Consider the following 288,358-nt stretch of genomic DNA (forward strand, 5'->3'; position numbering starts at 1 on the left):
CGCTATACATGCGCGTTGTTATTTACGCATGCTTCGAGAAACAACAAGGCAATTTATTTAAAAGTTGCCATCCGAATTAAACGCTTTACGCACTAACACAACAATAATAATATTCAATAGGTATATTCATACATTATCGTGAGCCATTGGGCGCATCCGTGAATAGTCCCGACAAAAATAATAATAATAATAATAATATAAAAAAAAACAACAACTTAGAATATTTTAAGTGCACCTATATAATATTATGTAGGTAGCAACGATTAACCGTAGATTGATAAACATAATATTATAATCGATACTAAAGTCTAAAGGCAATAATAGCATTTTGTATTTGTTAATAGTTACGTTTTCAATGCACATTTACGAATGTTTCGGTATCGTATGAATTGCCATACGAAATTCAACTGTACGTCATAACTAATAAGACCGGATTTATAATATGTTTTTACATATCGTTACTGGGTCTATGCAGTCTTATGAGAGAAAAAAATTGTTCAATTCTGAATGCATAGAAAAAAGTTTTTTTTGCATATTTGAGAATATTTTATGGGTTAGAGAATATTTAACTCATTTAGCATATTTTGGAATATTTCGTTAATTGTGAGAAAAAATTTGTATTTATTTTTAATTTTAATATTACGGTACCCAGAAAAAATTTTTTTGAACATTTACAATTTTTTATTTTATAATTTTTCCAACTCTTACTAAAGTGCAATAATATTCCATTAGAATACGAAACTTTAAATACCCAATAATTAACGCACTATTAATATAAAACTGAAAAAAAAATTTTAAATGCATATTAAAGTAAGTATAATGATGTTTATTGATTATTTTTGTATATTTTTGCTTTTTTTTTGTATATTTTGCATATTTTAGCATATTTTTTAAATTTTTAAGAGAATATTTTAAGGTTTTTTCGAGAATATTAGCATCAGATTTAAGGTATTTTAAGAGGATATAAATCCGGTCTTTAGTCATAACATACCTACACGCCGCGATGATGACATTATTTATACATCGAATATTGCGGTACAAAAGTGATCAATCGGCGAATGATTTAGCCATATTATTGGTAAGTACCTACTGCAAGTTGCAATGGTATAGGCAGTGTTGTTGTATCGCGAATAAACGAATTACGTTGTATATACGAATAACAATTATTATTACACGAGCATCGATATAAAATGCTTAGGTACTCCTCTGCAGAGTAGATATAATAATAAATTATTAGTGATTCCTATTGGTATCGCGTTAACATTTATATTTGTCTTGGTATACGAGTTTGCTGGAATAAAATGGATGCCCTGGGGCCTAGACGAATATTTTGAATTTTCATAATCACATAATAATATCATACCATCCGTATATTATATAGTTGTGTATGAACAGTTCTCAAAAATAACAACTTATCGTACAATATAATATCCGTAATCAATCGTGTATACGTTTATCAAATTGTTTCAAATATCAGATCACCTTGTATCAATAATGTTATATGAAAATATTAATATTTATATACATAGCTGGTACCTACCGTATAAATGGTATGTGACCTTTAGAAAAATAATAATTACCGATGGTGTACCATGTGCATATATAATAATATTATATACAATATACGTCGATAGTGTGTAATACACACAAATCACAATCTATTCACTGTATAGGTATACTCGTAATAATATGGTCGTGTGGAAAACTCGAATAATACCTTAAACCAAAAAAAAAAAAACCGTGTTATAAATGTTATATTTTATAAACGCAGTGTCGTTTTGTAAATGTTTCGAAGAAGTTATATGATGTATGCGCACACGATTCTGTATATATTACACATTTATGTTTTGTACTATACTACTTTATAGTTTATGCTATAGCTGTGTTGTATTGTGTGTATCAATATAGGCAATAGCTCATTATAATAAATATTTAGGAATTTGACCTTGAGAGGTGAAAGATGAAAAATTTATTTTTCCATTTCATGTATATACTATATGGGTACACCCACCTCTGTATAAAATATTTTTTTTTCTGGTATTCAACTATAGTTCTTACGAAAAATTTCCAAACACAACTACAATACTATATACCTGCATATTATAATGGGTATGAAAATGCATTTTTTTAATTAGTTTTTTTTTTTTTAATAAGCCAATTAGATTTTTTTCATAAATACCTAATAGCGTTCTGGATCGTTATCTTTCGTAGTTTTATGTGTATTATTATTTTAAAATTGAAACTTCCTTTTTTCCATGTATCCGGTTGTGTTAATTATTTCTGGTCGCCTATATATATATATATATATATGCTATATAGAACCACAAATATGTTTATACTCATTGTTATTATTATTATTATCAAATAAACTAGGTCAAAGCTCGAGGCTCGGTTGTTGCCAGCAACAAATATAATAGTAACGAATCATGTACAAAAACTACTACAGCGAAGTACGTACACACTAAGCCCATATAGATACCTATACTTGCTTAAATCAGCACAAGTACTATAGATAATTCAAACTTATTTTTATGAAATTTACATAATTAATAAGACTGTATTTATTGGGATTTTTCAGATGGTTAAATTATTTGAATTTGGTAAATTTTGGAAAATATAATAGTAAAAAAAATGTTATTTTAATTTTTACTGTTTGACTCCTTGTTGCCAATGATTTCTAATTTTCCAACAGAAACAACCCCTAAGTTTTAAAATTGAAGCACTTTGCTAAAGGTGGCGTTTAACATAAAAAAAACACGCATCATAGCGTAATACCAATGTATGTAATATATTAAAATATATACAATATGAATAAAAAAATATAATTTTTAAAAATATTCCTAGACGTTCTCTGAAGGAGAAACCTGTAAGTCTTCTTGCAGGTCTTCAACTCTCCCCCCCCCTCACCACCCATAAACTCTCAAATACTCTCTTGTTGGCAGGTATATTTTTGGGCCACGGCGGTCGCAGAATTTATACCACCGTCACTGCATGGCGAATGCGACGCACCACGGACTGTTAAGGACCTTACAGTTTGAGTTTATACCTGTCTCCCTGTATTCTGTAACTCTGCTGAATCAGAGTTTATCATGTTAAGTATGTTTGCAAAGTTTTGGTTCCCTAACAAAATCCAAAAAATGCACTAGTAATGTCTAGCAAATTTGACGGATTTATAAACATTTTTTTTTATAAATGTTTAATGTTCAAAATTTACGAAATTCGTCATAATCAAGAAGATATGCTGGTTATTTTGTAGTGGAAAGTATTCATAAATATTTCAATTGTATATACCTCTATGAGGTTTGAGAATATTTAATACAAGATTCCTCAAAATTGTTATTATACCTAGCAATTTTAAAATATTAAAATTACATAAGCACGGCCGCACGGGTTTTTATTTTTTGTGGCAGAACATGTGGTAAACATTTACTAACGACATATTATAAGCTCAAAGGCTCAAACGATTTTTGTTTTTGTGTTATTACTCAAAAAACATTATTCGCAGAAACTTCAAACATTTAACTATTACTTAAATAATAATTATTTTCTTTACACTATACAGTAACATAAATAAATTAGAAGATATTATTCTTTGAAATAGTAAGTTGCTAACTCTGGAGTCTTCCGCTCACAATCGTTTTTCGTATACAATGATTTATCATTGAATTCCATTGCAATGACGTCCACCATCATACAGAATAGCGACTACCCCGGTTTTGAAACTTGTTTATTGTTATACATTTTTTAATTTTGTTCGTACCTATAAGTTGTAAATACAAACAATATCTATTCATTTGTACATCTATCGGTGCCTAATACCATTGATTATAAATTCTAGTTCCTACTAACCCACCTATTTAATATTTATAATCGATGCTAATAATGTCTATACGAGATGCTCGTATTACATGAGTTCTCCCTTTTATTGCGTGATCTAGAGGCGGTGATAATCTGAAAACAACAGTATTTTTTCAACGAGTTAAGTTTTGAAATTTATTTCGCGTTTCACAAATAATGCAATAATTACTTGGAATTGAAAGACACGATAACACATTAACACATCATTATGCATCCTAGCAACCTTGTTGTATTGTATTAATAAATATACATACAAATCAAGGGTTCTACGTTAGAGTGCGGACACACGGACAATAACCCCGGCGGCCCAGTCCTAACTGCCACTGAGTGCCACTTGTATATAGTAATATAATAATATATCAGTATTGACTTTAACAATAAAGTATAAAAGTTTTTAATTATAAAAAAATAATTTTAACCCAATATATCACCTCAAAAAAAACGAATATAGTTGAACAACTCTACTGCAACTGCAGTACCTATATATTACACTAACAGGCGCGGATCCAAGCCCCCCCCCCCCCCCGTAAACTGGTGCATTTTCTATTATATCTGTTTATTTTTGTTTTTATCAGGCTTAGGCTGAAATTTTATTTAAGATGCCTCCCCCCTAAATATGTTCTAGATCCGCGCCTGTACACTAACGTGTAAGACTATAGTGAAGTCGTACGACTACGCATGCGTATGCATACAATGCCATTTTCGACAGATTCTGAACATATTTTTAATTGAATCATTAGTCGTTGCGTAAATAAACAGTTTGTGCCGAATACATTTGAAATTTGGAGCAATTCATTAAAAACAATTTACTTGTGAGCAATAAAATGTCAATGAACTTGAACAAAAAGGTAAAAACACGTTAAGAATAGTTCACATAGAATAATTTAACCACAAAAATTTGTAAAATACAATCAAGGTTGTAACATAGAAAACACCTGTTATGAGTATAGTGGAGAATGTTTTCGACATTCCATTACGATTTCTTTTTCTCAAATCGCATCCAAGGTTTTAATTTTTGCAACACAAATGTTTATAGTCCATAGTTCGTATAAACAAAATTAGGTATTTCAACGGCAACTATATGCGTGCAGAAATTCAGTAGTAGAGTATACACGGATAATACTGAAAACCCGAGGTCCCGAGATGTAACGAGTGACGAAGCCGTGCGTCTTAAAAAAAAAATGCTATCAAAGGGGCGAAGAGCGCATGACTCAGTGTCGTATTCCGAGGGGAACGACCCTTTGTATTGAACATTACTTACACACGGTGGCAATGTGGCCGCATATATGGGGAGGGTTTAAAATATAGATAAATTTGGCTTGTAAAGTTGGTACTCTGTTCCGTTTTATATATGCTTCACCAATATTATTAAAACGCGAAGTTAGTTAATTATAGTATATTAGTATACATCTACCTACTACCTAGGTACCTATTTAGTATAGCATATATAAATCTATATTTTTCATAGGTTTCTAAATTATATTCTAGAAAAATAATCACGTGATTATATGTATAATTTTTTTTTTATTGTTATTTGAGTAAGTGCATTATGTTTGCAGGTTTCTGAGTTCTGCAGTGTCTACGTACCTTGTACACTTGTACCTATACGTAACACTAACAGACTTAAGTCGCGAAGTGTATACAATTAATTTTATAAGTTTCACATTTAAAATTATTATTTGGAGGAAAATGAACAGTAAAGAATATCAGTATCTCAGTTTTTGAGGAAAATGGACCTGTCCCTAAAATTACGGACATCCCGTTTACTGTAAAGTTGTCGTCGAAGAGAGAATTATTTAAAATCCGGTTGAATTTGTTCAAATGGTCATGAAATGAAATAGAATTGTAATTTATTCTAAAATCCTAAAAGATGATAGGCAGCGGCGTCTTCAAGGGGCGGGTGGGGGAGACATTGATGGGAGCTTGTAGCTTTTTAAAAAATGCCTTAGTTTGTATAATTAATTTTTGTGGAACTGAATTGTTTCTGTTCAGATTGATATTTAAAACTATTTTATATTAATATTACTCATGAAGTAGTTAAATGCGCCCAGACAGCATTTTGTAATGATAATATTATAATAGTATTATAATAACGTTAATATTATTCATTATTACAATGTTATAATAATATTATTAATCATAAAATTGTTGTCTGGGCGGTTACATTTTATTATTTTAATAAATACTTTTTTAATATTTTAATTTTAAAACAACTTATGAGCGTGTTAAGTCGTTATATTTTGTTTTAATAATATTACAGAGCGACACATTCTATACATATACACGAAAATTCGTGTTTTAAAAATTATTGATGGGTATGGTGAGGGGGGGGGGATTAGAGAAAATTAATATAAAGTTCACTCTCGTCTCTAGAAATGAAAGTTGTGTGATTAATATTCGTCAATCGTCATATAATATGTTTGTACGTTTTAGTTTTAAAAATTATATTGATACACATACACGAATTAATAATATATATAAACATACCATAGCTCGGTATCCACATCAGTCTTCGGGTCAAAGAAAAGGACATTTTTATCCCTTTGAAGCCAAAACGGCCTTTTGTCTAAGTAAATTAAAAATTTCTTGGGAATAATTTTGTTTCAATATCTATTATACATTTTTAAATTTTTTATCAGTACGCAATTATTACTGCCTACCTACTGATTATATCATTTTAGTTTTGATACTTTGGTAGTTCTATATAATATGTAAGTATAATATCCAATCTCGTACTTACCTACTACTTACTAATCGGGCTACTACCATTATAAGTTATAACATATATAATAAATAATCATTGCTAGGTACTAGCTGCGTCATGGAGATTTAAGTTTTCAAAAAATGGCTATAATGGATATGATTATCATATTATTGTAGTTTAAAGAGTTAAAGACGAGCTCAATCGCATCGTGACAGTATAAAGGCGAACAAATCAAACAAATCGTATATTTTAATGACGAAATGGTTATTTTATCACTGCACTTTTACTTTGTTTTTTTTTTAATTCGAAAGGGCCCAATTAATAATTTAATTAGAGCTCAGTTTTTGTAGCCCTTCCATTAGTGTTATTAATTTATAAGGTAGTTAAAAATGTATTTAATATTCAGTAAAACTATATTACGGCATACCGCTACTTAGTATACACTGACGCGTGGATGTTGCCTATATTACGTCGAGTTGCAATTTAAACACAATATATTTATCGTTAATTCATTGCAAAACGTTAAACGAATACGTCAAAGCAAATTAAATATTATATTGAATTAATGAATACAATATAATATATGCGTTTGATTAATAAGATTAAGTCTAATTAGTAATTTATGAGTCTTCTCCATTGTTGATCCTAAATATGTTTTTACATGTCAAAGAGAAGAACATGTTCTTTCAGCAGTACCGACATTATTTAATTACTGGTAAGACATAATTTTTACATTTTTTTATTAAATTAAGATGCATTGGCAAACTCTTTATAGCAGTTTTAGATTTATAGAATTTCCAAAATTATGTAGACTAAGTAAGATCACATTGAATTTCTTCAATTAAGCCAATAATAATATCATTAGAGTACAATTCTGCCATTAAACCATTTTTTAAATATGTTGCGTTGTGTTTAAATAATTTGACAATTACATAAGTATTTTGAGAAACGAATTAATTATATCAGTAGCTTAGACCAGTCCACCTGAACCCCCAAATCTTTGACTAAATGCTGAAATTAGTTCTATACATTTAAAAACAAAAAAAAATTGCTTTCCTATCAAGAAGAAAAAATAATATCTTTGTATTACATAACATTTCTTTAGTTTCTACAAAAATCAACCGGGTTTTTAAATTAGAAAATAATGAACGTTAAGGTACAGTTGTAGCTACCAGCTTCTAATGTTTAGTAGCTACTTTAAGTGTAAATTTTAATACACTAATATGTTACATTGTCAATACTCATAGACTTCATAGTTTTATCATTGATAAATAATACTTAATTATTTAATCAATGGCTAAAAATAATAAATAATATTATATAATATTATTTAATCAAAATTTAAATAAATATATTTATTATGCATTAATTTGTACAACTAATTTTCCTTCACAATTTGAAATTTTATTTCAAAAAAAATGTTATTAAACATACACAAGACTGCAATTTTTAAGTTGTTTATTTTTATATTAAGCGTTTTTATGTAAATATCAAGGATTATTGATAAATAAATTAAAAATAATAATATATTAATTGATATTCATAAGGTTTATAATATTATGAATACATTTCTAAGTGGCTATATAAACTATTAACGTTAATAAGTATGAAAAAAATAAAAATAAAAATTACGTAATATAGTAATCTAAAACCAATAACAAAGAAATGCCCAATAAATAACACAATTACATACTCTATGAACATTTATTTAATCGTATCAAAATATGATACACATTACACAGTAAAATTAAAACTTTAGGAAAAGCAGGTAAATTATTTTAATATCATATAAAAAACAGTCAGTTTAACTTTTTCTTTTTTTTTTTTAATATACAAATTAACAGAAAAAAAAAACATTTTGTTTTGAATAATAATATTATGTTTCACGAATTTATTATATAGATGTGAATAAAAAAAAACCCCTATTGGTCAAACAAAACTTAAATATTACTTTCCTCGTACATAATTACCCTAATAAATATTCAATCTTTAAGCATTTTTTTTAGTTTTTTTTTTTTTTTTTTTTTTATCAATTTCATTAACCATACAAATACTAATAACCAGACACGCGTGATTTATAATAATATATACACATATATAATATGTCATTAAAACTTGATGAGACAAAATTCAGTATCTATTTAAAATTCTAAAAACATCTACAAATTTTTATATTCACGAAAGTTGAGGTAATAAATCGCAATTTGTTTTCTTATCATCTGATATTTAAACTTCCTAGAAAAAAAAATCACTTAAAACAAATTAGGTATTTATAAATATAAACATTACACTATACAATATCTTTACAAATTTCTTTTTATAAAGTTATGGACGATTGGTTTTGAATTTGTCTATTTACGGTTCATAGGTTAAAATTTGTTGTATGAATTAGAAAAAAAATTGTCTGGTACAGATTAAGTGATGATTTTAGTATATTTTAAGAATGTTCTATCTGTAATTTATCAATATTAATATTGCACCCTAAAGTATAACTGACCATATTTGTTGATAAATCTATTTTCATAAATGTATATGTATTAATATATATTATACGTCATTATATATAAATATATAATATACATATTTAAAAAAAAAAAATTAAAACAGTGGTGGGGATAATTATTTATATCACATATTATTCATATCCTCAAGAGCTGTTTTTCAAACAACAACTTGTTCAGGAGGTAATGTTGGGTCTGCAGGGGGATCTGATGGAGCAACACTCTGTGTTTCTGACTTTGCGGACCACTGTGTCCCTGCTTTAGTTTTATCATAAGGCACGTTGCGACCAGCCCTACGCCGTTCACGTTTCTCTTCCATAATCAAACGTAAGCGTTCCATTTTTCCACGGGTAGCTGCATTTTCTTTGGTCTCACTCTCTATAAAACAAATTTAATAAATTATATATTAAGTGTTTATGCTTTAAATGGGACATTTTTTAATTGATTTCTTACCGGTATTATCAGAATTAGCAGAGGTTTGAGCGGACATACTATTTGCGGTAGAAAATGGTGTAGCAGCTTGAGCAGCTGCAGCAGTAGGAGAAAGTGTAGTGGCTGTGCAGACAGCTGGTGTGCCTGATCTAGCAGCAGCTCTGTACTGTGGTGTAGCACACAGTAAATCATTAAGAATGTGAATAATGGTACTAATGTCACGTTTTGGACGGCCGAAGCGATCTTGCAAGGCTGGATTTAAGGTGCCTATAATAATAAACTCACAGTTAGTAAGTAAAGTATTATTGTGTGAAAATACACAATTTTTTAAAAAAATATATTGTAGGTGGTTCAAAAATTGTTGGTGCAACCCATGAAGTTAATGACAAACATATATGTAGTTTTATGTTTTCAGCCAAGAAGCCTTAGGCCAACTTAACTGTAGGAAACCATGGAAGAGATGCATAAAGCCTTAGTAAGTATTTGAAAATGAACATAAAATTTACCAGAAAATGTTCCAGAGTAAACGCCTTTGCCGTGATGTTGCATGCTCTCGATTATGGCACCTGGCCTTCGTTTGAACCCGATGTGCATCTGAAAAATAACGAAAAAATGCATGAATAAACAGTCAAATTTATTAATAATAGTTTAAGAAAAATCTATAATTCACAAAACGTTCTTTAAAACAATTAAAAATAAACCGAACAGAATTTCAACACGTATAAACCGGAAATTTTGAAGAATAGGTACATTATAGCCTATAGGTACCCCATTATAAAATATAATAAGTTAATAAGTTCATAGAATTACAAAAAATGATTTGTTAGTTATTTGACGATCAAAAAAAATTGTTTATACATATTTCCTATGCTTTATTATAGTCTATACTATTTATTATTATCATATGCTATCACACTGGATACCGGGCACAAAGGAATTGTAATTTTATAACTTTATACTATAAGTTTTAGGCTTTTTAGTATAGATACAATTTCGGCATAGACGAATCTTAAAGTCAAAACAAATTAATAAATGAAATCAATTAAATCACAAATAACGAATATGAAGTTCCGAACAAACTTCGTATACACATTTGCCGTTCAAAAAAAATGTAACAACACAATTAAACATACATTATAATATAATATAATGTAGACGGTTATAAAATATGTACTATAGTATAGTCAAATGGACCGCCCATATAATATTTCCAGTATATGGTGACTGCAAAACGTCGGTTTCTGCGAAAGGACATTTCGGGAGGAGTAACCAGATCGCCAACGACGGAAGAATGTGATAGCAGCGGCGGTAGTTGTGTAGTCGTCGAGATGACGAGAAAACACACACAAATCGAAGAAAATAGTAAGTCCAACGCAAATGTAATATCACGGATCAGTGACGTGGCGAACATGAAATTCTTCAGAGGCTAGTATAATATTCCACCCGCCCACCCGCATAACTCGATAAAGGCGTTTATACTGTCATATTTTTAACTACCCGTCGAAGTAAACATTAAAATACAAAAAAAAAATAATAATATTAAATCCGTCACTACCTATCCACCCGCTGCCCCTTGAAAACCTCAGAGGCGGCCTGCCTCTCGATTGCCCCTTCGAAGTTACGATAATATTATTATTATAATAATTTACGCACGCCTCGCGATACCGGTTGTATGATATTATGCTAAAATTTTATATTCTAATCGGCGAGATGACGGTGGGCGGTTAGCGATGGTGGTGGGGGGAGGGTGGTGCTGGTAGAGGTAAAAAGCAACGACCTGCCTCAAAATTGGCAGCCACCCAACGGCCGCGTTCGTCGATGGACAACGCTCGGGGGGTGGGTGGCAGCGGCGCCCAGAGGACATCGTCGTCGTCGGCTGCTGCGGCGTCCGGGCCACAGTAACCGACCGTGGGGGGGAGCTGGTGGCCCGCGCGGGGACAGGGGAACAGCCGTAGTGGAGTGAGAGGAGAGCAGCGTGATCAATATAGTACGGTCGAGGGGGGGGGCTGCGTCGACGGCGGCGAGCCCCGCCGGGCAGGACACGACCGAATCGATTGGTGCGGCGGCAACGACGCCCGGCGCGCGACCGAAAAAAAAAAGAGTAACCTCTCTCCTCCGTCGGTTACACCACACCGGCACGCGGCGCGACCACCCTTGGCAACGAGTTTTTGGTCTCCGGGTAAACAACAACGCACCGCGTCCAACCGAAAATGCACGACGGCGACGGAATACTTATTATTATTACGCACACAGATGTGTGTGCCCGTGACGATTAATACGCCTTGGACGCGCGTGGGCGTCGACTATAGCAGCGGGCCTCCACAGACCGACGCCCGACAACGGCGGGCTCCCACATTTCGTGTAAACGGCGTGTGTGTGTGTGACGAGTATTATGTTACGAGGGACGCGTGGGAGTACATAGCAATAACGATGCTAATCATCGTAATATAATGTGAGCGGGTGCAGGTAGGCAGGCAGAGAAGAGACGCGGTCGAGAACAGTTTGTACCGATTCGTCATAATACCTATGTAACAATAATAATTCACAATATTATTACAATATTCGAATGTAGCGACGGGACTCAATACCAACGCGGTGCGGTGGCGGCGAAGGAGTTTGAAAAAAAAAAATAAATCATAAATCGTATTTATATTTTATCGTGCCACCGCCAACGGGACACGGACGAATATAAACCGACACTGCGCGGAGGAGGGGACCCCCTGACACACACACTCGAGTGCGCACCATCATCGGAACACACGAAATTAAAATGTCACCGTATCTGCTGCAGTGACAACAAAATAAAAAAATGATATTATGCGCGCAGACCGATGGGCTGGAGATGAATTTATACATTTTAAAAATATATGCACGTAGCATGTTACATTATTATAATAATATATTCTCATAAATCGGTTTCACTCGGAGAGTAAATAGTTATTATAATAATGATCCGATGGCGACGGAGTGAGAGGTGTAAGTTATGGCCTAAAAAATACACTCGTGATGTGACGGACTGTTATGAAAAAATTATTTTTCCCAACAGACACGGAATACGGATTCAGAAATTCAGTGTACCTACTGAAAGATGTTCAACGAGTTGTTTTTTGAGTTACATTCTAGGACCAGATGGTTTCCCGAAGAGGTTAACCTTATTTAACTATAATTTACAAAACTAGTTTTAGCCGTATATTCAATGATATAGGTGTTTTAAAAATACATTTTAGCAAATACGGCAGTGACCTTAGGTTGTAAAAAAAAAACAAGAATCTATAAGCTGATTACGAGATGTATAATAATTGTCAAAGTGAAAGTGATACCAAACTACAAATGAATGCCTACAATGTGTGCATGTATTTACTGCCAATTTTATTACAGACAACTATATTTAATTTGGTTTATTCATTATTGTAAAGCACTGAAAAACAACAAATAAAATTCAATAATCCATTTGTTAAGTTTATAATTTACAAAAACTAGCTAGACTTTTTAATGAATACTATAGAATGTTGAATTCATCTTTTTTATTAGGGCCACAGGAAAAATGTCCAATGATCATTAAATATATAAAACATAATATTAATAGTACATTAGACGAAATGGAAGTAGATAATAAATTGACAATTAGTTTTAGATGAATCCCCTTCTGCGGCATCAATTTTTATCCTATGAGTAATTTTTCGCTCATCATACAATACAATCATAGATAATTGTATAGTTGTATTATTTTACAAAAAATTTTCTTTGAATGATACGACATACAAAAATGTATTCCATTTAACGGGTATATTTATTAATTTGGTCGTAATGTATTATGTAAATTAACATAAAATCATATTATGAGTTCGAATAGTAAATGATTTGTCTTCTCATCGAATGATTAGTATTGATAATGAATTAACATATGGCAAATAGACATTAAGTAGGTATGTTATTTTTATTTCTCAATTAATAAAATAATAAAATAATAAAATAATTTAATCAATTTTAAATAATTTTGAAAAATAATACATAGTAGACACGTAGTAAATATTTGGGGAAATATTTAAAGGAAACCAATACCAATATCTACTAGGTAGTTATTTAACTCAAAGTAATACTTCAGAACCTAAAACTAAACCCGTTGCCTGTATTAGAAATTTGAGGGAAATATACGCGCCTGAAAGATATGAAACAGTTTTAGATCAAATGTTTGAAATGTGTATATTGGTTTCAACACAAACGTTGAAAAGTCTTATTATATTATATCATGAAATATTATGTAAGAAAAATAAAACATCTGCAAATTAATTATACATTTATAGGTATTCAAGCAAGAAGTTATAGTTTTTGAGAAGGAATAGTAAAAGTACAAATTATTATTAATTAATGAGATGAGCGTAGTATATGTTTGGAATATTTGGGATAAGAAAATATATAATTTATTGTCTCTTTGGAACTCTAAAACACATTTTTTTTTTTAATTAGCATGGAACTTGAGATAAAATCATTACAATGTTGTGCTACATAAATGTATTACAAAAAACAGCTTTAATAATAGTAATATATTGTCTTGTAATATTATTTATGTTTATAATGGCAATAGTTTAATAGACTATAATAGAACAAATAGAACAAAATCAAAAACCTTGTTAACTTATAAATAACTATAGTAGGTATGTACTAATTAATAATAATTATAGTATCTAACATAATATATAGAATATAATATACAATGAATATTATTATTTACGTATTAGAAAAATAAAATAATAAGGCAACAATGATCGAGTATCATATTATTTATATGTTATTAGTTATTACGTTTAATTTACTTATCAATATTGTTTATTTTAAAATAAAATATAAGGTGCCTGTTGTTTATTCAGGCCTGATTATATAGGTAAGGTAGATGTCACTTATAAATGTATTAATTTGTATAATATAAAAATAAATCACATAAACGATGTAGTTATTAAGTATTTGTTATTAACGACCACCTATCCAAATTTAATACATTTTATAGAGTTTAAATAAAATAATATCTGATGAATAATTATTTTTACGAGACAAAGAACGCATATTGCGTATTTTTAAATCATACTTAATGAATTACATGAAAACAAATACATGCATTAATGCATTAGACTAGACACATACACACACACGCACACACAAAATAATAGTTGATTTAATTGTATTTTTAATAGAACAATATTCTAGTTTAGATGTTGTTCTAAAAATCATTTAACTTGGAATTATAGCCAAAGTAACATATAATATTATAGGGAAATCATAATAATATGAGTTCAAAATCTAATGTAGTTCATTACACTTTAATTTAAAATATAAAAAGTATTTTTCTTATTACAAACTGTATGATATATTTTGTATTTTGAACCTTCATAATTATAATTAATAAAATAATAAAGTAGCTATATATCAGAAAACAAAGATCTGAATTATTTTTATTCAGTTAATGTTTATAAATTGTATAATGACCGGTAACCGTAAATTGTGATGGCTACAATAACTGGCAACAGCCAACATGATTTATAATTTAAATAATAGTATTCTGATAGCTATAACTTGTAACTTATAATTATACGATTTTGTATACGTTAAATTAAACAAAAAATATGTTTTCTATGCTACATCAAAATATAATCAAAGAGATTCAAGTATTTAACGTAAACAAAATATACATTATTATTTGTGTATATTGTAGAATTAAATAAAAACAACTATTCATGACATTATATTATTTTCTTGTCTCACACACGAATATATGATTCACATAGAGAAAAGAACACTTTAATAGTTAGATGTGGCGTATGCGTAGGAGTTGGTCACACGCGGGGGATGACAAAAAGAAACATCGGGTGGGCGACGCCCACAGGACCATTGTCCATTAACAACCCCTTCAAAACACGTACCCACGATGAATAAAACATTTAATGCTTAGATCTATTTTATGCTTGTTATTTTAAACTCTGTGCTACAACAATGAATACTTAATATACTATGATGTTTCATTTTTTATAGAAGTAGATTACGAATAATCTAAAATTAAAAAGCACTTGACGCCTCTGAAGATGAATAAAATCAGCAGTTGAATAAGACAATACCTACATTTTGTGCATACAAAATAGTTTGTAATAACCTAACAATAATTATTACTTAATTGTGGATCTCTTTAGATTATTTTGTATTGATGGAACACACGCCAATAAAGTTGTGTCGATATTTATTGTCTCAGCATTGAAATAGTGAAATGTTTGATCAATTTTTTATTAAATGGTATAGGCACGAAATGGATGTAATACCTAATAATAAATAGAAAAGTCAGAATATCGATGTTTTCGTAATGTGTACATAAATAGGAGATTCAGTAAATAGTAGAAGGAGTAAGGGGAAAGTAGTACTCGGCCCAGTATACCTATTGATTGCCACCGGCGGTTCGGTCCGCTCTATTTGCCGTAGAGTTTATTTTTTACGCGTCTCCGAGGCGGCCCAGGCGGAATCGACACAGTTACCAGACACCGTTGTCCGGCGAACTGGAACACCGAGTACCGTAAAACACGGATCTCGTTTACGGTTACGTTTTACGAATCGTCCGCTGGAGGCACACGGGTTTAACCGTTGTAGCGGGGAAAGCAGATTTTGAGCAGAAAAATTATATTCCATATTCCTAAATTGTTTTACATATTATTATGTTCTAACAAATGTACACACCGCCCAAACAACAACAATATAATACATTAACTATAAATATACAAATAAAAAATGTAGGTACAATAATATGATCTATTTAAAGCGGAATGGAAGAGAATAAAAAATACACGTATTTCCGTTTTATTCAACGACCAATATAAATTCTTTTGTAGGGAATTATAAAAATATAATAAACTTCCGCAGTATTTAGATTCCTGCAGTTTTATTTCAGTTTTTCGACAGATTCGGCTGCATAAATAATTTAAATAAGGTCAAAGCGATAAGAGAAAATTTGACGAATATATGAGACGCGTGAAACGTTTTACACCGCGTGTCGGGTAGAGTTAAAAAGTTTTAGAAACTACATTCAAATCAAAACAACTATTTAAATTAGATATAAATATAGGATAACGTTAAGTTATCCAGCAGTATATTATGTATACAAAATAAATAATACATACACACCCACCAACGCGTCTCATTGTTTTCGGCATTTCTAGAGGGCTTGCACATTCGGAAACAGAAGGAGTGAAAGAGAGAGAGAGAGAGAGAGTCGATCAATGGGAAACAAGGTACGTGTGTGTGTGTATAGCAACGCCGAGTACACAACACAAAAGGTCGCACCGGCCCGGGGCCTTTGTGATAAGCGACCTCCAGCGTGATCAATATGACGTCGATTTCGCTGTGGCGGCCTAACCACGCCCCACAGGGATACCCGGATTCTGCTGGGCCGCCGCCGAAACATTTTGTACACGCATCGATGTACAGTGCCTCGTACACAATACAAAATAAACGAATAAATACAGACGCACACAAATAGGTACACCGACCGAAAATCGTGATGGGCACCGAAAACAACAGTACGTGTTCGTAAAAAAAAAATTGCAGACACATACACACTGCTGCAGCATGTATAAAATCCCATTTCATTTTAATTCTTACTCTCCCCGCCTCTCTCTCTCTCGTCCTATCCATCTGTCTATCTATCTTTTTTTCGTGTCTAATGTTTATTAATTCGGTCGTGCAAAGAAACTCGGCCGTATTTCACCTGGAATTGAGGTCATCGGATGTGTACATTATAATAATATTATACGCGCCGTGTACGCACAACCAACGCCACTCACTACGACTACGACCACGACTACCATGGAACGGTCGCGACGGCGGTGGTGTGGGTTAGTGTGTGAACGAGTGACAGCGCGTGTATAAACGGCAACGTCGACAACAGTCGGCGACACGACTCACCTCTTCTACTCGTCTCGTACAGCGTGTGCGGATGCTGCGGGCCCGCGGCCACACATTGATCATAATAACCCTCGGGACGCGAGAGACGAAATTAGTATACCCCCGGGCCCCGCGCGTTGCCGGATTGCGACGTTGCCGCCCACGCAACAATCGATACTACGCGACTATACGACACGAGACACACGTCCGGGCACAACAAATTTAAATCAATCACCCAGAAAATATCGACTGTATGGCATAACACACATATTACTATAGGTACACTCCGCGCTAATTTTAGACGCGACACACGACCGTTGTTGTAGACATTTTCTACCGCGACGAAAAAAATCCCATTCTCATACCGTTCGGATATTTTAGTTTTTTCGTGATGCCGTTTTGCAAAAAAAAAAATACGTTGTATAAATGATTATTGCCACTCACCTCTTTGGAACCGCTTTTCGTGGTGAGTACTTCCGAAGACAGCTGTTTTAGGGTCTGGGTGAGGTTCCGCGAAGCCTCGGCGAGAGCTCGGGTGTCCAGTTGCGGTTTGTCTCCCGTGGCCGTGGCCGTGTTGGGGGACGCGGTCGACGTGCTCGCGTCGCACGAGCAAGGCGTCACCGTCGGTGCGGGCGTGGGTACAGCGGCGGCGGCGGCTGCTGCTGCTGCGGCTGCGGCTGCGGCGGCTGCAGCTGTGGCGGCTGCTGCTGCTGCAGCGGCTGCAGCCGCGGCGACTATCGGTGCCGGGGCCGGAGGTGTCACTTCCTCGGTCGTATCCATCGAGTTGTCGTCGCTGTCGTCGGATACGTTACGGACGCGAGTGATCGGATAAGCGTCCACGCCGGGGATCAGTCTAGGGGTGCCGATAATGTTGCCGGCAGAACACGCGGTGGCCGCCGTCGCGGTGGCCTGGGGTGGTTCGGGCGCCACGGTCGACGCGTTTAGCGTGGCCGCAGCTGCACCGGTGCTGGCCACGGTCGAGGCAGCGGTCTGCAGTCGTTTCGACGAACCTGACGACGACACCGTCGATAATTGCAGCTGGATGAGCATCATGTGATCGCCCAGTCTCATCGTGAGGTTTAATGGTGCTTTGCCCGATAGGAAATCGTTGACCTAATAACAATAAACGCAGACATTTAATATAGGCCATATGTTGGCGGTAATGACGTAAATTCATTTAATTTTAAATGCACAGCATAACAGTATTGTGTTTCGCGACGTTATGAAATGGTTTGTACAGAATAGATGTCTACCAAATATAAATGTATACACTATACAATTAATATGCGATGATCAAAACGTGTCGGTAAAACTATTCAGATGAGCATTTGAAAAAAAATAAATAGGTACACACTTTAGCGTATCAATATTCGTTAATAAGCTTTTAACGTCAAATTAAAAACAAATTAGGAAATATAGTAAAATGCAAATACATAATGTATCGTGGTTATATATCTTTTTTGTATATTTACTTTGTTATACAATAAACAACCCGCACAGGTGTCACGAGTGACATATTTTCATAAAATAAGTGAAGTATGACATTAATTTCCATCAATTCTACACATTGCATAATAATGTTATGCAGCCAAAGCTCATATTAGAACCACTAGATGCCGTCTATGTTTGAAAATAGTTTAATGAATACCTTATTTGGATATAAATTTTAAAATGGCATTTCTAAAAAAAATTATATTCCAAGCTCATGCTCCAAAACGTTGAATTAAAAGATGTCAGTTTTTCGAATTATTCGAAGATTAAGTTAGAAAATATGATAAGAAATTTACAAACAAAATCTGACTATCGGTGTGAATAAAATAATTTTTTTTTTTTAAAGTATTATTCCATCATTGTAAATTAATTAATTCTAGAATCTTAAATATGACTTATTCAGTTATACACCATCGTTGAAAAACAAAAAAACTAATTTGTAATACCTACCTACTTATTTGTTAAAACTTAAAATACACACGTCATACTAACGCATAAAAAGTATGTAAGATAGCTGGAAAATTACTTATAATTTATCAGTTAATGCTTAACATAATATTACAATATTATCGTACTTAAATATATTTCTACTATGTTTAACGGCATTGAAGTTATCACTTACACAAAAATATACGATTTAACAGTCAGTGCCTCTTTTAAAACAATTTTACACATTCTAAATATAACGGTGTATAAAACCATTGTTACACGGTCAACACCAAAATATCATGAATCTTTAATCATCTTTAGTCAAAAGAAATGTATTAAATGGTGAAATTACCTGAGAGTCGTTCAAACTTTCCAACGCCTGCATCACACTTTGTTCTGGTCTCTGAACCTAAAAATAAAAATTAGGCTATATTAAACACAATACAACATTATACACTATAAATATGGAGACATTTTACAATTCCTACTCAATGTGAATGTATGATTTGTGAACATAGAAATTGTATATATAGGTATTATTATACGTAAGTACGTAACGATAAATATTAATAAAATGTTATCGGCAGGGTGTGGTCCTGGATTCACAAGGTCCCTCTGATAAGGTCAACGCCCGGTTTGGAAGACGGCCCGCCCAATTTTGTAAATATACCGTTTATATTTATCTTATATAGGGTTCCGTGTTCAAGTCTAAATACAATTTATGATTTTGTTTTGGCCCGAAAATAATGTCTACATAACAAAACTCGATAGCACTTATTTGGGCCACACTGTGCTAACATGGTAAAAATATATTATATCAGTGGTTTTTTTTCCCATACTCGTAAACCACGCGATTCGCTTTGCCGACTGTATATCTAGAACGGAATAACGCAACAACGCTGATCCACTTTTACATAAAACATATACAAGTTTTTAGCACATACTTATTTTTTTAATAATTGTAACTGTAAAAACACATATGTTCTATACATAATATTATATAAAACAGTTAAACAGCAAGTTTTAAATAAATAATATTTTAGTTAATGTTAATGTTTTGAGTATTTGATTGTGGAATTAAATATAGGTACTATTATAAAATATATTATTTCATTCTGTTTAAATTCATTTAAAGATATATTATTATTATATAGTTATTGTAAATGTAATAGCTACTTATACAGTAATTAAACTGTTTACAAAATACACAAAATACAAAATTAGGAATATTACGATTAACTATTTATAAATATGTTAAATATAATCATTAATCTTATACACCTTAAAACTTTTTACATAGACAAGATACAGAGAAAACAATCGAAAACGTATGAAAATTATCAATTTAATTTTTATTAAAATGTGAAATGTAATAAAAAATTAAATCGTTAAAGCGTCGATCAATTAATGTTAAATGATATGTGTGAAGTTTGTTTATTATTGTTCACTTAAAAATCATAAAGGCCAAACAAAAACTCATGACATTTTATATAATTTAACCCAAAACATAAATCTTTATTGCGTAATAAACAGACCTAAGAAGAAAAATTAATATTTTTAACTACCTATTTACAAAAGTATAAAAAATTGACCTTATAAATATATTAATAGACCTTATTCACTACGATTTAAAGTTTAAGACTAATTAAATTTTTATATTACAAGATCTAACTAGGTATTAACTTTAAAAAATACAGCGTGAGCCACAATGTTTTCCGTTTTCAATTGAGTTAAAACAGGAAAATACAAAGACTTATCCTGTTTAGACACTTTACATATAAAATACTGTATAAAAAATACCTACTAGAATATTTACATTAAGAAACGTGTGTTCTGATATTTTACATTAGACGGTCATTAATTTGAATTCCTAAATTAATAAAGCATTATGTCTCAAACAAAAATTGTAATTCAATAAGAATGCTTATAATTATAAATGTAAATTCTATATATAGCTTTGCATAGCGTTGTCCTCTTTTTAGTACAATAATATTAATAACCTATATCATTAATACAATGCTTGGATAGTTATAAATTATAATGTTCATTAAACCAAAAGTATTTTAAATAAATTTATCTTATAATTTATTTATTATCTATAATATTGAATTATAACATGTAAGTATTACATTTTGTCTGTACTTTTGCCCTTGTGGGGACTATCAAAAAAAATAAATTCCTGCTAAATTAGATAAGTATTTGTATTATTCGTGTTTTATTCATACAAAAACATTATTTTTATTTAAAAATAATATTATAATATTATGTATGATATTATAATGTCAAACTGTTTACATTAAGTACGTCATACATAACAAACAGTAGGTACTGTGAAATAAAAACATATATAGACGACTTACATATTTTTGTAGTAGGTAGACCCGTACGTCATACCCGCATGTGTTGTGTCTCAGTCTTTATAAACGTACAACATTGCAAATTTGTGTTCAGTAAAACTAATTGTTAGCTTTAATATTAGATTAGATCTATTATCAAACTTTTAAGAGTATTATTCGTGTTTATACGACTGTGACTGCCATTAACAATATTTTATTTTTTATGAACATTTTTAAATTGCAATATTTTACATAGGTACTCAAAAAACTAGTAAAAATAATATGAAATATCGTTAAATACCGACCACAGACGTACCGACGATAACTAAGTTCCCACCTTTAAGCTTGATAATAGATTAATTCGCTCTTAAATTAAAGATAACAACACATGATTAGTTCGGCTGAACTCAAATTTTCTATAATATTGTAGGTTTGTTTGTAGGACGTAAACAACATAAGAGGGTGAGAAATCATCTTAACATTAGATACATTTAAACAAATAAATATTTTTTTTTGTACAATCAATACTAATCTAATTAATAAGTATTTAAATTTCAAACCAAAATATGTAAGCTATACCTAAGTAAAATTATATAAATATCACATAGAATGTAACAACAATAGAATATATCACGATACACGAATACTTTAACGTAGGGCGTAGCAGTATATTTCTAGCTCTATAGTGTTTATTTTAGTAACGTAGCTTGTTGTGTAGATAAAAATTTTAAGGTGGAGCCTCCTAAAGGTTTTGAGTAAATTCTATCATAACAAGTCAGATATATTCAAGGTACACATATTATGTAAAATTAAACCAGCGGCGAATAAAATAATAGATTTAAAATCATTACAATGAGTGAGTACCCAGGTACATAATAATATATTATGCACCAAATGTAGATTTTGTTGATAATTTAACTTTTTTTTTAACATTTAAACAGTTAAACGGGAACATTATTGGTGAATGGGTGTTGTGTTTAATATAAATTATATTTATGTTTCTGAAAAATGTATTTTTAAATAGGTGTAACTAACCAATTTTTTTTTATTAAGAAAGAAAATATTTACAATATTTTTTTAAGTACAATGAATACAATAATTATCGAAAGAGTTTTGACACTAGTTCAAATGTTTTTTTTTTTTTTTTTTAGAACGCCTACGACCTGCACACCATATATTATTATCGTTCGGTTTAACGATTTGGACAGTAGGTATACTAGAAACATGTTATAGTGGTAGCTAATTTTATTGGAAAATACGTTTTTAATTTGGGCGGACAACAGGAATTCATTAAATGTTTTAAAAGAACGGAATGAAACGACGGCGGAACCCACCTCCGGCCCCGACGACGATCGGGTCATAACGGGTGTTGACCGTTGGAGTTCGGTGGCGTTTTGGTCCGCGTGAGGAGAGAGAAATAGAGAATATTATTATTCGAATCACTACGGTCTACGACGACGAGCCGCCGACACGAGGTGTATACCGTTGCCCGGATCCCGTTACCCGGACAACGGGACAGCCGGCAATGTGTAGTCATAACGGGACACAGTCACAGCGCCGTTACAGGGTACTCCGAAAAAAATCTGTTATTTTACAAAATAATAATAATGCGGGTGGCAATGATGAAAAAATTTAACAGTCCGCGGTTTTGGCATTCACAGCGCCCTCCCCCCCCCAGCTTTCGAAAATCGTGTTTGGCGCACATTCGCCAACTATGTATTGACCATTTGGGAAACTTTTGTTCGATACTTTAAACTCAATACTTTCGAACGATACGTCAACATGGTATGGTAACAAATTATATAATAATAATTTAAATTGTAATATTACGAGCCGTGAACATAAAAACCGCAGCGCTGTTGCGTTCGTAGGGTTTTCGAGTAAACTTAAACGCAACACAGCGTTTGTAGTTTTGAATGATTGTTTTCAGATTTTAATTATTAAAAACGAATTATTCGAACGACACTGTAATGTGGTTGTCGAGTTTGTAATTTAATATTTATCGAGGTGATTATACTTTATGACAATTTCGCAATTAAATGTCATACTATAATAGTTTAATATAATTCTATAATAACAACTTCGGAAAATGAAAATCTCTATAGTGAAATCATATAGTTAACTATCTACGACTTAAAAAACAAAATAAACTTAACATTAGGTACTATATGTAAGACGTAAGTATTATATCAAAGTCGGAATTTCAAGTAAACAATTTGTATTCAAGCACGTACTATGGATATTGTTTCAGTTATTGCTAATGAAATATTGACAGTGAAAAACATACAAACATTACAAAACTATTACATGCATTATACAATAATCAATATGACGATTATCGATTTAAAATTATTATTCTTGAACCCACATGATTTAATAGAATTTAGAATATTTAGATAGCATAGCAAAAGCTAAGTGTAGGTACTTAATATTATTGTTTTTTACTTGTGACTTATGAATTAAATTCAAACATAGTAATATTCAGTTACTTATAAATTATGCAAATTAAAAAATACCTGGTTTTAGTATGCAAAAATCATGTTAATCAAAACACGTAATACTTATAGTAACTATATAAATAACTAATACGATAATATTTATATTTTAGTTTTGTTATTATTTTTATAATATTATAATTTACATTCTATGCATATCGTTTATGGTTTGTACAAGACACGTTAAAGAAACATTCACCAGCACAAGAATTGCGTATTACACTGCGCAACATTAAACTAAAAATTACAAAGAACACAATTTAGATTGTCTCTGAAATATTACTATCTCGTACAGTTCATGCGAGCTGTTAGCTTAAATTAGTATAAGGGTTTCTAAGAATTTCCTTTTAATTCAATTTTGTATTAGACTGCAAGAAATATTTTATTACAGTTTTTTATAACATCTAAAAAACCGAATAAATAACAAAATGTTAAATTAATTATTCTGTTGAGATATTATATTATTATAAGGGTATATAAACAGCAAAAATACCGAGATAGTTCCATAAAGTTATACAATCCATAAATGTTCTAAATAACTTATAGGTACATTAAAAAGTAGTGTAAAGTGTATAATATTCCAAAATACATATGACAGTAGTAAGGTACATCCGAATTGGTTTCATAGGCCTGGCACCATAAATTACAATGTTATAGAGGCAGGTACATAATGTAAATAAATTGAGCATACAAATAAGATTTCAGAATTTCAAAATGTAATATCGTGTCAATAATATAACACTTAATGATATGACTTTTAAGTATTTAGCATTTTAACGTTAACAGTGGTCTACGCATGTATATAAATTATAAATTTAATAACAATAATACCGTGGCGACCGTAGTGTATATAATACAAACGTATCATGGTGCCCATAACAACGAAATAAGTCAAACTTAAATAATACAATCACAACGTTATTTTACGAATGTTCGACGTGAAACTTTTTTTCTTAGCCATAAATAAATTGGTTATAAATAACCCAATTGTGATTTTAGAAATAATTATACTTAACATTTTTTTTTTTACTAGATGGTTGGTCTTTTATAATATTGATTCACCGTCGATATTATTGCACTATTTGTAGGCAGGTCTAACCTCTAGTGTCGTCGGGCGTATGGAAATTTAGGGAAATCAAAATGTGGAAGGAGCAATGGAGAACAAGGCCTACTTGATTTCCCTCTCCTTCGACATTCTAAAATCTCAAGCTGCGATGAGAATAATATGTCCTTGCGCGTGCACATTGGCCGTTCGGTGTGTATAATGTATAATATAATAGTAGTAGTATAATATATAATAATATGTAATATATCGTGATTATCAAGATGTGTGGCAATAAGGACACACAATACATGGGTATTATTTTATGTTTTAAACTGGTTTATCGTCGAGGGGTAAAGGGTGGGAGGGCCGGGATAAAAAAGACGAAAATGAAGATTTACTCACCAGAAGACCGGTTTCCACGCTGGGCAATAGGGTGAGGCGGCTTCCTTGCATCAACTGGTTGTCGTCCAACGAGCCATCTCTAAGTTGCCTACGATACAAAAAAAAAAAAAAGACAAAGACCATAAATCAATAAACGTCTGCTCCGTAACTGTATGGTAAGACTCGAAAAATCTTGGTTTACGTGTATTATTATGATCATCGTTACCTATCGAATATTTACAAAGACAATTATTTATCTGTCCCGTGAAAACTCGAAAAATTATACATAAATAATAACAACAACGGTAATAAACACCGATTGCGAGCAACAATGAGATTTTCAAGGTTTAAATGCAATAATAATAATAGTAATAATAAATAATTACAGACGCGTTATATAAATGCGTCGAATTACGTGTAGGTATTATATTATTATTATGGTTTGCATCCACCACCGCGCGATTGTCGTAACATGTGGATAAACAACGTTGCTGTAATATGAGGTATTTTTTTATTATTATCATTATATGTCTTTCACGTGTGCGCACGACGTTCGATCACAAACGTAAGGTAAAAAAAAAATACCCGAGAGAAGAATACAAACGGCGGAGGGGAAAACAATAGAGGCGACGACGGCGGATGCACGCGCTTTGCGAACCCCTGGTTTTCCGGGACGAGAGAAAGCTGCGTTTGACGCGGTGCTTTTCGGTGAATTCTTTTCGAAAATACCACACGAACATCATAATGTCCGATGCGCAGGGCGGGGTACGACGTTTAGAAACAAGCGGCGATGACGTGTTTCTTCTGGGCGGACAATGGAGAGAAGAGGGCGACCAAGCAGCTGTTCCACACTTGTCCAACCAACAACTCTACGAGGGACCCGTCTCGCAGCGTCGGGTTATTCACCCCCGAATCCGTAATGGCGGTGGCCTCGGATAGGGGAGCGGCGACGGCGTCAGCTGTTGGGATTTCGATCCCACGCTCGGGCGAAGATACGACTCCGCCGCCGCCGCCGATGCTTGCGTAACATCAACCGCCGACCGCACGAGAAAAGAATATTACACCCATAACCTTTTATCGTCTGCGGGTTACCTGCGGGGGGTTCGAAAGAGGAAAGGAATAAACGACGTAATCGTTTCTGAACGCGTCCCGTAACAAAGAACGACGATCGAATAGCAGGACGACCGACATTATTTCACATACCTACCCAAAATTAATATTATATAGGTATCTTTGTCTGTTTGTTCTCGCCTAAAAATGTCTGCGAAAGAGTCACTCGCAGACAGCTGCCGTTGTTGTGGCGGTGTAGTTAGGGGGACGGTCCGTTTGATAACGAATGTTTTGATTGCAAATCGCCCTAAATAATTATATATGCGCACACATACACACACACACACACACAATCGTAATAAATGCGACTTCCGGGAAACGAGCGTACCCGCGCTATCGCCGGTCGATAGCATCGGCAAAGGAGGACGGGCGAACACCGGAACGAGCTCTCCCGGTCGGACACCTACGGCGAACGCAATCGGCAACGGAATTATTGAAATCTGTCGACAATAGGCGACACGGGCGTGCAAATCCTGTTGACATGGATTCGCAGCGTCACGGTTTTTGAAAGTTTCGTTTCGAAATCGGGCACGGGAGAGTAGTCAATGCTTACCAACAATTTAACGCGAAGCCCCGTCGAACAAAGGGACGGTGATAAGCAAACAATATGTTATCCACGCGCGTTTCCAAACGGTTTGGAAACACCACGCGCGATGGACGACGTCGGTGACCGAGAACCGACGGAACGGCAACGTCGGCACTATTATAATATTATTACTATACCCGAACGTCACCCCCTCCCCACCACAGCGGTCCGGATTTGAGAAACCAACAACAATTTTTATCTCAAACGAGCAGCTGTTCCGAGGGTACGCGTCAAAACGGGTCGGCACGCACAACAAAAAAACAGGGTCGTGACCCCTTCCCCCCACCACCACAACAACAATGGGCCGAGCGCGTCAGCTTCGTTATCGGACGGAAGTGCCGGCCTGCCGAAGTCTGCCCGACCTAGAGGTGGATACTTCGTGGTTCGTACTTTAGAGCACCGAGGATGCGCTCGGCATCGCCTTAACGCCAATCGTGGCCCCTTACCAGCCCCCCCGTGGCCAGGTGCTGACGGTCGAGCCGGGTGTCCGTTAAAAGGACGGAAACAGAGGCAGCCGTTTAGAGAGAAAAGAAAAATGTAAAAGGAAATTTATCTCACCTCTCGCGGTACAGTAGGCATATCCGCTCTTTGGGCACTCTCAGCCGTTTGGAGATCATTTTCTTCAGACTTTCTACCGAATCGGTCTTGAGCACGTCCAGATCGAACTGGCCGCCGGTGGTCGGCGAGACGGTGATCGTGATCTCGGACTCTCTCACCGCACGGTTGGCCATGACAGCCTGGACGGCGGCGGCGAAGATCCTTCCTTCGGGGTCCGAGTTGCCGCGGTCTTCGCTCGCACCGCTTGTGCCCGGCTGGTAGTTGTCGCCTGTCGTCCCCCAGGTCTTCCGCCTCTCTATCTCGGCCTGTAAATCCAGGTACTGCTTGTTTTCCATCTCTAAGGTACGAGATTTCGCCGCTCGCTTAGCCGCCACAACAGCGGCCGCTCTTCTCGCCACCTTGGCCGCTGCGGCCGCGGCCGCGGCGGTCACCACGTCGTTGTTGTTGTCCACCGCGGCGGTGCAGCACCCGGATTTCGGCTCGCCCGCGTCGTTGTTGCTACTGCTGCTACTGCTGCCTTCCATTGCGTCTTGTTACGTTTTAACGTTATTAAAATAATATCAGACACAAATACTTATTTATATAGTATGTTATATAGATAGGGGTAAATACGCGATTGTATTTATTGTAAATGTGTTATTATAACAGACGAATATTATTTTACGAACGAGAAACGCAAGGAGGAGTTGGGTCGCGATGTAGAGCACGAAAAATCCGGTGACGTCGAATATCACAGACGCGAATCGGACGCCATGGCGGAGGAGTGACACTGCATGGGCGGCGGCGGCGGACACAAAGAACGCGGACAACTACACTCGCCGAGAGAAAAATAATAATGATAAAAAAGAAAACAATAAAACAAAATAAATATACGCGTCCTCGAGTGTACGTTAAACAACGGCGGTGGAGACGACTGACTGACGAGACTACTAGAGAACCAGACTAGGCGACTGCCGACTACACGACCGCACGACGCCGTCGGATCGTGAAAAGGAAAAGAGTGGAAAAGATTAAAGAAAGGAAGACGCGATGGCCGCAAAACTGAGGCACGTCCGTCGCGCAGCCGCGCGTCGAATTTCCCGCCAAGGAGCGTCGCCGTCGCCGACTCTGGCTGCACTGGGCCGTGCCTCGTCTCGCCGATAGATCGCGCACGTTCCACCGCGACGAGCTTTATAGATAATACGGGTTGCCGTTGCCTCAATGTCGTGTAAATATTTCAACATCAGAGTCAAACCTCCAACGCATACGTCATACTTATTTTCCTACGTCACGTCTTGCTTACCCGTATTATCAATGACAACAATTTGTCATTAAAAATTATTACTACCATAATAGTCACTACTTATTAATACACTACACTACGTCACTACGTGCTGAGCGAATATTTAATTTATTCTGTGATATTGCGTGGGCTTGGACCCGGATGGACGGGTTTCTATGCTCGGCATTTAATCAATTCAAATTTTTCAATTTGATTCGTCTCTTAATATCGCCTAAGGTACAATTATTGTACATTTGTATCCGCGCAAGACAACTGTTGTCCTCGGATTTCACCCCACCGACCAAACACACCCACGCAAACGTATAATATTCATAGATAATATAGATAACATGATAATGTTCTGTGATATTATTATTACCTTATCAGCGGCCGCAGCTGAACCACGGACTAAGATAAAATGGACTGGGAATGTCATGGTCGGCGGGGGTCGGGGGACCGCCGCGAAAAGGTGTCACATAGCTGATAAGAATTCTGTTCTTGAAGTTTTCAGCGCTACCGGTGGTTTTATTTGGCCACACAATTTGTATCTTGGTCCGTGTTAAATGCAGAGGGCGCTGTGAACTCCAGGAACACGGGCGACCCCCCTCCGCACTCTGACTCTTGTACACACATTCGTGGCCGTGATAAGCCGCTCGTTTCCAGTCCATTATATTATCTTAGTCCGTTAATATTATCTATGGAGCTGGACACACGTTTTATTATCTATGTTTTTTATCTATATTATTGTCCCGTGATATTATTTATCAGTTATCACTTTATCAGACTTGTGAAAATTCAAGGTTTAAAAATAATTTACCTCGGCGGAGTCGGCCGTCACCATTGAAGCCTCGCGACTGCGGAAGCGATCACAATTTATAACTCATCTAAATATCTTATCTGACGCAAGTCGCAAATTACACAACAGTAGTCGCCAGGCAGTTGTACTTATCGCTTGTTTGTCGTCTGTCTGTGTCAGTCAGTACTCCGAAGCACTTCTGTCGTATACTCGTACGTCAGTTTACGAACTTTTTAAAAGTTTTCGTTTCGTCTTAAAATTTGTCCAACGTAATTCGTCACGGCTATCTCTTACGCCGAGTTATACTGTTATTATTATGTTAACTAGTTAACACCAATACAATGGACAAATACGACAAAGCCTCTCAGCATATCAAAGGTAAACAAAGAGATAGATTTTCTGCTCAACGGAAAGACTGCCTACTGGCCCACTACCATTACCACTTCTAATATTACTTCTATTGCGCCTCAAATAATTCCCAACGATTAAAACATTCAGATTATGCATACCTACCTACATTATTTACATATTAGTCATTCTCACCAACAGGTGTATTTTTAAAAATGCCATTGCTGATTGTACTTATCCCACATATGGTTGTTAAGTTATGTACACCAAAAATAATATTATTATTTTTACTAAAAAAGAGTGTATGTGTAGAATATTGTAGAAGTTTAAAATTATAATTTATGTATTCATAATATTATTTATAATTTTCTCGTGCATGCTCTACACCTATATTTTTATTAAAATAAAATAATTTTTCGATTTTACTTAGATTATTTTGATATTAAACATTGGATATATTATTCAACTTACTTATTACCAGATGGTGTATTCTAAAATCCCCTTATAATATTTTTACTACAATTAACATTAAATATAATAAAAAACAGCAATTTTATAATTATTATTATTATTATTTTTTATTTAAAATTAAAATAGCCAATAGGTAAAACACCATAATATTATATGCTACGGTTTGGCCATATGTTTGAATAGTAGTTCATATCTGTCTCCACTGAAATAGTGAAATTCAATTGTGATTTAGTACATATACTAGTACCTACTATTATAGTATCCTTTTGGTAACAAGTATATCAAACCTGATGAGTGCTCAGGAATTTTTTTTTTTTTTTTTTGGGGGGGGGGGTTAAAAATTTAGCAAATTGCTTGATCTAAAATTAAGAAATTTAATAATTAAATAAGTACATATATATTTGTCAAGTGTCCATGTGAGGGTTGGTTGACCCCCCCCCCCCCCATTGAGCACGCCAATGATTTAAGCTATTAGGTAGTTTAACTTATTCAAATTCTAGAATTATTTCTGACTCAAATATTTTCAAGTGCTTATTGTTGTTTACCTTAAATTATTTAATTAAATTGTATAATTTTGAGTCAAAACATAATATAAAAAGTTTTAGTTAAGTTTTTTAGTTACTTTACATTTGTTATTAACTAATACTGTATACTGAATTTAACATAATTTTATGATGCCGACGTAACTGTGCAATAAAGAATCTTTTTTATTCTCCAAAATAATACAATGGCTAATTGTTGTAAAGATATACAATTGCAATTGCTTAAGCCTTATATCTAGGGAAACATTATAATTTATTATATTGAATATTTTGTGCATTTTATTTTGAATTACAGATTCTTTGAACACTAAAAATCTAGCTGAATGTCTATCACAAACAGGACGTTTTTCGTATTGTGCCTTATGTGCAACTTCCTTAAGCTGCCTATATAAATATCCTGCACATGTAGATTTTAAGTTGGACTGTTTACGTATACTATGTAATCATTTAAGACTAATGTTACAATTACCAACTATGCGAGAAATGGCCAATTGTGAACTTCCCTTAGATGCCAAAGTATATGTTCGAGCTCTTAAAAAAGAAGAAGTACTTAAAGAAGGCATGATGATTATTGTACAAGACCTTCTACTGCTGGCCATTTCAAATGGTAAAGTTTATTTTCTATTATTACTTTTTTTATTTATTGTTATTATAAAACAATTATAACTATAAAATAAAATATTTTAATATGCAAACAAAAGGATTTAAAGTAGGTAAGTATCTAACTATTTGAGTATTGTTATTAAAATTAAAGTTTGAAAATAAAACTTTTAATTTTCATATAAAAAATAGTAATTGCTCAAAAGTTTTTTTATAATTTATTTGATTTTAATTAAATAAATGTTTTTTATAATTTGAAAAATAATTAATACCTATTGAATAAATGTTTTTTTTTTAAATTTATAATATGAATAATATTAAATAAATGTACTAAATGTAATTCATTTTGTTTCCTTTATACAATATTGTTAAATAGGAAACTTTTTCTGTATCATATTAATTTAATTTAATGCTATTAAAAATACATTTTTAAATCATTGTTATATTTTTTAGGTATCTATGATGCTCGATGGAGAGTCCTTATATTATATGTTAATCGTGTGTTTGATCTTGATTTAAATACAGTAGATAATTTTGAGTTAAACGTTGTAAATTGTTTATCAAATTTTTTGCCAGTTCAAACTGAGTAAGTAATTTTGCACCTTATTTAAGTAAATATTTTGAACACTCCTTACACATATTTCAAAATTTAGACAAGAACAAGCTGATGCTGCTCGTCGTATTCGTGTATCAAAAACTAAACGTTTTGCAATGATTGGATTAGCATCGGTTGGTGGTGGAATTCTCCTTGGTTTAACTGGTGGATTGGCTGCTCCTCTTATTGGTGCAGGACTATCTAGTGTCATAGGAACATCTATTGTGGGAGCTATAGGCACAGTAGGTGGTACAGCTATTGTCGGATCACTTTTTGGTGTTGCAGGAGCAAGTTTAACTGGTAATTATTATAAGTAAAAAAAAAATAAATACAGTAACTAATTAAATTGTTTAAATTATGTATACTGAAACTATATGTATTTTAGGATACAAAATGCATAAAAGAGTTGGTGACATAGAAGAGTTTCAATTTCGTAAACTGTCAACAGATACAGAAACTGGAGATATTCATTTACATATTACTATTGTAATATCTGGATGGTTAAATGATGATATAGAAACCAGCTATAGTCAACCTTGGAAATATCTTCGAGTATTAATTCATTATATATTATGCATTTATTTTATTAAATATATTATAGGTACACTTTAACAGGGTCATCTCCCACAAATATCGTCCGTCATGAAAATATATTTCTACAAAATGTCCTCTCTACTGTTCTATAGTATCAATAAATTTATAATTCCATAATTCCTGCAAATATATTATTAGCAAAACTCCCTCTGAAAAAATGTGTTTTTGTCAGCAGATACAAAAAGTATTTTAATTCTTTTTTGAATAAAAACCTTTCAAACAGGACATACTTAGTTAATTCAATATTCATTATAAATAATAACTATTTTACTGGACATTATTTAGATAATGTAAATTAAATGTATAACTGTCTATAATAAGTATTTCTGTTATAATTGTTTTGCCATTTTATTTAAAGTACCAATTTAACAAAATTTACATACTATTCAGAATCACAAATACTTTTTTACAAATATCTGTCACACAGTACATTTTAATTCATACATTAAATTCAACTTCATTTTTAGGACAGCCCAGAACAGTATTATCTACGATATGAATCTTCTTATCTGTTGGAGTTTGGAAAAGCTATGGAATACTTTTTTAGTTTTGCTGTTTCTGTAGCAGTTCAAGAATCTTTGAAGTATACTGTACTCTCAGGCCTGATGGCAGCTATTGCATGGCCTGCAGGAATTTTGGGATTGGCCTCTGTCATTGACAATCCATGGGGTGTGTGTTGTCGACGATCAGCACAAGTTGGAAAACAATTAGCTGAAACACTACTTACACATAGTCATGGTAATCGTCCAGTAACATTGATTGGTTATAGCCTTGGCGCTCGAGTTATCTATTATTGTTTACGTGTAAGTATTTATTATTTAAAATAAAATGTAATATGAGATTTACAGATCTATTCTATTTTAGGAAATGTCTCAAAGAGAAAAATGTCAAGGTATTGTCCAAGATGCTATCTTAATAGGCACTCCGTGTACTAGAAACTCTTCAGATTGGAACAAAATTACAGAAATTGTGGCTGGGAGAGTAGTGAATGCATATTGCAGGTATACTTAATATTTAGTCAATCAATTGTAATTGTATAATAAATAATAACAATAATATGATAATTATTAATTTATTTTGAATCAAATTTTAGGAGTGATTGGTTCCTGAAATTCCTGTATAGAACACTTTCTATGCACGCAAATGGAGTAGCTGGTCTTCAAGCTGTTCAATCAGTTAGTGATAGAATAGAAAATATTGATTTGACTGATATTGTTTCAGGTAATAATTAATAAGTAATAACTACACATCAACCATGGTTTAGAATTTATTTTTAAATAAAAATTTAATTAATTATGACCAATATTGTTTTAATTATAAACAAATCTATTTCCTTAAAATCTTTAGTATTAAATTCATTTTTAATTTGTAGGACATTTTGAGTATCCACAAAAACTGACGGAGATTTTAATGTACATTGGAGTTAATGTAGATGCATCGGCAAAAGTTCAATTAATTACTACACAATCTATGCCGGAAGGAATGTCAGAAAATTTAAAAATAAATGTGAGTTTATCAATGTTTAAAAAATTAACTTTTTTACCCGCCATTACCCATCTCTGGGTATGGAATTTTTAAGAGGGACTACTAAATTTTTTTAAACTAAAGAAACGATATTTAATAAGGTGGGAAAGTGGGTGTCGATCTGCTGTACAATAGGTTACAAGTGGGTCACTGTAATGGATAGTGTTGAATTTGAATTCAATGATATAATATCATAGTATAGAAAAAAAGATTCTGAGCAGAGATCTGTCAGCCTACCTAGGATATTTTATATTACCTATATTCATATTGTTACTATTAGAACGGTAGTCAGTTTAGTTATCATTCTTACTATTTTAATATTTTTTAACTGCTATTGTAAAATATAGTAGTCTTATATTACATTTTCTTGCTTTTTGACCCAACAAATAAAACTTCGTTGACATTTATAAAAAAAATAACTAAAAAAATTAAAATTAAAAATGTCAATAAATAGATCAAATCTAGTCAACTTATTTTTAAAATATTATCTAGTAAAGGAATTGATAAAATAAACATATGGTGTAAATTTCAAGTCTCTACAGTTATTGGTTATTGATTTACATAAAATAAGAAAATCGCTACATGAGAAATTGAGAGACTATCCTATGTTGTAAATATTTGAACTTCTAACGCTCATAAAAATTAACTTTGAATTTTAGAGATTTTTTTTTGATAAAGGTATACAAAGGTATGAGGAATCTTGTATTAAATTTTCAAATCTTAGCTTTATAAAGAAAAATTTTTATGAATTTTTTATTCAAAATAATTTGCACATTTTCCTGATTTTTACATATTTTGTCAAATTTTGAACTTTTACTGATAACAAAAAAATTGCGATCATGGATTTTTAATAATTTTCAATTAACAATATATTAAGAGCCTTCAAGTATTTTTACCCAACATATATGTATATGTATTGACATTTATAGAAAAAAAAAACTAAAAAAATTGGAAACTTAAAATGTCCGTAAACAATTCTGAACAAATTAAAATATTTAGAAAATGCTAATATAAACAACCAGTAAAAATTTCATGTATCTACAATCATTTATACCAAAAACCAAAATCTATTTAGTGTAAAAATTACTGTTTTCTCTTAATTTTTGTTTTGTTTTCCCTGCGCTTTTGATAATTATTGGGAATTTTAAATTGTGTCCTCCCAAATGCACCAACTAGATTCACTTTCCCATTAAACAAGAAACTGTTGAAGGAAATCAAAGCAATTTTACTGCCCCAAACACAAAAAAAAACACATCATTATAAAATCAATACTTTCAACGCTCTGCTCAGAATCTAAAATAAGCATTTTAAGAGCACAGCAGAAATTCTACTCCTAACATTTACCTGAAAAAGTTAATGATAGGTGGTCAAAAAAATTGGGGGCCCCAAGGTTTTAACCCCCAAGCCCGGATTTCTCTCCCCACGGCCATGCACTTTAACCTAAAGCGTACATAGGCAATTGCTTAATGGTACAACACCAATGATTTCATTTCATTAGATTAATTGATTCATATTTCTGGCTACTTGAATATTTTTAATATTCTATAAATAATCAATGATTCGTTTTTGATTTCATAACCTGTACTCTGTAGCATTTAGAATTATATGTACATATTAAATCCATTTTTTAGCATTGTTGTTTCTTCTTCCGGCTTTTATAAGAGTTTTTTCTGCGATGGCTAAAATCACTTCACTTTCAATTTTGTTCTATGACTTTCCATTTTTATACTACGACAATTTCCACCTCTTTTTTGTATCTATCTTTATTTTTTCTTAAAGCTACGGCATTTCAGTTTTGCAACTCATCATAGAAATGAGTGTGAATAATTGTCCTTCTATGAGACTGCAGTACAAATATTGTGCTAATCCATTCTGTACTAGTTTTAGTCTATAAAAACAAAGGAATGTATTATGCAGTAAAGCTAGTTTCTACAGGTCATACAATCTAAAAAGAAAAATACCTAATATTCAATTTATTATATTTTAGCAATATTAAATAATAATGACTTATATTAGGTATGTTAAATTATTTTATGAAATTAATACATTTTTTTATTATATAGGATAATTATACTGTCAAAAAATCAAAATCTGTAATTGATCTTACAATTATTGACACCAAAAAAAATGAGGCGCAATGACTGTTTTATCTGGTAATACATATCGAGCTTATTTCTTCACTTCAATATCATATTAAACAATATTTTAAAACTTGTTTACGAAAAAAAAATTTACTATTGTATTGCAATTTAAAAGTTTGCATGAATAATTTATAATAACATGGTGCTTTAAAAATTATCGAAATTAGTAAATCATTTAATATATTAGGCATAAATCAAAATTTTTTTAAACATTCTTTTGAAGGAGCTTATTTTGAATTTTTAAATTTTTAATTACATTAATAAACAAATTATTTTTTATAAATCGGTTTGATAAAATATTTTTTTATAAAATATTTTCTTATATATTATATATTTAATAAAATAAATAACTATTAAAACATTATATTATCAATAAAAAATAATATTTATTAACTTCTAAACAGCTAAAAACGATTAGATGATAAAAAATGTATTTACTGTTGGTGTTCCTATTACCATTAATAACATGTTGTCATGTTCCAAAGATTTAATATCAATCAATTTTTTATGTTTATTCCTTAAATTGTATCTTTAATTGGGGTATTATGATAAATACACATGACTTTCCAATAATTGAGATCACAATGTTATACTTATTGTTAAATTCAATAACAAAGACATATTATCTTTAGTTATAACTTATAACCAGTGCCTCAAGTTTGTGCTGTTTTTATAATTCTCTAGCCACCTGTTACTAGCTTTAAATTGTTTGTCTCCTAATAATTTAGTAAAATGTTCTGCTTTTTTTCACCATATTATGACCCTCAATACTGACATAAGCATCTTGCATTTCTTAAACCATATTCACGTATTCTTTTTTTGCGCTCGAATATTCTCTTGCGATCACTTGAAAAGTTCAAATCAGTTTCCCTTCTATATTTTATTATCGTAGATAGTGTACTTGCTGGTATTAAAAATTCTTCATCAATATCCTTCTTCTTTCTTCTAATTTTTACTGATTTTAGCATTCTTTGTTTTTCACCAATGTTAGTAAAAGTATAAGTTTTTTTTTAATTACGGGAAATCTGATTTTACAACAAGTAACACAACTGTACACATGACCGATAAATTTCAATTGACAATACCTAACCGTATGAAATCAAACACAATTGATTTAGTTACTTTATTGTTTGATTTCTAATTAACTACTACTCAAACCACAATAGAGAATAATTGTTTATGTCATTAAAAAACTTTATAAATATTTATTAATTGTTAAAAATTATAAAAAAAAAAAGTTACTAAGAGAAAGTATAACGAATAAATTTAGTAAGTAAAAAGTTTTAAAGCATTCCGTGCAATCTCAACCATTTAGAAATATACTAATTATTTAATTTTACTGTCATTATACAATATTTTTAATTTAACATTAATTAATAATTAATATAATTATGTTTTGTATTGATATTTATAAAAGAAAAAAGTTGTTATCTATTAAGTTATTATGGTATAATTTATTTATCTAGAACTATACATTTAATTTTCTGTTTACATGGGAAGTATAACTATAAATTTGGGAACATAATAATTTAACTCTTATAAATTATTTATTTCACTTACAATTTATGAATTGGGTATTTTCTTTAAATAAATGTTTTTTGTTTGTTCACTATTTTACACTGTTGTTCATACTATATAATAAACAAGCAACTGTGTGTCCTTTAGTTGGTTACTATTTTAGTACTCTGTTATAACTATTATGTATAAATTTACACAAATAATTATATAAAAAATAAAACAATTACAATTTGATTTTTAAATTTTTTTTCAAATATATTTTTAAAATAAGCAATTTTTTAAATTGTAATCAAGATATTAATATTTATCTAAAAACGGACGTTTAAAATGATTTAGTAAATCAAATGTATGTTACAACATTTATAGAATACCATAATTTAATTTTTGTACAAAAATTATTATACAATGCATCACACTGTCACTGTAAGCTATTAAACATGCCTTGTATATTGAGTAACATCATTACGTCTAAAATTGGAAAAATAAAATTTAAAATGAATACAAAATTAAATTAAATCACGACTAAGTAACAAAAAATAAAAATAAATTAACTTAAATAAATATTTAAGAAATTATCGAATTAATATTTTGTGTTAACTTTTCAAAACGTCCTATATTAACTTTTGTGTTGTAAGCGTGACTTATTTTATATATGGTAATTATTATTAAATATTTTAAAGGTAACAATATGTCATTTATGTATTTTCACTGTTTGTTAAAGTTTTATTGTATAATATATTATAAATAATAGTATTTATATTATATGTTTTCATGTTTTTTTTTCTGGAATGTGTTGTTACTTTTCATAATGCACTTGATTGAAATATTGAATAAACTAATCATGATGGGGTACAATAACATTTGTTATAAAAGTGCTTATATTACATTTGACTAGAGGCAGCGGCAAACAGTTGTATCTAATTTAATGTTGGATGTGATGTCTATAATTAACATCCTTCTGTGAATATATTTAATGCGCCTAACTGCTTAATGAAGCCATAGGCGAGGACGGAGACATTGGTGATCGGTTACAATCACTTGCAGATGAATTTGGTGATCCATTTAATGTAATCACTAGCTTTCGACTACCAGCTTGATTTCGATGCTCACACAGCCAAATACCTTGCCATGTGCCAAGATTCAATTTTCCTTCAGTTATGGGTACTGTTATTGATGAACCAAGAAAACATGCTTTTACATGGGCGGGCTAAAAATAATAATAACAGTTTATTGAGTATTTTAATAAAATGAAAATATGTTTATTATAAAAAGCTTAAGTAATTTTAGAGAAATTAGTTTTTTAAAAAAGTAATTAATTTACCATGTCATCTGGTCCTTCACACGAGTGTCGATAAGGTAAACCCTAAAAATAAACATATTGCACATAATTTATAGTAGTTAATAAATATGTGAACTATATACTAAATTAAAATGTCTATAAAAACTAAACAACTGTACCAAATCTATATTCATCCCAAATACCAATTTAAATAATGGTTTTAAATAATAAATATCATTATTATGGGATATGTTTTTACTTTAAATGATATATTTTTGCATTTTAATTAAAATTATGAAATGTATTCTAATTTATCTTAATCTGTATAAATGACTGCTTAAGTAGCAGCTGAACTCGTATGAATTAAGTTTAACTGAATCGAACAATCAATAAAAATGTATGGTTGAAAACCACAATTTTTTTCTTGTATTTTTTACCAACACTTATACTGAAGAATTATTATTATATACATATAAAAAATTATTTAGGTAGTTTCGGAAGCCTCAAGAAATGTATTAGTTTTACATTTAGAATTATAAATTATAATATTTAATAATCATTTTAAACTTTACTGTCTGCTAGTTTTTATCATTACTTACTTCTGGTACAATTTTATTCAACATCATCTCCATATCATCTCTAAACAAATAATTTAACATGTTTATTATAATTTTTCTATAAAACAATAATTTTTAATAAAATCTGAATAAAATGGAAATCTTTTAATTTGTTCCTTGCCATTTTATTTCCAACAGATTTTAATAGATATGTATATCATTCTTACCGAACATTTGGATCCCAACTTTCATTAATGGCAAGGCTAGCTGATGTATGCAAAACTAAAAAAATTAAATGTGAATAATTAATAATTGGTTTATTTAAGTAGATACCTATGTATGTTCTATGTTACCAATGCTTTTCTTTCTTTTTATTCATGTTTTTTTATATACACAAAAATCCAAAAAGTCAACCACATTTTTACCTCATTTTCCCTAATTTTTTTTTCTCAAAATGTTCCATAATTTTTACAATTTTTAATCATTCGTTTAATTTTTCTGTGTATGTCTTACCAATGTCACAGAAATGAGTGCTAATACTGATACAATTTAACCAAAATTCTTAATTTTTTAACATTTTATCTATTTTAGTGAATAAGCAGAATTTTTACTGATAAAAAAATTGTATAGATGGCTCATCTTTTTCTAATAATGAATGTAAAAAAGTGAAAAATTCAAATGTGGATCAAATCAAGTTTACATTTTGATACAATAAGTCTAGGCATAAAGTAGATGGAAAATGGGGTAATGCTGTTTTAAAAGTTGGTAAATATTCTTATTGCTAAGTTAGTTGACTTTTCGAATTTTCGAGGTTATTGGAAAAATGAGAAGACATTGGTGGTACAGAATTAGGTATTAGATAATTTATTTAAGTCTAAATGGATATAATATTTACTAATAATTAATTCAATTCACCAATACACCTTTAAAGAAATTAAAATTAGTGAGACATTAACATAAGAAATTATAAAAGCTGTTATGTAATTATACATTAATATTGCATTTTAATTTAACGTTTAAATGACATTGAACGGATGAAGACAATTTATATGTTTTATGACTCTATTTAAATATTGTTATAATATATGTTATGAATAAATTTAAAAATAAATAACCTTATACATCATTTAAAAATCATAGACAAACAAATAAATAATTTAATACAATTAATTATTCAAGGTAGGTAATCAAGTTTAATGAAAAATACCAAGTATAGGTAATTTGTGTGGAGTACAATTTTTATATGTGCTTAATATGTAAGGGTACATGTATTAAAAATCACAATCCCATCATTAGAAACACTCAACTTGAAAATGGCATGAAAAATGTACTGTATCGACTATTTATTATCAATCAAAATATTAATATCTGTCACTCTATATTGACTATAATAATATTATAGTACTTATATGTTATTATTTGTGATGTAACTACTGCTGAACAGTTACGCAAATGATTTATGGGTATGGAAATCGGCAGCTGAGTGTAGGTATAGAATATTTTAAACGCTTACTTTGTATGTGGCATAAACCAACAGAGAATTGAGATATTTCTGGTATTTGTTTAAGAATTTCTTCAGTTACTAAATGTACGCCCCTGTGTTGTGGTCTTAGATTAATTTTGCGTTGAAACCACGCAGAGCCAATTTGGATTCCTCGACTCGATGATGCCATTCCCAAGTATTTGCATTCACAACAAAAATTATAGCCTGTCGGTAAAACATGCAATATTATAGTATTCACAATAATATATTAAACACATTCGTTTTCATAATTTAATAATAAATTGTTCAGTTACAATATAATAGGTAGGCAAGTGAATAACAAATTAGCCGTCTAAAGGACAAAGTTATCACTTACAACGGTCATCGCTTAGTATACATTTCGTAGTGTGCGTTTAACGTTTAAAGTCCAATGCATGTAGATAAAATAAATAAATGTGTTTGAAATTCACAAAAAAAAACACGAATACGGAATAATTCGTTTGATTTCGCACTTGACTAATCTAAAAAGTAAAAATTTCCAAAAGACGAGATTACACGCAAAAAAAAAAATGTATCAAAACAAATTTTCAGACAGTGTGACTTTGGGAAACACTAAATTCCCATTTTCCGATAGTGGTTTTGCCAACCGTCACAGTAACAGCGGCGGGGCGCCGGTGCAGCGCCAATAGACTTTTGAATTTAACAAAAATTGACTGTCGATACATTTCATGTTTTATGTATTGTAATAATAATTTATAACACACGCCACCTGATTCGAATCGCGAAATTAAGCCGCATACTTTTTGCTATCATGTCATATTGAAATATTAGACATAATTCGTTCAAATTTACAATTCACAATATTGTACAATTACAAATTTAGATGATTAGTCCGCAACTGACCAGACACGGGTCAGTGGTACTTGTATACTATAATATAGGCGTTTGGCAAATAATAGGTACACAAATTAAATGCAGGACATGTAAATCAAAACAATCGTACCCATAATAAAACATATGTTGAATTACATAATATTTTATTATATAGATTTATTTTTTGATTACCACATGGTAGGTATGTTAATGATGGCTGGTCAAAATAATAAAGTAAATTCATAAAAACAACAAATATAAATTTGGTTAGTCAAACGAAGTAAAAAAAAATGTTAGACTAGTTCTATATTATTCTGCAGCAGAGGTACCTATTCAAACTTTTTCATTCCACGGCTCCATCGTTTCTTCAAAACATTTTGGCGGCTCTCAAATTTTTAGTATAAGGACACAGAGTGAAAAATACATTTTAACGATTAATTATTTATAATATAAATATATTGGTGTATATATGTTACAAATAAATCAATATTATATCCAGTGGTCGAAATGGCTCAAGTTGCCAACACTTCGAGCACTTATTATATCAAGATAACAAATTTATTAGTATTTAATTACGAGTAGAAAACTGAAATTAAATGTCTAATGTTTACAATAAAATAATACATAATATTATATAGCCGCGACGCACAGACTGTTGCGGTACAGTTTTGAAAACCGCCCAACACGTCTATAAAATAAAACTATAAAATAGTACCTAAACTCAGTAGACTTATCATACATATATCATATATATATTATATAAATTATAGAGATATAAGTATACAACATAATATACCTATAGAGCGCTGATTTTTATGCAATTCCATATGGTATTTTCCTTTTCACGTTTATGACATCTTTGTCAGTAATCTTTACAAATTCTAATATAGTTTGAAGCTCTAACATCGATCTCTTTCGCATTATACTGCATATTTAATGGTTATTACACATTTCTGTATATTTTGATAAGATTAAAAATGCATATCAGAGCAAAAATGTATAAAATAATATTTTTTCAAGCATAAAATTGAATTATACATTTTCTAGACACTATAGTAATATAATAATATTATTATTATTTTTAAACAAAACCCTTCAACGGTTATATGGTTGTTAGCTGCGTACAGTTTATAGTGCATATTCTGTAGGCACTTATAAGTTATAATTGATTATTGATTATTCATTTTCATAATATTAAATTATAAATTACAACATTTTTTTGTTTGTAGATACTAATAAATAATAATAATAATTATAAGTTATTTAATTTGTCTTAATTACTTTTGAGTCATGACTTTATAAACTATTACCTAAATTGTGAATTTTTCACCATATTACACAATTTAAAGTTTTTTTCTTGCATACTTGTTGCATATTTTCACGATTTTGACTGAATATATTATGTGGCATAATTTAACACTTTTTAGTGCATACAAATCGGCGCTCTACATATAAGATATTATATTGATATAAATATACAGGGTGTATCTTATGTCATTTTACACGGGTTTTTTTTTTTAACAATTATGGATCGATGACATAGAATTTCGTTAAAACAAAAAAAAACTTGTTTCTTTATTTTTAACAGGCAATTTTTTCATAACAATTTCAAAATTTTTAAACACGCAGATGTACCAATAGCAAAATTGACTTTTTTTTTCACATAGTAACTACTATTTTAGATTCTGATTTTGTAGCTAAGGATTGAAAATTTAAAACAAGATTCCACGTAAATAGGTAAATATATAAATTTCTTTATTCACAATAATATCATCAAATATACTTAGTAATATCATAGGCTGACTGACCGTTTTCGCTCAGAATCGTTTTTCTTATACAATGATATTATATCATCGAATTCAAATTTAACACCATCCATTACAGTGACCCACTTGTAACATACTGTACAGCAGAGCGACATCCACTTCCCACTTTTTTTTTTAATAATCTAAGTAAATACTAAATAAAAGTATTTTCGTTTTTCGCACTCAACCTATTCCATTGTTTAAGACACATTTAATTCGTTTCAATACAAGGACTTAGGACTGGTTAAATAAATGTTTTATAAAACTCACACTGAGTAAACGTATTGGGAAAATATCAAAACAATTAGGCTTTTATAAAACAACCATCAATTTATTCTTAAATAATTTACAATTTATTTTTATTGAATTAGGTATGTAGGGTTTTTTTTTCAAGTCTATATAATATAGTCTTCTGTATTTGACAATAATTACTCATTAAAATCGAATGTTGAAAATATTTCTCCAATTCCTGATTTACACTCTTTCTTTTTTTTTCTGTTTATGTTCAACCGGTCGATTATCGTCGAGTAGAAACGCTGGTTTTGGATATCAGGGAATGTCCGGCTTATGGACGTACTGCACTGAGGACGACGAGAGGACATTTTTCGGCGGACTGTCGGACTAGGACGCCTGGCGGCCACCGAGCCACCCCCGCGGGGGGGGGGGGGTTCTCATCAGGCCGCGACGACGGTGCGAGGTGCACTACAACAAGCGGCCGAACCAAGCCGGCAGTTTTCTGGAGAGGAGGATGCTCTGGTGCTCGACGGCGATTTCTATGGCATGCAGCGGCGGCAGCAGCCTGCACGGGACCAGGATCCGTCAAGCAAAGGACGAGTCAGGACCACCACCACGGAAATGCTGCCCGCGTCCGCGAAACCGGCCCGAGAGTTCGTTCTGGGGTCCGGCAGGCGGTCGCCCGGGCGGTTCGGACTAAAAAGCTTCCGGCTGCAGATCGAAGTGCGGCTCGTGCGTGCCGGAACCGGAGATGGTGACTAGAGGAGGATGAGGAACTTTCGGAGATGACGGTGAAACTGATAAAAGGGTAAGATGGTTTGATGACGATGGCAGTTCCGAGCAGTGCGATGTGGCTTTGAGAATTCCGGCGAGCATTTCATTTGGAAGCTCGCTGGTCAATCGTATAGGTATGCTGAAATTGTAATTTTAAGAATAATTATTAACAATTTTGACGATTTTTCGACACATTGTTATATAGTATATTATATAATAAGTCGTAACACTTTTAGTTCATAAATACTGTATGCTTATAACTTACGTTATTATAATGTAATGTGTTGTCATGTTGTCTGTTTGGTAATATTGGTAGTATATGTAATATTTGATTTGGATTTTGGACATGGGTTTGGCTGATCACTGAAAGTGCCGGCTTTTGCTGTGATGTTTAAATGTTATATGTACTCGTTTCTCTCGGAACTGCCACGTCTCTTCTTACCCTGTTCAGTTTCACCGTCACTCCGTTTGTTCCTCCTCAACTTCGACTCTGTTGTCACCATCTCCCGGTCCCGACACCTGCAACTCTGGCACGCGCACCTCGACATCTGCAGCAGGCTTTCTAGTCCGGTTCGCCCGGCCACTTGCCCGCCCCGACCACAGCAGAACGAACACCGTCCTCGCTCACGGGCGGGCCGGCTTCCCGGACGCGGGCAGCATTTCCATGACATTATGCCTTCGGTGGTCCTCCGGCGGCGGCTGATCTCCAAACTCGCCCTCGCCGATCCCGATCCTCTTCTCCGGCTGCTGCAAGTAACGCCGCTGCACGCCATAGTTTTTTTTATCCATCTCCGCCGTCGAGCTCACATCCTCCTCCTCCGCCGCCGGCCGTTCGGCCGCATATTACGTTGTAGTACACCAATCCTAAGCCGTCGTCGCTGCCCAACGAGAACGTGGCCCGGTCACCGCAGAGGAGGCCGACCGCGTCCACTCGGGATCGGCCTCGTGGCGTCCAGGTCCGACAGCCCACCGCTAGTCCTCTCTTTGTCCTCGGTGCAGTATGTCTCATTATTGTATAGGCGCCATTCCAGTCTGGCGCCACTCCAGTTTCTGGACATTCCCCGATGATTCTATCCAACTCCACCAGCGTTTCTCTCCAAGTGCGTCCGGTATGGGTTTGATCGGACGCCTGTGGTCGTATACATAATTAATTTTAAAAACTTAAATTTAAATAAGCAAATCTCGTTACTATGGTCCTAGATATTATTTATAACATTATGGCATTATATTTAATATATTTTTTCGTTTTTAGCCAGATGCCTATTATATAGTTGTGTAACTATGCATACGATATTAATGTTATACCTACCGAATAAGTTATACATTTTAGAATTAATATGACAATGAACAACGGATATAGATTATGGACATAAGCTCAACTAAGGAGGCTGGAATGGTGGAGTGGCCATGCACTCTCAAAAGTTACGCATAGCCTCCCTCCCTCCTAAATGAATTAATCTCTGAATTCGCATGGTATTATTAAAGTAAAATTAATAGATGAAAAATTTAGTTTACTTGAATTTTTTTTTGTCATAACCTATGGTAATAAATATAGTTACGACATAAAAAATACTGAATTCGATCGATACATTTTGTACGAGCGTGTATAAAAATAGCATATATTTTTATGCACATTAATATATTTTATATTACACACTATGGGCACTATATAGTACTACAATAATGTTTAGGTACAATAGGGCCGCCCAGTATCATTATGGTACGTGTTTGAAGTGTGAATGATGCGCGCATTTCTGGTACTTATATTATTACATATAGGAGTAGTCATTTTTGGCGGAATTATTGTACGTTTGTAGGTAGAACCGAACGGAATGAAAAATAATCCCAAACAATAACCGAACAAAGACAATAATAATATTATATTATAATGTGTAAATTTTTTAGTGTAATTTGTTGTGAACAAAATGCGGGCGCCTTATTTACAGGCTCATAGGTTATTGTTTCAAAGGCAGATGAAAAAAATTAAAAATCCTTAGTCACAGTTTTTATTTATAAGCATTTAAAGTTCAAATCTTGATAAAATACGGAAAAATCACGAAAATTAGCAAATTATTTTGAGTTGAGAATTCATAAAAACTTTTCTTTTGAAATCTAAGATTTGAAAATGTAATACAAGATTATCCATAAGTTTGTCTACCTTTATCAAAAAAAAAAATTTCTACAAGAAATTTTTCTTAATGGATTCTGATAAAGCCTTTTTTTCTGAACATTTTAATAGTTAAACCATCAATTTTAGTTAGCCAGTTTATTAACTATGGTCCTCTAAAGATTAGTAAAATATGCATTAATACTTTTAATTGAAATAATTGATATAGGTTTAATTTACAAGAGCTAAATAATTTTTTCTTATAACTACCTTTTTATATACTTAAGTAGTTTAATCGGTAATCTAATGACACTCTCTCAAAAAAAAAAAAACATAAACAAAATTGTTGGCAAACATAGTTTATTATTTTTATTTTAACATACAATCATCAAAATCAATATTATTATTTTAATTTGTTATTATAGGTAATCGTAATTAATTACTTCACAGTTACTTTTCTTACAATATCATAAATTTGGATTCATTATTAGGTGGCTAAAGTAATAATGGTAAATTGGTAAATGGTATTCGATTGATGACATTAATGCCTTAGTAGGTATGTATTGGGGTAAAAAAAAATTGTGCAATGAAAAAAGTGCAATTTCTGTGGTGCTCTTCTCGTAGTGGGATAAACTTGAAATTTGAACCATATATATTTAGGTTCCATATTTTGGTAGGTATCACGTGCAAAGTATGAATTTAGGAGTTAAAATTCATAACCCTTCTTATTTTTTAGTTTTGGACATTTACATTTTATTTTGTACTTTTCCTATCATAAATTTCTATCATACTTTTCTCACAATAGCATTAATTTGGATTAATATTAGGTGGCTCATGACTAAGGTAATACCTAATGGCATAGGCGCAAATTGACTAAATTTTTTAGGGGACTCAAGCCCCCCTCCCCAAAGGCCATATTGCTTAGTACCACAGAATATAAAAATTAGTACTAATTACTAGATTTTGAACTGGGGGGGACTTGACCGACATTTGGGGGGACTTGACCGACATTTGGGGGGACTAAGCCTAAGTATGCCTAAGTTAAGTACAAACCTATATTGAGATTGACTATTTATCCAAATATCTTGCAAATAGTTTCTTTTAAATCACGATTATTAAATAATTCTTAAAGAATTTCAACTGCTCAATTCATACTTTGCATGCGATATCTACTATAGGGAACCTAGCTATGGTTCAAATTTCAAGTTATAAAATAGTTAGTTATAAGAAAAAAATATTTAGCTCTTGTAAATTAAACCTATATCAATTATTTCAATTAAAATTATAAATGCATATTTTACTACACTTTAGAGGACCATAGTTAATCAACTAGCGAACCAAATTTGATGATTTGACCATCAAAAATTTCAAAGCTTTACCAGAATCTATTCAAAAATATAGTAGTTACCATTTAAAAAAAATAAAGTTGATTTTGCTATTGGTACACCTGCGTGTTTAAAAGTTTTGAAATTGTTATAAAAAAATAAAGACACGTTTTTTTTTTGTTTTAACGAAATTCTATATCATCGATCCATAATCCTTAAAAAGCCCCGCGTACAATGACATAAGATACACCCATTACACCCTGTATAATTAGTATGTCAATCGTCCTTACACAGAATCACACATCAACAAAACAGAATCTAAACTTTCCCAACACGGAAAATTGTATACTCTCAAACAAAGAAGAAGTACAAAATAACATTAATAAAAAAGATAGGTACCTATTATAAGCAAAAAAAGACAGTTAGGTATACACAATAAAAAATTGTTTTATTAATTAATTAACTAATTTATTTATTTAAATGCAACTTATAGTTGAATATAATTTTAATTACAGTGATACAGTAGGCCAATGATCTGAATTTGTAATTAGAACTAATGACTAATAAAATATGACATAACAGCAAAATATATATGTAATAGGTTTTTTTTTGTGTCTATATCCACCCACTCATATACAATAAACATATACGCGGGCAATACACAGTGGTGAATCAAGGGGGGGGGGGGCATTTACCCCCTCCTCCAATGTTCGTAGTTTCATTATGTTTTACACTGTGTTTAGCCAATTTTGAAGCTAATATTTGTACTTTTGCCCACCCCATGCCACCCCCCCCCCCAAAAATAAAATAAAAATAAGCCCTGGATCCACCACTGGTGCAATACATAATAGATTTATTATCGTGTACATATTGTCTACACGAATAGCTACAATAGGTATACTATTTATCGGCCTACTTGGGCATTTCAACGTAATTTATGATATAGGTAAGGTACGTAATATGCGCATATACCTTTATATATTATATATTATTCACGACGACAGCGAGAAATGTTTCATAATTAATTCAAACAAAATGCTTTGGGATCATTTGTGTGTGTGTGGGGGGGGGGGGGGGAAAGTTCAACAAAGTGTGCATTTTCCCCCGCGTGTTAGTTGTTACTAATAGTACGCTGGGCCAGTGCTGTATTTTGAACTCTAGGAGCATCCACGGATAAGAATATCTACCTATTTCTGCAGGGGATCCCGGGGCAAAAGAAAATTTTGGTGCACCTCAAAAAGATACACCGTTGCGCTTGTTTTTATTTTAAATAAATTACATAAACATAATATACTCTCAAGTATATACGTACGGCCTAAACATATTATTATTTATTATGTATATTAAATAAAATTAGAAAACATTTTGTTTATGAGGTAGAGTGGTAGTGCTGTATAATAGCATTAGAAGGTAGTTGAAAATCTAAATATCGACAAAAGAATTATTACGCTATGTCGCTATCTACAATTTTAGATTAAATTCTATAAACTGTTTTTCAACAGTGAGATAATTCAACTAAATTGTAAAAAGTTACAGCGTAATGAGTTGTAATAAACATTTATTTACATTTTTAATCACATAGCTAATATAATTTTCAGATTTCAATAATGTGAATTGTGAATAATAATGTAAATTACCTAATTAATTTTGGAAGTGCAAATGAGTAGTAATTTGGTATAATATAAATATTAATTTATAACTTTCCACTGATATTTTCTTACACATTCTCGAATTAAAATTTTATATTTTTAAATCGGTAGGTAATCATTTTTTTATTTTTTGTATTTTCAGTTTACTCGACATTGAAAGGTTGAAAATATTATATTGTATTAACAAACACACTGAATTATCTCTTGAACTTTTTTTTTTTTTATTGATAAGATATGTTAAGTGGTAAAATGGAATTTGGATAAAGCGATAGCGAAAGCAAAGTAGGTAATCATTTTAAAAACATTCTTATCTCAAATTTAAATAAGAATTAAGCAATAAAAAATAATGGCATAATGAATAATGATTAATTTATATTAATTAGCACTTTAAAAACTTCAAATCCATTTCATCTATTAAAAAAATAATTATGTTCTAACAATATATTATAGATTACAATGTTTATTTTTTAAAAATGTCCAATACTAGTAGTGATACAGATGAGTTTTTTGATGCTGAAGATTTTGCAGTTCGTGATCAAAAGTAATGATCGTTTTTTAATACCTTTGTTTAGCTTACATTTTATAAAATATTTGTTTGTTTTGAAGTGAACAATCCAAACAAACGGTCAAAACCGAAAAAGAACTTTTGGAAGAAAAAAAAAAAAATATGACATTCAAAATATCAAGTGCTCCCAAATTGGTATAATTAATGAATAACATTATTTTTAAAGAACTATTTACAAAAATAATCATACTAGGTTTCAGAGCACAATGGTCGCCGTAAGTTCAATGAAATTCGGCAGCACATGCAAATCGATGAAGACGAAATGCAAGCAGTATCTCCAACTGAAAGTCAAACCTCATCAGCTGATGGAGTATTCTTAGCACCTTCACATAGACCTAGTCATCCTTTTAGAGTTATTGAACCTGATGGAGCATCTGTGCAAAGTATATTATCCTTGGGTAAAGTTGGTCGATTATTGGGGAGCGTTCCTACAGATCATTTCATAGGTTTGTTTATTAAATTATTACATATATTATGTACCTTTATATTTCTTTTTATTAAATTGTTTAAAGTGATTTTAAAATAAAGTAACTTTTAGGAAAAGAATCTGCTCTGCGGCCATCAGAGAACAATAAATTATCTGAACCGGACACACCTGTTTCTGTTGAAGATAAACCTATTGTACCTCCAGAACCTTTCACAACTTTCACAGCTTTCCATGAACCTGATGTAATTTTAAGCACAAAATCTTCAAATAATGGTACTGTTAGTATAGATGCTGATAGACCTATTGCCCCTCCAAGGCGACGAAAACTCAAACAAATTAACATTTCAATTGAAAACGATGGTGCTAAAATAGAAGATAATTCAAATGTACATATATTATTAAGTTAAAGAATCAATTTAAGGGTTATAATAATTAATTTAATATTTTTTGAATAGAAATTGAATATTGAAAAAGATGAAACTAGTGTCAATTGTTTAACGAGTCCAGTGAGTACTATAGAATCACTGACAAGAGAATTAGAGCATTCGTTAGATCTTCATTCTGCTACCAAAGGTCAATATATAGTAAATCATCATGTAAGTAAAATATTTTATTTTAGTTTTTGCTAACTTTTTTCATTAAGCGTGATTGTAGAATATCTGTATTAAGATAGTTTTAAAAATACACCCTTTAAGGAATTTTGTTGACTGCACTCTACTTGGCAAGAATGTTTTTAAATATTGAAATTGTATAAAATATTTTACATTTTTAGGTTAGAGAAAAACCAGTTCTTAATATGATTAAAGAAGCAATTGAAGAAGTGAAAGAAAAATCTAAAACAATGGCTTCGCATAGTAATACCTACCCAATGGCTGGTTCAAGTGGTATAGCTTCTAATCGATCTTGTAATCGTGTTGCTTCGCGAGAACGTCGAAGATCAGCTGGCGATGAACAGGAGTTAAGAGATCAGCAACTAAATATGTTTTTAAAAACTCATACAGAGTCCGGGAAAAAATTAACTGATATAGTGAGTATTTTTGATTAATAAATATGAATCTTTATAAAAAATTATAAATTAATTTAAAAACAGGAAATATTGGAACAAATAACTGTGTTAAATTTGGATACCGGGGAAAGAGTTCCACTAAGTATAGCTGAAGATAAATTACCTCAATGCATTAACCCATTATCTCTACATATAATGCGCTTGACATCAGAATATGTAAGCACTCCCAATTTAGATTCCCATTCATTTAGAACAAATTCTATAAAGAAACTTAAGGAATCTGATGAAGAAAGCATTGGCAGTAAATCTAATGATACAGTAGCTACTGGACGAGATGACCCTGTAGATGAATCTGCCATACGTCGTCGCACAGCAAGAATCAAACGATTTTTGGGTACAACTGTTAAAAAAACTGTAAATAAAGCTAGAACTATCGCACATGAAGTATCACACGTAAGGCACAAAGAAGATGTTATGGATATTGTAGATTTAGTAGAAAGGCCACAACCCGCAACTGACGTTCCTAATGCTCCTCAAGTAAATGAAACATTCAAATTGAGAGCATCAAATAGCCATAAAGGACCCTATGAATTTGATTCTGTTCAGCATGTTCAAGTTAGTTAATTAAAACAAACAATTTTAAATACATAAATTTATATTGCTTACATTTTTTTTTTTTAGGAATTCTGCCATGAACATACTGGTCCTGTATGGTGTATGAAATTTTCTATGTGTGGTAGACTATTGGCTACTGCTGGACAAGACCGTGTACTTCGAGTTTGGGTTTTGCGAGATGCTTATAAAGATTTTCACGAAATGCGAAAAAAATATGATGCTGATAAAGTTTCACCAACCCCGTCAACAGAATCATTGGTTTCTCAACTCTCAGTAGATGATCAATCATTTTCAGCTGACCCAGACGATCGTGGGCCATTTATGTCACGTCCATTTTGTACATACACCGGACATCGTTCTGATTTGCTGGACATAGCTTGGTCAAAAAATTATTTTGTCCTGTCATCATCAATGGATAAAACTGTTAGGCTATGGCATATAAGCAGAAGAGAATGTTTATGTTGTTTTCAACATATTGATTTTGTAACAGCTATATGTTTTCATCCACGCGATGATCGTTATTTTTTGAGTGGGTCACTGGATGGAAAACTTCGTCTTTGGAATATTCCTGATAAGAAAGTAGCTGTTTGGAATGAAGTTGAAGGGCAGACTAAGCTCATTACTGCTGCTAATTTTTGTCAGAATGGTAAATTTGCTGTTGTAGGTTCATATGATGGTCGGTGTATATTTTACACAACAGATCAATTACGTTATCATACCCAAATACATGTGCGTTCTACAAGAGGCCGAAATTCAACAGGACGCAAAATTAGTGGTATTGAACCAATGCCTGGTGAAGATAAAGTCTTGGTAACTTCTAATGACAGTCGCATTAGATTATATGATCTCAGAGACTTAAATCTGTCTTGCAAGTATAAGGGCTATGTTAATATAAGTAGTCAAATCAAAGCTAGCTTCAGTCATGATGGCAAATACATTGTATGTGGGTCAGAAAACCAGTGCATATATGTTTGGAAAACCCATCATGACTATTCAAAATTCACATCGGTAAGACGAGATCGTAACGATTACTGGGAAGGAATCAAAGCTCATAATGCTGTTGTGACATGTGCAATTTTTGCCCCTAATCCAGAAGTGGTATTTAGACAAATGAAAACAGATGAAAACAGCAGCCAAGATGGATATGTTTTTGTAAGCGCAGATTTTAATGGTTGTATACGTGTATTTGTCAATCGAATGAAACCTAAACATAGTTCGTTACCAGCCAGTGCTATGGCATAATTTTATTCAACCCAAATTGGAATTTTTATTTTAATATTACAATTTTATGCTTGGCTTTGTAATGTAAATAAAACAAACTTTGATTATTGAAATTAATTTTATATATTATATGTTTTATTAATTAGTGACAATTTTAACTATTAGAAAATAATAATTATACTATTATAGTAATTATTAGCAGATGGTGAGGTATAATTAATTTTAATTTGTTACCATTATTTTATAACAAAATGTATTTTAAATCAATTCGGCTTCTGGTATTATTGTTTTTATGAATGTTAAATATTTTTTAATACATTGTCAACAAAATAATATCTACTCTTCAGTTTTTTATTTATTTACATAATATGTCACCGTTAATAATAATCTTTAATTTTGAAAGATTAAATATTTTACTCTACATCAAAAATGAAATATGTAATTTGGTAAATGGTTTTAATTTTATACTGTTTTAAGGAATTAATTCTATTTATCGTCACTATAAAACTCCAAATAATATTGTCCTGTTCAATGTTAGTAGTTTATAAAATACTGGTGTATAATACACTTGTTCCTGTTGTAAATATTGAAAACTTGATACTGTTGTAAGTACCTGTGATGCATACAATACCATAGTCTATAATAGTATGTAAGTACACAAAATAACTTTTGTTAATATTTATTAGTTATTAGTTTATTACTTATTTTTAATTGTACTATCCAGTCTACTAGTAGCTGATCCACATAATAGATGAAATATATTTCATTTATTCTGTGGCTGATCCATGAATATTAGAGGAGTGTTCACTTTAGTGTTGGTGCCATTTGTGGCATAATCAAATAAATTTCATCTTTGACACTAAAATGTTCACCTGTGACACAAGACAAAAATAAATTACCTGTATTGGCAGTGATCTTAAAATAAATTTATTTGTACAATGTTGAACACTTGGAGTTTAATCTATAAATGGTAATTATTCATATTATAATGAAATTATCTAATCTAAAAGTACAATATATTTTTATGTTTGTGATTTCCATTTATTTTCATAATTGTTTATCAGAAGGCTCTTATACTTTTTTAATTTTACATCTAATTCATCTCCATCTAATTCGGCAGACAATACTTCTACTCTTGATACTAAAAGAAAATCTGGATTATTTGGACTAGGACCTTTGACCAGATCCACCTCATCACCCACTTCTATTGAGTGGCTTTTCTTCATAACTTTTTCTCCATTCACTCGGATTCGACTTTCATAAAAAGCTACTTCAATCTTACTAAAAACAAATATATATTGATGTTGTAATAAATCGACAATCGTAATACTCATATCGCCAGTTAAATTACTTTCTAGACTTTCCTAGTGCGTGCTTTAGGACAGTATCCATTCTCATCGTACTGGTCCTGAATTTAATCAGTTGACTGGATTCGTCCATTTCTAAATCTAATTCATCGTCAGAATCTCGATCGTTCTACAAAATAAATAAATAAATCGATAAATTACAGATTCGTGTTCGAGGGGGTTGATGGATTCATTGGGCCGGACATTACTTCTTTCTTAGTGCGTTTGTAACGTCTGCCCGTGTTGACGCACTGAAATTTGTTTGCCAGAATCGGCTGTCGACATTGGTAGCAGATACTCCGAACCGAATGTCTGTTCAAAACCGATGACCGCAATCCAATGGGAACGGCGGTCGACGAGAGTCGGGACAAAAACCTCAGCGTATTGAACATCATGCTCAAATACCGTTTGAAACCCGGTAATACCGTGGAACAACAATGGCAGCACACGACTGTCTGAGCCACTCGAGCACGTAAAATTCGTCAAACGACGTACGAATTCGGAATCAAGATACGCATAAAATGTAAACGTAGGTACAATATCGAGAAACGAAATTCGGCAACGGGAATATTATATTGTCTCATCCACTCGTTATCAGTGTTCGCCGCTACCTGATAACAGTATCAGTACGAAACGCGAACGCGATTGCGGCGTTTAAATAGAAGTATTTTCCATCATACATTCGACCGGGAGCGGCGGCGCGCTCCTGTAATCCGGCTGCTCGGAGGTCGGATTGCGTGGATGGTTTGAGGTGGGGGTAACTGTGGCGGGACGCTCCGCGTTGAACGGACGTCCGCGCTAAGCTTGTCGTCAATATGGATCCGGCGGGGTAGCCCATCGGATCCAGGTTAGCTAAGGCGAGGCGAACCGGGCCAGGGGGGAAACCCAGCAGCCAAAAGTCTCCGCGGTGAGCAGTAGCGGGATCGCGTCTGCGAGTAGAACGCTCGTTTGCAGCCCCGCCGATACAACCAGACCGCAATCTACATTTTTTGCGTTTTTTTCCACGATTTTTTTTTTTTTTTTGCGTTTATTTATTTCAATTGAAATTATTAAAAAATTATTATTAAATTATTAACTTTAAAATTTTTTTTTTAAATTGAACTTTTAGTTGCAACTCAATTACCCTTAATTATTACAATGCACGGTTAAGATATTTAAAATTTTGTAACCGTTTTTTTTTTATAAAACATTTGTTTTGGAAAAAAGTTTACTACTCCCCAACGTCCAACTCAGTTTACACCTCGGTTACAATGACAACTATCTTATTATAAAAGCTAAATCATTTAGAATCAAAAGAAGTTTATTCGTGATGAAGGTTATACACTTTTACAGAAAGTTTAAAACATTATAGTGATCGCGTCTGCCACACCGACTCTACCAGGCGGCGATCTAAATTTTTTGCATTTTTTTCCACGGTTTTTTTTAGTTTTTTTCGTTTATTTATTTTAATTTCTGAATTATAATAAATATTAGTTATTATAAATAACTTTTGAACTTTTAGTTCCAACTTAACTAATGCCTTATAAGTTATAATTACCCTTACATGTATTATTACAATATACAATTAATATTGGAAATTTTGAAACTGATTTTTTTATAAAACATTTATTTTGGAAAACAGTTTACATTCAAATTATTATTTATTTGAGAACAAAAAAAGTTTAATTCGTGATAAATAGCAGTATAGAAAGTTTGAATAATTATAAGGATCGCGCTGCGAGAAGAACGCTCGTTTGCAGGCCACGCCGACTCTATCAGGCGGCGATCTAAATTTTTTGCATTTTTTTCCACGTTTTTTTTTCGTGTTTTTTCGTTTATTTATTTCGATTGAAATAACTGTTGAACTTTTTTTTTAAAATTAAATACGGTTGCAACTTAACTACCCTTGCAAGGATATTTTTTATTACGATAAGCAATTAATATTTGAAATTTTTGAAACTGTTTTTTTTATAAAAGATTTATTTTGGAAAATAGTTTACAGTTTACTACTCCACAAAATCTAACTCAGTTACAATAACAACAGCCCTAATCTATTATAAAAGCTAAAACATTAAGGATAAAAAAAAAATTAATTCGTGATAAATACTTATATAGAAAGTTTGAAACATTATAGGTGCCTACAATAAAAACGATGATTCATTGACCATCACATTTGATCTGTAATTATAAATATAAATTTAATATAAATTTACCTAAAAGAACATCGATTGTTGTTACAACTAACGATCTTACAATATTATTATAAACATTAGTGATTACTGATTAGTCTAAGCAGTGTTGCAAAGTATTTTAGTAAAAGTATTCAAATACTTTTTTATTATTTTTTATTTTGAAGTATTTGAATGGTATTTTAAATACTTTTTTTTTACTATTCAATACTTCTGAGCGAAGCGATGAATGTATTGATTTTACAATGTTGTGTGTGTTTTTTTTTTTATTTTTGTGTCTGTCATCACCTTTTAGGACAGTAAAAGTGCTTGGATTTTCTTCAACAGTAACTTTTCTGATAGGAAAGTGAAACTAGTTGGTACTTTGGCGGGGACAAAAGTAAAAATTTCCCAGTAGTTTTCAAAAGCGACGTGAAAAACAAAAGAAAAATTAAGGAAAAACGGAAATTTTTACGCAAAATCTGTTTTCGAGAAAATTGATTTTGGTTTTTGGTGTAACTCTAAAACAAATGACCGTAGGGACATGAAATTTTGACTGAATGTTTATAATTGCATTTCCTATACACCATAACATTTTCCAAATATTTTGACTTATTTTGAGCTGTTTACGGACATTGTCAAGTTCCATTTTTTTTAGTTTTTTTTTTCTATAAATATCAATAAAATTTTACCGGTTGAGTAAAAAAGCTTGAAAATTTAAATATAAGGCTCCTGATATATAAGCTTTTATGAGCGTCTGAAATTTATATTTTTACAACATTTGATATTCACTCGATTTCTCATGTAACAATTTTCTTATTTTATTGTAATTAAAAAACGAATGACTGTAGATACTTGAAAATTTCACTGAACGTTTATATTAGCATTTTCTATACACCATAAAATTTTGACTCTTTTTGAGCTGTTTACAGACATTGTCAGTTTTCAATTTTTTTAGTTTTTTTTCTATAAATATTAATAAAATTGTATTTTTTTGGTAAAAAAGCGTGAAAATTTAATATAAGGCTCCTGATATATCGTTCTAATAGCAGTTGAAAAATATTATATATAGGCACAATTTTTTTTATAAGCATTTAAAGTTCAAATTTTGACAATTTAATTTATAATTTAATAATTATTTTGTAGTTAAAAATGTATAAAATGTTCAACTTTTATAGCTAAGGATTGAAAATTTAAAACAAGGCTCCACGTAAATAGGTTATATATAAATTAATTTATTCACAATAATATCATCAACTATACTTGGTAATATAATCATAGGCTGACCGACCGTTTTCGCTCAGAATCGTTTTTCTAATACAATGATATTATATCATTGAATTCAAATTTAACACCATCCATTACAGTGACCCACTTACTTTGTAATACTGTACAGCAGAGCGACATCCACTTACCCACTTTTTTTTATTCTTTTAATTATTAATTTGTTTCTACTTACTATTTTATTATTCTTGTTAAATAAAAATACCATACCGTCGTGGTTTTGCTTTAACATTACAACAACATAATATTATATATTCATCATTTATGCCTTACAGACAATTTGGTATCGGTTTTCGTCGATTAAATGTTTTTTTTTTCTCCAGGAGACAGTTTATTGACTATTGTCGACGAAGATCGAAATGATGCATCTGTAGTCGGTATCACTATTAACTTAAGTCAATAACAAAATATATATGTAAAAAGCTTTTGCTTTTCAATGACAGTATGAGATATCCAAATACATATAGCTTTAAATTAATATATATAACTCTGTAGAGAAAAGTTCATTGTTGTGGCGCAACTAACATGACTGATCAGAATTTTGATTATTGAACGAATCATGTTTTAAAATGCAATTAACAAATTTTTTTATTTTAACAAATTATTTAAGAACTAAAAAGTACAAAGAATTTTTTTTTTTTGTATTTGAAGATTATTTTAAATACTTCTGAAAAGTATTTGAGTATTACCAAAATACTTTACTATTTATAGTATTTGGGTGATATTTTAAACACTTTATTTTAAAAGTATTTGAGTAATTATTACTTGAATGCTTTTAAAAAGTTTTTTTTACAACACTACCAGTAAGATATTGTAATGCTATTATTTAAAATTCAAACACAACAATGTTTTATAGTAAAATTACTAATTTAATGTGCAAACAATTTACCTAGTATTGTACGTATTACGGTAATATTCATAATCAATGGTATTACCTAATCTAGTTTCAAGATTTTTCTTAAAAAAAATAGTAATATCTAAACAATTTTTTATGAGCGTTTAAAATTAAATGTCACCTTTTTAGTAATAGTTACTTTCATTGATCTAAATAACTAAAGCGTAACATACATATAAGGTTAATATTACTTGTATATATTTAATAACATAATAATCGGTATTTAATTAACTTATAAATATCTTGGTTTTAAATATTTTAGAGGTATCAATTGGTCTAAAAATATATTTATCTGACAGTTTATCATCATCAAAACCATGCATGAAACATTTTCATTTATTCGTGTAACTATTGGCTATTTTAGTCATTTATTTTTCATAAAATCGTATAACAAGTATACCAATAATTGCGAACGAATCATTAGTTTTTATGATAATTATACTTATCTTAAAGCAATACATTATTACCTAATACCTATGATATATTGTATCGACAAATATTATTAAAATTGATCTAAGTGAAGGGACAGAAAATTTATAATTTTGACTCCCCAACACCTATTGAAACTTCATAGTTCATACAACCATGAAACATGACGTCTACGTAACGTTCATATTTAAAATTAGTAGTTACTAACCTCCTGATCAGATATTATAGTAGCTGATACAGTTGCGTTAACTGTATCAGGGAGAACAAATTTTAAATTTACAATAATTCGTTTGGCATATTTTTCGATTGATATTTGTACTTGTGTGGACAAAAAAAAACTTAATATACATTTATTATGAATTAAACTATAACGTCTGGTCGAATATATTTACATGCGAAACTTTGAATTTAATAATGCAAGTCTACCTATTTATCATGCCAGCCGAATTATTCTGTTATTGAATTTAAAATAAAATCCTTAAAATATTTAATACGACATGCGAGATCATTAACTATATTGCGTATTGGGTTTGAGCTAAGAGAGCATATAATATTAATATATGCGTAAGTATAGCTAATAGCATATTTCCAAGAACAAGTCTATAAAATGAAAAGTCTCATTTCAGACCCCAAGGCTTAGGTCGTTAAAAAATAGTTTGGAGAACTGAAAACATTAAAGCAGATCTGAACAACATAATTTAAGATATCTGTCCACGTAATAATATTTATAACGTGTCCGTTATTAACGTTATTTCAATTTTCAATAATAATATACACATTGTATTACATTGTTCACACTTTGCTAATCTCTATACGAGCAAAACATTTTACGTACCTACGTCATATTGTGAAATAATGTTACTTTTTTACGTTTCCCGAAACACTGTTTTAGATTTTAATAATATCATCTACTGTCGATCAAAAGTTACGATAAAATAAAATAATAGCTTCGGTTTTAAAAAAAAAAGTATACTCAAACCAGTCACACCTTTAATGGCACGTCGTGTATGTATAAAGTCCAACGTATAGTTTGAAATAATAATAATACTATAATAGCTTATTATTATTATTTATTATTGTTATTACTGATATTTTCGTATATAATACAAAACATAATAATACCTATGTAATATGTTCAAAAACATGAACGTTGTTTCGGTGTGACTGGAAATCGATCTCCTTTCATCGAGACCAACATCAAGGTGAAATACTTATAACTATAAGTGTTCACACAATATACATAATAATATGATATGAACTGTTTATATTTTTATAGGCGTAATACGCGACAATAAACGCACGGACACGTGTTACAAGTAATAATAATCATAATTAAATATAATGAAAAAAAAAAGAAAAATCGCAAGAATGTCAAATCGTCGTGTGCGCTAAATATTATGCTTATATGGGTTATATAATGGGTAGCTGGGTTGTTCATAATAGCTGGCGACCGTGTCTCTTATCCAATCCGAGTAACAAGACACCGCGGTGTAGACTCCAGGATAGGTCGGATGGGCACAGCCCAGTCCCCAGCTGACGATACCGCACAGGTAGAAACGGTTGTCGTCGGCCAGACAAGTCAACGGGCCGCCGGAATCGCCCTGTATAATATGATGAAAAAAAAATTTAAAAAAATCATCAATTTTCGTAGCCGTCAAAAACTAAGTCGCCGCATTATTATTACACGACGATTAATTTAAAAAAAATATATATTTATCATAGTGACCGCATATACTAGGTATATGAATATATTAAAATATAATAAGTACATCTAATTTTTTCGTGGCAAACGAGTGATGGTATAGAGAACGAGAGGCGCGCGTTAGGTTAAAATAAAGCGTATTGGTAAAAAATACCTAAATACGAATCTTAATTTGTCCGTGAGATGTATATTGTATAATTCGCGGTTCGGCCCAATGGCCATATATAATGGAACGACGCAATATAATAATATATTATATTACACAATATATAATATAATTTAAGAGGATGTCACTATTTGTTTTCTCTCTCTGGCCCACGCGGCGCAGCATTATTATAGACGAAACGCATTAACGCAGAATCATTTTTTTCAATGTTTTTAAGTAATCTTAGAGTAAAATCAGCCATTACGAAAAACATAGAGAATAATATTTTTGAGCCAATGACATAATATCGATTTTATGTCTCATTGTTATTTGACTTTGCGGTATATATACGACTTTTAAAACAAACAAATAAATGTTGTACATTAAAGTGATGTTTAAATATCGTTTCGAGACAATTTCATTTTGACAAATCGATATGACATTCCCTCAAAATTATTATTCTCCGTATTTTCCGTGATGGGTGATTTCACTCTACGATTACTAAAAACATAGACAAATAATGATCCCGCGCAAATGCGTTTTGTCGCGCGTGGGCCGGATAGAGAAAACAAATAGTGCGCTGACGTCCTCTGTTAATATTATTTGCTATTTGTGCTCGTACTTGACAAGAGTCCGCCTCGTATTCCGGCGTTCCCGCTCCGCAGACCACACACTGACTGACGTAATCTCCGTAACCCGCGTGGTTGTACAAGTTCAGACAGTCGTCCACCGCGATCAGTGGCAATCGCACTTTCTGCAGGACGTGCGCGAACCCTCCGTTCTCGGACAACCGTCCCCATCCCGTGACTACCGCCAAAGCTGTGTAAAATATATAAATATGTAATATATATATATGTAAAATACAGAAACGTGACCGGGTAATTACCAAACGCGTGCATTATAATAATATGATATCGGTGTGAGTTTATATGCGGGTCGTGTACGATCGGTGGCGTGCTAAGCTAGGGTGGGGTACGATATGCATTTTTGACAGTTTTCAGACCACGTTATATATAATATAACGGTAATATGTAAATGTAAATATTGTATGGAAATATTACACATTCCTTGCTTTATATCGTTTATTATATTTTATAATAAGCCAAAAGTGAAGGGATGTGACACCCGCATCACCCCCTTGAGCACGCCCCAGCGATCGCACTGTAAATTGTAATTAAGGAATATACAACAACTATATATTATAGATTTATAGAGTCGTCCAAAATTTTCTATTCGCTGCTGGGAATCACACATTAGACCGTTACACTGTCCACCGCAGCTTGTAGGTAACGTGATATTTGGACGACTCTGTATGTGCACACGTGTGCAGCAAATGCAGCATAGAACAGTATATTATTATGGTCGCCATAAATTAGATTTCGCAGGTTAATATTTTTCACTTAATCACCTGCAGATGTACATTTTTAAACAAAACTATTGGAGGAGATACATATTATAATGTATATTAGTATACCGAGGCCACCACCCCTACTGCAGGTTACTATACATTGAGACCGGCTATTATAATATTGTACTATTGTGCATACTGGTAAAATATTGGATTATATTATAATTTTTAATTATATTTTAATAGCGCTGAAATTGTCAACGACCAATTGACCACCACCTGGCAACGCAAACTTTCGATGAGCCTACCTATATTAACTACCGAATTTCAGTCAACAGGTTAAAAAAAAAGGACAACAACAATTTTCTCGTTCTCCGCATTTCAACAGGTGGTGGTGGTAAGCAATGTGTGTTTTTATTTTGCGTTTTAAAATAAAATAATAAAATATATAGGACTTGTTAATGTATATCATAATAATATAGTATCTAGGTATACCACCGATATTCTCCAACAAAAAGCAACTGTTTCGGAATATTCCTCTTAAGTCTTAATCATTCGCAATATAATTAATATATTATTATAGATATAATATAATGTAAATATTGTAATGGGCAATGGTGCTGTATACAGAATATCTGTAGTCTGTATATATCGGTATATAGGTCCCTGTATACATAAAGTCTATTTTTAATTTTTTTTTACATTTTGAACCGGCGACTGGGGGTGTCTGCACTGACGCTATAGTCACTTCACCCCACACAAAGTCTATTTACCATTTTCGAATTGGGTCTGCGGTCTTGGAATACAAATCGGAGACACGTGACTGCCGTCGAACACCAACGCCGGTAACACCTTGAGCAACGCGATGTCTCTGGAAAACCATTTCTTGTCGAACCCGTTAAAATGTATGTCCGTAACATTCACTCTCTGGTCGTAATCTTTCGGGGAGAGAAATGACGATTATCAAATAACGTGTCCATAAGAATGATAATATATTATATACGCGAGATGGTTTGAACGAAAAACCACTTACTCTCGACCGTGTAAAGGTCGTTTTTCCCGGCCACCACGGACAGAACTACGTTTTCCGACAGTCCGACCACACAATGCGCTGCTGTCAACACCCAGTTTTCGTTGATTACGGATCCGCCACACACATGTCTGGCCGTCTTGCCGGTGACGATTTGCAACGATATCTGCCACGGGAACTCGCCTGCAGTACGTATAATATTATGAACAGGGTGATATTATTAATTCAGAGCACGTGTGCGCCGTTTTTTTTTTTTTTTAAATTGTATGCATTCATTCAAATTCTGATTTCGACCTATATGTACTGCACCTGCTCGCGGAGAACACATCGTATTATTATCTTAAATATTTTTTTTACGAAATTTATAATAAAACAACCTGTCCTGTGCGAACAAAATTTTTTTCTTAAAACAACCTCTTTTTTTCCTGCGAATTGTTAATAGGTGGGTTTGTTTTTAAAATATCCACGTATTTAAATTGAAATTTGAACCAGTACCTAGTTACAGTGTGCGGGGTTGTCAGTGCAGCATATTATATTATTATGGTCCGATTGCAAATAAAAGGTGTATGTACGCGGACATGCGGTAAGTGCACTGGTTTAGGTAGGTGGCAATTAAATTCAAATTCGGAACATATAATGTATGAACATTATAATAAATTATAAGACAGTAATATAATAATAAAATGCGTATTATAATATTATATCGTCGTGCAATCTTTATTACCTGGTATCGAATCCGTACCGCCGACTATTCGACTATTGCCATCGGACCTCGACCATTCACTCGTGCCCTGCACACCACAAGGCACAGAGTAGTTCAGAAAACTAGAAATAAAAAATCCAACATAATATATTGTCATGTACCTATGGGCAATGTATTGCCTAAACAATAATTTTAATATTATTATATTATTAGAGAGTAATAATATAATATAATAATAAAGTTGGTAATTTATAGATTTAGTTTACTCGTGTAATTTGTCGACGTTGTTCGCAACCTGTATAGTTTGCTCGATATAGATTGCATTCGAGCTCGTGAATTCTTCGGTGAAATGTTGGAAACTAGTGAAATAGTCACGGAAATAATCATTCCAATCGTACGGATCATCGACGAAGTAGAAATTTTCTCCAGATTTTATTTTTGAATTTGATTTCGACATACTATCTCCTAAATAAGTTATCAAACACATATTAAATTAACTCTAAACATAAACGGATGTAGGTAGATAATATTATAACATACCGGCAATGCATTTTGTTGCAGCCGTGTGCAGTATTGCTAAACCAAACAGAGTGACAACGATCATGATCGACTACTGGACTACAGACATACTTTTATTATTTTTATTTAAATAACACTGTTAAATGTTTTGCCTTAAGGCCTATCGTCAGTCGGCTGACGGACAACATTTTCTAAATATCGCTTTGGTTATCGTTGCATCTTCTATGTACATATAAGTATAATAAGTTACATAATGCTAATGGTGAAAAATAACTTTGGAACATAATATAAATAAAATAGAAATGTTCTAAACAATTTATTGGGCATTCAACAAATTACAAATATAATATATAATATATATAAATATATAGGTACATAAATCACATCAGGTCATTTTTAAAAATCAATACATAGTTAAAATAAATAAATATAGGTACATACAAATTAATAATACTGCATTTTTACACTAATTTTCGGTATAAATTATTATTATAACATAATATTATTATAATATGACGTATAGTGTGTGCTATCGGTATCGCACTGCTATATCCAAATCTTTTGGTTGTTCCGTCAGCAATTTTTTGCTCGTTATTGCTTCGTCTGTCAACACAGTATAATAAAATATAATTTTACGCATACAATATTATAATAGGCGTGATAACAATAGTGAGTAGTGATCTGGTAATTACCATTGGACGACAGCGTGTTAAAACTGTCCAGTTTTTTTCTACGTTTCACCGGGCTGATGGCACATTGAGCAGAACCCTTGCAGCGGACCATTTCTGACAGCGAATCTCGAAGCCAGTCCTTTTCTTTGGGCTCCAGGGTGTAAGCTCGATTCCGCTGTTGGAATGGATCGGTCTTCATATTGTAGAACGTCACTAGCCCGGTGACGAATTCGCAGTACAGGAAATTGTGTGTGGCGTTGATCGTACGAAGACATGAATATGTGTTGTTATTCGCGTTCATGCAGAAACAAAATGGTCCCTCTGCAGAAAGAAAACAGTTTAAGACAAAAACGTTTAAATGGTTGGCGGCGATTTTTATTTTACGGCAAACGATTGATACTGATTATCATCTAGACTGATTGTATAGTTTTTTAAGCATGTCAAATTTGGAATTCGTCGAGATGATTATTATTTCATTGATAATAAAGGAATCATATTCCAAAAATGTTATAGGTACTTCAAAAAAATGTTTTAAAAAATCGATGGGTACACAATTATTTATTGTATACCTTATAGGTATATTAGTATATCAGTTATTTATATTCTATATACCTACATAGGCCATTGATCATATTACAACATATAATTAATATTATGTTTTAAAATTAAAATGTAGGAACACGTCTAGGTATGTGCAGCTTACAATAATTATATAGATAATACGGCGTTTTATTTTTTAAGGCAATTATAATGAACTGTACACGTGTGGTTCACACAGCACACTCCACGAGTGCAGCGACATGATATTAATATGTTTTTATTGTTTTTAAGTATAACATTTTTGACCGAATGCAAAAGCACCAAACCCGTTCGCTTTAACGCAATCATTATTGTGAAATCGAATACGTAAAAAAATAACATTTAGATTTATTAGCATCTGCAGTTTATAGGTTTTATTTTTGTAATCATACTGCCATAATAACTATTTTTTTTATAGGTATATTAAGACATTTGTGTTTATTTATAAATAACACTAAAAATAGTACATTATCGTTAATAACAAATAAATGGCAGTAAACAACTCCTTGACTAATTATTAGTCTTAATAAGAATCACCTGCCTACTACCTACTACCTACTATAATTTACAATATAATATTAATACGATTTAAAACATATTTTTGTGTTTAAGTAGGTAGGTACCTAATATATGTTATGGAATTTTTATGATAGTAAGTTAATTAAAATATTAATAATAATAAAAATGTATCGTTTAGATGATCTTATATGATTGTCATCATGCTATACTAACAGTATTTTGAATAAATAGTAAAAAAACCTGTTTCTATCAAGTAGATATCATATTATGCTAATTAAGCACATTACCTGTCCATAATGGTGCTGTTCGCCAATGATCATTATCATGATTAAAACAGTTCATTTTTTCTAACATACACTCCTTGTTTAGTTTAGAGTTTTTCTTACGAAATTTTCGTCCTTTTTTCTTTTGCCTATCAGCTTTCAGCAACTTTTTTACCTCCTTATTTAGTGCAGGATCATTCTCACTAAACCTTTAGTATAAAAATCAAAATAAATTAATATTAACAAGAATTTATATGAGTAAATTAAATTCTTGAATATGCTTACATGAAAGGCACACAATAACACGTGTCTGCAGAAGTATTTTTATTTTGTGATTTATGTCCATGATGTCTAAAAGTATGAGGTTCAACTCCATCTACAAGTAAGCTACCTGGACTCATGCTATAATTGTGTACAGGTACCATCCTGTAACAAATAAAAAGTGTTAATAAATTGTCTTATTAAAACAATTAATATTTTACAGACCTAAGGTTCCATTGTGTTTGAGAGTAATCGGTTGGCAAGTTTTCAGAATCGTCTTCATTTAGGTCATCTTCTGTGTCGTCGTCTTCTTCATCTTTGTCATCAATAATTGGTCGCTTTGTTTCAAGGTGCTTTTGTATTTCTCTAAGTTTCTCTAATTTTTTCTGCAAGCTCGAAATTTGTTTTTGTACACGATTCTGACTGAATTTCCAAACTTTTGGATTATTATATACAATATTTGTACACTTAACATCGCCATTAGGAGTAACTGTACAGCTAGCCAGAGCAGAGTCATTAACCACTGCCATTGACCGTAAGTCATCAATTTGTTTGTTCAATACATTCTTAATCGAAGACATATTATTACCAAGAGGAGACATAATGTCTCTGCGAAAACGGTCTTTGAAATTGGCCACTTTCAGATTTCTGAAAAGTTATAAATTTAATAATTACTAAATTTTTAACCTTCCAATATAGACAATAATTGTTTACTTAGAATTATATTTTTTGTTTTTGTCCATTTCAAGCTTTGTGTATAAATTTCCATCAGCGGAAAAGCAAGTACATTTTTTAAGTCCATTTAGAAGACGATTTCGGTTTTTTAGATTACACTTATGTTTTCGCCACCTACAAAATACATAATATAAACATTATAAATAAACACATGAATAGTTTTCTTATAAAACACAATGACTTACCTAAATCCATCACGAATACAATGCCACTTTTGTCCAGGTTTGCAAGGAGTCTGGTGATCTGATCTCTGACATAATTCAAATAGTTCTCTAGCTTTGTTACCAGCAACAACTCCCAAATCATCTTCAACACTAAAATCTTTTTTTTAAAAGAAAACAATATTAATTTTTTTTTAATTTTTTTTTTTTAGTTCAAAGGAAATTTACCATTGATAATTGATGGTGATAAGATAGTAGACATTTTCTTGTGTTTGTTATGTTCTCTTCGGCCACTGCTTTCAATTAAAAACGTATCAGGCCAATGTGCAACAAACTTTTTATTACCCTTTTTATGTTTATGGAACAGTTTGAATGCAGAACGTCCATCCATATGAGCTGGAGGATTAACACCAGCAATGTCCAAAAATGTAGGAGCCAAGTCTATGTTAAGAAATATTTCATTTACTCTAAAATAATTAAATTCAATTATTAATACACAAGTATAACTAGTATAAGATAAGTGAATAGATACATATTTTAATCTACTTATGTACTTACTTTGTTCCAGGTTCAATACCAGGTCCTCGTACTAACATTGGAACACGTACATCAAACTCAAATGGAAAAGATTTACCTTTAACTAAGCCGAATTGACCTAAGTGATATCCGTGGTCAGAAGTATAAATAATATATGTATTCTCCAATTCGCCTAATTGCTTCAGTTCTCCATAAACCTAGAAAGTAATAAAAAGAAAATATAAGAACAAAGAAATTATAATAATAATTTTATATTTTCACTTACTCTAGATACAGCATCATCTACACTTTGCAATGTTTGCAACCGTTTCGTCATTAATAGATTTGTAAATTTTTTATGAATTGGCAGCATTTGTCCAGTCGCTTGTAAAATCCACTGTTTGTCTGGATTAGGAGCATAGTCATATGTAGGAGTGCTGCAAATAATAAAATATATGTAAATATAAATAAGATTAAAATCATAAGTCAAGTCAAGGATTTTAAGGATTAGAGCAAACAAAACTAGTAAAACGATATAATATGATAAGTAACATAATGCCAAGGTTAAATTTAATATTTTGAAGTTTTTCAAAAACTTTGATTTACTCTATGACTAAATAATATTTTATTTAATATAGACTTTAAACTGAAAGTAATAACTATACAAAATATATTCAAAAAATCCAAACACAATGGGCTAAACACAAAACATTTGTAACGTTTATGATTCATACAAAAAAATAAATTGTTATTGTAATATTGTCTGTTTCAATTGTTTTTTTCACAATATGAATTTTATTTTTTAACATATTTAGTGCTACTGCTGACTAGAATATAATAACTTTGAAATAGTTTGTTAACATACTGTTCATTACTATTGTTATTATTATTATTATTGTTATTATTAATATTATAATTTATAGGTGGCAAAAGACAGTTCAAAATGTGTCTAGCAAGACATAGGATTAAAGACAGTTAAAATAACAGGTTTAATTTCATGTTTAGCACACATGAACCGGTTTCATTCACAAATTGTGCAGATGACTAGTTAGTAGTTACCACCCACGACTTCGCATAAATCTGGGAATTAGGCATTAGCTTAGACTTACTGGTGTGAAGTCACGTTAAAAAACATGTCAGAGTATTCAGGTGCAGAATCTTCGGGCCCGTGAGGTGACGGGAAACTCATCACAAGCATAAATGGACGATGAGGGTGGTGCTGTTTCGCGTGTTGAAGAAAGTTTAATGAGTCGTTGGTGACCAAATTTGGATAGTAATCCTGTGTGTGGATTAAAAGTTCAACGATTAATCCTATTGAACAGTTATAAACAAATAAAAATAATTACCTTATGGTAGTCATCGCCATGTTTAATTTTTTTGCCATTTAAGTTCACCGAATAATTGTAATACTTGGAATTCATAATAAGACCTCCCCATTGACGCCAGCCAGGAGGTACGTAGCTTCCATTATATTTATTCAAATATTTTCCAAAATATCCTAAACATAAAAGGCAATTGAAATTTATTGACTTATCCTCAAACACGTCTTGGAGTGTTTAGAAAAATTACAGAATATTATCAATTATAATTGTGTATTCGTGTGCTTTGGTTTCTTTTTGAAAACAATTACATGCAAGTAGAACTTGAAAATAGGTACCTGTATGATATCCAGCCTCGTCGGTTAAATAAGTGGCAAACGTCCTTGACTCGTGAACACTCTGCCATACTGGACCACTGCAATTGTCATTGTTCGTGAACACTTCGTGGTTGTGTGTGTATAAACCGGTAAGCAATGAGCTTCTGGACGGGCAGCACATAGGGGTAGTACTGTAGGCATGCTGAAACTCGGCACCTTCGTCTCTAAGCAGTTTTTGTGTCTTCTCCATATAGTTCAAAGATCCTATTAAAATTAAAAAAAATTTTAAAAATAAATCACTTGAAACGTTAATGGATCACTTTTGCGCATTATTGATGTACAATGTGCTGCGTTTTGTGTCTGAACATCAAAAAGAGAATGTATTTATAGATGATTTTAAGTGATTTATTGAGTATTATACTGAATGTCTGAATATAAAAATAACTTAACTCCATAGCTAAACTAAGGAAGTTACATGTATAAACAATTTATATTTTTTACATAAAATCCAATCTTCATGTAAAAGGTAAAATACATTGCTATAATAATTACAAAAGTAATTTGAATTTAGATCGGAGTTAAGGATCTGTTAATCTAATGATCAGTTTTATTATTTTGTAGCATTGAATGATTGTTTTACAGTTTATTATTGCATATCGATTGTTTAACTTTTGTTATATAGGTAAAACAATTAAAAGTACAAAATACAAGACATTTATAATTCATTTTAAACGCATAAAATAAAAACAAAATTGCTTACACAGAGATGAGAAATTCTAAAGTCTGGACCACGGTTAGATAACCGTGGTCTGGACGATAACTCTATTTATCCTGACAACCGATTTGTATTCACCAATCATTGTGGGCGATCTAAAACAGTAACCTGTCCTATAAGCGGGAAGAATGTACGATTTGTATAACGATACGTAGTTGTTGACTCTATATATGTACTGGAATTTAAAGTAAAATTATTTTCACTGAAGAGAATTAATTAATGCATTATAAATGTATAAGTATATCTACAGTCTACATTGCATCACAATAAGTACAACTGTATCGAGAGCGTATCAAAATATATAAAAACTGAACAGTAAACGGCATTTCCATTTTTTAATCTAAAACTGATTTTGCACGTTTGCACGCACAAAAGGGTAGATAAAGTAAAAGATAACGAACCTATGTGTACATATGTGAAAAATGTATTAATAAGTAGGTAGGTATACCTACATTTTTTTAAGAATCCACAAGAGATATAGCTGTATTGAAAATACTGAAATATTATACTTAGGTATTTAAACAATAAATACCTAAATATTAAATATTATTCAATTGTTTAGAGTTATTAGACTTAAGAGGAGTTAAATTTTGATTTTCCAAAACTAATTGATTTCATATTAACATTTAAAAAATAATTATTCACCACTAGAAACACTTTTTATTTAATTCCTATAGGTTGGTATACTACAACACTATGCATTAATAGCTTTATAATATTTTATTTTTCTATTTTCTCCATTAGCGCGAATTATCCTCGCAAACTATCCTGATTTCATCTCACCAACTAAATACAAAAATTAAATGTCAAAAATGTCAATATATACCTTGTAAACTACCCGGCCTATTGATAATTCATTTAGTTACAATAGTAAAGTATTCATACGAAATACCTTTATAATTTTAAACTTAATAATTTTTAGTTTTTGGTAAATAAATATATTGATTTCGTAGTATTTATTATTTTATTTTTTGTTAACATGTCAACACCGCGAGATCAATGAGGCAAACCCCAAAATATAGCTTATTTTCGAAACTTCTAAAATGTCTTACTATTACTATACAATAAACTAGTTAAAAATTCTAAGAAAAAAATATTGAGAAAATAATAAAAAGTAACGAACAATTTAAAAATGTCAATAGTATAAAAAATATACAAATTTTTATGAATTAAAAAATGTTCCGGTAAAACCTATCAAGAATAATACAATCTTGTACTACTTAATTCGAAAACAGCGATAAATTGTACGTAAAAAGTCGTAATCGTGTATATATATCAGCTATTTAATAATATCAATTTTATAGTTGGTTTAATAGTTTAAAAAATGGATATATGTAAACATGAGCGATACTAGAGTCGATGGAGTTGTGTGTTTAACCACAAATCATATGAAATGGGTTTAATTATAAATTGTTTAAAATAGTATGTTAAAGCACTTTTTGATTATACATTTAAAATTTTTTATAAAAGCCAAACAAATATTAATTATTTTATTGTTAAAAAAAAAAATTGGAAATACGACGGCTTTATTTATATTGGAAAGATTGTTAAAGTGTTATAATGGTGCGTAAGAGATGTGTGTAAATAGAAAAACTTTGCGGTCGAAAAAATAATTTGATTATTAAAGAATCTTTGTCAAAACACTATCATGTTTGTAATCAAATGTCAATTTATTTAAGTCAAAAGGTTACCCAAATAAATGAAAAAAAAAATTGCAACATAATCCAAGTCAAATTATTAGTGATATTGCAGTATAAGTATACCTTTTACAACGATATCAAATGTTATGGATTCTACACTTACGAGTTACGACCTACGAATAACAAAGTGTATCTAATCTAAAACGAATTATTCAGCGATCCTGGCAACGTAATAATATGAATGTTCAAGAACCAAATCCATCAACTTTGAATGATTTATGAGAAATATACATGTAAAAACGAATGTAGAAACAAACAAAGAATGTATAAATAAATAATTCTTGTAATAACTATAGTAGGTATGTTTTTGTTGCTTTATAATTGTAAAAAAAATGCCCCTGTTAAAAATTAGATTTAATAAATTGTACGTCCCAGGAGTTACAGTTAATGTCTAAGTCCGAGTATTGGTGGTTTTCCGATCAACATTGGCATTTATAAATTGTATCAGACTTGAATAACTTTTCCGTATACTAATTTATAAATATGTTATCGTTGGCATTTGTAACTAGTACCTCCTATATTGTGTAATACATTTTTTAGCCATTTTTAACATTTACTATTATGTGTCTTAACTATTTAGTGCTTTAATTTAGGACAATTCCCCCCGGACATTTCCCCCAAAGACTATTTTCGGCGTAGTAGGACACTTCCTTCTGCGGTATAATTTATAAGGCGGACATTTTTCCCCTAAGGCCCAAAGTAATATAATAAAAAGTAATGTTTAAAACACGACGTATTATAATTTATAACATAAAAATGAGTGTTTAGAAATAATAAAAGTACTAAAAAACTACAATACTATTTTTATGTGAGAATATTCACATTTTTAGATTCTAAGTGGAGCGATTAATGTATTGATTTTACAATGATGTGTGTTGTTTTATTTTTTTTTGTGTCTGTCATCACCTTTTAGGACTTTAAAAGTGCTTAGATTTTCTTCAACAGTATCTTTTCTGAAAGGAAAGTGAATTTAGTTGATATTTTGGGGGTCAAAAGTAAAAATTTTCAAGTAGTTTTCAAAAGCACCGTGAAGAACAAAAGCAAAATTAAGGAAAAACTGGAATTTTTACGCTAACTAGATTTTGATTTTTGATGTAATTCTAAAACAAATGACCGTAGATACATGACATTTTGACTGAATGTTTATATTAACATTTTCTATACGCCAAGCAATTTTCAAAATATTTTGAGCTGTTTAGGGACATTATCAGTTTCCAATTATTTAGTTTTTAATTCTATATTAATAAAATTTGTTGGATAAAAATCCATGGTCACAACTTTTTTATAAGCAGTTAAAGTTCAAATATTGACAAAATACGGAAAAATCATAAAAATTAGCAAATTATTTTGAGTTGAGAATCTAAGATTTAAAAATGTAATACAAGATTATTCATAAGTTTGTCTACCTTTATGAAAAAAAATGTCTACAAGCGGATCAAATTAAATTTTTATGAGCGGTTGAAGTTCAAATTTTTACAAGATTGGATTATTCACTCGATTTCTCATGTAGCGTTTTGTTATTTTGTTATAATTCAAAAACTAATAACTGAATGTACATGAAAATTTCATCAATTCCTATACTTGCTAACATTTTCAAAATATTTTGACTCGTTTTGAGCTGTTTACGGACAATTTCAAATTTCAATTTTTTTTCTTTGAATATTAATTAAGTTTTATCTGTTGGGCCAAAAAGCGTGAAAATTTAATACAAGGCTTCTGATATACTGTTTCAATAGCAGTTGAAAAATATTAAAAATAAATAGGCAACATTTTTTTTTATAAGCGTTTTAAGTTTGAATTTTGACAAAATATGTAAAAATCTAGAAAATGTGCACAATATTTTAGGTAAGAAATTCATAAAAATTTTTATTTTTAAATCTAAGATTTGAAATTTTAATTCAAAATTCTTCTTAAGTTGGTCTACCTTTAACAAAAAAAAAAAATGTCTACCTGAAAGTCAAATTAAATTTTTATGAACGTGTGAAGTTCAAATTTTTACAAGGTTGGATATTCACTCGATTTCTCATATAACAATTTTCTTATTTTTTTGTAAATCAAAATCCAATAACTGTAGACACTTTATAATTGAATACACTCGAATACATTTTTAAAAATTTTTGGAAATAGTTAGATTTAAAAATGCATCAGGTGAAATAATTATCCATTTACTTTTACGCTTAGCTATATAATATTGCTGCCGCTGTTTTAATTTTAAAATTTTGGATTCACGACGTTGTCGGTAACTCAATTATTCAAATATTTTGTATAATGGTTAACGGTAATTTATGCCTTGTGATAAATTAAACTATTTTGATGATTAAACAATTAAACTTTCAAACTTTTTAAATACCGTCTATAGATTTACCATTAACCGTACAAAATGTTTGAATTGTTATCGGTAACTGAAGTGCATAGGAGTGAGGTACATTTAGAATCATTTTTTAAATAAAATGGTTTATACTACATATTAATATTACAACGGTCAAATAAAATATCATAACTCAACCCTTTTCTGCTCCGAGATCTCTATATCCTGTCCGGCGTTTTTATTTAAATTTATTAAATAATGTCCTTCCTTTCTCACGTGCAAGATGTTTTTTTCTTAACCCATCTTTAATATTTTTACTATCTAACTCTTTTTAACTCGAAGTTATATTCCATAATCATTTTACATTTATTTGTTTTAATATTAACATTGTTGTCATTCATATATTTACGTATATAATTGGTGTTTTAAAATTATATAAAAATAAAGACTAAAAAAAAAAATTACAGAACTAGTGTGAAATGCTCTGTGGCTTTTTAAATAACATTTTACATACTAAAAACATTTATTTTGAACACAGCTTTAATTCTCATTTTACAAAATAGTTATAAGATATTATTGTAACAATTATTCTTAATTTGAGTGGTTATTTCTATGAATATTAAAAAAGAAATATATAAAGTCATACTTGATAAATCTCGTAATAAATTATTTTAATTTATAATTGAAAGGTTGATTGATTGGTTGACCTCAATAAAACGGGTTGAAAACATAGGTACTCCATATTATATATTATATTATTGATTAACAAATTAGTAATAATATCGTCGGTGTCGTATCGAAATGTATGTAATATAATCTGTGCGAAATTATGAAGTAAAAATCTCGAATATAGATTAAATTATCAAAATTATTTGTAATCATATTTTTAAATAATATATTAAAATAAATATAAATAATTGATCATTTACGTATTGAAAATCCCATATTATTTATCCTAGAATTTTTATAACGCATAGAAAATATTCAACACGTGTGGTACTGGAGTTTATGGTTTAAGACAAGCAATATAATTGCAATATACTTACAGCAATATAATATGTGTAAAAAAGGCGAACATTTTGTAATAAGTTGTTAGAAATTTACTTATTTTCAAAAATAAAAATGTCTCAAGTGTTTTTTACTACATAGTTCGACTTTTTATAAATAAACAATCTATAATTACACTTAAGTACTTAATGATTTTCTGATAGAATCATGAGGGGTCTATAAGGATTGGCACATTACCAAACATTTTTGTCAACATTGCTATTGATTGAATATATTTTATAAAGTTTTTATCATTATTTTAGTACATTACCAAACTATGCTTGATTAGTAATTGCGTTAGTAATATTATTTAAATCATGAATACCTATAGCGAAAACGTATTTTGTTTATTTTTAAAAAGCAATTGTTATGGTCGATTTCATATCGCGTGTTTATAATTAGGTATCACGGTTAGGTACCTACCTACTTTAAACTAAAGTAATAAATTGCATTAAATTCTTCAAGTGTAAAGGTCAAGTGAAACATTTTATGAAATTGCATAATATTTCAATTAATTATGGATACCAACCTATATTACATTTTCTTAAACTTAAATTGGTTTTGAAATCGATTCTACGATTTACTAGACTTATATTTTGAAGTATAGAATCCCGGTACCTCTAAACTTAAATATAATCACAGAATATATAATATTATGATATAGGTAGTCAAAGAAAAACACAAATGCTTTAGAAACATATCACTAATTTAATTGCCATAAGCAAAAACAAATTAATTAAATTATATGTTTTTATTTATTAGTATGTAAATGACATTATTTATAAATATTATCCCCTTGTGTTAAATCCAAGGTATTGTATTTTTCCTGTGTAAAAAACTAAAATGAATATATATATTTGTAATATATTATATTATAACGAATTTACATACATTTTAAATAATTCTAACCCAAAAAATAATGAAGATTGCAATTTTTGATAGTGATATTTCAGAACTAGGTAGAGATAATAACAAAAGTTTTTTAATCAAAAATCTTGAATTTCTTCGGCATTAATAAATAAAATCAGTCTTTGATTCTACAATCAGAAAACTCTACAGACGTCCAATTACGGAAGGAAATTATGAAAATTATTTGAGTTACATCCCAAAAACTGTGCGTAGAAACATGTCATTAATACTTATTATGGTTCCACTACCGAATCTGACTATGACTTGTTTTGAAAATTGAAGAGTATTTAAAATCAAATATATGTCTCACCAATGTGACGTGAACCTATCCTACACTTCACTCTCGCCTAATGATTAGGACAAAACCAACAAAAGTTTTAATTTTTATAGGTACTTTTTAAAAACTACTTCCTATTTAATATTTTGTTCTAAGTGTCATCTATGCTATGTTAAGTAAAGATATTTGTCACTTGAACTAATATTTTATTTTAGTAATTTAATTTTTAAAAAGACATTTTTTTTTATTAAATAAAGATGTTTGAAGTGCCTGTGGCCTGTCTTAAATGTTTAATAATTTATTGAGTTTATCAATGTATATTGTTTCATTTGAGATTTAGAATTTATTGTAAGCAGTTAATAGGTAATAACTAATCTCGATAATTTATCATTAAAAAAAAGCTATAATAAATTAGGTATATTCAGAGTTTTACCATTCTTGATAAATAGTCAGAAAAATTAAATACTAACTCAACATAAATATATGACTATAATAATATGATCTATATGTTAATCTGTTATATCTATTAATTTTAGAACTGTGGCAAGAAAACAATAATTATGACTAATTATAATTTATATGGATGGTTTGTTTTAAAAATTCTGTCACATACTTATAAAAAAAATATCTACCAAATGAATATTATATTGTTAATTAATTATACAATTTTCTAAGACTAAAATAAGTAAAGCATATTGCGTAGTATTTACATATTATTTTATTTTTTTTTAATGACCGTTACCTAAAATATCTTTTGATTTCGAGTTTTTGCATGTTATAATATTAATACAATGATAAATAAATTTTTGTATGATCTATAAGATTAAAATAATTCATTGTTTAAATAATTTGAAATAATTTTATTTGTATGACCATTGTAGTAATAATAAATATACTGTATTGTTTTATAATATCATAATATATTATTAGCGTTTGCATAAAAACATCGTGAACATTTTCGAAAGACTTCGATAGAGGAAATTTGTACGTTTAAGCGGAAAACTTTAAATGGTATAAAATTAAATAAATAAAATATTCTATACATCAACACATAATATATTTGAAAAAATAGATGACTCCGATGCGTTATAATATTAAAATACCAGTTGGCACGCGGACGAGAGTAATTTTAATTTATAATTTATAATAATTATACTGTATATATAATTATATATAACTATACGTATAACATACGATTACATCGAATAAAAAAATAAACAAGGGAATGCCACTCACCCAGTTCCGCGTCCTGATCGTCGGTCAGGATCAGCACGATGTTGGGCCTCCTCCGTTCGCTGTTCCCGGCGTCCTCGACGTGCTGGTGGTGTTGCTGGGCCTTGCGGAACTTGTGCACTCGCCGGCGCGGGAGCACCGCGTTGTCACGCTGCATGAACGCGTCTTGGCCCAGAGCTTGCGCCGCGCACCACGAGAAGACAGTCAGCCACCACAGACACCGGCACAACGGCGACAGTCCGCGGGCGAAGACGACGCCGCGGCCGCAGCTCCCGGCGGTGTCCATGTAACGATGATATTATTGTTACCGCGACGGTGCCGATCACCGGTGGCCCTTCTTCCGGACGGGCGCAGACGGTTGTTCAACAACTGCCGACGATGACGGACCGTACGCGGGCCGGATACATCACCTGCGCACAGGGACAAGAGAAATCGCGATTTATTATAATAATAATAATAATATGTATTATGGTACGATCGCAGTCCGGCGGGTATGTTGTCGTCCCTCCGGTGGGGGTTGCGATGCGAGCGATGCGGTGTGATGCGACGGACGAAGTGATCGGGATACCGACTGCGGCGCACTCTCACTGGGTCAACTCAATTAGCGTTTGGCGCACGAAGCGAGAATGAACTTCGTCTCGTGTTAGCGCGAAGAACCAAGTCGCGGGTACTGCCGGCGGCGCAGTGTTGCCGCTCGCCGCGGCGCGAATTAACGCGCCGTCCGCTGTTTACACATTCAGGTCAACGGCCTTCCGGTCGCGGCGGTTCGTCTTCTTTTCACTTCTTCGCTCATCTTCTCATCCCGACATGCCCCTATACGTTTTACTGCACGTACTTCCCGATTTCCGATCGGACACCGACCGGAAATTGCAATCGCTATCTTTAATAATACCTGTTGCCTAATTGATTTCCCCGGTGGCGTCTACGGAGCGGGTAACGTGTAGTCTAATAATTACGCACTGATTGTTACAAATCGGTATTAGTTTTATCCAAGACAGTCACGTGTGCAGAGTAAATCACCCCGATCACTGACTTCCTTAGTGTGACAAAATTTTCACGAGTTTATTATATGTACGTAAACATATACGAAAGCGTGTCTATTACAGTGGTTACATAGTGCGGAGCGAGGTAGCTATTATTAAAACACTTGTGTGATTATATTATATAGGTATAAATATATTTTTTAAACAACTTATTCGGAACCGTAAAGGATTCATCGGCACCTCTGTACAGATTGAACATTGGTCGTGGATTGAAATTTAATTTGATTAAGTCCATTTTTGAGTAATCAAATGTAACATCTGTAGAATTGAGAATCATTTTTCGAACGTAACAACAAACAACTGCAGGGTATACCATTAAAATTCAAAGGATTCGAAGGATTATTAGTATACCTTGTTGCTATTTTTATAAGTCATTACTGTTGCGTTATCGTTATGCATCAATTTCAGAACATTAAAGTTAAGACTGATTATAATAATTGATAATGATTATAAGTTATAACAATGAAAATTGTATTTCATTAACCAACAAAATCAAAATTATTTAAACAACGGATAAGAACCTAAATATTTATAGAGCATAATAATATATGTATATATGTATTTTGAATTTTAGGTGTTATTCTAATAAATTTTAAACTTACATATTTTTCATAAATTATTTTCATATTCATCAAATATTATTACTGCCACGGTCAATTTAAAATCCCATTTAAATCTGAATGGTGAAACTTTCTGAATGGTGCGCAAAATGGAAAAATTCAATTAAATCTCAATAAATCCGTTCATACAAATACAACCTTCGATTTATGATAGAGACTTTGCCAAAATATTACCATAAATATTCTATAATACTCCTTCTCTCGAAATGTTAAATATTTAGGTCTCTGCTACCTCAATAAAATATTAACTTGGCAAAAATCATATACTTAGACTACGAAAATAGTGTCGTGATTAATCCCAAGCTCAGTGTCACTAATGGGTGGCTTCTTAATCACGCAACCCTTATAATGTTTTTATTCCCTTTGCGGCTATACCTAAAATATAGGTACTTATTGTGCTGGTTGTATAGATTGTGTATTTCGTATTAAAAATGTATATATAAATATATAATCAATTCTTAAAATCAAATATTATTTGATTATAAATTATATTAAAAATACACGAAAACACATATTTATTTTTATAAAACCCGTGCTCCAAATCACGCAATTAACTTTCTTTCTCTTTTTATCTATCTTCATTCTCCTCGTAGTACACCAAATTTATCATAATCACTATGATGGTTAAAATGCTAATACAAAATGTACCTATACCGTTCATATCGCAGATTATTTACTTAAATCAACGAATAAATTATTATAAATTGGTAGAAGATTTTGAATTAACATGTCAACGTAATACCCATACTCATAAATATGCAATATATACATATATATACACTGTAGAGAGTACACACTATATTATACATATTGCATGCAATCATGTTAAGACATCCATACAATTCTTTGCTGTTAAATTATTTCAATGGCCACAGGAGGTTATATCTTATAAATTACATTAATTCGATAAAAATAAATTCTAAGGTATGAATAATATATCCTATAATACTATAATATAATATGAAAGTAAACATATAATTTCACCAATATTAGGTATCATAATATATGTGTACGTATTACGAAAATTTGAAAATTGTACATTACAATATGTCAGATACGTTTGTCGTTTATATATTTACGTTGTACATATTAATTATAATATATGGCACAAATTTATTTCAATATTTTTTGAAAACATTTAATCGATATTGAAATATGCAAAATAATATAAATGCAATATAGTGTAATAAATAACAATATTAACTATTAAAATCACAAATACAAAACAAAGAAAAAACTGGTTTTTGTCGAGACTAAGAAAACTGTGAAAATTGAATAGGTACCTATACTATACCTACGTATAAAGTATATTATATACAGTGACCATGTAATGTAACACCAGCAAGCCTGCACACGTGAAGCACTGCAATAAATACACTAATATAATCCAGTAAAATTATTATGAGCTATAAATTATATTATACAGTAGTCTATAGTATTCTAATTCTACAAGTTACAACGTAAAAAATCGAAATGATATAAATGATATAATATGTGTTTAAATAACGTACACACAACATGTTCACAGAGAATAAAAATTATTTTTTTATGACCCTTTAACCTTTTACACACTATAGGTACATTAGAAAATAATAGTTCAGGTATATAGTACATTGTATGAAAAATGAAATACTATTTACAGTATACTGGATACCAGATAAATTAATGTAACTTTGTAAACTGGACAAATTTTTTAGTTACTAGAATGGATATAATAAAGATGTAAATATTAAGAACTTAATATAATATATAATAGGTACTGCGGTTGGAAACGTAACTAAATTTAAAAAATAGTTTTATAGATATTATAATGCTTTATTGGGTATAAACATTTTATGCCAATTAGAGGGCTAATATTATATATAATAACAAAAATGATGTATACACATGCATTTATTCTTCAATTCTTCGTATTGTTTTATTTGGTTGGTATTATTCTGATGATTCATTGTTCATAACAATAAAACGTATTGTGATAAAATTCAGCAAACTTGTTTTTGAAAAATAAAAAATTAAATAAACAATTGCTAACATAAAGAACTAATGATTACGTTAAATAAATAATACATATATAGCGTGAATAACATTTTAAATGAGTAGTACAAAATCGAGTTGCAAGACATTCGAGCCAAAATTTATAAAACAGGTCCAAACTGCACCTTTGCCATACACACTTCAAACCAGACCAGTTAAGAATAAAGAACCATGACTAGTTAATATTTTATCGGCAAACTACAAAAAAAAATATACTCACTTTATTATAATATATTGCCATTTATTAAAAATAGGATGGACGAAATAAATATTTTAAATTTTCTAATTATATTATTAGATATCTCTTAAAATATAACTTCAATCTCGTTGTGAACGTTTAAATAGGAAATTTAATTTTTGAATCTTAAATACCTTGAACATAGATGCCTAGTAAGTTCTATTAAAACATTACTGATTTTAAAAAAAGGATCTAGGCTCCCAAATAATATAACACAGTTATTTATTTTTAAAAGTTTATCTTTAAGGGGATAATGAAAACAGAAATTATATGATTTATATGATATATCAAAATATGTATTATAAAAAACATAGGATAAAAAAAAAGTCTGACCAGTGACCTACTTAAAAAAACATATTGAAGTAAAATAAAAACATGGGAGACTTTAAGTTATTAAAATGAACTATTATTTTAAAAGAAAATTATATAATATTAATATAGGTATATTGTCTAGACTCTAGACAATAGTTCTCTAGAGTATGTTTGTATTTATTGTTGGTAGCTATACCAGTTTTTGGTTAAAATAAGCTATAGCTTCGTATAGTTCGTAATAATCTTGGTTAAGTATATCAGTATATGTATATTTTTATATTAGTATATTGTTACATACGTATTTTGTTGAACACAGGCTCTTAAAACTTTTTACAAATAATGTAGGGAGGCACCTCATTATATTTTCTAGTAGATAATAGAAAACTTAAGATAGTATATAAACAGTAACAACACGAGTTTTCTCAGTGGGGACTAGTATTTATATGTATATTAAATTAAATTAAATTAAATTAAAATAAATAAATACAATATTAGTATATACCGTCATATCGACATGAATAATTACTAAGTACCTAAATAGATGATTGATCATTGACGGCTTAATGTATACGACATCGAAGGTTAAGATTTTAAACAATGTATCTAAAAATAATTCATTGTTTAAGAAGATTGGAGCGGTGATTATATTTTGTCTTTCGTACCATACGTGTGGTGTGACATAGTATAATTTAGACATATTAATATTATATTAGTTTATAACATATTTCCTAAGTACCGATCAATCTATAGATATGCGATAAAGATTTTGGAACTCTAGTTGAACTATCCATAAAGTTTAATTGAGATTTATTTTCTAGAATAATTCTTTTCTATGAATGAGTATAGGTATACATTTTTTTCGACTACTTTTTGTAGGTAAGATTTCATAAACTACCACACCAATCTCCTTAATAATAAATGAATAGGTAATTATACTATAATTTATCTATAGTAAATATATTTTTTTCATTTATTTTATTTACCATGAAATATTATTCTTAAATATTTCAAATAAGCGGTACTTTTTATGATTGTTTTCCTTAAAATGTATTTATTTGTGTAGATAAGTAGTGTTGAAATATATTTCCGATATGTTAGAGATAAGTACATAACCAAGACTAACTATTAATAAAACTGGTAGACTTATGAGTCATTTACTTATAAGTTATAGGTTATAACTCATAATTTATATGCAATTTTGAAACACTTTAACAACTCAAGGAAAAAATGTCAGTAAAAAAAAATTCAATTTTATCTGTTAGAAGACACTGTAATAACTAATAAGTGTACAAGCGTACAAAATAAATATTTCAACAAATAACTTTATTTAACCTTTATGATTTTTTCGGTGTTAGTTCCATTTTAATTTTCAGTTCAACCAAAATTTAGGTTTTTTTAAAAAAAATCGATACCAGTCTCTGTTCCGGTTCTTAAAACTATAGAATAAAAGTTTCCGGCCAATCCCGATATTTAGATATATCAAAGGTAAAAAAAAAATTAAGAAAGTACAAACTTCATATCTAAAATTATAAGATTAAATAACAGTTTATGGGTTAAAGGAACTTAAACTTAACTTTAACTTAGTAGTTTTACTATTTCTTTAAAAACACCCAAAACAAATTTTAAAAAACCTGTTTGTTGAAATGCATTGTGATAAGTTTCTAATATCTCCTAGTCTTATACAATCAATACTCATTTGTCTCTATAAAAAGTGATTTTATTTAAATAATAGCTTAGATTTTTGCAATATACCTATGCATGTGATCAATTTACCAAGTAGGTATGTATTTGTTAATGTAATTTGCTTGTGTACCTACTGAACACCTGATAGATAGCCGATAAGTACATAATTTTCTATAATTGTAAAGGATATTGAGACGAATGCGGTCATTACTCATTCGAATCCATTGTATACAGTCCCTAGTTTCTTGATTAACAAATCTATAGCTATGACCTCTCATTGTAAGTTGTAAGCATCAGTGTAAAAGCTTAAACTTAAGACTAGCAATACTGTATACTGCAATTGTGTAATATATTGAGGTTTTTACTATATAGATATCATATTTTTCTAAATAGGCAAGTATAAGTACTAAAAACTAAATTTGCTTATCTGATGATTTTATTATAAATTAATATTTTAAAAAACGGTATAATATACTTATAAGAACTTCAAAATCAAAATTGATAAAGTAGGTATATATTATTTAATATGAATATTATATAAAATATAAATAGGTGTTCTATTTATTTATTAGTCCATGTCACAATCTGATAACAACTTTACGGGTGCATAATTATGACTGTTTTAATAATCATTTTATTAGTCATCAACATCATTAGACACTATAAATAAACCATAGGGAAAAAATTCATGACGATCGGTCAACATGGGACTAACATACGAGCACATAACAATTTATGTATTAAAATTTTGATAGCTGTTCATAAATATGAAAATTATCACTTTCTGGAAATGCAGACAACAAAAATACAAAATTATAGATCCATGATGTTTATATTATTTACAACCGATTTCAATGAACCAATTATTATTACTTATTAGGTACCTATAAATAAGAATCCCGGAAAAAAACCAACTGAAGAAAAACCAAAGTGATAATATAATCAAAGAATTAGCATTGTCACAAAATATAATATACAATCTATATACTGTGTTATCAATATTATAAAACTTATATATTAATTAATCATACATTCAAATATTACACAATTAATTAAATATTTATTTTATCCAATTTCAAAGCTGGGCAATTTAGTCACTTTTTTCAACTAAATCATATAAATTTCAAAAAATCTAATTGTTTATAGACAAAAGGGCGATTCTAATTTTTAAATAAATATATTTTTATCGTCACTGTACACTCTTTAAACGCTGTAAAAATGAAAATCTAAGTATTTGAAATATGACCATCGTATACTTAAGTAATTTATTACTTACTTACTAACAATTCATATATGAAAAGTTCCAAAATTCAGAATTTGAATAAATTTTGAAATGAAAAATGGGGGTTGCATTCGTGGTGAATCACCCTGTATATAACGTACAAACATGGTTGATTACATTAATATGCAATTATTACAGAGTAAAAAATGAACTTGGTTCGCTATAGGTTAGTAGGACAATGCTGAGTTCCCAGGAATTGAAATTTAAACTATAGTAGAAACAAACTAACAACGTAGGTACATTCTTTTTATTATTACATGGCAAATTTTAAATCATAAATGTATTAATATATTACATGTTGAAATGAAACATTATTATTTTTTTTTTGAAGTTATGAGAAACGAGCGATGTGAAATAGGAATATGAATACATTATTATAGTTATTACATTACCAGGTATATTCAATATGCATGTATAATATTTATCTAGATTATTCTACTCCTTGATAGAAAATACTTCAGTTAAAAAAACTAATCCATGAGATTTCCTGCTTAATAATTAATATTTTTTTAGATGATTTAAAATTCGAGTTTAAAAACAGACATTCAGACTCCATCCACGATTTATGTGGCACAATATTATTCCTTTGCAGCATATATATTGTAGGATTAGGCACCAACAGTCTACAGTTTTTGCACATATTTATTGTAATAATTGGACTCTACCGTTTAAATGTGAATAAATAAATACTCGTAACTCGTTCGTAACCACCATAATATATTATAATATAACATTGATTATCGGCAATTTAAGTTTTACATTGCTACAAAAATAATCAAGAAAATTATGAACAAAGTATTATTATAATTTTCAGAATAATCATGGATCACGTATAATTTTAGTGCACAGTGTGTTTTTGATAAAAAAGATGTGTCTACAATATTTAAAGATCAAAAAAGTAGTATTGATTTTTGAAGGTTTTATATTTATCGTGTGTATAGTGTGGATGGATAACAATCACGATTTCGAAACCCTTCAGAACATTCATTGAAGAACAGAAACCACGTATAGTATATACACAATACACATTTGTATAAGACTTACAGAATAGGGTACAATATTATAGAACGGTCAGTAGGCACCGAAATGTCTACAACCCAACGTCCTGCGATTCTCATACCTGCTCGTTGTGTTGCCCCACAACAATAACCACATGTAATCTAGTCTATTTTTTTTCTCTCTCACTTAGGGGTCTCATATAATCCTTGTTTTTTTTCTCTTTTCGGTACTCGTAGTAGGTATCATGCTGTGTTTGACATGTAATAAAAGAAAAATGGTCTCGAAAACCGAGAACAGATGGTTACCTAATGCTCCCGACTATCCACCGGAAGAGTCGCATGAGACAGAGAGAGAACATAAATTTTGCAGACTTCGTGACCAGTAAACAGACACGGGAATCAAAATAACTGTGGGCCGGGATATCTATGACCTTACGGTTGACACTTTGTCAAGGGCAGACAAATGAATTTAAGATATATATAAAAAAATACGTATTTATTACGAATTGAGTTGGTATATATATTTTTTTTTACATTACATTCCTATAAAATATATAGAACACTAACACAAATATCTCAATAAGTACAACGCACTTGTATATACGAAACATACGTTACTATAAATTCGTTCACACAATAATTCACATTATTGTATGATAAGAAAAATACGTTGTACAATTTCAGATTTTTTTCCAATGAAATTTTAATTTTACTAAATAATTGAAAGATCAAATTAATTATGATAAAACTATTGGTAGATACTTGCATTTATAACTGAATATACAATTATAAGTCCAGTTCAATAATACAGCATAATATGTAATCCTATATCAAAACATTAAAGTGAATACAAAATGTAATAGGTAGGTTTCTCATTTTCTTATTTTAGAAAATTAAAAAATAACACATATGAATTTAGATATAAAGACTTACCTACCTATTTGTTATTTTGATTGCCACTGTAAAACTTTTAAATATTTTATGAAACTATAACAGAGGAAGATATATTACGGAATATAATACATTACAATTACATAGATTTCTTTGATTTAGTTTTAAGTTAACTTAAGTTAATTTTTTAAACTATATTAGGTAATAGGTACTCTGTTAAAAATGTGTATCTACTAAATATTTAATCATTAGATATTAAGATATAATTTAAAACAACTGATCAAAATTAAAATGTTTAATTTAAGCAAATTAAAAATTAGATACTTCACAAATATAAAAACCCGTTTACTAAATTAAAAAAAAAAATTATGTATACAATTTTGTATAACATAAGAGTCTAAAAGTTATAATATAAAATCAATAAAAATGGTATAGGTACTATAATTTTGCAATTCATTTATATGTGTGAAAAATATAAAAAATCTACATTTGCATTATTCAATACCTAGTATTAAAATTATTGTCTATACACCTAAGAATAAGTAATATCCAAAAGCAATAAATTAGTTAGGTCGGTATGTGTTTTGAGTTCTCCATTGGTATTATATATTTATTTATGATTAGGCTAATGCATTGCAACTATACAATATAATACATATAATTGTTGTACAGAATAATTATGTTCCTATATATTTATAATATCCTACCCGGTACCATTTTGTGTATCAGTTACATCAAAATTGTGTAATAACAAAAATTTATAGCAATGCGCAGCACAGTGCTCGTACTTTTTTTTCGTAATTTCGTACGTTTTAACGAATGAGTATACATAGCCTGTATAGGAATAGCCACAAGATTCGACAAGCCGTCTACATACCTACCCATTATTCAAGACGAAAAAATGTCTCTCGACGAAATCTGATAGTGGGTAGGTGACAAAAAAAATATTGTATTCCTAACACAGGGTCATACATACGTCGTACTCGCGTTTCAAACGTGCAAAAGGCTGTATCCCGTTCGTAATTTAAAATTCAAATATTATTATGGTTAGATGTGTACGTATACGGATAGAGGCACTCACCTAGTAAATCCGTTGCGAATAAAATTACAATAACATTGTAACACGTCCGTGCACCGCAAGTCGCACCCGGTAAAAACTGCCGTCATCTTATCATTGAGATCCGATGCATAGGATTTCTCGGAACGCTGAAAGGCGATTAAAAAAGCGCTGTCTCGACATCGGTCGACGTTGCGCGTAAAATTTAAAATAACAAATTGTGTTTAAATTTCGCGTTATCATTTGTTGATTGAACGGACTGGGCGCGGCGAGCCGATGATAACAATTAAAGAGAAACGGCCGCGGCTGACGATGTCGGCGGCAGCGGCGCGGCGGCGGCGGCGGCGGCGTCACAGCAGCTGCACCAGACTGGTAAAAAAAAGAAAAAAAAATATTATTATACACAATACGTTTTACCGGCTTACATCGTCGTCGCTCGCTGTTGCGTTATTATACACGAGGAGGTGGATGATTTTTTTTCATAATATAATTATTATTATTACTATATCATCATCGTCAACACCGCTGCTGTATAATATAATATTATATAGGAATGCACCTACCTACCCGTGTGCGTATACGCGGTGAATATTATTCTAAACGATTCTTTACACAGCACTGCAACAACGCGTAACAACACAATATTTGAAACATTATATCCATATATGTCATACCGTTGTACTTTATATATACGTGTATAATATATAGGTACCTATGTGTAGGTCTAACATTATCTATGAGTGTGTTTTGCGTTAAGATAATAATATACGGTATACACCTATATTGTATTTATACAATAATGTGTACACGTCTCTCTGTGAGGTTCCCGTATATTATATTCTAGTTACGAGGTTTCGACATATTATTACTGTACACGCAGTAGTATTAGGTTTGGGTATACGATATTCCGTTTTATTCGTCGTTATTTTACGTACACGAGTAATAATAAAACATGCCCACCGTATTGTAGGCACAAGAGACGAAGGTTCCGAACGATTTCATTGTAAAATATAGTAGAATAGTTGCGGAATTAAGTGTAGTACCTACCTACTCATTATTATAATATATGAAGGCAAGACGTAACGGACGTCTGTATGTAATATATTATAGTCACGACGTGTAATACGTGCCGTAGAAAATAGGTACGGCAAAACAAAATTCAGAGAACAATTAATGAGAGTAAAAAGTAAAAAAATTTTTTTTTGGGGCACGCACCTCACCTTTTCAGAATGCGATTTATTATTGTGTAGAAAACGATCCTTTTAAGACCAAAACGGTAGACATTTAGGCGTCTTTATACACGGAACTGCCTAACGCATGCATAACCTGTATTTACGCATGGATGACACGTTTGAAAAATATATTACAATTATATTATATTATATGAACAACCGTTACCGTTTTAAAACTGATTTTTATAAAAAAAATTACGTAGAAATATAAGGTAGGTATATTATATACGTATATTGGCTATATTATTATGAAATAGTCGGTAAATTATATATCAATTGTAGTAATAGGAAATAGCGATTGTATAGTTTAGTGTATATATAGATTGTAGTCTTAACTTTATTATAGCTAGTAAATAGTAATTAGTATAAAGTGACGTAATATCTAATAATAATTTAAAGATCGAAATCTAATAATTGTGATTTAAATTAGATTGGAAATGTTTCGTTTCTCGTAAAGACTAATTTATTGAAAACAAGAACAACTATATTGTAGGTAGATCCAGCATCAAAGAAAAACCGATAACCATCCGCCCGGCGCCGACTGTACATTAGATTATTAATGTATTATGGAATTCGCTTATCGTGGTATAACTGGTAAAGATGGGACGTGCCACGAACGGGTGGGTAAATGGGTATGGGTATGTTCTTACATATAACATCGTTTTTGGGCAGAGACCGCGGTTGTAACGATCACGTCTAGTCTATATTACAATATATTATATCTTATGTAATAATACGAAACAAGGTTCAAATGTAATAAATTAAAAAAATATACAACATTTTGGCTTCAAGCGCAAAACTGATTTGTTTTTTGTACCTACTAGCTACAGATCCCGTTAAAAAAAATGTACCTATATCCGTCCAATTCAAATAATATATACTAATTATATCATACCAACAATTGGCTAAAATATAATAGCACTGAGAGATCGATAGGTACGTGGCTTAATATTATACAGGTTCTATATGAATAATCCGAAGTGATGATAATGTACCACATGTACAATGAACAGTAATTATAGTTATTAGTTATTGATATAATCAGTGTTCGAATTGAGAAAAATTAGGTATGGATGAGCTCAATACAACGATTTAAAAATTGCGTTCCAAGTGCAAAATTATTTTACACAGACTCGTGGGGGGGACGCTTTAAAGTTTAGACTCCAAACCATAGAAAAGATAATAAACTATAGTACCTATCAAAAATAATTTTAATATTTAAAATTATAAAATTTGTTATATCATTGAGAACAATTTAAATCTACATTTTAGTAAAAAAAATTATTTCGGACATAAGTTTGTGCAGTCCCCCCGCCCCAACACAAAAATGTCCCCCTGTGCCTTGCTGCCAGCTCACCACAATTCAAGCACTTATTATAGCTATAGATATTTCTATTTTCTATATTATATATTCATATATTTTATGTAAGGTTTGCACTAAAAATCGTCATGTAACTCAGTCGGCAGATTATTTTACAAAGATTTTTCAAATCTATGTATAACACATAATATTACGTAGTAAACACAAATATTAAAGTACAATAGATTCTGAAGTCTGAACGTCGGCATATTTCTACAAGAAACATATTATGAATAATTCAGTACCTATAATATATATTCTTAAAAAAACCAAGGGACTAAAATAATCTAAATGAAAATTATTGTTCATAGAAATAACTAAATCAATTTAATTTTTAAAATATAAATAAAAAAATCGAAATCTTATTAACAATGTTAAATTGTTAACTACCAGTAGGTTATTATAGTATATGTGTTGTTCTATGGACTGTGTTTGTATATTTTTATAGACCATATACAATACATTCTATACTATTGATAATTGATCACGAACATAATTATTATAATGAAGTATAAATTTACTATTGAGAGTAGTTATTGACATTCAGTAATTACAAATTAATTAAACTGGACGTGAATGACGTTTTTCCTTCGTTTACTTCTATTGTCTATGTAACTTGACGTTTTCCAGGGCATCTGAGGGTCCGGTATTTATACACCATGCTGACATATAATCGTTATCCGTGGTATATCTACATATTGCTTTCCTCTTTTAAATTTAATAATCTTTGAGTTTAAGGTTTTTCGGTATACCGTATTACCGTTTAATATCTGTGTATCGGTCATCGGTGAACGGTGTACCGCGATTGTTGGTATAATTACCCAATACTTTAATGTAGGTATACCGTATACCTACCTACCGTATTCGTATTACTGTATAATGCCTAAAAACGTACTTATATAATTTAAAAAAATATATTAATAGTATAATAAATAAGTTAAGTATATCGCACTCCGGTATTCATATATAACTCTTGTTAAAACAATAATACTTATGTTAATTACCATTTGTGCAGTTGTAATAAGGTTTTCATATTGTTTTCAAAAGGTTTAATGTAGGAAATTCTCACATTTTATAATGATATATTATTGGTAGGTACGTTAGGTAGGTATTTGTATTATACTATATTTCTGCAGTATTTAATCATAGAACAATTTGATACAATTATGATATAATATTATAATATCCAATGCTAGTTTACCTGTAAGATCATGTATCATGGTATATCTATTACTATGCTATTACCTACCCATATATCGTTATTCGTTATTATGATATATTATTATGTATATTTGATATTACGGAATACCGGTATTCCGGTACGTACTGGTACGATGCCACGATAGTATACCATCACATACCAGCTCCGATTCTATAATATTATTATATAGGTAGGTATATAGTTAAATACAAACTTTGTACGTTCGGCCTCGTCGCGACGACGACCAAAAGAAACCGTGGTTATCCGCCGTGAGTAATATATGACCGGTTATTATAAGCGCTGCAAATAATGGGGCAAATAGGGGGGCTAAGCCCTCCCTTAACAGTTGTAAGCCCCCCCCCCCTTCAATAAATCTAAAGAATATATGAAAAAATGTTCATCTCTACGTTTAAATCTTTAGCCATCCCAAATCTCAAACACTATTTGCAACTATGCAGACGGTCATCGATCGTCTTGATCGTCAATTACTACAATAGCCGATAAGTGGTCGCTAGCATAAGGTGGTCCACAAGCCGCAAGGGTTTATGCTGTCCTATTGTGTCCTTTTTGTAGAACTTTATTAATTATTTTTAAGATTTTATCCACTGACTTGTATAGTTGTACTGCGCCCGGAAAGTTTCTGTCAGTTCCAAGATCCATTGACTCCAAAAACCGCACACATTCAATAGGTTAAACTGCACACTTTTATAAATTGTTGTATCCAAAAACCGTACTCTTTATAATGATGTATAATCTATTATTTATTACCTATTTATATTTGTTCAAAAAAATAAATACTTACAATTAATATATTCAAAAATGTAAGATATAAATTATAAAAAAATGTAAAAATGTAAAATATTCAATGTTTTATTAGCTAAAATCTCCGTCGTTTTTTGATTAAAAAATGTAAAATGTAATATGTTCAGTTTTTTTTTAAAAATTCTTCTCAACATTGACACTATATTATGCACTCTAAATTGTTTGTACTTAAAAATCATCAAGTACCTACTCAACACTTGCCCCCTTGTTTTCTATCAATAATTGTAATATTATCTATTCTAGTATTTGGCACTAAAAATAGTGTGTGATGGTATTTTGCTATACAGTGAACCTGTAAAGTGTGCGGTTTTTGTATACCGAAATTTTTGGTGTCGAAACCATAAGCGTGCAGTTTTAGATGCGACCCCAACATCAATATTTGTCGGAGTTATGTAATACTGGTTTTTGTCCAATACCTACCTGGCTACATATAATTTAAATAAATGACTAATTGTACTAAATACTAATATTCATAATGACTATTATGAATATTAGTAGATCAAAAACAATTGAGTTAATGTTCATCTCTCTACCAACCGCAACACCAGAAATTGGTGACGATAAGTCGACAACCTATTTAGGTATAACCGGCTAACATGTATTCGTACAGATTCAGGCATATAGCCAACGAGTAAATTCAATGGATAATTAATTATCAATAAATAATAATTTATTAGTACCTACTTACTTGTGTTATGTAAAGTATAAATAAGTATTATTTTTTTTTTTTTTTTTATTTATTTGAAGAAATCTACAATCTATACATGCTTTTTGTATAATAAGTAGGTTTGATATATGAAAGGTAAAATATGGTATGAGTAGTTAGATTAGGGAAGATACCCAGTGGTAACACCCTGTAAGTATTATTTATATATTATAGGTATAGGTATAGATAAAATAATAATCGTAAGGCAAATTTGTATACTTACACAATTTATCGTAATGTTTTTGTAAAGGTGATGTAAGTACAAACCAATACGCTAAATATAAAAAAAAAACAATTTTGATGAGCAAGATCGTCAGCCAGTGGCCTAGATACCACGGCTCATCCTAATGAAAAAAAAATTAATACAATCGACAAAACAGTAACTATTTTTGTTTCAAATATAATACATAGTATACAGAGTAGCAATGTATTAGTAAATACCTATAAAGTACCTATGTAATATACTATATATTATACCTATACCTAAAGGGTTATATTAAAATATGAAAACTTGTGAAGTTTTATTTCTGTTCTATTGGCTATTTGGGTCAATCTGAACGTTTAAGTTCATTAGAATTTTGCCACCGTGTGTGTCCAAGCCCCAAGGACGGCGAGTATAATATGTACCTATATATATATATAAGAATATGTATGTATACCTACTACCTATATTATGTAGTTACATGCAAGCGATGCTGGTTCCGTAGTATTTGAAAACTGTCATCGAATATGCGTTATTCATTCATCGGGGAATGTCTTTTATGTCTTCAAAATTCCAATTTGGGGTATTGTGTTGTGGCTGGCACGAAACGGCCGCCTGCAGACGCGTCTTTGCTACACATAATAATAATAATAATATAATATATACTGTGCCGCGTGTGTGTGCGTTATATAATACATATTTGTAGGTATATATATATATATATATATATATATATATATGTATTATGTATATTATATACATATTTTTATATTTATCTGTATATACATATTATGTTCATATACATATCGATCCCGACAGGATATGTTAAAGCATTCTTCGTCATTGTGCTTAGGGGAATACGAATATAAATACGTATGTATATATAGGTACCTATAAGCGTTCACATGACCATTGTGATGAATCCGATCTGCGTGCGTGCATTCCATTTGAATAGAATCGGAACGAAAATACCTTTTTTCCCTTTTGTCGCCATCGGCGTCCGAAAGACTCGTACACGCCGCGGCCGTCACGGCGGCGGCGGCAACGGTAGACTGAAGTGTAAGGGATATAATATAATATTTTATCCATAATACGAAACAAGTATATAACTTATACGTGTGTGTGTGTATATATATACTTCACTTATAGGCTATAATATAATACCCGGCTATAACGTATAACTCGTACGGTTTTTTTTTTTTTTTTTGTCGCAAAATCTCCATCATTTTAGACCACCGAATGTCCGCGAAGGGTATAATATTATAGTGGGCAACGTGCCAATGTCATTCAACATTTTACACCTGTTGAGTGTTTGTAAAGGTAGATTAGGAGGTATATATTGTTATGTATGCAATAATAAAACATCAATTGTCGAACCGGCAATCGAAAGCCCCGGAAATCTATCCAGCATAGTAGGTACCAATTCATCGTATGTTCCGTCGAGATAAAATTTTAATATTTACAAGTAGACATAATACTGATCTATAATGATATAAATGCGGTAGACGGCAGTGCAATTTAAATTGTTAATGATTTTTCAATGTTATAAATACAGCCGTATAGGTGTTATATACCTCCCATAACTGAATATGATATTGTGTATAGCGTATGTACTTATAGGGATATATAGATTATGGACGTAATACCTATAGTTGCTATATTTGGCCACAGTTATATAAAGTGAAATATAGTTTAAAACGCAATTATGTAAAACAGAAGTAAAATGTAATAAACCAATCGTTCCTATCCGACTACAAAATAGATCCCAATAAGTATATAGGTATACAATGTATATAGCTGTAGGTATAGCCGTAATTCCGTATGGGCACTATACTGTACTAGGTATACCTATACTATTATTGTTTGATTTACCACATCTACATTATACATGTATTCCTCATAAAGTACATACATAGCCACATATAGGTACCGATATATATATAATATCCATTCTACATAATTTTAATTTTGAATATGATATTGCGATATGAAATGTCGAAATGCATTAAACATAATTCATAAATACATAATCTAAATGATACGCAGGACCGCTACAGCTCTGAAATCAGAACACGGAGTAATAAAAAAATGAATCCCAGAAAAAAAATCCCCAGACTACAGTATTACTCACAACCAAATATTTTTTAAACGTTAATTAGTACCTATCTATAATTTCCATTAACCACATTATTAATATTTAATAGCAAATACGTAAATTATATTATATTATACTATATTATATCATTCAAAAAAATTATATATAGTAATAATAGAATATTGTCATATAAAAAAAATTAAAACATTCTTGTTGACCAATCAAATAAGTCGATCACTCCAAATATTTATATAATATGCTATATTTGTGATGGTGAGACGTGAGTAGGTAGGTATATTATCCATTCATTATAATTTCAATTTTAAACTACAATATGAAAATTTGCAAATTTTTGTAATTAAGTTGAATTACACATAATATATTATCGTAATTTAAAACAAAATACCATTTATATTATCATTACCTAATATTTTATTATTACTATATATAATTTTTTTAATGATATAATATAGTATAATATAATATAATATACGTATTTATGTAATTAAATATTAATAATGTGGTAATTATCAATGATATATGCATTAATTAATTAATTTGGGCATTAACGAGTTAAAAAGTTCAAGTTAAATTAAAAAGTTAATTTTATTTTAACTTTTTAACTTAACTAGTTACTTTTGGCTTTTCATTAACTTAACTGTTAATTTACTAAATTTCTTTCTAAATTAACGTGAAATTAATGAGTTAATTTTTCATTTTAAGAAGCAAGTTAAGTTAATTTATTTTGTTTTTAATTTTATAATACTTCACTATTTCAGTCTATTTCGTTTTCATGTCAAAAAATATGTATCGTAAATTGTTTAAAGTTAAAAATGTATATCATTCGAATCTAACTTATATGGAAATACTGTATGAAGTATTAACACTATATCCTATAATTTAGTTTTGGGTTGGAAAAAAATTAAGTACGCTAGCGTTGTATAAACAAATAAATTAACTTTTTTTTAACTTAATAAAAAGTTAACAAAAAGTGTGTATTAACTTTTAACTTAACTGAGTTAACCTATAGTTAAATAAACATTTAACTTTCAACTTTTTGTTATTGGTGCATATTAACTTAACTTAACTAAGTTAAAAAAAATCATTAACTTGCCCAGCCTTGGTAATTATAGGTACTAATACGTTTCAAAAATATTTGTTCAACCATTTGCATGTGGTTGTAAGTAATATTGTAGTCTAGGGATTTTTTTTCCTTGGGATTTTTTGCGAAAAATTGCGTTTTTAATTTTTAAGTTACCTATGATTTTTGGATTTAGTAATAGGTACCTAATTATTAAATAGGTACCTAATAATTACTAAAAATTTTAGATTGAATTTGTAAATCTTATTATTGCAAATCGAAAATTGTATAGTAATAATACCTCGGTATATAATGTATGTAAGAAATACGAACTTTTAATTATTTAAGTGTATCTTGGTTTTAGTGTACTCAGTGGCGTACATACGGGGGAGAGGGGGTCGGATTCAAACCCCCCACCCCAGGACTAAAAAAAAAAAGTTGTGATATTATTGATGCATTTCTTATTATCATCCGTGTATACACAAACATACGTCATAATAATATGACTATTGAGTACCTATACACTATACTTTACCAACAACGAAAAAAGATTTCATAACGAAATTTATTATGGGTGCCGTATATCAATCAAAATAGACATTTGATCGTACGCAGTCAGTTGCGTGCGGACATAATTACATAAACTAGAATTTTTATTGTAAATAATTAATATAAGTAATATAATATAAATAATATTCCGTACATACTATCTGCATAATATTAAATAGTATTTAACTGCCATGATGTATGTAAACCTTTGTATTTGTTTTGTTATTTTGCCTAAAAATATTTATACGTGTAATGTGTTTGATTGTTAGGAAAATGGGTAGTTTTAAATAGAAGGTTTTAGTGTTGGATATTTTTTTATTTATATTTTGTGAATCTAAACCATTCTACAGGATCTACTCAGGCACATACAAAACATTTCATCAAAATCGGTCCATCCGTTTAGGAGGAGTTAAGTCACATACACACGGGCAGAAGAAATATATATATAATATATTATATATAAAGATGAGACACAGGCGTCATCCAGGAGGCATGCACAGGGGGGAGGTTAGGGGCTATATCCTCCCCATTGTATTTTTTTGGCTGACCTACAGAAAACAACTTATTAGTTATATTAGTTATTACAGCTATTTTATAGTCATTACTTTTTATTAATTTTTTATTTTATTCGTTGGGTCAAAAAGCTTTGAAATTTAATTTAAGACTCCTAATATGTTATTACAATGGCAGTTGAAAAATATTAAAAATACAGTAATTTTTTTTATGAGCATTTAGTTCGAATTTTGACAAAATTTATCCAAATGGAAAATTAAAATTTTTTTTTTTCAAATTTGGACTTTGGACGAAATTAGATACTCAAACGAAAAAATTTAGTGCATTATATTTAAAAAATTATTATCCGTGGTCCGAACCGTGGGTACTTGAAACATCAAAAGTACCTACCTATACTGGATATACTATTATTCATAAATATATATAATAATAATTCAACTTAACCGCGGCTACCGTATTAAAATAATAATAATATAAATATTATATGAAATATCTTAGACTGACAAACCATCTCCGCTCAGAATCTTTTTTCGTATTCAATAATATTATATCATTGAGTTCAAGTTTAACACCATGCATTACATTCACGTTCACCTGCTTGTAAGTAGTAAGTTGTAACCTACTGTAGGTACAGCAGAACGACTTCCGCTAAACAGCTTTTTTTAGTTGTTGTTAAAGATAGGAAAACTTATGAGATATCTTGTAATAAAATAAACTTTCAAATCTTAGATATAAATACAAGCTTATGAAATTCTAACTCAAAACAATTTGTAAATTTTCGTGGTTTTGACGAATTTTGTCAACATCAGACATTTAAATATATTTTTATTTATTACATAGGTAGTTAAATATAAATTATGTTTTACTATAACTCACAACATTTCAATGCACAGTTGCTTTTAAAATGAAATTGATAATTTTATTTGAATAAATAATTAACAGAATGAAAATTGTTTTTTTATAGGTAGGTACTTGAATGTACCTATAAAGAACCAACCTAAATAGTCAATATAAAAAAAAAAACTCAAATAGTTCCAGTTTTTATAACAAATAAATCATAAATGACTCTCTTTGATTTTCTATTATATTATTTGGGTGGCAAAAACATATTTTGGCAGCTAAGCCCTTTCTAGCTCCCAACTAATTACACCTATAGTCAGGGTAGGGTCGCTGTCAGAACAGGTACATAATTAAATTTGTTAAATTATTCATGAACAGTGAGGACATAAATATAAGCTGATGGCTACTGTTCAAATATTTTTGAGGCTTGACAGACATAGACTTGTTATTTTGTATAATTTACCAACATAAACATATAAAAGTAAAAATCAATTATTTTATAATCTGAAATATGATTAACTACAGTAAAGCCAAACGTAATATATTATAATTATTAATGGTAAACAAAATTGTAAATAATAGCAAATATAGGGTATTTAAATTTTTTTAACCTTGGTTTATATATTCTAATAAAAATAATATGGCACCTTAAATCTATTATTCAGTTTTTATTGTATGAAGATTGGCTTATATTTTTTGCCCTTGAAACTAAATATGTTTTTATTTAACAGCATTCTTAAAATTGTTAGTAAATTCCATTATATTATATTTAATCTTTAATCGTGTATTTAACACACATATATTATATTAGGTATACATTTATATATATATATATTACCAATAGTCAATTCTCAATAATCAAAATTATATATACAAATATACACATAATATATTATACATACATGCATAATTATATATTTATATAGGTACCTACACAAAAGTTCAATAACAAATAAACAAATAAATTGAAAACACAATTTTAATGAAATATAAATATTTTACAAATTATTAATTAAATCGTAACATTATTGACTAGTCTTCAGATATGTATTAAACATTTCAACACTAGTCTTAGCAAGGTTTAAACAAAATTCTGAATCATCTCCTGAAACTAATTTTGAAAGTGGTACATAATTGGGCTTTGTTGGGTCATATTGTGCTCGGTTTAAATATTGCAAATACTCATGTCTCTGTTTGATTCTAAATAAACGACTGGTCAATACTTGAGGTTCAAGGACAATGCGGTCGTGATTTATGTCCATAGTATTATGTATGTAGTTGAATCGTTGTAATAAATGGTTTTTAGACATAACAAATAATTTGGGATGGATTTGTAATAGTCTTTTTCTTTCACTATTATTAAAACCCATTTCTTCAATCAATGAAAACATTATTAAATTCACTGATTTTTTTGGCCAAGTAATCAATTTTGGTAATTTAGTAACTAAACTACGGATATTATCACCAGAAAGAAAGAAGTTAGTTTGAAAAAATCCAAGACTGGTATCAATGTCAACTGTACTTTGAGACAACCATTTTGGGTGTTTTCGGATTATAGTAGTTATCATTTCTTTATTGAATTTTTTATATTCTAAATAATTTATTCTGGTTATTAAATCATCCATATGTTCAGAAAATATCATAGGATTTTTTGTGAGAAATTTTCCCAATTCATCAACTGGCACTCCACAATCATGAATAAATCTTATATATGGTTTCATATCACGTTCAAAATCTAATTTCAATATCATTTCCATTACATTAGGATTATTGTCAAATTTATAAATTTCAACGCCAAGTTTGACTAATTGTTGTAGTGAATATGACTCATTAACATATGCAGCCAAATTAAATGTAGGGTTTAATGCTGGACTAATAGTAGAAAAATTAGTAACATTGGGTTCTAGTGGAACATTGTTGTAGTCCTTAGGCCATTGAATTTGATTAGACTTGATTGTCTCTAAAGTATTATCAGAGCTACAAAAACATCTGAAGAATTGTTTTTGTTCATTAATTTTAAAAGATAGTACTCGTTTAAATAAAATCATGATGATATAATTGATAAATAGAGCTTAAATATTTGAATTAAAGTCTTGAAGAAAGATGAATTGATTTTTGAACTGCCAATCTGTAAAAAAAAAAAATATATAACAATTGAATACAAATTTTAACAAATGTTTAGAGGTATCTTCTATTATCAAAATAATTTTAATTAATAATATTTAATCTTTTATTTAAGTTTAAACACAGGCTATATACGATATACCTACATCAAGGGCTAATATTTTGATAATGTTTTGACAGTATTGATATATATATTATATTCCTACTCAGTCCAACGAGAGAATACGAGTGCACAGAAACTAAAACTAGTCGTCTTTGACTCCAACACTACTTACTATAATAATCTCTTGGTAAGACAGCGATCAAGAAGGACCTGTAATATTGTTTGCGAGAAATAGTTATATTCTCTTGGTGGACAGAGTACAGTTAAAGTGCATTAGAAATATAATTACAAAGATGAATAAGGTTACATCCAGTTATATCATGTAATATTAAAAATTAAGACTGAAACTGTTTTTATTAGCTAGATACGTCATATGAAGAATGAGTGGTTTTTTTACAATAGTCAAGTCTTTAGAATGAAATAAAGAATGGATGGAATTCTAAGAAGTGAGAAGATAATAACAATTTTAAGAAAACAATATTTACAGGGGAGTACACAAGTGAGAGGGTCGGGTCTGGACCCCTCCATAGATTGACAGAATTTAAAATTCTTAAAGTGCAAACCACTGATTGTATACTTATTACATATTAAAAAAATGTGGAGCCCCCCTTTGGAAAATTCCTGGGTACGCCCCTGAATATTTAGACTGACTTTTATTATTCCTAATATATCTGATATTATCATACTTAGAAGTGTTAAATGAAGATTATCCATACTTAAAGGTCAATATAAACTATTATATAATAATTGTTGAATACAAGGTTTTATAAATTAGACATTTTTAATTTATATCTACTAACTAGTATGAAAATTATAAGAACAAGAATGTTATTATTATTTTTATATGTTCATGTTATATACTAAGCAGTTACAAAATATATTTGTAAGACTTGGAAAATTGTCTATTAATTAAAAAAAATTTAAAATAGTGCCCCAAGTAGGTTTAAGTGAATGATAATATAGGTTCTTCATAAGATAAACATGAATGCCCCACGTTATCGATATTCAGAACAACATGGGGCAAGCGCAAGCAGAAAAATAAATAAAAAACATAGAAAGAATAATTTGTCTGGTTCAAATGCAACAGAAATTAATAAACCAAACATTAAATAAGAAATTGTTATGTTGAAAATATAATATCTAACTAGATTAATTAGTCTTAAAAGTTATTTACAATATAATTTCAAAACGGCTTCAAGTTGACCGGTTTGACAGTATATAATATCTATAATCTTTCAACTCAACAAGCACTTCATGAAAAACTGTAATTATAATTTTTCTAATAAACACTCATGCATCTATTATTTATTAGATCAAGTTAGTGAATAATATATTAATCAATAATAATACATATTTATTTTTATGAGAATTTATTGAAAATGTCTATTAATTTACCTTAAAGTTTCGGAAATTACGATCACCAGAAATAAGTTTTTAGACTTGAAGTAGAGTTCAATGGAAAATCAGTTTAAATAATTCATGCACTTTTAGCTTCAAAATTCTGAATTTATGAAATCATATTATTATTATTATTATTCTTATCATTTTTATGAAGTTTAATCACAGAATAATATCACAGGTACTCTGTGGTATAAGGTCTATGGTATAAAGGTATATTTTAGAATTTAAGATAATAATTTGATTATCTGTAATTTGTGTTCATGCTTAAAAATGAATGCCCGCGTAAAATCTTTTATCATATTTTTATCTACCATAATATTTATGTTTTCTTTTTGATATCTATTTCATATAATTTAAATAAAAAATGTATTAATATTTATTATTTAATATCACGCTAACACACGAGGACTGAGGACAGTGAGTACTATATTATTACATGCCAATTGACAGGTGCATTAATTAATTAACTATCAATTACTTTGATAAAAGTATAAGTTTGGAATACTAATGATTGTGGTCCCATTATTTGTAATTATTTTTCTTCTAGGAAATTAAGCAGTAACCACTACCTATATTATTGGTCATTATTTAAAAGAAATGAAAAAGGTTCTGTGTTCAAGAGATCAAGTGAATTTGAAATGTATCCTACTTGGTGGACAGAGTTTCAGGTAAATTTTTGTGTTTTTACTATTTATTATTCAACTTGAAATATACAAATAAATAATAAATATTCAATATACAACTAGGTAGTTTATGGTATGTAAACTATAAAAATCCATTGTCAACATAAAATGAATAATAATCAAAGATTAACAAATTCAAGTTGTTTATATTTTGTAAATTTTTTTTTCTACAATTTTTAGATGGAAAGAAACTAATCCGGATGAATACTCAGGAGTATTTGCTGGTGGATTTTGGGTACTAAAACAAAATGATGATCACATTGCTTATAAACGAGTTCCAGCCACAGACTTGGATGAAAAAATGTTAAGTAACTATCTAAGGATGGATGAACCTTTAGATGCATACTATAAAGAATGGAGTTTATGTGATCCAATTTTCAAAAAATCAGCAGAACGGTTTAAAGGAATTAGAATGTTGAAACAAGAACCAGTTGAAAACATATTATCATTTATATGTTCATCAAATAATAATATCATAAGGTAAATTAAATTTCATACATTTTTTGTCTTTAATAATTTAATCAATATCATTATAGGATCTCATCTATGGTTGAAAAAATGTGTACTTTATATGGTAAAAAAATAGATGGAACAAATTATTATGCTTTTCCTAGTATTGAAACATTAATTGGGCAACAAGTTGAAGACGATTTGAAAGCTGCAAAATTTGGATATAGAGCAAAATTCATACGACAAACTGCTGAAAAAATGTTTGAACTCGGTAGTAATATATGGATTGATAAGCTAAAAAATATGAATTATGATAGTGCTAAAAAAGAATTGATGCTATTGCCAGGAGTTGGTCCAAAGGTAAGAACTAGGTTATATTTTATATTTAATGATGGAAAGGACAAGTAATATATAACCCACACCAATAACAAAATTAAGATTTTAACCGCTTACAGTTAAGTCATAACTCATAATAAACATTTTATATTATATACACGTATTATTTATTATTTATATACACATTTTGTATGAAATTATCATAACCATTAACTTTACCGTAAACCTTAACAACATTATTAACTTTTTAGTCCTTGAAAAATGTAATTTTTCATGCTTATATCACTTGGTTTTTTCACACAGTGTACAATATGTGTATATATATATATATTTATTTAAACAATATATTCAATTTATAGGTTGCAGATTGTATTTGTTTAATGTCACTCGAACACTTAGAAGCTGTCCCTGTAGACACACATGTATTTCAAATTGCTCGTGATAATTATTTACCTCATTTGAAAAAATACAAAACAGTTACTCAACCAGTTTATAATGAAATAGGAGATTGTTTTAGGAAGATATTTAAAAAGAATGCTGGATGGGCACATACAGTAAGAATTTTATATTTTGTTTAAGGCAACTGGTAACATTAGGTACATGTGGCTCTGCAATAAAAAATTTCCTAATCACTCATGTCTTTAATGGACATAATGTATATAATTTTTTGTTTTTGTTTTTTGTTTTGTGTTATGAAATATTTAAAATTTGTTTTTAATTATTATAAACAATATTGTTATTATGTTATAGCAGTGCTATAAAAAATCATAAAATATTTTCTATGATGTTTTATGTTATGATTATGTTTATGTATTATGTTTTATGTTATGATAAACATTTAAAAACTTTAATTTTTAGGTATTATTCTTGGACGATTTGAAAAACTTTAAACAACTTGAAAAACATGATGATTCGTCTGATGACAAACCTATTGCAAAGAGGAAAAAAAAGTTGTGATTTTCTGTCCATCATACTATTGTTATGTTTGTAACATACATAACTTACATAATTTGTACCCAATGTTAAAATATACTTTTATTTTAGATTTATTGAAAACAAATTACAGTTGGTATTTTTTTTATATATTTTTTAATTGAATATGTTTGTTCTAAACTTTTTAGTCCACAATATTTCAAACAGTAATTTTAACATTTTTTTTTTAAATCAATTTTTTTTAACTCAATTTACATTGATTAAAACTTAAGATACATCAAAGTAAATAATAAAAGTTTTAACATGGAGATGATTAAAGATGTCTATAAATAAGTAATACTAACAATTGTGTTATTATATAATATAATCATTTGTACAATTTGAGCTTGTAATTAATTTTATTAAAATATAATTTTTATAATCTGAACAAATATTTTTGTAATTTATCATGAAGTTCTTAATCTAATGTCAGTTATTTATGAGTTGGCAAATAGTTGAGTAGATATGTGACTAATGAAAACATTAATTTCATAGCACATCTAATAATTGACACCAATATAAAAACTCTGTTGTAGAATACATTTTAAGTGATTTTGTTGGACATTTTTATCATATATTTCAAACTCATAGTAGTTAATACCTAAATATTATTTTTTAAAGTATTAATGTATTATATAATAATTGTAATAATTAATTCATTAGCAGTAATGTAGCATCCAAACGTTTCCATTGTTTTTAATTCATCTTAAACATATTTTAGTTAAATGAAAATCTAATTATTATGTTCCTTAAAATCCTATTAATTAAACATCGCGTTTTCATTTTTTATTGTGTTAATGAATTCTGAGTTTCAACTAATTATTTTATGAATGAGAAAAAACGTATTATTAGGTAATTTTCTCATTACTGTGTTGGCTACACTGATGTCTGACCAATTTTCCAATTGATTTTCCACCATTTTTCTTCTCTTATCTCCGACCAAGTTATTTGAATCCTCTCGGCTCTCCTAATGACGTAATGTTATTAAATTCTCAGTGACTTTTAGAGAATAGAGATTATTGTTTTACTTGCTGTGCGTAAAGGCTGTTTGTTTACAATTCGATAGATTTGCACCGAATCAAACATGGCATTGAAAGCTGTTGTCGGACAAAGTAAGGCCTTGTTTTTAATTACGCATTATATTACATACTTTTGTGTAGCCTTTAGTTTTATCTAATTGAATAATAAATTCGTTTCACAGAGATTATGAATGAGGTCATTAAACAGAAGGGCGTAAAAAAGGGGGCTGACAAAGGAATAGAATGGCGTGTAATGGTGGTTGACCAACTGGCAATGAGAATGATATCGGCCTGTTGTAAGATGCATGAAATATCCGCTGAAGGAATCACTAGTAAGCGTTAATTTTTCATAACGATACATACTCCCATCCCAAACATGTATACATCTATTTGTATACGATTACTTGCTGTTGTTTTATAGTTGTTGAAGATTTGCAAAAAAAACGAGAGCCTTTGGCTACTTTGGAAGCTGTTTACTTGATTACTCCTAGTGAAAAGTCAGTCGCAGCCCTCATTAGAGATTTCTCCAGTCCAGGGAAGTCCATGTATAAAGCTGCTCATGTTTACTTCACTGAGGGTAACATTTTTTATGACATTTTAATATTACAATTTAAATTTATTTATGAAGTTAATTTGTTGGTTACATTTTTATCTTTATAGAAATATAGTCATTCAAAGACAATGTTTTAATATTTTATAATTAACTTATTATCCTAATTGTTACATTTTTCTTCACTATTGTAATTATAGCGTGTCCCGATGAGTTATTCAACAAGTTAAGTTTGTCCCCAGCCGCAAAATTCATTAAAACTTTAGTGGAAGTTAATATAGCTTTCATAGCATATGAACAACAGGTAACATATTTTATGAAAACTGTTAACTGCTAAAACTAATGGTGGAAGTTAATCTTTGGTTATTACTTATTAGCTATACTTAATACTAACAAAAATATATGTTGTAAATATTTTTATTTATCGGATCTATTTAACTTTTATTCTTTTGTGGAGGTATTGGCCTATCTTAAACTTATTTTATGTTTATGGTTCTTGATGTTATTATGTTAAATTAAAATTAGGCATATTTATGGTGAAATATATATGAATAATATTGTTGGCTGTGAACTAAAATATGTTGAATGACTTGTGCAAATACGGGAACACTAAAATCTAATCTTTATTTGCCATTAATAAACTTTTTTTGTTTTGCTTAACATACTAATCTGGTATTGTTTTATTGCTTAATTTGACAAAAGTGTGTCAAGAAGAACTGTTTAATGAACTGTGCAAATCGATTGCTGCCAAAAAAATTAAAACTCTCAGAGAGATTAACATCGCTTTTCTACCTTATGAGCGTCAGGTGCGTGTTTGCTTAACATTTAAGTAATTTTGCTTAGTTCTTCCTTTTTGGTGTCATTAACCCTGTATATAATTATTTTGGAATAATAGTTAATGTTGTTTTTCTATTTACATTCTTAGGTGTTTTCTTTAGATTCTCGTGAAACGTTTCAATGTTATTATAATCCATTACTAGTGAGTAGTCGTGTCCCTAATATGGAACGCATAGCAGAGCAGATTGCTACGGTTTGTGCTACATTAGGAGAATACCCATCAGTTCGATATAGAAGTGACTTTGAACGTAACGCTGAATTAGCACAGATTGTTCAGCAAAAATTAGATGCTTACAAAGCAGATGAACCAACTATGGGTGAAGGTCCCGAGAAAGCTCGTTCACAGTTAATTATACTTGACAGAGGATTTGATTGTGTATCTCCTGTTTTACATGAGCTCACATTCCAAGCGATGTCTTATGATCTTCTGCCTATAGAAAATGATGTTTATAAGTAAGATAATACTTGTACTGTTATATTAATATAATCATACTTGATTTTTAAATTAATTTTGTTTTAAAAGATATGAAGCCACAGCAGGCGCAGCCCTTAAAGAAGTATTGTTGGATGAAAATGATGAGCTTTGGGTGGAGTTAAGACATCAACATATTGCTGTTGTATCTACGTAAGCTTACAAATTTCACTTACTCACTTATTGGTATTCATTAATTTTCTTTTGATATAGGAATGTGACAAAAAATTTAAAGAAATTCATTGACTCTAAGCGTATGTCAGCTGTTGGTGAGAGTAAATCTTCTATGCGAGATCTGTCAACAATGATTAAGAAAATGCCTCAATACCAAAAAGAATTAAGCAAGTATTCCACTCATTTGCATTTGGCTGAAGATTGCATGAAATGCTATCAAGGTAATGTGGACAGACTATGTAAAGTTGAACAAGATCTGGCTATGGGTACAGATGCTGAAGGCGAGAAGATCAAAGATCACATGAGATGCATTGTGCCAATACTATTGGATCAGAATACATCTAGCAATGATAAGATGAGAATTATTATATTGTATGTTTTGTCTAAAAATGGAATATCTGAAGAGAATCTTAACAAACTGGTACAACATGCTCAACTATCACCAGCTGATAAACAAGCTATTGTAAATTTGAACTTGCTTGGTATAAATACTATTGTGGATGTAAGTTTTTATTGTTTGGTACTTATTAACTTTACTCTATGTTATTATTAATTAAAATATGTAATTAACACTTCTACTTTAGGGTAACAGAAAGAAGCAGTACCAAATACCACGTAAGGAGCGCATTACTGAACAGACATACCAGATGTCTCGCTGGACACCCGTGATCAAAGATTTAATGGAAGACTGTATTGAAGACAAATTGGATGCTAAACATTTTCCTTTTCTAGCTGGTAGAGCTGCTTCATCTGGATATCATGCACCAACTAGGTATGTATTTAATTTTTAGTATATTTGCTAATGATAGATTACATTTTTACAATATATGTTTTATGTCTCTGCTGTTAAGTGTCAGTTAAATTCAGAATCATTTCAATAACTAATTTTTAATACGTTTTTAATTTTAGTGTACAATGTGATCATCCTAATAATTAATAGTTATATTTAGGGTTTTCTAACAAGTTATGCCTTTTTGAATTAATAAGTGTCACTGTGATATTTCGTTGTATATTCAAGAAATTATTTTGTAACCTAGCATACACAACTTCTCACAGTTAAACATTGGTTCTTTTTTTAGTGCGCGATATGGACACTGGCATAAAGATAAGGGACAGCAGTTAATAAAAAACGTGCCCAGAGTAATAGTGTTTGTGATTGGAGGAGTAAGTTTTTCTGAAATCAGGTGTGCATATGAAGTCACTAATAACTTCAAAAACTGGGAGGTGATAATAGGTAAGATTTTGATGACTTATATTATTATTATGATATCAGTCTTATATTTTTGTTTCTAAATATTGTTATATTTTTAAGGTTCGTCACATGTTCTAACTCCAGAAGACTTCCTCAACAACTTGTCTGCCTTAAGTCAATAAATCTGTCCAATTCTTCCACGCATCACACTGTTATGTTTTTCCAAAGTATTACTTAATGTAGCCTTATAAATCGTGATTTTTTTTTATTTAGCATAGAGTTAAATACTAATAAAAAAAAATCTTTTACTTATGGGTTTGTAAGAACTTGTCAGTATTTTCATTGCTTAAAAATCATTTCCTAAGTATTTTTAAACTAGCTTTTTAACGCAATTAATTCAGTCTTATTATCACCACAACGTATTATATCTGTTTTATTATAAGTTATTATTTGTTATTTATTTAAATTAATAATTAAAAATTTTATTTGGTAATAAGTTAGTCATTTGAATAACTTTCATCATTATTGTTATAATTTTATTTTACTTATTATAGTTTTAAAACAGTTTATAATATACATATTATGTATGTTCTAGACATAATTATTTCTTTTAACGGACATTCCGCATTTATATAAACATTAACTTATTTATTGAATTTTATCACATTTTTAACCATTATATTATTAATATAGATGATAGAATAATTATTGTAATTTGGATTATTAAAAACATTAATAGATTTATTTCATATTAATTTGATTTAATTTTGTTTTTTCTAATTTTACTTCCAGCTTTTACTAAAAAAGTTTTTATTATTGTCCAAACTATTGTTGTTTTATTAGTACCTACTTATCGAGCTTTTAAATGTTTATACATAAATAGCCTCAATATTTTAAAGAATTATAGATATTTATAATGTAACTTTTTATCATTACAATATATTAATATATTATTACAATGGGTTCTCTTATTTACGCCACTCATTGATGGAATTCGCATAAATGTTTTAGTAATATTAACTTTCGGGAGCAAAATATTTTGTTCTTATCAATGTGTACTATACTTATTTTATTGTGTTATTTTGTTCATTTATCTATCTATATAATTATAGAATTTGTTTATTATTTAGGTACAATTTTTTTTAAAATATAATATACATTATTTATTTTCTTTTAATATTAAATAATAATTAACATTTTAATTACAAATATGAAATATTAAAATCTTTTGAAAATACTTCAATTTTAAAGATTTCAGAACTTGTATTAAGTAGAAATGTAATACTATGTAGAATGTACACAATACATATATTTCTCAAGTCAATATCTTAATATTTTACGAGTTAATCTGTTTTTTATTTTATTTGATTTAATTGGCTTTTTCAATCAGATTAGAAACGAGACGATATTTTTATTGCAATTGTATTATATTCAATTGAAATGTTTGGAATAGTTGATTTTGCTCCTAATTTGTTTACTTTCATTAATTTATATAAAATAATAATTTAATTTCTTTAATCAACTTTAAAATATATCTATTTAACAGAATCTAACTTCTAATTGCCAAAAATAACATGTATTAAAATTTTTAAGTATTTGAATACAGTCTATGGTAATGTATGTATACTATTTAAAATTTAAAAATTCGACCCAACTAATCTGTATTTTAATTTTAGTTTATTTCTTCTTAAAATAGTTTCATATAATATTTTATATTTTATTAAGTATTAAAGTGTAGGTTATTAATAATATTTGATGTGATACTGATTAGTATGTTTTGTTTAAATTTTATATAAATTAAAATAGATAATGATATGTTGATTATAAATGTTCTATGTTAAATTCGTATAAACTATTTTAATTATTTAATATATACTTGATATTTTAGTATCAACAGTAATCTATTATTGTATATACTTAGATGTATAATGTTTCAACAAGTCCTAGCCGGATAATTATTTTATTTGTCTTTTTATCGTGCCTAAATTTTATTTGAAAATAAAGATAGAATATTTAGAGAAATTTATACTGTGTACAATTTTATGTAAGTATTTAAAATCGGGCGTAATATTGATTCAAATAAATTTATATATAAAGTTGAATAGTTGATTATATAAAAAATCACATGGCAAAGTTGTTGATTCACGTGGAAAAAGTTGTTTAAAACGTGTTAAATAACTAACTTTTAATAGGTAAACAATAGTCGATCTAGTATCTTACACTTTTTATTTTGTCCTATAGAAGAATTTTAAATTTGTAGGTAAATTTTTAACTTAAAATTAACAAAAAAAGAGAGGAAGTCGTTCGGCTATAAGCAATGGTTATAAATAGTACTATGATAGTATTTATAATCAATAATAGGTCTCGAGTGTAGCCGTGTAGGGTGCACGGGTGCACCTCATCATAAAGTAGGTCACCAAAAACATCGCACTGGTATATTATTTAATAATTTATTGCTATAAATTGTATAATATTATATCATATATTAATATATTATTGTTAATACATAAGTTAACATTTTTTTTGAACTAGAATATAAATATATATCTGTATAAATCGAAAAAACAACAAGAAAGTCGACGATTTACAACGCCTATAAATAGTTAACCACTTGACCTCCCTCAAGGATAAATTAATTTTATTGCTCCATAAAGTGACGACGGACACAAAAAAACCACAAAGGTAGTTTACAACCAATGCATTCATTTCTCCGCACCGAATCTAAAAAATGATCTAAAAACAGTTCAAACACGATCGCAGTGATATGCACATTGACTGTCTCTTCTTACATTATATTAAAACTTTACATGCCGAAACTAGCAGTAAAATCCGTTTTGCAATACAGCGGGGCGTAGTTCTATATAGTTTTTATTTATGTAGGTACCTACTACAACAGTTGTGTAGGTAATCACGATATAGCTTTTAATGTTGCATTTGTGTAAGTATGTAACTCGTGAACATAAAATACCCCTCTATGGATATGACAGTATAATTTTTAAGATTTCAGGGAATAGGTTTAACAAGTACCTAATGTCAACCCTGTCCCAAAGTTTAATGTGTAGAGGATAAACTACCTTGATATTGGCTTAGTAAAATGGACTTATGTAGTTACTTTTATGATTAGAATGAAAAATAACCACGATTTGTACGGCTGTATAATTTTAAATAATACTTTTGTGGATTAAAGTAATTATATTACCTAACTATTATAAGTATAAGATCATAATTATTTTTTAATTTGTGGAAGTAAATACCTATATACCTAATATGTTATTAGATGTCTAGTCGAGGTCGAACTCATAGGCGTGCCCAGACAATTTTGACAGGCCATTATTATCAAACCCTCAAAAAACACAATTTTAAATACATTTATTTAAGTAAGAAATCCTTACTATTTGGTTTTTATCCCTGTAGTTATTATTTTTATCGAATCTAAATGGTTTTTTTTTATTGTAACAGAAGGATTTATTTTTAATTTCATGTGTTTGAATATTTCTAAGAAAATAAAATGAAACTTTAAATAAATAAACTATTGTGTACTTACATTGTTTTTATGATGGCGTAGTTCAGTAAGTTGTAGGTGGGAGATATCTTATTATCTTAACGGAAAATTTTCTATACTATATATACGTTATAGTTAGATAGAGGCAACATTATGCGGATATAACGTTCTTTTAAAACATAAATACACTATAGATACCTACATATTTGTGGTCAAAATCGTTTGGAAAATAACTCGATGCACTTTTATTCAAGTGTTTTTTTTTTTAAGACGTGGCATAACAGTTCCTATTGGTACAAGCCTTGTATTCAAATTTCAAGGTACCTACCCTCCTAACCTAACCTAACCGATCATTGATTCCAAAATATATAGGTATTATACTATTATGGGATATGCCTAGGTAACCTACCAGTGGCATAATTTCAGTTGTTAATATAGCGGGGGTGGGGGGGGGGGGGTAGAAGCAAAAGTTTTTACAAGCCCAAATGGGTAACTTAAACAACCACTCGCTAGCACATATTAACCTATTAGATTCCTGTACCTTCATAAAACACATACCTATTAATACATACCAAATTTCAGGCACGTGCACACACGAGTCTAAATATAAAATACCTATACTCCATTAGTAATTACTAGGGCAGAGAACTTGTAGCATTTGCATATTTTTTTTTGCACAGTCACAAAAATAGCAGAGTGCGAAACAAATACGTTTCATGCTACCATAAAGCTAGTTTTGAAATTTTATTGTGCATATAAATGCATATTTTGCGTTTTTTTGGTTTTTAGGGCATATTTTGCGTTTTTTATGGCTTTTAGGGCATATTTAGCTTTTTTTTGCTTTTTAGGGCAATTTTTTTCCATTTTATACTTTTAGATGCATATTTTAAATAATTTATAGGTTTACCAATATTTTTTCTCCGACGTTTTTATTTATTTATTTATACATCCAAAATAACGTTGATATTATCGAATATAATATGATACCTGAAAACTTGAGCCTTGACGATTTAGCATACTTTAAATATGCTCCTATAAATTCCGTTGATGTGGAACGTTCTTTTTCGATGTTTAAAGTCCTGTTATCCGACAATAGGAAAAGTTTTACGTTTGACAATTTGATAAAACACCTTATTGTCCAATGCAACTTCCAAGGTAAAAATTTGTGTCAATTTTAAATATTTGAAACTAAAATATTTTATCAATTGTTTTTTTAGTAGTTGAAGAAGTTGAAAGTTGAAATTTGAAAGTTTTGAAGAAGTATCCAGTTAAGAAAACCCATAAAATAAACCCAAATAATTCAAATAATTAATTGTAAGTTGTTAAATAAAGTTGTAAATAACATTTTTTCATCAAAATAATAAGTACCAACAGAAAAATTCTTATTTTTTATTCAAAAATATCCACTTTAAAATGCATATTTGTTATACTTAAGTGCATATTTTTAATGCATATTTTGTATATTTAAATGCATATTTGGTGACTTTTTAGAGTTACAGGTCCTCTGCCCTAGTAATTACTAATTACTAACTACCAATTTAACATTGTGACTATAATTATTTCTTAGTACCTGGGTACATAATATAATATATTTTACTGTACATACTTAATGTAGGCATATCTTTGAGCTGATATAATATAATAATCGATAATCGAAAACCACCGGGCATCGGTCCGTTGGGCTGCTTTTAAAATCAGACAGGAGCGAATGCCTACCTTGCTTCCCCACCCCCAAATGACGTCACTGCTGTAACTTACCTACTAAAAGTAGCCATTTTCAGGTTTTCGATCTGGCCACAATACAGCAAATATTAAAATATGCCGGTATAATATTATAATATTATGTTACCAGAAACTCGTATAATATAGGCAGCGAGCAAATACTATAGAATCTATAATAACTATAGCGTAGTATTAATTGTAACTGATGGTTAGGCAGGTACTGTAATATTAGATATATATGGTGCAAAACAGCTCGAAAGTTTTCGCTCCGATGCGTGTGGATAAAAAACAAGATATGGGGGGGGGGGGAGTGGTATCATTATTTGTCCTCGATATTATTTGCGCCAATCAATGGAGGTAACCTTATGTAGATACCTAGGTATAATTACTGTTCACTATATTACACGGTATACCTGGATCGTATTATACACAATAGTGTATTATGATCTGAGATATTATATCGACTATATTGTGACGGATTGGTATTGGTATAACGGGACCACAGACAGGGGTTTTGGCGTTTCGGCCGAAATAATGGTGATGTGCGGTAGGTGTGGTTGTACGATCAAGTACGCTCGGAAAAACAGATAAAACGATTTTTTTATTATCAATAAACAATATTACACTTCGTGGTACGGCGGTGTTGTATGTACAAGATTCACGACGGCGTCTGTACGTACGGGACGGTGTCGGCAAACGCCTGGAAACAAAACAAAACAAAAAAAAACAGTAAGTAATGAAATTAATTTTTCGCAATCACCGTCGCGGTTTTCGGCCAATCGCGAACGCCGTCCGGAAACAAAATATTAAAAACCATCAAAAAGAAAACCGTCATCATCCATCAGTCGTTGGCCGTCTCGTTTGGCGCGTTAATTCGGCATGTAGTCGTTTATGCTGCAGTCTATATATTATTATTACAGTATATGATATACCTACCCGTCCGTTGTACCTATATATTATTATTATTTAGATAATATTTATATACTTTATATTAAAAAAACCTATATTGACCATGCACGTTTTTCACTTTTTCGTGTACCTTAAGTTAGGTCGTCGAACTGTTACGACGACGACGACGCGTTCGGTGCAGGTAATTTCCTTGGGAAAAACACGCAAATTTCGCTAACCGGCCGCCGTCGACTGCGTGCATCGACAAATTCGTCGAGAATATGTAAGTGAGTAACTAATACAATACAATGCAATGTAATGTAAGTAGGTACCTACCTACCTATATACCTATAATGTATAGTGTATAAGTCTATATAATATACTGCAGGGTATATCAGGAAGACATGACAGATGAAATAAATTTTGTTCTAATCAATTTTTTTCAATTTTGTTTTGTATATATAATATTTTATAGTCACTTGCGCTACGCGTATAATGTAAAAAAATATTTTTATTTTTTAATACTGAAAATAAAGACTAAAATTTGAATTAAATTTTGTTGGAAAAATTCAAAATAGCCAATTGGTAAATATCATTACAAGAACAATTTTTATGGTAAAAACATTTATCCAAGCCAAGTTTATTTTTTAGACTTTTTTTAAATATCAATATTTTATTGAGTAAATTAATTTAGAACGTAACTTTTTTAAAAATATTGTTTTTGGGAATTTCCCGACACGAGTATATTTCTTAATCATATAATTGTCTTAATTGTCGTCATACATTTAACTATAGCATCGTTTCAATTTTCTTTCGTCGGGTCTTCGCTTGTTACCACCCCTGTTATACCTATATAGGCGTCGTGCATATAATATATTATATGATGGACATCAATTATAACGAAGACGTTAATGATATGTAGGCACTAAACAACAGTAATATTGTAGTATGTATATAATATGCAAATAGGTGACGTTTTTTTCTCTCGCAATATTATACGTTCCACGCGTACGGTCGCGCACCATAGCTGTACATATAATGATATAACATTATGGCGGGCGGGCGAACGAAGACGACGGGCGACATCGTCGTCATTCAGACCACTCGAGCCGTCGTCCGTCAGCTGTGACGTAATCCGCCGACGCGAGACGCGCTTACGTACAGATAGGTATGTTTAAGTAGTCGGTAAGTAGTAATAAGTACCACCTATACCTGCGTATTGTAGGACGTAGGTTGTACGGCTATATTATGGGAGGTGTATACATTGCTATTTACGACGGTAAATACAAAATAATATTACAATAGTATATTATTAGTACTATTATTATTGTTGTGCGTCGTGAAAAAATTGAAAACCGTTCTTTTCGCAATTCGCATAATACCTACACTGCTGCAGTTTGTTACACCTATAATATAACTATACCACAGCATATAATGTCAAATCTCAGAGGCGAATGCGGGAAAAATTACAGGAGGGGGGTTCGAAAAAATATAAACAACTATTAGAACCTGTAGGTCAAGCAATTTATTTTTACTGATATATATTTATTTATTTTTGTGATGGGACTGGGATTGAACCTGGGGGATCGACTTGTTCAATTTATATTCCTTGTAACTTTATCATAAATACATAATATTGATAGAACTCATAATTTATTTTCCTTATGATGACTGAAAATAATATTGTTAAGTGTTGACATTTTTAATACGGAAAAAGAGCTTTTACCACTATTATTAGAATATTGCATACAAATTAATATTTTAAAGAAATGTCAACATCAAAGAAAGTTGTTTTTAAGGAAGTATTATTCAAATATTTTCATATTTTTTGTTTTGTTAGAAAATTTTTTTTAAATTTAATTTCCTCACCAAAATCTACTTCCATAAATCCACTGTACTCATATTCACAAGCTTTATTGTTTTAGTCAATGTAGTTAATGTAGGTCAATGAATTTAATATTTTCATAATAGAAAAAAATCTTAATTTTTATTTTGTTCAGTTGAGCTATTAACCTGTTAAGCCTCCATTAAAAGAAAAAATGTATCTTTCTAAATTGTTTCCTTATAAGAAAAAATACGTACCTGCAGGCACTCCATAAAAAAAAATATTTCTACGTTTAGGTAACTCTAGTTTCTCACCAAAAAAAATGTTTTTATATCGCTTGAACTTGATTAAAAAATATTCAAAGGTTTTTTGTCAATTTCGATTATAATATATTCAATATAACACATGATAAATTAATAGGTAAAAACTTTTTGAAGGCTTTTTGAAGTTTTGTCAAATATGACGGGCATTCAAACAATTAAAAGAAAATACAAATTTAAATTGTTTTATTTTATTGGTAGTTGATTTTACTTCTAGTTTAATATTGTATTCCTTTGATTCAAATCAGTAGGTAGATAAAAACTCTAAAACTGCAAGAGCTCCTGCAAGTCGGGCTGCAACATACCTATTATTTATTGATTAGCATATATATAGGTAGGTACTGTAGATAATACCATGATGAGTGATGACCAACTGGACTTGAGTAGGTTTTTCATAAGTTTAGCACTGGATAATGGGTATTTTATCCAACTCTTCTACAATGAAATTTTTAAGATGGTTAATATTGAAAAACATATTTTAGATTCTGAGCGGAGCGAGAAAGCTAGTGGTTTTAAAATGGTTAGGTTAGGTTAAAAATCCAGACTGATAAACCGTCTCAGCTCAGAATCGTTTTTCTTAAACAATGATATTATATCATTGAATTCAAGTTTAATAAAATCCATTATACATTGACCCACTTGTAACCTATTGTACAGCAAAGCGACATTAGTTTTAACAAATTAGTATCAACAAATTTAAAACTATCTTATAATTTGACGCCCTTTAAAATGTTGGCAAGCGCACCTTACCCTTCCACGTTTCACCCTTAGTACTGCCAATTAGTATATATAATATATTATATTATTTGCGTACATTTCGCTCTCGCACGATTTGTGCCACGGGCGTCTGTCGGCTATAGCTATCCGTTTTCGGTTTGGATGAAAAACGGAGGAAAATTAATGAATTAAAAGAAAAATATAGAATATTTAATATGCGTACATAAAACCTTTTACACAGAGGCCAAAAAAGTGGGTCGAGTATATTATATTGTAGTGATACGGTATGTCGGTAGGTATATATATTACAAGACGACGGTGGACAGGGGTTCTGAGATTCCCGCTCGAGCAATCCACCTATACGATGACCTTATGCGCAAGTGTATTATACATCCCTGTTAAAATATTCATAAAGCTCATCAACCACGCCATTTTTTGGTATTAATAGGGTGGTAGATATAAATATAATACACATGCGATTATATATATAGCCATATATATAGGTATACACATCACGCGATCAATTACCGACACATGTAGTAGACACATACTATACATAAAGGTATTAGGTGTACCTTTATACAGTGTTTTGGTGCGTATTATGCTATATAATAATATACATTGGACGCGGACGATGTACGAGTGGCTTGCGACGTTTTTTTCTCCACGTCACCGACGACCATATACTCCACTATATACCACAGTACCACTTCTCTCGCAGAGCGCCTTTTTTAAATTTCCTTTGCCCGTCATACGGGTTTGACTTCTATACTAAGCCTTTTTGAACGGTCTGTGTATGATATTATGTACGCATAAATATATATTGTGTTGTCGGACATTTTATCTATTCCATCCGCACAGACGGCCGTGTAATCAGAGGCTGTGCAATAATAATGATAATAATAATATACTCTAATCGTCGAGTAGGCGTAAATTCTATACTCGGAGACGGTCAACGGTCGTTTGGGAAGCGAACTTATAAATACGACTACCCCTTTTTCGCCGTGTGTATAGATGACGTCATAATAATCACCGTGTTTGTATATTACACATGCACGCATATATTATACATGACGTGTCATGTGAGTTAATAAAATATGAAGTTGGTCACTCTATTATGATTTTCACATTCAAAATGAAAGAAGACATTTTTTTGTTGAGGAAATTGTCTCTGTAGAATTTATATTTTATACTCTATTGACTATTGCGGACTACGTTTTTAAACTAATATTTCGTATACCTTATAGTATCTCTCATTAGGGCCACTGTTTGAACTTTTGAAGGGTTATGTCTTAGGTGTAATACAAAATATATTGAGAGGGAAAACTTATCGTTTTAAATGGGTCAGTAAATTGTGGTTAATTTTTGTCCCCCTCTCCAAGCGATCACCTGCAGTAGCCGGGATTAATGATCAATAAAAAAAAAATTACTATTTAATGTAATGGACGAGTACAATATCCGTCGTGCTCTCGCCCCTCGGTTTTCGTAGTCCATAATTTGAGACGAATATACAGAAGATAGTAGAATGTACTTCAAAGTCATTTGACATTCAATGTAGACGCTATGATCGTCTATGATGACCTATGAGAGTATCAGTAATCACTAACTAGTTTTACCCTTCTATAATTTATAATTATATAGGTATATCATATTTTTAAATTATGCTGTTATTCACTTGCAATCTATTATTTTACAGTTTTCAACGTACCTAAACGATCGTGTCGAGTGTGTGGCTGGCCGCGGCGTGAAGCGTTTTTGGACAGAAAACTATTAATAAAATATTACGCGTTTTTATAGCGCTGTAAAGTCAATATTTGAATGGTTCAAAGTTCAAACTTCAAAATCCGGTAAGATACGTAGGTACCTATATAATATTATATTCATATATGGTCGTGTGCGGGCGAGGGATCTCATTAAAAATAAATTTCAAGGGGTTTTGCGTACCTAATGGCTGTACACTATATACAGAGCTGATACACACAGGTCACAGATAATAGATTTTAGATGTATTACCTGTATTATGATTGTATGTAAGGACTCGTTGAGAAATATTCCCTATTTACTATTTATTTCCCTCTAAACCATCACGCACTGTAGCGTTTTAATCGTGTGCAACGCTAAAGTGTGTGAGAAGGTCGACTCGCCGAATTATGCGATCATAAGTGTTTTAAAATTAGAAAATCGTCGTGGCATACACTCACGCACGCGTTGTATTATCTAACATAATAATAATTATAATTATAATGATAATATAATATTGGCGTTAAAATGTTGCATGACGCATGAGCAGGACACGACGAAAACGAAAAAGAAAAATATATAATATGCTTAATATATTTATCCAGTTGCGTATAGTACAACGTTGATGTGTAACTGGGTTTTCACCAGAAGTATCGAATGTAAAAAAACCTATACGTTTATAAATATTCAATACGGGTGAAATGATTTTTATCGAGCTGTTTATAATAATATGGTATTGGTATATCTATAATACAACCACGTCATTTCGTGGCTACGACCCAATAAAAAGTTTCGACTAGAATCTTTTTGTAATCCTGCAATTGTTATTATTATTTTTTGTTATAGAAGGGTCGTTTTGGCGTCGCAAACAAATTCGGGAGTCGGGTTAAGCAGTATCTTGTTTCAAAAAAAATAAAAAGATTTAACACTCTTTGTGCACATTTGATCATACTTACGTATGTGGGACCGTGGGGCAAAGTTAAAATGATTTTTTTTTAAAAAAAATGTACGCATTAATTTGGCTATGTATAGTTTTATAATATTCGTACAATCGTAAGTACTACACATTTGCATTACCATACGTCCGTACTTGTATACAATACATGCATCTATATACATGATATAATACTTTATTGCACCTACGAGTATCACGTGTGTACATAAAAATGGGCTTAGTTATATTAAAGTTGTGCATCACTGATGTCTGTGCTATATACTACACCCGTCTGTATGGTGGTGGCGGGTAGTGATGGCGTCACAGAGTGTAGACGAGCCTATATATATCAACGTCATTATATTATAATGATGTGACTACTATACAACTATATTTGGCGGCGGGACAGTTTTATATTTATTGTCTGTATAGTGTAATTTTTTTTATATACATATCGAAGTCAGCTGCTATCCCTATCTTCTGATGGTCGCGGAAAATTATATTTCACCAAATACATTGGTGGTGATTTGCTTAGTTAATTTAGATTTTGGATAGACATAGGTTATTAATAAGTATCAACTATTAAGTAATGAATAATGAAACTAATAACGTATCGGTCACCTCGTCAAAAGGCAATACCTTATGTCCTTATGTCATTATTCGTGTATGTTGTTATTATTCATTATATTATATTATAAATTACATTGTACATAGTATACATATAGACATATAATATACATAAAATAAAGACGTTGTTATTGTCGATATAACCAACGTTTATGTGTTTTCACTTTTTTTTCATTAAAAATTAAAATCCATATTATATAAGTTTGTAATTACTGCGTTTGTTCCGTTGTGAATTTATTGGAACCACTCATCCCCTTTTTAAGGAAAGTTAATAATTCGATTGTGTATTGGCGTCTGGTGGTTATATTCTTAGTAATATACTACGGTATTTGGCGAGCATCTTGAATAGTGAGATCTATTCACATTAATGACGGTTTTTGGCCGTCATAATAAGGTGGTCAAGTATACAATAAAAAGTTTATTACAACGTTAACTTAACTGTGCTCAAGTACTGTGCAAACCACAAGGTTCTTTGGTTTTTTTTGGCAAACGTGACTATAAAAAAAAAAACGTGTGTCTTTTGAGAGCCCCGTAAACTCAAAGTCTGGCCAAATCGTTTAATAAGTCTATAGTCTATATATGTTATATTCCTAATAGTTCGACGTGAAAGGACGACAAAGATAAACGCTACTATTGTTATATGCTTCTATATTATGGTCTACGAAACATGAAACACATGCCACGACAACAATAATAATGGCGCAAATCATATGTAGTAATGGTGATAGGAGTGCCCAGAATATTTTTTGACGCAGAACTCGAAAGCTAACTATATATTCTGTATAGGCCATAGGGGTACAAAGTCATGCCAAAATATTAGAATCATGTGAAATACATCTCGATGATTGTGAATGGACAAATATTATATAGACGTATGTCTCTATGAAACCTATTGACAATTGTCCGAATATAATGTTTATATTTTATACTTTTAGCTTTGACAAGTGAATTAGTTGTCACTTGATTTAAAATGATACAGGGTAAATACATATTTTACTTTACACCCAATGAATTGTTTTGTAAAATATGTGACAGGTACAGGGATGATTCTTTTCGAGGTAATGAGTGTTTAATGTTTACTAATTAATATTGAAAGAATCAACCAGTAAGTATATACTATACTTACTATAGTAACTGATATTAATTTAGGAATAGCTCAATGGTAAACTCTTCAGTTTACTGTCACAATTTTCACTAGTGTAAATATAAACACTTATATAATATATAACATATATACTTAATGGATAGATCCGTAATTTTTTTTATAATACAAATTGGGGAGTAAAAATGTGTTTGAAATCGTGCAGCAGTCTGAAAATATTTGTACATGTTTTGACTCCCCAAATTTATAATATTACGTTATATATTAATGTACTCGTATATGTGTTATTACTTATGGGTATTGTATATCCGAATGCGTCTGCGGGCCAAACTACTTTTTAAGTAGTAGGAATACTACATAGCATTTCAGGCGTTGCATTTTTATTAATCTGAGTCTGACATTGTTTATATTCTAAGACAACTTTTATGTTATTATAATATCATATAGAGGTATAGCGTATACGCATTATATCCGGAAGACGCAACCTAACAGGCAACATCAGCTGCTTATCACACAACCACCGCCCGGGGTGAATGTATAGTCCACGAGTTTTATTTTCGGTATGCGTACTACAGCCTTTTGATTGCTTCGAACTGTAAGTAACACGGCCAATATACCTAAAGGGTGTGGTCGTTTTCGTGTCCATTACACGAAATTACGCTTATTGATTGTTTTATTTATAAACATATATTCAGTTAATATTTTGGCCTCGTGTCCTTACATTGTAATTTGTAAATGATATATACATTTGTGCATCGTTCGTGGCCTATGTAACACCTATAATACATAATATTACATTGCCAACAAACACCCTGTAACCCGGATACCTATGTAATGTTGATAATGACGACGACAACCGTTAAACTATATAATACGCGTTGCCCATCCCTAGGGATTATAATATCGATAGTAATATTGAGTGTTGCCGTACTTCAGTACATGCCGCCGTCGTTATAACGGCCAATGACCGGCCGCCGACGGTCGCTTTTCGCCACAAGTCTGCCCGCGCTTAAGGGTAGTTTCAGTTTACTAAGTATAGTTAGCGAGGTTTTTATGAATGTTTTCGCCGCTCATTCTACCTTTTCATATGGTTTTTTCATTATTTATATAGTTATCTCCCTTACACTGACAAGTACTCTAATAGTCTGGTAGTATGTTACTCATATTTTCCACGTGGCTAACATTTCTGGTTGCCAATAATCTATTTTTTTAAATTGAATAACACGCCCATTGTCGGCAAAAAATGTTGTAGGTATAAATGCGTATAAGTTTAAAATATTATATTATAGGTACCTATGTGTAATGATTTTTCGAGGGTGAATATGAAAATCTTTCTTTATGTAATTGTATGTACTATTCATCAAATTGATTGTTTAAAAACAGCATATATTTATAAGTATAGATAAATTGATTGAAGAATTAACAAAAACAAATAAAAATATTAGTTTATTTTAAATTTTAATAAAATTATTTTTATCTATTGACAACCGACAAATCAATAACAATTAAGAATAGTTTTTTTAATTTTAATATTTGAAGCATGCAGTGGATACATTCCGATACTAGTATTTCTCCGTACCTCTATTGTTGCTTGACATCATATGTGGGTTCACCCGAAAATTTAAGCAACGTGGCACGTCAATGTCATACACCACATAATTATTAAGTTTATAAATAATAATTATTAGGATAAAAAAGATTAAATTTAACATTTTTTAGAAGTTGCAGGTACCTGTATACAAAAAAAAATTAGATTTACTAGGTAGGTACATAGACACCTAGTCAAAATAAATAAAAGAAAAATGCTTAAGTATCTAAAACTATTTATTAAGAATTAAGAAATAGAACTTTCTATCAAGAACCAAGTTTCTAAATCATTTTGTATTATATAGTATATAGATTATAGAATAGATATAATATAGATTACAGACTATAGGAAATTAAAAATTGGCCAATTTAATTTTCGACGCATATTTGTAATTGAGTAACCAAAAAAGGAATTTAATAAATCACAGTTATTTATGTAAGCGAAAACTCTAAAAGTTATTAATTACATTAATTTAAATTTTCTAAGATATGAAATAATATTAATGTGAATATTTACTGTATTTAACTTAACTTAAATTTTAGTGACTTTTCATTTATACAGTATCTAGATACATTATAACAGTATCTACCTCAAAACTTTTTACTTTAAAAAAAGAAAACTATTTTAAGTAATTTTATTTTAGTTATGTCACACAATTAGCATAAAAATATTTGTAAATCTATTTGAATAGGAAGTAGAACATTGAGTCAACAGACTACAGAGTACAGAGTATTTATATCTCATAATTATTAGTATAGTTTACAAACATACGTCTAGTGTAATATTATGTAAGGTTATAAACTTGTATCTTATAACAAGTGCAATATTAATTGAATTTATTGAATATAATATAATGTTATACATATTTTTATTTACTAATAAGTAACAAGTTATTATATATTTATGATCTACATGAAATAATGACTAAATCTGTTTATGATAAGATGTCAATATGTTAAAGAAATAATAATAAAATTAATTTCAATATCAAGGACATAAGATGATTAAAATTGCAAAATAGTTTTAATTATCAATATTTTTATTACTAATATTTTCATAATTAATTATGTACGCAAAAAAATAACGTGCTGATTGCTCGAAAAACGTCATTTTAATTACATCTAGTATCTACCATTTTCAAAACGATAAATTACCGGATGTTTGACATTTTTATGTCATTTTAATTTAGGTCAGGTATTTTATTTATCAACTCCTATCTACAATAAGCACAATGTCCATAATATTCTAATTAAGAACTCATTTACGGTCTAAGGTAATCATTATTGAAATAATAATTTTTTGTTTCTTATTTATTATTATAAAAAACAAGTTTTGAAATTTGATTAAAATACTCTATATAGGCTATATTAATTATTTATGTTGTATTAAAATATTTATAAAAAAAGTCCATAGTTAGATATATTATGACTTATTAAAATATTAAAATATTAAAATTTTCTTAAATTTAAAATAAAAAATGTTTACTTTTTATAACCTAAAATTTATCTGAAAGATTAATATTCATTTTTAATAATACATTTCAATTATTATAATTTATTAAAATCAATGCGTAATTGAGTTTTAGATTAATTTAATAGATTCATATTTTAGATTCTGAATAGTTATAACTATTATAGTTTGACAAATTATGTGTTTACTCAAACATCGTTAAGTATTAAGGCGTGTGAAATTATACATTGGTACTTACTGTTAAGTTTAACAAAAATGTGATGAACTTATTTTGAGAAATTGAAAATTAACTGTAAACTAAATATTAAAATGTAATGAATTTTAAATTTTTATTTAATGTTAACTATATAGGCATCTAAAAACTATACCTAATAAACATAATTTTTTTGATACAATTTTTCCCTTGAGAATCATCAACAGCTATTATTCAAAATACAGATATTAATATTATCGACTATCGTTCATATTCGTTCTCATTCTTTACATCATTCCTTAATGGCTTTATAAGAATAAACATCAAACTAACATTTTATATTTATAAAACCTGCAATATAGGATCCACGATAAATGTTCTAAAATGTACGTATTTTACATTGAGTTTGTATAATATGTATAAAGTGTAACATCGACTGTAAGCCTGTAATCGCTTACAGAGAAATTAGCTTGAAAGTTTTTAAGAAATAAATCGTAATATCTATTGATTTTTTTTTATTTTCCATAGAAACATGAAACGACCAAACGGACTAATAGGTAACATAAGCCAGCATGTCTCCACCACACTTCCAAACATACAATAATGTTTTAGCTCGTGTTTTCCGAATGTTTTCAATTTTAATACAATATAAGAACGACAATGTACAATGACAATATATCGTAGGGTTGAATCTGAATATTTTTGTTTTTACTATTTAAGTTCAATTTTTGAATACATTCGTGTGCACATGATTTAACCTAAAACGGATTTGCCACTTTTGGTGGTGTGTGTTCAATACTTTGCAATGTGTTTTCCTTGCATGTTAAATGTGCATAAAATGCCTACCTTTCAGCGTGCCACTCGCAAAATTATTATAACCCTCTGGGGAAACTGGTAAGCGATATAGAAGGGATGAATAGGGGAAAGGGTGAATGACTAATATTTTTTATACATAATATCAAACTTTTATACTCTGTCCTAATATTTTACTGTATATTTGTTAGCGTTTAAATCAGAAATGAAATAGTTCGCGTACATAATATTATGTATATTATATTTATTGAATTTATGTTTCCTGCTCATAGCATTACAGTAAATCGATGTAGACTATGTATTTACATGTAGGATATACATTTAGTAACCTGATGTTATTTAATATTAAGTGTATAAAAAAACTTTATAAGTTCAATGTCCAAACAAGATATTAGAACAAATATGTTAGGTTTAGCGTGTATACACTATATAGGTACTTACTAATACTTTAATAAATATACATCAAAAATATTGTTGAACATGGCGTAAAGCATAAAGCAACATAGCAATTACTAAAAAAATCTTCGAATTAGCTCCAACAGTCACCACTCAAACAAATTTTCAAATGCTAAAAACTTGTCACGTAAAAAATAATAATATAGGTACAACCATTCTGTGTTGACATAGTATAAGCGAAGCGAAACAAGTGCCTTGCAAGATCAATAACAGACTGGACAACTTTATTGTGTTTTGTTTTTTTTTTAATTGTTTTTGATAGTAATATGTTTTAAATTTCAGATACAACTTTATTAATGAAGAATATGGTTGATATACGAACCAAAATAATTTATTTCATTTATAAATAATACTTTTGAATTTCAATCTAAGGTTTTCACTTTTTATTTAATATTTACATAGCTCTCATTCTGTGCATGAATGTTAAATTGATTTGATTTGTTCGTTCAGTAGAAATACTTAATTGCCCGTGGCCGTATAAAGAATAAATCCAATTTAATTTTTCTTTCAAAATTCAATTAATGTGATATAATCTTAGAAGTGTTAAAACCATTTTTATAATAACCACACAATTTATTGAGAATGTGTTCTGAAGATATCAAAAATAATTCGAATTTTACAGTCAGAGACTAGAGTATTTTAAATTATTAGGAGTGGAGGATGGACAAAAAAAATGTCATTTGATTATTTAAATAACATATTATATGACTTCTGGACTTCGTATAAAGAAATGTTATTATAGAATTGATTAATAATAATCATTTCAATTATATACTTTTTAATAACAGTCAACAAATTGAAAGATATTTAATAATACAAATTTAATTTTTTCACTTGACCTTCGAATGTTGCTTTTTTTTAGAATAGTCTACGAACATTTTCATACCCTTTTTTGATTACCTATTTTTAAGTTTTCTTTTTTTTTTAGACTCTTTCACTGTCCATTTCCAAAAATTGGTCTCACTTTATTATATAGCTGTGTATAATTCGTTATTATTTTATAGGTTTTAACTATTTGGTATTCAAACTATACCTATATTATCCTTTTTCCATATCTACTGATATTAAAATACCAATAAAAGCCGTTTAATAACTATACACTTATTTTAACATTCCCGTATCTCGTGAGATCGTGATGCAACATAGTTATTATTTACTATTGTACAATACTCCATTACGATTTTTTCGTTCTATTTACCTACCTACAGTGCTCTGATTGGGGGGGGGGACGCAGGGGGACGGAGCTCCCCTACTATTTTTTTTTCATTTGGACGGTACAAACTAATGTCCAAAATATTTTTTTTACTGTAACAATGTAAGATGTAGATATTGCTATCAAAATATATTATATCTATTTGGAATTCAAAATGTGTTACTGAAATATGTATGTATGGCAGGAGCGTGGGGGGGGGGGCAAGTCCCCTCACGGGCCTGTGTCGAGTAAATGCGCCCTTGGAACGCAGTTTTTAAATCGTTGGATTGAGCTCCTCTACTTAATTTTTCCCAATTCGAGCACTGCCTACCTATATGAACCAAATAATAATACCAAATAATAATAATACTATAGCTATAATATATTTTGTTAGAGATTATAGAATAGTTGACCACTGAATCGTCTGAATGTATTCATGTAATTATGTAAACCGATTACTGGGGGCTATCAAAATATGTTCTCTGTCTCTGTGTTCGTATTTACACAAGTACTGTAGCACCTATATAGTATATACTTCTTTCCCCAATAACTCCATCAAATATTAATTTTTCATAGCCTTTTCATAGTTTGACGAATATAATCGTAAATCCACATCGATAAGTTACGTGGTTAAGGACGGGTTTTGTAGTTACAATATAATAATACAAATAATAAAATACCAATACATAATATACTGACCGTCGTTAGCTGTGTCCATCGGGCACGCCTAGTATTTCGATGTCCTGTAGCCCTGACATACGGATGGCTGTCACCAGCTGTGTAGCTCGCTCGCTGTGCTTGACGGATCGCATAACGGGTGGCGTGATGTCCCTCCAGCCGTGCACTTCCGGATTGTACGGCTCTTGCGAGTTCACGTAGTTCCGCAGCTGCAGTTCCACCGCGTCTGCCGTATTTGAGTGCGTTATCTCCGTGTAGCTCACGGCTGTATAGTCGACACCGGAAACAGACAGACGAATACAAACACGTTGGTGCGTCCAATATAACATCAACCGCAGTGCGTATATACATGATATAGATACACAATAAATGTCATATTGTATATTTGTATATAATATGTATCGCTGTGCAATATCATATTATAATGATAACAATAATAGTATACATATAATATATTTGTAATCACTAATCGACAACATGTCGGATACGGTGTGGAGGAAAACAATGTCGATATCAGAATAATAGGGTTGTCTATCAGGCAAAACAATATAATAACAGTTTGAAAGGAGAAGGGAGAATTCGTCGTTGACTGTCAGTACCTACCAGAGAATTGTGGGCTGCATGCTCGGGGGTGACCATCCACATCGATAGAAATAAAGAATGTAACAAATCGTTTTTCTAGAATCTAGGTATAGAGTATATAGATAAAACAAAACTCCATGATACAGATTTTATTCTGTCTACACTGCTATAATATATTTTTTTAATTAATTGAAGCGAGTAAGATTGCGTTTTTACATTAGTTATATTACATAATATGTAATATATTATATGAAAAGTGCATAATATGTTTACCTAGTGACTATCCATATTGCTTAAAATGACACTACGACAGGATGAACCTTATTAATAGTTATTTATTACGTATACTCACACACATTTGTTAATTTAAGAAAATGAACACTGATTCTTATATTCATGCATGTATTAGGTAACTATTTATATATTTAATATAATCTATTATACTCTATATAATATGTATTGACAATTGACATCCTTTTCACTTCGTTTGCATCACTTGGAGTGATATATTATTATTATTTAAAATTTTACTTATTGATTTAAATTTGATAGTTCCTCTTAAGCTCAAGATTCTACCAATTATAGAAGATTAATTAAAAATGATCTCTTTATGTATAATATACAATCACTAAAGTCAAAAAAGGTTTAATATTGTGTACAGATCCAAAGTTCAAAAAGTATATACGAAAAAAACATAGGTACCTACATTATTGTTTAACCAATATTCTTTCCTCATTCATATTTTGCTTTAATTATTAAACTATTTGATTTTTTTATGAATACCTCTCAAAATAATGAGGAGTTTGCTTTATTGAAATATGCAGTAGGTACGTCACATTCAACTGCCAATTAATGTATATACTTTGTAACCCACTTTATAAAATAACAACATTTTAAATAATTACATGCAGTTATATAGTCTTTAAAAACTATACATAATGTATAATGTTTATATAGAATATAATATGCTAATATAGAAACATAAGTAATTTATTATTATCATTTGCATTCCATACATTTTTAATAACTAATATTAGTTTACTGGTATGATCTCGTTATTGAAAACGTAACGACTTGGATTTCGACTGGTATAAGTTATTATGAACCATTATGACTTATAAGTTATAATGTTCTCAAATAATTGATAAATTCGATTATAAAATAGAGTTGAATTGATCTATGTCTCGATCCTTTATAGTTTATTGGAAAACTTATGTGTGCGCATTGATTTTTATTTTTACGAATAACGGTCATTCAACGTTTGATCGTTACGACTGTTGGATGTGCGTATTGTTGTTGTATAGTATGTCCTCGATTATTTGTTTATCATTATATTTAAGTTTACAACCATTTTATACGTTACGGTACTGGAGGTAAACAAGGTCAATGACATTTATACCCTTGTTGGACAAGAAGAAAAATGGTCATGTGTGCATAACCCTAAAAAATACTCGTATATTGATTAAGACGATGTACATTCACACACACACGCGCGGTTTTGTCGCCTTCATAATTTGGTTCGTGGCAGTTTTATGGTTTCTCCCTGTTTTCCTTTCAATGTAACAGACAAATTCCCAGGTTTTACTCTTAACATAACAATGTAACATATGTACAAAATATGTTCATAACCTGAGTATATGATGTATCCGAAAATTATGAGTAGGATGAAAAAATGTATTTATTTGCTTAGAATAAAATTGTAAAAGTAATTTGTTTAATTTTTCATGGTTATTGATAGTTTGTGTTCGATTCTTATTCAATTATTCAAAAAGGTGGTCGATTACATGTTTGTCGGGTTAAGTTGAATAAATCGTTGAGTGAAAAATATTGTGACCTTCAAAGAGGGGAGACAGCGGGTGACCTTGGGAATGGACACACCACCAATCGATCGTTCAACTCGCCAAACACATGCGAAATATTAAATAACCACTATGATCGCATGGCATTTAGGAATGTGGGTCAAATCTATGTTCGAAATTATGTTTTAAAGCGTATATTATTTCACGGTCATTAAGAGTATTTGCCTAATTTCCTTAGATAATGTGTTGCCACGACAGGTCTTACCCAAGTTTTCGGGAAGTTCGTTCTGTTGTTTCCAGCAGCAGAATATTTCTGAAATAATCCATCTGAAGAAACTTTTGCTCGAGTTATTCATCACACGGTACCTGACGGATACCGAACAGTATAGAATATTCGCTTCCGTCATAGTCCATCATCTCGACTGCAACAACATAATATCATCAGTAATCAGTATATTAATATTATAACTATAGTAAGTGAATAAAAGTAAATTGCGTTTAAAATGCGTACTGATAACGTAGTTGAAAGAAAGACTTCAGTTTGCAACCTATAAAGACCCAATTCCTAATACACATATTTATGTCTGCATGCAGGATCGCTCTCGCTCATAGTGCGTTCCAAGCTATCACTGACTTTTAGAATATTTATCGTATACATTTATTCATACATATATTTATATTATATATTTGTTCATTAAAATTTCTTGATGTAATAATTAGAAAACCTACACAGCATATAGAAACTTTCCTAAGAGCCTTGTAGTTTCATATCCGGTGACCTTGATTGTTCAACTGCATTGTTGACATATATATATATATATGTACGTTTAATATGGTAAGCTTCGGAAAAAGTTTTGAAACTTTTTTGCAAAACATTTAACCACTCAACGCGTTTGAACTTGAAAGTTATAAATGCATTTTTAAAACTTAAATATTAAAAATATAACATCACGATTCACGATGTAGGTATAAACATGGGAATTGATTGTTGTCTGAACTCTGAATAATTTTAAAATATAAGTTTTTGATCTTTATATGGAAATGTTTAAAATTTACCTTGCCGTGACTTAGAAATGATCGATAGAAATTATTTAAGCAATACATTATATAACGTGCACGTTATCTAGGGTGTATGATTTTCAGGGGTAGGGAGGTACCTACTATTTTTGGAGATTGGTTATTTTTAGGTTGTGTTCCACAATTGAAATAGCTCGATATTCACTATTTGATGACATTTTAATTTTTTTTTTTTTAAATCTCTGTAGTAGTTTGATGGATACAAATAAACTTAAAACTAATATTACACATCACTACATCAGTATGGGCATTAAAAAAAACTATTTCACTTTAACGGGTAAGAATTAAATTTCGAAAAAAAATATTTTTTTTTAAACACAAATGATAATTTTAAATAAGTTTTTAGATAACGTTATGAGAAATTTGATTTGAATGGTTGCCACGTGAATCTAGAGTCGGCAGCGTGAATGATATTATCTTTGCCAAGAAAAAGAAATAATATTTTTAGACGTGGTTTAAAGTGCGTTTATAATTACGTGTCTCTTAAAATGTCCTCCCAATCGTAAACACTTCGCTATCGATGGTCCCGATGGAAGAACAACCGTCTATGGCCTTCTCCTTTATCATCTTCCATTGTTGGCGATTCGGACGCAATTTCTAAAATGACGGCCAGACATTGAGGTGTTGGAAGAAATTACCAAAAAAAAAATGTGATTAAATTAAAATAGGTAAATAACAAACGTTTACGGTTTAACAGTGCATGGCTATTTAATTAAAACTCGTATATAACGTAACAATAAAAATTAATGAAAATAAAAAATAATATCTAACGTAAAAATGAAACACTGTTTTACAGATGCATGTACTATTATTATACATGCACGGGTGACGGCGTTGTCGACGATGTCGTGTCGAACTTTTGACTGACCCAACAAAGGGCGAACCGCGAACACCGAGACCTTAAAACGATAGAGCGCTACCTTTAACAACAATAAATAATCGTAAAAAATACTGGCGCGACAGAGAAGAGTGAGAGAGAAAACGAAAAATGATTACTTTTTACCTTTACGTGACGTGTCCTCCTTTCGTTTCGTCTCAAGCCGTCATAATAAATAATATATATTTTTAAATTAATTTAATTATATTTTACCAATCAGACTAAGGTATCTTTAAAGTTTAAATCAAAACATTGACATTCGTCACATGCTTATAGTGGAACGGAATCTCATATGTCGAAGAATAGGAATTATTGAATGTGACTGAACGTTTGTTTCAATTCGACATAATATCCCCTCTCTTCACAAATGTACACGCCAGTATGTATCCGAAATCAAAACGTTTGTACCTTATAATAATACAATTCTAACAGTCTAAATATTTTGTGATAATATTAAGTTATAATATTATGAATAATATGTGTTTATCAAATGATTTTTTTATTTAACAAAAAAAATATAAACTATAATAATTGACGTTTATATACTCAAATACTCATAGCTGATATTTATCGAATATATATATAGATTACCTATATTTTATAATACATAATACATTTACAAATTAAATTTAAATATTATTGTACAAATCTATACAATAATTTTAATAAAAGTTATATTTTATATTTTTAATACCTAGGTAGGCCAATAATATAAAAATTAAAGTATCGTTATTATTAAAGTAATTTTGAATATGTTGAATACAATATACAATATTTTATTCGATGGTGGGGATAAGTTGATCGGATCTCGAGATAAGTACTCTATACACGTTAACGGTATAACTGATGTAGTGTCGTAGTGATGTCTAATGGTAAAATAAATACGGTATCGGCGAATATTAATCATAAAGAAAAACCATATTCATATAGGACATATCAGTTATCACTTATTTTAGCAGGTACCTAGGTATGTAAAATGATTTTAAAACACATAGTAATGTATAGTAGTGTCAAACGATTAAGAAGATTATCAGTAGGTACTCAGTATGTGTGTGTCACAAGTCGGTTTACTATGAGAAACAAAATATTAGACTCCTCAAATAGGTACTTTGTAAAATCTCTGATTTTGTAATAACAGAAGTCATTGTTTGTGTGTGCGATAAAAAGGTGGTTAAAATAATATTATTTAACCCTACAATTATTTATAATTTAATAAGCAAATTACAAAATATTATGATATAGTAAAATTTGATAATAGTAGGCAGGTACCGGTATTTAAATATTTTTAAGTTTGCACATTTTCAAATAAACTTTTCAGGGAATAAATTCAGTAAATTAAACCGTGTTTAAATAACATTTCTAATTTGAGCTTATAATTAAAAAAGATATTATAATTTATAATTATATGACGTATAACGCACATTAAGAATATTGAATATGATTAAATATGAATAATGCTGTAAATATGTACATAGGTTTGTATAATAAGGACTATAATCGTATTCGGTATTAGTCATACAATTAATGTATATTTATTTTATAAATAATGCTGTTAATATGTACACGGGGTTGTATAATAAGGACTTTAATCGTATTCGGTAATCACTAATCAGTCATAAAATTAATGTATGTTTATTTTTATTTTTACTATAATCAGTAATCTATTATATTATAGTTATTACCTACCCATAAGGCCATAACCACGGACTAAGATATTATATAAGCCAGTGCCCAAAACATATTATAATAAGATGTTAATATTATATTGAATATTGGAGTATGGTAAGAGGTAAGTGGTAACATATCAGTATGATGTTTTATATTAATGTATTATTCAGTTCATAGTTATCCCTACAATCTTATTTTCTTATGTAACACTCTTATGTTATACTATTAATTATTATGGAACATGATATGTTAATATACTAACTACGCTACTGGTCATTTAGTAGCCCTCGGCTTCCCAAATCCTATTCTTCTCCCATAACTCTGATCTTTTGCTGCATTTCTAGTTACGTTCATTACTTCAGTTACGTATATACTATATACTTACCAGTTACCATCTATACTGGAGATCTCTACTAATAGGCGGATATTTCATTGAATTTTTTTTTTTTGGGGGAGGGCTTAAATTTTTTTACAAAATAAGTAGTGGGGGCTTTGGAAATTTTTCAATAAATTTGTGGGGCCAAAATAAAGCAAAATATTCGCTTATGTCCATACTACATCTCGTCATCGACTTCTTGGACGTTCCCGTTTTCGGGTTCCTTTTATTCTTGCACACATTATACGATTGGACGGTCTTTCCTCGCCATTCTACCGTCGTGACCCATCCATCTGATTCTGTATATAATATTCTGTATGAATAGTAGGTATCTCACAATTTTTTTATTTTCTGAGATCTTAACTATTTCTTTGTGGTTTTGGTTTTTCCGTACCTAGTTCTTCTTCGTTCACTGATTTGTACATTTCTCTTACCGCTTTCTTTTCAAATATATTGAATCTGTTAGCATATGATTTTGATAATGTCCGTGTTTCTATACTTCATACCAAACTATATGCGGGTCTAGTAAGGGTCTTGTACAACTTCATCTTGGTAGCTATTAAGAATAGCTTTGAATTCAGAAGTGTAATATTAGCAAAGTATGCTAGACGATAGACGATTGCCAGCTATGATTCCGCAGATTCAAAGTTATTCTCGATTTGTCCAGTGCTACGCGTTTGTATTGAAGATAGTTTAATTTTATGTATTTGGTAATTTGGTTTTCTCTTAAATAATTCTCAATCACATCGTTTTTGAGTTCATCCCTTATTTTCAATACTAGAGTAGTCTGTATCATAATATGGCAAACACATTTAAATATTAAAGTATATTATATAGTTTGTATATTATCTAATAAAGTTCTTTAAACTAAACTAATTATTCTGTTTATGCTCGTAAAATGTAATATGCTCGTAATTATATTATATTAATCTTCAACTTTCATATATATTCACTAGAGTTTTATCGCACTAGATTTAGATGAATAATAGTTTTAAATACACTTATAGCATTTTTAAGAACCTTTCTATTTTATAAATATGAAAATACCCATCTACAAACTACTTAATACCAGAATAAATCGTGAGTATAATTATAAATAAAACAAATTATAATATTTATCGGCAAATATACTTGCTTGTTAGTCTCAATTCCCAATATCGGCCTTATTAAACATGAGACAACATAGTAAACTGTAAACATATTGGGATAGACGGATAATATTAACTATTATCAACTGTCCCATGAATATTGTTTATATTACTTGGAATAATTTAAATTAATTTTATTTCATGTCAATTATTCTTTATACGAGTTCGTATTTTATACATAATCAATCAAGCCTTTAATAGATTCTCGTGAAATGATCATAGTAGTAATAGATATGTTTGTGACAAATGTTGGTGATAAACTTTTATTAATGGTAATTTTAAATTTATTTTATTAATAGTTTCAGTCATCAGTTATTTCATGTAATTTAAAATTTAAATACAGATGTTTAATTTAGTAGTCAATAGTAACGTTGGTAATTGGCTAAGAACGTAGTATAAAATCACCACTGCATTCTTTTCATGTGAATAGTTAAATTTTAAAGAAATGTTGATACTTAAAACATGTATGAAATATTAATACCCATAATAAAAAAAACATAGGAGAAAAAATTACAAACGTGAATATATACCAAGTCTCTATGATGTTTCATTAAAAACAAAATGTGAACCTTATACCTTTAGAGTGAAGTGGATTCGTGTAAAAATTTTAATGTTTAGTAAAAAAAAAATATTTTAACTATAAAAACATGATGTATAAATTTGTAATGATATTTTACTGTAAATGTATATTTAGATATTTGTATATTAGTTACCATAGTATTATAATAGTTCCTCTACAATAACTTCTTGTCTATAACCTTGTGTGATATTGATGTTTAAAATATTTTGGGTATTTGTTACAATAGTCCATGACTAGCTATTAATATATATTAGTTTATTCTAGAGCCGCTATTAGATGATTTTATTAAAAAAAATCCATTAAAGTTCATTTTTTTCGCTTTTATCGAAGTCTGAAATATAATTATCTAACATAGATTTTTTTTATCAATGGTATTTTATAGGTACGAATGAACTTTTTTTTATTTTATAATAAGCTTTTCATAGCCTATAATAGGTTATCTACATCTATGGATATATACAAATAATATAAATTTGACTATTTTAATGAATTTAATGTTATATAAATCAATAGTTATAGCTGTGATAAAATAGTACCTACGTATGAACTAATATAACTTAAACAAATTATTGAAAATCATTGTACTTACCTAATTTGCTTGAAATACATAGTATATGATTTTATATTATACATAATCTAATATTTAGGATTTCCAAAATATATTGAATATGTAGGTTTAGTAAAAATAAATCTTTAAGTCATCATGTGGGAGACGGCGAGGGGAGTATTTAATTGGTGGGAGAGGGGAGGTAACGAGGTGAATTTATAAGTCAATACCGACGTACAGTAAAATGTGGTAAGAAATTGTGCAGTTTATCCAATACATGACTTTAATTGATTGGCTAATGAGGTAGTGATCCAGATAAAAGACCATAAAAAATAATGCAATTATCATAAATATAATATTATTTAATTTAAATATAGATGTTTCTTATGAAAACTCCAATATTTTTCCATTGGTAACATCAGTATATTCCTAGGGATTTGAATAATTTCTAATAGATGAAAATAAAGTAATGTAGGAGAGTTAAATTTAATCGTGTTTCATTTTTATTATCACAGCATTTATAGAATATAATATGACCTATAAGTATTCTGATATTATTTTGGATAAGTGCCGCTATATTTAACCAAATAAAGAGAACCTACTTAACATAAATTAAGTGCGGAATACGGAGTAATGGATATATTTTATTAATGCTTTAAAGTGACAACTCTTATACATAAGATCTGTGAAATATTTATTTATATTTTATTCAATGATATTTACCCATCAATATAACACACAACAATTTTTTGAATTTGTCGTATTTATTTTTAGTGTATTTTTACATCGTGAAAATATGTATTGTCCGTGATAACATGTCTGTGGGTCGTATAATATGTAGGTATACCACGCATTACACATGTATATATATATACACATTATATTTATAATAGTGTAGTAAATCGTTCCTATAGTCAATAAATAACTAATAAATAATGATATATACTTTTGGACACACGATTATTGACTTTTATATAAAAAAGTAGGTATATTATATATTTGCTATATTTTAGCAAATACAAAATCAGACGTCGTTTACGACACGCAATAAAGGTGAACTTATCAATTTATATTGTAAAATTTGTTGTTTTTCCTCATTGTTCCTATTATGCGTTACACAAAACGTGTGTCTACGAGAATTATAAGTACACTTTGCAAACAAAAAATCGAGCAACTCTCTCTGCTGTATAGTTGTAGGTGTTGAATAAATATCGTCATTGTGTAGGTCACTGTAATTGATGGGTTAAATATTTCGAATTCAATGATAAATCATAGCACACGAATAATTATTCTGAGCGGGGACACTGCCATGTTGACTTCTACATTTTTAAGTACCCATATATTACCTATATTAGTAAACTGGTAGGTTGGACTAATTTTTGTCAAAAAAAAATTGCTTGTACGGTAATAATTATACAATTATTTCATAAAATTGATATATAGTATTAGTAACGGTTATTAACTTATAATGTATTTCAGATCAAGTAGACTGGTCTGAATGGTTGGGGTGGTTTTGTTCTTAGCCGCATGGTTAGGTAATAAGTTTAAATTTACCGTACCTAACCATTTTGAAAATTGTACTGTGAATAGTATTTAAGTAAATAGTAATATACATGGTGACGAAAAGTTTCAAGTCCCTATGAATAAGATTTTTAAGTTTCAATAAAAGCAACTCACGAAAAACCTCGAAGTAAATTTTCAAGTCTAGGTTATTTAAATTAATATTATATGTATTTTTAAAACAAATCAATTTCGTGACTATACCTAACGGCTAACGTATATAAAAAAAATTATGACAAACTTAAAAAACTTTATATCCAAAAAAAACCATCGCTCAACGGCTCAACTATATATTATTACATTGTTCATGTATTATTAATAAACCACCCGGTAAAATAAAGCTATAGATACTAATAGAACCTAACCCAATAAAATATACAAATATTAAATAGTAAGTATATAATGTCATTATATCGTTTATAAAAATATATCATATACATTGTTGAAATAATATGAAATTGATAAATACTTTGACGCCGTCTCGTGCTTATTACACGCAAAACACTACCATTAGCAGTCGTAGCTGCGGCAACATAATAATATAACATAAACGTCGAAAACCTCTGATTGTATAATATAGAAATCGATCGACTCTAATATTTAAATTGCCCCGATGACGCGTACATGATAATGATGGGTACGTCATATGCCTACCTAAAATACTGCCTACCTATACCACTTTTGGCGGCGTCGTGTGCAGTGTCGTTTTTGTGTAATAATAAATTAATAACCACGTGGCCGCGGACCTGTGCAATATAACATGATATACTACGGACAATATGGCGCTCGTATATACCTAGCTACATATATTATTATTATTATTACTATTATTATTATTATTACGCCGTGGTCGTCTGGTCTCGGTGTACGTTGGCTCGTTTTTGTATTTAAATTGCGGCGGATTCCTATTAAAATAAAAGTCACGCGACCACGGGGGCTCGCGCGCCCGCTAATAAAGCCGATGGGTCATGGTTAATATTCGAGAGCTTTTCACAGGGTGTCGCCCGGGACGTTTCGCGAGCGCGCGCGTGCGTGTGACTTTGTAGTTCGGCGCGAAAAAAAAAATGAAAATCCTAGCGGTTTATACCTATATATAACAGCTATTGCTGTAGTGCGGTACCTGCAGTATATATGTATTGGCGTCGGATTTATATACGCCCTAAAAACTGCCGGTTGTGTGGTTGTTTAAACACGCGCATTTATGCATTGCGTATAATATAATATAATATTATGTAAAACGCTCTCTGTACAACAACTGTGGGCTGTGATCTCGTGTAACGTCATAGCCATTGGCGCAAATAGAGGGGGGATTGGGGGGGGGACTTGGTCCCCCCAAATTTTTTTTGTCAATTTGCGCCTATGGTTATAGCTAAATAGGTGCCCCGTCTAGTATTTATGACGTGTGATTCTGTTTCTTCCGACGATTGTCTGTTTTGGTCGGCAATAATAAATATACGTTTAAAAGTATGTATACCTATCGAATATATAATATTATCTATTACGATGCGCCGATTCTTCAAGCATGAACAATATTACAGTCGAACTTTTAAAATATATTTTTCAGTTTCGCGCGAACACCGAACGCGTCAACAGCGGAATGAATATTGTTTAGGCATAGGTGCGCAGCTCTATAGACACTATAAGGCGACATGGACATTACAATGTAGGTAAGTACGCTGCTAGACCTGTTGTGGTGTACGATTCACAAAATCCACGTGTCAAACTAAAATAATAGGTACGTTTATAATATTATTATAATAATACGCCGTGTACTGCAGATCCGACGTGTGTTATACGCAACTGCAGTGCAACTGTGTTAGCTCGCACAATTATTTCCAAATGTATACATCATATTATACAAGTTTGTGCGTGTGTGCACGCGCGTGTGTTTACGATTTGTGTAAGTACAAGTTCGTTTCGCTCGATTCGTTTAAGCATTTAATGTTTGTACAGAATTTATCGAGCTTTCGGTATTAACATAGGTATATCATGATATGAGTAGGTACCACCTATATAGGCACTCGACGATCGAAATAAAGGTGGCGTGTAGGATATATATATATCATATTATATACATTATACACATTATATAATATGTAGCCATATAGGTATAAGGTGCAAGTGTTCCCGTATAGTATATCCATATACATATTGGTACAAGCGACACATACATTGTCTATGTTTATAATTTAGACATACATGATAATATAATAATAATGTATGTATATATAATATATGTATGTATATATAATGTATATATAGGTATCAATGCAGTATTATATTATGTAGGTAGGTATATTCAATTTACTGTTGTACCCATAACCGAATAGATCGTTATATTATAATATCTATAAAACAAACGGTTTGATGGTTTTAACCGAACAAAGTCCAGTGAAATGTTAAAAGTCACCCTCGCGTCGACGTTTACTTCAAAATGATAAGAACATACCTATGTTTACTACGTTAATAACTTTGGCATTCAATAACAATTTTCAAACCGCGGTGAGCGCAAAATAGCGACTTTATAGGATATCATACGTTACATAAATCATCAGACATTAGGATAAACGTCGATTTGCCGATTTCAGAGGAAGGAAACGCCCTAATATGGGCACGTTGTGTAGCCAACAACCATACAGTCACTATGCCACGGAAACGTATAGGTACTTATATTATGTGCTTTAAAATAATAAACCACGTATATATCCATGACGACCGATTTGGTTAGGTGTTCTCGGTGCACGCTTTCGAAGCAATTTTCCCATTTTTGCGCAACGATTGTGATGATTATAAAACAAACAACATTATTGAATCGTAAAATTATTATACGACCACACTGCAGTGTCGCAGACACGGCCGATACCACTTCCGTCGATTGTCGATCCGTTTTCCCGTTATCTCAAAAATCATAAAGTTATTGCCCGAGGTATAATGCAGAATTTCGATTTTAATTTTTAAACGGGAGCGGGAGAGCAAATATATTACATTTAAATTAGATAGGTACCTATACCGTAACAATATTTTTTTTTTCTTATAATATAATGTTAGTGGTTTAAATAGATAATGTTTTACATCACATATATAGGTATACAAAAAACATATCAGTATATAACATGTTCACGTTAATTAATTACTTGTTCACCGTTAAGAGCAGAGGCGTCATTTGGAGTAAAATCATGGAGTTGCAAGCGTCTTGAATAATATTTTTAATTAAATTGCATGCGCGGTCTAATGAAGCCTCATCGGGGCAGTTGGTGGATAAAATTGATAGGGTGGAAATTGCTACCCCGAAATGACGCCTATGGTTATACGAGTATTTGAGTATATATTATGAACGGTGCACGCAGTACGACATCATCGTTAAGAATTTTTTCAAATTTCGCATCTTATTTGGTAGGTACACCAGAATACATGTGTGAGCTACACACCTCTTCCTCGTGCATTATTTATCCATACTGGACGTCTGGAAGGGTAGTCTGCTGGAGGACAGTTGTCGGACACGTTGGTATACATTACAAGTTAAAAACTCACCCGGTCTAATTGTGGAATAATTTTCAATAATATATATTTTTATTTTTTATCTATTTTTTAATATATAGTTATTCTAGATTCTAGAAATATGATATAATACACTAATTAAGTAATATTTATTTTTTCTTAATTATTTTATTATTTTTCAATTCTAATTTGTTATACAATTAAATCTTTAAAACTTATAAAATAAACACTAAAATATATTTTTTTTAACTAATTAAAATAACTGTATAATTATCAACTAAAAGCTTTGTTTTACGTCCATGTAAACTAACATAATACAATAATATATTATTAATATGTACAAACATTTATTGCTGATGAAAAGTGAAAAGCTGAAAACTACAACAAAAATCCATGCGTCACATTTCACACTCTTTTTTTTGTCCAACTGATTTACCTTCAACCTTATTGTGTACATCTCCTTCTTTTTTCTAATAAGTGTATTGATATCCAGTGATCCAAACACTAAACAGTCATGTGTCTAATGGAAATACGGCATCATTATAAATTACGATCGCAATAAATTGTATAATATAATAAAGGTATTAGGTTTAGAGAAAAAAAGGTGGATAAGTGGATGTCGCTCTGCTGTACAGTAGGTTACAAGTGAGTCACTGTAATGGATGGTGTTAAATTTGAATTCAATGATATACTATCATTGTATAAGAAAAACGATTCTGAGCGAAAACGGTCAGTCAGCCTATGATATTACCAAGTATATTTGATGATATTATTGTGAATAAAGTAATTTATATATATAACCTATATTTACGTGGAGCTTTGTTTTAAATTTTCAATCCTTAGCCATAAAAGTTAAAAATTCATAAATTTTTAACCACAAAATAATTAATAAATTATAAATTTGATAAATGTTGTCAACATTTGAACTTTAAATGCTTATAAAAAAAAATTGTGCCTATGTATTTTTAATATTTTTCAACTGCTATTAGAACAATATATCAGGAGCCTTATATTAAATTTTCACCCTTTTTTACCCAACAAATAAAAATTTATTGATATTTATAGAAAAAAAAACTAAAAAAATTGAAAACTGACAATGTCCGTAAACAGCTCAAAAAGAGTCAAAATATTTTCAACATTTTATGGTGTATAGAAAATGCTAATATAAACATTCAGTGAAATTTTCAAGTATCTACAGTCATTCGTTTTTTAATTACAATAAAATAAGAAAATTGTTACATAAGAAATCGAGTAAATATCAAATGTTGTAAAAATATAAATTTCAGACGCTCATAAAAATTTAATTTAAGTTTCTTCTAGACATTTTTTTTTTGATAAAGGTAGACAAACTTATAAGTAATCTTATATTACATTTTCAAATCTTAGATTTAAAAAGAAAATTTTTTATGAATTCTCAACTCAAAATAATTTGCTATTTTTCGTGATTTTTCCGTATTTTGTCAAAATTTGAACTTTAAATGCTTATAAATAAAAACTGTGACTAAGGATTTTTAATTTTTTTCATCTATCTTTGAAACAATAACCTAGGAGCCTTCTATTAAATTTTCAAGCTTTTTTACTTAACAGATAACATTTTATTGATATTTATAGAAAAAAAAACTAAAAAAATTGAAAACTGACAATGGCCGTAAACAGCTCAAAAAGAGTCAAAATATTTTGTAAATTTTATGGTGTATAGAAAATGCTAATATAAACATTCAGTCAAAATTTCATGGCCCTACGGTCATTTGTTTTAGAGTTACACCAAAAACCAAAATCGATTTTCTCGAAAACAGATTTTGCGTAAAAATTCCCGTTTTTCCTTAATTTTTCTTTTGTTTTTCACGTAGCTTGTGAAAATTACTGGGAAATTTTTACTTTTGACCCCCCAAAGTACCAACTAGATTCACTTTCCTATCAGAAAAGTTACTATTGAAGAAAATCCAAGCGTGATGACAGACACAAAAATAAAAAAAAAAATAAAAAAAAAAACACACATCATTGTAAAATCAATACATTCATCGCTTCGCTCAGAATCTAAAATCGAATATAATGTGAAATATAAATTAATTGTGTTTGAAATTCTCTCAAAAATGTGTTCTATACGCACGACGCATAGACGCATATAAATAAAATTACTGTCGGTTACTATACGTTTATTTCATAATGTCATGTCAACAGTCAACTAGCTATATAATATTATAGTCACACCAGTCACCGCGTGGTCAAACAGTTTATACAGCCGATAATAGTTCTGACGTCAGAAGTTACTATACGAAATTAAAATAATTACCCGTACAATTATTTTTACACCGAAATACTGAATGCCTGCGCATAATATGTTATTAAAGTAAACATAGTTGACCAGTACGATCGACGACCACCACAACGCATTTTGATATCTTGTAATGACATCTTATGAATTAGCTTATTGTTTTTCATTTAATGAAAATAACGTCCTCTCTCTCTCTCACTCACTCACTCACTCACTCACTCACTCACTCACTCACTCTCTCTCTATACATATTCATAAATATATATATATGAATTAGGTGCGTATTGTGGTGGCCGCGGGATATAAGCAATATAATCCAAACGAGTGGGTACAATTATAAGATAGAATATTATAAAATAGAGATACAATTATTTAGATTATTTTGACATGATATCGATATGGTTTAGAAAAGGATCTATATCGTGGCTAGCTAGGCTAGGTCACACCTCTAATTATAAATTGTATTTGTATACAGCTGAATTATAATTGTTAGTACCTACCTATATATTTACAAAATAGTAAAGCTGATGTGCTAAGCAGTGTAGTTATACACATTAATGCATATAGTATGTACGCACTAATAAACCAAACTTAAAAAGTTATGGTTTTAAAAGGTTTAATTAAAAATGAATAAGGATACTCATGCCCAATGGAATACACACAAATTTTGTATTTTGAGGGTGGTGGATGGAGGTGAGTGGAGAAAACCAAACCTATCTACAAAAAAAAATACATTTTAAACTAGGGCTTAGCACCCGAATCATTTATTCGGGTTTTGGGTTTCGGGTGCTGGATGTATTCGGGTGTTCAAACACCGGAATAAAAAATTTCAACAAACATTCGGGTTAATATTGGTTAATACGGGTGTTGAGTAGTTTAGAAAAAACATGACCCCCCCCCAAAAAAAAAAAATGTATGCAATGACTTATTATGCTATATCTTATGTATAATGAAAATAGCTATTGGCTAAATTAGGATTTATTTTATATACTAATAAAGTAATAAATTATATAACCTATATATTAGGTATAATAAGATTGTATTGGATTTTATTTTCGATAAAATAATTATTGATTTTACCTGTGATTGATTGTAAGATTGTTCTTGTTAATTTATTATTATTATTAAACAACTAACTACAGAATCGAACTCACCACAAGAAATACATACAAAATGATATATCACATGAAGAGTTTGTAAAAAACTAAATTATTCGGGCTTCGGGTTAACCCGAATGATTTATTTTGGTTTTGATTAATACGGGTGTTTTGAAAACAGAATTATTCGGGTTATATGGGTCTCGGGTGTTTGATTTTTTAAGGGTGTTTAGGGGTGTTATAGGGGCTTGGGTTAATTCAGGTACAAGGCCTTTAAAGAACCTATTTATATTATGCACTGAAAAAGAAGTCATAAGGGAATATGTAAAAAAAATTTAAGTGAGCAGCTCAACCCCTAAATTCAAAGATATTAAATACGTATATGTGTTTAGGTTTAGGACGAGGGAGGTGCGGCCAACAGATGGATTAATTAAAACGCGATCTATAGAGTGGCGTGCTTGGCCGTCTCCAGAAGAGGACTATACCAAGGGTGATGTACGATATGTGGGTTCTGGTCGGCGAACTCGGCCCCAGAATATTTTCTGTCAACAAAAAATATGGGAGATTAAATGAGGGCAGTTAAGACCAGACATGTCTCGTCTACCTCTAAAAACAACCATGTATTATGATTTATGCCTACCTGATACCTGGAAGATGCTCATAGTATACACTACCCAGCAAGCGCCAAGGATGACATATTGTGGTTTCCAGATGGGCTTCCATGTGTATCCATTTATTATTGTGTGTTGTCAGTGGCGGTAAAATGATTTTGAATAGTACATGTTAAAAAAATAATTTATGGTTTTCAGATATTAAACATTGAAAAAAAAACATGGGGGGGATCTATAGGGGGATAGATCCCCGTTTGACCACCTGCACTTTATTTCGTTGTAATTTTACTCTAATAAATAATGCAGCATTGGGGGGGGGGGGATACGCCTATAGGTATTTATATACTGTTATTTATTATGAAGTAGTAAATTTAATCAATATGGTATAAATATTCCAATATGTTTACGCAAAACGATAACGAAAAAGCATTAAAATTAATTTATAATTATATGATATTAAAAGAGAACAATATAATATCAGTAACATCACCTCACCAGGATCTTATATTATTCTAAATATTAAGCTCGATATAAAATTAATGATAACCTTCTTTTGTTTACATTTGTTAAATAATTGTAGCTTTTGCAATAACTACAATATTTCAAATTTGAATACTATTTTAAATACTTTTTGGAGAAATAATTCGAATACGTATTTTGAATATTTTTCTTGTAATTTTTTTATTCTTTAAAAAATAATTTTTTTGAACTCGAAAAGCACATTATAAGTTATGAACAATAGTTTTTTTATTTGTATGAAATATGATTAAATCACCTTAATTTTCAACCATTCCAAAATTCGAAATTCAAATATGTATTCAGATTCAAAATTTGAACCCTATATTTTTTAAAATGTATTCGAATGCGTATTCATTAATCGGAATATTTTAATCCTCATTTATAGTAGTATTCCGACTAGCGCCATATCGGTGAATCCATGTACCTATTCTTTATAGGACTGCTGAGTGCTGACCGCTGACGGAGGACGGACGCGCCTCGTATAGAAGTTGCTATCGCAGTGGGTAGCCAGGTCACCAGGACTATGCAAGGGGGGGATGTTTAAGTATAAATTAAACTAAGTTTTTTACAGTTTTCGTATATAAATAATATAAATAATACTTTTATTAGGGGAAATAAGTCAATTTTTTAACACTCCCCTCCTCCCCTCCCTAGCTACGCCACTTCGTATTCGTATAGCGTCTAAAGACCTAAAGCAAGCTGATGGTACTGTGAAAAATACGGCATACGAATCGTGATCACAGATATATAAAAACGCCGCGTATTTATAGTGATACACCGATACCCACAGCAGCTCTCCCTAAAATAATTCGCAGAGCATAATATTATGTTGGTAATATTGATAAATGATAACTTATCACGGTAAATACCTCGGCCTTTGATTAAATAATATAATATATTTTATAATTTTTTTTTAAATAGGTAAATAATAATATTACTATAATATTAGCAATTGGCAATTTATTACTATTGTCGATTATTGACTAGGTACATGTAAATTGTAAAAGTTTATTTACCTGTTCATACACCACACTTCTGTTGAACAAAACTATTTCTTATTTAATTGTTTGCTTAATTTCCAGTTTGTTCCCAATCGTTTTCGTTTTTTACGTGTCAGTGTTTATGTGTATTTTTTTAATCAATGGTCATTAAACAGTAAGAAATCTATAAGGAAATGTGTTTAACATAATTGTAAGTCTTGCATTAACTAGGACTGGATTGTCGACTACCTAATTTGGCTGTGTAATAGTCGTTAAAATGAACTCAAAACAGGTTAATTACATTTTTAAACATAACAATGTAATACAATATATTTATAAAAATTAACAGTCCTATTTTTGAATTTCAAACATTGATGAGACTGATAAGCCTAAGAGGCTTCTGAGTTCTGATGTTAGTAGATATCTGAAATAAAGATTTCGCTGTAATTATTTGTCTAAAAGGTATTTGTTTGAATTTACAGAATGTTGTATCTTGTTCTGACATTGTGTTTTATTTTACAATACCTAGTAGAATTATTAAATTAAAACCAGTTAAAATAGGTTTAGGAAATTAAGTAAAATAGTGTTTATAGTTGTTCTTTATCATATTATTTTAATTCAGTACAATTCTTTTAAAATTATTAAAATATTAATTTATTTTATAGTTAGTTTAATCTTTTCTATTATCTATTGATTGTAAATATATCATTATTTATATTTATAGGTATACTAATAATAATAAAAATGAATAATAATAATGATAGCTAAAATAAATTTTTTAACTATGAACTCTGTACCGATTGATAAATGATTATATTCATAACATTTGTATGGGTTTTTTTGTTTCGCTAATTATTGTTTTAAATTAGTAGAAAGTATTTTGGTGGCTGGTCTGAAATATATAAAATTTATATTATGATACAAGTTGTGAATAATATATAACAATTTGTATCATGATATAAGTTGTTAATGATATTTAACATTAAAATATTTAAAAAAACCTTGATAATTACTATATTAATTTAAGTTTAAGTCTTAGTTATTATTTGGTTTTTGGCTAAACAGTTCCAATAAATATTGGTAAACAGTGTTCTTAAATTTAAATTTTACAATTGCTAGAAAAAAATTTGTATTTTCATACACCGACCACCAAAAAAAAATTATTTATCAAGTATTTCATATAGCCCAAGGATATATTATATTGCAGGCTATATTTGAAACAGTAGTTGATCAATCAGACGCAATTCCATTATGTCCTCGTCTAAATTTATTTCTGAAACCTTTTGCACGGATTTTGATCACTGTTCAATTGGATGGCAAAACCAAAACGACAATTTCCAACTGGCAAATCATGGAGCGCTTAAAAGAATGGATAGATCCAGACAAGTTTTCTCATCTCTGTGTAGCAAAAACATCTTCAGAATTAATAAGGTTAGTAGGTATTTTTAAAGAAGAAATTTTCAAAGATCATATTTATAAATAAAATACTAATTATTGATTTGATTTAGATTCGATGCAGAATTAGCTGACCGTTCACGATTGTCAATAGTACTATCCCGTTTGTGTGATAGACGAATAAAATTTCCTGGATTTTCTCATCTATTGACTGTGCGTGCTATTGAATCTAAACCAAATTTTCCTACTCGCCATAATTGGGATTCATATTTTCGTGATAGTAAAGATATGAACGAACTAAAACCGGGTGAGCGTCCTGATACTTTACACATTGAAAATTTACCTTTGGAGTGGTTAACTGAAGCAGGAGAAAAATATCCTAGTGAAAATATTCTTAAAAAAATATTCAATGGATTTGGTGAAGTAGCTCGTGTTGATTTGCCTGCTGCTGACCCATCAAGAGTTATTCATGGGGTAGGAATCTGTGATGCATACATACAATTCAGAGACTATTCAGCTTTTGCAAAAGCGATGGATGCATTAAGAGGTAATAAATTGGCTTTAATCACAGATACAAAAGCACTAACAGCTAATATCAAAGTGGACTTTGATAAAACAAAACACATGACATTAAGTGCGATTACAAAAAGACATGAACGCCGTGATCGTTTCCTAATGAGGAAAAAAGTAATAGAAGAAACAGAAAGACTAGAAAAAGTAAAGGAATTAAAAAAACGAGAAGAAGAAAAGTAAGATAGTAATACCTATTTAAATTTATAAATTAATGATACATATTTAATATATGTTTTTTTTTAAATTTATCTTGTAGCAAAAAAAAACTTTTTGAACTGGAAAAAAAAAATGAAAGGCGTAAATTAAGAGAAGAAAAACGTAAAGCAAAACGTATTAAGCATTTAGCTGAACGAGAAGCAGATGTAATGAATCAAAAAATTGCAACTGAAGAAAGACTTCTGTTAAAAACACAAAGAAAATTAGAAGCTATTCATTTACTGGGAGAATTGTTTACACGAATTAAAGTACATTTACAACCATTTTTAATAATAATTTTTTGTTTTGTTAATTTATAAATTATTTTTGTATTTTAGTCGAAAATTAATCTTAAAAGTAATGAGGAAGAAAAGTCTGAAAAAATTAATGCCAATACAAATGTAAGTTATAGAATATAATATTGTTGGTAAAATTTTAACACAAACTTAATTAATTTTCAGAACATTCAGTGTAGAGATATTGAGTCTACTTTCAGGCAAAGAATGATTGAAAAATGGAAACCATCTCAGCCTAAAATATTAAAAAGTAAATTTCATTAATAATAAGTTTATGAACTAAGAAGTTAGCATTTTAGTTTTACAGTTTATATTTATATCAGGTTGCATCTTTCTTGGTAATCCATTAATGTATAGTGTTAGTAATGTAACAAAAGTTACTTGTTACTGTAACAATGTCACTTTGTATGTGCATTGCAACATTTTGCTATATTTTTTTCAAATAGATTTTTTTACTTTCCTCGAGGTTAGGTTATGTTAAATTTCAATTAGATATTACAAATATTACTTATCTTGAAGCAGTTTTTAATCTCCTTTCAACTTTGTAGTTATAGCGCCTCGACTGTATATAAATATCTATAATGAATCAATATTATTTTAAATTTTAACTTGCTACAAATTAGTTTTCAATGTTTTTGACAACATATTTACTTGCATTGTATTTTAGTTAATTAATTCTTCTTGAAATACAATATTTCTTTATTTTTTGGACATCTTCTTCAGAATTTATACCTATCCATTATCTCTACTTACTCTTGTTGTCAATTGACATTTGATAAAAATAAGAAAAATACCTATGAATTGATTTTTTTTTTTTAATGCGTAAATGTTGTAGTATCTTGTTTATTGAAAAGTTAAGTTATTTTATTTGAGTAATGAGTAAACAGTAAAGTCATTAAATTACTCTTTAAAAGTAACTTACCCAACACTGCAAATATAACACTATTCTAAAAATTATAATAAATTAACCTTTTCTAAACTGCTACACTATTTAGGCTCTGCAACCCATGTATGTTATAAAATGTATATATTTATTTTAATTTTAATTTTGAGATCTAAATTATATAATTAAATTATTTAAATTTAAAATAATGTGAGCCAGGGTTTCTTAGTACTGTATGGTTACCGGCTAATTATAATGCTATAAAATACGTGAATGTAATAGTATGTCTAGAGCAGCGAAAGAGCTAAATATCTTGTTATGTAATTACTAATTTGATAGTATGATCACTTTTTATTAACTTCTTAAATTTTAATTTTAACTGTCCCAAGTTGAAATTTATTGTAAAATCTTTATTGTTATATTATTATACTTCCCTTGTTCTACTATCTATCTGTATTTAAAAATAATGTACAAAAATGCCTTAGTGTTGTTATTTTTTGAAAACTTTCCAACAAATCCATAATAATTAGTATGAATGAAATTATAACAGGTTGAAAGAAATATCCTTAAACAATTTATTATACTGATAACACATGCATTTGTGTACAAACTAATTATTATTACATTGAGTAGTTACAGAGTGCTCAAATTACAACATGACTTTCTTTTGTATATTGCAATGCAAAAGATATAATTTATGTAATATCTATTTCAGCTGTTATTTTATTATTATTAACTGCACTTTATTTGTTGACTTGATTTTTATTTCAGATTCCTCAAATAATAATGATTCTGAAAATCGCAATTATAACAACGACCAAAACAATCGTGGCCGAGGCCGAGGAACTTGGAGAGGTAATCGCGGAAAAGGCACACATCAATACATAGGTCGAGGACCATACCTATTGCCACCCATTTTCGATCCAATGCAGTTGATTAATTACGGACACAAGTATCATAAGTACATTCAAAAACTTAATAAAAAAACAGAGAATGACAGGAGTCGTAGCCGTAGTCGAAGCCGAAAACGAAGGCGTTCATTTTCCAGTAGAAGCTCCAGGAGTTATAGTCGTAGCCGAAGTCGGAGTCGAAATAAAAGTTATAGTAGGTCAAGAAGTAGGAGTCGTACACAAATAAGCAATCCAAGGAGTAGAAGTCGTTCAAAAAGTAAGAGTCCTAAAAAAACCCACAAAAGTCATTCAGAGAGTAAGAGTCGAAGTAGAAGTATTAATAAGAGTTCAGAGAAAACAATAGAAAACAGGTCTAAACATAAACATAAGAAAAAGAGTAAAAATAAGAAGAGTAAAAAGCTTAAGAAATCTAAGAAATGATATTTTGGTTATTATATTATCAAGAAGGGAAACGTGTTTTTAGAATTTTAGATATTTAATAACCATTCAATCATACTTCTGGTCTTAAAGAAACACATAAACATATTCTTATTTTCTGTTAAAAGTATTTCCTGTGAGTGTCTTGAAGACAGCGCCACAATTAGGTATCTATCTGCAGAGAATAAGATATTACATGCCCTATTTTCTAGGCTTGTGTAAAACTGTTGTTTGCCCTATGAATTACGATGTGACATACCACAGAAAATTATATAACACAACTTGAAGCTGATGTTCCTGTAAATCATTTTTTTTTTTTTGTAATAATATTACTAATATATTTTTTAAAAAAATTTTTTAATTTAAATTTTGTATTGTATTTATTAAAAAAAAAAAATAAATATACTTAAATAAATAATATTATGTTTTCATGAATTTACATAAATAATAATCTAATGAATAAAAATAAATAAATAAATAAAATTAATTGTAGCCGGTGTGCTATGTACAATATTATAGAACATTTAAAACGCACAAAGCACCTTGTTGTACAAAAAAAAAAAATTACATTGATGTATTTTTGTGTATTGTATATTTGTATCTATTCAAAAAAAAGTAAGTAATAAATAATTTTTAGGTAAAAGAAAAAAGTTGAGCGGCTTCATTACATTTTATTATTTTAATATTGTATAATAATAAATAATATAATGCATTTGCTAATCGAATTTTAATTTTATTCAACCGTTTTCAGTATCGACGACGAATGGTCTAAGACTGTTTACTTTTCAGCGACTCTTCTGCTTGCACGGATTTGATAAACTGCATGGCTCTGCGCCAAGGGAATGGTGGCGACGATTGGCCTGTAAAACATTAACGACTTATGAGCACACCATATTATAAGAGTTGTGAAGGATGAGTGATGACTAAATTGACACCTCCAGTGTATTAATTATTATAGATATTAATTTTTATTCTCCCGTTGTACAGACATGATAATAATACGGCGCTTGGGTAAGTCTTAAAAAATTTGTACGCTTAAAAATTGAAAATAGTGATGTGTTGTAGTAGCAAAATATGGGTCACAGCAGAGCACGGAACCTGTCGATATGGTACCTATCCTGACAATATAGTTGAGGGGCGCTCGAAAAACTAAAAAAAATTATGAGGAAATACTCATCAAACTTAGCGCGATCCTCGATTATTGTTGATATTGGCGGGCTACTATATTGAGAATGGAGTTGTTCAAGTGTAGTTTAAAAGCTGTATATATAATATAGTGGATGTAGGTACCGAAGTACTGGGCACACGCCCTATACCGAACTCTGGTCGAGTGATCGACTTACTTTCCGAAGACCTCCTGTAGTAGGCGTCCAACGATCGGGGGGTCCTCAGGGGCCTTGCCCGTCGCTTGGTTATCGGCGCCGGGCTGGAATGGAGCGGTGGTGCCAACGTGGTCTGGTGACCGCTTCCGCCACCATTCTTCGTCACGCACATCATGCCGTACACTCTGATGCCGGGGACGCTGGCGTACGTCGGCTGGTCGTGACTCATCGGGCCCTCTGTGCGAAAAGACGACTCGACGTGAGTAAGTAGGTATATTATACTATACAAATCGCGAACGGTTTTAATGGGTACAACAATATGTATATATAGGTAGGTTACCTAATATACGGTAATAATAATAGGTATACGAAGAAATAATAAAACCACACCGCGCAAACGGATATAAATTAACTCGTCATATCCTATGGTTGTTGGAATCCCGCGCTATCCAGCGTGATGTGGATTTAGAGCATTCGATCGGGAAACGATTCGGTTGGAAAGCTGACGATCAGAAAATGTACAGAAAAGAGAATCCTAGCCTGATGAAAATAGTTTTTTGGAATTCACGTGGGACTTTGTAAGCGTTTGCGGCGTATTAAAAATATTTAATACATATCGCATTCCAATGGAATTCATTTGTGTTTTTTGACTTGACAACCATGCTCATTTTTCCCTTTGATTACGAACTTATTCAAATTCTTATTTTTGGAATTTCTAAGTAAATAAGGCCATATTTTCAATGATTTCGATTTTTTATACCATTTATTGAGTGTCATCCAGCGGTGACTGGAACAAACTTCTCTTTTTCCAAATAAAAACCAACCTTTTTACTGTAAACTGCTAGTCATTTAATTTTTTTAAATCTTGATGCATCTAAATTACAATTCGAACGACTAGTTTCTGGGTTTTTAAAGTGTAGTTATATATATTATATAGGTAAGTGTAATAGTCCTTAAAAACATTAAATGTATGTGATATTGAATCTAGTATTTTTTATACTCAGCAAGACTCAATATTTTTTCAAATCCTAAAATGTTGATGGAGTTGAATCTCTTGGATCAATATTAATTAGGTGCCTACCCTATCTACCTAGGTACTACTATTTTAAAAATATCATCTTATAATAATGTTGAATCTCCTTTTAAAAAAAAAAATTGGCACAGTCACATGACACTCCTTAAAAATTGAGTAAAGCCGTATGGGAATTATAAACTCTAAAAATCAGAATTTGAATAAATGTAAGTATTACTTGAGAAATAAATGTGGGTGAACATATGTTCAGTGAATTACCCCGTATAGATGAGGTACCACCCTATAAAAATATTGTTATTGTTTCTTTTTTTTTCGTATACGAAATTTGCTTGGTCGAACCGACACGACTGCGCATGATCTAAAATCTCAATGGTAAATATAATAATATCTATTAATGTTAACATATATCATACCCAGCAGATTGGTGTGCGGACACCTGCAGATGACCAGGTAATGCGACTTGCCGGTGCGGACGTTTTGCAGGGCCAACAGCGACCAGTCCCTCGGCGAACGGCACGTCCTCATTTCGGCCACTGGTTCGCACGTCTTGACCAGCGTGAGGATCTGTAAGGCGCACGCGTAAAATTAACACAATGTTTAGTGAATAGTTTTTATTGTGTTTATTACTACGATTCAATAGATATTAAACACTGATGATAGGTATTATATTATCGTCCTAATAATCAATAATAATAATAATAATAATAATTGTTTGGTGACAATAATGAAGTGTACTCCACCCTGCAAGACCAATTAAATACCAATACACAATCAGTGCCCAGTGGCGACCCTTGAACAATTTCTATGGGCGCAGAAGCGAGCTCGATATACTTATATTTTATATTGCGCATGGGACATAAAAGCGTACACTTTTATTTCGGTTTTGGCGCAATGGATGTACGATAACCATGGATTATAATACCTACATGGATCATATTATTCAATAATTTATGTAGGTATACAAGATTGGAGTCTTACACGCATCTACGTACTATGTACGACTCATATTCCTATACGACCGATTTATTGGGAGTTTATTATTTTATTTACATATATTTTGGCGTGTGAACATATTTGGCTGGTTTCCCCCGGAGGATGCCTCTGACGAGAATCTTGCCGTGAGTAGTCATTTTCAATCAAATAATCATATTATAATATTTAAAATACGCGTTCGATCAACGTAGTATCAGTCGGTATCCAACTGGTCGCTCGTCGTGTATCCATTACCTATACACGTTATATATATATTGAGCGTATATAGGCACAAATGTACATTATTATCGATCTTATAAAAAAAAATATATGTATAGGCACCTAAGTCTCCGCATGTCATTGTCAGCACCTGGTACATAGATTGGCTTTGATTGGACAAAGTCTAATGACGAAAATATGAAAAATATCGTAACAGTTTTCCGAGCAAATTTCGTACCTGACATTTACCATCAAATATAAAAATTCAAAGACTGCGCTGATGTGTATTATTATATTAGCCGACCATATTTTTTGAAAGATGATGAATACCTACCTCCTACCTACTTTCCGGAGGAGACTGCCGGAAAATCAAACATAATAGGTCGTATACAACATGAAATACACACCTTATAATTATGGTTAAGGGATAACGTTCCCGAAATAACATTACATGACTTTTCATATAGTTTGTTGTGTAGGTATATAATATTTAATATTTATGACATCGATAAATGTAGGTACCTACTTTTATTCGCATTCGTAGATTTTGAGTACCCACATATTATTAATACGTGAATAACCTAACCAGTGCCATTCGAAAAAAGAAAACTTTTTCCTCTTGAATTATAGAATAAAGTAGGTAGGTGCCTATAGATGTAGAAACTAACATATTATATAGATGAAAAGATGAAACATTTTATACAATATGTTATAATAACTCATAAGGAACCTTGGATTAAAATTCCGATTTTTTTTTTATCAAACGAAAGATTTGAATTGTCATTTATATTTATTTTTATCAACTTTAAATGTCTATAAATAACTCGAAAATAAAATGAATAGAAAATGGTAATACGCAAACGTCTGATGAGAAAAACAAATATAACATTGTAAAATCAATACCAATACATTTCATCGCCCCGCTTTTAAATTTAAAGCAACTCAACCTATATTTTGGGGCGTATATTTTTAGTTTTTATATTTTATTCATACTTAAGTCAATTGACTAAAGACATGCCACAAATCTGGAGTTGGTACCTATACGGCTACACATAAAAATGCAATGTACCTAACTACGCCTTTACTCGACGTGGTTTTTTCTGTAGGTATTTGGCTTAGAAACGTTAAAGGTTTTGTGGTTATTCAACTTACAATGTCCTATCGTTTTGCGTAAAAAAAAAATGAACGATTCGTTTTTGTTTACGAGGTGGTACTACAGTTTAAACTGTACACCATATTAAAATACTGCTATGATATGTTTTTGTTTTTAACGCATAATACATATTATAATCCGCATAAATAATTTAGTGAAAATAATAAAAACCCCAATGTAATTCGACATGTATGAATGAACTTAACTACCAGAAAATAAGCTGTAATACGAAAAAGTGTATTTTTCGATGTTATTATAGAGATTATATTCAAATTACTTTACTGATAAACGGCATACATAATCATCAACATTATACTAACGTGCATTGATTTTATTTTTTTAAGTGTAGGTACTACGATAAATGTGAAAAAACAAAGTTCCGTATACATAGTCTGTCCATAGCAGGTAGGTAGGTATACTTATTATAATACTACGACGATATATTTTTTTCGACGTCGAATTATAGGATTTGTGAATAATATTATTGAGCCCAGTTATGAAATATTATTATTTAAATTGCCATAATCATGGTAAGCGATTATTTCATGTTCGATTTTTAAATTGAATCTGTCACGGTTCTCGCTGACCAGACTATTTTCAGTTGAAGGTATATATTTTCCACCGAGTTTTTATGCCCATTTGTTTGGTTTTAATGAAGTTGTCATCTACGTATAATTTTAAAACTGACATAATCTAAAGTAGCATATTAAAGCTTCACAATATTATGATTATTCCTATTTGTGTATGAAGTTTAAATACATTTATCAATTGTTATCATCGTTTTCTATAAATACCTATTTGAAAAAATTATCGAACGTATAAACCTTTAAAAATTAAAACCCCATTTATATTGAATTCAAAATTTATTATATTAGTGGAAAAATGTTTATACTATTATACCTATTTCATGAAATCATAATCTGTAGGTATTCCACAAATATATTTTTTAGTATTAAAGGCGTTATAATACACTTCTAGTGAATGGTGATAACTATTATTTCTAATCCATTTTATTATCCCACTATAGCTTGAATTCATTTAATTTCCACTTTAAATTAATAACTGTAATAGTGTAATGGGATTGTACTAAGTTGATTTCTTTGTACCAAACTACTTAACTCTACATTTTTGTTCAAGTGCAAGTGTATAGGTATATAAAATGTATTTAAGATGACGTCATTAAGTTAAACGTATGTAATGATTAGTTATTTTCTATCCCAATCATGATGGCTATCTGCAGATTGTTGGAATTTAAATTACCTGTTGGTAAGTGAACTTGTTTATGCGTACCTATAAGTTTAAATTCTAATCACATTACACATCGAATGGGTTAGCAAAAATAAAAATACATGTTTGCAGACATTGTTGTTAAAAAGCATTGTGATATGTATCCATAGTGGTTTTATTTTCTCCATTTTAAATTTATTCTAATAGTATTAAATCATATTATGCAAATGTAGTGTCTTATATAGTAAATTATTTTTTAAGTATAAATGTATCGTATTTTTTCATAAAAAGTAACGTCAAAACATTCAAGTCTCAACAATTTAAATCATTTAAATAATGTTTTATGAAACTTAAAAAAATGTTTCAATTTGTTATAAATTTAAAAACGGTTTCATCGTTGGCTTGATACGATTAATTCACGAAAGTAACTTGGAAACAATGATTTATATTACAGAATAAATTATATGATTGGGGGACGAGGTGGCCGAGCGGTATAACGCGACGGATTCGGCACAGCCGGTCCGAGTTCGATCCTCGACCACTGGGCGGCATTTTTCTCCGTGCAAGTCACGGTGTCCGGAGAACAAGTGCCGCCATCCCCCCACCCCGGGGCACGGCAGAAACCTACGGGTGCCCCATTAGAAATTCTGCCAAACACAACACACACGTGTACCAACCTACCCAATATAAAACCTACCAAACCTACCCAATATAAAACCTACAGTACCCTCCCCACACCCAATGGCCTATGTTGCCGCGGGTTACTCAATAAAAAAAAAAAAAAAAAAAAAAAAAAAAAAAAAAAAAAAAATTATATGCTTTAATTATAGGAAGACATTTTGTCCTCCTAATTTTCAGTAATTTGTTTAAATATAATAATATAATATATTTGACATTATAGCATTAACGGATTTTTAGATATTTAGACACATGCCCAATTATTTCATAAAAAATGGATAAATAAAACTGAGTTTTTTTTTCATATTATGTACAAACACCATACCTAGTTATTATCACTATTCTTGTCATATTGTAAGCAATACTAATGAATAATGACTGTATAACTGTTTTTTATTCATGGAAAACTTTTTGGTGACTTGTGAGTACTTATACCTATATTACAATATTATTGTCGTATATAACTTTGTGTACCTATTATTTATTTATGTAGGTTACGAGTTTATGATTGTTGACTCATGATTTATTACAAACGGTGGGTAACCTGACCTTGTAGGAACTGAACAGTAGTCAAATACTTAAACGGATAGATTAGTAAGTATTGCCTATCGCTAAAATGTTTAAATGTCCACAATTAATAATGATATTAGATACTTACCTACGTCATCTAAAAACAGAACGATTTTGAAAAAAAAAAAAAATGGAACGATCGAATGGGTGATTCGTGTTTTGTTTACAGTAGTGTAAACTATACGATAATGCCTATACTATATAGGTAATAGGTAAAGGTACTGAACGTATCATGTTTTCAACGGCGTGCTTACGTTTTGTCGACGGTTTTTCACGGCTAGATTAGAATCTGCTACTAAAACACTTGGTACCTACCTACCTACCTACCTACCTACCTACCTACCTACCTACCTGTAATGTATGTATTGTGCACATGTATATAGGTGTGTGTATGTTTTCCGGAGACACGTGAACAAAAGGCATTTCGTGTACTTGAGCGTGTAACCGTTTGTTGCGGGTGAGTAAAAGTTCTAGTCGAATGGTCGTGTTAATAACGACCGACGTGTCTGGGTCGAGGCGACGCCGCGGCCCCGCGTTGCGGATGTTACCGTTTTCACCTTTTTGGCGGCAATATAATATATATATATATATATGACAAGATTTATGGTCTCGGGTACCTAACGCTGGCGTGTGAGTGCGGCGCTCAATATATATACATGTAAGTATGGACACATTATAATAATAATAATAAATAAATAAATAATAATAATAACAACGCGTACACGACTATTCGTGACGACCCGCGCGGGGCGGCACCGAGCGTTTGCGTGTATTATTGCACGTGTATACGGTGCGGTGCGCATATCTAGAGTGGTCTTCTACACATTATACTCCTACGATCGCCACTGAAAGACTATATAATAATAGTGCACGGGGTATTATGCCTAATATACTGCAGCTGCGGCGGACTAAATAATAGCATATAATACAGTTTAATATAATAATATATACAGGGTGTAACTGCAGATAGAACTGACTTTTGGAATACTTAACTTTTGTTCTAATCAATATTTAATAATTTTTTTTTTCCATATAATTTATAGTCACTTGCGCTATATTATAAGAACAATTTCTGTAGTAAAAACATTTATCCAAGTCGAGTAGTTTATTTTTCGGAACATTTTAAAATATCGATATTTTTTTAATTAAACGAATTTGGAACGCATACCTAATTAGCTTTTTTCAAAATATTTTTTTTGGGAATTTGTTGACATGAGTATATATTTCTTAGATTATTTACTAATCATATAATTTTAACAATTTTTGTGTATACGTTCAAGTAGCATCGGTTTTTTGCGTCAAGTCTTTCTTCCCCGTCACACCTTGTATACCGGGTGGAGGTAATTATGGGCACTTGTTGACGAGGACGACGACAGAAAAGCGGGCTGTGCCTAGGCGATCGGTGTCCACATGTGGTCGAGCACATTAGCAATATTCAAACGGTCGCGGGGGCGGAGGGAGTGTGCGAAATAAGTGGGTCGCCGCGGCCCGGCGATAGAAAAAAAACGGTACTCTAGCGGCTTTTTTTTCACGTATTTTTTCCTTATATTTATTTATTTTTTTCACCTCGCCGTACACGCGCACGAGACCGAAATCGCACGATTTCACGACATTTTCCGCACCGTACCCGATGCGTGTACCGGCTACAATATCGTACACGTCGTCTATAAGTAATGTATAATAATAATAATATGGCAAACCGGCGGCGAGTATTATTATATTATACGCGCACGCGTATCGTCGTACGTATATTGCGCGAAACCATATTATTTTTAATGCTGCTGCTTTTAAAGTTTATTGTAATAATAAATTCATGGTTTTTTATTGCGTAGATGTCTATATCATAGCGTGTAAGCGGCGGACAGTTTCTGTATTTTGTATTCGTTTGTTTTTTTTTCGTTTTTTGTTTTAACGGGTAAGATGTACTATAATCATTTTGGTATAATAATAATAATGCGTACTTGTGATACGCAATGAAGAAAATTATTATGAACGCTGTAGGTTTGTTATGTTTATATGTTATATATAGGTAGGTAGGTAGGTACCTGTTTTGATGTCTGCAGAGATGGGCTTGAAAGACCACGCCGTTCTAACACTGCAGTTTAATATAACAGATGTTTGTCGAATTACAATGATAACTTTACCCGCAAGAGTGGCATTATATTGACCAACAGACGAGGGCAACGAAAATTATAGATGGTAAGATGATTATTGTAATCTGTACATTTCTCATTCATTACCCAACTTAGTCTAAATAAATGACTTGTGTCTAGTATAAATTACCTATATATCAATGTAATAACGTGAAATAGCAAATAAATAATATATTCATTAAAATAAACAGCTAGTAGTTGGTCATCAAAGATATATCCATTATAACAGTAGGTAGGTTACCTACTACTCGCATTGCTGGAATATTAGCTATTTCATCTCTATTATAATGGATCTTTAAAAATAAAATGATATAAGCTAATATATTGAGTTATTTAAAAAAAAAAAAATAAACTAAAATATTTAATTTATTTTTTTTGGTATTTTGCAAATTAACTTTAGTCTCCATTTTGTTGATAATGTATAATGTGAATGAAACAAGTTTCATTGATTGTTGATAAAATTAAAAAGTACCTACATATCTTTAAGTTGTTGACATTGTTTTAAATGAACACTGTACGTCTGTACCGTTTTACTGTAGTGCACATATTGTGTGAAATGTGAATATTGAATTAGAAACAAACAATGATATTTCCAAAAAGTACAGTAATTCAGTAATGCGAATAGTTAAAAAAAAAAAAACAATAATAAAACGCTATTTTTAATACCTAGGTATTTGTTTTGTCTCGACAGTTTGAATATACCAAGGTAGGCACTAGGCAACAGGTACCTAACCTATTATACTTATAATACATAATACTTATTGTTATTCAATGCACATAATATGTGTGCACTAAAAAAAAATTAAATATTCAAATTTGTTTTGTTACCACGCATCTTCTGGTTTTGGAAATCGAACAAATTATTTAATGATATTTGCGCGTTTGTTTTTTATATTACATTCAAAATGTGTAAATGTTGGTCAAGACTCAGAAAATTTAATGACATGCCTGCCAACGCATCATTTGTAATTGAAATAATATAAAGTCATAACCATTTTTTTCAACTACCTATATAACATCATTATTGACATGATACACGGTCACTATATAGGCTCGTAATAGAAACGATACGAAGTATTCTTTTATTTTATTTATTTTTGTTCTCATCGTCTCATCATATTGTAATTCGTTTTCGTACCTCTTAGCCGATGTGCATATTTTACCAGTCTCGTGAGATATAGTATATATGTAGGTCATATATTATATATTTTGAAATACAGGTAATAAATAACATTTTTTACGTTCACGAAATTATCGTCATCTACACTCTTTTTTGATTCTGCGAGTCGATGTACGCAAAATATACGTTTTAAAAAATATTCAAACACATATATTAGGCAACAGAATGCTGAGGAGATGTTGGGTTTTGTCGTGTCGATTATCATATTTTAAATTACCTATAGGTAGATATAGCTGTAAACGTATTACAACAATAAACAATATATAATTATTATTATTACATGAAAATTAATTCTGATCATCCAAACATCCAATAGAGTGGTAGGCATATAGTCCTATAGGTACTTCAAGATTAAAAAAAAAATTATATCAAGACGATGATGCTAGGAATAGGATGCTTATAATGTGCACTTCAAAATAACTTTGCATAATAAAACCAGGAATGTAAGAGAATTTAACGCATGTTGCGAACATGTAAGATTTATTTTAGGTTTCAACTGAAAGCTTTTGTCTATAGTTTGAATAGGTGATTATAATAATATATGAACCTATGCATATATTCAATTTTAATACTATTATTATATACGTATAAAAAATTGTTTTAAAAGTAAGGGTAACATTAAAATTCAGACGTTTAAACAATAATCGATTAAAATACCTATTCAATCCAATATACATATCGTCCATTATTATGATCATTTGGTTTACAAAGAAATATCTATACAGTACGCCTGTGTCCATTGTATATAATAATTGTTTTCATTATTAATTTGTTTTAAATACCTATACACACGCTGCATCCGTATCAAACATAATATTATTGTACTTTCAATTTACGCGCGCAAAGAACTGGGGCGATGTAATGAGAATATAATTTATTGATAAACGCTAATGAATGATAATAGTTTTATTGTCTTAGCCGCAAGAGAATTGATTTTTCTCCGATGGCACAATTCTTATGTATAGCAGTGTAATATACCTTTAGCCAAATTAATATACTTCGTCACTGTCCAGTGTCCACTAATAATCGTAATAGGCAGAGACGGTATTAATATTATCGTCTAATAATTTAAATCGTTACAATTATAGGTAGGTATGAATAATCCCGAAATGATGCAATTTATTTTCACTCACTTTGCCGGTCGGGTCCGTAGACAGTTCCGTAGTGTGTAGGTCATCAGCGTTCAACGATGCCGAGCACGGCTCTTTGTACCTGGACGGACAGGCGCATAGTGGCTGCGTGTAGTTGAGTCTTACATATACAGCATTACACACCTGTGTGATAAAACGTATTCATTGATCACTTGTTGACTATATTGTACAATTATTATTTATGGTCCATTAAAAACTTTAAAATTTTAAATACATTGAACCCAACAAACGTCGAGCGATTAAAAACGTTTGAATTTTTCCCAACACTAAATATCTGCACTTGTCATGACCACTACTCAAATTGATTTTTTACTCTTTGTTAAAAGAACATTGCAGACTGCACAGGTAGGAGGTAGGTATTACGCGTTACATGGTTTCAATTAATATTCATTTTTAAACAATTATGCGAAAATAAATATTGATTAATTATATAGGTACTATATCTGTCGTACGCGCTCTCCCGCCATTAAGCGATATTTATCTTTTTATGTTTTTAAATATATCAGTGGCAATATCACCTTTACTTTTCAATATTAAAACTATATAATTTTTGAATCTATTTAAAAAGTTACGATACATATTAGTTTTGTTATACCTATATGTACCTACATCTATTTTTAAATTAACTAAACCTTATAAAAAACTTGTCTTAATGTCGATTAAGAATTTATCGGATATAATGACATTGAATGGCTAACCAGTATCAGTAGATCGTACACAACACAAAAATTATTTAGTCGATAGATCCCAGATTTCGGGAAATCGCATGACACACTGTTATATAATACCTACTTAAATAATGAATATATTTTTTTTTAAACTGTTTTTTGTCTGTAAAACAATAACTACCTATTCAAATATTATAATGAAATTGTAATTTTTAACTACAAATGTAAACTAAAATTATTTTATCAAAAACTTATTGTAAATTTCAAATACAAAAACTTCTTTTAATATACCTGTTGAACTGCACACTCGGGTAGTAGATATATGTGTTGATTATGTGGATAATAGTGGTATTTTGTTGGTTTTAATCCTTGGTTAGGTGCTGCTGATTTATTCGTTTCCTGCTAGAACAAAATATTTAAATAATTAAATAGGTATATTATTAGTTAAAAATAAATAACATCACTAAATAGCCTATAATTATTATTACGATAAAACATTTTCGTAGAACAATTTAACAGGCAGTATTGAATATAATATTTATAAAACCAATATAATATACTGTAGTATGTAGTAGGTACCTAATACCTATGTATATTATTATACATACATATTTTTGATTTTCGTTTGATGTGATAATTTATTTTTAATATGCAAATAATTAATATGATTAATTAATAGATAACAACTACTTATTAAAAAGTGCTCATTTATTTTTAAATTTCACATCACGAGTGTGCCTACTAAATCACGATACTTATTAATCGAGATCCGACGAATTCTGTTTTGTTTTTTTTATAAGTACCTAACATTTCAAGTCATAAGTTCATATTTTTATTTTTATTTTGAATTTTACACGTTAAAAAATAAAAAACAGTAAATTACTGTTATTCAATATTTATTATAATATTAGGTACCTACCTATATTATAACTTATAAGCTACAGGTATATTATAATCAGTTGTGTCATCGCAGCTCAGATAATTAGAACGGAAAAATATAATCACAATAATATAATAACTATGCCCTGTTGTACCTCCTATTATAGGCACACCGTATACGTCCTTTATTGTGTACACAATGATAATATAACCACTTTCGCTATATTATATTGATAGGTTTTGGAACCTAATACTGCTATAATATGGTGCAGTACGACCGAATGGACAGCAACTGTAACCGACTCGCGCCTCCCGATAATCTAGGACAATATCTTGGAAATCCTACTTGCAATTATCACGATGCCGGTACTCAATTACACCGGCCATGTCCTTGTTCTACGGGTCCGTTTTCCGATTCAGCTATTCATTCGCGGCTTGTTAACACCAATATTGCCCCCGAGTACCTACACATATACACGCCGCTGTGGCCCAGTTATGTGGGCGGCACCCGAAGCCTAAGCGTATACACGCATATAATATTTAGCCGGTATATTATGGTGTCATTGTCAGTATCTATGTATACATATAGAAACTACTGCAGCCGGACATGCCGGAAATGTGATATTCACTGTAATTTCTATGTGTAAACCGCGTAATGATGTGACAAATCCGTGTTTATTCGTATAATACAAATGTAATATTTGCAAACGGGTAGGTATAGGTACAACAGGTGGGCAAAACCGTTTTCTCGAATATTATCGATAGGTATATAATATACTATCTATTTTTTAATGACGTTTTATTTTTCTTCTCTATACTCGAATATAATGTAGCTAGTGTAGTATTGGTATAAAACATTAGTGTTAAGACATCGCTGCGACACACTTGAACTTCTTCTTCGTTACAAAATTAGTTTCGGTCAATGGTAATTTTCTAACGATGGATCGATGATTGACGGGTATTTTGATTTTTGGCATATTATATTTAAATGGCTCGACGCGACCAAAGTAATTTTCTCATCGTACGCGCATGGTCATCGAATTATTGTTGTTATTATGTGTACGTTATTATGCATATATATTATTATGTTAATAATGATTAAAGTTTAATAGGCAGGTATGTGTGATAAATTGACATTTGCTGTTCTGAATTTTTTTCTCGAATTCCATTGAATATTGTCTATTTCTAACAAAATCACGATAAATATACATAAATACTTTATTATTGAGACGAATATTAATATATCATATACTATACGTGTTTTACATTTTTTCGCATTTGATGATATTATATTTTGTCTTTTGGACCTAGAACTTCTTAGCTTATAGGTATATATATATACTTGACCGATTTAAGTAAAGTCATATTTTCTATATCTAATATATAGAATCACATAGGTCGTCGTCGGTGGGTACATTGAATCTGCAGCGTTTGAATGGTATTACTTTTTTTTTATATCATGCTAAATTCCGCTAACTTGTGGAATTTATCACATTAAGTGAATTTTTAACAATTCCTCTACAACGGCATTAGATCCTATTGCACATCTAATTCACGTGAAATTACCATGCCATCGTGTGAAATTTCATGTTTAAATCCGGTGGGCGTGTAAGATTTGTGAATTGTTATAAAACGACAACAGCATAAAAACTAACAATATTAAACGGTAATTTAAGACTGTATCGCAGCGCCTATATTTTGCAATTCACATTCCACTGACCGAACCAATCGATAGATTTTCATTTTAATCCATTCTCAAGATGTTTTTTTTTTTTTTTTACAAAAGGTTTGATTACTTTAATGAATGAAGTGATTAACGTGATTTAGCATTTAATGACTTAACGGACCAACAGGTATTTATTCTTTTCTATACAAATAATTAGTAATAGCAGCGTTCATTAATAGTTATTTAAATAAAAAAATGTATAAGAGATAGATATTTTGTTACGCTTAGGTATTTCTTTGGTACAAAAATACACCTATAGCGGCATACCTACTCATTTATGTACAAATATATTCATAAACATTAAATTATTTATTTCATCTATTAAATACGTATTTAAGTTGGTTTTAAACTATAAAAAAAATTATTCCAACCAAACATTTTTTTGTACTTTATAAATATACCTATACTATTCATTACATATTAAGAACAATTTTTATTTGTTAAGTAATTAATTCAAATGTTTATACATTGCAATATATTAATATTTTAATTTTAAGTAATTTATTAGTTTTATAATTTTGTTTTCTCTCTGCGCTGAATGTAAATACGCAAATATAATTAATAATTTGTAATATGTAACTATCTATACTTCTAACACAAGCTATGCTTAAAGAATGGGGTGTATATAACAATAAACATGTTTCTTTCTAAAAAAAAAAAACCATAATATATAAATGATTAAATTTGTGGTATTGTTTGGATACACATAATAATTACAATAAGTTGAACAATTTAATTTTGATAATTTAACATATTTTCCAAATAACTGCAAAAATATTTGAAAAATAAAGAACTGATTTCGGAACATAATATCAAATACCTGATTGCAGCTTGTAGGACTAAATTTAGTCTATTTAGTAAATTTGGTCTTAAGGCTATACCTACATGACATTTTATTATATCAATATTTCGATGAGCTATTTTATTTAAACGTTTTATATGGTTTTAGACCACTATAATTTTTCTAGTTTTAAAAGAAAGTGACATTATAATGTTATTCCATTACATTCAGTAAACTATTGAAATGTTTATATAGAAGCATAATTTTTTAGATTATTGATTATGCATAATATGCATTATAAATATTTAACTGCATTACTATCATTTAATATTAATTTTAAAAGAAGGTTTGTTTTTATAAATCTCTAACTACCTATACCTACGTATATACATTTTATAATTGAATAATAGACTTGTTTATTTTTTACCGACTACGTATTTTCCATGTACGGATAATAAATTGCTCGTAAACCGTCCGCTAATCCATGCGTGTTAATGTTAAAAGCAACAGGTACGTGTTTAATGCGTGTACGTGCTCATTGGTTGGCGCCTGATGTATTAAAAATCAAATTATTTCAAAAAAAAATTATTTTACAACAATTAACACGTGTAAATTTTATAATCATGAAAGGAAAGTGCATAATAAAAACTTATAGTTTTTAGTCAGATATATGGTGGGGAGGGGGGCATGGATCCCCCTGGATGCGTTCGACTAAATATCCTCCGATTAGTGCCTATTAAGTATAATAACAATAATATATTATACACATTAAAAATATTTTTTTTACTGACGAATAACAATTTAGCTTACTGTTTAATCTTTCGTGTTCAAACAATTTGTTGTAACACTTCTGAATGTAGGTAGGTACCTATTTTTATGTTATTTTCATTTGTTTGCGGTTTAATTTAAGTCTTAATATAAAAATTCGAAATTTAATCTTCAAATTAATATGATACATATACCTATTGCATATTATATTATATAAGCGAGCCGCCAATGCACGGACTTCCCCTCTCCTGACTCGAGTCTAACTAATTTTTTTATTCGTACTTATATAGAATTTTATTTTTAAAATACAAAACTGTATTTCAACGTGTACACTTTATGGTTATAATTGTTAACAATGTTGATTCATGAATTTATACTCTTAGAAAAATAGCTATGAAGTTATAAATAATATTTATTGACATTTTTACTTCTATATAGCGTTTGGAAGGTGTAATCATATAGGTATCGTATAGGTACATAATACGATTAAGAGTGTATTGACATTTTTTATTTTAGTTTTAATTTTTACAATATCAATAATATTAATATATTATGGTGTTTTGGTCGACTCACATTTTAATCATAGGAGATTCAAAATTATGTCCCAGATACAGGACGATGCAACCTACCTGTGCCTACCTCACGGTAAAAACCCAAAAACCGATTTCTCTGTGCCGGAATTTCATCGACCAGCGAACCTACTCACAGAAGCAGCCCACACGCACGCAAACTTTCCAGAATCCTCGTAACTGCTGGACCGTATAATTGGGTCGGTTAAGTAATTAAATCAGATGGTTTTCGCTTTCGCACGACGCATCGATGACTATACCTATACGTAGATGGACGCAGGAATTTGGCGCGGAAAACCTAATCGAAGAAACCGATTGCTAATTTAGTTTGTGTTGTTTTTTTTTTTTTTTTAATTCTCCACTACACTTTTTCTCCGTCCCTCGCATTGTTTTCGACCAAATAGAAACTGCGTCGATCGGTCGGATGCGTACGCGGCCGTTACACAGGGGTTAATGGATTTCATGCAATCAGAGATCTCTCGCATGCCGTTTCGTCTGTTATAGGTAGGTATTATATATAAGTTGTTATTCTCTGATGTTAAGTAATTATACGAATACACGCACGCGTATGCATTTATAGTGTTTGTGTAGCGGCTATCGCACAAATTGTTTTAAGTAGGTATAGTTACAGGTACATAATATAATATGAAAAAAAAAAAAAACAAAAACTCCAAACGAAATGTAAATAAAACTGTAAATAGAATCGAGCGAGATGTTTTTGCATTTTACGGTTGTATTATTATATGAATTGTAACGGAACATTTATGTAATTTCTCACATATGTATTCCTACCTACATAAAAAATTAACGTCATTTCGCTGGAAACGATAAGACAACCGTCAGTATATAGGTAGGTAGATACTATTAAGTATTATTATTACATATTGTACTATTGTCAACTGTTTTTTGAACACGGAATTCTTACATTTCAAACTTCAAAATTATAAACACATTTGGTCCGCGAAAGCAAATAAGACGTACACTATAGTACACTATTTAGTAGGCATACTATTACTAGTTGTTACTATAATATAGCCTATACATTATTTAAGAGTACCTTTAAGACTTTTAAAACAATGCGATTTAATATATTTTAAGATATATCGTGTATGCAGCGGTTTGCCTATTTATTTTAATAATATTAAGTGTACAAAGTTGTGCAAAGTTGATCAGAAATACGGATTTTGAGATGAATATCGAAATGCCGAATCTCGCGTCCAGTGTTATATTTTTCGTCATTTATTATTATAATTATTATTCTAAAAATGTAAATGCGAATATTATCAATAATTAATATTAACCCGGATACGTTTTAACCAAAACGTCAAACCGTAATGATTGCTAACAAAGTCATAATAAATATTTTATTCACTCATTTAAGTATTGTTTAAAATACAAATTGTTATAGTAATTAGATTTCAAGAACCAATAGTACAATAAACCAAGTATAGGTACTAACCGATATAGACAGTAATATTAGTTGTAAAAGGACTTTCGATTTGTTTGAGAATTCTTATACCGTTTAATTTAGTAATTTAAAGTTCTCTAAACCAAAATTATTTAGAACATGACAAAACGTGTCAATATAATAGGTAGTAATTTTCAAGAAGGTATATAGATAAACTGTATATTATACATGTCTTACAAAATCGAATACGTCCGCGTACAATAGTGCACATCATTACCTATTATAAAACTTAGTTATATATTACAAAGTAAAAGTAGACATAGACGAAATGTTATACTGTGAATGGCAAGACCTCGATAGGGTTAGTTAAATAAATTAGAGTTATAACTTTACGACACGATAACAACTAATGAGTCATAATAAAATCGTTCATTGTGACAATGCCATAACCATAAACCAATATAACGTTATCATTATATTTATGTTATCACTAAAAAGTTTGGCCAAGACTAAAATCTATTGTTCGAAAACGCAGTAAAATAGGGATATAAAATTCAATATTTCTTTTGTCGTATACGTTCTGAATTGTATGCCTATATTAATAATTTATATCTTATGTAGGATTTCTCTTCATCGGTTCATTTACCAATTGATCTGTTTTCATTTCGCGATATGACCATAATTATATAGAACATGATTTTATTAAAATGTACGTATCAGACATTCATAATGTCAATCCATTTCTATGTTATCGGATTGAAATACAATACTAGAAATCTGTTGATATTAACGCGATATAAAATAAAATAGATACTTGATATCGGAATACTTCCAACAGCTTATTATGTAAGTATTGATGTATTCACGAATCACTTTTCACTTAAAATTAAAATACAAACGAGTCATTATATATTTCTGTTTGTGACAATGTGTCATGATATTCGCGTGTTATAATGTAAAAGACAAATACGTACCCTATATACCTAATCCGTAGAAAGCAAAACTAAAAATCGAAAATAGTTAAACTAACATCAAAATATACAAAAAGATACCTATATTATGTTTTCAGTCGAATCGGTGATCAACACTGCTGCAGTCTCTCACTGAGACTAACCGAGTAATAACTAATTATATTGACGTTTTGAGTTTGTATAATATGGTATATCATAGTCGTACGATAATGGACGTTACTTACGGTAAGCACATCGACACATCTGACCATTAATATTGTAACCTTGGACTTGTTGGTCAAACACCTGCAAGGCCGTTATATCGATGAAAAAACCGAATCGTTTCGGAAACGGTGTCCCGCAGCCCTCTATATAATGACATTTGTCATCACCACGCGCGCACACACGCACACTGAAAATCCACAGGTGCCGCTGCCTTATATCAGGGGCACCGTCACGGTGGCGGCGCAAGACCCGTTGCTCCCGAGGAATGTCGCGACCGCCACTGCACACTGTATAATATATACGTAGATAGGTACACGCCGTGACAGTGGCGACGGTGCAGTGTGTCATGGGACGTTGCACACGACTGTGTGCGCGGATTATACCTATCCGAAGCAGATCAATTGCATTTGTTCCGGGATTATTATCGTGCACATTATGTAAGAAAAGTGCGCGTACGCGTCGTCGCGTATTGTCCGGTGCACGTTTAATGTGCTGTATTATGTCTATCAAACACTAATTCGTGTTTACACGAAAACGCGTACAGGCAGGATCGACTGCAGCAGCACCGGCGATGCAGAGTGGCCATTTGCGCTGGACCATTAACTCGGGCGATCGGCCAAATCGAATTATAGCGCGATAAAGCCGATGATCGGACGGCGTACCTGTAGCAGAAACGGAAGCCGCGGTCAGGGGCCGGAAACGCCAGTCTGCAGTCGAGACGGATACGGCGGCGGAGGAGTTTAAATATTTTTATATCGTTATTATTATAAACGCTGTACCTCGGGTGTACACCCTAAGTACCTACACGCATGCTAACGCGGTCCAGGTCGATGGTAAAATAATATAGAAAAAAAAAAAGCGAAATCGCGATTCGCGATATAATAATATATAAACTGCGGGAACGCACGCCCACGATCGAGACGATTGTGTTCGCATAATAATGCGCACACGCACGGGTAGTTCTTTGCCGACGACCACGATAAATAGTTTAAGTTTATGGGCATACCTGCAGTGTATATGTATACATAATGTTATGTGCGAGCAGCAAAAGGATTGTAAAAATCACAATCGCTGTTTTGTTCGACGTATTCAAACCGCAAATGACCCAGTTGCGTCCGCGTTAAAAGAAAATTATAAACGAAAGGCAAGCGGACGACAGACGTGTATTATAGTTGTATATAATATTATGTGCGTGTATTGATCGGTTAAATAGATTGAGCGTATTAACATTTTTTTGTTGTACTCTTTAAAGTTTAAATTGACTATCTTTGTCGATTTACCGTTTGTGAACGCGTATTTACAGAGGTGGGCGTTGTATATAAATATATATATGTCTGGCGCGCGAGTAAAGAAAATGGTCTAACAACAGTACCTATATACATTATTATTATCCGGTAAATATATTTAGAAAAACCAACAATTATAATATGTTTCGCTTAACTTGTTTATCGCACTCATAGTGCCAATTATAAAAATATCATATCTATATAGCGAAAAGACTATACCGCGTATTAGAGTATAATATTATATAATTATATGCGTCGACGGGTAGGAGTTTTTTTTTCTACACGAATAACGATCTAAGTCATCTAAGTCTTACACAAAATTATTAGAAATTACGTATCAGAATTTTTTTTTTCCGAACATTCGACATAATAACGTGAGTATTGGGTCTAGATACAGATGTAATAAATAACCAATAAGTATTGATTATTTCAATATTGTTGAGATTAAACGAGTTTTTAGTTGAAACAGGTTTTAAATCAATAATGTTGTCAGTTTTGTAAAATGTTATAATTATTTAATTCTGTACCTATGGGCTATAAAAAAAAAATTTTTAATCCAACTGTTGTAGCTTTACAACTACACAAAATCAGTTCAAATCTCTTGTTTAAGGAGCCCGGTGCCAGTTTTTCAAATTTTCCGTAATTCTATTAAATTTGAATATACAATTTTATATTTTAGTTATACCCCCTTAATTAAAATACTTTTCCACCAATCTACTACCCGATACCTATTAAGAGTGTGCGGGGGGGGGGGGGGAGGGTGGTGGTGGTGTGATCGAAAAAAATTACTTAACGGGAATATTTCTCAGGCCTTGTAGAATTGTCGGATTTTGATAACTATTTTTTCATCCGAAAGAAGAAGACTTCCTACAGGCCGCATGATCGAACTCCGATTTTTTATTTTATTTAAAATAATGGTAAAATATAATTTGTGAAAAAACGCTTTATATTGTATTATTTTTTCAGACATATTCTAAAGTTTGAAATTAAAATATCGAAAAACGGTGTTCGACGCGGCCTGTAGAATATTACCCACTATTAGTTTAAAAAAAAATTATCAAGTTCGGTTGATTCTACGGAACAGCATCATTATTCCCGTAGAGCGCATTCTTGTGTACAAAATTGCATTGACACCGATGGCCATAATGAACACAGAGGCACGAGCGTATAACTATATGAAAAACAAGAATTGACTAGAAACGAAAAAATTTAAGTATTTCGATAGGTTGTCGTTTGATACTACCTATGCATAATGCATTTATCATAGTTTTTACTTTTTGGGTTATCGAGGTTTTCCTTGTATTGTTCATTTTTGTGTTTTTGACCCATTTGCCATTCAATTTCCCTCGATGACACTGGTGAGTGGTGACACGTTCTTAAGGATAGATTTCGACTGGTTTGTCACTTTTTTTTACGTACGAAATTACGTGATCTTGTCTAGTAAAAACAAAACGAGTACCTACCTACTCTAAGCATGCGTAAAGCTCTCGGGGCAATTTTAACCTCAATGTTACTTTTTATTTATTTGTCATTATATTTTATTTCGATTACGATGTTATCGCGTTTAGATTGTTTAATTTTTTTTATCCGTAAAAATACAAATATCTCACTTATATATATATGTATATATATAAAAAAAAAAATGAAATCATTTTAAGTGAAAAATAAAATATTTTCCAAAATGATTGCACGTCAGTCACCCGCAGAGTCGTTGCCATCACACAATAATGTTGAAATTCAATTTATATATTTTATTATCAGGATATCGTATTTGTAGTATACACAATTATATTGCATACTTGATGCTATGAACAGTTAGGTTGATCAAATAAATAAATTCGATATATTTAACTTAAATAACAGAAAATTATTTTGGTTCTTATACGATATTTTATGAAGTATTTATGATTAAGGAGGCTCCTAGAGTCGGTTTTGTCAAAACCAATTGACCAAATGACCATTCTAAACATAAATTTCGTTTGTTTAAATTTCGTATCATAAATTAAATCTTAAGGGGACTGTGATTTTTCATTTATATAATATTATACTTGAATAGTAGTTACAAGCTTTTATATTATATATATTATATGGAGAGGTAATTTTTCCATTTTATTTTGTGATAAAATACATATCATTATTTGTAGTTTTATCAAGTATAATATATATGTATAGTAAGAATAACGGATTTCGGTTTTCCAAAAATTAACCCACAGACAGGTTCAACCATAGATATAGCGACTTTTATAGTTATCACTGCAGGCTGCAGGCTATATTATTTTTTAAGCGGTTTTTTTTTTCTCTCGGTAGAATGGATTTACAAAAAAAAAAAACGGTGCATCTTTTTTAACGCACGCTTACCTATATTATGCGAACCTATATGTACCCGTATGTTTTAATGTTTAATTCGAAATTTTTTCGCACAGCGTCCGACTCATATTATATACCTATATAATATGAGTATTGTTGTCCTTGTAATGTGATAATTTTTTTTATTTCGTCGGATCTTACCTCGTCTTCAGTCGACTCCGGTCGGTCTGTAGGGTCAGCGGCGGCGGAATAATCGCTCGTCGTTTCGTCGGCTCGACATGTCGCGGCGACCAAGACGACGGCCAAAAGTATCGCGCGCAATAGCGCCCGCACGCTCATCGTACGACAAAACCACCGGCGTTGCTTTACGACCGTTCCACAGACATCCGACGGTCGTTTCCGTTATCCGGTCTCTGAAAAACAAACGCAACGACACAACATTAACATTATGCATACCTACATTGGCCAGTAAAAACTCTCGCCGGTAGTGTAAATCCCGTCCGCGATACGTGGGTGTGTTTACGTATTCGTGACGAGGTCCGCGACGTTATTTTATTATATGTTTTCTTTGATTTCGATCGGCATTCGCGACTGCGACAACTGATTATTTACCTTGGCGATGGTTCGACGGCGATGCTTATCCACCGAGGGGACATTGCGAATACTCGGCGAATTTGTTTATGTACGACAAAGCCGACGCGAGTAATGTGTATATTTTTTTACTATACATACTTGTGTTTATGGCCGCTATAAACTAATTTTTTTGTTTTTAGCGAAACGCAGTGAGTGTATTAGGGACGTCTCGTTTTGTTTCCGAATGTCCAAACTTTCACATTTTCGGTTACTTTGATGAAAATAAATAAATATCAAATAACAGAAAGGGAATGCTTATACGTTTTTTAAATAATGGTCGTTTCTAACTTATAACGATGGTCTGTGGTTGAAATGTATTTAAGAAATATGTCTAGTCATTAATTGTACAATTTGGTTAATGTCCCGTAAAAAAATAACAACTCAATACGTATATTTTATATAATTTATACTTATAAAATAAATATTTTTTTAGTGTTTTAAATAAACTAAAATTAATATACTGAGTCCAAAATGTTGGTAGGCCAGCGTAGCTCAATGTATTTAGAATTTTAGATAGGTATGTAAAAACAAGTCTACCTAGCTGTATACCTGTCCTGCAGTCTATACAACGACGGAGCTTCCGGCCAACGTGTTATTTTCAAATAATCTTTACATTGAAATTATAGACACCTATGTGCTTAATAATTCATTCAATAATATAATATCACACTACTTTATTTATTTTATTTTCAGATCAAATCGATTGTGAACGGAGACAACCGAAGTAGTATAATAATTTTCGTATTCATCCTAATTAGTAAAATATGTGATTAATTTGTCTATAATATTACTAACATTATGGCTCCTTTCTTCGGGTTCTCCCTCTCCCCAAGGACGCAATAAGATTTCGCGACTTCTCGACAGTAAAATAATAACTAAATTTAATATCTCTAAAGTATTAAAATCAATAACTATATATGCCTATCGGACACATTTTAAAAATTTTAGTCACTAATAAATAATAATTGTACAATACTTGTTCCACTTAACACCTTTTGATGTCCAGTTAAACAATACAAAAACATTCAAAATAATACCTTCTACTATTTTAATTAAGTACACTAAGCCACTAAGGTGTTTAATTATTTTTTCCCTCTAGCGTTTTAGTTTATTATGTTCAGTTATATTTTATAAATGAATTCATCAAAATATTATATTGTATGAACAATAATCATTGACAGAGCGTGTTGTATATAGTTCATTGTATTGGTAAGTACTAAGAAGTATACTGTCTTGGTAAATACCTATATTACATTATACGACAATTATTTACTCACATTATTATTATGTCTTAAGTTAACGTTTAAATTTATGGAAATCAATGTCGTAACCAAATATGTCATAATTTACATTGCAGTATAATATTGTTTTCAGTTTACTCGTGTGTTTTAGGCTTGCATTTATTATTAGAATATATTTAAATATTAACTTTCAAATATTTTAATAAGAGTTGCAATTAAAAATAAAAAAAAGTCTAGAATTTCGGTACACCTACTAACCTATTACACTGTTATAACTGTATAAGTTATAAGTTATAAATTTATGACGATTTATACAATTCAATGATCCTATTTTCTTTTTGTTTTAGATTTCTCGGGACAAACAGTACTTATGCATATTTATGCCAGGCGCCTTTATTTATTTTTGTTTAAGGTTCACTGGCCATTGCCCATCTTAATCGTGGATCTTAGACATCTGTGGTTATAACGAGAATAATACGTAACTCGATCAGAGTCGCTTACCGTAACGTACTAACGTCTACAGTCTGTATAGTATTAGAGTTCGTGTTACATATATTATATAGTTTGTAATTGTATTGTGCTCGTTGTCTTATCTTTGTGCTTTTACGCTTTTCAACTTTTGCACTGTCCATTTTCGTATGTTATCTAGGTCTCAGATTTAAATGGTATTTTTACAACTCAAAAAAATATACTCATACAACAATAAAATTCGTGATAAAAATTTGAAACTCAAAATATACGTAATAATTATCATATCCATGTATTACGTCTCAAATCATGATTCATTTGTTATACATGTATGACATTTTCCATACCCGTTGGCCATGGGTATATAGTACAACATTATTCTGTAAATATTTTGATTTATTTGTAAATATTTACATTTACGGAAAATTTTTAAAACGAAAAAATGGTACAGTATCTTAAAAGCTTAAGAAAAAATACATTAACGCGACATTTTTAAAAAATAATTAAATACACGTAAACAGCGAACAAGCGAAGCTTAAACCATGAAACATGCACTACGGTTCGTCACATGTCTACTTTTCGGATAACTATAATACAAAATAATTAATACTTAGATAATAAGATATCAGCTGGTGTTTTATCCGATAAAATGTTATCTATATCGGTCTATATTATATTGTCAACATTGTCTAAACAATAAAATGTGAAAAAAAAAAAACAGAATTATTGTAAAATATTTATATACACGTATTTGTGATGAAACATGTAAAAATTTGTGTTCAATTGAAAATCACGTGAAACAAATTTTTCTAATCGCAGTGAAAATATGTATTTACAAACCCGAGCCCCAGTTATATCTATAATTTCATCTCTAAAGGTTATTCACCCAGTTAATCCGTTTATTTAGGATTCAATAACAGATTCTCCTTGTACTCGATAATCACGATAACTTATCGTAGGTAGTAATAATAAAAATACGACTGATCATTCGTCATCAAGAAGAAAAGGCTTTGAGTCAAAAAAAGTGTCCCGTTTGAGTATAGTTACGTCAATTATTGTTTATTGTTGCTAAAGTATTTTAAGAATTATTTTTCGTTTTGTCGTCCTACTTCCCACTCGTATTTTCGGTGGAAATTTTTTTTAAAAAAAAATCGGATATTAATACGAAACGAGCAATTCATTCCTTGATAATGAAATATTAGTTCGTATTTACATCTGTTTATCACAGGTTTTTGATGGCTTAAGTCCGTTTATTTTTTTCAATTCTACGTTCCAACAATTTGGGCCAGTTTCTTTGTCACTACTACTCTATATTGGTCAAATCGTAAAATTCACAGACCGTAGCGAAATCTAAGTATAATCGTCGGATTAAACTGATTATAGTCATTGAAATTGTTTGTGTGAGTGCTGTCCACCATACATATATATCCATTATTCAACGACTGTGTCATTTCCGTCTGTTAAATCTCCAATGTATATATAGTAGGTATCCACCTAAAGTCGTATACGATTATTATACGGATTTATTATAAATAAATATTTTCCATCTCTAATAGGATATTATTCAATTATAACATAACCGCTCACACCTAGTTTTATCATACTTTGTAATATGTTTACTATACTTTACTGTTACCTATACTCATCGTTTATCAATTTAACCTATATTTACTAATTAATACCTCTCATTGATATGTGTCCACCACTTTTTCTATCTTATCTTTACATGATCCATCAAACTATATATACACTGGGAAAACACGGTGCATTGAGCCATTGACACGAATGTGTACGCATATTGTGTGATATGTGATCCAGGTACTTGCCGTTCATTACATGTTTATACCAACAACCGACTGAATATACATCTGAATCGTGAATAAAATGTAAAATCCATTATTCTTCGGCATTCTCTGACTTCGTCGAGATTCGTAACTTATATACTACCTACATCTAAGGCATCTAAACATGTTTTATATTATATTTTATGGGCGTTGCGTCTGATGTCGTAAATCGCAATAATAAAATGCACGTAAACATGTGTAAAACTGTCGGTTTTTTTTATGGGATTAATACCATTGACATAGATATAATGCATATCATAGTTATCAAGTGCATTTGAATATGAAATTAATGGTAAATAATTACAGTACGAATACAGTATAATATGTTAAATATAAAATAATAATGACGGGCGACCATATAATATGGGTACCCACTATAGGTTATAGTATTTATCTACCAAGTAAGAAACCAAAATAAAATATACACCGCAATAATAAATAAATAAATATTTATGAGTTTAATTTTAACACTGGTATGTGTATATGTTTATGAAAATATTTACCTACTTCTCATGAAAATGAAGAATTTCTTTAGAGATTTTTAAATGTAAATTACAATTTCGAATCTTGAACGGCAAACACGCATTACGAAACATATAGAGCACCCGCGCCGTAACTAGGGAGTCAATGCCCCCCTCAAAATTATTTATTTTTTTTTTAAATATCGGAAAAATAAATTCAATTTCTGGTTATGGTATTGGTACCGTAGCGTAGAGCACCATAATATACACATTGCACATCTACACTTGTTACGCTCTGCAAACTGCAGCAAACCATGAATGACCATTCTTATGGCTATTAGCCTATTATGAAGAGGAATACTCGGATTTAGGTACCTGGGTCATAGCTTCTCAAAATATATAATTCTGTTTTGGATTGCTAATGGGGCCTAAACAAAAATATAGAAACTAACAACAAACTGTTTTGTAGGTATATGAGCCCGATGAGGTACGGTACCTTTATTAATTAAAATGTGTTCGTGAAATCGAAAATAGATAATATAATTACTTTTATTTATCTACGAATAATTTCTCTACATTTTAATTAAATCGTGACTTTACACTTATATGATCATCATTTCGGAATGAGAAAAAAAAACATAAGACATGAACTAAAATTAATACGATGAAACTTATAATGTCCATATAGTTTTCTTTTCTCTTGGTTTTAAATTTTATAATACGCGCGTTGTATAACCACTATAATATTATAACATGCATAGTTATTATTATCGATGTCTAATTGGAACACATCATTACGTAGAATAATATTTGTAAATATTATTATTGTTAAATATCTGTTACTAATAATTAATCTGCCCCTGCTGTATATGAGTAACCTATGTGCATTAAAGATTAAATACAATAGTAAATTAAACAATCATCGACCAAAACAATATAGGTTATATCAAAACAAAAAATACAATTTCACAATAACTATTTTTATAATTTATATCTAGCATTCTTCACTCTGAACTCATTCATTTTGGTAGTGTTATAGTATTAAAATAACGTTTTCAGCGACTACATTTTTAACAAAATAACATAATATAAAATATGAATGCACGGAATTGAAACCAAGCTACAAGGAGACCACAAAAAGGAGATTTCACATGATGTAGGCACTTATTTTTCTTTTCATATTTGTAAATTATATACATGCATCCACAAAAATACCTTCTTCTAAAATTTAAATTCCGGATCCGCCCTTGAATATTTAACAAGTAATAACATTTACCCACTGATTTATGCATTTTGTGTATAGGGTACACTAAATAAATGTCCACACAGTTTTTACATTTTTTTTTTTTAATTTTGATTTTCTCGTGACCATCATTGATCACTGGTCGATTTAAGAACCTTGAGCAAGATAGACCTGTAGGGTTATACCATAGGGATACTAGGGTTTAGTATATTATATTAATAATATATTCTGAAGTCTTCGGTATTATAATTTATATTATATATATTATTATATTCTTCCTGTACATTTGTTATAATTATTAAGATTCTGATTTTCATTTTTTTTTAATGTTTTCCCAAGACAAGCCTCTTGGTATACAAGGCCTCAGGGTTAATACCATTGTCTATCGGTACGGCGTTAACGGTATTCTCTAATTATTGTAAAATAGTATAATATAATATGTAGGTAAGTATATTATTATCGGTTATAGTGTAGTGCACATGAAATATGTATGTAGTACCTAACCTATGTATCTAGTATCTACTTATACTATCTATAATATATACCAGGTATATTATACCTACAGAAATGAAAATAGTATAGATTTATTTTTTTTTTAAGTATTTTATGTGAAACATAAGTTTATAAGTTATATATTATATTCTGTGGAGAGTTCTGTTTGTATATATATATATATATATGATTTTGTGAGAAATATTTAATTTTTGATTATTTTTAAATGATCCACAGACATCGTTTTACGCGATACTTGGCCAAAGTCTGAGAGGAGTTATGAATGCACACTAACCATATTATTCAAAGTATACGAACATCTAAAAGGTAAGATTTCTGAATTAGAATAATTAACAATAGTTCTATATAATATTATATTGTATGGCGCAATAATATTGTTGTAATAATTGTACCGTAACTAAAAACAGTTCTGTGATGGTTATAGGATTGTTTAGGAACTATCGGTTATTATACGTACATATTATTGAATTATAGGTTTATTTTATTTTTGAGGTGGTTTTAATAAGCCTCGCTGATTACGCCATTGTATCGATATTGAAATCCGTCTATCATTTTTTTTTTTTTATAAATGATAGAGACAATTTTTCACTTGAACGGTAGACGCGGTAGGCCTATTTAACGTGTTGAATATATTTACACAAAAAGTTTTCAACTTAAGAATATTATGAATTCATACGCTTAGAGAGTCGGTTTTCATGTTTCACCGAACGAAAGTATACATTTAGACCTATTATATAAATATAAAACAATTCGCATAGATCTTATTAGTAGGTATGTGCACAACACATACTAATAAATATGGTAAATATTGTAATACATATTATCATATAGCATTAGCTGCTATATTATGCTATACCCATTATTATTATTACGTCTCGGCATAATATAATACATAACGACGATTTTAGTACAACAAACCGCGACTGGAAAGAAAAGAAAAAAATACGGACATAACTGCAGTTGTGGGAATATTATAGTACGCTTTATAATATTATTATTATCATCATCATCACGCTAACGAGTGTGCGAAAATCGAATCAGACTCTGCAGACTTCGTGTACTCCGACGGTATTCGGTCATAGCGTCGCATGTGTATCGTGCGATCCGTTCCGAACGGCAAAACGTTTTACGCACGTAAAACACTGTTATCACGTCCGACCGGAGGTGGCGGCCGCCGCTGCCAGCAGGTGCGGTGCAACAGGTCCGACTGCAATGTTTTACCGGCCGGATAATTGTAATATCGTGTATAAATAATGACAGTGTATATGGGTGTGCTGCGGGTGCAGTGTGAAGCCTTTTTTCGGATTTCGTGAAATTTGCATAGTTCTACGAACGTGTGAATGAATAATTAAACGTTTTTTTCTACTCGAGCTATGTAAATTGATATCGGAAAAATAAAACATTGAACCCGCGGCGTGGTCAACATAATGAAGGTGGACTTTTCTATGATTAGAGCATTAGAAACCCCTAACGGTTTTTAAACATGACATACCTACGTTGTATAATATAAATACGATAACAGTCCGATAATTGACCGTTTGTGAAGACTTGCGTTTTGAATTAGCTTTGCTAGTCGAGAGGAAGAGCAGGTCGGCTAAATGGCTGACGAACTATATAAGATTACGCGTTTGCAGTTTGAAATCTACAGATATCGGGAGTGTCGATTTACCGCATACCGCGGTAGACGCAGGACCAGATTCGAGGTGGTGGTTCGAGAAAACCCGCGTCCGTAACGGAGGCACTAGATATTTTTCGCCGTCCGTCCGTAACCGTTTACCGCGTATACGAAAACAAACAAACCGCGGTACATCGCGTACTACCAGCTATACCTACATAATATATATATTATACCGGGTGTGCGAAAAACAACCGGTGGCCGCCAACGGTCCGTGACGATAATATATAACTTTGTGCATTATTTTTACAAGTCCGAGCGGCGGCGGCGGCGATGACGACGATAATTTTATTATAACGACGTACGCATAATATTATATTATTATTATTATTATTATTATTATTATGTTTAGCAGTGCGATGACGAGCGGAGCGACGATACGGATCGTTTTCGGCGCTGGTACCGTTTTTTCGTCGATTCGCGCACGATAATATAAATTAATAATATATAAATATAATATTATAATATGTGTCGCGCCCGAGACGTCGTCGTTACGATTATGACATGACACCGCCTATATCATATTATTATAATATAATATAAGGTAATTATTAGACCGCGCGCGATCCGTTCGACAGTATAATATTACCCCCCTCGTCGCACGCGTGACGTTAATTGATTGCACGAGCGCGTATTTACACCGTTTCGGCGAATCGTAACTGTAAACCCGATAAGTTCTGTTTTTCTTTCTCGATGATTTTTTTTTTTTTTTGTTCTTCAAACATCGATTACTCGTCGAAATGGTAGAAAAACATGTGTTTACTTTTTATACGTTTTATTAGTAGGTATATTTGTATTATTGTGATGAGCACTTTTTACGCTACACGTCGTATAGGTTTAATATGCGCGCAGATCGCTGAGGGTGAAAATAGACGAAACAACCACGGCCGGATATCGACGAACCCTATTTTTTTTGTCATTAAAATATTAGGAGTAATATATTAGGTAATAGAATAGTCGAATTGTCGACATTATAATATAATAAACATCGACGCCTAACTGTCCGGTCCTGCAAAATTCCATCGACTTATCGCGCTGAAAACATAATTTCCTATATTTATGTCGGTACGTATATAATATTTTATCATATATAAGCGTACCTAGATACAAACGAAAGGTTTAAAATAAATGCTACCATTTACCTTGATGTAAAAGTTTTTTTTTTTTATAATTTTTTAAGTTCATATAGTTCACAACTGATTTGCACACGTATCGCGGGTATGGCAATATGATTTTTTAGGGGGCTATAGAAAAAGGAAGCATAGACATGTCGAAAACCGTGCAAATATCCAAAATAAGGATTTGGGTCGGCCCAAACTTATCAAAACATACGTCTACCAGAGGACTTTTATATTAATTATAGTCAGCAAATAACTAATTAATAATAAAAGTTTTGATTTATGTCAATGTAAATTTTGATGTAAGTACGGTGATCGGGGAGTGGATCCTGCAGGACTCTGAACATTTCCATTGGTATTCTTGATCACCCTTAATATTATTACACGATTAATTTACGTGTATATATTATATATTTTACGAGCAACAAGTGTCACGCGGGAAACCTGTTCGATTCGCTATTGCGCACACATCAGATGTGATATCATTATATCGGTCAATCTTTTTTTCATACGGTTTTTTTTTTTACCTCGTTTGTCAAACGGATTATCGAATGTGTTTTTTTTCGCCACGAAAATAAATACATCAATGTATATAGATGGAAGGTACACCTTATTATTCGCGCAGCACTGTTGTAAACGTGCTAGTCAACATTTGTTTTCATGCAAATACTCTATGATACGGAGATTTCTTATAGGATATATATATATATATTATTTTAGGTACAATATAATATACAATATCATTGTGCTACGCATTCTGCAGGTCTGTTGTTCTATGCAAATTTATTTCGCACTCGTACGACGCGTATAGCAATGACGTGCAAGACACGATTTATTGCAGTCTTCGACAAATAAACTTGATACCTAGTGTATATTATACCAACTGGGCCCAGTAATCTGTGGAAAGTTTTTAATAAGAAAAAAAAATATACATTTACATTTCCTAAAAAAAAAAAACTTTTAACCGTTTTTGACAACACGTTTGTTAAATTCGTCGATCTCCAGTATATCCACCGTAATATATTATCATGATGTATGTCTTTGGATGTCGTTTAACATTTCAGGCAATTGAACTTGTACAACTTTTATAATGCGTCATGTTCGTGTATCGTGACTATAATAATAGGAATTACGCGTACGGCATACGCCTAATATTTTACGTAGTATAATATTTTATGCATTACACGATTCCTTCCAAAAATTCAAATACGGTGGCCGAAATATTTCTGTATACGACTAAAAAACACGAAGAATTAAATCTCTCTTGTAGAACTCGTTGAACGGTACTTTTCTTTTATATCATTCGTCGCCCATCGGTCATTATTGTAAGAGGATTTAAAGCGGAACGCGTGTACAAAATACTATATGTATACACGCGTACATCAATTATACTTAGCATTACAAAATATGTGAATCTCGATAAATATCTATTCGGCTAACAGTAATACGTCGTCTAAACTAAAAAAAAAAATAAAAAATAAAATAATGTGTGTACTGTGTTCCGCCGCATATAATATTATAATACATAAAACTAAAATTGTATTATTTATTGTCTCAAACGGATTTCAATAATAATATGAATAAAAAAACATTTTCTTTTCTACGGTATACCTATATTATTTATACATCGTTATAATGACATGCCTACTATACTCGTGTTAGGTATTTGACTAATTATACCTATACGAAAAAAAAAACAACCAAGAGTAACAAATAATTATAGGCGTATAGGTAGCACTAATAAATTATGTCGTATCAACGCATAAATATATATACATATACATTATAAACACGATAAACCGAACGCACTGACGACATTGACCCAGTGCGAGAAATGAGAATCAGATTTTTTTTCTCGAGACGTTTCCCTGTCATTTCCGACTACCACAACCAACCACCACCGCCACCGCCGTCGCGGTCACCGAAAACAATATACGAACCTAGGTAGGTAACAATATATATATGCACAAACTCTCGATCGGAATTAATTATAAAATCGGTCGTACGTGCTGCGGGTTTTCGCGAATTTGAATGTCGGTCGAATCGACACACTGCAGTATATAGTAGGTAGACACGGATGGGTCGCGTTTTTTATTCGACGGACGACCACTGCTGAATAATGCAACCAAAATAAGTGAAATACTTTCGACGGCCGCGCTGCAGCTCTATGATGCGTCTATGACTTGCTGAAAATCTGAAACCTTTTGGCAGTCGCACTCGCGAATTATTCATAATATTTCTTATTCGGCGGACGGCGTTCGAGTACGAAACGAAATCATTCTCGTTTATATTAGGCCTTAACGGCGTAACGTTATTGCTCTGTCGACGGCCGACGAACGTTTACACGCGATTTGCCGTGACCGCTCCCTGCGCCACCGCCGTCGTCTGCTGACCATTATTTTTGTTGTGTAAATAGAGACCATAACATTTCGGTTTTGGCGAACAGACCTATTTAACCCATTTGCTGTGTTTCAGTTGCAGGTCTCAGGCCCGCGAGTTATACGAACGCTTTCCCGTCCATATTGCACAGTTAAGACGGCTGCAAAACAGCTGCAAAACGTTCGAGCACACACTGCAGAATAATATACGACCCTGTAATAGAACGTTCGGGAAAATCGATATCATAGTATTACCCGTGTACTATTGTCGGATGGTACTGATGTCATTGCGAGTCGACACGTCGGAAAATCTTCACCGGTCGCTTGTCGGAAAGCCTTAACTGTTGTCGTCATCGCGGTTATCCCAAATAATACGATGTCGTTCACTCGTTCAGATCCTATATTTTGACCCGCAGCGAACGTGGTGTATTTTGCACTCCGAATCTAACCTCGACAAGTAATACCTATCTCTCATCGGGTTCGCGCAATAATCAACTGCGCACTATAACACGCACAATATGTACATAATATATACAGGGTGGTGTAGTACAGATAGAACCGACTTTCGGAACAACTTTTGTTCCTATTGACCTCGCGCAACACATATTATACTATACGAACAATTATTTTTATTTTTACCACTGGAAATAAACAATTTTAAATTTGATTTAAATTATTTTGGATATACTCAAAATGGCCAATTCTTGAATCTGACTATAAGAACAATCTTGATAGTAAAAACATTTATCTAAGTCAAGTGGTTTATTTTTTAGATTTTTTTTAAATACCAATCAAGTCTTTTGGTTCGATGAATTTGGAACGCAATAACTTTTTTCAAAATATTTTTTTTGGGAATTTGCTGACAACATGAGCGTATTTCTCAAACTATTTACTAATCATATGATTTTAACAATTTTTGTCTCACGTTTAAGTAGCATCTTTTGGCATTTTTTTTTTGTCAAGTCTTTCTGTTACATCTTGCAGTATATTGGTATGTATAGGTATACCAAATCGGAATATCGTGTATGGCCGCGCAGGTATATCCGATCGTGCCGTTTCACCGTACGACCGTCCGACCACTGCGGTCCAAACCGCTGGTCCATGGGGCGAGACAATCATCGTTTCTACCAAAACACTCTATATGACGTATAGCGTGAAAAGAATTGACAACGGCCGCCGAACGATTTAATTAAATTACTATCATATTGTTGTGTGTGTATTTTACGACTGCCGCCGACAACCTACTTCGTAACGATTCCAATTCACCGGGTAAAAACATTGTGTTTTCCATTCAACCTACTTAGTGCGTGATGTGCTGTGTATATTATGTATATACCTACAGCACGGGCTCGTCGCGTTTTCAGAAATTCAATGTCTGTGGCTTGTATTTAAAATACGCTAGTTTTCAAAACTAAAATCTGTATAATTTTCGTTCTTTTTACGCGTGTGGACGACGAGCATAATAATTAGATTAGATTTTTTTTTTTTTTTGTATACATTTTCACGGTAATATGCTTTCGCTTTTCTGCCGTTTTACCGATTTCCTGCAGCGCGTATACAGTTGTTGTATATTTGTACATTATATAGTATATACAATATACATACCTATATAATATTATTGTGTACAATGATATTGCAGTAAATTGTATACCTATTCATTACTTGGGTGTTTCAAATGTTTAAAATTCTAAACGGAAAAAAATATGCGCACTCAATTTGTACATAATATATATTATTAAATAGGTACATATAATATATAGTAGTCGTACGAAGTATTTATAAATAGATTTTGTTATTTTTAACGGTATATTAAATTATACTTCTATACTTAATAATATTGTAAGCACTTATATAAAAGTATTGTTAACATTTGATTATTAGGAGGTACCTGTATTATGACAATCGTACATTGCAAATGTATATCGTAAGAAATCGTTAATGGGCTTAGAGGCAATTTTTACGAGCTATGCCTGACAGTAAAAACTAAATACGATTTACTCGCAGTTAAACACGATGCTCATTTGTATATTATAATGTAGTGCCCCTGAGGTAGTTAACCCAATATACTCGACCATAGCATTATATTATATTGTATAAATGTATAATTGAATTTCTAATTCGAAATGATACATTTGTTATACAAAGATTGAAAACCGATTCTCTTAAGACCTATGCTCCAGATGGGAGAAAAATAATCAAGCACCTGCTTTCACGGATTTTATGTGCAATTTAACAACAGAAAGTTTTCGAGTAATATAATCATAAAAAAAAACGGCCTACTTGTAAATATATATTTACCTATGTCGTTAGCTAAGATGATCCTTGTTCAGTATAAGAAATTATAGATAATATAGGTACCACCTGCACGTGGCACGCATTATTAATTGTTATTATTGTAAATTTACTAAAATACTTTTAATTATTATTTAGATACACCTAGTGATTCTAGTGGCTAAAAAAATATATATAATATATGCGTGGAGCCATTTAAAATAATATAGATAAGTACTAAAGCTATTCGAACTATAAAAAAAAAGTGTACTCTGGTATATTATTTTAAACCAATTAGGTGTATATGAGTCTTTTAACATTGTTAATGAAACGAACTGAATTCGTGAGAAGAAGTTTCTCTAACAATGTATGCATGTGTACAGTGATGCTCATCGTGTATGAGATAAATTCAAAATTAAAATGTACATTAAAGTATTAATTTTTTATTGCACTAAGTTGTATTATTGTTTTTAATATCCAGACTTTTTATTTATCACGTATCCAAAACGTTAAAATGTTAAAAAAAAAGTATTGTATTTTGCTACGCAAATGATATTATTTTCTTCTGGTTAGTATTGGAGATAATTTTAAAAGTAAACATTGTCGAAATCGCTTTTTTAACAAAAAGTATGTAACAATAACGACGGATAATACTAAATAAGATGATGTATAGGCGATGTTAGAATACAATTAATATTTATTGAATACGGAAACCAATAATTGAGTCATAGGAAAAAAAACATTATTTAAGTTTCCGAATTATTAAATTTATGCAATATCACATTTATCAACAGCAGTACTATTTATTTTCGTTTTCGCGTAGGTACCTCAAATCACATATATCGTACGAAGAAAAATTATTTATGTACTTTTATGTTATTATAGTGTGTTATTTATTTATTCATTCTGAATAATATTATTACGGTGTAGTGTGTATAAATAGAGGAATAATTCCGGCACGACCTATAATAACAATAATAATAATTGTACGATGTACGGGTTGCACACGGACGTGGACGCGAATTATTAGAGACTTGAACGGTGGGCGATGAAGTTAAGCATCTCATAATGATACACCCGTCGTAATGATATCAATAATTATTCTTATACTATGTACTTACCGCTCGTGCGCGCGTTGTGTAAGTCGGAGCGATCCAAGTGCCCGATGCAGTCGGTATATCGTATTGTATATCGATCTGGTTGTAAGATCGAATCAAAAAAAACGATCCGATCGAGGGCTGCTACTGTTGCGCGCGTGTGTGTATTACGTATATCGCGTCGCGGAAAAGATTTGAAAAGACAAAATTTAATATTATTATATTATTTTATACGATGTGTGTGTGTGTGTGTTTATGCCGACGCAGAGCAAAAGACGAAACCGCGTGTGCACTACTACAGAGACGACGGAAGACTACAATATAAATAGGTATAATGTACTTTATTATAGTGTAATACAATAACGACCAAGTGTCGGAACTCCCGCGCAATTGTTCCACGTGATATCGTTACCGGACGACTGTGCCGACGTTCGGTCGTCCGGGCGAGCACTACAACTACGCCGTCGCCCGGACCCTCCCCACCCGCGCGATTCGCCGACGCGCCGCGGTTTTCCGAGTGTGTATTATAGGTAATGCATAATGTCGGCACGGAGCGCCGCAAACATTTTTCATTTTTCATTTTTTTTTTCTTCCTTTCCACAATACTTTTTATAAATATTAATTTAACGACGGCGGCCGCGGACGGATTTGGTTTTTTTTTTCCTTCACGTCTCTCCCGCGCCGCCGACGACGACAATATAGAACGCATATACGCCTAATATCATTACTGTGTCCGCAGTGCATATATAATATAATGTATACCTTCGATATAATTATAATAATAAGTTATTATTTGGGTCGAGCGATATAATTTTTACGTGTGCGCGCGTATATCATTATTGGGTATTATAGTATGAATATTTCCAATATACTATTATAATATAATATTGGGGGAATTAATCGAACCGAATACGAGTGTGATGCGGTAAAAATTCGTGTCACACGATTTAAAATCGGTGCGGCCGGCGTGGTTATTGGAAATCGGAATTCTTTACACCATCGTAGTCGTCGCTTTTTGTATAATATATCATTATAATATAATATTCAACGTGGTAAAGTCATATACATTACAGTGATGCAGTGCAGGTGACAAAATCTTACTTTGTTTTTTTTTTCAAAGTCCCCACTACGTTTTTGGACGACGAAGGATTTTCTTTACGAATTTCATAAACAAATCATTTTTTGTTAAAATAGAATATTATTCTAAATGATCATAATAAATTCTGAAATATTGTCACAAAAATGCGTAATTTTTAACAAATCAATTCTTCCGACACAGAATCGACGAATGTACCCATAACCTATATACAGTTTAGGGATACTCTTCTGTTTCGCAAAGCGTAAGTGTATTTTGCAATGTATTATTTATTTTATCTTTGTCGTTTTCAAAATATTCGTCTCTATTGGTATTAATTTTGTCACATTTTAATGGACTACAAAATCCAACTTAACGAATCAGTTCACAAGTTATATTTTCACGAATACATAATGCTAAACCACATGACTATGTCTTCACTCAATTTTTGTTTGATATAAGTACTTAATAAAAACTAAAAAGAGTAGGTATGATATATTTTTATGTCAATAATTTACAAACTGAGTAAAAATCTCTATAAAATATTTTAGAGTAATTTATGAATTTAATATTTTTATGTCGTTATACAATATATTCGTTTAATATTATAATAATATAATAGAAATTAAGAGGTTTACTTGCAGATGAATTATATTGTTACTAAATACATTTAAAATTTTAAACATTTGTGAATGGGTTTTTAAGTAATGGGTACCTATAGTTCAAATAATTATTGTTAGGTTGTACAGTTTTTTATAGTTTAAAAACTTGGCGATTTAATGATGATAAAATTGAATTGTAAAGATTCTAAATAACGCAAACGACCACCCTTGGTGTAATGTTTTACAATTAAAGTTATCAGACATTTCTTTTTCGAGCAGTCTATTAGTATACTTGGAATAAAATAACGAAATATATTATAAGTATTAGATATTAAAATTATATATGTATTCAGTTTTATAAATTTGCTATGTTGTGCGTGGGTTCGAGAGAGAAAACAAATAGTGCGCTGACATATCCTCCAAACACATTGACGGTCATACCATGTTATAACAGTCATGTTTTTAAGTCATAGAATACCTACCATGAATGCCATAGCATTTGCCAATTTAAAGTGGCGGTAAATTGACTGATTTTGTTGTAATGCTATATAACAGTCATGACCATAAACTTGTTAAGTAAACAATTATGAATTAAAAAAAAAGGTTTCTTAATTACTAGTATAGAATAGGTAATTATAGTATATTAGTATTTAATAAATATTAATGTATAAATGCTTGGAAATATTTAATACACTAAATAAATAATAAATTTCAAGTACAGTGGTGAGTGGTAGCTGGGGATACGTACTATTTTATCAAATATCCTAAAACTAATAAATACACAAAATTATTAAATTTTGCTTTAAAATTCTATACACAATTTAGTATACCTATACAATATTAGGTGTAATATATTAGGTATAAATTCATCCAGCGTTTTTTTTTTTTTTTTGAAGCATGGGTATTTCAACAAGGGAATCATGTGTTAAAAAATTTTGGCGGAAACCATTATTTTGGAAGTTATGTCCTTTCGAAGTTTGCGATTTTACGTAAACAAGCATACGCACAACACTGCAGTACTTCAATTTTAAAAATGTAATGATAATCAATAATTATAATATATCATATTTAACCAGTCCTGTTTTATATCTTGTATAATATTGTGTATTTTACACCATTTGTAAGCGTAGTAAGCGTGATAAACACAGCCTGTTTTGAAATTAACGCCCTCATAATTTATGCCATTTGTGGACTAACTGAAAACAAGGGTATCAGCGCGCCCAGTTTTTTCCATTGTAAGCATGGCCCCCACAAGGGTGGAACTGTCGGACCTGGAGTACAGGGGCCCGTTGAAATGTATTTGTAATTTTTTTAAATTTTGATAGGAATATTTATTTTATAGTTATTTTGTTATTTTAAGCTGTGGCTTAACCATATTTATCCTCCCCCCCCCTAGAATTCGTGTATGAGACACCCGCACATCGTTTTTAACGGGTTATTATTTTTTGGAAGTTTTATATAGGACCCGCAAAAAATGTTGCACGAAGGCCCAAAATTTGACGTTGGTGGGGGGGGGGGGGGGCGTGCTTGTCGGCATAATATACACTCCGCAGTAGGTGCCTAAACCTGTGCTCGTTATCGATGTCGTTGTACTATATATTACAGTCCACAGACGATGAATTATTTTCGGCCATTCGTCTTTAGGTATGCCGCGCACAAAAATATATATTACGCGCTCTATTGTAATATATATACGCCGCACTATAACATGCAGGGTTTTCGCATTTCAATATCTCGAGAATGATGTATATTTGGGAGTAAAACGTGCGAACTCGAGTTGCGAGAGTCCATTATCACTGCGATGTGTGCGCGTGCCACTTGTCATCTGGCCTATAACCAAAGCGAGCAGCTCTGATTGATACTCATCGACCGTCATCGATCTTGCTGCAGCTATCTGGTCGCAATTATATTTCGTTCTCGGGCATATTTTCATTCTGCTGTGTGTCACCACCACCACTCACCGCCACACTCGAAACCGTAAACCGACGGCGCGAGTTTAACGAACTTACTTATAGTTTTTATTATAATTAGCTCCGTTGATTTCGCCAATGACGTGTGCGCCGATGTCGACTGATCATCTGGCCGCGACGCTGCAGTGGCGCTCCACTAGATTCCCGCGCGGATGAGTCCATTCCAGTTCTGCGTAGTATATTATGCATTAATTGTCTTTATTCTATTTTAACGGTTTGCATTCGATTTAACGGAATACGCGCGTAAAATGTAAAATAATATCTGTTTTCATCACTGGCGACGGGGGCAAAAAAAAATTGGATAAAATACGCAACTTTATACTATACCTATAGCGTTTATCATAGGTATATATTATACGCATGTAGATATTATGATATTCGTAACGCCGCTTTTGTATCGACACGTACACACATTATGCCGCCTACGCTCTACGCGTTCGTCGTAAAAAAGTCTAGACCGAGATGATACGTTTTTTTTTTTTTATTATTTGTTGCAAATCATGGACCATATTCAGAAATATCATATCATTTCATATTTAAAAAATGATATCATATACATCGGATTTGAGTAAAAAAATTGATAAAAAACAAAAAAATACCTAAAATTACTGAGGCGTTAAGTGTAACGTGTCCATAAAAATAATAACAACTTCATATTTAGCGAGTAAAAAAAGGACAATAATTTTTATTACCGTTGTGAATGGACGCATAGTCGTGGTGTAATTGCAAAACTAGGACGACGTTTGTTTCAGAGGACCATGTTCGATTGTTCCTGCACACAATATAATTAAAAATCGTCTTCTTTAGACGAGAAAAAAAAAAAAGAAAAAAAAAGTACATGATAATAAAATAACGAAAAAATTGACACAGTGACGATGAACAGAGTTGACCAACGTTTCCATAACACACAACCACTAAATACTTGACTCAATGACGTCATCACTCATCTGCCAAACGAAAGTCAAGTGTATAAACTATAGACAAAAATACAGTTTTGTTCGATTGGAAGACTCTTGTCGTGTAGTACTACACTCGTGGAACTCTGAAAATATTTTAATTTGTTTCATTCAATATTCTCATATGATTTTAGTTTGTTTCCAATCATTCATGTGATGTAATTTTAATGACTTAACTCGTACAATAGGAATACGTGCCTGGATAGCTTATGTCCTTGTTCTGTAATTCAAAAATAAATATTATGTACTATTTAATGCCAAGTATAAATACATTCGATATTCTAACTAATAATAAGCAAAACGAATATTATCCTTTTGGAAAATTTAAATGTCTTGTAGAATTAGAATATATTGTAAAGAGAACATTATTATAGCGCCTATAACTGCATTGACGTATTGTATAAAATCATCAAATAATATAGCCATATAAGTGTATGATAGATTTTTATGCATCCGTATATTATTATATCACTAATTAAGATATATTTTTTTTTTATTTGGGTTAAGGCTTCGACTACTCAGGTCATTAGCCAGTGGTACTGTAGGGGGGGGGGGGTGTACTGTAGATTTGTTTACTCGTGATTTAATTTGGCAGAATTTTTAATTTGGGCACCCGTAGGTATCTGCCATGCCCGGGTGGGGGATGGCGGCACTTGTTCTCCGGACACCGTGACTTACACGGAGAAAAATGCCGCCCGGTGGTCGAGGATCGAACTCGGACCGGCTGTGCCGAATCCGTCGCGTTAGACCACTCGGCCACCTCGTCCCCCCTTAATTAAGATATATTTTGTACCAAATCGTATTAATTATAATATATTATATACAATTTCGTAGGAAATGATACACGTCAAATACCTATGGTCAATTCAATATTTTATTTTAATTGTTGACAAATAAGAGAGGCAATTTTTTTTCGTTGGGTAATTTTGTTAGAAACTCGGCTTTATATTTTCGCGATATTTTGTACCACTAAGATTGTTATTGAGTGTTGATTTTAAATATTACGCTCAGTTACATTTGATTTGGTTTTTTTTTTCTTTTAAACTAAGAAGATAATCATTTTATGCATTTATCAAATTTTAAACTGTTTACACCTACATTTTTTATTAACATTAAAGTGTTTTAAATCAGGCGTTATGTCAATTTTTCTTAATAGGGTTGCAAATACTTAAAGTCGGCGAATTGTTCCCCTAATATTATAGGCCATAAAAAATATTGTATTTTTGTTTACGTTCGTGTTTTGTCTTAACACATTCTTATTAATTTGAATACCCGTATTAGGTACGACTATTAAAATCAGATATTCAGATCACTCGATTTAAATGGACATTATTAAAGTATACATATTTTATATAAATACAATGCCTCGTCGTTTATATTAATATGTTAGAGATCACACATGCAGGAAAAAAATTACTGAAGCAGAACAAATCCGGAGAAAGAATAATCCACAATATTTTTGTATGCACCGCGAGATGTATTTACAATTTCATTTCGCCGTTCGAATCGCATATTTATTCATTATGCACGATAAAAACAGAAAAGTGGGCGATAATCGCTTTTTATATGCGTTTGGCTTTCAAGTAGGTATGGTAAGTATGTTTATAACAATATATAGGTTTACGTATAGTATAATATAATATATTTTTTATGATAAATTTTTCGTACGGATTTCTGATATGTATATAAATCGGCACTTTCTCGAATTTAAAATTTAGTGCACAAATTGTGTTCCCCCGTCGACATGCACCGCGTGTATAATATACGTCATAATCGCACATCTCGGCCCCGTCAATCACGACACTTCAACCTGCAAATAACGACTTTGTTATATTTATTGGCCGTCGACACGACGAAATTCGCGTCGAAAATCGCCAAGGGGCGTGCGGGTACAACGTGCTCGTGTATTGGTATATATATTATATTATTATAGTCGTCCCGATAGTGTTGTCTCGGCTCAATATATTTTTTATGATAAATTTTTTCGTACGGATTTATGATAATATATATATATATAAATCGGCACTTTCTCGAATTTAAAATTTAGTGCAAAAATTGGGTTCCCCCGCCGACATGCACCGCACACCTATATAATATATATTATAATACACGCGTCATAATCGCACGTCTCGCGGCCCCGTAAATCACGACACTCCAAGCCGCAAATATCACGCGTACATTTAACGACTTTGTTATTTTTATTGGCCGTCGACACGACGAAATTCGCGTCGAAAATCGCCAAGGGGCGTGCGGGTACAATACGTGCTCGTGTGGGTCACAATAATATCGTAGCCGTCCCGATAGAGTTGTCCCGGGCTCGGTAATAATTGGAAACGACCCACCGGCCGACGTATCGCACCACTCGATCTATATATTATAATAATAGTCTCGCGGGCAGCAGTTTACCGTACAGACTATAATATATAGGTACGTATTAGGTGTGCGTATTGATGACATGCGCACAATATTATAACTCGTGTATAAATGGCAACTTGGGACGAGACGATAAACGCCGAACACCTATGATCAAACACCGCGTGTTCATGATATTATATTTTACGTTGAATTCCTCGATGAAATTGTTTGTCTATAGACATCGGATCATATCATTTGTACGAGCGCGACGTGTTATTGTAGTCCCTAGTTTTGAATGGTTCACTTTGAAAGATTTGAAATGTTGCAATGTTGTGATAAAAAAATTACTATAAACTTGTTCTGCCTTACCCACACACCATTAGGTATCTGGTGTACAGTCCCTAAAATTAGACGGACAGATTTCTAATCGTTGTTATATAACATAAGTATAATATAATATGTAGGTATTAATGTATTATATATAATATTATTTACTTACTATCATACTTATTGTTGTATTGTCGCTTTAATGCGAAACCCGTTTATTTGTATGAAATAAAATAACATATAATATGTACAACTTTGGTTTTTGCAAAAGGTTATTTTTATGACTGCAGGTGTTAAAAACATTGGGGGTACATTATGTTTAACAGTTAGGGAATTTTGTGAAGTATATTTATTTTTTTTACAGAAATTATGCTAAGCCTATTATTAAGAAAAAATTGTGTATCTTTATAGAGTATTTCTCGCCAAGTGCTTGTTGCATCGTTGATGGGTTTCCGAGAATTTGACTAAAGCTGTTGAACTTGGGCCATTCTAGTGTGATATGCTCGACGCTGGCTGTTCTTTGTCACAGATTTCGCAGATCGGGCAGTCTTCTTTTGTTGTGAGGTGCATGTCGTGTATTAAACGGGAATGTCCAATCCGAGTCCTTGTGATAACTACTCCTCCGTGCTTGGATAAGGATGTGTGGGATTCATTATTATTATTATAATACATTTTTATATGGCCAAACATATACCTTTTTCTAATCTACAAATCATACTACACGTATTTTTTAAACTCAAAATTAATGTAATTACAATTTCTTAAATAATGTGCTATTACGAACTAGATTTTGTTGAACCATATGGCATCAGATACATCAGTGCATATCATAGCCGTATAGGTATACCACACGATACCGCGGACTGTCAGAGTTAATACTTAGTACACCACACGTGTTACACTGAAGAAGATACCGCGGTCTTGTTACGAGCTCGCGGTCTAGGTCACGCGGATCAAAAGACTTTTCATCCGTCGTCTAGGTACACACAAATCAGGACTCAATAATAACGCGTTATTATATAATGATTCGCTAAACCTAATGAACGCCGTTTAGTAATAAATAATAATAGTATATTAGTATATAATGTTATTGTATATAGGTACCATCTCATGCGCAGTCGAGACGCCCGAGACCGATAAATACACAACCGTCGTCGTCGTCAACGTCGATCGAAAGAAGACCCGCGGGTGTCGATGGGGGAAAAAAAACGAAAATAATAATTACGCAAAAGAATCCCGGCCCGGTCAGTCCGATCGGAGGAAGTAAAAAAATTTAAATAAAAATAAAAAACGCACCAGAGGACCGCATCAGCACGTTCTTCGCGACCTCGCCGCCCACGTCCGCCCACTATAATATTATATACATTATAATATTATTATTATGTGTGTGTGTGTGTGTGTGTGTGGCAAACAATACAGTATGGCCGCGGTCTACATTGATTTTACCCGAGCGTTATACTTTCTCCGCATTTTTATACGCGTTTTATACATACATCGTAGTGGTACGCATAATAACATAACATAATTTCGCATATATGTACAAAACACACGCGAAAACTGCAGAAATCGATCAAATTTCGTTGCCTCTCAGGTTTTTTTTTTTTTATTTTCTCACTGTCGGCTCGCAATTATTTCTCGTCGATCCCCAGCCTCCGACCGACGTTTCCGCACAGCGTTCCTCCGCAGTGTGTGCGTGTGTGTGAATTCTTCAGAAATGATGACGCGTATCCGTTCCGGCTGTTGATGATAACATTATTTTTCGGTGGCGGCAGCGGTCACCGCCGCTCGCGATTAATTGGATTATAGGACGCGCGGCGTGTGTATAATATAGGCACTATAGGTTTATAACTATATATCATGTCTATATAAATATACATAAATGTATCGAAGAGTCGATGGGATTTCGCAATTATCTTATCGCACATGCGTTATTTTGTTGGTATATATACCGCAACCGCGGTGACCGGCGTTGCAGGTGGCTGGAGGTGCATGTAGACTATGGGAAGATCGGGCGAAACTCTCGATCCTCGCGAAATGCCGCGGCCACAACTATTATTGTTTCCCGTCTGCATCGCCATAATTTATCGTATTGTATTATATTATTATGATATATCCTCTGGTTCGCGAAAACGCGACCGCTCGGTATACCATTTGGGTATACCTCCGGCACTACGCGGTTTTCTCGCTCGTCAAGAGTATACATTGCGTGGATAGGTGCATACCAAACCGCCATAAGTGAAAATCGAATAATTATTAATGCCCGCACTTGCGCAGCGAACGCGGAAAAGTATGCATAGGTATACAATATATAGGTATAACATATTACGGATTCGTCGCGGCGATCAACAAGTATCTGGCCTAATCAGCTGCTGTCACCCATCACGCGATAGCAGGCGTATTGGCTTATAAAACATAAACCGACCGATCTTTTTTACGTGCGGTCCGAAGATATTCCATATTATATTATATTATATGATACGACAATGTTTGTTTTGTGTTTGGATTTTATTTTTCTACCCAACAACACACCCGTTTAAATCGCCTAACCAAATGGTCTACCAACGACTATACACTGTGCTCTCGTTTCTTGCAGGCATCCACCTATATATATATATATATATGATAATCATGTCCACGCACTGCCGCCCGCATCTGATCCCGCACGCCATTATTTGCAAGTCGAGCGGGACCCATGTAAGGATATCGACGGCGGCTGCACGCTGTTCGTACGCGTGTAACCATCGATAACCATCGATATACTTTACGATATTTTATGTGGGAAACCTGCAGGACCGGAGGTAGATGACCCATAGAGACAATGCACATTAGAATCCATTCGGACTACATTTGGCTATTAGGCCGTTGATTATTATTATTACGAACACAATTATAAGGCGATCTCCCCGATCGGTCCGCGGCGATCAGCGCGCAAAATTTGAGTTGATATAATATAGGTGAACGCACGATACCCTGTATGCGTTGGACAATAGAAAATGTCATAGGTCAATAGTATGCGATTGCGATTGTGCATAATATCATGTTACACATTTACTATAAGCAATAATTAGTATGCGAACGACTTGAACGAGCAAAGGTTCCAGCGGGAAAGGGTTGTTGTGCCTTGTGCAAGCAGTGCAGTTGCAGCACGTGACATCTAACTCTAACAATATATATAATAGCTGCTAAGCTCAAGTCAGTAGAAATATTTAGATTTCAAATGTATTTCGTGATATTATCTGCATGACAATTGGTTGATTTATTTCCGGTCATATTAACTATTGTTGTATATTATACAAGTATACTTGCGAGCTGCGTGTGCGAAATCACCTATTGTAGCACGTATTTCTTTTCGTCGAAAAAACTTCTTCACAACTCAGTGTACTTGGTAATTAAAAATTTAAAAATTGAAAAGTTGCATTATAATATATATATTGTCATTGCATTAATCAAACTTAAAAACAAAAATTTGAACATAATTGTCTATTAATGGCAAACCGCAATATAAAGAACTTGGCAGAACAACAAATAAGAAAACCAAAAATGTAAAATGTGTTATAGAACATGAAAAGTGAAAAACAGATTGTCGCTTTAGGTTAAATAGTTCAGAAGCTTAACATACATGACCATACCTACCTACTTAAGCTGAAAATACAAGCGCCCATTTATATATTGTGTTATACGATTAATGTAAGACATATGAAATTGCCATAGGAAAGGAAAGGAAAGGAAAAATTACATTATTGTGTTCAAATAAGCTTGACTGGATCGTATCGAAAAAATATGAGTAATTTCAAATGCAAATTTATTTTACACGTGATGTCTGACGTGCTGTGTACTACATTGCCACTAGACGTTTTATTCAATCGTTGACGGATGACTACGCCTGAACGTCTTAGTAGGTTAAGGTTATACTGGTTATAGTGATTTATCTTGTATTTCTTCAAGACAAACAATGTATATTTGCATCGGAAGCAAATTTTGTTGTACACATTTAAAATAACAAAAAAAAAAAATGTAATTCAATGCAAAATGACAAATATTGTTGTGGAGTATAATTTTATAAATCAAAACCACACAGTCTTCAAGTGGTCAAAACTAATTGACTCTTATCAATAATAATAATAATAATAATAATTGATATCTGAATTGTTGCGAAAATTCATAATTTTTTGCGATGAGGAAAAAACCTTGTTCAGTCGGTTATTATATAGTTAACTATTATATTGTTCCTACGTTTATATGATGGCGTTAAAACGATTTTAAATATCCACGCGGATAGAGGTAACCGCTTTTATTGCTGACAGTTTGCGTTAATTTATTGACCCGTAAAACGCCATCACGTAGACTTGGGCACTTATAAGTACTAAAAATGTCGATTGTTGAATTTTACGACCGCTCAAATGTGTATATAGTTTTTCTTGTATAACAATGTGTTCCCACACAGTATAAAAGTGCATGTAATGGCGCTGGCGCACTGCAATTATGAAATAGTTTATATCTAATTAAAACGTTATTTTTCAACAATAACGAACTTTCAACCGGTTAAGGGGACCGATTTATTATGCGCGTGGGCGTGTGTGCTGCACTGGTGTAGGCGCGGCGGAGGTACTATGAAGTACGTTTCAACTCGTGTGGCTGCTTATAGAACAATTAAATAATTAAAGCCGTATCAATAGGTAGTAGGCATACTTAAATACTGTTATCGTGACGCTTAACGGCGACGGCGTAGGTCGTGTGTTTAGAAACTTTTAATCATTCACAGTTATTCATTATAATATTATATATATATAGCCTCGGAGGTATTTGCTGCACTGCAGAGTAATAATTATTATTGTTAATTCCAGTTTGTTGGCAATAACTATTATGTGTATACGCGTAGTTTATCGGTCCATGTTTCGTTATATTGTCACTGCTGAGTGGTACACCGCAGCGGTATAATAATAATATTATAGTTCACGGTATGGAGAAGGAGTGGAAAAAAATAAAACATATCCGACTATACGGAAACTATTTCCTACATCGCGCCGATCGCCGGTTTAAGGAGGGCAGAGAGGCGTTTTCAACGAGGCTCGTTATAACATATTACACATTATATTATTATAGATTTCGGACATTTGTTTGCGATATTATAACGTATTATCATTGTTATTATTATATTGTGGTGCGCGCGCGTTTAAATAATGTACACGGAGAACGAAATGGACGTAAAGTTTCCGGGTCATCTGCGCGCGGACGTGTGGTGGAATTTCGTATTGTAACGCGTGAAAAGAATTGGCTTGACCTGGATGCGCATTTGCCGATATAATAATATATTATCTCAAACAATAATACGGTATAAGCCATAGAAGACCGCCGTCGCATCGTGCCGACCGTCGACGGTTGTCACCCCGAAACGCAATAATAATGAAAATAATAATAATAATTGATTAACTGCTGCTGCTGCTGCTGCAGGTGATTGCGTTTATCCGATTTGCACAGATCGTGAACGAGTCGATTGTTGTACCTACCTGTTGTATATTATTATGGGACTCGCGCTACAATTATCGACGAACGGCAGACGACAATAATATAATGGGCACGCATGGCGTATAGGTACGTGATGAATCGTCCAAAACGTATATTCGTGTACACCTAAAGATGGAAAAGTATGAGACGGGAGGTTTTTTCAAGTTTAAGGCAGTGCGTTCAAGTAATAACGTGTGACTAAATTGAAAGTATACACTTTGATGAATCACGTGGTGTTGTCCGAAAAGGGTTTCAAGAACACTGATTTTTAGTTCTGATTTATTTTTTTTCTATTATGCTTAACTGTACCAATTATGCAAAAAATATTACGTGTGGCCTTACTTAATATGACTATTTCTCCGATCAAAATGTGTAAAGCGAAATGCGAATTGTGTATAGCTATAATAAGACGTCTTTTCGGACATTTATTAATTTAAAACATCAACGACAAAGGTCATTATTAGCTTACATTTTACGATATAGTACAATAATTACAGTTTTACAATTGTGTTACACATTATAGTAAAATAAATGTTTTTTTTTTTTTTTTTGTTAAATATTTTGATCTTACAGGTCCTTTTTTTTTCAAGAGGTTAATCGTATTGTTTGATATTTTCTGTGTTTGGACCTAAAGTTGCATCTAAATTGGATGGGATATTGCATTTTCTGACGTCTCCTATACATTTGTAGCGTTCTGTTATTATGTGTTGTGTAACCTAGACCTAACCTCTTTCATATTTGCCCTTTGGGCATTGGGAACTTGTGAGTTAACCTTGATTGGCCTATCCGGAGACGATTAATGAATATTTTTCCTTTTTTTGACATTTAATTAACAAGTATGGTATAGTTTATAGTTTAATACCATTGATTTTATATATTAAGACTATATTAGTTTGAAAGTATAATAAAAACTTGCGTAACAACAATCGATTGCAATATCTGACATTGATAGCTATCGAAAACAATCGATTTTATTAATTAATTAATTATTTTATATGTTATTATTGCTGCGGGGTAGCATTAACGATCGCCAAACATTTAGTGAATCAAAAGTGAGCTATATTAGTGTCTTAAACATGATTTAGAGGCCTATGATTGGTCCATTCAATTGATCGATTTTTCATGCAACCCGATGACATACGTATATATTGTATCTCAGAATATAATGAATTTGGTCGGTTAATATTATGATGAGGGTAGGTACTAACGAGACTATATACGCATTTAATGAAAATGTCCGTATTGGATTTGGACAGTCCCGTAAAGAACAAAATAGAACTCAAACAACTGTTCACTTATAATATTATGTAATAATAGAACATGACGTATACATATATTATTATATAATTTTAATATTCTGAATACAAAAACATCCTTTAAGGACGACGATCTTCTACGAAAATATGTGTATCGCGGGTATACTATATTCACATCGGTAATAGTTTCGACTAGACACAAATATATAAAATAGACACAGTTATTATATAGCTGTACAATGCGCACATATATATATAGTTACACGATAGACCGGTATATGTCTTAAGTTTTTACATTCAATAGTAATAGGAATAAGAGATTTTACGATTGTGATTTCGTAAACATTTTTAATGGACGTCCATCAATACTGCCCACTACAACAGTTGTTACTTTATTTTTTGCTTTAATATACATGCACGGTTCTAACTAATCAAATTGTGTACCGTTTTTAGACGGATGCGTGTGACGAATTCCCATTGAATTCGGAAGCAAAAAGATACATAGTATAATATTATGTACTGTCCGTTTTGTTATTGTTGTATTTTTTTTTTTTTTTTTAATAACTCCAAACGTGTATGCATGGTACGCCTGATAACATTGACGTATGTATACCTATATAATATGCATATTTAATATTTATCAACAATAATTTATTCGTACACGAATTTTATAGGTATCGCTCATGAACGGATAGTTGTCGAACTTCAAACACAATAATAAATTATATTGTTGTAAGTTTAATGGCGCATAGTGTATATACGACAAGATGAAGTGGACCCAGCGCTGGCAATACACGACGAGGAAGGAATATTATAATGTGGTGTCCATATAATATGTTTTTACGGCTTGCGTGCCGTGTCAGAAGCGCCATCACGTTTTATTTTTCCCATGACTTACCACAACAAAACGGTTTGATAGACGTATGATGGATGATCTCGACGGTGTATTTGGGTCAGTGAATAATTTTAGTAAAATAATCGGAGCCCCGAAATAAGCGCGCGATGAAAACCCAAAAACCTCTCTATTCACTTAGTCTCGAAAAAAATAAAAGCGACTGCATGTGGCGTTTTGTTATTGCGTGGATATTATATGTGCCCGTAGCCTGCAGCTTTCACGTCGTTCATAACTAATTATTGGCTATTTATTAATCTTTCCTATAGGTACACAAACGTGTAGCATTTCTAACAGTTGGTTGCTCGAGTTACTCGCCATTTGAATTCTTACTTGGGGTTGGAGAGGGTATATTTGTTTCCAATGATTTTCATCGTCGCGTTAAATATATATCATAATATATACCATACCTGTTGCTCCGTAATCCAAATGTTGTAAATGGATTTCAATTCACGTGGACACTCCGAGTGCGTCCCGTTTTTAATTTTACCTTTTTCATACCTCGAGCTAGGTTAGGTCAGTCTGTTCGTCTCGGCGTGCTAAAAGTTTGGCCAAATGAAGATGTATACGACTTCCACTTGGGACAGTTGAAAAACTGTAGTCGAGACTATCGTAATCAAACAGAAGCGGGTTTATTTTTGTTAAAACTATATTTGGATTACATTTATTAAACAAAGAAGATGATGAGAAATGTGTTGTTGAACATTTTACACCAAAATCGAACAGAAAATTATATGAATTCTGAAGCGAAATATACTACTTAAACGTGGGCAGTAAGTAATTTTGAAGGGACGACAAAATCATGTAAAGTTTTCATTTCAAGTAAAATTCATAATTGTATACACACCGACACCGTCTAGATATTTGTATACATTTTTAGAAATATTAAACCAAAAATTCCTAGCGTAACTAAATAGCAATCCAAACGGTCACTCAGACAACAATATAACGAAAAGAAAGTGGGTAGTTAAAACTTGTATTCGTCATAAAACCATGGTCAAAAAAATTATCTTTTTTCTTAGGACGCATTCGGGTGATGGGCACCTTTACTCGGGAATCGGGACATTAAATAAAATCTTTTCGGGACGCACTCGGGAAACTCCCGGATTCTATCTTACAAGGATTTGAATTAAGGGTTGTACATCAACCGCGAGCATAACTTTTGCTAGTACTGTTGATCACAGTCCACTAATATCCTAACCTCAGATGTTATTTTTTAAAACGGAATAATTTTCCATTTCTTGTTGACAACATTTGTCAACAGTAAAAAGAAACTGATAAGACTTTAAGATTTTTTAGTATCATAATATATTAATATATCATAACTTATAACTTATAAATAATAATAATAGACTTTAAGTATTCATAAAATATAGTAGGTACACAAGATAACATCGATATAAAATCATAATGTCTGTAAGATACGAGTATAATATTATGATAAATAGGTAACTATATGACTTAATATTATGTGATTTATTAAATATTATAAAACCTTACAAATGACAATGTGCCTATCTCCTATCACCCACAACAAGTAACAACCCTATACAAAATCTATTTCCAGCCACAAATCACGATGTATTCATTTAATTAGTTCAAATGCCAATAAATTTATGTTCAATGCTCTGAAGTTTTATAAATGTTAATAATATTATACTGTTGTCTATTAGGTATTAACAATCACGAATTCTTAAAAAGTTTATATCAAATATAATAATAATATGATATAAATCATACTGTTTTATAAAAATATTTAACTTTATTGAAATTGGCTACTACGGTTATCTCAATATATTTTTCTTAATCAACGTGAAAAAAAAATATATTTATTTTTATTTCAAGTATAGGAGGTAGATACGCCAATAATAAAAATGTAACAATAATAATAAATTAATATACCAACAACAAAAATGTTCGATACATGAATAATTATTGATAACGCATGTAATATTACACGGTTGGTCTACGCACTAAAGCCTATGCCTGAGGTGTGATTAGGACTCAAGACAGAACTAAATAAACCAAAAATAAATATATTCAAATATAAATTAAAACTAAATTAACAATGTTTTCAATCAAGAAGTCATATATAGGTACCTATCTAAACACAAAATTTGGTGCAACACGATTGCGCACTTTTTACCTTTTTACCTGAAAAAAACACAACACGATTGCGCACTTTTTACCATTTTATATTTATGAACTTATAATTTTTTTTTTGTTTGACTTGCGATCAATATTTCCTACTAGGTATACCTTATTAAATTATTATTATTTTTAATATCATTATGAGTAAATCTTATTTCTTTATTTTTCTAGACGAATACCGAAGATTATTCCTTTTTTTAACGCGTAATAATTGTGATGTATTATAATATTATAATTATTTATTTTTGACTTTATGTATTATTTATGTTTTATTTTTGACTTTACGTTATTGTTAATGTTGGGAAATTTTTTGAATTTTTATTGCGTATTATTTGTATATTATATTATACAAAGTTTTAATATAGTAAGTAAATCATTAAAGATATTAAAGGACAATTATTGTTAATTTCTCTAATTTATTCCAAAAAAAACAAAATATTTGTTTTGCACAATCTTTGTTGCATTTGCTCAAATATTAAAGGTAAAAGGTGCGCAATCGTGTTGGGTTTTCTCAAAGATAAAAAGGTAAAAAGTGCGCAATCGTGTTGTGTTTTTTTCAGGTAAAAAGGTAAAAAGTGCGCAATCGTGTTACGCCCCACAAAATTATTACACAATCAAATTCTTAAAATTTAAATTATCAATGCGTATAGTGTTTAAAAAGAACATATTAATATAGTCATTACCTGCAAACAACAGAAAAAATTAGTATTAAAACATACACAAACATTGCAAAACGCATACAAATAGTGAGACTCAAAAATAAACAAGACTTATTGAATTCAGTTCTCACTTTGGGGAAATGTACCTATACGTATTGACAAGCGCGGAATGAGACTTCCTCCTACGTGGCCGCAGTGTTCTAATATATCATATAACGTGTAATGTGTGCACACAACTGTGTACATTATGTATAGTCTTAAACCATAATTTATTGTTACCGTTTAGACTGTTCTCACTCAAAATTAGGTAAGTACTATGTTTTTTATCGTACGTTTTACGTGCACGGTGCATATATATATATATGTGGCGTTGGTAGCCAGCCATGTAGGTACATATCGGTACATCATATGGGACACTATTTTCATGTAAATTTTGTAAACATTTTGTATGCAATTAGTGTGTAGTTTATACTGTAGTGACTATATTATAACGGGTTAGTCAAAGAAATAAATAAAAACGATGATGATGTCGCCTTCACAGTAACGGTTAATTTATTTCGCCGTATTCGAAAACCCACACGGCGTATACAAGAAAAATATATTAGTGGTTAAAACATTTTTCCGACTCACCGATTAACTAGAATACCGATTACAGTATACACATATATAGGTTAGGTAGGTTGACATTTGCAATTTTTTTTTGTAAATGTTTTAATTTTAAATAACGTTTGATGAACACAATTTTGATAAGATAAAATATAATTGTATAGAGTTCTGAGAAGAACCTAAAGTGATTTTATGACAACGTGATTTTTTTTTATGCGCCTAACTATGGGTGTATAATTACTAAATAATATGTTCCTATTATTCTGCGTAAACTGTATAGGTATAACGTAAAAGTACATAGGAAGTGTCATTAATGGGTGGCTTCTTCCAACAACTCACTCATGTCACTGTAATTTAGCCTATATTCTTATTGCGCCTCAGAGTACAGATTGTATATTTCTTATAAAAAAAAAAAAAAAAGTACATGCATAGATAACAGACAATCAATTTTTTTCTTTTATTATTCATCCAAACAATTATTTTACAGCAGGCGCAAGTGATGAACATAAGTATTCAGAAGTATTGAGTGAAGAAACCATCCACTGTTGATGGGACTCCGTGACGCTGACTGTGGAGTGGTTGATTCAAGTCACTTATAGACGGTATGAGACTCAAAAAATTTGTAATTATTTTCTAAGATTCACTTTTTTATAATAACTACAGTCCAGATGCGACTAAGGCAAACGGAGTGCTGTATTGCATTTTTCTTTTTATTTAAATATTATATTTTATTAAGTACACCAAAGTCCATCGTCTCGTTAACAAAATCTCTTTCACACTAGAAAATAAGTTGATTTAAAAAACTGGAGCGTAACTACACGTAGCTCAATCCTTTGATAACGTCTGGCACCTTCAAGAGCTAAAATTTTTAAACTAAACTCTATCTATCCCGCTTACTTGTATTACCACTACTTTCTATTCAAATCTTACTTATACTTACGAAAGATAATTTTTTGTGCGCTTCTATTTAACCGTATGAGAATCTGAAATCTCTCCAATCCAAGGCGCGGCGTCCCCCAATGAGCTTTATTCCAGCCAGGGGCGGACTGGGCACAAAAATTGGCCCCGGGGAAACAAAAAATCCGGGCTTATAATAAAATATTTATAAATTATCGGCCCGAATTTGTTCGAGCAGCCCAAATTTTCATCAGGCCCAGGCGGGGATCGCTCGCCCGCCACCCTAGCCGGTCAGCCCTCGATTCCGGCCTCACTACATTATTCAACTCGTTTGCCTCTCATCAAGCAACCACTCTCTACACTTACAACTGGAGCATTTTCCCGTCCAAACGGACACTGTGCGGGTGCATCATCGAGACGACGTATACAACTTTAAAGATGATACAGATGCGAATGTGCGATATATTGTATAACATTGTCTTATAATCCCGGGTGGACGTAATTTTTAGTTATTAGCAATTAATGCATATCAGTTTAATACCAAATACCAATCACAACAACCTGTTATAGTATATTTATTTTATCAATATTATCACCTACCTATATAGTGCATTTATATACGACGAATATCACGTTTCTCCGTTTCGCTGCAGCAGTTTGTGCACAGATGAGCGTGAAGTGTTTACGTAACGATATTATTAGTAAAACGAAGTGCCAGCAATCAGGGGATACGTTTATAGCGTACAGAATCAAAATATATTATATTTTATACTTCGGTGCATAATTAGCCGGAGAGACGGGCAGGACGTGCACATAATAAATTCATTGTTATGTTCGCATTTACAGTTAAATCGGTCGCTTAGAACGTGTTCGGGTCTTGTTTCATTGCACCGCAATTGAGAATATCGTTATTATTATCATATTATTTCTATTAACATTATTATTCACGCGATAATGACGTACACGCGTTTACCTACGGGCAAAGTTGCAGTAGGCGATGGTCTGGTGACTGTGTCGTCGAAAAAATCCAAAAATTCCTGTTATATATGCCTAGGTATACAGTTTAATATTTACCATTGCGGTTTCTTCTGCAGTGTCTGTTTATATTTATGTGTGTGTGTGTATAATATACAATCTCGTTAACGTCAAGAAACCTTATAGCCTTTCAGTTTTGTGTTTTTTTTTTTTTTCAATTAACATTTTCCACGGTCGACACAATCATCGGGACACAAACGACGTAATTCTGCGGTCTTTCCAGTTAAATGTCTATATAATATTGCCGGCTGCGTCTGCAGCAGAGCTCGTGCAGCCACCGGCGGCGGCGGCGGTCGATGCAACAGTTATGTATACGTACCCGCCAACGCGACGATTGTATTATATTATTGTTGTTATGTATTGTTGTCAAGGTCTTAACCGCGATTCGTCGTTATTCGTACCCACCAATGTATACCTATACCTTACCGGCAATGTCGAAGCCGTCTGCAGTTGACGAGTGATGACTTATATTGTGATGTTATATATTTTGTGGGTTTTATATCGTCGGCGGGTACAACGGTTATTATATTATTATATATTTCGATTTTTCTCGCAGTCCAGTCAACTATATAATATGTATATGATATGATAATTGCATAATTATTATTATTGCAGGTTAGTTTGGCGTTTTTTTTTGTTTTTTTTTTTCTGAAAACGGGGCGATAAAAATCGTTGCGTTTTTACAACGGTCTTCGTCAGAATTAAGCGCAAACACTTAGATCTGGATGTGTAGTATATGCGTCGATTTGAAGTTTTCCGATTAGAATTGGCACGGTTTGTTTTTACGATTTATTTTAAACTTGTCCATTTAGGCGGGCGATTTCCACCCCGGGAGGGTTTGGAGGCCCACTCCACTCCAAAATGAGAAGTCCCCTCGAGTTTAGCGAACGCATATAGAGCGACTATACTCGTCAGACTTTTACTGACATTAAAAAATTAATGATTTGCATACATTTTTGCATACTTGCATACTTTTGTAACACATAAATTAACCTTGGTTTAAAATAATTGCGGAACTCGCGTGGTAGCCGAAAAAAGAAAATTTTTTATGAATTTCTAACTCGAAATAATTTGCAAATTTTCGTCATTTTTACGTATTTTGTCAATATTTGAACTTTAAATGCTTATAAAAAAAAATTGTGACTATGGATTTTTCATGCTTTTTACCCGACAAATAAAGTTTTATTGATATTTATAGAATAAAAAACTAAAAAAGGTGGGTAAGTGGATGTCACTATGCTCTACAGTAGGTTACAAGTGGGTCACTGTAATGAATGGTGTTAAATTTGAATTCAATGATATAATATCATTGTATAAGAAAAACGATTCTGAGCGAAAACGGTGAGTCAGTCTATGATATTACCAAGTATATTTGATGATATTATTGTGAATTAAGTAATTTATGTATAACCTATTCACGTGGAACATTGTCTTAAATTTTCAATCCTTAGCTATACATTTTGAACATTTTATACATTTTTAACTACAAAATAAAAAATATAAATTTCATACGCTCATAAAAATTTAATTTAAGTTTCTTGTAGACATTTTTTAATAAAGGTAGACAAACTTATGAGTAATCTGTAATCTTAAATTACATTTCAAATCTTAGATTTAAAAAGAAAAATTTTTATGAATTCTCTACTCAAAATAATTTGATAATTTTCGTGATTTTTCCGTATTTTGTCAAAATTTGAACTTTAAATGCTTATAAATAAAAACTGTGACTAAGGATTTTTAATTATTTTCATCTGCCTTTGAAACAATAACCTAGGAGCCTTCTATTAAATTTTCAAGCTTTTTTACTCAACAGATAAAATTTTATTGATATTTATAGAAAAAAAAACTAAAAAAATTGAAAACTGACAATGACCGTAAACAGCTCAAAAAAATTCAAAATATTTTCAAAATTTTATGGTGTATAGAAAATGCTAATATAAACATTCAGTCAAAATGTCATGTCCCTACGGTCATTTTTTTTAGAGTTGCACCAAAAACCAAAACAGATTTTGCGTAAAAATTCCCGTTTTTCCTTAATTTTTCTTTTGTTTTTCACGCCGCTTTTGAAAACTTCTGGGAAATGTTTACTTTTGACCCCCCCCCCCCCCCAAAGTACCAACTAGATTCACTTTCCTATCAGAAAAGTTACTGTTGAAGAAAATCCAAGCATTTTTACTGTCCTAAAAGGTGATGACAGCCACAAAAAAAAAACACACATCATTATAAAATCAATACATTCATCGCTTCACTCAGAATCTAAAAGTGTACTAAAGTCGTATAATATGTGTGTATATGTGGCTGAGTGATGTGAAGGTGCTCTGGGCTCATTATTTAATACTTAGATCATATAGTTTGTTATGACTATTATAGATTTGTTAAACAACTTATAAATTATATGTAAATATGTTACATATTTTCTTTGTTTCATACAATAAGCCAACTTTTAAAAATATTCACTTAGAAGTTGACGATTATAAACTTTTAGGTATGATAAACATTTTATTTTTATTTTCCATCAAAATGAAATATTTCAAGAAAATAAATTTCATGAAATTTTAAGACCCTAATTATAGCTATAACTAATTGGCTAATTGAATGTCGTACCAGCAGTGCGTGTTTCGACTGTCGAGTAGTATTACAAGAGACATATATACTGTTAGGGAGTTCAACTCCCGGAGTTGAGACTATAAGACATGACGTAGTATTTTTAAATTTAAACAACTAATAATAATATATAAATATATTTGTATAATAATATGCCTGACACGCCGTTGTTATATAATTTGTACCTATATTTTATTTCATGAAAAAAATATGTTCTTATGCTATACATATATTTATTAGAAGTACCGCCTATATCAATTTACTTATCGGTATTATATTGTATTGAGTTGTTGAATTTTTTTTTGGGGAAAATTAATATTTTTTCAATTATTATTTTCAAATAAACCAGTTAAATTCTATAGTTGAACAATAATTCCATTTCCTACCGAAAAACCGTTATTATAACATAATAATATAATAATGGTTCTCAGTTCTGAAAAACATTGTCGCATTCTTTTCTCCGTTACCAAAATAAACCATAAAAAATGACGAAAATATTAAACGATTATACTGGTAAATGTTGTATGTTATAATATGATCTGCAGTTACATAAGGTCTCCAGCACCCCCAAGTTCCAGCACCCCTCGGCTTAGCGTAGGTATACGTCTAACAAAAACTATAAAATATTTAAAAATGCAAGTCATAATACTATGACTTGAGCAATAAAATAAATATTAAATCATTATAATTAATAACGAAGAGCCACGGATCTGTGAGGTACTTACAATTTTAGCACCCCACGTTTTAGTGGTCTAGAATTGCACCTATGCCTGTTACCAGTGCAACATAAGCGAAATGAAGCGAAATAAAATAAAATCGACATTACAAAAATTATAGGTAAACTGCAGAGATTGGCCAGCGAGAACTTTATTGCAACATAAAATCCTTAGATATCGACAATGCAGGCGTGTACATCACTATACCATATTCATACCACGAATTGGTACGGTTTTTACTATTTATAGTCCATGATATTTTTATCAAAACCCGCTAGTATAATATGTTTAGCGAAATGACCAATATAAATAGTGAACGAAGAACATTCCGTTAATAAATAATGTGCAGATGTATATAGATTTTATAAGTTAAAAAGTTTCTAGACACTTTATACTATAATTTAATATAATAATATCTATAATACAATATCAATGAAGTGCAATCGTTTGACATTGACATCTACCAAGCTATACGATTTTATTTCACTATATTTAATGGTCATGCAGGAATTATATATAATGATATGGAGAAGTTTGGTAACTTTTTATTTCATTTTTATGATATGATTTATTTATGAGAATTCAGTATTCAGTTAAACCTTACCCTTTAGAACATTATATTTATTTTTCATTATTACACAGATACTGGAAGAAGAAGTTCTTGTCTGAAAATTCCAATTTCAATTACTTGTGCATTGTGCTGATTATATTATACTACTACATATGTAAAAAAAACAAAAAAATTGTTATTCAATAGTTACAATTGATTTTAAATACAATATATACGAGGTACGTACAGATATTAGTAATATTAACCATTACTTTATATGTTTAAAATAATTAGATACGAAATATTTTTAAAAGATGAACTAACTTAGAATTCTATTCATTATCTATATTTTATCGTGGAGAAAATGATTTTTGAAAAAAACGTAACAATATTTTTTATTATTATATCTTTGTATTAGTCATAAAATTAGACATATACCTACTTTTGAGAATATATTTAAAAAATAGGTTTCTTATTCTGACTAATAGAAAACAATTCTTCATATAAATAATATTCAAATATAACCATCGTATCAATTTCAATTGCATCTGGGTCGAACGCGAGTGTATAATAATATTATTGTCATTTTAAAGACATACAAAAATATATGTATATAATTAGTAATCGCTAATTATTGCATATTGCAATAATGAAATGTATATTATATATAATGTAGTCGTCGAGTCTGAAAGAAACGAGAAACCCTTCACCAGTGACCTCTGTCACTTGGGTACTTCGTTCAGTATACTCTCTCCGATTCGAGCTCCATATATTATATGCTCGGGTGTCAACTCTAAAATAATCATTTTGGAGAGAAAAAAATAATAATAATTTTAGATTCCGAGTGGAGCGATGAATGTATTGATTTTACAATGATGTGTGTTTTTATTTGTTGGGTAAAAAAGCGTGAAAATTTAATATAAGGCTCCTGATATATCGTTCTAATAGCAGTTGAAAAATATTAAAAATACATAGGCACAATTTTTTTTTTATAAGCATTTAAAGTTCAAATTTTGACAACATTTGACAAATTTATAATTTATTAATTATTTTGTGGTTAAAAATTTATAAAATGTTTAACTTTTATGGCTAAGGATTGAAAATTTAAAAGAAGGCTCCAAGTAAATAGGTTATATATAAATTACTTTATTCACTATAATATCATCAAATATACTTGGTAAAATCATAGGCTGACTGACTGTTTTCGCTCAGAATCGTTTTTCTTATACAATGATATTATATCATTGAATTCAAATTTAACACCATCCATTACAGTGACCCACTTGTATCCTACTGTACAGCAGAGCGACATCCACTTATCCACCTTTTTTTCTATGAATGTCCAATAAAACTTTATTTGTTGGGTAAAAAAGCTTGACAATTTAATAGAAGGCTCCTGTATATTGTTTCAAAGACAGATGAAAAATATTAAAAATCCATAGTCACAATTTTTTTTATAAGCATTTAAAGTTCAAAATTTCAATTATTGACAAAATACATAAAATTCACGAAAATGTGCAAATTATTTTGAGTTAAAAATTCATTAACATTTTTCTATTTAAATCTAAGATTTGAAAATGTAATACAAGATTCCTCATAAGTTTGTCTACAAGCAAATTAAATTTATTTTTTATGAGCGTTTAAAATTCATATTTTTACAAGATTGGATATTCACTCGATTTCTCATGTAGTGACTTTGTTATTTTGTTGTTATTCTAAAACGAATTACTGTAGATACATGAACATTTTACTGAATGCTTATATTTTTATTTTCTATACACCATAAGATTTTGATAATATTTTGACTCTTTTTGAGCTGTTTACAAACATTGTCAATTTTTAAATTTTTTAGTTTTTTTTCTATAAATATCAATAAAATTGTATTTGTTGGGTAAAAAGCGTGAACATTTAATGCAAAGGCTCCTGAAATATTGTTACAATAGCAGTTGAAAAATATTAAAAATACATAGGGACATTTTTTTTTATAATCATTTAAAGTTCAAATTTTGACATAATTTATCAAATTTAAAATTTTATAGTTATTTTATTGTTAAAAGCTTATAAAATGTTAAACTTTTATAGCTAAGGATCGAAAATTTAAAACAAGGTTCCACGTAAATAATTTAATATAATATAAATTACTTTACTAACAATAATATCATCAAACATACGTCTTAGTAATATCATAGGATGACTGACCGTCTTCGCTCAGAATCGTTTTTCTTTTACGATGGTATTATTATATCATTGAATTCAAATTTAACACCATCCATTACAGTGACCCACTTGTATGAGCAGAGCGGCACCCACTCGCCCACCTTTGTACGCCTGTTTTTGGCTATAATTATAATATTTGTCCGTATGATATTACAGTGTCAAATGCCGAATCCGTCCGAGGACTGCGTCATGAGCTCGTTGATGGCCAAGTGCACCGGGTTGCACTACATCATCGACCCGGAGGGCCCCACGCTCGGCGGCCACAACGTCTTTCGCGCGACTGTAATGGCCATGATCGCGTTCACGGTGGTCTGCCTGTCCCTGTGCCCGTTCGGGCTGTATTACTGGGCGAACGACGTGACACAGTGCATCATCCAACTGATCATCATCGGCAACTTCTCGTTCGGGTGCTTCAAAGCGTTCACCATCGTCCGGCACTCGGACGACATCCGCAGGTGTCTGGACGTGGCGCGCTTCGATTTCGCGCCCGGCGCCATCATGTCGGATCCCGATTCGGCCCGTTTCTTCCGGACGTGTCGCGACGCGTCGTCCACGTTCACCGGTTGGTTCGCCGCCAGCAGTCATCTCGTGCTGTTGGTGTGGACGCTGCTGCCGTTCGTCGTCGTCGGCAAGACCGTCGAAATAATGAACCGCGACGGGTCGTCCAGCGACTACCACTTCAACCCGTACAACATGTATTTCCTGGTGTCCAGCGAGACGTACAACCGATGGCATCTCGTCTTCCACCTGGTCGAATGGGCGTTTGGCATGTGTTTCGTACTGTTCATGGTACTTTTCGACACGTTCATGGTCACGGTGTGCGTGGCGATAACGTGCCAGCTGAGAGGCATCGCCGACGCGTACAGAAAACTGGGACACAACCGTTGTGCGGCCGCATCAAACGTCTGTTTCGATGGTAAGCGTGATATAATATCGTATATTATACATAGGTACTATATGAACCGTCTATATCAGCGTATGCTTATGATATGTTGGTCGAGGTTTTTCCTGTTCAACCGCATATAGGTAGCTGCAGTTATGTCGAAACAATGCGGAAAACTAATCAACGGATGTTTAGTTGAACAATATTAAAATTATTAATATTGAGAAAAAAGTTGGGATTTCCGAAGCTAAAACTTATGCAGGGTGATTTTTTTAACCATGCTCATTGCTCAAACCATTTCGATGTTTATACTATGCATAAATTAAAATTCTGATTTTTGGAATATTTATTAAGTGTATAGGTAAAACCGATATTTTCGAATATTTAAGTATAGGTAAAATCGATATTTTCGAATATTTAGATTCTTTACAACATTTAGGCAGTATCCTGCGGTGATACCATCTTTGATTCTTAAAATGATAACCTATATGATAACCTATATGATAGCCTATATGAAAATTATTGTGAACCAGATGACTTTTCTAAACATTTTGATGTATTGTAATCGAAAATTGAACGAAAAGTTCATGAATTATTCTGCTTTAAATACTGCGGACAATAGTTCAATAAAATTATATTATTTACTTTTGTTTTGAAAATTATTGGATGCAATATTAAATCATAAGTATTTTGTAATTCTAAAAACATGTCTAAGTATATTTGTAGACTAGGTAATAAATGATAATATGCAAATATCTTATATTGCATAATTTATTATAGTTTATAGCTACCGAGCTTCTATCCGTTCAAAAAGTATCTATTTGATAGACTATATTATTCTTAGTACCTAAGTATTCAAAGTAAAATAACTCAGAAACTTTTTGTTCAAATTTCGATTACAATACTTCAATATTTTCTGAAAAATTATCTCCGCATGTTTCGCCACAGGATACTGCTTAAATGTTGTAAAGAATTTAAGTATTCAAAAATATCGATTTTAACTAAACTTAAAATTACAAAAATCCGAATTTTAATACTTGCTTGACTTAAACGTATAATCAGTGAGCATATTTGAAAAAAACCCCTGTATAAAAAACCGATTATTTAATTGATTTTATTATCATTTGCATATTTCAATTATGGCTATATAAAAATGATGAATGTTTATTTTTGGTTTACCGATTTATAATACTATTTGTTTTTCCACAGGTGAAATTGAATCAAATAGTTCAAATAACGAATATTTAAAAGATTTGAAATTGATCATCAAGCATCATCAAGCAGTGTTGGGGTAATATGATTTACAAATAAATATAATTTTTAACGTTATCTTGGTATTCCGGTTTAAAATTTAAGTGAACGTAATTATTTAGGTATTCTCGCGTGATATAATACACACGAATACACGATAACATATTTTGCTCATAGGTATGAGACATTATTCATATAGACATATTAATTACCTTTAGCCATTGGCGCAACTAGGGGGGGTGCTTTGGGTCCTTAGCACCCCCTAAGTCAAAATTAGCACCCCCTAAAAAATAGTTTAAAAATTTGAAAAAAAAGTTAAAAATTTATCGAATTACAATAATTATAAGTTATAACACAATAATAATTTTTATAATATAACATTTTGTTATTTATAATGTTGAATTATCGGATGTGTTGATTTTAATTTAGTGGAAATAAGGATGCCGAAGCGGCCTAGTTATTTTAAATAGTCTGTGCTATATAATATATCTGTATAGTATATTTATCAGTACCTACCTAACATACTAATATAATCTGGTATTGGTATTCCCCGAGGGACGGAAATATTCTCGTCATAATGACGTCTGGCATACGGGCTATACGCCGATACGCCACAACAAAAACACAACACAGTCTACTAGGAATTAGGATACTAAGATTTATAATAAATTTAATGGTCTTAGGTTACAGTGCAGTGTGTAACACAGAACACTACATTTACGTATTAGTGTATTACGTATGTGGTGTGTTAGAGGCGTTTCTTATATAGTTATATTATTATTGCTAAAAATTATATATTGATCGATATTGCATCGTCAATTGTATGTTTATTACGACTTACGAGTGTTAATTAATCGATTTTAATCATGTTTTCAATCTTTAATTTTAAAAACAAAATTAAACAAAATACATCAACAAAAAATTTGGACGATACTGTCGAAACTCATAGTGATGAATCAAAAGCAAAGAAAATATGTAACCATGAACAGAACGATGGACATAATGATGATGATGAAAACATTCAACTAAAAAATAATGTTTTAAATTTGAATATACAGTCTGTTGATTTGGGTGATATTGATTCGGGCCCAAAGCAACCTAAACTTCAAGTAAGTAAAAATGAAATAAATAATAATTAACTGTAATAAGAATAAAACAAGAAATCACACGATTCTTGATTAATACATACTGACGTTTGACATATTAAATTGTTTTGACATACCAAGTGTCTTATATTATTTTATTTTACAAAAAAAAAGTTGAAGCATTTTTTTTTTCTAGATATTTCCACTAACAAAATTTGGACCTCAAAATAGAAGTTTTAATGCTAAACACTATAGTGAATTTGAATGGTTAGAATATAGTGTGTCTCGTGATGCTGTTTTTTGTTTTAATTGTATTCATTTTGCAAAGAATGTAAAAACTGACAATTTAATTACAACTGGATACAACAATTGGAGAAAAGTATGTTTTTTGTTTGGATATTTATTTCTATAAATTAAAAATAATTATTATTTAGTGATCATAGGCATAACGATAACATGTTCAACAGAAGTAAAATAAGTTGATTAATAAAAACTATGTATATATATTTTTTACTTTTATATTTTTAATTCATTATTTTAGTTGAATGAAAAGTTGTTAAAACATTCAAAAACTGTTCAACATTTAACATCAACTGTCCAGTATAATAGCTATAAAAGCTCAAAATTGACTGGCACTATAGTTACTCAATTATCAACTGCTAAAAAAAATGAAATTTTAAAAAATAGACAGTATATGAAAGTTCTTATAAATATAACCCTCTTTTGTGCCAAACAGGGACTTGCTTTAAGAGGTCATGATGAAAAGTCATCAACAGTTTCTAATACTGGTAGGAAGATATGTTTTCATTTTAGTACCGCTACTATCACTTATAATATAATAGCATATCTACAGGAAATTTTAAAGAGCTTTGTACATTATTTGCAATGAACGATAAAGAGTTTTCAGACTTTTTTAACAGAAAAATTAACTATACAAGTTGGATTATTCAAAATAGTATACTTGAAGTTTGTTCAAATATGACAATAATTACTATCATTAGTGAAATAAAATACTGTGGAATGTACTCTATTATGTGTGATGAAGCAAGGTAATACACTATTACCACAGATTATATTTTTTCCTATTACTTAGAAATAAGTTAGTAGGTAATATATTTTAATATAATTTTATTTTCATAATTTTTTTTCTATTAGATCTTATAAAACAGAACAATTATCAATATGTGTTAGATACATTATTCCTAATAGCTATAATGTATGTGAACGATTTATTGGATTTTATGATGTATCAAATGGGAGAGGAGCCGAACATATTTCTATTGAAATTCTCTCTGTTCTAAAAAAATTTGGCATTTCTGATATTCCTCTTGTGGCACAAACATATGATGGTGCAAACGTTATGTCAGGATCCACATCTGGTGTTCAAACTAGAATAAGAGACTCTCACCCTGAAGCAATTTTCATTCATTGTATGGCCCATAAATTGAATTTGGTTGTAACAAATACTTGTAGAACTATTAAGGTGCATAACAAATAATAATAAATACTTAAATAATATTTAATACATTTTTATGTACGTTACAATTTATAATATATGTACCCATTCTTTTTTATAATCAATTTAATCATTATCTTTTACAGGAATCTAATACCTTTTTTAATACTCTAGAAGCAGTTTATGTGCATTTTTCACAGCCTGGCAAAGATAAGCTATTACAAGATTTACAGAAATCCATGCAAATAAAATCATTATCGATTTCTAGATTATGTGAAACGCGGTGGTCTTGTCGTCTTAAAAATTGTAAAGCAGTACATAATAGTTTTGGTGTAATAGTAAATATTTTACAAAATGAAATAAATGAAGATACAAACAAAGAAGTGGCTCAAGCAATTGGTAATAATTTAATATATTACTTTGTATTTTATATTAATATAAGTATACTATGTAGACTATAATAACTTGAGTATAATATAACTATAAGACATTTTGTTCAAAGGTCTTCTGCACATGTTAAAAAAAATGTCATTCGTATTATATTTGTTCATTTTTGAAGAAATCTTAGGAATAATAGATATATTGAGTAAAAAATTGCAAAAAAAAGAAGGAACAATTGGAAATGCTGTTATTGAAATTAATGCTGTGATAAAAACAATTCAAAATATGAGAAATGAAAAATCATTTGATGTCTTATGGAATAATGTGATCCAGTTTTTATTGAAACATGATATTGATGATTCACATAATACACCTGGACCTGGTCAGTAATAAAAGTTATCAAATATAATAATATTGTTTTAAACATAATTATACTTTGGAATATGCTTGGTATTTATTGAATTATTATTTTGAAATTGTTTAGGTGTAATTATGTCATCAAAAAGAAAACGAAACGAATCTATTAAACTTAAAAGTTTTCATGTGTCTGTTACAACTGGTGCTGGAGGAAATGACATCTGTAATCAAGGTGTTGACATGAATAGAACAGAAAACTATAAACAATATTGGTGTTATCATGCATATTATGCTGTATTGGATGCAATTATAGGCCACTTTGAGTTAAGGTTTTCAAAAGAGAGTTTGGAACTTGCAAATTCAATAGATAATTTCATTAAATTAAATATGACTAAAAGCATGATGTTTATTGATCATTACCAAGTAAGTCAATTAATAAATACATATAAATGGAATGTAATTATTAATTTATTTTATTAGGCATTGTTTTCTATTGATAAAGAAGCATTACGTTCTGAAATGACTGTAGCACACAACTGTGCCATACAGTTAAAACCAAATTTTGGTTTAGAAGAATTAAAAACCATTATTTCAAAAGAAGTCTATCCTAATATTCATTCCTTACTTAAAGTAGCCCTGATACTACCTATCAGTTCTGCATCGTGTGAACGATCTTTTTCAGCCATGCGTCGTATCAAAAACTGGACTAGAACATCTATGACACAAGATCGTTTTGGTTATCTTTCTGTATTGCACATCGAGAGAGATATTGTTAATAATCTAGACCTCAATATTATACTAGACGAATACTCAAAGAAAGACCGTCGTATAGATTTAATAGTATAGTAAAAAATGTAAATAAAATATATTATATATCATGTAGAAAAATAATAACATATAAATTGATATAATATATTATTATTAATAAAAAAATTAAAAATTAAATCAAAAAAAATAATTTAAAGTGACTTTTTGTTCTGGGTCCACATCAAGTATGACTTTTTTTTTGTTTCTGTTTTTAAAAACAATTTGTACTGTCCTGTGTAGACACAGAACTATGGTTTTTGTTTTGTTTTAGTGGTTAATATAGGCAAATAGTGGAGTTGGGTCCCATCGAGTCACAAAAAAACCTGGAGCTTAAGCACCCCCTACTTCAAATGTCTAGTTGCGCCAATGCCTTTAGCTAATGTCTACGAATAATTAGCTATTCATTTTATTCACAGGGATAAAGATGAAGTGTGATCACACTATTCACACTGATTCTGTGTGATAGCAGATACTTTCTTACGATTTATTTTTTAATCAAAAAAAAAATTGCCGGTTGACTCATTTTAAAATAATTTGTGTCTATTATAATATTATTGTCTTATTATTTATTGATATAGGAAAATGAACGATTTTTATAAAATCGTTGGCCCAGTTATACTTCCTCAACTAATCGTGGCTTCATTTACAATCATATTTGTTTCATTTATTATCACAAGGGTAATTTTATTATAATATATAATAAATGATGATTGTCCTCACATACCTATAGTTTATAACTTTACCAAACAGTTTGTACCTTTTTTTTAGAATTATTTTAACGGCATGTTACTAACGTCAACACAATCGCTAAAAATGTGCAGTTTTCCGATATTTTTCTTTCAAATATATTATACTTGTCTCGCATTTGGAAATCTCAACCATCAGGTAATTTGTTTACTCTTGACTATATTTGTATAACTTTTTAATACTATCTTATAGTCACAATCAAACAAATATTATTATTATTATACTTATCTCTATAAAAAAAATCTGAACCTGCTCCAATTTATCAATATATCGGTATAATACACATTAATACTTATCTTATAAAAGTTTTGTTTTTTTTTTTTTTTTAGAAATATATACAATGTATAGTAATATTACAATAACGTCACATGGTCAGAGAAAATACCCCTTGATATTGTTCAGCAGGGAATATATGTATCTACGACTATACCATATTATAATTATAATAATAATTGGTTTTTATATTATATATTATATGATAATTTTCAATTATTATTTTGTACTTGTATAATATATCTTCTTCTTCTTCTTCTTCTTCTTCTTCTTCTGGTTATTAGGCCGCTGAGGACCATCCTATTTCGTACCCTATTAGCCACGACCCTTCTCTATCCGACGCTTTTTCTTTCCAATCCGACCCCCACCAAGTAATTTCACGTCTTTCTTGACCAAATGGAAAATCCTCCCATCTTGTTTTGGATCTTTCCAACGGTATTATTCCGAACGGGTTTTGTTCTATTAGTCAATTATTGCTTTTATCAGTTCGTTTTTGCTTCTCCAAGCATGTCCCGCCCATTGTAGTATTTACTTTCTTATCACGTCCTATATATTTTGGTTTTTGGAATAAAGTCTCTAGCTCAGCATTTTTCCTCCTTCGCCATTCTCCGCTGATACAATCCCTAACGGGTCCAAAGATTTTCCGCTAAATTTCCCTTTCCAATAATACAAATTTTCTCAGTGGCTATGTTTCCGTTCCATACATTTTATATTTTATCCATGTATTTTTTTACAATTATAATTAAATTTAATAGTTTCTGGACCGTTTTCTTTTTAGTTGAAGGGTAGTATATATTAGATAATTAGTGGAAATATTTTAAATCAGTGGATCTGAATGAAGATGTAGTTTTGAATGAAATAATTTGTTATGTTTAGATGCTTGCTCAGAAATTGTCATTATATTTAGACATTTGTGGACGCCAGACGGTTAGCTTACATACTATATGGGGCATATTGGTTATTTTTCAGAGGGATATTGATTGAAAGCATAGTGTTACATTGATGTTAGAGTTTTTTTAAGTACCTACCCCTAGTTGAAATAAATGTGAGGATAATTAATTTATATATATTTATATATTAATAGTTTTTTATTAATTGAAGTTTTAACAGTATTTAAAAATACTTGCATAATTCAATATTATATTTTTTATGTGTTCATTAAAAGTTATCTTAATGTTTTTCTCATATATATATTTTTTATCTAGAAAAACGTCATGAACTTTGCACTCTACTCTAGTGACTGGACACAGATGGAAATGAAATTTAAAAAGTTACTTTTATTAGCAATGCGAATGCACGATGCCAACAAATTGGACATGAAATTAACTGCTGAATTAATTATCAACTTAGAATTATTTACTAGAGTAAGTATAATGTAATAATAATATAATTAATATTAGGTAGGTAATTGATAATTTAAAATTATGTATACATGTTAACTATTGTATAAATTTAAATAAGAGATATTAAGAAAAAAAAAATTTAAAGAATAAATGTTTTATAGAGTCGAATATCCTAAACTTCTTGAACACTAATATACATATATTCGTGCGATATTTTAAAGGTATAACTTCGTTAGTATTATACCAGTACGGCTCCCTATTTCTAAATCAATAATTTCTAAAATCATCAAATTTAATAATTTCTTTAGTAGTTCAGAACCTATAAAAATAAAAATTATTCATAATAACTTCAAACTAGTCTCAAATATTTTACAATAGTTTGAAATTATTCAAGTATCTTATAAATACATTTATTTACAAACTCTGATGCGATTGCAAGCGATCGAACAAGTTGACTCCGTAAAATAATTACAATATAATATAGGTAGGTAACATAATGCTGACATTTTAAATACTTATATACATTTTTAAATGACCAATATATTTTATTGTTCATGCTATATTTGCTATTATAATATCAACATTTTAATACCTAACCCTTAATTTCATCAAATACTAGATTTATCGAATTATTGAATGCGTAATTCGTAATATTCGTTCATTTATGTAGTTACAAAAATGTTTTACTACTTATTGTGTGCATGCTTATTTTGTATTGAATAATAATAATAATAATAATAATATACCTTTTTTCCAGGTCATCAATATGTGTTATTCAATTTTTTCGGTCTTAGTCAATTCTCAGTTGAAGATAGCAGATAAACAATAAATTCGTTGTTGTCGTTCAATATGCAACGTTATTAATATAGTAAAACAAATGGGCAAGTGTCGAGATTAAAAAATAAATTAACCTAAATTTAAACAACAGTTAAAAATAAAAGTAATACAGATAAATTATGAATATTCATTGGAAAATACGATTTTTTACCTGTTTAGTTGCACAAATTGGAACAAGAGAAGAACATACGTAATATGGTAGTTAGAGTTAAATGTTGGAACGTGTAAATCAATTTTTACTCTAATAATCGGTAGGATTGTAGACTTGTACAGAATACAATAGAAAGCAGACGATTTTGACCAATAATATTTTATATTTTTATGTCTACGAATAGTGTTGTATACAATATATAAACAATTTAGTATATTCGAAATATAAATGTTAATACTGTGTTCTAAAACCATAGAGCAATATTACTCTATGTCTTAAACACAGTGTGGCCAATGTTTAGGACAACCATAATATTGTTTAGATGATTATCGTCATCACCCTTGGCCCATCGCATTTTCACGGTTACTCATCGTTTTTCCAGTATTGGAAGTACATAATATATTACTGTCGTGTTCGTCTAATACCTAGGTCGGGGTAGGTATAATATTTATCTATTCGCAGGTTAGTGGTGCAGCGCTGGTACCTATACTGTTAATGTGTACCTATATTATTATTATCTGTCGCATTTACTGCGGTTAATATACCTGTTTCTTTACGTCAACATAAATTCCGTCTTACACTCCAAATTGCTTATTAAAATAGAAATCAATAACAACCGTGAAACGAGTATACACCGGTAGAGATTAACTCGATTTCAAAATGTTATATTATATTATTATTTATTTATGTACCTATACGTTTATAAAACACTGTCATACTATTATATTACTTTATCACACTCGTGTCTCTGGGACAAGATCATTAATGATATCAATTGATTCTATCACAGAATAGGTAAATTCTATACACACTTCTATATGATTGAACTATACTCCGAATTCTCGCATACATTTGATGACATATTTTGGAAATCGTGTCGAAACATTTTGACTGCAGATCCAAGTCGTTTGTGGATTTATTACTTTATTACAATCTACAGGTATATTGTATACATCACTACAACAGTTATGGATCATTATTATTACATAGATTACATACGTATATATATAAATTATGATGGATTATTAGTTGTCACCATTACTTTTACTGTGACAATGATGCGATAAAGAAACGTAGTTAGGTATATTATATTACTGTCCACAGACAGTTACATATATAATATTATTATTACTATAGTGGTACAAGGTAATATAATTTATTGTTGTCTTTCGTTTTTACTGTGCCAATAAATTAAAGTAATGTAAAGACGGCGAGAGTATAATATTTCTAATAGTGCGTATACCAGCTATATAATAATAATAATAATAATAATAATAATAATAATAATAATAATAATAAAAACATATTCATATTTAATGCAGCTGTAGTAGATATAATATTATATCTATAGTTATAAACATTTGTGAAATTTCGACAGTATAATAAGAATATCCTTGGATTTTCACATTCAAGTAAAACGTAATAATATCGCTCTTCGATTGTAACTTTCGAAAATTGTACGGGTACCTATAAGTGACAAAAAATATCTACAAATATACAACCACACTGCGATACATAATATTATATGTGATTAAATTATAAACCGATGTATTAAAAATATATTAAATATATCTAAAGTCGGATCGAAAAGATAATCATAGCTGTTAATATTATATTAAAGCCATATATGTGCATGATAATATGAAATTTCTAACCTAACCTACGTTCTGATATTTTCTGATACCGTGGATACAGAACACACGAATGATGGAAATTACGTTAAACTGAAAAGAAAACTATACAACACAGAACTGAGGTACACCAGTTAGTGACAGCTAGAGGCCTATATAGGAGGGAGGTTCCCTGGGTCAGAGCCCATAATGAAATTTAAGGTTAAAATGTTAAATTTAAACATTGTACGCATTATTGCTTTATGTATAATATATAATATTAAATAACCATACCCCGTGCTGCGTATGTACTTTTGGTGTCATACCTTGGTTTTTGTTTGTCGATAGCCTAAATAAATTATGAAAATTTATATTTAAATTGTATACTTGCTGATAAATGATATAATCATTAATGCTTAACAGTTATGTTTACATACATTACGTCGACTGTGCGTTATTTTGTTTCCATTGTTGTATTTACACTGTTTACTGGAATCTTTCAACACTATAGGTTGGTTAAAAATGTTTTTTAGGAACCAACAAGGGAATGTTAGATCATCAGTGCTTAATTTTGGATGATTCGTCGTACCATTAATTGTAGATGACATTTTCAGTTTTTTTTATTTATATATATATATATAAATAAGTTTTACATACTATTTAATAGATTATTATGTAATAAAATAGTAAATATTTATATAACAAAATTGCTCGATGACTATTTATATTGTTTATTTTATATAATTATAATCACTCAGCTCCCTAAAAAATGTCTAGTTAAGGCTATATTATATTAGTAGTTGTAAAATAAGCCCATAGTAAAAATAATTTCTGTACACGCCACTGCCCATAGCTATACGAATAATTATTTCAAATACGAGGCTTCAAACCATAATTATATATAATATTATCTTAATGTCACAATAATTATTTATGTTATGATAACAACAATAAACATGCATTATACATATCACGCGCGTAATATAGTCACAGTGAGTTGGATATCAACTTACCTATTTATGTATATACTATATAGGTACCTACTAACCTGCCCTATGTGACTTTTCCTTCGTGCGTACACGCTCGTTGCGTATCATATGCAAACATCTTACTACATAAAATAATAATAATAATATTATTATAAACAAAATATAATTATAATAATACACGAGGTGGACAACGACGTATATTATTCAAATGCGGTAAACACCGCACTGTGGTGTGCGTTGAAAAAAGCGTTGGCGATCCGTGAAAATTGCCACACTTGTTCCGAGAGCTTAACGACGGAAATCGTCGTTCCCTCGTCTTAAATACGTGGGTATTTATACGCGCACATAGGCACATAGCTACCATACATTTTCTTTTAAATTTTTAGACCACTCGAATAATAATATCGTTTTAATAGCGTCGCCGAAGAGGGAAAACGTCGTTCTTATATATATATATATAGGTACGCGCCGATATATATACTTATAGCCACTTAGGCGTATTATTCCATTTATCCGCCTCTATAATCCTCGCGCCGCGGTTTGTAATATTACAGTTCTGCCGACTTTCTTCTCGTGTATAGGTCATAATAATACCATAAATTATGTAACCACGTAGCCGCACAATAATAGTAATAATACGATGTGCATGTGCGTGTTATTGCTGCAGGTCCGGCGGGTATGCACCGAAAACGGTCGTCTTCTTCGTCATCAGTCATCACCGTCGTCATCATCGCCGTTATCATCATTGCCACCACTGCAATGTGTGATATGAGGGAGAGAGAAAAAATAACAAAAACTATATAACTATATCGATCGGTCTTCTGCTGTGGGGCCATGAGATAAAAACATATTATAATTATAAGTTATATAAGTATTAAAACCGTTAAACATAATATTATACTACCTCAACATCGTTATCCATCCGGCCGGTCGCGTGTTGCAGTGTATATTTTACGCTATTGTTTATAATATATGGGTCAGACTGTCAGAGAGACTATATGTACCTACCTATTATATAAACATAAGACCTGACCTATTTATAATATTGCAGTGGTATATGGCGCTATTGGTTAAGATGGTTGGGAAGATTGTTTGAAAATCAGCAAATGTCAATATGATAATTGATACTAGGTATAAAATATAATACAGATGACGAAACTGGGCCTGATTTATGAATTTTAGAAATGGGGACCTGAAACAAAACTTATTTGGAGGGCACCTTATTCCTTACCAGGTGTGTAAATGCTTATGATAAACCAAACCTATTGCCACAAAACGCTTTAAAATACTAGATATATTCGTTACATATACATAGTACACTCATGAAACATGTAATCATAAACAATATTGTGAGAAGCTACTTTGTATTCAACAAAAAAAGTGTATACAATTTAAACCTTATAAATATAAATTGAATCCGTTATAAAGATAATATTATTATGTAATAATTCTGATTTCTGAATGAATTTTTATGGGAAGCTAAAAACATCCAAGCACAAAAAAAGTCACACGGAAAAGACCCACTTTATATAAAAACTTTTTGTGTTAACAGAAAACTATTCAGTACCGTAAATTATTATTATTATTTGATATATTTGATATTATTATCATAAATAATTATTTTTTCTATAATGTATAGAAAATATTAAGATCGTAAATTTGTGAGGCATATACCTCCTACTTGTTGAGTTATAAATCGTAAGTCGTAACGCAAGTCTGTGGCTTGTGCACAAACGATGAGTGTGCAAACTACCAAAGTGAGGGGCTACCATTTAATTGCCTCCTCTATTTTGTTTGAAAAAGCTTACACTTTAAAAGATCTGATGGCATTGAAATGGACTTGAGATTGTATCTTGCAGTTGTCTTGCATGAACCTAAAGAGACATCTTTGAATGACTATTGACCACTGAGAAAAAAATAATTCAAAGAAAATTCATCATATCGTATGTTTCGAGTATGTACCTCGTCATTGAATTGGTTATGGATTACCATTTATCGTGATCATACCGGAAATATTATAGGATATGTTATATTTAAATTCTATATGATAAGGGGGCGTATTTAAGTGGAGGCAAACGAAGCCCGTTCCCAACCCTTCCCCCCCCCCCATTCATCGTAATTTATACTTTTTTTATTACCGAGAGATGACAGTATTAACCTCTCTTACTATAATTAAATGTTATGTTTCTATTTGACACATGTTTTGGTTGTTTGGTTATACATTTTGAGATGGAAATATGAGTTATAACTCATGAGTTTATAACTTATAACCAATATATAGCCATGTATAATTTGAACTTTTTGTCGGTACCCACCCCCATTAGACATTTCTAAACCCAGCTATGACGCTACATGTCCATGTAAACTTCAATTTCCGCACTTGTTCATCGAAACTCGATGTGATGTATTAAAGATACCGTGGTACCAAAAAACAAATGTGTGTAGGTCTGAAAAAGAAAATATCTACCGCAATTACCTAGTCCATTTTTCGATCGCGAAGGGGTGCGCGCCCGTCTTGTATCGCTCGTCCGCGGACTGCTTTTCGATGTGTGTGGTTCGATCAGCGGTATAATATATTATTATGCAGACTCGCTAAAGAGTCAGTTAATTAAAATTGTGCCGGACGAATGTGGAACGACCGTCGTCGGCGGTGGTCGTACCGTTATTGTACACACGCGAAACAGGCAATATACTATGATAATATAGAATAATAACATGGAATAATACAAAAACAATAATATAAAATATTATAGCGATTGCGCGCCGGGCGACGGGTTAAACGGTCCGCGGCCGACAGGGCAATAATAATTATTAGATATATTATTATCATTACCTGTTATTATTGTTACCACCGCCGTGGTACTTATATCAAACACTATATCAACAGCGGTCGCGGTATCGTCTAAACACGCGACCAGCTGACGAACATCGGACAATAATGATATGATACGTCGTTCTTACCACGAATTAAAATATTAATTCGTCGTGGTTGCAGTGCAGCCCGCGTCCATGGCGGATTTACGGGGCGCTCTTCTATATACACGATTTATAATCGTCTTCGCGGCACGGCGGCGGTGTCGTCGCTTCGCGTGTACCTGCGGTCGAACATTATTTTACAATATCGCACGCAGGCGGTATGGTATGTGTAAGTATAATATAACATAAAATATAATAATATTACAATACCGATTCGAGTGTGCGCGACGCGTTCTATTTTTGTTCCTCGTCGGGCGAACGGATAAGAGAAGAGGTGACACGGAGCCCCGTCGGGGACGTGCTCGACTCCTCTTCTTCCGCCGCCGCCTCCACCGCCACCCACGTGCGTCGAGTTAACGAAATAAACGTTTATATACTATCGTACCTAGTGTTATACGATGTATATAATATATAATATAGTTATACACATCGATGTGTATAATATATATACAGGTACTCGAGCTCGCCATATTGTATTATTTTACTTTCTCGTGTAAAAACTATTGTTTCAAGACAATAAACATTCTCCGAAAATTCCGCGAAAAATATATTTTTTTTTGAAATTGGGATGTACGCTAGGCTATTATATACTGTACGGCTATATACAAACTATAATTTGTCATATTATTATAGGTATATTGTACCTATAATGTATATTGCACTGTACGCATATAACAATTTATACTGTTATTGTGGTTCTCCAATGTCAGATTCGCAGAATTCGTGATAATATTCTTCACGACGCGCGACGCCTTTAAAAATACAACTTTTTGCCACGTTTTTTACAGAATTTTGTGTCGCAAAAAGTTCTCGGGTGGTTTTTTTAATGCACATTCTATAAACGTATTATATTTTTTTACTTGGCAAAGAGAAACGTTTTGCGTAGCTGCGTAGGTACCTATATAGGTTAGGTAAGGTTAGGTTAGGTTAGGTTATATATCTAATTATAATATTCCATATTATATTTGTATAACATGTATGTTGTTATGAAACCGTGGTTTCAACACAAATAATTTAAAGCACGATTAGATATTAATGATATATAAGTTTTATTACTGGTTTTACCTTTAACTAATTGTACAAGAAATATAAAATGCTCTTCTTGAACATACGTTATGTATAATGCTCCGTTTTAATACGACTGACTATAACCTCCTCCCTGTGTGTCGGCCTGTGACTCAGCTGGGCGCCGAATCGCCTAGTCAGCGGATTCCTGTCGACGAGCCGTCGACCAACACCATTCTTATACTGTTAATATTATATTATATGAGAACATTATATAATAGAATATTATTCAGGAGTTTACAACGATGTATATAGATTATAGATATTCTAGGTACGCAATATCATAATATTATTATCATTTATCATAAGTATGCACACAAAAGATTGGCATTGACCGGATTAACTATAAGTAGTTAGAAGTTATTTATTTAATTTTTGACGTCTTAACTTATAACTAATTAGTTGATTTTCATCTAAATAACTTATGACCTAACATAACCAAACCTAGTGAAAGTATCTTTATTCTTAAAACCATTTTAATAACTGAGCTTTTTCCGGTTAATTTGAAAAATAATATGTTCAGTTTTAACCATATGGGGTTATAATATATCTACTTATATGAGCTGGACATGCATGGCGCAGCCAGAACTCTTTACTACGACCAGTTTTGGAAAATAACCCAATAGGAAAGACACCGTTAGGAAGCTTTCGATTAAGATGGCAAGATCTAATCAAAAAAGACGCTGAAGAATTAAGTGTAGGATCAGACTGGAAGGAGAGAGCTGCCGATAGAAATTACTGGAAGGTGGGGTATTTGACGGGATGGTCCAAGTGGCCGACTACCCGAAGAAGAAGAAGAAGAAGAAGATATCTACTTATATAGGTACATAATATCTATAATACTGAACTACCTAATAAATTATATTTTGTTTAATAATCATGTATGCATGTCCATATAGTAGTCTTCGTCCGATAGACTCAAAAAATATGCCAATATATGCTTAAAAATGTATTTTTAGAATTTTCAAACATGTCATGAAATAAGGAAAAACCATTACGGGGGGGGGGGGGGGATCAACTTCACACAGTAGGGAACTTTGTCTGATCGATTCGAAAAATAATATGCTAATATTTTACAAATTGATTTTTAGAATTTCAAATCAATATTTTTTTTTGTCTAATTTTATAATTTCCACCCCTCGGTTTTAACCATCGATTCGAAAAATATTGATTTGCAAATTCTTAAAATAAATTTTAAATTATTTACAATTAATTAGCTTATTTTTTGAATCGTTTAGACAAGTTGATGTATGTTGTAGGCAATGATTTTAAATATATAGTAGGTACTTGGTGTTTAAATTTGTTAACTAACGTGTAATTGTCTAAACCACTACAATTAGTGTGCATTAAGGAGAAATAGAGTTGGACACATTTTTATCAAAGTATTTAATTATTGTTATTAATTTCAGAAAAATTGTCGCAACAAATGTTAATTTTTCTACGTAAATATTTGAGATTTGTTCAGTACTTAATTCGATAAGTAGTGGTTTGTTTTAAAAATTATATTAGACTTGATATTACGATAATATAATGGTACTCGTGTAGATATTTTTTTATACATACAATATAATATTCTAAAAATGTGAAAAACGATCTAATTACAATAGGCCCTGTTCAGAACTGAAGAATGTCTATACCGCTGTACAACTATTTATTTATAACATAAATTCCAAACAATTTCGCGTAATACAATATAATAATAAGTATTATGAATATATAACAATAATACGATACCTATAATTAGTGAACGATACTAGTATAGGTATAGTGTATACAATATAACCGTACATTGTAAACACTGCAGCCTATATAATATACATATCAACAGTGAACAACACTGCACATATTTTTTTGATTTGTCATAATATAGTAATATTGCAATAATATTATAGGCGTAGGTGCAGTATTATAATAACTATATAAGTTACAACATTTTTATCCGTCTCGAAAACCAGCACAATTATATTATTATAATAACACTCGTGCCTGGCTACGCGAAACCCCTGCAACTATTATATTATTATAGTATTCATTTAGATAATTTGAATTTTTTTTTCATCCGCCCGAAATACTCGTGTGAAAAATGTCATACCTTCTTACGAGTCGTCGTCGTCGTCGTCGTCGTCGTCGTGATGAATTATATTCTACGACGAGCGAAGACACGCGATATCGTATTCCGGTACATATTATAATATACATATAATAATATTATGTATGACGTGTTACATGCGTATAGTAAAATCGTATATATACCTACTTATATGTTATATATATATATTATAATATATGAAATATATAACGCTTAGTGTCTGTAACAGAACTGTGTACGCCATTCGTACACGGAATATTACATAGTTATTATTATTATTATTGTTGTTGTGACCCGTATATTCAAGGAAGCTATATATATATACTAAAGATTTCGGTGACGCGTTCGTCGAAAAAATTATGTGTTTACGGTAAGAAAAAAAAACAACTAAAAAACCAGTTGACTCTGTAGTCTGTAGTACACGTCAATTACCACCTCTGTATACGACTGTTGTATAGGGAGAATCATTGTGCGCATTCCGTCATAATATAATATAATATTATTATGTGCAAGACGATTCCCCGAGCATAATAATATGTTCACCCCCCGTTGTAAAAGTAGCCTGTGTGGTGTACATCATAATCATATAATTTATATACAATATTAAAATATATATTAATACGCGAATGGAACTAATATTTATAACACTATAAAAATATACATTATAAAAACATAATATTATCAAATCGACAGACATCGTTTACCATAGATACCTATAGAGACACCTACAGAAGTAGTACAGTGATAACCTAAAGAGATGTGTTCAGCGGTGCAACTAAAATTTAAGCACCCCAAGTCCCTATTGAATTTAAAACTTCAAATACCCACCTAGTATGTAATTTTATTTTTTAAGGATTTTTATCGTCAGTTCACATTTTTTTTCTCAACTTGCATTTAAATTGCATTATACTATAGTAATGTATATTAAGCTTAATTGCCTATCCTCAAGGGAGTAAGACGTAAACGTAGTTTTTTTTTATCAATGTGAAGATTAAAAAATCGGTTGAGGAGCTGCAGTTATGGAACGCTGGCGTTTCACCTACTTAAGCATCGTAGAGTATAAAAAGTATAAAGTATAAACGTCGAAAGAGATTTGGATACTGACATTGACTCAGAAAAATATTTAACACATTTGCTGCAGTAATAGTTATGATAAACAATTTTATATAAAATAAAATTATTAAAAGTAATAAAATAATATTCTAACAGTTAGGTACAATTTAATATTGGAAGTGTGGTTGTCAGAGCCCCCTCTTCCCCACGACTCTGTGAGTGTTACATAATTGTAGCAAAGTATCACCCCCAAAATTTGAACTCTATAGTTGCTCCAATGCAAGATATACATGATTTCCGATATAGGTATTATATATAATGCAAATTGTTATTGTTACGTATGAATAGATATAAAAAATAGAATAATGAATAATGATGGACAGTAATATTACTGTATAATATTATAATATTATTCCTTGATGCTTGCCAGTTGTTCGATAAGAAGCATTATTATTTCTGTTTATCAAAAAGCCTTTGTCGATTTAGTGATTTTTCAGTTATGAGATACCTATAGCCTATACCCTATAGGTACTATACCTATAATAATATATAAATAGTAATTACTATTTACTTATTACTATTTACTTCGTTCAACGATGGGTTTTGTTCGGGTTTATTAATGAAATATTATTTTGCCGTAAACGTTATTCTAGTTAGGCAAAGGTTTAACAATAATTCTGCTGTCTTTGACATGTTCCTGTATATCGTGTTGTGGCAACTTTATATTTTATATTGTCTACTTATAGTTATATCAACATCTGCCTACTACTCGGGTTCTAATTATATTATCATTTATTGCAATTTTATTGATTTTACATTTCGTGGAAATAAAATGAAATAATATTTCTTTAACTTTCTTCAATACATTTTGATATAATACCTATACATCAATGTTTTAAAATAATTATTCTCTGACAATTAAGATATTATATTGTCTTTAGATATAGACTAAAGACAACTAGTTAGTATAGGTAGGTACTATACAACGCTGTAAGAGCAATTATTTTTAATGTACTTTCATTAATTAACAAAAATGATTTTTCGATTAGTTTTTAATGATTTAACCTCGTTTTGAACATATTTTGTGCTCGAAATTATTATTGATTTTAAATGTAATATCATTATATTACAGGTTCCGGTTTCATGTGATACATTTTGCGCACGAACGAGTGTTTTCACGTATCATATTTATCACAATATTAAAAAATATCTACCTACGCGTTTTGTTTGGAAAATAATTTGACCACAGAAGTTTGGTCACAGTTTTGATTTTACGAGTCTTCTATATACCTACACGAATACTTATTTGCAAAAAAAGAAAAATTTGTGGTTTTAATGTCACGTACATAAATTATTATTGACCGACATTTATGCTTCATAAAAAATCATAAATAACTGATGTATATTATTTAAAAAATGCAATTTAAGATTTTTACTTAATTGTCACAAGAAGCTATAGTAAAACTCTGAAAGTGAAACATAACACTACACTTATTTAATTTTAATTTGCAAATCCACATATTATATATTACGGTGGTTTATATAATATTATTACAATACTATGCTTTATAACAATATAATTTCAGCAGTTTAGGACAATATCATTATCCCACATCAATTAATTTATCCCAAGTCAATGAATTATTACAAATATATATTTTTATAATTTCGTAGAAACCGGTTTTATTAAAATTACATTCATTTTTTTTTTTTAAGAATTCTCTTATAACTATTACTGTAATAGATACGCATTTTAAATTGTGCATATACACATTTAACCTACCTACTGAAAGTGTATCATAGAATATTAAATTATTATATTTCTTTAACATAAATAGAATGACTATATAAGACATACATGATATTTGTACAATTAAATTTCTCATCGTGACACAAGACTGAGTATAATAATACAATAATACACTCGACTTTCTAAATTATTGAATTCGAATTTCGGTTTTATCTGAAAATTTTTTTTTCTTTTAACTTTTTAAATTTGAAATTTGAAAAACATAGCTTACTATATTATATTATTATATTTTGATTATTTTTCACGAACCGCAGCGACGTGGTGGTAGAGGTTTACATAATATATACTGTAGCAGGTACTGTAAACGAAAGCCTACTATAAAACAATACAATACGGTATAATAAAAAATGATTATAATAATACATAATCTACAATGATTTTTCCCCCTTATACATATTTTATACTCTTTTGCTCGTCACGCTCGAGTGCTTGACGTACGACTTTAATGGAGACTGCTCGATGGATCAGTGAAAACACCAGAGAGTGGAGAGTGCAGTTTAATAAGGCTCAAGTCTTATAGCGCTCACGACATTTATAAATTATAAATAATAATAACTGCGAGTGCCGACTTAAATAATACTCAGTGGTCAGTGGGACAGAACCATTGCAGTCTACAGAAGTGATTGAAGCAACAGAGATTATGAATAACCATTTCCGAAAGAATGCATATTCAGACAAATCTGGAGATATTTTTTTTTCTGTTTTTCCTCACTTAATTTTACTAACGATATTCAAGCAGTTTTAAATGTTTCAAACGGGTAATGGATTATTCAAGATGATTTCTTTTCTTCTTTTCACAATATTCAAAGACGGTTTTTTACTTATAAATCCAAGAACACATTACGCGTACCTACAAAGTACAAATCAACAATTTGTCACAACAATATTGTACATGCCACGAAAAAGTTAAATATTTCACAGTTTGTTCACAATTATAATAATATACTTAATTGAAAAGTGATTAGTACATCGTATTATAATTATAATTATTTATTTATTGTTATAAACGCTTGTAAGGGCCAAGTAAAGTAGTAAGGGTAAATGTACAGTAATATAGAACTTAACTATAAGTACATAAGAGGATATTAATAGAGCATAATAATAACTATAATAGTTACATTATAATATTATAATTTCAAATAATGGTACTAATAATAATTTAATAATAACAATTTTTAATATAACACCTTTGGAGATTTTCATAATATATTAAGGAAACACGGCTTATCAAATGTAAATATAATGTACCTTTAAAATAAATCGAAGATTTTTTAATTCATGTTACGTCATTATCTGGCAATACGATCCATTATTATTATTATTATTATTACATACGAATACCTATCGGATAAATTATTCTGTGTTTTCCAATGAAATAATTTCATATTTGAGTAATTACATATAGTGTAAATATGGAAAATATTTTATAAAATCAAATATTGTGATTTGTCAATATTGTGGGTACCTATTAATAAATTAACGATACCTAGTCAAAAATGTTTATAAATATTACAGATTTAAATATTCGATCATCCCTACATGGTTTCCTCTCGAATATGTGAGGTACTAACTACTGAGGTACCTATATTCGATGTTTTCTTGCGTACCTTCCTTTATATTATATAATATTACAATTATTATTACCAGCTATTGCAATGAAATTGGTAAAATATATTATAATCACATAATAAATTAAACTTAATCTATTATGTTCTATAGTGTTAAGGCCTATGTGTGCCTATTTCATATAGGCAGATATATGTAGGTACCTATGTGAGTATATTAACATTAGTTTGAAACGGGTTTAGTGAAATCATTTAAGTCGTATAAAAAAATTATACATGTTGTGTTGACGGCAAATCGGTCGTTTATATTGTACTCTAAACCACAGCAACAAAATACCTACTCAGTTTTTATAACTTTGACTTTTTATACCCATCGGTATCTATATATTCTGTTAGTGGGTAACGGAGAACGGTTCTCTGCAATATTGCAGTCTATATAGCGTTCCGCCGTCCAAATCGTCTAGTCTTTAAAAAATACATATCATTTTAATAGTCTATATTATGATATGCGTCGACGAAAAAAATAAATGTTTTGTCGTATTCGGCAGTGTTTTTACTATAAAATAAAGTGATAAACAAACGGAATTTATAAACTCAATTGGTTAACCTGAATAACACTTTTTTATGCACCTCATATTCGCCAAATTCTATTTATGGGATTACATGCAGAACGTTTTTTAGTACCAAACAGACCTATTTATTTTAAAACCTACACCTGCCGACATCGTGCGTGGGAGAGTTTATCAGTGGAAAGGGATTTACACAGATTTAAACTATACATCGAAGTTGGAGAAAATCGACTGGGATTGAATATGATAAATTTTATCAATCCAAAGATAGATATACAAATGCGTGATAGTAATAATGATAATAATAATAATAATAATAATAATAATATTAAGAATTAACCATCCAGATAAACACATTATAGCAAAACTTGTCACTGGACGAATTAGGAGTACCTATTAATGAAAATAAAATTAACTTATAAGATTTTTAAGTATTTTTTCCTAATGTGTTATTAAAAAATGTGGCAAAAAAAATAACGCCAAGTTCGACCAAAAATAAATATAATATATATTATAATAATACAATAATATAATATGATATAAAATATATATACAATTAGTAATTTATAGCCAATAATCATTAAATCAGGTTCACTTATCATAGTTCCATACACTATGTAGAAGCTAAGAGTTATTTTGGTTATTAACTATATTTTATAACATATTGCTTACAGTTAGGTATTTATTATTATAAGAATTACAATTAAATATTAATATAATAATATTTTAGTTTATGCATACTTGTAAAAAAAGGTTTCGTTGTCGTTAACAAAAACATATTTATGATTCGCAGATTTTCCTTGAAGATGAAAAATATCCAGTGGCGTGCTATGGTTTTTTTTTTATATTTTTGCATCCTTTTTCTATTTATTTTTCAAATTGAAGCACTGAGAATAACATTATTATGTATCACACATTTACCACGCTCACTATTGATAACAATATATTTTAGTAAGTGCGTACCCGCAAAACAAATTTTCACGCATATTGCCTATATTAAACTCCTTATAAACAATCCGTTGAAACGGTACAATAAATTGGATATAATTAGTACCTACTACCTATACATTATATACGGAGGTATATCGTCTATATGTACGGTAATATGTTTAAGTGTTTATAGAAGGTGCGCCATTTTGGGACGGGGGCCGGACAGGGACTGAATTCACACCTATTTTTTGCAAAACAACTTCCTGTTAGCCTGTCAAAAATAAAGCCAAAGCAACAATGTGTGTTTTTAATATTTCAATTTGTTTCGTATTTTGAATATTTTGTAATGTTTTTACTTTTCCAATACATTTTTGCTACGGTCCGACACAATTGATCAACTATTAAGAGAAAATTGATATCAGCGTAATATAATATTATATTGTAAAAAAATTAAAAATAAATAATAACAAAAAAATTATTTTTATGGGGCACAACGTTATCACAAATTATAATCACAGGACATGAACTTGAAAGTTTTAGTTACCTAATCTAACCTACCCATATTAATGACTAATGAGTAATCACAAAATTGATTATTTCCAATCAAAATGTCAAAAAGAAAAAGAGTGTCTAAAAATGTTACTCCTAGCTTTTCATTATTATATTATACTAGGTATACCTAACCTACAAGCTATAACCTATATTTATTAAGTGCACATTCAGTAGTACCCATGATATAAACAAATTAAGAACATTCTCTAGGTTGTGTCAAACATTTTTTTATTTTTCAAGAATGTTGGTTAGGTAATTAAAAAACAACAACAATAATATTTAGTTTATATTTAAAAACGTTAGTTTAATAAAAAAAAACAACTTTTGATAAATGTTATGATTGATTATTATTTTATTGTATAACTTATAGGTACAATTTGTGGTGTGTAAAACAGCATATTATAATACGGTTAGGTAAAATGTATTGCGTTTACACGCACATCTACGGCACAACTACAGAAACTAGGAAGATACCAAATCCGACGCGTTTTTAATATAAATTTTGCCTGACAAAAATACATTTTTACCTCGTGAAATTGACAAATTTCGATAGGTTATTTATTTAAATATGATGGTTTTATATAGGCCGTATTGGAATCCGATTTTAAAAACTCCGTTTTCAAAAGTTATAATAAAAGTCTAAATAATCATAAATCATTGATTATTGAGTATTTATACGACGATATTTCAAGTTGATTAAAAAATCGGAAACTAATGTGATTTAAATAAAGTTTTTTTTTCAAATAATAAGTAAAAATAAAAAATCTAACTACTTTAAATGATCGTTTTTCTTTCATTTTTAATCAATGTTTTAATTTGATTTTCCTGTAATGACCTGTAATTCCTCTTGTATGACCGTCTGTTCGATTTAAACTAGAAATTTGCTCCTGAAAAAATAGCCAGTTCCGGCACCATAAATGATATTTAAATGTTCAGATGTTCTTTCAATCTTTAATTCATACTTCAATTTTTAACGTTTATGTTGATAACATGCATGATAAATTTGAATGTAAAATCCGGCAATTCATACTCCAATTGATCATCAATCACTGTTTGTCACTATACAACGTCTGTCAGAGCAGGGCAAGTTGGCAATTAGATAAGTTCTAATATTACTAATCATTGCTTAAAATCAACTGACTTGTATGTAAAATGTAAGCTTAACAGAAAGTGAGTCAGGTCTTTAATCGTAATATAATATTTTAGTTTGAGATTTTATGAAACAGTAATATGACGAAGAGAATATTTTTATGTACATTTTTAACTTTTGCTTCTTTCGAAACCATCAGGTTGTACGGGTTTTGTAACTATTGGATTTTTAATAGGTTTTGTGGTTAATTCGTGTACTATACCTTAATTTTAATACTCCGTTTTTACAACTTTGCAACTCTACGGTTTATTAATTACTATATTTCATAATATGACTGGCTAGGTACAGTTAATAAATAACCTACAAAAACACACGGCGCAATATATGCAACACTATATGGCTTGCATTCAAGTACGATTGGCCACAAGGAGCAGGCTATTTATCGAGGAGTAAACAATTCAGACAATCGTATAACAGACTGTACGGAAAAATTAAATCAAAGTTTATCAAACCATTTAAACGATAAAATAAAATCCGACATTACAAGAAAAACGATCACGCCTCGTGTAAAGTAATCCACAGATCCTGTGAAGCAATTTGTGAACTTTAAAAACGAGTTGATTCAGATATCCTTAACGTGCTAGCTTCTGCGACACCCTTAAGACAGTGCTGTGAATTCGATAAATACAACGAATAATCATATTGAAATTAATACACGTCAAATATTAAAACAAGTACCTAGCTTGGTATGAATGGTATACCTATAATATAATGTGTGGATGAATATTAATTATTTCATATACACAAGTTTATTAAGATCAACAAAAGGTTGTACCACTCGAGTGTAAAATCCATGAACGCGTCTTTACGACATATTTTTAGATTTGATAAATAAATTGATTCATCTGAATCAGATTCTCATTTTTTTATTAACGCGAATAATAAAATAAACTTCTTGCGTATACATCTATAATATTATTATCCTGCTGTAATCTTATGTATTTCAATATAAGATGAAATGGCAATGGTTTTAGGATTTAAAAAATGTCAATACATTTAAAGCCACTAAAATTAAGAACAAATAAAACTATTGTTTTTTCAATATAAATAATTTGTATTTATAGTTTAGGTTGTAAACGACAACACCCTTGTACATTTTCATTTAATAAATTCAACGGTGACATAATAGAAATAGGTACATAGTCTTAATAACTAATAACACAAAATTTTAAATGACAAACAGCATAATAATATATTGTTATATGTGTTGTCTGATGTTGAAAAAATTATGGACAATATCTACGATTAATTTAATATGTATGCATTTAACAGAATACAAACATTAATAAACTCGATATGTATTTGTAAGTTTTAATAAAAATATTTGTTTTTTTTTTTTTGATAATCAACGTCTTTAAAATTTCACAAGAAATAAATGTATTGTACAACTCACTCAAATTCTAAAATGATAATAATTATTTACACAAGATTACAATAAAGGTAAAAATAATGATGTTTTTCATTAAAAAAAAAAAATAATAATAATAATAATAATAGTCCTATAATAAAGTCTAAAAGAAAAACATTCTAAACATTTAAATAACAAGAACATCATATAAAAAAAAAGAATAATAATAATAAACCATTATCGACGTAGTAAAATATTTACACGATAAAACATATATTATTAATATTAATATTTATCTTAATGATTTTGGTATAAAAATAATTTAGTTGAATAAAATATAAATAATTTGTAATTTCTGTAGGAAAAAAATGCTCTTCTATTTTGATTTATTACAACAAAACAAAGAGAAATATATATATCTAAATAACCTCTGGAAATGAGTCCCTACCTATTTAGTTAAAATCGAGTGATATTCCGTGTAATTTCGTTTTGTCCACCGGAAAATATAAAATTTTAAGAATAATAAATAATATGTATACATTGTGTATTGATATTATGTATCATCATCATTTGTTTGTAATGATATCGTCGTAATGACAAAAATATTGACGAATTTATTAATCAAAGTAATTTTTCAAAAAAAAAAAGGTTCCCTTCGTGGTCGGTTACTCTCCACGTGGCCGGGCTGTTTAAGGGCTGAAGGGGTATGAGCGAGGGTACGTGGGTGCTGGTTTAGTTGGCCGATGGTTGCATACAATATCCGCTGTACGTCCGGATGTTCTCCTCCGAGTAGTTCTTACTCTGAATCACTCCCGCGTCCGAGTGATGGGACGGACACGCGTGTTCCGGCGGGCACTGGCACAGCGTGTTGGTATTCACCTCGTCCACCATCTCCTGTCGCTTGCGCACGGTGAACAGTCGGCAAGGTTCTTTACGCTGGCACCGGAGCCTCTGTAAAACGAAAAAGCGAATCCAGATTATAACGATATACGGAGTAGCTAGGTATAACGCAAAAAATAAATAAATAATATCATCCAAAACGTTTACGGGGGGGTCAGTGGTGTAGTCAAGGGGGGACGTGGGGGTCAGATCCCCCCATTGGCATTTTGTTACCTTGGTAAAAAGTTTTGAGAAGGTGGGGGATTTTCCAATTTTCCCCTCCCATTTAGCTATGTCGTTTTCTTTTTTTGATCCCCCCCCTTTCAAAAATCATGTCCGTGCCACTGCATGTGTTAGAACGTCATAATAATATTATGATGTCGTTATGTTGCTTGAGAGAGTCGTGGCGTGGGTTTGAATAAAATGAACTACAGTCGATTGTGGATAAGTCGATAAATCGAAAAAAGTTTTCCACAAATTTCGACTTATCGAGGTTCCGCTGTACAAAAATTTTTTTGAAATTTAACTGCACTATATTTTTATTCCGACAAATTGCTAAAAGTCAGTGACTACGCGTTCTCAGACCAATTTCTCTGAAAGAGGGATCAAATGCCCCTTGGCTTCGCACACCCAGGACGAGGACGCCCCATTGACCTATATCGATACTATAAATACATATACCTTGATAGCGGACGACGATGTAGTTAGGTAGGGTGCAAATCTATATCGGTTGTAAGTATACTTAGACATACTAACATAGTAATTTCAACTTTTCTGGGGGGAGGGGAGGCATGTATTCAGTATCTTTAGCAATCATTTAACTATAATTTTTTTGGTGAGGGGGTTCATTGCCAATTGCACTCCCCCCTCACCCCCACGGTAATAACATCACTAATTGTATTATATTTTACACCTAGGCATATATAATAAATATAACATCGGAGGGACGGAGTGGCCGAGCGGACTAAGGCGTCGGCTGCGACTCAGTCGACCTGAGTTCGATACCTTGGCCGTGGGCGGCATTTTTCTTCGGGCAAGTCACGGTGTCCGGAGAACAAGTGCCGCCATCCCCCCACCCGGGGCACGGCAGAAACCTACGGGTGCCCCATTAGAAATTCTGCCAAAACACAACACACACGTGTACTAACCTACCCAATTTAAAAACCTACAGTGCCCTCCCCCACACCCAATGGCCTATGTTGCCGCGGGTTATCCAATAAAAAAAAAATATATATATATATATAACATCGATATTGCACGTACAAAAATGTTCATATAAATTATTTTTCCAAATTCGATTAGCCTCCACTTGGAGTAGGTATATTTACTATATGATTATTATACTCTGCAGATGAACTATATTATACGCCTTATACGCAGCAGATAAAAATTAAAGTAATAAACATTTAAGCGAGTTCCGCCTTCTGATAAAATAATTAATGATATTTATTACATGAATATTTTGAAAATATAATACGGCGTTTAATTATTAATTCACATCATCGTCCCCTAGTCGCCAATTCTGTTGATGACTACCTATATTATAATTCTATATAACGCCACGACGTCTATTCAATGGTCCCGGATCCTTTGCGAGAGTTAATTCGACGCCATCCAATTATTATTATTGTTGTTTTGTAGTTCAGACAGAATACACTATAGAACAGACGGTAAATTCATCAGCGTATGGTTCACGCGGGCTCGTATCGGTATCGCTCTTATATAATAATAATTGATAGTATAAAGTCCCCGTGCGAGTACCAGCTAGCGGCCACTCGATGAAACAACGTCATTATTATTTTTTCCCTTCGACAAAAAAAATCTTTTGTGATGCTCGGAAGGCGTGCTATTATATTATATAATGACACCATTGAAATATGTTTTAATATGGAGTATCCGCGTGTCGTGTAAATATAGCTTTTCCGGCAAGTACCAGTACGCTTTGCACCGCGAAACTCGACTACTCTGTGGGGCGCATATACGCTGAATCGGTTAAGATTTTTTTTTTAAACGTAACCGCACGTGTGAACTGAACGAATTTAATGTACTTACCATTTTACCTTATTATAATCCACGGGATGGGCTGCCAAACTCAATAATATCGTCGGCCGGATTTAGGATTTGATTTTTGGCCGTGTTGGTTAATCTTTAATGGACCAACCGTCCAATCACTCGTAAGGGATTATCAGCTCGCTAATTATTCGTCAAATGTTTTTGGTGATTTTTTTATGCGACCCGACATAATTTTCGCACAAATATACATTGTATAAATATATTACATATATATTTAATATTGAACAAAACCCCAAGAAAGGACCATTATATTGTGTAAGGTGTAGGTATATATTATATTCGATACAAAATATGGCGATGGAAGATAAATATTACATCGATAGTCAACTATAAAATATGATTATTCGACTGCCGAAGTGTCTGTTCGGGTGGGTTAATTCACATGTTGGATATGGGGTCTACAATGCCTATGTTGGACCCACCCTAAAAATCGATTCTCAACCGGACGCTTTTTCAATGATTTCAACACATTAACTGTATATATGGTATGCACTGGTACTTACGCTCTGCGGGGAGCATGCGAACGAGTACTGGTAACCGATCTGTTTGGACTCGGTCTGGTACGCTTGCCGCTTCAGCAGGTAGGCGACCGAACCCTTGGGACAGTGACAGTGGACCGTCTGCAGCGTACCGTTTCCCTCGCTGCGCAGTGTCCACGCCATGTCGCGGAAGTAACGACATTTGGGCAACATCTTGATGGGCTCGCATAGCTAGATGGGAATTAAGATATTATTAATATCGTTTTAAAGTATAAGAATATTATATAGTAGGTTAGTATAAAAAAATTAAATATATTGTAATATACGCTATGAAAAAATACAATTCTTTGCGTATATCCCTTATATAATTTATATGCATTAAAATGTATAGCTCGTAGACAATGTTGTACTATACTAAACACGCCATGCAGAGTACATTTAGAACTATTATTGCTCACCCCTATTTTTCTTTCAATTTATTCAGATTTTCAAGTTGATACTTTAACACCATATTATGCTATTTAAGGATTTCTCATCTGGTGTCAATGCAAACTTTTTTTTCAAATCAGCACAACCTATTTTACTGTATATACTTTTAAGAAGAACATTTTATTTTAAGTGTTGAATATAATTTATAAATCGAAGTTCAAACGAGTAGGCCCTGAGTTATTAAGGGTTACGTACTGAGGAAAGTAGTCCATGAATCATGATAATAGGTTAAAGATATGAAGGCTAATAGGTTATATGGTTATCTGAAAATTATAGCTATTAATTATTAGATATACATTTCATAGTTTGTAAAAATTGTCTGAATATGATAAATACTAGACTAAAATATTACATCTCTGATCTATATAATATTTGATGCAAAAGTAATGCCACATAATTAAACATAAATGTCCTTAAACTCCTTTGTAGATAAATATAGTTAGAGTAATACGCCTAACCCAGAAATTATGATTTCGAATTTTGATTAGGTTTCATCGATATTTTCCAAAAACATCACGTGCTCAACAATTTACAGTGAAAAAGGGCGGTTAGAAATAATATGTTTGAAGAGCCAAGGCCCACGGGACACTAGTAAATTTATATAAAAATATCTATGCATATAAAAGTACACGGTCTTTAAATTTTAACTATCCATTATAGGTAGGTGGTTTGAAATTCCAAAAATCAGGATTTGAATAAATATGCATTATAATAGGATAAAAGGAGGGGTGACGATGCCCCGGGCGAATGATCATTTAGATTGATGCACACACAATAATTTATTATTCGCCGTCGTGGGTTCACATGCTCGTGGATTTATGCGCCCAAATCATTAACAGCAGTCATTGTGCTGATAACAAAAACAGGTGGGGGACGTGTATGCATTTTTTTTTTTTTTTTATTATTGAAATCTTATCGAATCCGAAACGATCGATCAAACGGAATGATTCTGACGGGTCTTATATTCGTTATTTCAATACCGTGCGTGATGCACAGACATACATATAAGGTATGTAAACTATAATAATATACTATTATTATACATAATATAACAATATGATATTAGTTATAACAATAACATGATATTATATCGTGCGACATCGGCGGCAAGCAAGAGGCGCTTTCGGGGTAAGGCGCACGCGCGCGCGTAAGGCCCAGCCGCGGTGGATTTTCATGACTTGCGTGTTTTATTTTTTTTATCTTTTTTTTTTTTTGTGCTTATTTATACCTTGAACTGCCTCGTTTTGTCGGTGATGGTGTGCCCGTCAGCCGGCGACAGCATTTGCGAGCACGGCGGCACGCCCGGCGGACACCTGCACTGCCTCTCCACCCACGGCCATTGATACATGTCCACCTTGCTGCACACCGCCCACTTTTCGCACACCGGCAACTCTTCCTCCGAGCTCTGAAATATAAATAAAAACACAGATGCGATTATTGCACGAGCGTCAAATTACGAAACCGTAAGGATATGTACAAATTAATAACGACAACGCGACGACGATGATGATGTTGATGATAATAATAATAATAATATGATAATACGACGATGAAATTAGTAAACCAGTATAATAACAATAATATCATTACGATACCCGCGCGCGTAGGGTCGCACCCACTCGGTTTGGAGAAATGTCTTATGAAACTGCATCATATCAGGTACAGGTATACACCAGCTCAATACATAATATATAATATTATTACTATTATGTGTATGTGCGCGCGTGAGTGTGTGTGTGTGTGTGTGTGTGTGTGTGTGTGTGTCCATAATCTAATACCCGAGCGATGGCCCCGAAATAAATAGAAATATTATTAATGGACTATTAAAATAATATAATATTTAAGTAGTAGGCTGTTGTAGGCATAGCGGGTACGTAATAATGGATTTGAATAATACGATGCGTGAGCGATTTTAATTCCAAGCGATGAATAGTAGTTGATATAGTGTTATTTTATTACATAGTTATAATATTATAGTTATTAGAGACTTCGACCGTTTTCACGATGTTATAATTTATTGCAGTCTTTTATTGTTTATATGGTTCGAGCATCTGCAACGATCAAGTTGTGATGTCATCGAAATGAAATATTCGTGTTTAATTTTTTTTTTTTTTGTTAATGAGTCGATCAACACCAAAATTAATATTCCTCGGATACCACAGATACTCAGATCCCTACTTAAGGGGGGCGGGGGGACTAGGAGGCTGCAGCTCTGTGCCCCAACATAAGTAGGAGCCCCCCATATATATTACTGCAATACAATCATATACGTTTTATTTGTACCAATCAACATTAAATAATTATACTTATACTTATAGAGTTATGGTATAATGTATTTATAATCTTAAAATAAATAGAATATAAAAAACCGATATTGTGTGAAAAACTGAAATTATAATATAAGTTGAGAGGTCTGACCAAAACATTAGCCCCTGGCCCCGAAATCCCTAGGGCTCTGCTGATATCACGTGCTATACCATCTATAATATTATATTAGATAAAATTATTTATCTATAGTATACTAGCTACAAACAAATTCAGATTAGATATAAAAAAATTAATATTTAATCAAATCTTAGCCGCCCGCGATATTACAACAAGATGATTAATTTATTACGCTATTTAGAATTAACCGCCACGTGTTGCTCAGTCGCTTATACAGTAATATTATTTATGTTAATGCAATCTGTTTGTTATTCATCACAAATAATTCATTTACGCATCAATCGTTTTTTTTTCTCCATAATATTGTGTCATAATAATTTGCTGCGCATTACAAGTTACAACTGCAGTCAATATATTATTATATACAGCCATGAGACATACGCATATACAGTGTATAATAATATATTATGTTTATTGAAATGATTTGATTAGTACTAGCGTAAATAATAAGGATAATAATGCAACTATCTAATACTAAGAATTTATTTAGAACGTATTTTTTATACGATATAAAAAATAAGGTGACTTAATGCATTTTTTCTTGTTTAAAGTAGGTCGTTATTTTCAATGTCGTCACGACTATCAGAATGTGCCTATACACAACCACGTCGTAATTCTTTATATTTTTTGATAAACTTTGGTGTCAATTTAGTTCGAGTCGGTTAGGGTAGTGGATATAATACATTAAAAAACGTCTAGACGTGTGCCGAGAAATACGATTGTCGTGCGTTACATTATAGGTGCATACTTTGAAACGACCCATTGTTTGTGATAACACGTATTTTATGTACGTGCAGGGTGATAACACTAATGAGTGTCGAGTTTTTCATAAAACATGGAACTGTTTACCAAAAGCTGCTGCACGCATCGACGTGCGGCTACAGCTGTGTGATATTTTTCATTTTATTGTGACCCGTGGCATCACAGTTAATTGGACATGTTATAATATTATATAATGTCATTGTTAGGCTTACCTTTATGTCTGTAAAGCATTATAGTAACCGATAGTCGCAAAAGGCGAGTGGCTATATGGTAATCGTCAGTATTTACTAGATATCTAAGGTATTGTCACGTCGGTAGAACCGACCCCCCTCCCCCCCCCCCAATTACTATCGGTCTTCATATCGCCTACATGAGATATTGAGGAATAGAGAGAAAATGCAGTTTAAAGTTTTTTAATGTATTATTATTTAACATTTTAACTTGTAAAATTACACAATCCGCTTCGCGCCCGAACAGCTGCAGGGACGGGCTCGATATAATATTATTATGGATCTGAATATATTATTATTATAATTAAATTATTAGTAGCGATCGACGGACATCGCTCCGTAGCGAAAGAGATTTGTCCATTTGGTAGTAAATATATACATAAAACAAGTTATCGAATAGTACATCCCAACCCGTAACATTCGCGTGTTATGTAAGTCGTTTGGATTAAGTAGAAGACGTCACGCTGAGGTTTGTTTTATCTCGAACCGTCTCTCACTGCGCGTGCATGTATAATCTAATGGCGTAAAATCAAGTTGACGTAGATCAGTCAGAAAACTATTTCTTGGGTAAATATCTCGTAAATATATTGTATACGGAATTAAAAGAGAGTGCGATTCAATTTTAAAGATATCATGTGCGGTATTTTTTTTTTAAATTAAAAAATCAACGAAAAAACTCGGTGTTCGCGAGCAGAGTAGAGTTATTAAAACGTCTGAATAACATATCCACATAACGTCTGAAGGCCGTATTTATACGCCTATATATTTTGGTATTCATTAACTAAAATACGATATGACGTATATTATTGTGTTCTTCAAGCCTCAAACCTAACATAGTATATAATATTATGTAATACATAGTATTAACGCATCATATGTGTATAATTATATGACACTCATTACTCAGTGTTATTACCTATGCGTATAATATGATGGCAATGTTGCAGATGGCACGTTGTCTGCAAAAGATTTCGTATTTTACCAAAGATTCGTGTGACGTACGCGTAAGCTCGTTTGTATTATTCGACGTTGTAAAAAAAACGTTGACAGGCGTTGTAGTCATCGTGCAAAGTTACAAGAGTATACAGCGTGCGCGCAACTCCACTCAAACATGTATAATAATATATATATACAGGGGCGCAGGGCCGAAGGTGTAACATCAATCGGAATAACAACTCTCGTTTGAAAAATATGTTTAAATATCCATAAGACATAATATTGTGTCATCGACTCTTGGCTGTTTCAAATAATTATAATATTATAATCTGTTCGTGTAGTGTGTGTGTTTATACAGAATGCAATAGACCGTGTTGACTATAATAATATATACTGCAGCAGTGATTGCATCTGGGGGATGACGCGAACGAGTGCAAGGGGTGGAGAAAACCAGAATCTAGATTTCGTTCAATACCGTGCGAGTTTGTATAGTCAAAAAGGTGTATCGTGAACAGATAATGGTTGTATGTGACATATTATATAACATACTCAAAATATAGTACCTATACCCATTCGCATCACGATATTGTATTTCTGCGTTATTATAATATATTTTTAGTGTGAGCGGATATAAATAGTTCACACGATCAAACCGATACGTCATGGAATATAATATAATATAATATAATATATTATAATCTCGTGAATACAAAACAATAAAATATATCAGTGCGTGTTATATAATGTGTATTATGTGTGTGTGTGTGTGTGTGTGTAATATATGCGCGTGTAGGTAGGTATATGGTAGGTACCTATACGAATCATTCGTTATTGTTATCATATTATTATTTCCATTCGGTTCTTCAAAAGGAACGTAAATAACATATTAATTTCGTAGTAAAAGGATTGTATCTATTTTTATTGTTTTCTCGCGCTATTTGTGCGTTGTAGTTTATACGATGTTATGTATAATACGTACTTATACGGCGAACGTGTTGAGATGATAATGCACATATAGATAGAAAACCGCACGTGTACTCTTTTGAGTTTTTTCAACGATTAAAATATTATTACAATAAACGCATGACATAATCAACACGTTATGATTAATATTATGCGACTCGAATAATATGCTTTTGTCGCCGAAAACGGCGGTGACGCGTGTCGATTTGAAAATTGCATTGGTTATTCGATCGGACGTCCGCACCGAAGGCGTTTTTACCACCAAACAATCATTGGTATTACACTATTCGACACGTAAGGTGTGTATAGTTTGTAATTTGTTATTCAAAGTGTCGTACAATAATCAAACGCACATGATATCGAACGTTGTTATTATTATGTTTTTTACTCACGTTATCACAAAACAATAAATGTCTCACCGCGTACGATAAATTCCCGCAACCGTGTACGGGGTGATTGCTTTACGTCTTTATCTGTATAAAATAACATGTTTATATATATTTGAAGAATTTTAAGTTGCCGGCTTTCTCTTCGCCGCTGAAAATCATATTTTTTTACGGATTTGGATTGTTCGAAAGAAAAAACAAATCTTACTTGTTCCTATTCCGTCTACAGGTGGCACGAGCGGAAATTTAATTGCAGTGATAATAATACCGACCGATTCACGTCAAACCCCGTAGGTAGCATAGTAATCTTTAACGAGAAACCGCGAGCCACCATATTTTAAAGTCGTCTGCACGTGTACCTGTACCACTAATATGAACTCCACTACGTGGAGTGGTCGTGTATATCATACTTAATTCCGGTTCCGTCGCAATTAAATGGAAAAAAAAAATATTGATAGCATAATAATAATAATAATATGACGTCGTATTTGGCGTCGAAACGTGTTACGTCATTGTGTTTTGTTGTTATTGCACATGCACATTTCCGTGCGAAACTGCGAAATGTACTCTATTCGTTTTTAGTAATAACGTTTTTTTTTTTTCCGACATCGAAATTTCCGTCGTCCCACGTGGCGTTATTTGCACACGACGGTGACATGACAATATATTATATTATTATATTAAATTGCTATATTATTGTATGTGTATAATATTAGATATATTTGCGTATATATAAATGCGCTTGCGTCGTCGTTATTCGGTGATTAAAAATTGATTTGGCACGATTTTTTACCTAGTCCGCCCCCTTACAAAAAAAAATTGATCGCGCCGGCCCTGTTGGCATGGGCTCAAGTATTCGACACATCGGCGGCGCAAGACGCAAACAAATCCGTTGCGCAAAAACACACACACACACACACACACACACACACACACACACACACACACACACACACACACACACACTATATAGGTACACCGTACACGTTTAAATAATATATTTTATAAATTTTTATTATATTTATATACGCACGTGCATCGCGCGGGAGTACGCCACGCTAGTGTGTATCAATATAGGCATAAGATTGTATTAAAATACTTGCGCATTGCAGTGCACGAGTTCCGCAGTGACGTATAATATATGAAATTATATATAGTTGCAATTTATATATTATGTTTACGGATGTTCTCATTAAACTAATGCGCCGTGCATCGACAGTAGTTGATCCATAAATTGATCCAGGAGTCGTTCACGGAGAGGGGGTGGGTTTTTAAAATATATTTATGTGATACACTTGACCGTCAGTAGGTTATATTTATGATGGATTCGAATTATGTGAAATCATATTTCCGGCCAACACCTCGAAATTATAATTACACTACAACCGTATAGAGTTTATACTATAAACGAAATTATAAAATATTACAATCAGGTGTGTTGAAAGAAAACTGTTCAAGAGCGAGGGCGACCCCCCACCCCCCACTGGTCTTGTAGCCGCAACTGACTGAAGTACCTATGCACACGCGTCGTATGATAACGTGTAACATATTATTTTACTTTTATACAGACATTATTACTCTAATATTATAATATTACCTAATGGCTTCTCCATATATGTGTGTGTGTGTGAGTGTTTATAATTTATTATATATTATATATATTAACAAACGAACAATATTCACAATAGTATAACGTAAGGTACACACATGACACGATGTCACGTGTAGGTATTGTGTTAAATTATCTATATCAGTGTAGTGGATACGATTTTTTTGCGGGGTTAAGAGATTTTTTGTAAACAAAAAAAAAATAATATTTTATTACAAAATGCAATACCTAAGTAAACCTACTGATTTTGGTTAATGATTAAAACAGACATGCCTAATTGAATGGGCCACAATATTCCAAAAAGTTACCTATTGGGCATTGTTACTCGTCCGTTGTTAAATATACCTACATATATATATATAATATTTTATAATAAAATTAATGTATTATTTCTATAGTCTACAACTGTCCCTGCGTATGCATACAATTTTTTCTACAAGCCGTTTTTTCGTCGTGAATAGAGTTTTTTGGAAGAGTGTGCGACCAAGTAACATCCCCTTCGGACTCCCTCCGCCCATCGCATTATAACTGCGACACTGACACCGAACATTGTAATTTATAATAATGTATTATAGAATTTGTGAATACGCATCACGCGTCTATCCGAGTCCACAACATCTGCTGCTACAGGAAATCCACTGGTCATAATAATGTAAGTCTATATTGTTGTGTAACTCGTAGTATATAGGTACATAATATATTATTATGGAGTCCGGACGTTTTGGTTATAGGTAAAACGACCGTATGCGATGTATTATGTTTTCCCGGTTTCATTCATATAAAACGTATAATTGATGATGGTATAAAAATATATTATTATATTATGCTATAATCTATTGGCATATGCTTATTAACATATTTTTTTGATGTGATGTAAATTTTGATTGTATGCGTTCGTACTTATATCGTGTTCTTTTAATATTGAATATATAATTATTATTGAGCCTATATTTTGTTTTCGTTGGGCTGCAATCCGCAACATACACACTGAAGCTAATATAAAAATTATACTAATTCATATAATAATGATCGTGTCGGTATATTCGGGTTAAATTAAATTAACATAGTTTCGTGATATTTTGGTTTTAAATAATCGCAGCAGATATATATAGGTGCCGTGTAATAATTTCAGAATTTCAGATCCATACTGAAGCTACAACAAATAGTCGTGGACTGTGATAAATCGTCTCAACAGCAATATATAATAAAAGGTATTATCAAAAACTGTATCCATAGGTACTACAAAACATTATGGTCCTACGAGTAGAGACTTTGTATGTCTTACAATATACAGGTATAAGTACAGTTTTACACTCTATCGCGGACGTCAAAACAAAGAGTTCTCAACAACATTGGCACGGAACAAACCCGCAGAAGGCTACATAATAATACGTAAGTAATAGTATATTTGAAATGTTGAAATAAAAAAAAAAAAACAATCATTATCGTGTTTGAAACCGTCCATATAGTTGATAAAATTCGAAAAAAAAACGATCAAAAAAAAAAAAAAAATAATAATAATAAAAATAACTTCGTACACACACACACAATAATATACACACGCAATGTCAGCGGCGTATGCCTATATACATATAATAATTGACCAGATGGTGGTTACGACAGAAAACTCGGAGAAACGTTGAAAAATGTCAAAGACGATGAGGTAAAAAAAAAAAAAAAAACCCGAAATGGGTATATACATATATACAACACTGCTCGTATATATAATAATATGATTCAATAGATATTATATTTTATATAGAATATGCGATACGCAACAATGTACTGTAACGACGACGGCCGCGCGACAGGAAGAGGTAAAAAAACGCGCACGCGCTGGCGCGTTTTTTTTTTTTTTCATCTTTTTTATTGAATCGTCGCCGCCGCCGCCGCCGGTCGCAGTCGATTTTCATTGATGCGACGACGACGGCGCGCGCGGCGTAAAAAGATCGGTCGGCGAGCGTCAGTGAATGGACACGGCGCGATTCGTGGCAGGGTTGGGGTAGGAGGGGGGGGCTGGTGTACACGGTTTTTATATCATTATATTGTTATTATTTTCATTCTCGTTTTTTTTTATTATTATCATTATTTTTATATTATTATTCCGTTTTGGACGGACACTGCGCGGGCGGGCCGGGGTGGGTAACCGCCAGAGGGAGGACGCGCTCCGGCAGGGGAAACCGTCTCGGACGAACGAGAGAGATCGCCACCGCACGGCCCGCGCGCGGCGACGTCGGAGACGCTGTAAGAGCGCTCGCGAGCGCGCGCGCGCAGCGGATCGCACGTGACATTCCATTCACGGAACGAACGGTCGGACAAGCGCGCGCCGCCGCCACCCGGGGGATCCATGCCGTGCGACCGGTTCCGTCTTCGCGCGGGGCGGCGAAGGGTTTCCGTGCGCGCGCTCGGAACTGGTTTTCCTCTGGTCTCGCGGCTTGCAGCACGACTCCGCCGAGTACGTTCCGTCCATTATACACACACAGCCGCCGCGGTACACATTATTATTATTATTGTTGTATTCCGTGAGCGCGCGCGCGCGCGTGTGTGCGGCGTTCGATGCGCGCCAAAAAAAATTATAACCGGAAACGCGACGTCACGGTCGGACACACCGCCTCACCTGTTTCCTCTGGCCGCGTGCGCGCTCGCGACGAGATGACGACGACGCGGCGACTCATCAATCACCTGTTGCCCGCCGCCGCGATTGACAACTCATAATATATAATAATACACTCTTGTGTACACACACACACACACACACACACACAAGTGTGCACCGGTTTAGTGTTTGCGTTTGCTCTCGCGCGGATAAATATAGTATGTAATACGAATCGGTCTGGATATCATCAGCGTATATTATTATGATCGCGAAATGTATATAGGTACGCGTTGCAGTGGGTACGGCGGGCTAATATATTTTTTTTAAGGTCAGGTCGCATTTATATCCTCGATAAAACGATAATCGCGATCAATATCGATGTGTAATATAATAAATATATCGTTTTAAATAATGAGTTGTGATCGAATGATCCGCCGCAGCAGGCCGCGCGATGTTGTGCAAAATAATATTATAATATACGGTGCACGTGTGTTCGCCGTAAAGAAAACTATTATTATTATTATTATTATTATTATTATTTGCATACGACAACGATACGAGGAAGTGCGCACCACCCCCGACCACAACACGTGGGGCCACCCGCCGGCGGTTGAATGCGCGACGACGATCGTGGGAGAATTTTTCTCTGCTTTTTTTCGCGGTAAACAATCGGAATAAAAACAACTACCGCGCGCCATTCAACGGGACGACGACGACGACGACAATGGCGCGCAGGAAGAAGAGGAACTCGCCGAATATATATATATATGTAAAAATACATATAATATTTTTACGTATATATATATATAATATAATAATATGTGCGCAGTGATTGTACACACACACACACACACACATACAAGCATGAATATGATATATGTGCAAGTATAATAATAATAATATGTATATGTATGCATATGGGGTCGGCCGCCACTGAATGTGCGCCGATTGTCCTTATCCGCCGGCTATATAGGCGCGCTGCAGCTGTCCGTCGGGGTTACTTGCGCGTGTACCTGTCCACACATAATCGCGCCCCGGCGAAGATCGCGGCAAGTGTACATATACATTGTATTATTATTATTATTATACATACATTGTACCAGCTATTATGCGCACCGTGCAGGTAACCTAGTTTAGTTCGTCGCGTCCTTTTTTTTTTTCTCAAAGTCGACGTGTATCACCTACGTATGTATACGCGCGTATACAGCTGGTACATAATAGGTACGGTGTACGAAGAACGCAACACGACAGACGTGGCTCGCCGCGGTATTTCGACCTAAATATTATAATAATATAATATAGTGGCGCCGCTCACCATCCCGGTCCAGATATAATATGTAACATTATAAAATATTCCCGTGCGTGCCGTACAATAATAGTGTATAGAGGAAGTGTACCGGTATACACACTATACCAAATCAGACTCTGCGGAATACGTTTCTCGTTCGGAAATCGACGAACGGGTGTGCAGCCCTCGGGCTGCAGTCTCGCGCGGGCCGTGCGGTTCGCGAAGCTTTCCGCGCCGATGCGCGTCGAGACTGTTCGAAATTCACAAACAATTATAATATGGTTTATGATGAACCAACATATATACATAAGATACACTGCAGCGAGCACAGGTAGCTGGTATATAGGCGACGGAGACTTCGACGAGTTTATTCCAACGGCGGGAGAGAACGTCGACCGCGCGCGCGCTAGGGAATGCAACGCGAAAAAAAGAGGAATGCCGTGAAATATTTTCGTGTAAAAAAATGTTGACGTATCCGATGTTTGGCAATGCGCCGCCCGGCATACCTACATAATTAATCGGTACAAATTTCGTTTTTTTTTTCCCCCCGTATACAATATATAATAATGTTAACTAGCGCGCGCGTTCGTCTATACATACACATAATAATAATAATATGAAGGGCTGTCGTCGTCGTCGTCGTCGTCGTGGTCGCTGAGAGAGACGGCGACCGGAATATACGCCCCCGTGTGCGGGAAATGACAGGTTTCAGACGCGATTTGGGCGCCACTCGATCGCACGTAAAGATATATATATATATATAATGTATAATATTATATACATGCGCACGGTCGCCGCCGCCGGTCGCCCGCCGCCGCCGCCGCGTAATCGAGGTCCGTCGCCACTGCGCACATATATCGCAGTCGCCTTGCACTCACTCGCCGTCGCCTGCCACTGACGCCGCGCCGTGCGGGGCACGTCCGCGTAATAATAATAACGTCGGATAACAGCGCTTGGCGCCGGTCGTGAACAGAGAAAAACGGCGTACCTACGTATATGCTACGTCTATGTATATAAGTATGTACCTGCACGTATATGCGACGTCTATGTATATAACTATGTACCTGCACGCATATACGACGTCTATGTATATAAGTATTAAAGTATGTACCTACGATGTATATACGATGTTACGATCATGATGTCTGTGCACACGCGTCGCCGCCGTCTCCGGGAACGCGTTTCGCCACGCTCGGCGCGCCGTCCGCCGCTGTGCGCGCGCCGCAATTCAACACGCGTCTATATTATTGCCGGAGACGGCGACCGGACGCGCCGGGACGAGCGAACGCAATTCGTTATCGGACGCACCTTAATGTGTCTACCCTATTATACGCTATTGAAATATGTTATTTATTATAATAGCTTATGTTATTATATTATGTACTCGTGTCCACCCTCTTTTACCCCTCCAACAGTTAAGACGAGACGTTTCTTTAATTTTTTTTTTTCGATCGACCACCGCCCTTGCACACGTTCAAATATATATCATGTAATACGCGCCTTGCTGTTCAGAACCTCGACCAGTGGTTTTCGACCGTTATAGAGGTTTTCATTAATTTTCGATTTCAATTTTGATTTCACCTGTACTTTGTTCGGAGAAACACGTATGCCCACAATCTACATGGCTACACGACTTTCGTGTTGATGAACACTTCCCAAAGTGGCCCTCCGAAAATATTATTACGATTGATGGCGATTCGTGACCTATACAGTCCACGAGTCTAGGTCCGTAGACTATTATATTCGGTGCATGTGACAAATATTATTATTGGGCACATATTAATATGTTGTAACAGTTGTATTGCACTGAATTACAGTTGAGATGAGGTACCACCTGCATACACAATTACGCGTACACGCGAACCAAATCAATTGTATACCGCAACTTATTCATATTATATTCGTTTTTGGTGAACATATTATAATATTATTGTGATTTAATGATCTATTTTTTACCTCTAATTTATTAATTTCAGTGTTCAATTGATTTTACTAATTGTATGCGTTTATTTTTTAAAATTAATTGTTTGTGCAGTCGTCAAGTGTAGGTACAGCTCTTAACTGTATAGGTTAGCTGTTAGCAGCTGAGACAGGAACCGGTAGTTACTTATTATAAATATTTAATAATATACTCTTGCAGAATATTTAGTGAATTTACATATTATACAAGTTTCACATTTCAAATGTCTACAAATAGCTCAGAAACAGCGAAAATATTTTGATCGTTTACAAATTATTTAAATTACAGTAACGTCTAGAATATGCTTGCATAAAGGTTTTGTAAAAATGTCAAGTCTCTATACGGTTATTCTTTTCTGAAGTTCAGAATCTGAACTACCTCAAAATCGATGTCTTGGTCAAAAACTGGTGTTGCATACGTCCTCGGTTACAGGTGTTTTTTATTAGCTATTCCCAAATATGGGAAAATGAATAACGAATTTCCTATCTTTGAACCCCAAATGAATAGGTGCCAATAGTAAGTGATAATATTATATTCTTCCCGATACCCCTCTCAAATCTCAAATATTGAAAATTTAGCTATATACCTACGCGTTTCTGCTCCAAAACGCGATGGTACAAAAATAAAATGACACACGCACATTTGGTATATTTTATTGTAAAATTATTTATACATTCCTCACTCCGATCATAGTCTAAAAAAAAACCCACGTCGATTTGAAATCAATATAATATACGCATTTCTTAGCTCCGCGCTCAGAATCTAAAATAAGTGAGTTTGTATGCAATATAGGAAGCGATGATAGTTTTTTCCTGTCTCGGCGAAGATTTTTTTAGCCACGTGCAGTGTATATATCATAATATACATATTATACATGCATCTATATATTCTATATATTCATCAGAACCGGATCGACTGCATATATATATATATATGCTATATATAAACCACGGCCGACCATTGCGTATATATTTTATTCTATATAATTTTTATTTATACTTCTTTCCGTTCGATATTCGTTGATAAACGTAAAATTATTTGCCCGTCTCGTTTTGACCTATATGTACAATAATATGTACATAAATAATAAATCATTATAAGTTGTATAATAATGTACACATAGGTATTATAATAATTGTTATATGCAATACGCATACAATGTTAAAACTGCAGTACGTCGATTTTACGACGATGGTGCCGTTTCCTCGAGAGCGTAGTACACCGTATGTCCAGCTTGCACATTTATTGTAATTTATTTATTCCATGATAACGGATCCATGATACATCTGAGTATCTGACCATATCACGATCTCATAATTTGCGTCTTGTCGCATAAACTATACGCAGGTACACACATTTATGTATAACATACAATATATACATATTATATATTATACGATATACGGGGTGATTAGTCAAATATCTGCGCATCTTCTCTAATGATAACATTTTAAAATATACGTGAAAAGTGAAAACCATATTTTCAAGTAAGTTACCTACTAAGATGTTTTACCCTGTCTTTAGATACATTTATTTTTGTTTCAACGAGAATAATTTTGTTGTACATTTGTATGCAGAAAATGAGTTTTTGAATTATTAAACTTTATGTGCTAATAGGAAAATATTATTGATCCTTATAACGGTCTTAAATCAAATATAATATTATAAGATACATATTTTAGTATAGTACTTAATATACAAGAAATTTTTTATACAAACTATACAATTTTAATAATTTCATTATTATTCATTATTATAACTTTTAAATCATCCATTCGTTTTAGCCATATAGCCCATAGGTATCTACGTCCAGATTTCTACTTATTACCATTATTATTTAAAGTATAATCATTCCGAAACTGTATACCTACGTCTTGTTTGATGTTCGATTTATATCCATTGGGATTTTCAAAAAAAATCTTGCTTACGATTCACAGTAAAAACAGGTGGTTTTCAATTGAAAAAAAGTTTGTATCTACTATCAACACAGGACACTTCTTGTCGCTTGAGGTTTGAATGGTATAAAAAAAATAATATGGTGTGCATACCTCGCGTACCTACCTATACGCCTTGCATATTATTAGAAATTTTATGAATATTTAGGTACTCACCTACACTTGTCACTTGTGTATCGCACACAATATTATATTTATCATTTTACTATATCATCAATCTTTATTATTAATATACATTTTACACATAGGTCGTCCGTCCATTATATATCACTTGAAAACATAATATATTACAATAATTATCGTCAAATCTACATAATATCAAGAATTTCAACGAACTTTACACTTTTTTTTAGAGAGAGAGACTATATATATATATATATATGTAAATATAAGAATTCATTACATAGTTAAACACGTATATATACAATTCATGATACCTATATGTACAATATACAGAACGGTTTTTACTGCAGAACTTGTATGCAACTATAATTCCAGACTTCCGTACCCTTTTACGAGACCTCTTCATATCATTATATACTTTATACATTTTATATGCGGGTCGATTATATATTCGCAGGCCACAACAGTGCGGGTGGTGCACCATTCACAGCTCATGAGTAGTGTGTATAGGTAAGCTAAATGTAATAGGTATAAATTAAGGTATAATAATATAAGCTATAATATTATGTATATATAATGGGTGACTGTTATAGTACGAAATAGGTGGACTGCAGATAGCCAGATAGACCATGTATATTATTATGTATTCTAATATTCTATTTTGAACAATATTATCATTCGAGAGAAGTTTAAATTTCTTTTTTTTTAGGCTCGAAGAGTCAGGGGAATCGAAGTTCATTGCAAGAAATTATTAATTGATACTTGACTAAAATTAATTAATTGTTTGACCAAAAGCTGATTAATATGACTAATTTACATACTGAGGTGTGGGGGTGGGGGCAATACTGTCCTCGCTCACTCAACGGTTGCACGAGGAACGCGTCGTCGTTTTATCAATCAAAATCAATTAGACGATCATATTATGCAAAACGAACGACAATATTTTTTTTTCGTTAGCAATGTGTGTCACGCACGACGTGTTATTGTTTATTATATTACGGATTATCAGCTGCATAATAATATGTACTACCGAGTACCTACCTACTGTTTATCACGTTGAGAAATTGTAATAATTACACTATGAATTATAGTAATCAATTATTTTTTTACGAAACTCGTCACATCGCCAGCCGCCCCCCCCCTCCCCCGGTCATAAACAACGGCGGGGTTTTTAGCTATATACGTCAACCAGTGCGAGAGTCGGGAAAAAATTCATACGGTCGTACTCGTACACATAATATATTATGCACATCGACAATGTCGTTTGTTTGATGTCCCATTCGTTTACGACGCGTAAAAAAAGCCAACAATGTTTGCCACCCCGTCACTGCAGCACCTAGTGTAACTGCAGTTGCAGTTAACGTTGCAGTTGCAGTTAACGTTGCAGTTGCAGTACGCGATAACGCCTCGTCGACAGCAGACAGTGCGTCGCCCGTTGTACCTTATATAGACCATATTATTATGTTGTAATAGGTATAGGTACCCATCAAATACGCGCCATCAAATTATACGGCATTTCTCTCGGTTCGAAGAAAAATCGTCAAATGCCCTTGCTCAAGGACACGTCCGCGGTGAATAGACACATAATGGGTTTTTATTTATTATTGTTTTTCGTTGCACGGACGCTGCACGTTGAGGAGGACACAAAGAGGAGAAGGGCCTGTAATGCTGTACGTATATACACATAATTATTATAACCCGCAACAAAGGACCGTTGGTGAATGTTTATGACTACGATGAGTATATTATATTATATGTATATTATATGTGCGTGCGTATGTATGTATCGTGTACATTATATACATAAGTATTGTACATAAATATCTGAGTTTGTGTGTGCGCGCGCGAGCGAGTGCGTTTGTGTGCGCGTGTATATATAATTCGCTTTGTTTTAGGGTGCCAAGGAATGAAAAAGGAGGGAAAAACAACAGTATTATCGAACACGTTGCATTCCAATGGTCTGGCGTGTTCCTTTTGTGCGAGAAGATAATCACACGATCCTCCGTCATATATATATATATATATATATGTATATATGTATGTATATAGTCTTGCCCCCCCGAGGTGAGGGGGCACGGACACGTTGTTATTCAAATCTACTCGTAAATCAATATCACTCCCTCTATATATAGGTACATAATATATATTTTATACCTATATATACATCTATGCATACGACCGTCGGCCAAATAAAAAAAGAAAAAGTATTTGAAATTAACTATTATATTATTCTTCGTTTATTCTTCGTCTTCTTTAGACTGCAGCTATACAGTGATAATAAAAATATATATACTTTTTATTATTATTATTATTATTATTATTATTGTGATCCGGACGCGCTTGCGTATTATATTATTATCCATATACATATATGTAAGTATTTTTATGTTAGGTGCGTGTGTGTGTGTGTGTGTGTGTGTATATAGTACGTATATTATATATTACTCCAGATTCGCGCACCTGTTGATTTACCTCGAGAAGAACGTTAAAAATCATTACACACAGAAGCGATCGTATTGGCTGGGCACTATAAAACGTCGAGACGGTACCGTATAGTCACACTGCAGTATAATATAATATATATATATTATGTGTATACGGCAGTATACATATACTACACAGTATTCGAAAAATGTTAATGAAAAAAAAGTATATACCTCTACATAATATCGTATATACCTTAATTATTATATAGTGATGAGTCTGGAAAAAAAAACACAATCCAAAGTTAACCGCATACACACGACTGATGATGGAATGTAAGGTTGGACATTTCGTTTGATTATATTGTATTTCGTAGCTTGTGGTTATGAGGTATATGTACACGTTGGTATTTATTTCGAATTGCTAGATGAACAAAACCAGTTCAAAATAGAGAACTTGATTTTGACGAGAGGAGAAATATCTCAAACATCTAAATAGTACCTATATATTATAGCCAAAGTAAAATACTGTTTTATACTCATTAACGCTTCATCGAAACGTTTTCCACATTTGTTTAGTTTAACGTTTGAAAATGTTATTAGCATAAATGTAATGTTCGAATTTCAGCCCAGCCGTATAATATAAAATAAAACTTTAAACAACAACGTATATATAATTGAATATAATTTCTTTTCGTAGTGCCTACTGCCTATAATCTATATATATATATATATATATATATGCGTACGGCATACCTATGCATATATTATGCTAACGTTTTACGTTTATATGTATTTCATAATATCATTGAAATTTTAAATGATTGTCGTTTTATTTCAGCTTACATGTATACACACCACCTATAGTTATATATTATTACGGACTTTAGAGCCAACGTATAAATCTTCTTACACGCAAATGTTTGTTTGAAAATAATTAGCAACACGCATAATATAATATAGTGTTATTATTTTTCGTAATAATCAATAGTTCTGCGCCCAATAAACAAGCATGATAATATTATCACGAGATATGTGGACGAGATGCAGCTCCGCCGTTCGCGATCAAAAGCTTTAGAAATATATTATATTTATATAAATATTAGCTATTGCATTCATATAATAATATGTATTATAATATATAGCTGGTACACGCATATGCATATAAAAAGAACTCGTTTGCATTCATGCGACATGAAAACGTTTTTTTTTTTTTTTTTTTCTGTTAAACGAGCGATGAAAAAAGTCACCAACAAAAGCGAGCAATTGGTTCTGATAATCGCACATGACAAATGGGAAAAACGGTGGTTCGGACGTCAAAATTCCGAGATATAGAAGGATACGGAGACACGGAGGACGGTCGTATTAGTAGCGGACATGCATGTATACACACACATGCGACGCTATAAGAATCCCCAGGGGCGTGGGTGCGGTATATATATCGTGTGTATATATATATATAAGACGTAAGTATGGTATGTATAATGTACGACATGCGCGCCATAAATATATTATATATATAGTATAATACCATTATATTTCTGTCCGGCTGACCTTTCCGCCGAAAAGGACATTTATCCTTTTGTGTAATGGATCCCCCCCGTACCGGAAGCGCGGATCAAAAACGCAGTCGCCAACTGCACACACACACACACGCATGCGTACATAATATACAAACACACATAATATAATATAATGCACACACACACACACATATATATATATATATAATATAATATATATATATTATAATAAATAAATGTGTACAACACGACCATGGCTCGTCCTTATACACAAAAAACCCATTGACCCTATCCGCAGGACCGGATGTTCCTTATCGCGCACGCCTATCCTAGAACCGCATTCCTTACGACGACGACGACGACGCCGTGCCGGACGAAATGTATGTGCGCCCATCGGACGAACACAACGGGGAAAAAAAACTTATTACATTTTTCGTTTTCTTTTTCTTCTTCTTCTTATTATTTTTTTTTTTTTTATAATATTGTTATTATTATTATTATTATTATTATTTAACGATATTTTTTCGTCTGCTTCCGTTCTACCAGATTTGGCCGGTAAATTAACCGGAACGGGGTTTTTCTTTCTCCCGATAAAATGGGAAACTATATATACGTATAAATAATATATAATATAATATGTATACGACGCAATGTATATAATATCATCGTCTTGCAGTATATAGGTACCTGCAGTACACACACTGCCGTAGATCCGACGGGGCTGTATATACCTACGTGTGTATATATATATATGATATTATTAATATATTACAACGGGAGCTAAGCTTTGTACGTACAATACAACAGGTTATAAATGTCGAATAAAAAGTGACCGCACCGAGTCGACGCGAAAAAAAAACACACACACACTGCACCGTGGCACCGATCCCGTGTAAGCGGCATACAGAACATATAATATATGATTTCCGTGTTCTCTATACATAACGCGATATCACAAAGAATTTATTGTCATTATTTCTTATATACGTATATTTTTTTTTGTCGGTTTTTTACACCCCCTCGGACGAACACCAGTAGCTCTATACGCGCACCGCATTATTATAGGACAGACGCGCGATGATACGGCGGCGCCCGTACCGCATCCCCGTCGTCGTCCCTCGGAATAATAATAATAATAATAATAATCATTGCGGCGCACAGTAGCCTCTGCGGTGGCGACGGACGGACGGCAAGGCGGGTGGGTTCGTGTCGCGTACCGAATGCATAATAAGAGTATAGTACAATAATGATATAATATTAATAATAGTAATGTACGCGTATAGAGGTATACGTACGTATATTACGCCGCCGCCGCCGCGCGTTATAAGAGACCCGAGAGAAAATAATTCGTTTACCACTCGGACAGGAAGTGCGCGGACATATATATGTGTATTATATTTAATGCGCGCCGACGAAATCGGAACAAACAAAAAAAAAAAAAAAAATTTACCTGTCGAATTCACACCACCAGGAAGTTTACACTAGATATATACTATAATACACTATACACGGCGGCACAGGTAACCGAAACATTGTGTAACTCGGCGGCCGTTATTAGTATCGTACGTGTAAAATAATATATATATTTTATTATACGCGTCCGCGTGTCGACTGTAATTGTCGCCATATAGGTGTAAAATTTCGTCTGGTCGATGACACGGCGAAAATAATAAATGCCGCACATCGACAGTATTGCAATTATTTATTTATTGATAACGCGGCACACGCACAGGTGGTCAGTGCAATAATAATATAATATGATTGTTGTTGTTATTATTATAATGGTATTATCATCATCGTGCGCGAGTGTCGCCGACGAAGAGCGATGTAAAAGTCGGACGACGGGGTGAAAATCTATTATAATTACAAGTGTGTGTGTGTGTAATTTATTGTACTGTTACAATAATATTATACCGTTTTATCATATTTTATTATAGATTATATTATAGTGTTGTTATTATTATTATTATTATGTGAGTGTATTATATAAGTACATATTTGCAAAGTTTTTCAAGGAAATTCCACGCTAATGCCTTTCAGACGTATATAACACGGATAGGTACAGCAACGAGTATACCCGCCGCGGTGTATTTATACATTATATTTAGATGTGAAAGTTGATGTGTTCGAATTCCGCATGCGATTCTGTTGGAAATTTATAACTGCAGCAGATGATGCACAATATACGATATACATAATAATATATCCCATACCGTATGGGTATACATTCGCGGTGACTTGAGTATAGTACCTAGGTACCTATATGCAATTTAATGTGCGTTAAACAATAATTATTATTCGTATGTACCCGTGTGAAATATAATAGTATTAAGACTATGCTTATTATTTTTAAATCGTCTGAAATGAAAATTGTATCAGTTATAAGTATATTTCTTTTTTCTAATACTCATCGTTAAAAAATCATCAGTACTTCAGTAGACAGTATTTAAACGGGTGTGTTGTACGCGGGCAAACAAAAAATCATTTGAGAACACTCTTTTCGTATCAAAATATTCGTTTATGTATAGGTAAGTGTATAATAATACAATTTTCACTCTTTGAAATTTCTCATTTGATAATTGTATTAGACTAGAGTATTATAATGATCGTTAAGTGCTCTCCAATCATTAACGACTCGATACAACTTAATCATATAGTGTTTTCTAAACATAATGATCTATACACAAATACATGTGTCTAAGAAAACAAATTAGGCACACAAAATAAACATGGTAAATGAGTTTATATAAGTACAAGAACTCGAAGTGCATGTTTTAGAAATAAATATCAATCATAATGTATAATTTAATAGTTAAGGTATACGTTGTTTTAGTTATACTAAAGTGCATCTTTATTAGTTCTTACCCATAAGATATTATAGGTAAGAAGTTAGATCTAAGAATGCGATGTATGTAGTTTTTTTTTACCGTGTTCATAAAAAAAAATGTAACGATTTTATTCATACTGTGACGCCGAACGCTATACAATACACATTACAGTTATTATTTATTATGATATAAAGATTGTTGTTATATGTCTCTAGATGATTATTTTAATAAAAAAAAAGAGTCAGAATTACCCAATCGGAAACTATTTATATGGACGAGAAATCACATTTACATTAATTTCAATACTATAAAACGTCTTTCGTAGTTATGTTAGAATATTTTTATGTATTTATTATAATTTAAAATGAGACATTAAGCACCCGTAAACGCGGTCTTTATAGTTCAGATAGATTTATACATAAGTGACAGCAGGCCGAACGATCACTGAAACACAGTATGATAATATAATAGGGTCGTATCGTCCATAATATAGAGTACGATAAACACATACCTATAATATGGTCGGTTTATTAATGAAAACGCGAATGCGTTTTGAATAATTCAAAATGTACCTCGTGTAAGTACCTATATAATATATCTTTAGGTATAATTTTTAAACGTATGGTAAAAAACGCACGAATTACGTCCGAAAAAGGTTTAAAAGAGTTACAGTGAGCGGGTGAAAAATTAGTCATTTGTTTTTACCAATCGCCTAATATTAAATATTAACGACGATTTGTACGTCGATTGTAGAATGTATACACCGCGTTACAGGCCATAATTATGCACTATTATGATATATTATTATGACCATTGACGTCTGCAGTAACGACGCGACGAGATTGCGAACAAGGGACGATTGTATTATATTATTACACGAGACGCCTTATCAACGGTAATTCAATTACGTTTGTACGAATTAAAAAATATAAAAAAAATTCCATCTCACTTTATACGCCCGTCGTCGTCGTTCATTAATGTCTCTTCTAATGGCGGGGCAGCGATCACGGAGTCACGACCAAATAATATTATAGCGACGGGCCGACGACGACGATGCGTATTATAGTGCAACGGTCAAGTTCTATACATAGCTAAATGACGCGTACATATTGTGGAACGTTTGTTTTAAAAACGATTTTCATAATTGATCGCTGCAGCAGCAGCAGCAGTTTGAAGTCACGTGGCAGTGTGCGTATTACTGCTATTAAAATACGATTAGGTTTAGGCATACCTAAATCGTACACCGAAAGTCCCCCGACGAACTACACGTCTACGCGTCCACCCACCCACGCACGCCTATCGTCGCCATAGTTCTATCACACGCCTATCGTCGTTGATATTCCGTCGCGTAATATACGTAGCGCTTCCTTGCGCAGACCGAAGTCTGTCGACGACTTAAAGTTTTCGTCAAGTAATCATGATAATATATTATAGATGTTATTGTTGTGTGCATAACGGGTCGGCGAGCGATCGGCCAACATGTTTTGCTCTACATTCGCGTACAACATATAAACGTGTTATATTATTCGCCCAACAAATATGATTTAGGTTCACCGAACGGTAAAAACAATATTATTATATTCCGCTCACACCCTCGTCGTAATCGATCCATATAACAATACATCAGTGATACGATATAATACTATATACAGCGCATATGCGTATAACTACATTTTTAGTGTGCCTATATACTCACTTTTGAATCACTAAAATTATCGATACCTGTACGCCGTTCTATGCTTCTAACCTATTCACGACGACACTTATATACATATATAATAATTTAATGCACCTATATAATGTGTACGTGGATATTATAATATACTCGCGTGTTGGACATTCGAGAGCAATACCCTACGACCCATCATCGTCGACGGATCGTCGGGGGGAGGGTAAATTCTGAAAAGGTATTATATTATTATTACAAAGTATAATGTGTGTGTGTAGGTACGTCGTATAGGCCAACGGCCGCTTAATTCGTATAGCGTCTCCACACGTCAAATTATACATTTAATATATATTGTAGATTTCATATATATATATATATATATATATATATATACGCGCACGAGTTCTTCGACAGTCGGCACACACAAATATATTAATATATATATGTTATGTGTGTATTATATAATAACCATCGGGTACGCATTGTAATGTAGGTGTATAAATGTGTATGCCTGCATGCAGTATATACCTGAAGTAACCGCTATTCAAATAAGATGTAGGATACAACGTACGATCGATTATAATAATATATAGGTGTCTAATTTTTTGTAATCTGCAGTATTTGTTTAAATCGGAAAAAAAAAACACATTAGATTGTACTAAAATACCTATTGATTTGCTGTGTGGGAAGTGAAGAGATTGTAAATACAGTTTAGTATGCGCGTTCCAATTGAAATAATATAAACATGATATTATTATTGTCATGTTATATATTATTACACTCAATTGGTTTGCACTACAAACTTCAGTGAAACGAGTGGGGAGGGGGTAGTGAAAAAAATAAAAAATAATATCGTTTTGAAATGTACGCTATTTTGTTTTTGGCCGAATAAATTATTTTCGTTATTTACTATGTATAGATCGGAGCCGGAACCGCGGGCGGAGGTACAGGTATATAAGACGCGTCGGAGAATACATACACGAACGGCGTATAGGTACGCGCGCGTCGAGCCGCCGCCGCCGCCGGGAAATGTAACAACAATATTCCGGCGAAATTTGCATTCGTTATCCGAGGAGGAGGTCCCCGGGGGAACCCTCGCCGAGACCATGCGATGATAATAATTATAATAATTTTAATAATATATTATATTGTGTTAATGTTATATACCTATATTATAATATTATCTTGTGCACACAAACGCGTGCGTATACGCTGACACACTCACACACACTCACACACAAACACGCGATCCGGTCAAACCAGCTTCCTATTCAAACTGCCTACCACCAATCTGGTTTACATCGTGTATATATATATATTGTCCATAGATACGCACAATAATAATAATAATAATAATAATAATAGAAAGAAAAAACACACACACACACACACACACATGAAGTACGTATCTGTCTATACAATCTCTGCTCTGGCTGTTTGTGCGCGTATATATATTATATATATATGGTGGCGCCTGTCCGCGACAAAGTTATAAAGGCGCCTAGTTGGCCGCGGGTCTTAGCACGAACGCACACAAAAACACACTGCACTGCTGCACGATCGTTATATTACTATGGCGCGCTACTGTACCAGTGGGGCTTAAAATATTATTATCATCATCATCGTATACGAGACGACTTGTATTGTAATAATAATAATAATATAATTTACTCGATAATATTATGACTGTACCGTTGTAACGATATCGATATTATGCGATCTGAACATTTTCGTCCGTAATAATATAATACGACATGGGAGGTAAAAAGTGTGAAAAAAATTCAAAAAATATATTCACCCCTGTCTGATAGATGACTCTGATCGCGGACGCCTCGTGCCTGAATCTCCTGGGCTGTGGTGGTTGTTGTTGTTGTTGTTGTTGTTGCTGCTGCGGCGGTTGTTGGTCAACCAAGGCGGGTGGCCCGGTCGTCGGCCGCCGGTCGTCGTGGTTGCCCTCGCTGCCGTTGTTGTTGTTGCTGTGATCGATGTTGTTGCTGTTGCTGTTGTTGTTGTTGTTGTTGTTGACGTTGAAAGTCGTCAACTCCACAAACTCCGGCGCCTCTGCCGTCGCCGCCACTGCAGCCGCAGCCAACGTCAACGCAGCCGCCACGTAAAACATCACCGTTAACGCGCGCGGTCCGACCATCACGCATCACCGGCCCCCAAAAAAGATTTTCACGCGAACTCTGACGACCGTCGGTGAAGAAAAACACTTGTCGTGCTCGCGTGTTTCGTATATTATATTGTATACGACGTGTATGCGGTGTATATAATATTATTGTTACGGTTTTTTTCCCTCAAACCGTTTGCGTACCTATTTCGAACGCGACGACAGATGAGTCTGCGTGTATAGTTTGATATTTTGATCCGATTGAACCGAGTAGGTAAAACGCGCGAAAAAAAATACGCACGCTCGAAAAAAAAAAATCACAGATTTATTATGTATTAATTATCGCGTGTCAATTAAATCGCGATAATAACGCACTATTGAGACGAGATATCACGTAAAAATGAATTATAACGAATAAAAAATTATTATAATATCTGTTCGTGTGCGTAGAAAAGATCGACGACGCGGAGCGGCTGACTCGTATTCGTGTGCGTGTGCGTACGACACCAAAACGCGTGTGTGACCGTTGACGATCGCGGTCGATGTGTCTGTGTGTGTATCGTCGTCGTCGTCGTCTGCCGCTGCTGCTGCAGTTGCCGCGCGCGTTTTCCCCATTCAAGAAACCGAAGCGCTCGCGAGCGCGTGTAGCGGCGCGCGCGCGCGCTAGAACCCGCGCGTATGTGTGCGCGAGTGTGCGTGCGTGAACGTGAGTGTGTGTACGTGTGTGTTTACGTGTGTGCGTGGATGTGTGCGGAGTGGAGAGGCCTTCGACACGCACGCACCGCCGCCCGCCGATCCGGATGGTGTATAGTAGTAGGGATGTTTTTATGAATGAACGGGCCGCTGCGGCCGGACGGACGGACGCGTGGTGCGGCGGCGGTGGGGCGGTGCGCTCTGCTGGTGCTGCGCGGGCGGGGGGGAAGACGGTGCGCGAGCGGGGTCGAGTGACGGGTGAATGAGGCGGTGGCGGCGGCCGACGACGACGACGACGACGACTACAGCTACGATTGGAGGGCGGGTGAACGGCGCGCGGGTCGGTTGACGGCGCGCACCTGGTCCTCGAGTCCAGACTCCGACCACATCCTGCCCGGTCCACTAATTACCGGCGAGGTCGCACTGTTCGCCCGCCGCCGCTCCTCGCGCGCGGCATTCGTCGATGCTGCGGCGGCGGAGGAGCGGGTAGCAGGAGCACCGAGCTGCAGAAGCAACAGCACCGCGGCAGCAAGAGGTGGCGGCGGTGTGTTTTATATACAGGTGCGGCGGTCCACCTTCGTCGTTGACCGCCGGCAACCGCACGCCTAAACCGAAACGGAACTCCGGTTACTACGCATAAAATCCATTACTTGCGAGATTATACAACATTAGGTCGTCGTCTTCGTTGTTGTTGTTGTTGTTGTTGTTTTATTATTTTTTCCTCTCATCCTCGTCGTCGCCTTCTCGTTTTACGCCCCTTCCCAAACATGCACCACCGCCGCGGCAGTGACATGTACGCTTGGAAATATATAATATTCTACGATGTATAATATATTATTTGTGGCCAGGATTTCTCCGCTGCCTACCAAAACCTACCGCACGACACACCCCGTCCCACCACGGTGCAGTCTGCAGTCCGGATCGGTGCAGCCCAATTCACCCGGTCGCCGGTCGGCCGTCCTGCAGTACCGTATTAAATGTATAATATGTAATGCAACATGTACAGAAATGAAACACGACACCCGAGTGTGACCGAAATGAAATTATATGCTGTCGCCGAGTGCGCGCACACACGCACACACGCGCGCTCGCACTCACCGCAATATCCATGACTTTGTCGTCTCCCCGAGACGTGTATTTAGTTCGCGCGGTATAGGTTTCGATGTCGTTGTTATTATTTCTCCACGCCGGGCAAGGCACGGTGCACACACACACACACACGCACACACTCACGCGCGCGCACACGCACCGTATAATGTCTCTCGACTCCGACACGCACCGACGGCGATGCCGACGACCTGTTGGACGTCGACGTGATTTGTGTATGTGTGTAGAAGGATTATGTCGTTCCCCGGAATCGACACCTATCTTTTCGAACGCCTATTTATTATTATTATTATTATTGGTGGGTTGTAATAAAATATCTGTATAATATACGAAAACATCGGGCTGCAACGATTGAACGAAAGACTGGTTTGAAACGATTGGTCATTGATATCATCTCGAAAATAGACTGATGGTTATATCGTACTATAAGAGCGTGCGTTGTATAAAAGCGGCCCATGCTCGATCTATATAGGTATTGACAAAATTATTGACCGCGTATCTGTTACATCGAAAGTACTTCAATATAGTAAGTATTTCCAATACTTGTATAAATAGTAAGGAATTACATTCAACCGTTGTAATTTAATATTAGTTGTACCTAAGTATTCTAATTGTATTTAGTTCTTGTCCGATTTTCTTATTTATAATTAAATTGTTTATATTATGTTATATAACCCTCTGCCACCACCACAAGCATGTGCTTAAAGGTGGTAGATATTTTTTTTTGTTTAAAAAAAAATTATAATATTGAAAATATTTAAAATATTGAAAAAATCAAAACCGTTTTGACGATATTTGACGGATTTTTATTGATAACAATAATATTAATCGCCTATGGGTCTCTTAAGGCCGCGGGGAACTATATAGGAAAGGAGACGAAATGACGTGCACTGATTACAACACTAGCCGCGGGCAAAAGACGAAATTAAAATTTGCCATGGAAAGGCCGCAACCAGAGTAGATAAGGAGGACTTGACTGGAGGACTATAGCGGACAGTCACGAGGTTGTTGTCCACAACGCAGAAACGCTGGGCCAGCTGCAAGTATAATAATATAATAATATACATAGCACTGGACTCTATTCCAATCTTATTCGTATCGTTAACCGTATAGTTTGAGCAAACCAGAGAAACCTCAAACAATTTGTTTGTAAAAAATTTTGTTTAGCCCATACGGTTCAACATACCAAACGGTCAGGAGGGATATTGCATTTTGTTGTAGCGGTTGATAAATATATTTGCGAAAGAAATGTGTTCTTCGCACAGGTAGTTTATCCTATAATTTTGTTTTTCTCATCATAATCATAACAACTCATGACATGCATAAATCCGTTATTGACATATTATTGACAGTTTATGATAATGGTAAATAGAACTATACATAAGTTACAATTTATTCACAAATCCTCAATGAACTTTGGAAACAAATTGGAACAACGAGATTATTATATTATAATTATCTTTTTTTTTAACGTTTTGCTTCTTGTGTTTTAAATTGTCGGCTAAATGCTTTGTACGATACTTGCACTGCGATGCACCGATATACATATTATTATCTTTTTTTCAGTTTATTATTGCAGACGTCCAGAATATGGTTTTATTACCTATACTTTCTATATATTATTCAGTCATTACTTCATCAGTATCATGAGTTTTGGTTAGAAATTTGTCTTTAAGCTTGAGCACCGCATATTACAACCCTTAACACACAATCAACAATAATTATAGTGAAGTGTATAGTACTTAAGGATAGGATTTCTATTAGTCATCTATATAGTCCTCCAAGGCCGTATCTGGGGGGGGGGGGTTTGGGGGTTCAAACCCCCCCCCCGAAATTGTTCGCGTTATTTTATGTCGTAATAAAATAACTATTTCAGTCTAGAATAATCGATAAACATTGATACGTGCATATACGAATGACAGCTATGGTCTACGTTATAAACTTAAAAATAACAATTTGTACCAGATAAATTCACTTCGGGTATATCAGCCGGATTTCTTGATAATATTATAGGTACATACGTTTAATGACATTTTTGAACAATCTGAACTTCTTTTAAAATCTATTGACGGAGAAGAAAATATTAGAATTCCCAGAATAGTAGCTCGTCAACAAAATCGTGTGAATATTGTTACTAATTGTCCGAAAACATATTTTCGTATAGCTATTGCAATACCATTTTTTGATGATTTTATAAGACAATTAAAAGAACGCTTCACTAACCATAAAAAAATAATATCTTCGCTGTGCTTTTTACTTCCCAATAAATGTACTAATTCCGAATTAGAAGCAAGTGATTTCGAATTATACTCAGAGTTTTTAGATTTGGATGCACTTTCGAACGAGTTAAGACTTTGGAAAAGAAAATGGTGTGATAAACCAATATTAGAACGATCTCCTGAAATACTTGAAGCATATTCAAATTGTAACAAAAATTTTTTCCCAAATATTTCATTTTTATTAAAAGTTTTGGCAACTTTACCAGTAACTACGGCGACACCGGAAAGAACTTTTTCGACGCTGAAAAGAATAAAAAATTACCTAAGGAATGCAACTGGAGAAGACCGATTGACTGGCCTAGCATTACTCAGTGTACATAGGAATATCGTTGTAGATCCAGAAGAAGTAATCAATCGTTTTTCAAATGAAAAACAAAGAAATATAGAGTTTGTCATATAAAATATAAACCATTTTTCAAACTAAATGTATAGAATTAAGTTAAATAATCTAATTAATATTAAGTCTAAAAATGTTTTAATGTGAATTTCATTAATAAATACTATTTATAATTCTACAATATTATGAATTTTTAACCATATTTAATTACCTACACAATATTATAATACAATTAGAACACACATTTTTGGATTAAAACCCCCCCCCGAAATTAATTTCCAGTTACGGCCTTGTAGTCCTCCAAATTGACTGGTTGTCAGCTATAATATAATCCCACGATTCGGTTCATTCTCAATTAATGGAATCATATTTTGTTTGCATATATTTTGATCAATAATATTTAGTTATGAAGAACTTTTTAGGAATACCAATTCAAATCGCGTTTATTTATTGAAGTCCCGAAGTTATTGTTTTTGTATGCACGTCGACTGACGATGTCGATATAGTTGTCCGTTTAGTTGTAATAAGTTCGGTTGATTTCTTATGTTAAAGTTATTTGATTATATTTGATTTAATTCAAAAAAAACATTTTCTTTAAACCCTATAATAATAATATACGAGACGCTTTTCCGTTCTTTTTCGATTAGCTGTGTTCGAGGTAGGTACTCGCCGTGCTTATATAGTCGTATAGCCGACAGTCGTATATACATATTATATTGTTGTAACTTGTAATAGATATGACAATACAATACAATACCTAATGAATGCAATATACATATTATCGCACTGGGCACGCAGCGCACGGGCCGAAATAAACGAAACTTTTTCGAGGATTTATCATCGCAATAGATAGATCCCCCCCCCCTATAGTTTGATCATGTGATAATAATTATTACGGTCTCCGCATACCGAGGCCCGTCATATTATCAAATTCGTCATGACGCGTAAACGTGAAATACAATATTATATAATATTTTAATGTACATATTTAGACGGTGCACGCCGGTAGAAAACCGTTTCAAATGTCTGCAAATCATATCATTCTATTTTGTACGCACATCATATAGCTGCGGTACCTAAATCTATATCATTCGGCGCGGTATCGGTCGTCAATGCAATAATATTATAATAATTATTACGCGCATATGATTTTCATTACATATACATATAACCATATAAATACATTATTTACTATAGTCGTATCGACCTGCATACCGGCTTGATTAATTGCGTTTGCTATTATATATAATATATACGTACCAATTATTATATTCATGCATAACAATGTGTGTGCACCGAGCAGCGGTTAACCGAGCGAAGGTCTCATATTGCGGCTACTATACGCGTCCTCACTGTCCTGTATAATATATAATAAGTAGATTATAATAAAATATGTAAATATTATTAATATTGTATTATATTACACCGTCCCGCCCGGACGTTGCCCAGGCCAAAGATTTTTATAATTTTAAAATATATTTTTTCCAATTTTATTATAAAAGTAACATAATACGCGTAACAAATGGCAACCATTTAGGTAAACAGAAAAAAATTATTTTTTGGTAAGCTGGAAAAAGTCAGTTGTGTGCCATCATTTGGCTCTACAGGAGCTCTATAGATAGCTATATATATAGATAGAGCTCTATATATACCCTCCAAATCTCAAGAAATCTATTGATACAACTTTTATTGAAAACCGCGGTCCAGTAGTTGTTGAGTCTATTGACTTTTGTTGAACCAACGTCCATTTTTAGCTGTGTGACCCCACTTCGCCAATGAAAAATTAAAGAAAAAATATAAAATATAGCGCTATACACGCAATATGTATGTATATCTTGATTTGTGTGTACCTCAGTTCACCGCGGCCCGAGTTGGGTGAGTATGCTTGGTGAATCACCCTGTATAAAGATTATACTTTATTATATCTACTATATAACACGTAGATTATAAGTTATTACCTATTTTAAAATATAGGTGTTTTATAAAAAAAAAAAAATTATTTTAATAATCTTAGAATTCATAGGATTTGGGCTTAAAGCGTTTATTTTATACAACTAGTATAAAGTAGTCATAAGTCAAAATTGAACGTTTTTATTTTTACATTACACGAGCGTTCTGAATGTTCTGTTGACTGTTAACACGGTCCACACGGTAGGCACGTAAGCGAGAACAGCGCGTAATAAATAATTCGCATTGCACCTTTATACTATACGCAGCAGGGGGTGACTAGGGGGGTTTCAGCCCTCCTCCTCGTCACTGACCGTGCTATGGTATACATCTTGTATATAACAGGTAAAAGGCAATAAGTACAAACCGTGATGTTTCTGAAAACGGTTTTGAAGAAACGAGTCGCGACTAGGACGCATATACCATATTATACGATTGGGAATCGTGCAGTGGTGGATCCAAAGCGGAAGGGGGGGGGAGGGCGGTTAATGGGATAAATTACCTCCTGTTGAGCGGCTTGAGCTCATTGTATTAAACCTTATTAATTTTTTTTTCGATTTTGAATGCATTTTAGTGTTACACCCCCGGCCCTTCCCCTTGATAATTTTTGGATCCGTCACCGGCTCGTGAGTCGTGGATATCGCAAAAAGTCTGAACGCGGCACACTGCGGCATCAGCTGGCATGGGAAACCGCTGAACGTGGAATTTATAATATTATAATGTACGGTCCCCATTGTGTTGCGTATACGACGTGATAACACGTAAGTACTTTTAATGCACCGAATGCATGCGTACGTCTGCGCGCGCCGCAAGGTAATTCGCGATAAATTGATAACGACGCGGCGGCGGCGCACACATCATACGGCGCGCGCGGTCTTCCGGCCGGACAATAATTATTATTACGATTTTTTTCTCGTTCGTCTTCTTCTCCGGTCGTCGGGCAATCGTCATCGTAATATAATATCGTTCGCGGTCGTATTATTATCATTATATCGTTATTATTATTATTATTATTACACGTCGCGTTTATCTCCGACACGCGGCGGCGCGCTGTCCAACCATCATAATATATTATACGATATGGGTACCTGTGCGTATGTATAATAATAATAATAATAATAATATTATCCTGCCGCAGTGTAGTACGACCGTAAGACGACCTACCCACTGCCCACCCACTGCATCGAGCATCGGTACGTACGTATATATCGTATATATTAGAGATGTATAGGTGCATGTACGGCGCGCGGCGTGTTTGTGAATATTATCAGGACGATAACTACCGTGGCCGAGTGGGCGGCGGCGAACTAATTGCCGAGTCGGGAGGAATGAAAAATGAAAGAAGAAAAAAAAAATGAAAATAATAATAATTACACGGTCGGCGTGTAACTATATATAATATAATATAATACTGCTGCAGCAGATGAGCTGAGCGGTGTTTCTTAAAGTATAAAACGTATATGATATGTACCTATCTATATATACGCTAGTGTAGACTGTAGATATAACGTGTATAATGCATATATACATATTATAATGTGTATTACTGCACAATATATTAATCAATTTTGTGGGCAATCCTAAACGGCGTGTGCATGTCTCGCGGTAACACTCTCGCGAGATCCGACGATGATCCTATCGAGCAGGAGCTGCAGGAGCAGGAGCTGGCGATCATCCCGCCTGTGCCTAAATGAAATGTAATTAAATAAGTGTATAAAATGTAAGTACCTACCTATATTTATTTGTTTATTGATAATTTAAACGGACTTGAGAAGCGCAATATTTATACGTGTTTTATGCGTACGTGTAATAATAATATATGGTCAATTTAAGAAACTGTAAAATTGAATAAAATATAGTAAATAATTTTAACACGAATTATAATATAATTAAATAAATCTATTTGGGTAGGTAGGTAGGTAGGTATCATAATAGCTTATCCTGTGCATATAGTTATAGTTCTGTGCATATGATTACATGGGGCTGCGCGGTGTTTCTTCAAGTATAAAACGTGTATGATATGTACCTATATATATATACGCGTGTGTGGTGTATATACTGAAGATATAACGTGTATATAACACTCTCGCGAGATCCGACGATGATCCTATCGAGCAGGAGCTGGAGCTGGCGCGCACCATATCATCCCACCTGTGCCTAAATGAAATGTAATTAAATAAGTGTATAAAATGTAAGTACCTACCTATATTTATTTGTTTATCGATAATTTAAACGGATTTGAGAAGCGCAATATTTATACATGTTTTATACGTACGTGTAATAATAATATATTATGGTCAATTTAAGAAACTGTAAAATTTAATAAAATATAGTAAACAATTTTAATACGAATTATATAATTAAATAAATCTATTTGGGTTGGTAGGTATCATATTAACTAATTTCGTGGATCTAAATTAAAGGAGCATTTATAGCATAGTTAGTTCTGTACATTTGCGTATGAAAAGCGACAAAGACCTATATAACTATAGTTTGTCGTTGAGGGGCATGAAAATTAATAAAATTAAGATATTTTATAGATATATATATATATTCTTTTCTATATAATATTGTACTATAGAGGTACTTGGGTTTATTATTATTACTATTTTTTTATATATAATATTATATAGTAGTTAGGTCGAGTGGTATATATTATATTCGATGTGTGTAGACCTATATATATACATGTCTATTATGAGGTGCCCGGCGGATTCGACGGCTTAGAAATCATCATCGTGTATTATATTATATACAGGTATATATTATTATGTACAGAAAAATCGCATTAACCTTGGACGGGAAACTCCTCAATTGAACATTAAAAATAAATAAATAGAAAAGAAAAAAGATCCAGACACCTTGAACCGCTCCAAGTGTTACGTTATTTTTATTATTATTATTATTATTATTACATATTTACGGGAGCAAGGACGGATGGATGTACCTACGTATAGATATATAATATGTTGTATGGTAGGTACAGAGAACATGCGCGCATACCAGACGCGTACATAACAATGTAAATAACGCACTTTCACGGTCGAACCTATCCAAACTCAATTATAGAAAACATAATAATAATAATAATAATAATAATAATAATAATGATAATAATGATACATAATATATATATATATATATAATATTATGTGTGTCGAGTGTATAGCCATGGCTTGTACCTATATAGTAGGTGCTCGGAACGTATACGGTATACTTGTATAGTGTATAATATAATATTATAATGCGCAGATTATATAAAGACGGAGACGACCGAATATTATATTATAAAATAGGTGTATACGGATAATATACCTGGGGCTGCAGGTACACGCGATACGTCTCGTGCGGAGAGGAAAAAACGTCGAGCAAACCGGTGTTTGGAAAATTGAGATTTTCGACACACGTGAAACGTAAAACAGCTCAATAACCTCGTTATTAACCCCACGACCGATCGACGGATCGCGTTACCGCGCCGGAGAGAATATCGAGTGTATAATATTATTATTATGCGTCGAGGTATAGACTCGTACACACATAATAATATAATATATTATAAGTTATAACACATGATATCATATTGAAATGCACCCCGCACAGTTGATTTAAACATTTCGTCTGCGCCGATACGATCGTATACACATATTATATTATTATAATAATATACGCGAATGATATAATATTATCGTGTTGACCTATCGCGTAACGCATCTCGACATCGATCGGACGCGATTTAAGCACGCTCGCCCTATTTGTATGCTCAAACGATGCATGTATTCAAATATTCCGATTTTTGAAATCTTTAAATAGATATTTTTTTTTTTTTGAGAATTCTGATTAAAATACATCAAAATTCGAACGAGTAGTCATCGAGTTGGTATATAACTTTGTGTGCTAAGGATAATATGCATATGAGGTAATGGGTGAAGTAGATATTGGTGATTTAAAGATATTAGTGCCTAATTACAGTTGATCTTTCAATGTAAAATTATTTGTGAAAACGACCAATAGTAAATAATAAATAGTCATACAATATTACATATAGTTTATATTTAAATACGTCAACATTTTCAAGAAAGTCGTCTGCTAAATAATTTGCAGTGAAAAAGGGAGGTTCTCATTTGAAAAATACAGGTTTGTATCATCGCCACATGAAACTCCTTAAGCAGGTACCTAGTACAAAAAATAATTATGAATTTGAAGATATGGTCTTAATACTATTAAAAGTTCTAAAAATCAGAATCTGAATAAAATATACTATACCTACTATTGAAGGGAAAAATGCATAAAAATGCACGCTTAAAAATCACTCCGCGTATAAATATATAATATATATACTATATAGGTTATGTGTGCGTACAATATAATTGGCATATATTATTAAAATACATCACTATAAGCGTATGTGTGTGTTGTTTTTCGTGAACAGCAGCAGCAACAGGTGCGCGCCCGGCGTAATCTCCTCGCAGTGCAGTGGGGTACGCACTACACTGCAGCAGCACAGCACACACATATAATGCGTATAATATTATTTATGCTGCAGCGAGCGGGGAAAAAAAAGGTTTAAGTGATACTTAAAAGAGTAAGAGTTAACAACTGCATGCATGCGGCGCATGGTGTATGTATATATATAATAGTATATACATATATTCGGTATATTATAGCTGTATACGGCCTGTGTAGGATATATATACTAATTATTATTATTATTATTATTATTATTATTACTACTATTTTATTATTATTAGGAAAATAAAATAAAACGCGCGTACGAGAAAGAAGAAGAAAAAAAAATGTTAACCCTCGTCAAAATCTGCCCATTAACTGAAATGAATTCTGTGTATGTGTGTGTGTGTGTGTGTGTGTGTGTGTGTGCACGATACGACTCCCAAAATGGGTTCCTCCGCACGTCGTTATCCGTTTATAAATCGGAGTTTTATTACTCCTGTCAAACATCTGTTAGGTATATATGTCGTATGTACGTGTATATTTATGTGTGTGTGTGTGTACGCGTACAGTCGGAGAACGGATTAAAATACATGCGTGTATATACATATTTTCAAAGTCGTAAAATTAATATATTGGTGTTGTGGCCCGAGAAATTGCTCGTCTTGTCGTCTTGTCGAATTATATATGTATATATAGGTGTACAGTATATAGAACTAAAGACGCATATAATAATACGTATATAATGTAATATATGTGACGCGTAACCGAAAAATATGATGTAGTCCAGTAGGTCCCCACGTGCGTCGTTATTTATTTATTTTTTTTTTTTGTAATTTTCCGTAAGACAAAAAAACTTATACTTTTAAACTATAATATTACTATATTTTGAGTATGTTCCTGCACCAGGCTGCCTGCATAGTATTATAGCCTTTAGAGAATTCATATCTCGATGTATGGGCATACGGCGGACATCCATACAGGGAGGTTTATGTTGTTTGACAGCCTTAAAATAAAAAAAATTATAGATACATATATATAACAATATAATATGAATCCATTTTAAGTTGTGTTATAAATTTTAATTTATTAATTAATATTTGAAACGAAAAACTGCTAACGATGAATAGTTTATTTGTGCGCATTACAAAATTGCAAATAAATATTATACATTGGTGCTACAAACAATTGTTTCGATTTATGAGTGTCCCTTATAGGTAGGCGTTGCATTTATAACTATCCCAAGTCCAACGTGGGGAATTTTACTATACTTAACCTTGTTTTTTTCTTCCGACAATTCAATATCGTAAGTCAATTCACTATATAATCAATTGGGCCCGTACCTTTACAATACGTAATGTCTGTCGAGTTGAAATAATTACGATGTATAGTTGCTGCCTGCTGGTCAATCAACAGTCTCCGGTGAACTAGAAAAGATGATTTAAACGTATGCACACGGGTTTCTAGTGAATAAGTATACACTTGAAACGATACATTTCAGAGGATTTTAGTAATATTAGTAAATGTAGACCACTATTATGGAGCTCTCCAACACAAACGTTGTTAGTATAGGTACCTCCTACCTAACATATCATTATAGTGCCAACCTCTATAATAATCAATAATAATTTTTTGAAAGAAGCAGTTATTATAATCATACACATTATTCTCAATAGTAGGCATAAATATAATATTTCATGTAATATATTATTTTTTTTCCAAGTATTAAGATTTAAGACTTAACATTATTAAATTTTACTATTAGTTTATATATAGACATGTATCTTATATTATAAATTTATAACCTTTTATTGCTCACTAATACTTAATACTAATGCATCTATTATAATATTTTAACAATAGATACAATATTGAAAAACATTATAAATCTAAAATTGAGAAACTTACTATAGGTATGTATATTATAATATTTTATACCTATGTGAAATAAATTCCGGTGTAATCTTCCCAAAGATATGTTATCTTTGGAATTTTCATTCTATTATTCAGAC

General features: G+C 31.6%; 17 protein-coding genes and 1 pseudogene across 23 annotated transcripts; 9 read left to right on the forward strand and 9 right to left on the reverse strand.

Annotated features, from left to right (window-relative positions):
- Positions 1–8,252: 8,252 nt before the first annotated feature.
- On the reverse strand, positions 8,253–28,849 carry LOC132945831 (midnolin-B). Its single transcript, XM_061015612.1, has 7 exons — positions 27,844–28,849; positions 25,611–25,698; positions 19,685–19,741; positions 17,857–18,525; positions 10,002–10,089; positions 9,517–9,762; positions 8,253–9,441 (listed from the first exon to the last, which is right to left on the reverse strand). Exons 1-7 carry the CDS (start codon positions 28,365–28,367, stop codon positions 9,224–9,226), a joined length of 1,890 nt encoding a protein of 629 aa, XP_060871595.1. The 5' UTR covers positions 28,368–28,849; the 3' UTR covers positions 8,253–9,223.
- A 1,027-nt stretch (positions 28,850–29,876) lies between these two features.
- On the forward strand, positions 29,877–37,423 carry LOC132945832 (transmembrane and coiled-coil domain-containing protein 4-like). Its single transcript, XM_061015613.1, has 10 exons — positions 29,877–30,278; positions 31,557–31,868; positions 32,315–32,447; positions 32,515–32,756; positions 32,842–33,008; positions 33,518–33,853; positions 33,915–34,051; positions 34,144–34,271; positions 34,423–34,556; positions 36,638–37,423. Exons 1-10 carry the CDS (start codon positions 30,242–30,244, stop codon positions 36,713–36,715), a joined length of 1,704 nt encoding a protein of 567 aa, XP_060871596.1. The 5' UTR covers positions 29,877–30,241; the 3' UTR covers positions 36,716–37,423.
- A 1,039-nt stretch (positions 37,424–38,462) lies between these two features.
- LOC132945836 (UPF0047 protein YjbQ) lies at positions 38,463–42,119 on the reverse strand. Of its 2 annotated transcripts, none has more exons than XM_061015617.1 (6): positions 41,867–42,119; positions 41,583–41,777; positions 40,297–40,351; positions 40,112–40,151; positions 39,555–39,596; positions 38,463–39,440 (listed from the first exon to the last, which is right to left on the reverse strand). In XM_061015617.1, exons 2-6 carry the CDS (start codon positions 41,740–41,742, stop codon positions 39,213–39,215), a joined length of 525 nt encoding a protein of 174 aa, XP_060871600.1. In that variant the 5' UTR covers positions 41,743–41,777; positions 41,867–42,119; the 3' UTR covers positions 38,463–39,212. The 2 variants fall into 2 exon arrangements, with proteins under 2 accessions (XP_060871600.1, XP_060871599.1); XM_061015616.1 differs by having other exon boundaries at positions 41,929–42,116.
- Positions 42,120–44,675: 2,556 nt separating this feature from the next.
- LOC132945659 (uncharacterized) lies at positions 44,676–49,761 on the forward strand (annotated as a pseudogene).
- Positions 49,762–50,637: 876 nt separating this feature from the next.
- LOC132945830 (WD repeat-containing protein 44) lies at positions 50,638–54,266 on the forward strand. Its single transcript, XM_061015611.1, has 8 exons — positions 50,638–50,860; positions 50,926–51,019; positions 51,078–51,330; positions 51,423–51,697; positions 51,767–51,907; positions 52,084–52,338; positions 52,402–52,932; positions 52,999–54,266. The coding sequence occupies exons 1-8, from the start codon at positions 50,793–50,795 to the stop codon at positions 54,172–54,174; spliced, it is 2,793 nt and encodes a 930-aa protein (XP_060871594.1). The 5' UTR covers positions 50,638–50,792; the 3' UTR covers positions 54,175–54,266.
- A 791-nt stretch (positions 54,267–55,057) lies between these two features.
- On the reverse strand, positions 55,058–56,086 carry LOC132945835 (mitochondrial transcription rescue factor 1). The gene is made up of 3 exons (XM_061015615.1): positions 55,709–56,086; positions 55,505–55,629; positions 55,058–55,434 (listed from the first exon to the last, which is right to left on the reverse strand). Exons 1-3 carry the CDS (start codon positions 55,892–55,894, stop codon positions 55,176–55,178), a joined length of 570 nt encoding a protein of 189 aa, XP_060871598.1. The 5' UTR covers positions 55,895–56,086; the 3' UTR covers positions 55,058–55,175.
- A 5,415-nt stretch (positions 56,087–61,501) lies between these two features.
- LOC132945833 (trypsin-1-like) lies at positions 61,502–65,925 on the reverse strand. Its single transcript, XM_061015614.1, has 7 exons — positions 65,723–65,925; positions 65,449–65,647; positions 65,204–65,304; positions 64,483–64,662; positions 64,223–64,387; positions 62,724–62,920; positions 61,502–61,855 (listed from the first exon to the last, which is right to left on the reverse strand). The coding sequence occupies exons 1-7, from the start codon at positions 65,784–65,786 to the stop codon at positions 61,643–61,645; spliced, it is 1,119 nt and encodes a 372-aa protein (XP_060871597.1). The 5' UTR covers positions 65,787–65,925; the 3' UTR covers positions 61,502–61,642.
- Positions 65,926–66,002: 77 nt separating this feature from the next.
- Positions 66,003–89,750, reverse strand: LOC132945829 (putative extracellular sulfatase Sulf-1 homolog). The gene is made up of 15 exons (XM_061015610.1): positions 89,474–89,750; positions 79,295–79,701; positions 71,064–71,306; positions 70,753–70,904; positions 70,516–70,685; positions 69,693–69,843; positions 69,449–69,624; positions 69,119–69,357; positions 68,915–69,050; positions 68,709–68,843; positions 68,220–68,642; positions 68,019–68,159; positions 67,758–67,942; positions 66,394–66,693; positions 66,003–66,304 (listed from the first exon to the last, which is right to left on the reverse strand). The coding sequence occupies exons 2-15, from the start codon at positions 79,575–79,577 to the stop codon at positions 66,231–66,233; spliced, it is 2,808 nt and encodes a 935-aa protein (XP_060871593.1). The 5' UTR covers positions 79,578–79,701; positions 89,474–89,750; the 3' UTR covers positions 66,003–66,230.
- An 11,261-nt stretch (positions 89,751–101,011) lies between these two features.
- LOC132944707 (transcription termination factor 3, mitochondrial) lies at positions 101,012–103,815 on the reverse strand. The gene is made up of 2 exons (XM_061014186.1): positions 103,673–103,815; positions 101,012–102,178 (listed from the first exon to the last, which is right to left on the reverse strand). Exon 2 carries the CDS (start codon positions 102,096–102,098, stop codon positions 101,076–101,078), a length of 1,023 nt encoding a protein of 340 aa, XP_060870169.1. The 5' UTR covers positions 102,099–102,178; positions 103,673–103,815; the 3' UTR covers positions 101,012–101,075.
- Positions 103,816–104,114: 299 nt separating this feature from the next.
- On the forward strand, positions 104,115–106,511 carry LOC132944708 (N-glycosylase/DNA lyase). The gene is given in 7 exon segments (XM_061014187.1): positions 104,115–104,128; positions 104,226–104,273; positions 104,275–104,346; positions 104,542–104,841; positions 104,898–105,171; positions 105,507–105,701; positions 106,006–106,511. Coding segments are annotated over 7 exon segments (1,002 nt in total). The 3' UTR covers positions 106,105–106,511.
- Positions 106,512–107,035: 524 nt separating this feature from the next.
- LOC132944706 (protein ROP-like) lies at positions 107,036–111,914 on the forward strand. 2 transcript variants are annotated; one of them, XM_061014185.1, is made up of 10 exons: positions 107,036–107,231; positions 107,321–107,470; positions 107,560–107,715; positions 108,391–108,494; positions 108,614–108,978; positions 109,049–109,150; positions 109,211–109,673; positions 109,756–109,943; positions 110,251–110,405; positions 110,484–111,914. In XM_061014185.1, the coding sequence occupies exons 1-10, from the start codon at positions 107,204–107,206 to the stop codon at positions 110,543–110,545; spliced, it is 1,773 nt and encodes a 590-aa protein (XP_060870168.1). In that variant the 5' UTR covers positions 107,036–107,203; the 3' UTR covers positions 110,546–111,914. The 2 variants fall into 2 exon arrangements, with proteins under 2 accessions (XP_060870168.1, XP_060870167.1); XM_061014184.1 differs by lacking the exon at positions 108,391–108,494 and adding an exon at positions 107,889–107,992 and having other exon boundaries at positions 110,484–111,912.
- A 4,255-nt stretch (positions 111,915–116,169) lies between these two features.
- LOC132944306 (uncharacterized) lies at positions 116,170–134,206 on the reverse strand. Of its 3 annotated transcripts, none has more exons than XM_061013584.1 (4): positions 134,065–134,206; positions 132,777–132,933; positions 130,152–130,395; positions 116,170–116,287 (listed from the first exon to the last, which is right to left on the reverse strand). In XM_061013584.1, the coding sequence occupies exons 2-4, from the start codon at positions 132,836–132,838 to the stop codon at positions 116,246–116,248; spliced, it is 348 nt and encodes a 115-aa protein (XP_060869567.1). In that variant the 5' UTR covers positions 132,839–132,933; positions 134,065–134,206; the 3' UTR covers positions 116,170–116,245. The 3 variants fall into 3 exon arrangements, with proteins under 3 accessions (XP_060869567.1, XP_060869568.1, XP_060869569.1); XM_061013585.1 differs by lacking the exon at positions 134,065–134,206 and adding an exon at positions 133,673–133,992; XM_061013586.1 differs by lacking the exon at positions 134,065–134,206 and adding an exon at positions 133,023–133,607.
- A 15,048-nt stretch (positions 134,207–149,254) lies between these two features.
- On the forward strand, positions 149,255–154,416 carry LOC132944302 (A-kinase anchor protein 17A-like). Of its 2 annotated transcripts, none has more exons than XM_061013579.1 (7): positions 149,255–149,616; positions 150,532–150,755; positions 150,833–151,468; positions 151,549–151,756; positions 151,826–151,888; positions 151,949–152,033; positions 153,438–154,416. In XM_061013579.1, exons 1-7 carry the CDS (start codon positions 149,602–149,604, stop codon positions 153,995–153,997), a joined length of 1,791 nt encoding a protein of 596 aa, XP_060869562.1. In that variant the 5' UTR covers positions 149,255–149,601; the 3' UTR covers positions 153,998–154,416. The 2 variants fall into 2 exon arrangements, with proteins under 2 accessions (XP_060869562.1, XP_060869563.1); XM_061013580.1 differs by having other exon boundaries at positions 149,256–149,535.
- A 77-nt stretch (positions 154,417–154,493) lies between these two features.
- Positions 154,494–192,592, reverse strand: LOC132944304 (uncharacterized). Of its 2 annotated transcripts, none has more exons than XM_061013583.1 (7): positions 192,186–192,592; positions 177,421–177,632; positions 166,612–166,719; positions 165,635–165,775; positions 156,763–156,913; positions 155,338–155,553; positions 154,494–154,854 (listed from the first exon to the last, which is right to left on the reverse strand). In XM_061013583.1, the coding sequence occupies exons 2-7, from the start codon at positions 177,556–177,558 to the stop codon at positions 154,763–154,765; spliced, it is 846 nt and encodes a 281-aa protein (XP_060869566.1). In that variant the 5' UTR covers positions 177,559–177,632; positions 192,186–192,592; the 3' UTR covers positions 154,494–154,762. The 2 variants fall into 2 exon arrangements, with proteins under 2 accessions (XP_060869566.1, XP_060869565.1); XM_061013582.1 differs by having other exon boundaries at positions 166,612–166,722.
- Positions 192,593–211,013: 18,421 nt separating this feature from the next.
- On the forward strand, positions 211,014–228,050 carry LOC132944303 (uncharacterized). The gene is made up of 8 exons (XM_061013581.1): positions 211,014–211,117; positions 216,410–216,556; positions 218,691–219,450; positions 220,627–220,708; positions 225,333–225,432; positions 225,523–225,639; positions 226,980–227,138; positions 227,875–228,050. The coding sequence occupies exons 3-8, from the start codon at positions 218,697–218,699 to the stop codon at positions 227,944–227,946; spliced, it is 1,284 nt and encodes a 427-aa protein (XP_060869564.1). The 5' UTR covers positions 211,014–211,117; positions 216,410–216,556; positions 218,691–218,696; the 3' UTR covers positions 227,947–228,050.
- LOC132945863 (uncharacterized) lies at positions 221,208–222,195 on the forward strand. Its single transcript, XM_061015657.1, has 2 exons — positions 221,208–221,777; positions 221,950–222,195. Exons 1-2 carry the CDS (start codon positions 221,535–221,537, stop codon positions 222,163–222,165), a joined length of 459 nt encoding a protein of 152 aa, XP_060871640.1. The 5' UTR covers positions 221,208–221,534; the 3' UTR covers positions 222,166–222,195.
- Positions 222,535–224,793, forward strand: LOC132944657 (zinc finger MYM-type protein 1-like). Its single transcript, XM_061014119.1, has 7 exons — positions 222,535–222,541; positions 222,607–222,802; positions 222,909–223,236; positions 223,356–223,608; positions 223,712–223,972; positions 224,075–224,370; positions 224,428–224,793. The coding sequence occupies exons 2-7, from the start codon at positions 222,639–222,641 to the stop codon at positions 224,791–224,793; spliced, it is 1,668 nt and encodes a 555-aa protein (XP_060870102.1). The 5' UTR covers positions 222,535–222,541; positions 222,607–222,638.
- Positions 228,051–245,519: 17,469 nt separating the features above from the next.
- On the reverse strand, positions 245,520–276,134 carry LOC132944852 (protein giant-lens). Its single transcript, XM_061014375.1, has 4 exons — positions 275,226–276,134; positions 250,960–251,136; positions 249,267–249,473; positions 245,520–246,762 (listed from the first exon to the last, which is right to left on the reverse strand). The coding sequence occupies exons 1-4, from the start codon at positions 275,571–275,573 to the stop codon at positions 246,544–246,546; spliced, it is 951 nt and encodes a 316-aa protein (XP_060870358.1). The 5' UTR covers positions 275,574–276,134; the 3' UTR covers positions 245,520–246,543.
- Between the last annotated feature and the right edge of the window lie 12,224 nt (positions 276,135–288,358).

Source organism: Metopolophium dirhodum, chromosome 5 (genome assembly GCF_019925205.1).
Source record: "Metopolophium dirhodum isolate CAU chromosome 5, ASM1992520v1, whole genome shotgun sequence".
Taxonomy (NCBI): Eukaryota; Metazoa; Arthropoda; class Insecta; order Hemiptera; family Aphididae; genus Metopolophium; species Metopolophium dirhodum.

Excerpts from the sequence above, each read along its gene's own strand:
- LOC132945832 (XM_061015613.1), top strand. The coding sequence starts at position 30,242 with ATGGACAAATACGACAAAGCCTCTCAGCATATCAAAG. Across the intron at positions 31,869-32,314 it reads ACTGCTGGCCATTTCAAATG|GTATCTATGATGCTCGATGG; the intron begins GTAAAGTTTATT and ends TATATTTTTTAG. Across the intron at positions 32,448-32,514 it reads TTTTTGCCAGTTCAAACTGA|ACAAGAACAAGCTGATGCTG; the intron begins GTAAGTAATTTT and ends TTCAAAATTTAG.
- LOC132945863 (XM_061015657.1), top strand. The coding sequence starts at position 221,535 with ATGTTTTCAATCTTTAATTTTAAAAACAAAATTAAACAAAATACATCA. Across the intron at positions 221,778-221,949 it reads CAAAGCAACCTAAACTTCAA|ATATTTCCACTAACAAAATT; the intron begins GTAAGTAAAAAT and ends TTTTTTTTCTAG.
- LOC132945836 (XM_061015617.1), bottom strand. The coding sequence starts at position 41,742 with ATGGCATCATCGAGTCGAGGAATCCAAATTGGCTCTGCGTGGTTTCAA. Across the intron at positions 40,352-41,582 it reads TGGTTTATGCCACATACAAA|TTTTGCATACATCAGCTAGC; the intron begins GTAAGCGTTTAA and ends TAATTTTTTTAG. Across the intron at positions 40,152-40,296 it reads AGTTGGGATCCAAATGTTCG|AGATGATATGGAGATGATGT; the intron begins GTAAGAATGATA and ends TTATTTGTTTAG.
- LOC132944706 (XM_061014185.1), top strand. The coding sequence starts at position 107,204 with ATGGCATTGAAAGCTGTTGTCGGACAAA. Across the intron at positions 108,979-109,048 it reads ATAGAAAATGATGTTTATAA|ATATGAAGCCACAGCAGGCG; the intron begins GTAAGATAATAC and ends TTGTTTTAAAAG. Across the intron at positions 109,151-109,210 it reads CATATTGCTGTTGTATCTAC|GAATGTGACAAAAAATTTAA; the intron begins GTAAGCTTACAA and ends CTTTTGATATAG.
- LOC132944707 (XM_061014186.1), bottom strand. The coding sequence starts at position 102,098 with ATGATTTTATTTAAACGAGTACTATCTTTTAAAATTAATGAACAAAAA.
- LOC132944852 (XM_061014375.1), bottom strand. The coding sequence starts at position 275,573 with ATGGTCGGACCGCGCGCGTTAACGGTGATGTTTTACGTGGCGGCTGCG. Across the intron at positions 251,137-275,225 it reads GAGTCATCTATCAGACAGGG|AGCTCGGAGGAAGAGTTGCC; the intron begins GTGAATATATTT and ends TTTATATTTCAG. Across the intron at positions 249,474-250,959 it reads ACAAAACGAGGCAGTTCAAG|CTATGCGAGCCCATCAAGAT; the intron begins GTATAAATAAGC and ends ATTCCCATCTAG.
- LOC132945829 (XM_061015610.1), bottom strand. The coding sequence starts at position 79,577 with ATGGACACCGCCGGGAGCTGCGGCCGCGGCGTCGTCTTCGCCCGCGGA. Across the intron at positions 68,844-68,914 it reads TGTATTCGTGATGGATTTAG|GTGGCGAAAACATAAGTGTA; the intron begins GTAAGTCATTGT and ends TGTATTTTGTAG. Across the intron at positions 68,160-68,219 it reads CAAACACAATGGAACCTTAG|GATGGTACCTGTACACAATT; the intron begins GTCTGTAAAATA and ends TATTTGTTACAG.
- LOC132945831 (XM_061015612.1), bottom strand. The coding sequence starts at position 28,367 with ATGGAAGGCAGCAGTAGCAGCAGTAGCAACAACGACGCGGGCGAGCCG. Across the intron at positions 25,699-27,843 it reads TGCCTACTGTACCGCGAGAG|GCAACTTAGAGATGGCTCGT; the intron begins GTGAGATAAATT and ends TTTGTATCGTAG. Across the intron at positions 9,763-10,001 it reads TTACTCTGGAACATTTTCTG|GCACCTTAAATCCAGCCTTG; the intron begins GTAAATTTTATG and ends TTATTATTATAG.
- LOC132944302 (XM_061013579.1), top strand. Across the intron at positions 150,756-150,832 it reads ACATCTTCAGAATTAATAAG|ATTCGATGCAGAATTAGCTG; the intron begins GTTAGTAGGTAT and ends GATTTGATTTAG. Across the intron at positions 151,469-151,548 it reads AAAAAACGAGAAGAAGAAAA|CAAAAAAAAACTTTTTGAAC; the intron begins GTAAGATAGTAA and ends TTTATCTTGTAG.
- LOC132944304 (XM_061013582.1), bottom strand. The coding sequence starts at position 177,558 with ATGAGCGTGCGGGCGCTATTGCGCGCGATACTTTTGGCCGTCGTCTTG. Across the intron at positions 166,723-177,420 it reads CGGAGTCGACTGAAGACGAG|CAGGAAACGAATAAATCAGC; the intron begins GTAAGATCCGAC and ends ATTTTGTTCTAG. Across the intron at positions 154,855-155,337 it reads CTACAGGAGGTCTTCGGAAA|GCCAATCGTCGCCACCATTC; the intron begins GTAAGTCGATCA and ends AATGTTTTACAG.
- LOC132945835 (XM_061015615.1), bottom strand. The coding sequence starts at position 55,894 with ATGATGTTCAATACGCTGAGGTTTTTGTCCCGACTCTCGTCGACCGCC. Across the intron at positions 55,630-55,708 it reads ACAAACGCACTAAGAAAGAA|AACGATCGAGATTCTGACGA; the intron begins GTAATGTCCGGC and ends TTTATTTTGTAG. Across the intron at positions 55,435-55,504 it reads GCACTAGGAAAGTCTAGAAA|TAAGATTGAAGTAGCTTTTT; the intron begins GTAATTTAACTG and ends ATTTGTTTTTAG.
- LOC132945830 (XM_061015611.1), top strand. The coding sequence starts at position 50,793 with ATGTCCAATACTAGTAGTGATACAGATGAGTTTTTTGATGCTGAAGAT. Across the intron at positions 50,861-50,925 it reads TTTGCAGTTCGTGATCAAAA|TGAACAATCCAAACAAACGG; the intron begins GTAATGATCGTT and ends TTTGTTTTGAAG. Across the intron at positions 52,933-52,998 it reads ATTCTGTTCAGCATGTTCAA|GAATTCTGCCATGAACATAC; the intron begins GTTAGTTAATTA and ends TTTTTTTTTTAG.
- LOC132944657 (XM_061014119.1), top strand. The coding sequence starts at position 222,639 with ATGAACGATAAAGAGTTTTCAGACTTTTTTAACAGAAAAATTAACTAT. Across the intron at positions 222,803-222,908 it reads ATTATGTGTGATGAAGCAAG|ATCTTATAAAACAGAACAAT; the intron begins GTAATACACTAT and ends TTTTTCTATTAG. Across the intron at positions 223,973-224,074 it reads ACATAATACACCTGGACCTG|GTGTAATTATGTCATCAAAA; the intron begins GTCAGTAATAAA and ends GAAATTGTTTAG.
- LOC132945833 (XM_061015614.1), bottom strand. The coding sequence starts at position 65,786 with ATGATCGTTGTCACTCTGTTTGGTTTAGCAATACTGCACACGGCTGCA. Across the intron at positions 64,388-64,482 it reads CGACCTTTACACGGTCGAGA|ATTACGACCAGAGAGTGAAT; the intron begins GTAAGTGGTTTT and ends TCTCCCCGAAAG. Across the intron at positions 62,921-64,222 it reads GCAGACCCAATTCGAAAATG|CTTTGGCGGTAGTCACGGGA; the intron begins GTAAATAGACTT and ends TATTTTACACAG.
- LOC132944306 (XM_061013584.1), bottom strand. The coding sequence starts at position 132,838 with ATGGATTATTTCAGAAATATTCTGCTGCTGGAAACAACAGAACGAACT. Across the intron at positions 130,396-132,776 it reads CGAACTTCCCGAAAACTTGG|CCGTGAGCTACACGGAGATA; the intron begins GTAAGACCTGTC and ends TCGACTATACAG. Across the intron at positions 116,288-130,151 it reads GATGGACACAGCTAACGACG|GCGTTTGCCGACACCGTCCC; the intron begins GTCAGTATATTA and ends TTTTGTTTCCAG.
- LOC132944303 (XM_061013581.1), top strand. The coding sequence starts at position 218,697 with ATGCCGAATCCGTCCGAGGACTGCGTCATGAGCTCGTTGATGGCCAAG. Across the intron at positions 225,433-225,522 it reads TTTCATTTATTATCACAAGG|AATTATTTTAACGGCATGTT; the intron begins GTAATTTTATTA and ends CCTTTTTTTTAG. Across the intron at positions 227,139-227,874 it reads ACTTAGAATTATTTACTAGA|GTCATCAATATGTGTTATTC; the intron begins GTAAGTATAATG and ends CCTTTTTTCCAG.